Source organism: Copadichromis virginalis, linkage group LG16, assembly GCF_057382275.1.
Source record: "Copadichromis virginalis isolate Kocher_CV1m ecotype Utaka linkage group LG16, C_Virginalis_male_GT1.1, whole genome shotgun sequence".
Lineage (NCBI taxonomy): Eukaryota > Metazoa > Chordata > Actinopteri > Cichliformes > Cichlidae > Copadichromis > Copadichromis virginalis.
The window spans coordinates 11,181,745-11,405,511 of record NC_140633.1 but is presented as its reverse complement, the minus strand read 5'-3'; the positions used below and the strand labels follow the sequence as shown (position 1 = coordinate 11,405,511).

Sequence of the window (223,767 nt, the reverse complement as noted above, 5' to 3'; positions counted from 1 at the left end):
TGGAGATGCTCATAACCTCCCACAGCATCAAGTCACCTTAAATCCAGTGTTGTGACAGCAGCTGACATCCTTCTCTAAGAGACACTTTATCTGTGGGCTGCATGAGAGCAGCACTAGCTTCCATCATTGTCAGGACATGCACACACTCGTGCACACACTGTATACTGAAGGTCACCTGAAACAAAGTCTGGGGAGGACTTTTTTTTAAGAATACATCCTGTTGGAGGATCCTTGTGTGTCAAGATGTGAATAATAAATCTTGTTATGTTAAAGCGAGTGCGGTGTCAATAATGCAGTGGGGACACAGAATCTTATCTCCAGAGCAAGTTGCAACGGAAGAAAAGTCCTCCAGTCTGAACAACCTCAAAGCACAGATGTATTCCTTCTACATTTATTGAACCTGCAAGCTTCGGTTTTGCTCTCTTTTTAAATTTCAGAAAAATCCACACACTTCAGTTTGCATGTGTGTGTATGTTTGCAAGCACACCAGTATGTAATCCATTGAGACTCCAGGTCTTTCAAGTTGAACACTGTGTAACCTGATTATAGACAAGGAGGTTAGGCCACAGTCATGACAGTAATATACTTACAGGGTTCTAAATGGAGCCTAACCAGCTCCCAGTGAAAAGAAGTGGAGTTGGTAAAAGCCATTAAAGCCTGTTTTCTACTGAGCCACTGAAGTCTAAGTTCACAAACACACTGCTGATGGAGCAATATGAGAACCATATGGCTTTCAAATTGATAACAATTGCCATATAAAGAGGTTGCAGCAACATGAGATCAGTGACAAAGTGTTATGTGACCAGCAACAGGGACACTGTAAAAAGCCCGGCTTTTGTTACTCTGACATGTACTTGAATGCTGAGTGAGACAATATGTAAGAAACCACTGACCTAACCCAAGATAATTTTTAATAGTAGACTAAGATAACCTGAGTAGATATGAAATGATCATTGAATTTATTAAAGGGAAAAGTTATCCAATCCTATCTGGCCCTGTGTGAACAATTATATGCCCAACCCTAAACTTAATAACTTGTTGTGTAACCTTGGTAGCAAGAAGTGGAGTCAAGTTTTTGCAATAGCTGGGAAGGAGTCTTTCACATCACTGTGGAATGTGATGTGGGCCGACTCTTCTTTGCAGAATAATTTATTTCATACACACTGGAGGGTTTTTGAATGGCTTGATAATTAAGGTCATGTCAAATCATCTCAATCACATCTCTAAGTACTGACTTTGGCCAGGCCAGTCCAAAACCATGATTTTGTTTTTCAGAAGTGGACTTAAAGGTGTGATCATTGTCCTGCTGCATAACCCAAGTGGGTTTGAACTTCAGTGCACAAACTAGCTGGATATTTTCATTCAGGATTTTCTGGTAGAGAGCAGAATTCATGGTTCCTTATTTATGGCAAGTCATTCAGTTCCTGAAGCAGTAAAGCAGCGCCAGACCATTACACTACCACCACCATGTTTTACTGTTGGTATGCTGTTCATTATATGAAACGCTGTGTTAGTTTTATGTCAGATGTAGTTCAACTTAAACATTCCAAAAATAAAACTTTTCCCCAGTCCATAGAATATTTTCCCACAAGTCTTGGAGATCATCAGGGTGTGCTTCTGGTAAATGTGAGGGGAGCCTTTGTGTTCTTTTTGGTCAAAGGTGGGTTTTGCCTTGGAATAGTAGGTACTGGTTTGTGTGTGTGTGTGTGTGTGTGTGTGTGGGGGGGGGGGGGGGGGGGGGGGGGGGGGTGTCCAGTAAACTTCAGTGTTGAGGCTTTCATCCTCCTCAGTGAGCACAGCACAGTCCAGGAACTGTAGCCTGTTTTATTTGGAATCCTCCTTGAAGTTTACCAGAAACCCACACATACAGAGACCAGTACCTACTCCTTTACTCCCACCGCCCTCTGGAACACAAACTTGGGCTCATCAGGACTCTACAACACCAGACAGAAAATGTTCCCTTTAAGGAAAAATTGAAAAAATGAACACACAAGTAAAGAAAGCTCTTTAACATGTGCTTTTCCCAACTGGGCCTTCATCAAATCACTAAAGGTGCACTGGAAAGAAGGTCAGACACCACCCAGGGAGAAACAGAATGACAAAGGGAACAACATTCCCATCCCTTATGTAGCAGGTTTATCAAAGAAACTCAGGTGAATGATATCCCACTTCACTTCAGACTGAACCACACCCTTAAACAAAAACTAGTTCATCCCAGGAACAAAATTTCCAAACACAAGCTAAGCAGCATAGCGTATGCTACGCAGTGCAGTGAGGAGTGCTTATACCTTTACACTGGAGAAACCAAACTCCACTCCATAAACACTCTTTTCTGTTGTCTTCTATGGGACAACGTCAACTTCCAACTTCAACAAACAAGCTGTACATCTGCACCTAAAGGACACAGTTCATTGATTTAAGGATGCCAATATTCACATTTTGGACCAAAAACACAGATGGTTTAAAGAAAGGGAAGTCCACTGTCCACTGTGAAGGACCCTCAATGAACAGAGGTGGTGGCTTAACTATACAAACTATTAGCCACCAACAGTGCAGTCTCGAGGTCCCTTCCTGAGTGCTTCAACCTCCCCTCTCAAACCTTTCCCTTAGGTGAGCTCAACCACCACCAGCCACCTTGAATCCCTGGTGATGGTAATGACCAGTGCCTTTTATCACACCTTGTCCAAACCCCCGCTAGGGTTTAAATATCTGGGCCTCTCTACCATTTGTCTTTAGAACTGAACAAGCCTCTTGGGTGTACGCTGAAAATTCTTCGCAAACCTAAAGTAGTTTTTTTTTCCAAGCTCTAGAGACTACCACAACCTGGATGACTGAGAACCTACACAGTCACTCTGATACACTCATTTCTGATCCTGTTCATCCTGATCATTCCTACTGTTTACTGTCTGTAGTGAAGCAAGTCAATCCTAAATAAGAAAAATGATTCCTTGGTCATGGTTGTAAATTCTGATCAACTAGTTCATTTGACATTTGAATGCTGTAATACATGTATGAAGAAAATCTGTATGCTAAAAATTGATAACCAGTAAAAATCATTTTACATCTCTTTTGGACTTTGCGTCTTACAAACTCACTGATTGACTTAAACTGCAAAGGCAAAGTTTAAGAGCAAGTATCAAGGTGCTGTGCAAGGACACATGAAAATGCTGTATCATAAACTCCAGTAAAATGATCGTTCAGAAATGTCAAAAACTAGGAACCAAAATGAAAGAGTTGTAGAAAAAAAAAAAAAAGAGTAAACAGGTACTCCAGTAAGTATAGATAGGTTTTAAAAAGCTTTTTCCCACCTCTGTGGCACTGACCTAGTTTCAGCTGTTGAAAATCAAACAGTCACCATCCACCTTTCTCTTGAGCCTCGGCTGTGAAACTATTAACAGCGTTCGCTTGCCTGACCACAGCAGTCTTGGTGAAGAACATGAGGTGAAAAGATCAGAAATATAAATAGGAGATAAAACACGAAGGCTCTGAACAGTAACAAAAAGAATCCTCAGCACAACTATAAACTAAAGTGTCTCCAATGTTGAAAAGCAACAAAAGGCTACCACACACAAACCAATGCTACTGCAGCAGCGTGGATGGCTTTTAGCTTGGAGCTGCAAACCAGTGGCAGATCTAGAAAATTATACATGGGGGGCAAAAGAAGGGCAAGATGTCTAGGCAGGGTTGCACACACACCTCTTCAGGGAAGTATGTGTAAATAGAGTCAACAAAATATCCACAAAAACACAAAACTGGTTATTGTATCGCTGTCTCTTCTACAAAAACATGGGAATTTTTAGGTATAAATCAGACAAAAAAGTCCCCATAAATAAATACAGAAATAAATAAATACAGAACAAAAATACAGAAAAAGAGCTTAAAATACTGCACAGGACTGATTTCAGCCATCACGTTTAGGCCCATTGTTCCTTCACTGGGCTGGTTTCAGTCATTATGCAAATGTACTGTTTATAAGATTGGGGCAACCTACAGTCAGCTGAGACTGAAGAAGTCACTTGGATGAGTGATGAAACATTTCTCCCACAGAATGCTACATCCAGATGAACAGAATCAACTTTTGGAGGTTTAGGCTTAAGGTAACAGTTGATGTGCTGGGCAGCATAACGTCTCACAAAGACATCCAAATCTACTGCTTTGGTACGCTGCTTTTCTATGCTAAGGATAGTTGGATTGCTCAGACGATCATCTCGCCATGGTTAAGCGGAGGTGATTTATTACAAGCTTTAAAGTATAAAAACAGCAAGCAATTCGTTTTTACAAGTATTTTAACCCTTTAAGACCTACCATAGAACCAAGTCCGCCAGAGCTTATATTATATTTTTACATGCTCTAGTGCCATTTTTGGGAGCATTTCAAGTTGATATACATCAATACAACTGTTATAGCCCAGATTTTAATAATATGTCTGCATTAAGTGCATAGTAATTACATAAATTGCAAAAAAGTGCAATAGACTACAAAAAAATTTAAAATCGTTTTTTTTTTTTTTAACATATATTTCTAGTTAGAGAAATTTAAGAGGCTTATCCCTCAAAACTGTAAATACAAAAAAGTTGCACAAACTAGTTTCCCACCACAGGAAATTTATTTTGAGTGTCTTCATAGTTTTATTTTTGAAATACACCAATTTTTATATACTGCAGGAAAAACGAAAATGAATATTATACTGCAAATTTGCAAAAAAACAGCATATGCATCAAAATAAACTATTTCCAGCAGTGCAATATGAGTCCCCAGCATCCCAGAAACGACACAGAAAGTCATAAAGTCAAACATAACTTTTAAAAACACTAGTATAAGCTCATAAGGCCCTGAAAGTAAAAAACTACATTTCCGCAAAATGACGTCACTTCCGGTTTCGGGCAGGTCATGGGGACATGCGATAGTTCGCGCTGATGGACGTAGGAAGTGTTATGAACAGCTGATTGGATCGGCAAAGCGTGTTTCTGGAATATTATGTTTTTGTTGCTGCAAGTGCTTTTTATGCAGTTTTTGCAAAGCTATATGTGGAAGGAAACCGTGACCGAGGACAAGCTGATGGCATAAGATGTAAGTACAACTCCTCCGGTTTCATATGCAAAAAAATTATTGCGCTAGCTTACGTGGTTGCAGTGCTACCGGGATTTAAAAATAGTTACGCAAAACGGAGCGTGCCCGCTCAGACCGGCTGTTATGGCCCTGTCCATAATCTGTTTTGGTGGCTGTTGTTGTCTGTGCCTTTAAGTCTTTGCAGGTCCCGGAGTGGATGAGCTGACGGCTGCTGATTGGTCCCCTGGCCATGTGATCTTCATTCAAATCCCTCACCAGCAGTTGTCCCGGGGCAGCCACTGACAGCAGCAGCAGACCTGACCCTGGCCTCCAAAACCTGAGACTTTTGTGCCTGTGACTTTGTGCGACTTTTTTGGAGTTTTGTATATAGTGTGTACATTAGTTTTCATTGTAAATAGCCTTGTAAATAGCACTGCAACAGAAGGGGTGAGCTGCCTTATTGTTTTTCCTTGCACTGTTTTCTCCTGTTTATTTCAGTTAGGGAGTTAGGTGTAGCGCTTGTCTTTTGTTTGATATTTGATTTCACATAGGGTTGTAGATAACACCTCCTCCTGACTTAGCTTGTTTTGTTTGTTATTTTGGCCTTTGTTCACCCCGGAGCTTCATTTTTGCAGTGCAGAAAAATAAATCACGATTCACTAAGAAATTGGTTTCCCTTTGTGTATGGTTTTGGGGACCAGGGCGGGGCAATTCTTTCAAACTTGTGTTGCGTTCCTGTACCCCTAGACTGGGGCGTAACACCGGCTTTAAAGGGTTAAGGACATAAAAGATAGGGGGTAGCTAAGGGGGCAAGGCTTTACAGTAGGAGGGCAGTTGTCCACCTGCCCCTCTGTAGATACACCCCTGGTGCAAACTAGAAAACAGTGACATCTTCTTACAGGAAAAGAAGCTTTCCACTATACAGTTTTATGTAAATGAATTAGAATTTACAGCCAGCTAGAATATTGTAATCTTGTAGGGTTAATTGAACTGAATACAAGACAAACTTGCTGTCTTAAAAACTCCAGAAAGTGCAAGTAAACACAAAAGGCACTCAGTCTAATGAAATCAAATGTAATTTGTCATTCTAACTTTGCTGGCCTGTAAAGCCATATGTCACTGACAAGACAGCAACCTTATCTCAAATAAGGTCCCCTGTTTTAAAGATACTGAGAGGTGATATTATAGAAGAGGATGTGTGTCCAAATGGATACGTATTGTTTTCCAATAGAACTCCGGAGCAACAGAAATGATTGATCACGCCCATTCGGAATAGGAGAAAAGGATTTAGAATCAAAGATAAACAACAGATCGGGATTAGATTAATAGGACTGAAAATCGAAACCCATAGTGATGTGTTTTGGTGTGTTGAGGAGCAGATGTATATTAATTTGGATTTATCAATACACTGCAGATAAATAGAAAATAGGTTGGAAATAAACAGGAAAAAGAGGATATGGCATTGCTAAATCTAAGAAGTACATAGTTACCAGTATGGCAAAACAGTGTCATGGATTATTGTTTGCTTCTTCAGGATTAATTTAAAAAGAGATTGAGGGACAAAATACTTCAACGTGCAGCCTTAAAATCAAATGAACAACTTTTTGAAAATAGCCCTCGCTCAACTGGTGAGGTCATTCAGTCTGCTACTTAACATACAGTATGTGAACTCTGTTGTCAGCCAGACTGAAGCCTGTTTGGCAGCAGTGAATATGAGGATACAGTGCTGTCACTGTTTCTGAGCTCCCTGAATTCTGCCATTCTTGCTTTACACATACAAAATATATTGAATGTTTTCTACGCTGCATCTTCTAGTTTTCATTCTCAGCTCCACACTCACCTGAGTTTCTGTGTGAGTTCTATTGTAAAACATGGCTGCTATCAACAGCAAAATGAAAAACCTACTTCAAATATTCAAATAATAATGTCTGTTATGAAGTTTTGGTGAAGATTAAGTATTCTAGTACTGATTTTAAGCACGACACACTGGCGTGTTAAAGTGAGCGTAAAACTTCCTGCTAAATTGTTTTCCATCTTTATGCATCAATCTGCTGTGCTCTGAGGTTACAATTAAAAAGATTAACTACTTAAAGCAATCCACATGCTCTATCGGTTTTTAATTAGCCTACATCTTGCTAATTGTCTGATACGCATCACTGCATAGGTCCCTGATGAAACATGCTGTATTACGTGATACATATGGAATCAAGACAGAATGATTTACATTCATCAAAATAGCATTTACCATTAGAGTGCAAAAATGCATAACTAATTTAACATATTAGCATTCGCACGTGTTAATTATGAACAAACACTTGGTCATTTTCATGAATTACCATATATTTTATATGGATGAACTCAAATGATGGTCTGTGTAGCATCAGATGTCATCTGTGGGCCAGATCGGACTGAGCAATGCTAAACACTTATTGGCTAGTGACTCACATGAGTCACTCACATGAAAGGAATACCCTGCTTTATCTTCCTTCTCCACTCTAATCAGCCCTGTCACTGTTGGTTTAAACCGGTGCTTAAGAGTATGCTGGACTCGCTGCAGTCTTCTCCTGAATGATAGGTTTAGCCAGTCAGAAACAAACCCTCCATATTATTGTTGCTGGAGGAGTCAAAGAAGAAAGAGGAAGTAAGGAAATCACTGAGCTGTTTTATTTTCCACTTTTCTCCAACGTTTTCTCCCTAAAGTCTCACTTTTTCAATGTATTCCAATATCTCCTTCTTTTTACTCTGAGCTCATGTACGGATATGTGATAGAAATGGCCAGCATGACAGGTTATACAAATGAAAAGGTGCATGAAAAGCCAAGATGACGCCAAAGTGTGGCGTATCTGAGGATTTCTGTAACCGCAAACCTGTCTGAAACCCTACAACATGCTTCTCCCTGAAAATGTACACTGTCACAGATTCCCTGTGTGGCAGGCAGTGGTTGGAGCCAAACACAGGACTCTGAGGTAATGAATTAACTAAAGGAGGCATCTTTTATTCGCTGTAACAAAATACTCAAACACACAATAAAAAAATAAACCTAACACTGGAAAGTGGAAACTAGGAATTAGGAGCAGACAAGGAATTACAAGGGAAAACGAGGAGCACAGGGAAACGCATAGCAACGTGGATGACGTGACAACGAGCAGAGGGGGGACTGAGGACTTCAATACACAGAGGATAACAAGAGAATGGGAAACAGGAAAATACACAGCTGGAACTAATCAAACATAACATGATGGGAGGAAATGAACCTGGACCCAGGATGAGAGACTGTCAAAATAAAACAGGAAACACACTGAAACGCAGACACACGAGCTTGACACGGGAACTCAGTACACGAACACCGCAGATAAACGAACATGAAGACAAGGGTGAATAAAAGAGCAACATGGAACATGGGGGAGGCACAGTAACAGAAACCTAAAGACTAGAAATTGCAAATATAACACAAGCAGAAAACAACTCAACTTTAAATATTACTTAAACCAGAATTAAACTGTCCAAATGCAAAAACAATGGGCCACGGACCCAGGACCATGACAGACACAGCTCTGTTCAGTACCTCCTGTGCATTTCCAACTTTTTTTGTGAGGGAAGGCAAGGGCAAAGGCAAGCATAAACCAAGCTTTAGATTCATTACCAAAGTTCTACCTTTGATAGATTTTTAGGGGTTGTTTTGTAAAACTTTGAGAATTATCAGAGGCGGGATTGTATCTTATCCAGGTAACCTTCAAGGTTAACCCTGGTTTTCTTGTACCAGGGAAGATGGTTCAGTTCTTACCAGGGTACACTGCCATCGTAACCATTGTGAAATCATCAGTTATGAAATCACTGCTCAGTGACCAATCAGAGCTCCTGAAAATAGCATCGCCATCCCTGGACTGCTTGGAATGCATTTTGTTGATTCCACTACCACTTTAACCACTTGAATCTACTCTTCCCAACCATCAGTTCAATGTCGAGCTTGGTATCATATGCACATCGGTCACTACATTATGCCAGCTCTCAATATTCATCAAATGACTCCAACGGCAGACACCTTCGCCATCTCCACGCCATCTACCCTTTACTTCAGGATCTCCTGCTCTATTTTTACACTCCATTACAATGCTTTTGACAACCTGGCACACTCGAGGTCCAAGTCTATGTTTCTTCTTCGGATTCCTGCACTGCTCAGAGTTTAACTCTTCCACAATCACATTCAGAATAAATCTTCATCTCTGCAACAGGAACCTTCACTCAGTCTCCAAAGAATACCTTACCTTCTTTTTAAAATGAAGTAAAACCAACCAATCAGGCAGCCCCACTTTTGTTATTTTATTTAAAACTAACCTCATCCCTAAGCTCCTATGAATTATTAGCCCATTACCTCAAACTTAGAAAATCCCAGCACCCCTCATCTTCAGACCCTCTGCTTATCACAAAGTCCGGCTATGTTGCTACCTGGGGCCTGTTCTTCGTACCTCGCTAAGTAAGTTAGCTGGATTAGATTGTTGACGATTTCGCGTGATCCTGGATCGTTCGGTTCCCCGAAGCTCATCCGGGACTTGCTGTCATAGCAACAGAGCCGTAAGCGTAAACCTGCTCGGGAGCAGGTTTACTTTATGTAAACAGGATTAGATCGCGGCCACGCAGGTATGTCCGCTTCATTTATACGAAAGCAACAGCGATATTCCACCACTGTTTCACCATAAATAAATAACATCAATGTAACTAAAGATAATGCAGCACTTGATCCTTTTATTGATGTCACACAGATACATACAGGTCATTTCCTAAAAAAGGGAAATGTACTATTAACATTCTATTACATGTATGTGATTATTACAGATGTAATTCATATTTCAGAGTAGTAATTGTAAATTACTTCGTGTAATCAAGATGAGAGACCACGGCTATAAAAGCGAAGGTGGATTTGGGAAGCCTGTCGCAGCCATGTCCTGTCCGTTTACGCGACCAACCCATTGCGGAAGGTGCAAGATTGATAAGGAGAGTCCTCAGAATTCAGCGTATATTGCGGGATAGACAGGATCCTTTAGCTCAGCGCGACAGTGTGCTCATTGAGAGATATCGATATTCCCGTGAGGGTATTATTTACTTAACCAACTTGTTGACGAGGGGGTGCAGGACCACCACCTGTCTTTTTTTCCTCTGCCCTTTTCTTGGTTGCTGTTATGAACAAACTAACAGAGTATTACAGGCCAGTATTACCTTGCCAAGAGACGAAAAGCAATCTAAGAGATAAATATTACCATTCTGTAGAATACTCCTGTATTCCACTTTTACTTGTTCCCATGTTCTTGTGGGTCCTGTTGTGGCTCTAATGTGAAAGGGGATATAATATAACATATTATAATATAATATAATGCCATATGATATTGGACAATATAGTGTCATATGATAGATCTACCCTACCGCCTACTGGTGTTGGCCAGAGGGGCCGATGGCGCGATATGGCAGCCTGGCTACAACCGTAGCTGCCTCCACCAGTGTGTGAATGTGGGAGTGAATGAATAGTGGTATCGTACAGCGCTTTGGGTGCCTTGGAAAGCGCTATATAAACCCAATCCATTATTATCATTATTATTAAATTACCTACGAGTTTGATTTGTCAGCAACTTTCTGCCAGCCCCTCTCTCCTTGCTTTTGCAGCCTTTGCAGTGTTCTCTTGCGTTTTAATTAAACTCTGAAACTCCTGAAATCCCTCACTCAAGAGTTCTTGCTCTGCTGCCGGAAAATACCGTGCACGCCCCTTCGACATTTTCGCCGACCAATCAGCGGGTTGCCAATCAATGTTTCTACTATCGATGCGTAGCCCCTTTTACGACACCCAGTGATGTCACATTACTGCGTCCAGCTGTACTAATCGTCAACAGCAGGTGTGTTCGGGGAACCGGATTAGCGAGCTCACAGTTAGCGCGATGGTTTGGTCTTGGATGTGTCATTTGATCTTGGATGTAGTAAGCGACGTACGAAGAACAGGCCCCAGGTCCTCACACATACTTCATATTCGCTGATTCTCAAGGTCATGGGCCGCTGGTCATTGCAAGCCTACCAATTATATATAACAGTCTTCAAAAACCTTTATAACACTCACTCATTACTGCTTCTATAGGATGCCTTCCTTTGGGATCTCCATGGTCCAGCAGACAATGCCGGTTCCAGCTAAGGCTTTCCCTTAATCCACAACCTCAGTTCATGCTTTTTCCACCTGCCAATGTGGTCCCAGTGAGTGAAAATCTTTTAAAACTTGATTTTGGGGTAAAGTCAGCAAATTTTGAAAAATTTTTAAAGAAAGATTTTCATACAATTCTGAACATAAAAGCAATGACCACTACATACAGAGAAGTTGCTTTTAAAGAGAGTGTAACATTTTCGTTTGGAGAATTATCCCACTTTTATTTGGTAGATATTTAAGTATGCATACAGCACTACATAAAGAAGATGTGCTCTACAGAGTCATGTGAACAGAGCTCTGTCTATGACAAACTCCCTCCAGTGTCTCAGCATCACTTCTGTTAGCAGTGTAGGAAGGCACTGCGTCGCACCATTAACTGGAATGTCAAATATCATATGTGAAGTGGAGTCTCTTCTCAGCAATATATGCAGTTGTCGCCACCGGAGCATGGGATTAGCATTTCAGACACACAACTCCTCTACAGACATGCACGTGCATGCCAATGTCCACCAGAGTCAGTGGTTGCTGACCTTGCCTGAACACTGACAGGCAGGTTCTGTGGTGCGGCGCATTATTCACAGGGGTGAAACTGTCATAAGCGAGGAGCTGGAGGGCAGGAATCTTTGGTGCATATTTACAAGCTGGAATACAGCATCTCGTGCTTTGCCAAGACCTCCTGTAAACATTTGTGTCCCCTTTGTGTTGTTTTGCTACTTATTCCGCCTCCTTTACACAAAGGGGATAGAATGAGCAGCATTTGCCTTTGCAGCTTTGTTCTTTGTGGGTGTGAAATGTGTGATAAATCCTCCCCAGTCCAGCAATCCATCCCCATGACAATGATAATCAAAGATGCACTGAAGCAAAGGACACCATACCTTCTCTACACACCCTCCATCTCTAGAACTTGGCTGTGATTTGGAAATTGTCGGCCTTTTTGTGTCTGCTCAGCTCTTTTTTTTTTTGTGAGCGTGTCTCCGTGCTCTCACACCAGCCCTGGCATCAAATTTAACCAGGAGAAAGGGTGACTCATAGGGATGCCTCTCTCCTACGGGAGGCCTTTGCAGCGATTACGCCACTGCACACCACACCATTGCCACTAATTTACTCACTGAGGGGTGTCCTGTAAATCACAGTGGCCCCGTTGTTGCTGCTGTGGGGAGTGAGGCCACTGGTGGCAGCTCAAGGACCAGCTGACGGACTCGGCTGCTTGCTGTCTCCACACTCAGCAAAACACTGCGACTGTCTTTATGGCTGGACTCTATACGTGGATAGATTGCCTGTCACAGACGATCTCACTTTGGCATATATGCTGGTGCTGCCAAAGCTCAGACTAACTGCCTGCTAAGCTCTAATGCAGCAGGGAGTGGCCTCAGGGTGACACATAAGAAATACAGTCCTTTTCAAACAAAGCCTTGGTGAAGACAATGGCTGTGGAGTATTTGAAGTGTGTGTCTACTGATGCGATCGATACTGTGTTATAAATCAGAAGTATTATTATATTATCTTAACACCTAAAAGTTCAATTTACTCAAGTTTAAAAGGACAAATTTTTCTGCCATCACAAGCAAATCTGAGGAAATTAGATCCGTCTGTACCTGGATTCAAGGTATCATCTTTCTGCTAATCAATATACTGTGTTTACATATAATAAGACACCTGAGCATGGACACCTACATAAAAAAAAAAGCCATGGCAAGCCATACTAGGGTTAGTAATTCCATTTCAAAACAAAATTCAGTCAGGACCAAATATTGATCAAAAGATCAATACTTCCATCTGCGGACATTCACTGGCATGGCTCTGTTCTGGCACATCTCTATCCTTTCACAACAATGTGTGGAATCATATGGAGGAGAGACCAGAGCTCCACGTCCTTTGTGTGCTTACATGGACAGCTACGAAAGATGGGAAGATCAGCAGCAAGACCTGAGCAAGAAAAGAAAGAAACTGATAAAGTCCGAAAAGGCACAGGAAGGAGATACTGGGGTGGATGTGGGTTACAAAGATGTCTGTGAAGGTTCTCAGTCATCCAGGTCATCGTAGTCAAAGGAGCTTGCAAAGAAAAGCGTCTGGACTTCTTTTTTTCTTTTTTTTTTTTCTTTTTTTTTGGCCTGTCCCGTTTGGCTCTTTTGCCATCAGAATTGTTGTCTAAAGGCAAAGAAAGATGCCCAACGGATTTACTTTACCAAACTGACCATCCCAGCCTTGCCGTAATGGTCCATTTGATTCACCTTTTATTGTTTATTTTATTTTCACTTACTGAATACGGGACAGACTTGACTGGGGGAAAGAAGGGGAGAAAGAAAGAGGGGAAGAGAAACAGCTGAGAAGAGGGACGGGGGAGAAGGGCAAAAGACAAAAACCAACAGAACGGGCAGAGGAAAAAAAATGCATATATCAATCACCTGGATCACCTGCTGAGAAAGAAAAAAGAAAGCAAGCAGAAGAGAACAAGAGTAATAGAATAAACAACATCACAATGATATATGGGAATATGACAGTAAATACTAAATGTTAAACATTATTGTGCAGCACATAAGATCAACAGAACACAGTGTGCTTTGAGGTAGGAGCCAAAAAGGGTGTAGTTTGTGGGTGTGATCACCCGTGTGTACACCTGTGAGCATGGACGCGCTTGTTTTTTGTTTTTTTAAAAGGTTCCTTCATGTAATAATCTGCTAGAGGGTGTGGGGGGGCCACAGCCCCGTCCTCCAGGGCGTGAAGCAGGTGTGGAGGAGATCAAAACTCCAGACATCCAGAGGCCCCCAGAACACAAGAGACCAAGGAAGACCAACAGAGGGGCAGCCGCGCCACTGTCCCAGAAAGAGCTGAGGAGAGTCCCAGATGAGGGCTCACTCAGCAGCCGCGGAGCAGAAGCCAGGGGGAGTTGCAGTGATGCGCCCGTGAGCTCCGCCGGCAGCCAGCTGCGCCTGAGTGACCGAGCCCCAGGCCGAGAGGCCGGGGGCACCCCACCTCCGAAGTGGCCCGAGCGAGCCCCAGGCTCCAGGCCCCGATAAGCTGCCACCAAGGAGTGAGCCGGTGTGTACCTGGACGCCCATCCCCGGACACAAAGAACCACCAACGCACCGATGTCTGAGGGGGTCCGCCACTGGCAGCGTCTGGACTTCTTTAAGTTGCTTGAAGACGTTTCACCTCTCATCCAAGAAGCTTCTTCAGTTCTAAGGTCAAATGGTGGAGAGTCCCAGATATAAACCTAGTGGGAGTTTCCCCCCACAGAGGGACAAAAGGACCCCCTGATGATCCTCTAATCCACTGAGCCAAGGTGTGAAACTGGGTGTGGGTCCCAATCAGCCAGAGTTTCGGGTGTGTTCATTGTGAAACCTGGCCCCACCTTATCATGCGAATTCCTGAGATCAGATGGCCCAGGATGTGAGTGGGCGTTAAGGCGTCTGGGAAGAGATCTCAAAACTGGATTATAGATGGCAGAGAGTTGGTGTCGTAAACCCCCGCCTCTGTTCAAAGATGGTCGCTCACAGTGGACATAGATGGCTTCTTTCACTCCTCTTTCAAACCATCTGTCCTCTCTGTCCAAAATGTGAACATTGGCATCCTCGAAAGAGTGTCCTTTATCCTTAAGATGCAGATGGACTGCTGAGTCTTGTCCTGTGGACAAGACCCATCACCCTTTGGAACACAAACTTGGAGTAATTAGGACCCTACACCACCGGGCAGAACATGTTCCCTCTAAGCCTGAAGGGAAAAAGAAGGAACACACACATGTAAAGGAAGCACTCAAAACGTGCGGCTATCCTAAATGGGTGTTCTTAAAGTCAGCAAAGAGGCACAGAAAAGAAGATCAGACACCAGCGAGGGAGGACAGACGCAACAACATTGTCATCCCCTATGTAGCCGGCGTATCAGAGAAACTCAGGAGAGTTTTCTCCAAGCATGACATCCCAGTGTATTTCAGACCCAGCAACACGCTCAGACAGAAACTGGTTCACCCGAAAGACAAAACGCCAAAACACAGACTTAACAATGTGGTGTATGCTGTACAGTGCAGCGAGGAATGCTCAGACCTCTACATTGGAGAGACCAAACAGCCACTTCACAAGCGCATGGCACAACACAGAAGAGCCACCTCCACAGGACAAGACTCAGCAGTCCATCTGCATCTTAAGGATAAAGGACACTCTTTCGAGGATGCCAATGTTCACATTTTGGACAGAGAGGACAGATGGTTTGAAAGAGGAGTGAAAGAAGCCATCTATGTCCACTGTGAGCGACCATCTTTGAACAGAGGCGGGGGTTTACGACACCAACTCTCTGCCATCTATAATCCAGTTTTGAGATCCCAGACGCCTTAACGCCCACTCACATCCTGGGCCATCTGATCTCAGGAATTCGCATGATAAGGTGGGGCCAGGTTTCACAATGAACACACCCGAAACTCTGGCTGATTGGGACCCACGCCCAGTTTCACACCTTGGCTCAGGCGATTAAAGGATCATCAGGGGTCCTTTTGTCCCTCTGTGGGGGGAAACTCCCACTAGGTTTATATCTGGGACTCTCCACCATTTGACCTTAGAACTGAAGAAGCTTCTCGGATGAGAGGTGAAACGTCTTCAAGCAACTTAAAGAAGTCCAGACGCTTTTCTTTGCAAGCTCCTTTGGTTACAAAGATGCTTGCAGATGCACAACAATTGTTTTTAGGCCCAAGCAACCTAAAGAGCATGCCCGATATGAGATAGCGAGCTAGTTGTATAATATTGCCACAAGTATTTGTTCATCTGCCTTTACACACATATGAACTTGAGTGATATATACAGCAATATCACCTTCAACTCTTCTGGTCAGGTCACAAAGTTTAGGAGTGTGTTTACAGGAATTTTGGGACCATTCTTCTAGCATATTTGTGAGGACAGACACTGTTGTTGGACGTGAAGGCCTGGTTCGCAATGTTTGCTCTAATTCATCCCAAAGGTGTTCTGTCGGGTTGAGGTCAGGACTCTGTACATGCCAAGATGTCAAGTTCTTCAGCACCAAACTCACTCATCCAAGTCTTTATGGACCTTGCTTTGGTGGTCCACAGTCATGTTGCAACACCAAAGAACTATTCCCAAACTGTGCAAATCAAATTTGGAGCATGAAATTGTCCAATATGTCTTGTCTCCAAAATTGTATGCTGAAGCATTAAGAGTTCATTTCACTGGAACTAAGGGATCAGGCCCAACTCCTAAAAAAACAACCCCACACCATAATCCTCCTTTCAACAAACTTGGCACTTGGCACACTGGAGTCAGACAAGTACCGTTCTCCTGGAAACCATCATCATCATCATCAACTTTATTTATAAAGCACTTAAAAACAACCACAGCTGACACAAAGTGCTGTATATTGGAACTGTAAAATAAAATTACATGAGATATAAGTAAAAACCAAATAAAAGAAGAGTGAAATCATTAATTAAATAACTGCTTCAATTAAAAGAGAAACTAAGTCTCACTGAGGTTAAAAGCCAAGGAATAAAAGTGGGTTTTAAGACGTGATTTAAAAGTGGATAGTGAAGGGGCCTCTCTAACGTGCATGGGCAATTTATTCCATAATTTTGGAGCCACAATAGAGAAGGCCCTGTCCCCTCTGAGCTTCCTCCTGGATCTCGGTACCTCCAGGAGCAGCTGGTCAGCTGACCTGAGTAGGGATGGGTATCGAAAACCGGTTCTTGTTGAGAACCGGTTCCCACTGTTTCAATTCCTTGGAATTGTTTGCCATTTTTGCAAACGATTTCCTTATCGATTCCAGTCGCCCCGAATGACGTCACCACGTTGCGGAGCGTCATTTACCTGGCAGGAAACACGGCGCCTAAGCAGCTCAAACGCTAAAAAGTTTGGTTATACTTTACGAGAACGGATGACAACACGGCAACTTGCAATACTTGCAAAGTAGATATTTCATTTAAGGGAGGAAACACTACGAATATGCAAAAGCATTTGCTCACAAAACAACGCGATTACCTTAAATGAATGTCGTGTTTTTAATTCCGCTCCGGACTCGTGAATCTCAACCCAGCAGCAGCGGTAACGTTTGCACGTCCTCTCCCGTTAATGCAGCAGGTAAATAATCAACAACAGTGCATATTATGTTAGCGTGATCTGCCTTATTACAAAACCTGCCATCACTGTGCATTTAGGTGACCATGATGAGAGAGACAGAGTCTGGCTGGCTCAGATGCTGGCAGTTCTCGCTGCAGTCTATCGGTAGCGTCTCCTTTCAGGCCAGGATAGACGAATGTCAGCGAGCAGTGACTAAGTTTGTGGTCAAAGCCTTGCACCCATTTGCCACAGCAGATGATTTTCAGTAAGTGAATGTGTTTAATTGTAGGCAGGGACATTACTGGATATTCTTGTGTAATTGCTACAGAATAATTTATGCTATACTTTGTTATTGCTACAGAAGAATATTTATTTTATTATTTTACATTTACAATTTTTTTCCCCGGGGACCCTGTGACACCCCATTGAAGAGCCGTAAGCTGGAACTCTTAAGATCTCACTGCTGGGTTTGTAAGGCCATGTTACTCCTAAATTTCTATCTTGTTCAAAGAGAAGATAAAACAAAGTTCTAAGCTAATCGACCTTAGTGTTCTCCTTTTTTAAAAAGAATCGATAAGAGAATCGATAAAGAATCGAATCGTTAAACAGAATCGAAAATGGAATCGGAATCGTGAAAATCTTATCAATACCCATCCCTAGACCTGAGAGACCGACAGGGTATGTGGGGATGAAGAAGCTCAGAGAGGTAAGGCGGGGCAAGACTGTGAAGGCATTTAAAAACAAACATAAGAATTTTAAAATTAACTCTAAAAGACACAGGCAGCCAGTGCAGAGAGGCTAGTACGGGGGTTATATGCTCTCTTTTTCGAGTTCCTGTTAGGAGTTGTGCAGCCGCATTTTGAACCAGCTGCAGACGTGAGAGCAATGACTGACTGACCCCCACATAAAGTGAGTTACAGTAGTCCAGGAAAGAAAGAGTTCTTTCCTGGCCGAGTTCTTCTCGGTTCACCGCATGGACAGGACACGGGACTCGGGGAAGTCAAGGGGAGGCGGCGTGTGTTTAATGGTGAACAACAACTGGTGCAACAGTGCGAACGTTGTTCCTCTCACACGCTCCTGCACACCAAATCTGGAACTACTGTCCATCATGTGTCGTCCTTTTTATCTACCTCGGGAATTTACATCGGTCATTGTAAGTGCCGTTTATATTCCACCACAAGCGGACACGGTCACCGCCTTATGCGAGCTGCATGAGGCACTCACACAGCACCAGACACAACACCGGGACGCTGCGCTTATTGTGACGGGGGACTTTAATAGCGCCAACCTCAAACGCGCAGCGCTGAACTTTTATCAACACATCACCTGCCCCACCAGGGGTGAAAGGACACTGGACCACTGCTACACTACGGTCAAGGACGGCTACAAGGCACAATCCCGCCCCCCGTTTGGCAAATCTGATCACGCCGCCATCTTCCTCATGCCAAAATACAAACAAAGGCTGAAACAGGAAGTTCCGGTTCAGAGGAAGGTCGCGCGCTGGACGGATCAATCGGTGGCCGCGTTACAGGACGCACTCGATGACGCAGACTGGGGCATGTTCAGAAACAGCTCCGACGATGACGTCAACGTGTTTACGGAAGCGGTTGTGGGATTCATCGGGAAACTAGCGGATGATACCGTGGAGACAAAGACTATCACAACGTTTCCCAACCAGAAGCCGTGGGTGGATAAAACCATCCGCAACGCTCTGAGATCCCGCACCACTGCCTACAACACGGGACTCATGACGGGGGACATGGACCCGTACAAAGCCGCGTCATATAACGTGCGGAGGGCGGTGAAAGAGGCGAAGCAGCGCTACGGGAGGAAACTAGAGTCACAACTCCAACAGAGTGACTCTATGAGCCTGTGGCGGGGACTAAGGACAATAACGGACTATAAAGCACCAACAACCGGTATGACGAACGCGGCCGTGACTCTGGCAGACGAGCTGAACACTTTCTATGCTCGCTTCGAGGCTGCAGCCAAGGACTCCAACGATGCTAGTGCTAGCGGCGCTAACGGCTGCAGACAGGAAGATACTGCCAGCACCGGAAACGTGCTCGTCATCTCCGAGCATGAAGTAAGGAGAGCCTTCAAGAGAGTGAACACCAGGAAAGCAGCAGGACCAGACGGCATCCCAGGTCGTATCCTAAGAGACTGCGCATACCAGCTAGCTCCTGTGTTCACTGAGATATTCAACATCTCTTTATCTCAGTCGGTGATCCCCACATGCTTCAAAGAGTCCATCATTGTTCCTGTCCCGAAGAAACCCCACCCTGCTTCTCTCAATGACTATCGCCCTGTAGCCCTCACCTCAGTAGTGATGAAGTGCTTTGAACGCCTGGTCAGAGACTTCATCATTTCTTCACTACCAGACACACTGGACCCACTACAGTTCGCTTACCGTCCAAATCGTTCCACAGACGATGCCATCTCTCATCTCCTCCACACATCACTCACTCACTTGGACACTAGAAGGGGGAATTATGTTAAAATGCTCTTCATAGACTACAGCTCTGCATTTAATACCATAATTCCCTCCACACTCACCACCAAGCTGGAGCATCTGGGACTCAGCTCATCTATGTGTCAGTGGATCTCCAACTTCCTAACTGGCAGACCACAGGCAGTAAGGATGGGCGGACATGTCTCAGCCTCCACCACTCTCAGCACTGGAGCCCCCCAGGGGTGTGTTCTGAGCCCCCTGCTGTACTCTTTGTACACATATGACTGTGTGGCCACTACCAGCTCCACCACCATCATCAAGTTTGCTGATGACACCGTCGTGGTGGGCCTGATCTCTGATAACAACGAGACGGCCTACCTGAAGGAGATTAGGAATCTGGAGAACTGGTGCCAGAGGAACAACCTCCTTCTAAACGTCAGTAAGACAAAGGAGCTGATAGTGGACTTCAGCACTAAGCAGGAGAGGAACTACCAGACCCCCGTCATCAACGAGTGCCCAGTGGAGAGAGTGGACAGCTTCAAATACCTCGGAGTTCACATCACGCAGGACCTGTCATGGTCCTGTCACATCAACACCGTGGTGAAAAAGGCCCGACAGCGTCTCTACCACCTCAGACGCTTGAGAGACTTCCAACTGCCCTCCAAGGTGCTCAGGAACTTTTACTCGTGCACCATAGAGAGCATCCTGACGGGTAACATCTTAACCTGGTTCGGGAACAGCACCATGCAGGACAGACGAGCTCTACAGAGGGTTGTGCGGTCAGCTGAGCGCACCATCCGCTCCGAGCTCCCTGACCTGCACTCAATCTACAGCAGGCGGTGCCGGACCAAGGCCAGGAAGATCGTGAAGGACCTCAGCCATCCCAACAACAGACTGTTCTCTCTGTTGAGGTCAGGAAAGCGATTCCGCTCCCTGAAGACCAACACAGAGAGACTGAGGAGGAGCTTCTTCCCGCAGGCGATACGGTCTCTCAATCACACCCCCACACAGTACTGACCCACACATATGGTTCTTACACACACACTGGACATTCTGGACTTTGGTTTTGCACAACACTGGTCACTATATTCTTCATTTCCGTTAATACTTGTACAGCTGCTGTTATTGTGTATATATTTATTTATATTTAGATTTCTTCATACATTCTTATATAGTTCTATATTGTGTATTGTGTATTTTGTTGTACAGTTATTTTATTTTCAACTTTAATTTATATATTTTATCTTATTCTTCCCAGTTAAATTTACCCTTCATTCTAATTTGTGTTGTACAGTTATTTCATTTTTAACCTTAATTTATATTTTATTCCTTCCTAGTTAAATTTACCCTTTTTAATTTTTCATATTTATTTCCTATCTTATTCATAGCCTTTCCTTTTCTGTTTTCTTTAGGTCACGAGCAGTTGTCCAAGCATTTCACTACATATCGTACTGTGTATGACTGTGTACGTGACAAATAAAATTTGAATTTGAATTTGAATTTGAATTTGAAAGAAATGCATGGATCACTGTTTCAAGGTGCTGCCTTGAAAGAAAAGATTTTAGTCTTGCCAGTCGCCTTAAATGATAAAAACTGAACTTCACCATTGCTCTGATTTGGTTGTCCAATTTAAAATCACTGTCCAACTTAAAACCAAGGTCAGTAACAACAGGTTTAAAATAGACTTCCAGGGATCCTAAATCAACACAGGAGGACTCACAGGGACCACTGGGTCCAAACACCAACACTTCTGTTTTCTTTTCATTAAAATGTAAAAAGTTTAGAGCCAACCAAGCTTTAATGTCATCTAGACATGTCAAAAGAGGTTTTATGGAGATGCCATCCTTGTGCTTTAGTGGCAAATAAATTTGGCAGTCATCGGCATAACAATGAAATGAGATCCCATGCCTTCTAAGGATAGAACCCAGAGGCAATAGATACAGTAAAAAGAGCAGTGACCCTAAAATTGAGCCCTGTGGGACGTCGCATGACAGAGGAGCAGAAGACGATTCGTAACCGAGAAGGCTGACAGAGAAAGTTCTATCTGACAAATAAGACCTAAACCAATTAAGTGCAGTGCCACCAATACCCGCTACATCATGTAATCGAGAAATTAGAATATTGTGGTTTACGGTGTCAAAGGCAGCAGTTAGGTCAAGCAAGATAAGAACAACATGGTTACCAGAATCACATGCCAGAAAGATGTCATTAAAAACCCTTAGTAATGCAGATTCTGTGCTGTGAAGGGTTTTAAAACCTGATTGAAAAACCTCAAAGATGCCATTTTCATCTAGAAAATCTTTCAATTGACTAAAAACAATTTTCTCTAAAACCTTGGAGACTAAAGGCAGCTTGGAAATAGGCCTATAGTTCGCTAAAACTGTGTGATCAAGGCCAGGTTTCTTAAGCAGTGGCTGTACTACTTCATGTTTGCAGGAACCACACCAGAAGACAGACTGCTGTTAATAATGTCAAGGAGATACTGTCCTATACTAGGAGAAATGTCTTTAAAGGATTGTGGAGGGACAGGATCCCGTGGGAAACCTGTGGGCTTAATATGGCGAACCACATCCTCTAAAGTGGAGAGCGTCACAAGCTCAAACTGAGTGAAAACAGCAGCGCAAGGGACAGAGACAGAGGGGTCAGAGTCAGGAGCTGTGATAAGAGCCCTGGTGGTGACAACCTTTTCAATAAAAAATTTCAGAAAATCATTGCAAATCTCAAATTTCATACATCGGATTGTCAGACAGAAAACTGTGATTCGAGCACGTCTCAACTGCTCTAGAGTCCAGTGGCAGCATGTTTTACACCACTACATCCAACACCTTGCATTGTGCTTGGTGTTGTAAGGCTTGGATGCAGCTGCTTAGCCGCGGAAACCCATTCCATGAAGCTCTCTGTGCACTGCTCTTGAGCTAATCTGAAGGCCACATAAAGTTTGGAGGTCTGTTGCAATTGACTCTGTTCAATATGCATCTCAGAATCCACCCTGCTCTGTGATTTTTTGTGGTCTACCACTTCTGAGTCACTTCCACTTTGTTATAAAAGCACTAACAGTTGACTGTGGAATATTTAGTTGTGAGGAAATTTCATAACTGGACTTGTTGTACAGCTTGCATCCTGTCACGGTACCACCCTGGAATTCACTGATCTCCTGAGAGCGACTCATTCTTTCACAAACGTTTGTAGAAGCAGCCTGCATGCAACATCAGAATTCAAAGATTTAGACAGGTGAGTAAATGCTTTTGGCAATATTGTGTATAAAAAGGATATGAGCTGATGTGGGTTGGATTTCATTTGCTCATTTGCAGCTGAGCTGACTCTGAGGCCTGGTTGAACTAATGCCACGCTCAGTTTCTGTCAAGTTCACAGGGAAGCAAAAGGATAAGTAAGGGGATTTTTATCCGTGAGTGTGTGCACAAGATTAATGCCTTATTTGAGATATTTTGGTCTAAATGAAGCGGTAGTCTTACAGAAACACAAAAATCTCTTTCTAGAAACAATACCTCAGGCACTGTAGATAGTCCACAGACCTCACTCTGAACTGTTTTCACTCTAGACGTAGTTGTACAAAAGAAACAGTCCCCCTGAAATCTTTACAGAGATGATCACACTCGTGCTACAGTATTGCACAGCCACTGTTCAAGCTCAGCAGACCTACTTATTGCTTTCCATCATCCAATTCTGGGTAATGTGCACTTATGTTGAAATGGTGTGTTGTATATTTATGTGGTCACCTTGCACTTTACTCTTGTTCCACCAGAGCGAGAGACCAGAGTTTGGTGACCCAATGCATGCCACACTAGAACAAATCATGGTCACCTTTAGCCGGTGGCTCGTCTTGTGAGAGTTTGCGGCTCAGCCAGGTTTATGGCCCTCGCCCAAGTCACACCACAGGAAATCCAGCTATTGAGCAGCAGGAGAAGTGTCATCGCTGAGGTTCCCTAACAAATTACACCCTTCACTTGTGGAGAAAGCTCAGCGAGCTCTTGGCGGGGAGCATGCTGTTGGCTGGGGTGAGGGGAAAACTGCTCTGAGAGTGCAAGAAACGCTCCTGAAAGCAAAGTGACACCTGTCTCATATTCAGTGGTGTCCCTCCTTTGAAAAAGAAGACAGATCACTCATTGTTGGTGGCCAAAATAGGAAAGACGTTCCGAACACACCGGAGGGACTAATATGGATAAACTGTGTCGTTCTGGGCAACACAGACAATGCTGCATTTTTATTCAGGTTGTTCAGTTTTGTGCACTGGCCATATGTAAATATACAGTTTCAGGAAGGGCAGTGAATAGAGCTGCTGCTGCATCTTTCTTTTTCTTTTGCATATTTATGCCAAGAAACTGTATGGTTCAAATTTCTGTCACCACTGATGTTGGATACACTTTATGCATGTGTTCCCCTAAATGTAATTTCTTTAATCACTGTCTTCAAAGGAAAAGGGCGTAAAGCGTGATTGAAACATGTTTAGATGAAGTAAATTGAGCTCTTGGAATATTTTAATCCTTCACAATTTTCTCACTTTATTCCAACACTATTCAATAACTTTTACCACAATACTACTTGGTCACTTAAATACTTCATGTTGTCTTCATATTACATAATGTTCAACAAAATCTACAGTCTGGTTAACATAAAAACTTAGTGGATTTACAACAACTTCCACGCCATCCATCATCTTATCTTTATCGGGATTGCAAGGGCCAATCCCAGATGTGATAGGGTAAGAGAGTACACCATGGACAGGTCACCAGTCTATCACAGGGCTATGCACTCACATGTATGGGCAATTTAGAATCACCAGTTAATCTAGCCTTAATAACTGCAAGACGTTTAACTGTGGGAAGAAACCAGAGTACCCAGAGAGGTTAAACCACAATAAATAGCAATAGCATCCTGTGGTTTGGAACAGGGGCGGATCAAGAAGGGTGCCATGGGGTGGCATGGATTAACATTAACATTTTGAGCCTAATTACAGTTAACAGTGAATATAAATTCTTAAACTGAATATATTGCATAGTGTTACCCCCCTCCACCATTAAGAAATGGTTCAGCCCATACCACAAAACGGCTTTATTTTTTGTTTTCAGTAGCAACCAATAGCTGATTGTGCCAGAGCACATTTTGAACAATACCGTGGAAATTTCAGATTTCACACAGGTGGTTGGTTGTTACACTCTGGAAATGGAATGAAGGTGAGTGTTAACCCTCCAGGACACGCTGCACCTCCAAACCACATGACTGATTTAAACTGACATAGCAACAAGGATCAGCCACGCTGAGTCTTTCAGCCCATGTTGAAAATTCGGACTTCAAAGTATACACCAGTTCTTAAATCCAGAGTTATGGTAATATATATATCTATTTCTATATATATATATAGAGAGAGAGATATTCTAAATACTATTGTCATGGTTTTTTGTTTTGTTTTAAAAAAAAAAGCATTTTCAAAGGACAGCGTGAAAACAGTAAAGAAAAAAAATCCAGCTCTTTCCTATTGGTTGAGAAATGTACCATGTGACCACGTGTTGACTGTGACCAAGTCAACACGTGGGATTTGGTTGTTTAGGAAGAGGGGAAAGTTTGGGAGTGATGGTACCGAGACAGAGCGAGCGAGTGAGAGAGAGAGTTTTGAGATGTGGGAGATTTGTGACGTTTAGCGTGGAGTGTGTAGTTAGTGTGATGTGTAGTTAGTGTGTAGTTAGTCTGTTGTGTAGTCATTCTTTTGCGTGTCAGTGAGGGCACTAATGAATGTCACAAAGGCAAACATGTAAACACTGTCTCTAGGTGGAAAAGCGGAGTGATACACCTCCTGTTATCAGGCCTGCAGGGTTTATCGCTGCGGTGGTGTTCTCTGTCTTGTAGCAGACAAACAATTATTTTTTTATACTGGCACAAATAATTTGTGGGGCATCTTATTGCGACACCTGATTGTTCTCTCATTTTAGTCATAGGAATATTTGTAAATGGTTGTACAAAGTTTAAAAAACGGCAGGTGTATTAGCTGCATTTTTTAGATAAATAGTTGTATATGTTTACAAAATGTGTGCATAAGTTTTCAAAATGTACAATTTATATTTGCATTTCAAGTTATAAAAATAATTTACTCAACATGTCTGTGATTTTTATAGTAAAAAATACTAGGATTTTATGTTTTTTTGTGTGATTTCAGATCAGTAATATTAATACAGTATGTCAATGAAAAAACATCTAAATTCAGACACATGAGGTTGAGCTGAAAAGAATGAAAACAAGCAAGGCAGGAAAAAATATAAAATAAAACAATTTGAAGGTATGTAACTAACGTGTTTAATTATGTGGGCTACAGAAAATAATTAAGTTATAGATATGAAAAACGTGTATACTTACTGTATTTGAATCATTTTAACTGTTGGTAACCACCTGCATATGTGTTTGGAAGGAAAAAGGGCTTTGATTTTGCGACTCCATTTGATTTCAACTAAGAAAGTTTCTCTAGATCCGCCCCTGGTTTGGAATCATGTGAGCTTGTGAATTTTGTGAGTCCAGGTAACTAACCACTCTTACTAGATTGTATCATGTCATCTCAATAAGAACAAATTAAGTTGTTGAATTTCATACAGATCCTACATGATTTAATTATGTCCACCATAGAAACACAAAATTATTTTGTCCAAATTACAAGTTAGACTTTTGTAAATGCAACAACCATCCAATTTCCTTTTTGAGTGCAGATGACACCACAATAGTGTGATCCTTCACAGCAACAGAAGACAAAAGAAGATGAAACTGACCTCCACATGTAAACACTTTTAGCAGTGATGATGATCAGAGCCTGATATTGCCCAGTCACCAGGATCACCAGAATCACAGCCAGCAGACCCCAATCCAGCCCACTGGAAGGCTTGAAAATGTGAAGGGAGCGATGAATTTTGAACTTTTAATTGCACTTTCACATGTTATATATTTTTTCCTATTGATAAAGACCTCCCCCATACTACACTAAAGTAATAGATAAACAATTAAATGACAAAATGTTCCTGTTTTCCACTATCTTGTTTTATAAATACAGGATAGTCTGGGCAATGAGCTACCAAACCTTTTCTGTAATTGTATGCCTTTGTAATATATAAAAACTGAGATGTTGAGTGTTGGAATTTCCCTTCTTTTTCTTATATTAAGACAGAGATTAAATGTGTAGTTAAACATCTTTAAACTGACAGAAAAGGAGAGTTTCACTGGTCTGGCCCGGGTAAGATCAAAGCAGGCTGTATGTAGCCCATGATGTAAAATGAGTTTGACATCCCTGTCCTCTTTGCACTGATATGATATTTTTAAAGGATATATTGCAGCAAAAAAAAACAAACTGTGAGTGTTTTTAATGTTGGGTCTTTCTTTCTCAGCCTCTTTTTTTCCGCTATGTAAATTTCTGTTGAGAAACAATGGTCTCAGATAATGTTTCTCCCTTGCTGAAGCAAACATTGGCTATACATTCCCTTGCTTAACTGCTTTACAAATATAGTCTGTGCTTGGAAAGAGACCTTAAATGTTCATATTAACGTCTCTTTCCATTATGTTCTGCATAATGAAGTTGTTCGTCTTTGGAGCTCTGGGGATTAAGGATGGCACCGGAGGACATCCTGCGTCCTGTTGTTTCATAAAAATCTCTTTAAGAGGCCAGCACTGAGAAATGCTTATTAGTCTAATGAGAGTTAGAAATACCTCTCTATTTTATTCTGTCCCATTTCACTCAAGCGGTCTGCAGTTCACAGAATAACCATAGAGATAAAATGTTGCAGTATTTTCATGGTTGTTCCTAAATGTGAGCCTTATTTGTAAGATATGACACAGCCACCCTGCCTTCATCTGTCTAGTGGCCTTCCAGAATAAATGGTTAAGACTATGAATTCTTTGTCTCTCTGTATTTGCTCAACTGTGTGTCCCATACAATATTTAAAGCATAATAAGATTTCCTAAGTAGGGGTCTACATTAGGACTCAGGATGAATGATCGTGCCTTTCTTTTGGAAACTCTCTGAACAAGACATGCTCTTCTCATGAAACAGGACATTCCCATTTTTTAATTTAATTTCCAGTTGATTAACATCAGCAACATGACTTGTTGTGCACAGCGTAATTGTGAAGTAATCCGGGCAGGCTTTCTGTTGTGAATAACATGTTTTAATATTGAGATAGCTTAAGAAAACTAAACTATGTGTCAGCATGGTGCTGTGCTAGTTCATCATCTAACCATTGTTTTTAAATATGACGTGCTTAAACAATCTATTGTTGCTAAATACTTTATAGTGATACAGAATTTTCACAGCCACTTTAAATTAGTGTAGAGTAACTAAGTGTACATTATACTCTAGGCTTAAGTGCTGAGGTTTTACTTGCTACCTTACTTGATTTCTTCCACCTTGACCAACTTTATTATAAAATACTTGAGCCATAATTCTCCAGGGTTTCTGAATGTCTTTCAAAGTTTTTCTTTGGACATTGGCTGCTTTTGAACTAACTCCAGTCCCTGTACCTGTATCTGTATCATTTTCAGAGGTCTTTTTTTGTTGTTTTGTTTTGGGGGGTTTTTTTTAAACCAGAGATGGGCAGTAACGCGTTACTGTAATCCGATTACTTTTTTCAAGTAACGAGTAAAGTAAGGGATTACTATTGCAAAAACGGTAATTAGATTACCGTTACTTTCCCGTAGGAACGCTGCGTTACTGCGTTACTAAAACCGTGATTTTTTGCGAGAATGTCTCATGACAGTGACGTAAGCAAGTGCGTCGTTCATGACAACAGCTGTGTGCAGATCAACAATGGATAATATATCGAATGCGGGAGAGAGCATGAGCATGCAAGCATGGAAGTACTGACCTTACTTTAAGTTTGATTCCATAAAAAGTGACAAAAACATTAGTGTCCGTTGTGCGTGGGAAGAAAACTTCTTTTTACATCGAAAAAAACTCCTAAACTTCCAAGCAAGCACCGAGTACGCTCCGATGTAATGACGTAACGTAAAACTCACAGAGAAACTCGCGGATTCTTCAACTGACCGCTGCGGCACACCTGCACCAGAGCAAACCTCCGCCTACCCTACTCCTGCTTTACAGGTGAAAATAGAGCAACAGGACCGCTAGTCTTTGATGTTATTTATTTTCTGCTGTGTTTTACTTGCATCTATTTGAAAGAGTGAGTGTAAACACACAAAAAAATATTTTATTTTATATGCTGGAATGTGCAGAAAATAGGTTTAAATGTTAAACAAATTTCTTCCAGTCAGAGAATGTTGCATATAATTAAATTTTTTAAAAGGTTCAAACTAATAAAACAAGTTTTAAAAAGAGACTTTTCCATTTGATTACATTTTGTATGATGGATTATGCAGAAAAAGTAGAATTGGGCTAAAAAATCGATCGCTTTATCACCTATTCAGGTTGTAAATCGTGTTTTTAAAGAGTAACTAAGTAATTAATTACTTTTGAAAATAAGTAATCAGTAAAGTAACTGGATTACTTTTTTAGGGAAGTAATCAGTAATTAGTTACTGATTACTTTTTTCAAGTAACTCGACCAACACTGGTTAAAACACTCAACAACAACAGTGACCTATGAATTATTCAAACATAAAAAGATACCTAACACAAGACATAAACCAACGTGTCTACACATAGCAGACAACTTAGCAGAAAACATTATTCTAATTTTATGTTTACACCCTCTGCTGTCACAAAATATAGAATTTGTTCCCATTTCTGTAGTTAAATCTACAAATTATGCCAAAGACGACAGTTTTACAGGCATAAAGTAGCATTTTTGTGTTTTTGCACCAACAAGGTGATTCCCAAAGAGCTATTAGCTAAAAATTTGGCATATCTTGATATGGTGTGTAGTTTGACTTTTAAAAAATTTGAGGAAACCAGACAAGTTGTGGACAAAGGAAATGTCAGGCCTAGCACTCTATATACAAATTGAATATACTTGTATATAGGTGAACTATAGTTCACTAATAAAGTGAACTTGGATGGTGGTGGTGGTGGTGTTGCAGATCCTGCCTGTAAACGGTCTCAAATAAAAACAAAAAGATAAAGGACGACTGATGGCAGGGTAATTGTGGAGGATGAACTACTTAATTTCCTTGTGATAAAAATTAAAACTTCAAGTCAGGAAGAAATTGTGTTGTTGGCTATGAACACATTTGACTCTGAGGGGACTGAAGCCACCAAAAACGTTTTGTTTGGGCTCTGTCCTGCCTCACAGTGGAGCGTTGGATATAAAGACTCCAAAAAGCTGTCAACAATATTAAACCCTGCCTTAAGGTGCTGAATGAATGTGGGGATAATATCCCTAGATTTGTCTCTTATCACCTGGATGATCTGCCGCCTGTTACCTACTCCGGTTTGGATGTTGTTTACTATGGTGAATGGACCAGCTGTGTACCGAGGTGGGTGCATTGAAACATGTAGTCACGGTGGATGTTTGAGAGCAAGTTGAGGCTGGTGCTGTGGAAGTCAACCCAAGTGTGACTGCTCTTAAGTGTTGATCTGACTTCCTCTTCACGTGTTCCCCACAATGGATCAAAACTGTGAAGAAGGGCAGGCCTCACCTGAAGCTGGAGAAGGTTGTTTCAAGTTTATGTTGCGAACACTGGATGCAACAAGAGGCCTGGAATTGTATCTATCATTGGCACTGGAGCTATGAGTACCATAAAAAGCTGTAAAAACTAAACTAGTAAGTGTGTTCCCAACTAAATTTGCCCAAATTTGTAGATGCAGAAACACTTTATCATCTGTATCTTAAAGAGAAACTTAACAGAGATGCCACCTGTCAGAAAATTGAGCTCTTTCAAGGTTACTGCTGAATCTAATGAATCAAAAATTAATGCTATGATAAAGCCAGTTAGACTGGTTGTAGACCGGTGTATTGGTATACAATATACACAGAATAAAAATAGATTTCTTATCCTTAAATGATTTATACTCCCTATTGAACTCCTGAAAATTAGGAATATCTTAGTAGGATGGCTCATATAAATGCCTTTATTTAAGATAAAAGTACTTATAATATATATGTTGTGGGTGGTTTTAATGCTCATCTTTCGCACAGCAATTCTCGGTCTGCTATCCACTTAATCTGGTTTGGGGAAGATAATGATCTTATTCTGTCAAGCGAAGAGTTACCACTCCAAGACAGCTACACATATGTAAGTGAAGCTTGGCATGCTACATTATGGCTAAATCACTGCATATGTACAGATGTTGGGCAGCATTAGGAAACATGACTATGAAGTATGGGCAGTGTTGGGAAGGTTACTTTTAAAATGTATTCCACTACAGATTACAGAATGCATGCCCTAAAATATATTCTGTAACGTATTCCGTTACGTTACTCAATGAGAGTAACGTATTCTGATTACTTAACATATTATCATGCATTTTACAACTACGTGAATGTACTATTGCTGTGTGATTTATTACTATTACTGAAGGTCCGCGGCTCCGAACCGTAGTAAAGGGACCTCTGACTAATACGGTTCCGTGTTGGGCTCGTAGCCGAAAAATAGCTTTACTTTGTTGTGAGGGTCAACTCTGCTTGCGAGAGACAGAGTTGCTCCAACGGAACTTATTGTTTCGGAGGAAAACACGAACACAGCGTACAGTCGAGTCTTAATAGCTTACTTACAACTGGGCTCGTCAGGCACTCTTCTTGGCTGCAGTGGTTATTATTATATTTACATGCTCCCAGCTCCCGTTTCTGCTCGATGACAACTCATACTTTTCCACTCTCATTTTTCTCCCTCCTCGCGCTCATTCTCCCTACAGCACGGACTACACTGCCCATGATGCTACATTCTGAATTCTGCCTATTAGCTTAGCACAACAACAACAACAAAAAGGCGCTCTCTCACCCAGGAAACGCAGAGCGAGAGTGTCACCCTGTAACCATGGCAACTGCAACGCTGCCGCCTGGAACTACAGAACGTAGCTGTCAAACAAAACCCAAACAGTCCTGACCCGCCACAATATGAAACAGGAAAGTACCGCCGTGTAATCCACAAAGTAACTGTATTCCAAATACCACCTTTTTAAATGGTACCTGTAACGGAATACAGTTACTCATATTTTGTATTTTAAATACATAACAGTGGTACATGTATTCCGTTACTCCCCATGAGTATGGGGTAGCTGTGTCAGACAATATACCTTTTACTTTTACTGTAAATGTGTAACAATTGCCAGCAACAATTGGAAATAATCATGTAACTAATAATGCTACCAGTGTAAAATGGTCAGAATTTAGTGAAGATGGCGTATTGGCCTATTATAATAATACAGATAAATATTTAAACAACATTTATTTGCCTAAAGAAGCTATTTTGTGCAAAGGTGTCAAATGTAAGAATCTTGAGCATAAACATAAACTTTGTTCCATGTATGATGATATTGTGACTGCTTTGTATGAAAGTGGTAAACCATTTGATGTACAATGCAAGGATAATATGAAACCTAATATCAGGCCTGGTTGGGAAGAACACGTAGCCATGTATCAGGATGAAGCGCATGTAGCTTAAAAACTTTTGGGCTGGAAGACCTAAGAAAGGCCCAGAGTTTGAACAGAAAAGGCTTGCAAATGCCAGATATAAGTATACTGTTTTTACATCTAAAGGTGAGCAGGTTGTGAAAGCAGATTTGAAAATGGAGAACAATAATGTCACAGATTTTTGGAAAGTGGTAAAAATTCTTAATAATTGTTAAATAACTCTCCCGTGCACAGTTGAAGGTTTTTCTTGGACAGATAATATAGCAGCATTATGGAGACAGCATTGCAGTACATTGTTCACTTGTATAAAAAGTGAACCATATGTGGATGATTCTGACATTGCTGATAAACCTATAAGGATACACATACACATGAGGTATATGAAACCATTCATAAATGATTTAATAATAAAGGCTGCAGTTTGGGTCACATTACTGCAGAACATCTAAAAAATGCTAGTTTAAGGCTAGCTCCTCTTTTAGTGCTCTGTTTCACTGGTTTTATCATCCATGTAATATTACCAGACTCGATGTTGTGTATTTTGCTTGTCCCAGTTATTAAGGACAAAGCTGGAAAAGTAAGCTGTTTGGATAATTATAAGCCAGTATTTCATCTAAGGTTCTAGAAAGAATCCTATTGGATAGAGTCAGTGTGTATATCTCTTCCCTGGGTAATCAGTTTGGCTTCAAGCGAAACATGGTATATACACACTTGAGGAAATGGTGAACTTGTATGGGGCAAAAATTCATCAGTCTTCATGTGTTTTATTGATGCTTCTGATCCAGTAAACCACAGGAAACTTTTTGTTAAATTAAAACGACAGTGACTTCCTGGGTACATTACTGGAATGCTCATCAGAAGATGCAGGTTAGATGGGAATGCAGTATTCCTGCCCCATTGGTGTTAGCAATGGTGTCAGACAGGGTGGGATTTTGTCTCCAGATTTATTTAATTTATATGTTGCAGATGACCTGGTGGTCTTCAGTCCAAGTAGTGCTGGTTTACAGCAGCTCCTTAATATATGCACTGAATAAGGTGTGCAATGTGGTATAAAGTACAATGCAGGTGAAAGTGCTATTTTGCTATGTAGAGCCAAGCAGGATTAAAAAAGATACATTTTCCAGTGTTTAAACTGTCAAACAATGTTTTTGAAGTTTATAAAAAGGTGAAATACCCTGGTCGTTTTATTACTGATCAAATGAATGATAATGATGATGATGATGATATATACAGACAATGCTGTAAGCTCTATGCTCAGGCAAACACAACTGCACTGTTTCTGAACCAGTAAAAGTGGCATGTTTAAAGCATATTGCACACCGCTCTATGCTGCCCCCTGTGGTCATCTTAAAGAGGGGGAGTGCCAGTCAGATGTGTGTAACTGCAGGTATTTGTACTTTTAAAGCACTTTTAAGGAAGTTAATGTTCACTTTTTTCCTTTATATGCTGTGCTTTTTCTGTGCAATCGTGGAATTATGTGTGTTAATAAAGCTTGATTTCGATACAGCAGATGAACAGTATCTTAAAGTCATGTCCTTAAGAAATGAGAAGAAAGTCCCAGTCAGACCTGACACAGGACCTGAGAGTCAACTGCTCCTTCAGTTCATTCAGTGTTCATCACAAATATATTGAGCTATGACAAATGACATAAGAACTGGACTGAAAATCAGTGACAATGATGAATCCATATTTTACTTTTTTTTTTTTTTACACAACAATGGATTTATGAATATAGAAGAGTACTATCAGTTTTTTTTTTTTATCTGAAAAACATCTGATTGGCAAGATAATCATTTTTCAGTATGATAATGACCCCAAACAGACTGCAATGCAGTAAAATTATTCATTTTTGAACTGTTAGCTTTTTACTCACAACTTAAGGGTGCATTGATCTGTTATTTGGATCTGATATCGACCCAGCACTGACCCAAAATCGGATACATTTCTTTAAAAAAACAAACAAAAAAAACCTACCCCTTAATATCTAATCTCTAAAAAAGGTCCATCTTTATTTTAGTTATTTTTTTTACTTCATGATCCACCAGCCTAAGAACTAACAAAGCACAGAGAAAGCTTTGCAAGAATTTCAAGCTTTCTACTCCATCAGCTTTTCCAGGTATACTTGGGGTAGTTTTTTAATATATATTAGTATTCAGAAAAGACTCTCACACAGCTGAAATGAAACTAAAGTAAAGAAGGTGAATAAGTGTGAATACCTTCTTTCTCTCATTTTGATTTCATTTATGTTGGTCCTGTTGTCAGGTGTTATTTTACTATGACATACCAGTTCAGTACATTTATATCCTTGCACTGGGAGAAACACCCCTCAACCATGCTACAAGTGTTGACATTGCATAGTTTGTCCATCAGGGGGCACATCCATCCATCCATCCATCCATCTTCATCCGCTTTGTCCAGGGCCGGGTCGCGGGGGCAGCAGCCTAAGCAAAGAGGCCCAGACCTCCCTCTCCCCAGCCACCTCCTCCAGCTTATCCGGGGGAATACCAAGGCGTTCCCAGGCCAGCCGAGAGATATAATCTCTCCAGCGTGTCCTGGGTCTGCCCCGGGGCCTCCTCCCGGTGGGACATGCCTGGAACACCTCACCCAGGAGGCGCCCAGGGGGCATCCTTGTCAGATGCCCGAACCACCTCAGCTGGCTCCTTTCGATGTGGAGCAGCAGCTGCTCTACTCTGAGCCCCTCCCGGATGGCCGAACTTCTCACCCTATCTCTAAGGGAGAGGCCAGCCACCCTTCGGAGGAAGCTCATTTCTGCCGCTTGTATCCGCGATCTCGTTCTTTCGGTCACTACCCACAGCTCGTGGCCATAGGTGAGGGTAGGGACTTAGATCGACCGGTAAATTGAGAGCTTCGCTTTTACACTCAGCTCCCTCTTCACCACGACGGACCGGTGCAGCGTCCGCATTACTGCAGTTGCAGCCCCAATCCGTCTGTCGATCTCCGGCTCCCTTCTCCCATCACTCGCGAACAAGACCCCGAGATACTTGAACTCCTCCACTTGGGGCAGGAACTCATCCCCGACCCGGAGTGGGCACTCCACCCTTTTCCGGCTGAGAACCATGGCCTCAGATTTGGAGGTGCTGATCCTCATTCCCGCTGCTTCACACTCGGCTGCGAACCGTTCCAGTGCGAGCTGGAGGCCCTCACCCGATGAAGCCAACAGAACCACATCATCTGCAAAGATCAGAGATGAGATTCTGAGGCCACCAAAGCGAAAGCCCTCCGCCACTTGGCTGCGCCTAGAAATCCTGTCCATAAAAATTATGAACAGAACCGATCAGGGGGCACATACTCCACAAATACAACAACCAGACCATTAATGACTAATTGATGTTGCAATGATACAAAAAAATAAGTTTGTCCTAGTAAGGACTCATAAATAACTACATATAATGAATGCTATGGAAATCTATTTGTTTTGTGTGCCTAAAGAAAAAATATAGATTGATTTATCACCAAATATTGGCACCTATATAAGCTGGGCTATAATATTTTATTAAATACACTTATTTGTTATACTGTATTTGTTTAACTCAAGAAAACAGTGTTTAAATCAACCTTTGATTTTTCCTTAATACATAAATAGATGATTCTCCGTCTCTTGCCAAGAGTGACGAATACAGCATATTAATCTAATCAAAGGAGCTTGCAAAGAAAAGCGTCTGGACTTCTTTAAGTTACTTGAAGACGTTTCACCTCTCATCCGAGAAGCTTCTTCAGTTCTAAGGTCAAATGGTGGAGAGTCCCAGATATAAACCTAGTGGGAGTTTCCCCCCACAGAGGGACAAAAGGACCCCCTGATGATCCTCTAATCCACTGAGCCAAGGTGTGAAACTGGGTGTGGGTCCCAATCAGCCAGAGTTTCGGGTGTGTTCATTGTGAAACCTGGCCCCACCTTATCATGCGAATTCCTGAGATCAGATGGCCCAGGATGTGAGTGGGCGTTAAGGCGTCTGGGAAGGGATCTCAAAACTGGATTATAGATGGCAGAGAGTTGGTGTCGTAAACCCCCGCCTCTGTTCAAAGATGGTCGCTCACAGTGGACATAGATGGCTTCTTTCACTCCTCTTTCAAACCATCTGTCCTCTCTGTCCAAAATGTGAACATTGGCATCCTCGAAAGAGTGTCCTTTATCCTTAAGATGCAGATGGACTGCTGAGTCTTGTCCTGTGGAGGTGGCTCTTCTGTGTTGTGCCATGCGCTTGTGAAGTGGCTGTTTGGTCTCTCCAATGTAGAGGTCTGGGCATTCCTCGCTGCACTGTACAGCATACACCACATTGTTAAGTCTGTGTTTTGGCGTTTTGTCTTTCGGGTGAACCAGTTTCTGTCTGAGCGTGTTGCTGGGTCTGAAAAGCACCGGGATGTCATGCTTGGAGAAAACTCTCCTGAGTTTTTCTGATACACCGGCTACATAGGGGATGACAATGTTGTTGTAACAATGTGGTGTATGCTGTACAGTGCAGCGAGGAATGCCCAGACCTCTACATTGGAGAGACCAAACAGCCATTTCACAAGCGCATGGCACAACACAGAAGAGCCACCTCCACAGGACAAGACTCAGCTGTCCATCTGCATCTTAAGGATAAAGGACACTCTTTCGAGGATGCCAATGTTCACATTTTGGACAGAGAGGACAGATGGTTTGAAAGAGGAGTGAAAGAAGCCATCTATGTCCACTGTGAGCGACCATCTTTGAACAGAGGCGGGGGTTTACGACACCAACTCTCTGCCATCTATAATCCAGTTTTGAGATCTCTTCCCAGACGCCTTAACGCCCACTCACATCCTGGGCCATCTGATCTCAGGAATTCGCATGATAAGGTGGGGCCAGGTTTCACAATGAACACACCCGAAACTCTGGCTGATTGGGACCCACACCCAGTTTCACACCTTGGCTCAGTGGAATTAGAGGATCATCAGGGGGTCCTTTTGTCCCTCTGTGGGGGGAAACTCCCACTAGGTTTATATCTGGGACTCTCCACCATTTGACCTTAGAACTGAAGAAGCTTCTCGGATGAGAGGTGAAACGTCTTCAAGTAACTTAAAGAAGTCCAGACGCTTTTCTTTGCAAGCTCCTTTGACTACGATGACCTGGATGACTGAGAACCTTCACAGACATATTAATCTAACACTACAATAGAATCATCACATCTGTGCTGGAAAAGGGTGCATCTCTAATTTAAGTATATCAAACAAATGCTAAAAAAAAATAATTGAGGTGAAGGATTGGACCATAATTTGCACAAATGTAGTATCATGCACGCTGCAGCTGTTTTTCAGTTTTACAGAGGTGAATCATAGGGACGAAGAATCTAGCCCTCTAGCAGGCTGGGGTGTGTGCCATTGTTGGTGTGCCTTTTTTTTACATACAGAACAGTAATTCTGCCCAGCGAAATTGTCAGACGGTCCCTAACTCGGGTAGGCAGAGTAGTTGATGCTGAATCGCCGAGCAGCAGCAGCTCGCACTCAGTCCGTCGCTGCAGTCCAACAGAGCGACCGGTTATCAACATCCTCTCCGCGGAGCTGTAACGCTATGTGGGTCTGAGCTGATGGTCAGCGGTTCAGCCACGGCACGACAGCACGGTGTTTCATTTGTGGACATGAGGACACCTGCTACAGCGACTCCTTTCAAAACGTGGACCGGGAATCCCGACAGGCATCGATTTTCGACGAGCATATGAGAAAGGTGGTGATGCAGCAGAGTGGCTTCCACACAAGAGACCGCCTCTGTCAATTCGCAGCCAGCCAGCTAGCTAGTGCTAGCCTTGTAGCCAAATAGCTAGCACCTGGGCAGGCTGAGGGTTTTAAAGCTCTGTCTTTACAACCTCCGGGGTAGCTCAAATGTCAACGGACCGAAACGCGTATGTCGGGCTATTTGTATTTATTGTGTGGGTTTCCCCCTGAGCGTTGACAGGAACTTTATTTTCCTTTTTTCTTTCCATTGCTAGCCAGTATTAGCCGGGTAAGTTAGCGCATTTGCTTGTTAGCTAGCGTTTTGTATTGGCTAATCACCTCACACAGGCTGGCACTGTCACAGAATGAACTTGGTATTCTGCGTGGAGACGCAGCTCCATACCAACATGATGGAAAAGTACAGGAAAAACAGGGCTCTGTTAACACTGTCTAGCGCCAACCCCGCAGGCTTTAGTACGAATAGGAATGTTTGTCTTTAAAGGGGTACTTGCTTCATTTCCATCCATCCTTTACATTCGCACTTGGAGCAGCTGCTGAGCCGAATGAGACATTTGCCCCACGTCTTCTTTCCACATCTGCCGGCACGAGGGAATAAAACCCTTATCTTTTCCAGTATAGCCCACGGGTGTTTAATAGGTGGGTTGATATTCAGATGTAGTACAGCACAGAAAGGCATGCAATGTACTTAGAAAGCGCGGCTTACTCCCTTTTTTTGGCTAGAGTTTGGAACACAACTGTGCATTGTGTGTTACTTTTGTGCTTTTTATCATGATACATGTGTGGTAGCAAGAAATACACCACTGCAATAAGATGAAACTGTAGAAAGAAAGCTGTGCTCACTCTGCGGTGGCACTAAAGCCAGTATGCGTAAAGGACACTTGATCGAACAGATACTACACAAACTCTTGATACCTTAAGCCTCTTGGAAAATCTATCATTTTTCTCATGGCCAAAGGATTAAGTCTTTTGTGTGTGTTTGTGGAAAGAGAAAGAGAGTGAGAGACTATTTTCCAGATGACATGTTGTTAAAATCACCATAGCAAGCCAAAAGGATTGTTTATTACTCTAATATATCAGCTCTTGCTTGATATAAGACATGCCATTTACTTGAGCTGTCACTTTGCTTTTGATTGTAATTCAGAGCTGTTTGGCTCAGTAGAAGCCTGTCAGGGAGAGTGCATGGTGAGAGGATACTAGTGGTTACAAAAGACATGCTGCCAAGGTGGAGAAATGACAACTGAAGGAAAGACTATAAAGGACATCAACTCGTCTATCCTGCCAGTGCATAGAGAGCATTGACTATCTAAAAAAAATGGTAAAAAATGAAGGAAGGAAAAGGCAAGGTTTTTCTACAATGGTGTTTAGTCTGTTAAATATGCTCTCATTTGATTTTTTTTGTCTCCTAACTGAATGCCTCTGTGTACTTTTTTTCAGAACTATCATGGCCATGTTCCTGCTGACAAGTCACCCTGTTACTGAGGGATCTCTGCCTCTTTTGGTTTCTGGACCTACCAAAGCAGGGATGAGATAATAAAGTTAACCAGTCGGTGCATGCCGCTACAGCAACCCGTGGCACCTGTGAAACCCACCTTACCCCATCCCTAGTAAAGTCAATTTCAAACGGTCAAAAGATGACAACGCCGGCTCTACTACCGCTGTCGGGCCGCAGGATACCCACTCTGTCGCCGGGTGCCTCCTCCTTCCCGCACCATAGGGCCACGTTGAGGCTCTCTGAGAAGTTCATCCTCCTCCTCATCCTCAGTGCCTTCATCACCTTATGCTTTGGGGCCTTCTTTTTCCTCCCAGATAATTCCAAGCACAAGCGCTTTGACCTGGGCTTGGAGGATGTGCTTATCCCTCATATTGACACACCCAAGGAGGGCAAGCACGCCTCAGGACAGGTGATCATACATGGACAGGGAGGACACGATGAGCACAGACACAGGTAAGGGCCCACAGATGTATTGTTAAGTGTAGAAAAGAAAGAGCTAGCGTGTCTTCATTTAAATAAGTATATGTATATATATATATATATATTCTGTGTGTATTTGACAGTGAATAAGGAGATCAGAAACAACTGGTTTTCTTACATATTAGTAAGTACTTAGTTTATCTTTGGTTCTTTACATAGCTTATGTCATTCAAACAGGTGTCTTGACACGTTTTTTCAAACAATCTGACGCCTCTGGATGTGTGTTACTGTTTGCCAAGTGATACACGTCAGCACAAATGCTCCTTTCATTTTGTTCCGTATTCCTTTGCACAGCTGAGTGTGCTCTGTGCTCTCTCGCCCTTTGTTTCTCCACTAGGTCTAATGGTTTTAGTTCTTTAACAGCAGGCATTTTATCACCTTGGCCTGAGTTTTGCTGTTTTGTTCCGCAGGCAGACATTGTTGAACTTGATGATCTAGAACACACAGGCTGTTTGAAAAGCCTTAGTGACTGCTTAAACAGGCTTGGAAATTAGTGTCAGCAGTGAGCTACATACTGGTCACTTTGGGCTTCAGTGTTGACATTTATCATTTGTTCTGTCCAGCTATCGCTCTGAGGCGCTTTCTCCCTCCTAAATCAGGGTCAGTGTTTGGTATCTCTAATAGTGTTGTGCCTTTTGGAATGCAGTGCTCTGCACAAGGTTCATGTGCATCTATCAAATGATATCTCAACTGACTCTGGAACACTGACAGAAACATTTACTTTTTTTAAAATCAGTATTTAAATGATAGAAAAGAAACTAAACCTTGTATTTACCTAATTTGTACTGCTGTGTTCATTTCAGAGCAGTGTGAGTGCCTCTGCTGCATTCATTTCTAGTCACGCCAGGTTCTCTCATAATTTCTCTCTGTTACCAGGCTGCAATCTGTGGGTTTCACTGTGTACGTGTACATATGAGGTGGGAAGGGTGGAGTAGAACACGTAGTGCAACACCAGAAGTGAAGATGGAGTTAGTCAGGTTAATGACAAGTGGTTTTCCAAGTGTTTCCCAACAAGTGTTCATCCAACTAACATGGAAAAACACCATAGAACACTAAATGTATGTAGATCTCATGGCAGGCTTGATCTCATGAGAGTACTAGCATTTCTTCTGCTGAGTTCCAGCTAAATTACCCAACAAGCACAGCTGTGATCCTCCTTTACTGAATAACATGCTAAAATGGACAGAAAACACAAGCTAGTGAAAATGCACAGATTCATTTTTAACATGCTGTTTCAAAATTACACTACACCGAACAACTGTCTAACAGTTGTAGGCAGTTTCCACTGCACATGCTGCAACGGTGCATTTTCACTGTTTCAATCAAAGTGGCTACACCGTGCGTAAGATTAGTGTGTAAGAAGTGGGAATATGCTGCGGAGATCTATTTAGCAATCACAAAATCAGACCGGTCTGAGGAATTGACACCAAAATCCAGTTAACAGCCAGTAGATAGTGACAGTTCCACAGTGCTGTGCTGTTTTCAAAAGCTAAAAACACAACAGAACCCATGAAATAAATCCTCAAGTCTTGTTTTCCTGTTAACTAACATAATCTTAAGTAGAACGTGCTCTTCAGGTGTATCTACTAACAAGCTCTGCTACACACATGTTCCACAAACATTACTGTGCTTTCAGTGTAGCCAAAGAACTAACAGTAGTTATTGTCCTTCTATTGGAGTGGTCTTTCGCTGGCATAACTCATTCACGTATGAATCATTCAAGCACATGCATATTATTTTGCAGCCACAAAATATTTATGACATGCATGAGTGCCAAAGGGCAGGTGAGAAGAACAATTTCATAGAAAAGGTCATCTGCAAGCTAGTAACGGACGTAATTAGTTTATCTGAAATCTTGGCAGGGTATTACCAAGCAGTTTCTCCCACAGTTTCAACGTTGCATTTTGCCTCCTTATTCCCTGTGATGCCCGTTCATATTTTCATTCTGAAAGCCTTTCTTTCAATGCTGCCTGCTTGAAATAACGTAATTGCTGTTGTCCAACGACTCAGACAAACAGAACAGGCAGTGCTGGGCTCAAATGGTGCTGCGTATTATCAAGTTTTTTTTGTTTTTTTTAAATGTCGAGGTGGGAAACTTGGAGTTATTCTTGCTTCACCATAAGTGGCAGTCATGTTTTGCTTCAAATACTTCTACTCTACTCGTCACTGAGGTCTTCTCGACTCTACTCCTATATTTCATTTCTGGGCACGTCCAAAACAAAATGGTCCCCAGGATGTTCCTGGGGACTAATTTACAAGTCATTTGAACGAGACAGGAAAAAAAATCAGACTAGTTAACTAGTGTAAAAGGCAGAAGACGCTGGGCGCAATCTAACAGACAAGGATAAACACTGACCTTAGAATAGCTGTGTATGAATTTAGGAGTCATTTGAGACCATTAACGGATTCCTCAACATTCAAATCTTGTTATGAATGTTGGTGAAATGTGCAGCACTTTGTGCCGTGTATACCGCTGGGGCCACACAGTGTCAGATTAGTTTGATAAATGTTTGCTAGCAGCAGTAGCCCCTTTCATGGCAGGCTAGCATCCACGTCTGTGCATAATGTGGTTACAAATTACTTGGACCACTTCAGTGTGGTTATATGCCAGTTTTCTCTCACACAGCCAACATACAAAAGTTCATTTTCTTCATCAATGTACTGCAGAGCTGTGGTGTTTCACGCAGCTGTCATCTTCTTACTTTCAATCTGTTTCATTTCAAGTTCCCTCACAGAGAGCGAGGGGGTCTCAGGCATTTGTCAGGGCTGCAGCACTAGTTGGTCTCAGGTGGCGTTGTAACATCTTTGAACCAACAGGTAACTTAGTAAAACAACAATAATAGATTTAACCGACTAGTATTTCTGGTGCCTACTAGCAAGAGTAGCAGTGTATAAATGTCTTGTTGACCGTGCACATGCCTAGTGTGAACGCAGTTAGTCTTGTGAACTGTGTCACTATAAAGCTGGAACATGGGAGTTTTACATATAATTAAACGTGCGTTACATTTAGGCCTTTCCTAATTTGAACTAGTAGATGGATAGTTCAAATTTCATCACCTTGGAGTATGTTATACATATCAGTATGTTTTAGTAAATCAGAATTTGAAATCTGATGTCTGCTTAAACACTTCCTCACTGGTGTGTCGAACTGGATGAATTTTAAATCAGCTGCGAGCGATTGGTTTTCCAGAGCTACAGAGGAACGTGACGTAGCATCAGACACACACAGCAGTATACTAACTGAGGTTATCGTCATGGGGGATAAACTTAGCTTCTGAGAAAGTCAGATAGAAAAAGAAACTTGACATTCGCAGGAAGAATTATAGCCTTCAAAAAATGGATTGATATGCATTACAAGGGCTTGGCAACATTGCTTTAAACTTCCATGCTGCAGGCTTGAAATAAATCCCATTCAACGTACTCTTCATGTTTTGGGTAAGCTGTTTAAATGAGATTCCAGTAGGTTCAGTGTGCAGTCACAGATGGCAGAAGGCATTTCTTCTTCTTCTTAATGAACTGAATACTTTTTTTTATATTTCTTTATTTTTTTATAGCCTTTTTCAGCTTTGTATTCAGATTCATGGATTTTTAATTGCTTAGTGAGCAACTCCTTGGAATTAATAACATGGCTGTGAGCGGGGGGGAAAAAAGCTACACAGTTATGAGCATCTTCACTGCCGTCCATTTTCAAGGATATACCAAGGACAGAAAAAATATAAATACGTTGCTTCACATTTGACGGAAATTAAGAGGAGTATATGAAATGTGATTAAAATACAGCCACTGAGATGTCACTGTGTTTTACAGAGGAAGAGTAATCGTAACCTTCCTGTCTGGAAATTAGTTTTATGCAAATTCAAAGTCAGGAATATGTGCTCCGTGTATTTTAACCTTACACAAGCATTCATGTGAGGTGTTTTTATCCTCTCCACCCCTTCTTATAACAGCTTATTGAAATCTGTTCAGTTTGCTTGTTGGTATAGCTGCCTCAGCTGTTCTTAAAGTGGTTATTGTGTGCTCCAGAGGACTCTGGGTTCAAACAGCCTCAGGAAAATGAGGTGTGCTAGCATTTAAAGAGACCCGCAGGAACCCAAACACGCTCATAATAATTTCACCTTTGCTTTATTCGGCCGCAGAAACCCCCACAGAACCAGTTCTTTGTTCACGAGCTCAACCTGTTAATAGTCCTGTAAAGCTTATGAGGGAGAAAAGGTTATTAATCTATGCTGGTATCCAGCCATTGAATTTTTGGAGAAACGAAATGTAACGGGGAAGAGGTATGTGTAGCCTTGCTCACATGGTGCCGGACTGAACATTGAGTGTTGGTTTTTGTAAACACCCAGGAGGAGTTGCGCTGCTTCCAGGGTTTCCCTTGGTTTCTGTGGGCTTATTCAAAAACAAGTTAACTTTTAGTTTACTTGATGTTTTTCGCTTTGGTAGTTACATAGCATGACCAGTAGGTGGGTTTGCAGGTTAAATTGGTTTAACTGGACCCTTATGTGACTGATGAGCAATGACATGCCTGAGTTTATTGTAGAGACATAAGAAGAACTTGTTAAGCTTCTAACATTTTGAAAATAAAAACAGCCCATAATAAAATAACCCACTTAAGAGTTGAAAGTTGCCCTGTTGCTGTAAATACGTGTCACTGAATATAATGCAAGGCATCGTAACCTTCCTGTCTGCAAGGCATTATTTTCTGGTCAAGCGTCTGTATTTTGGCTAGTATGATGCTTCGGTGATTATTTAGCATCTTTCAGCATAATTTTGAGTTTTCTACCTGAACAGTAGAGGGTGTTTCTCTGCTGAGGTTTTCAGATCAGCACTGAAATAGTTGGCTTTTAAAACTGAAGATATTTTAGATCTTCCACCCGTTATCTTATTAAAACTATGCTGAAGACAAGTAACAAGATGCTTAACAGACATTAAAGAATGGAGTTGTTAGATTGGTGGAACATTCAAGGAAGTTCTTTGCATTTCTGTTCTGACTTATACCATGGCTGCTTATTATATTGGCTTATTATATTGATGCCATAATACCTGAGAATTAAATCTTTCGCCTTATGTAAAGATCCTTTTGGTAAATAGACATTTAAAATCAGAATGGATGTTTACAAGTTTAAGTCTTAGGCTTTGCTGTTTGAATGCTCGGCTATAAAGCCCAGTTGAGCTCAACATACTGTGAGGCCAGTAATGATCCTGCCTTGGGTTTGTTCTGTTCTGGCTCAAACAACATAGGACTAGCCAGGTGCAGCACTGTAATCTGTAAAAGGGGCAAGAGGGCATGTTGGCAGAAGCAGTGACATTTTATCAGCTACAGTAGAAATGTAGAAGTCAGAGAAAAATGATCCTTATTCTAACCCTTTATGATCACATATACAGACATCCTGGTTGGTATTTAGTGTTGACTGGATGGATAGTGGTTTTAGGTATTACAAGACAAATTTAAAATGTGTTTGGACTTTAAAGAGGTGGTTGAATAACAAAGCAGACTGAAAATATTGCAGAAGGGATCAAGAAACTGTGATGACATTTTAGATGAAACCATTTATAATGAAAAATAATGAATTGTCATTTTGTGCCTTATTGTTTTGTTGTTGTTGTTGTTGTTTAGTTATTATTATTATTATTATTATTATTATTATTATTATTATTATTATTACATATGATCAGTTTAAACCTTATTGGCCATCCCAATCCAACAAATCTATTCATTTATTCTTGGTGTGAGTAATAATATAATTGTGTTGTCCTGGTTTGGACATGAACATTCATACTGGATACTTGCCAGGGTGTCCAGTGGGGTTTGACAGAAATGCCATCTGCCACCAATTTTAACCTCTATTTGGCTGTGGTCTTCTCCTTTTTAGTGAATCTACAGTAAACATTTATGAGGAAAAATGTTTATAATGTGTATCTATATTTTCTTAGAGCAACACATTTTCTTTCAACTGGACAAAAAGGCATCTTTTTATATTATAATGAAGATTTGAATTCTGCCTGGTCCATCCAGGCCTCCTGTAGTTTGGGAATTACCGAAGTCAATACTGCAATAACCTGTCCTCTGAATGATTATTTGCCTTTATTGTCCGGTAAATATCAGATCATCTATCAGTAGCTCCTTCTGTGGTTCAGTGAACCTGCCTCGGCATCCACATGCATTTTGGCACCTTCCTGTCTTTTTCCATAAAGTGTTATATAAAAACTAATAAAAAGGGCTTGTGTCTGGAGGTATTAGGTGCACCATCTGTGTAGACTATTTCAATCTCCCTCTCCCGCAGTGGAAGATGTCATTTCTTTACTAATCTCACATCATGAGTGTCATATCCCCATGTCACCAAACACGGTTGCAAGAAAAAGTTTCTGTACACTTTGGAATTATTGGGTTTTAAGATTTAATTTCTCTTAAATTGTGATGTAATCTTCACCTTCAAGTCTCAAATATAGACGGATGCAGTCAGACTGAATTCATAACACACTAATAGGGCACACTTCAAAACACTGATAAAATTATGCGACCTTGTTATGTGAATTTAGTAACTCACAGAACCTTCTGCAACACTTCTGGACCACTCCTTACAAAACTTACAAAACTTTATTATTAATATTACCGATTGAACAGCATTTTCAAACAATCGAAAAGCATCTCAGTTGGGTTAAATGGTATATCCAAAACATGAACTTTAATTTTTGTCCAATCATACCATTATTGTTGATGTCATTTTGTGCTTTGGATCATTGTACATTGCACCAAAGCTTTCCAGTTTATTAAATTTTGGACTGCTGCTTTGACATTCTGCTTTAAAATGTCTTCATACAGCTATGACCTGTTCATTTCTTTTTCTCAATGATTTTAAAATGTACTGGTCATGACATAACAAATCACCCACAAACCATGATGCTCCCTTCACCATGCTTTAGAGTTGGGTAACTGGGTGGGCTGAGGCCATTTGATCAAATTCGGTCCAGAAAAGGCTGTAGCTTGTTTAATTTAGTTTCTGAAAAGATAGGTTAAATAAAATTTTTTACCTCAAAATCTGTAAATAATAAGGCTAAATGATGCTAAGAGGTTGGATACCCATATTAACAAAAGGTATTGAGATTACATTTTTTGCTATAATCGGCAGGCCTATTGGCAAGGATATTAAAAAACAAACAAAACAAAAATTATTTACAAAATGCAGAAGAGTCTTTGTACATTTCAGATGTATTGCCTTAAATCTTTAATATAAAGTATTTTTTTTCCATAGAGGACAGAAAACCAGTGGTTACAACGGCTGTAGAAGTTCCTGCAGGTGTTTGGCTCTTCTTCACCTCATTTAAGAGGTCAAATTGTTCTCTTCCTGTGATCTTTGCAGGACTCCGACCCCTGAGGAGAGCAGTGTGCCTGCTGATTTTCCTTTGTTTCCACAGTTTGTCTTATTGTGGCTTTATAAACACCTCATTGGTCAACTGTCATTCATTCCCTGTCAGCTTCATCCTCTTTGTTTTGTTTTATTTTTATGTTTTGGACTACAATTTACAATGTTCCTTTTTCAGTGAATAATCCCTTAAGGACATCAGGAAAGAGTTTATTAAAGTCACAGAGCAAAGGGAGCTGATGGTCATTTTCCCATAAACTTCTATACTGGAAGTCTCTTTTGCAGCCAGCAGAAGTAAAATGTAAGGTATTTTCTTATTAGATTCTGGAACTGGAAGCATTGTCTGTTCTTGTGCACTGTCTGAAATGATCAGGCTTTGTGAATAACCAAACTTTGTAGAAACAGGAGTGCGTGCCTTCAACCTCAGAATCCCCACTTGTATCACTGAAGCTAACTTTCAGTGGAATTGTACTTTCTGGAGTCAGGATTGTTTATTGATTAGAGTAAATACTTTTATTATACAACTACAATTATTAGTATATTATAGGTACATAAACCTTTTCATGCAACTGAAGCTAAAAGCAAAGTTCAGAATGATTTGTATTAGATCAGCGGTCTCCAACCCCCGGGCCTCGGACCGGTACCGGTCCGTGAGTCGTTTGGTACCAGGCCGCGAGAGTTGAGGTTTAGGTGTGAAATGTATAGTTTTCAGGGTTTTTATCGGTTTTCAGCGTTATTTTGTTATCGTTTACTCGGTTTTCCTGGGTCTTTTCACGTGTGTTATGAATAAATCTTCTTTTTTTCGGTACCGGTACTAGTAGGGATGGGTACTGGTTCTGACATAAACGGTAGTAACCAGATCGAAAAGCAGCGCACATTTTGGTGCTTTATTTCGGTGCTTTTTTTTCCTGAGCTGTGATACACTTCTAGCCAATCATTTTACGTTTCCGAGGATAGTAGGCGGGGCCAGGTACGTACGTTCTTTTAGAGCAGAGCTACAGATTAAAAATGCCCAAGGCGAAGCGGTCAAAAGTCTGGCTGTACTTCACAGCAAAAGATGCAAACTCAGCAGCCTGCAACAAGTGCTTTAAGCTGATACTGTGATACTGTCAAAGGAGGTAGCACCTCGAATCCGATGAAACACCTGGCGACGCATAGCGTTTTTTTTTTTTTAAAAGCCGAGAAATGCACCGTATTTGATAGCTTGCTGCGAGACCTCACACCGAGCACATCTACTGCGGGTGTGGTGTCTGTTATCGGACCCAGAGTTAGCAACATCCCCAAAAACACGAAGAGGAGAGTCCTGGCCCCTAGCCCTGCCAGTGTAGCAGAAATGATGAGGATGATGATGCAGCAGCAGCCGTTCTTCTCTGCGTGAGTAGCTTAATGTTGTTCGTGTGTAATTTACGTTGAGTAGGCTAACCACGTTATTACATTAATGCATGTAAGGTGAACTAGCAAACATCATCATAGGTACATGCGGCTGTCTTCTTGTTTGATGGCAGATACTCCCTTCACCCTGGCCAAAAAGGCTAAAATGACCAAAGAAAAAGAGGGAAACGGCTAAACATGAGAGGTATCGGATAAAACCTAAACGATACCCATCCCTAGGTACTAGTTTTATTTTGTTGTATTTATCCGCGACACCTTAAAGGCCGGTCCATGAAAATATTGTCGGGCATAAACCGGTCCGTGGCGCAAAAAAGGTTGGGGACCGCTGCTCTTAATTGTTGTGACACTTGTTCGAAATGCAGAGAGGTGCGCTGGATTTGCCACACAGAGCAGCGCGAGAGTAAAGCACGAGGGAGAGGCTAATAATCGGCTCAGTCATTTTAAATGATCGTTGAAAGCCCAGATCGTAATCGTGATTAAAATTCGATTAATTGAGCAGCCCTAGTGTTATGCATCAGTTTCTGTTTCAATTCTTCAAATGAAATAGTACAACAATACAAGTACAACACAAGTAGTTTAATTGTGAACAGTGTTATGAGACAAGTGAGTTTATGATTCAGACACACCTGTAAGTAGCAGAAAATCTACAGGTACAACCTTTTTGTACTGCATCCCTCCAATGGATTTTAGTCATGTGACCACTAGTACCTTGGTTTTGCTACTTATTACATTGCCAGTTATTGTTAGTGTTGCAGGGCCGTAACTTTGCTTTTGCACTATGATAGGGCCATAAATCAACATAGCAGCGCAGCAGATCATATTTAAGGTCCAAGCCAACATAGGAGCACCTTTTATTTATCACATTTAGTGTGATATCATTCCTGTGTCTTCATGCTTAATTTCCCTGTCAGCTGCAAAGTAAATCTCTGTAGTTTTATTTATTAATTTTTCTTGTGTTTGTGTGTATGTGTGCGTGTGTTTATGCCTGGTGATAATCAAGGCGTGCTTGTTTGTATTTGCAGGCCCACCTATCACAGAAGCTCGTGAAACCATCCGTACTGTTTAGTGGATTTAACAGGGGTGAAGCTATTTAATAGTGGCTTCTGTTGTTCAGAGCTAAAAGGAAAGCAAAGTACCTTGCCAAGACAAAATGGGTTTTTTACACGTCAGCAAACAATGTAGAACAGTTATAAAAGTTAGATCTAAAGCAAGTCGATGGGGCTTCAAGTTTTGAAGCTAAAAATTGACCTATAATGGCCTTAAGCCTTTGACAACAGTGTAATTTTCCAATATTTTGATTGCTTTAAGAAGTCTAACAACCGTAGCTGAATGATGGTCAGAAATTCAGCTGCAAACGGCCCTGCTTGTTTTGCAAATAGATGAAAGAATTGATTTTGTTTTGGCCTATCAGTTATGTTAGAAGCTGTTATATATGGTTAGAGCAGCTGCTAATTCTGCCTTTCTGTCTAAAATTATAGTTGTCAAAAAAATGTCTCTCAGATACTATGTAAGCTGATGATAGCCACTTAAACATTAGAAATTACGTGATAGTCACAACCCCAGCCTTAAGGGGTCACAGGCTAGTGTACTCCTAGTGCTATCTCAAGTCCAGATAATTGGAAGGTTTCTGTCAGGAAGTACATCTTTCTAATCTTTATTTTTTATTTTTTTAAAAGTCATTTGTTGGCCTCATTGTGGTCCCCCCCCAGGTGTTGGTATTAAGCTTTAACTCTAGTATTATTTAGTATACTGTAAACCAGTATATTAGGGCGTGAGTACCCTCTTGACTGTTTTCTCAGTCTAAGTGTGGTTGTGGTGTGTACTGCCTTTTTTAAAAGTAATGATCACTGCGGTAGCAGCTGCCTTGCAGCCAGTATATTTGATTTCCAGTAACTCCAACATGCTCTCAAATTCCAGCTTGCTAGATTCAACATTTTCGAATACATTGACAATGTTTAATTTCCCTTATATAAAAAAACTGTTGGTGCATATAAGATGAAATTAAAAATTAAAGTTACAATTAAATAACTGAATGTCTGAATTGTTTTACAGTATCAAATGCGCCTTCAAGAAAGTCAAGAAAATACTTTAAACCCATACACCCGTCTGCTTACAGGTTCTTGTTACTATTCCCCTTTAATGTTTTCACCCTGTTGCTTTCAGAATAGATTTCAAAACATGCAGAATACTTTATCAAATGTAAGTCCATCCTTGAGATCCATGTTGACGAATGCTGATGCCAAATGATTTGTCTGTTGTCCATAGATTTCATCTGCTAGTTGTATTAAGAAGTGACTAGACTGCAGAAATACAATGGACTTCCATCAAACATGACACTGTTGCTTTGGAAAAGGAAAACAGTCAGACTTGCTTAGTGTAAATTACATTTTCTGTCTTTGTTTCTTTTTTTAATTTTCCATTTTTCATATCATCGTAATGGTATTTTGTTTGTAGACGACAGCTGCAGCCCTTCAGATTGACTGAAGTGTAAAGTCTGGGTGTGTGAAACAGAGATTTCAGGCCTTGTTTCTGTATTGTTTGTTAAACCAGTTTTTCCATATAACTTTTTAGCAATACGTGCCAAAAACACAGCGTGTGGTTTCTTTGTGTAGTATCCCTTAAGTTAACAGGAGGAGCAAGTCGGTGAATACATGCATTTACTCACCGGCATAGGTTGAGTATTAAGAAATATGAAATAAATGGTTAGTCATATTAAAATGATTCCATCACGTATCACTCAATTGCAGTAACAAATGAGATGATTTTGCACTGTATTATTTATTTTATCTGGTGTTCAAAATGTCTGAATCCATAAACTTTGAACCTTTTATGTATTTTGTAATATTTAATAGTAATTTCTGAATGGAAAAAACAAGGCGTTTTTCTTGCTAAATTGAGCTTTTGATTTAAGCCTCATATTGGCAAGAGTAAGTCATACAAGGTGCATTTAAAAAAATGCACCTTTTAATAAATCAAAACAGAGGAATTCAGGAGAAGTAAGAAGTGTGTTTTAAGTTGGGGCTGAATGTCTCTTAGCTAACGGTAGACTGTTATACACCCCACATGGATGTTTATATGATTATTCTGTAATAACAGCATGGCATTAGCCTTTACGTGTGTGTGTGTCTCTGAATCACACACCAGGTAAAATTGATTTATAGTCTGACTGATACAGTCTAGTTGACTCACAATTGACAATTCTCTCTTCACCACCTCTGTTAGTGGCATTTTCAATGGATTGCATTTATATAGCGCTTTTCGAGAACCTCAAAGCGCTTTACAATACCACTATTCATTCACTCTCACAATCATGCACTGGTGGAGGCAGCTACAGTTGTAGCCACAGCTGCCCTGGGGCAGACTGACAGAAGCGAGGCTGCCATATCGCGGCATCGGCCCCTCTGGCCATCACCAGTAGGCGGTAGGTGAAGTGTCTTGCCCAAGGACACAACGACCAAGACTGTCCGAGTCGGGGCTCGAACCAGCAACCTTCCGGTTACAAGACGAACTGCCAACTCTTTGAGCCACGATCGTCCCATTTTCAACATTTCTTTAAGTGATACAGATAGTGTATGGGCTAGATTTTTTTTTTTTTCTTCTGTTTTTTTTTTTCTCGACCAGTTTCTACATTTCTTGGTGGCTCTCATGTAGCCGATGCTGCACAAAGTCAACATGATAACAACGACATTTAATCACTAACAGGCAGTTCAACTGTTGATGGCTCTGTTCTAGATTTTTCCTGGAATAACTCCCAGACTGAATCTGGGAAATCACTGGAAATTAGCAGCAAGCCATCATCTTTGATAAGTGTGTGCATCCAGTGTAACTGCATGGCTCCCCACGTTAAGAAACGGGCTGCTTTACAAAGGGTGGATTAGGTGTCCTCTTAGAAAATCTCCGTATGGCAAGTACAGATCTGTGTGTGAGTGTACTTCTGGAGCTGGTTAGGTAAAAATGATAAATTTAATTATAAGCTTTTGGTTTTGAGTTTTGAATGTGTTTTTAAAAAAATGGAGAAAATGGGGGGGGTTGATGCCTAAAGACAGACTGGCGATTATTGCTGTTATTAATTGCAGCTCAGCATCACAGTGGGGCAGTGATTACTAGGGGTGGGAATTGATAAGAATCTATTTGGATTAAATTATCAATATCACTTATCAGTTCGATTTGGTATCGATTCTCACTGGCTCCGCTTTGAGAGTCATCGCTGAGTGAGGGAATCAAAGACATTACTTACTGCTAATTGATTGCATGATGTGTGGTCAAATGTTTGTGCATGTTGGAGGTCTTTCCAGATATTTCTTTGATGTGATCAGTGTTAATTGCTCAAAATAATTCAAGAGCTGCATTTCTTCTTGGTAGGGGTGGGGGAAAAATCGATACTGTGTAGTATCGTGATATTTTGTTTGCTAATAATGTATCGATACAGGGACAGCAGAAATCGATATTTTGTTACAAAAAAGTTTTTGTGGGCTCTGACTTCAGAGCATGTTGATCAGCTCCTTTTTCTGAGCAAGAACCCTGACATTCCTTCACTGTCAAAATGTGTTTAACTTTTTTTTGGGCAGCAATAAACATGACAGTTAACTTATTTTAATTTAAGACATGTTTTATTTTAATTAAGTTTAAAACTTTTTTTTATTTAATGTAAAATTATATTTTGTTTTCATTTACTTTCAAATTCTTCAGTTGCTGAAGGGGCTGCATAGTTTTCATAAATTGCATAGTTCAGAATAGCTATAATTGTACCAGATGGTTGCATTCAGTTAAGTTGGACTAGACTGTAATACAAACCGTTCAGTTTGTCAACAATAAAACTGACTGAAACGAGAGAAAGACTGAGTGCGAGACTTTGACATTAGATAAAATGAATATTGATAAAGTTTACCTTTATGTACAGAATCTGAATATCGCAAAATATTTTAAAAAATTGCAATAATATCGTATCATGCATTAAGTATTGTGATAATATCGTATTGTGGGATATATGGTGATTCCCACCTCTACTTCTTGGGTCAGTTCCCCATCAATGGATATCAATTCAAGTTTGTTCTTAAATTACATTATTCGTGTGTCTTTTAATGATGTATTATAATGATTTACAAGTCTTCTCACCCCCGCCCCCTTAAAAAAACAAAACAAAACAACATCAATAAAAAGTTTTATATTTATATATATATATATATATATATATATATATATATATATATATATATATATATATATATATATATATATGTATATGTGTATATATATATATATGTATATGTATATGTATATATATATATATATATATATATATATATATATATATATATATATATATATATATATATATACATATATGTATATGTATATATATATATATAGTGGCAGTCAGACGTTGTGTTATTTTCCAGTGCTTGAAAGCCATCCCAAAGGTACAGCTTCTATTAAAAACATGTCTTTGACTTTGATCAGCAAGATCTTTAATGCAGTATTTATCACTGGTTCCAATAGCATCTTAATAATGCAGACACACTTTTCGTTCCCCAACTTCTTAGCTGCGCTGATATGTTTGTGGCCAGTGGACCTACATTTATGTCCTAACAGGGGAACTCTGCTACAGGTGCCGTCTTTCTTTTTGAATTAAAGGAGAGTTTGCAGTGACGAGTCAGATAGCTTCTAGGTTATCTGTTGCTGTGACATGAAAAGTTCTGCCTTCCTCCAGTAAACGTGGTACAAAAGCCTAAAATTTCCAGGCATCTGGGCTAAAGCTGGAGTGGCCATTTTAATGTTGTGGACATTATGTTGTAGTGATATAACTTAAACCTGTGCAGATAAGTTGTAATCTGACATATAGACGTCACATGGTTGGGCCTCATGAGTACAAGAATGGCCCATCAAGTACATTTGTGGACTTATTTTAGCCTTTAAAAAAAGAGAGAGAAGGAGAAGAGCGGTGTCTGTTAATTTGATTGTGAATGTTTCTTGTCACCTTTATTATAAAAGTTCAATCAGTGCTAATAACTAGCCCTGCCCATCTCATGTTAATTTTCCTGCCAGTTAATTTTCCTTTTGGCCAAGTTGCTGTTGTAGCTGTCCATTCAGCCGCTTTCTCAGTGTCTCTTCACACTCTCACATAGTCCCCCATTTTGGACTTAAACTGCTGACGGTAGTCCTCATTCCTCTCTGGAGAACTGTTGGGAGGAGCAGGATAGCCAGTCTTAAGGAGCACCCACATAGGAAGAGAGTAGCAGCAGTGTAACGATACGATACCACAGAGTGCCAGTGAAATTTTATACCTGTAGTGATGACGCAAGCGATAATGGGGTGGGTGGGTGCTGACGTAACTTTGAGGCTTTTTAATAATTCATTAAAGAAATCCTCCTGTTGTGAACACACACTAGTATACTTCCTTTTCCCAAACACAGATAGAATCCAAGTCGTTGGGAAAGCTATAGTTAGTAGCTGTTTGAGGTTGGTGTTTGTTTCTGGTTGTCAGTCTGTTGTGAATCCCCCCCCAAAATAATATTGTGTACCCACAAGATAAAGTCTTGATTGCTTACTGTATATTATGAGTCTAGACAGACCATAATATAAGCTACAACTTGACTAATGGGCAGGAGTATGCAACTGCAGCAAACTGTAATGTGAACTCCTGACTTATAATTTCACCGTGTGTGTGTGAAAGAGATGTAGAAATGTCTTCTTGCAGTATCATTTACTCTTTGAAGCCACTCTGTGATCGCTCGGAGGCAATGCAACCGAGGGAGACCTTTTCAGATTTCTGAAAGTTATTGCGGATGTTGAAAGGCGTAACGGGAGAAAGCAAGCTGTTATGAATCACTACTCTGGGTAAAATTACTTTTCAGGATGAGGTACCTCTACTATAAATACCAATCTGCATGGATAGCAGCTTGGTATTTGTCTAAAGTGATGACTTTTACACATTGTTATTGATGTGTAGCATGAATAATATAATTTAAGAACAAACTTGAATTGATATCCACTGATGGGGAACAGACCCAAGAAGTAATACAGCTGTTGAGATGCATTGGTGTGCTGGTTGCTGTAGTTGCATGGTAACTTGTAAGTGAATGGAGGAAGTACTTTGGAATGAAAGGGGGACAAAATGTTAAAGTAGTGCTGAAAATAGGTAATTAAAATAAGAAAAAGTTAGATGAAGTGTTGTCTTTGTTGCCAAGGAATGCCAGTGGAGTGTGCCTAACTCTGTCTCACATTTATTGTCACTTTGGAGTGTGGCAGTGGTGACAAGCCCTCTTGAAAGACAAAAGAAAGACACTTGTTTGAATTGTTTTTCATGAGTGCAGCACAGCAGGTTAGTAAAGAGAGAGGAGGGGGAAAAAAACCCAAAATACAAAAGTACGTAAAGAGGGAGAATGAGGCCTTGTAGTCCTTGTAGTTGTGGCCATGTTTACTACAAAGCTTCACACCAAGTCCAATTCTTGCCAAACACTGGAGTGGCAGCCCTGTTCCACAATCCTTGTCAGTTTCAGCAATGCGATCAAAGTGGGATCACTTTATGCCAAATTAAGATTTGGCACTCAGGTTTCCAAAGGCTTGAATTTCAAAAAGACCGTTCTGAATTAAAATGTGATTTTAGCCCCCCCCCCCCCCCCCCCCCCCCCCAAAAAAAAAAAAAAAAAACCCCTGCAAAACTCAGCTTGCTGTATCAAAGCCGTACCAGCTTGATAATAATGTGCTGTGCCCTGTAACAGAGCTCCCGGATTTATGATCTGCCTCGGGATGGGGAATGTAATCTCTGCTCTAAAGGTGATTTCTGAGTCAGTGCAGATTTGCTGGAAAACCTTGATATTGTCCTAAATTTGGACAGAACCAGGAGCAATAAGGGAGCTTAGACCCCTCCTTTTTTATTTTTAACTTCTATTTTTTTTTTAAACTAGCACAGAGTCTTATAAGGGTTTGAAGTTGCATGGAAATTAGAAACATCTTTTTGTTTGTGCAGCGTGTATTTTTACAGCACGAAGAAGACCAAGGGAAAAATGGAGGCTGTAGCTGTTCCATAGCAGACCAATAATAAAATTAATTTGGCTCCCATTTTCTCTTACTGTAATGCTACTTTCAGATTGTCCTGATTTCATTTTATTATCATCTCTACCTTTTAGTGCACTGTAAACAGAATGACAGTAATGCAACACCATTTATCTGTTATTGTTGACAAAATTGCTGTTGTGCATTCGTTTTTACAGGAAAAATAAGAGTCCATGTTTTCAAAGGCTTGGTGATTGAACTTTGCATCACTTGCATCATCACACTTTTTCACACCAAAGAAGTCCGTGTCTCACAGGGCTCATGCAACCATTTGTAGTGTTTGCTTCCTGTGCAGCTGAGGTGGAGACGGGGACCTGTGTTTCATATAGCGATATGAGTCAGACAGACACGATGCAGGTCATCAAAGGTAGAGCTAGAGCGCCCAGGTGTTCACCTGATGCAGTTACTATCAAGAATACATCATAACTGCGCAGACATTTATGGGAGGGAGGGAGTTATGCAGAAATAAGACGACGAGAGAAAGGAGAATAAGAACATGCATTCAGGCAGATAAATGCCATAGCACGAACGTAACTGAACACTAATTGATACAACACTTGACACGGGGGAGGAAAATGAGGAGGATGGAAAAAAGGCTAGGATAGTCAAAGATGGCTGATATGAGCAAGAGCAGCAGAAAGAGAATATGAATATATTTAAGGAAATAAAGGCTGTGTGCGTGTGTGTGTGCTCACATGTTTGCAGCTGAGAGATTGTAGCTATTGTGATATGGTTGTTAGGGCAGAGAGAGAATTTGAAGAGTAAGAGAGGGAGAGGATGCTATTACAAACCCACAGTTAAGCTTAGGATAGCAGTTACATATACAGCCTCCATTTGAGCCAAGTGGGTCATGGGAAAAACCAGGACAAGTAAAGTGTGTATGTATGTTTATGTTGAAGGAAATCTGGGGAGAAACAAAAATTCAGCTGCCGTACCACAAGCTCCCAACAGCTGTCTCTCAGGTAGAAGTGTCATTTGAAGCTCACAGGCACTGTTCCCATGAGGACTCTGGTGTAGTAATACTTGAAAAGAAGTGTGTTCTCTATACTCTTGCGTCCAAGATGGACAAATGCTTTACTGGAGAAATGAAGAGATTCTTGACTTGAATTGCCCACACAAAGTGTTAACTTTGATCTAAGCCCACTGTTACTGTTTGTCCCGTGTAGGATGTGTTCAGTGGCAGGGATTCAGTCAAGCCTTTCCCTTGGATGGAGTAAAGCTTGGAAAACTACTTGCAGAGTTATAAAAATGCAGGGTTAAGGAAGCTGAAGTAACTATTTGAAATTCCTTCGGTCCGGACTTGTCTTAGTGCTGCTAATTGGATGCACTTTTCTATTCAGGGTGCATATCATGTGAAATGACTGCATATTATAAGATATGTGTTCTGAGTCGGTGTATCGCTTTAAGACTTTTTCTGCTTTTAAGTGAGCTCCTTGGTGAATGGCAAAAAAGGATTTAGGTCTACTCCTATACACCCAGAGCAGATATTTGTTGGGTTAATACAAAAGGGAAACTAGAGGTTATTTGTTTGACTTACCTGGAAGTTGGTTGAAGTGAAATATCATATAATTTCTTCTTTTGAAACTTTCTGTCTGTAGATATGTGTGCACCTCTAGCTACCAGGGCATCTCAACATTTTTAAAAACATCCCTCCCCAAAACTGCTTCCTATTCATCTTCTCTCCTTTGATGAATAGATATGACTCTTAATATGTGCAGATGGCACTGACACCATTCTCTGTGCACACAGGAGACTGATGCAGATGAGTGACTAGCTTAGCTACTATTGTGGAATCTCTGATCTCTAGCAGCCAGCAGTTGATTTAGATTTTCCTTGGGTTGTCAGGTAGCTAACACCTATGTGAACAGAAGGGGGGCTTGTTAGATTGAATTATTCATCAGAGGCCTCGGCTCTGGTGTCTTTGTGATCCTCTGGGAGCACATTAGTGCATGTATCTTAGTAAGGCCAACATTTTGACAGGACTGTATTAACTGTAGATGCATGAAAATACTTTTGGTAAACTAGGTTAACTTTTTTGCAAAAAGGCCAGGAGGAATGGTCACTTATTGACTTTATAAAGACTATTTCAGAAGTATTTCTTTTATGCTTATAGTGATGGGTGACAATTAAAAGGAAAAAACAGAACCATTGGTTTGGCTCAGCGTGACCCTTTAGAGGCATGGGTCCCTACAAATCAAAATAAAGTTGTTCTGAGTGATTACTTTTTATGATTTGAAATATTTCTATCCTGATGGGTGTGGTCTATTCCAGAACGACAGTATACCCTATCTGTAGAAAATGTCACTTCCCTGCTTTCATTGTAACAGACTGGCGACCTGTCCAGGATGTACTCCACCTCTCACCCTATGGCAGCTGAAATAGGCTCCAGCCCCTCTGCTATCCTGAATTTGATAAGTGGAAGAGGAGCGATGGATGGATAGATGGCACGTCATATTCTCTTCTTTTCATGCTGTCTTATTTACAAGGGACTATGAAAACATGATTAGCTCTGTTTGGTCTGGCAAAATGTGAGTGAGAACTCATTACTCATTGTCAGGTGACCTCTATAAGTCACATGATACGGAGACAAGGTCTCACACTGGTTTCACCCTAAACCTGTGTTGGTAATGACACATACCGCTTTTCCTTACTATGGCTTATATGATGTGGCACATGGTTAATAGTGGGTCAACGCTCACTTGGGTTTAAATTAGTGCTGTCAGCGTTAATCTTGTTAAAGTGACATTAACGCCATAACCGCATTAACGCGGCAAATCTCCATTAGCAAGGTAGTGCGGATCGCCCCGTGCGTGGGGCTGCACGGCGCTAACGCGTTAACAAGCTACCCGCTCTAATGAGTTAACTCGCTAACGGAGATTTGCTGTGTTAATGCGGTTATGGCGTTAATGTCACTTTAACGAGATTAACGTAATTTTAACGAGATTAACGCTGACAGCACTAGTTTAAATAGCTTAAACTCTCCACCATTTGGTTTCAGAACTTAACAATTAGAGACTAAGGATGAGAGGTGAAACATCTTTAAAAAAAAATAAAGATGTTCTGTGGCCTCCTTTCCCAAGCTCCTTAGTCTACCATGACCTGGATGACTGAGAACCTACACAAAGACCTTGTCTAAAATAAATCAGGCAAGGTTTCACAACAAGGAATAAAGGTGATCGTACCAAATGTTGAATTTCAAGAATGTTAAAATTCTAAAAACTCACAATACTTTGCACATTACTGTACAGTCTCATTTAACTTTTTTATTGTAATAAAAAAGACTCATTTGATTCTCTGATTAACACAGGGCTCCCTGACTTTACTATATGGTCTATGGAAATCTGACATAGTTTACCTAAGTGGAATCATGTATTGTTAGTGGAGTTGTGTGATAGTGCAGTTGTGCACACTCAGTGCTTTCTTTAGTTGTTTTTTCTCTAGCAATACAGAACTAGGCTTTCCAGGCAGTTGAACTTCCTGTGTGCTTTATTTGATATCTAATGCAGTGCAATATTTTTTATCAGTGATGTGTGTGGCACTAAAGGTGGAGCCTTCAGTTTCTGCACAGTGATTACTGAAGAGTTATCTGTGCTGCAGTCTCATATGAAAGGGATGAACTGTAGGATGAACACGAGCTGACATAGAGCAGGTCACGCTCGGTGAAAGAGGTCAAACTGTCTTCTCATAGACAGTTTGACCTCCTTCACAATGTCACTCTCTGGCTCCAGTGACAGAGATTCATTCAACACCATTAAATTAATCTCTGTCACTGTAGCCAGCTAAGAGGATTTCAGTTTTGCTTGTAGCGTTCTTGTTTTTCAGCAAGTGGCACACATACTGTTTGCATATTTTGCAGTTGCTGCTTTTCTGGGGGGGGAATTACTTGAATACATGTGATTTAACTAATTCACATTATCAATATACACGGCTAGGTGTGAGAGGGAAAAGTATCTGGGACTGTAAAGTCTAGTGTTGTGTGTGTGCTTTGCATTTTACAAAGGTGGCATAACTTCAGATGATAAAAAGTATTGTTTTTTGGTTTTCCTAATCAGGAAAAGAGATTTCATTATAATTATTTTTATTGTTTTATTGCCCAGACGTATCAATACATAATCTATTGCTCTGATAAGGTAAAATCTGACTTGATTATAAACAGTGTTGGGACTAACGCGTTATTAAGTAACGCGTTACGGTAACTACATTATTATTGTGGTAACGAGCACGGTAACTAGTTATTATGCCAAAATCAGGAACGCGTTACTCGTTACTGGGATTTAGATAGGGTCGTTACTCGTTACTTCGTGTGGTGGCATCGCGGAGTTTCCACAGATTCAGTAACCTTAGCAAGTGGGGGAGGCAGCAGGTGGATGAAGGAAAAGGGACGCAGAAGGAAAAGAGACCCGAGGCGGCCGCCGGTCCAAGTGTGAACTGAACTTCAGGTAAGAAGTTATGACCTGCAGTCTCTCTGGGTCAGATATAAACCAAGCTTAGGTGGAGTTTATTTTCGTTATTCTGACTTTTTCCGTACTGCGTGCTAGCTAGCATGATGGAGTTTCTATACAGCTGGGTGGTTGCTATGAAGTTAATGATGTTGAACCTTATTTTGTTCATAAGTTATTAGAGTTGCCAACCGTCCCGTCTGGTATTCAGAGAAAATATTACGCGTTTCTTATTGAGGTGAAAAGGAACAGTTTGTCCCGTAATTCAGCTACAATGAAAAAGGCACAAAGCTGGAGTTATTCTGTGTTTACGCTGCACAGCTGCCTCTTCTTCTCTCATTCTCCCCCCTCCCTCTCCCGTTTCTACTTCAATCATGAAACTGATCAATGATCAGCTGATCGGCTCTCTTGTTTGTTTATCGCCCACTTTGCGCCGAAAGAGGAAACCAGCGGATGTCGCGCTAAACAACAGCAGCACGTTTAAGCTTGATCAGCTGTTGTTAGAATTTATTTAATATTAATTTCTAGTATCAGCTGATGTTTGCTGGAGCCACAGCTGTAAAAAAAAGCTGCTGGTCATGATATGGTTTGGTTATCTGGTGAGAGGGAAACATGAAGATGAAACCAGGAGATGTCCTTACTGGATCATCAGAGCTGAACAGGTGATGGAGAAACAGGTTTACCTTTTAGGTGACATGAATGAGTTGAAGGGAAGTTATGAACTGTTTCTGAGAGACAAATAACCCCAGGATCCTTTTTTAGGTAGCTGACAGCTGGTAACTGTGCAGGGGCGGGTCTAGCAAAGTGTGGCCAAGGGGGCATGTAGGGCATTAACAGGGAGAGGGGGGCACAAAGAAATACTTTTCTTTCTTATTCTCATTTAAAATGTCTAGCTTTTAAAAAATAATTATCTGAATCTTACAACAAACGATTGATAGATTGATGCATATATATGATCAAAACAGTGTTCATCACTGTCACAACAGTGTTTGTTTTCATTCAAAGGCTTTATGATTTTTCCTATAATGGTGGGCCAGTTTCTAGTCAAAATGCCCGGGCCAATTTTCTGTCCCAGTCCAGCCCTGTATGCAGCTCATCTGCAGTCTGGTGTTGCCTACATCTTCCTATTCAGAAGGCAGAATTTCTGAGTTCTGAGTACAATCGAAAGCACCACGACTGCAGTTTTTGTGTTGGATGTAAAAGGCGCACATGACGCTGTGACGTAGGCTAGAATCATGGCAGCAGTCAATGACGGTCCAGGCGTGGGATTTCTCTCGTGGAAATATGCACGTTATCATATCCTTTCTATTGGTAGGTGGCACAGTGCACTTGTGGCAAGTAAGCAAGCTAGAAGACTGGCAAAGTTATGGAAGAAACACATTAACAAGAGAATTCTGAGTAAAACCAAAGTTACTTTCCCTAGTAACTAGTTACTTTGAAAGTAACGAGTAACTTGAAGTAACTGAGTTACTTTTGAGAGAAGTAACTAGTAATGTAACTAAGTTACTATTTTAAAGTAACTTACCCAACACTGATTATAAACCCCTGCAACTCTTAATTGTCCTTTTAAAAGCAGTCTTCATATTTATTTCTCCCCCTGCAGCTGCACAGACACTGTGCAGTCACTAATAGCCCAGCAGTCTTAGTCCCATGAATAAATGAGTCAATTAAGTAATTAAGTGTTGACTTGCTGTCTGTGGTGTGTGTGTGTGTTACTATGGAAACATGGCTTGTAGCCTGTACTGCTTTCCCCAGAACCTTGTCTTTCCTCAGTTTAAAAAGAAAATAAATAAAAAAACTTGTCCTAGATACCCCACCAGGCAGTTGGACAACTGCTGCTTCTCTTCAGTTGCCATGGAAAAGGATGCTGAGCAGCAGATTTCATGAAGCCACTGAAGATTAACTTTCAGTGACAGCAAGGAAGGTTGATGATATATGGAAGTGATTAGGCTGACATGAGCGCAACAGCTGATCAGGGAGGTGGGGCCTGCCTTCATTCATTCATATTTTAAGGCGTTGGGGTGAGAAACATGAGCAGATGAGTAAAACTATAGGCGAGGCACAGCACAGTCACTTGGGTACACAGTATCTTCAGTCCGTGCTTGTCTTTCTCAAGGTAATTGAGGTTATTGAGTCAGGCAGTTGTTGATTTGATCTTAATTGCATGTTTGACATTATATGAGACTCAAAGGGATTCACTCAGAACAAGTGAGTCTTGATAATGGCTCAGGAAGAGGAAAGAGTGGCGTGAGAGGAAATTTGGAGGAGAAGGAGGGGTATGCACAGGGAAGGAAAAGAGTTTGCAGGAGGCTTATGTCTGTGTTGGAGGAATTCAGCAGAAGTGGTGGTGTGCACTGGTCTGTAATTTTTGGTGTTTGTGCCTCAGGGGACAGCATTCTGACTTTCTGTGTTTGCAAACGCATGGAGCAGAATCTTACTCCAACAGATGTGGTGCCAGTTTAAACAGAGACTTATAGGAGGGAGATGTCTCATCAAAGAATGCTAAATAGAAACTGTATGGGTAATGGCAAAGATGATGGTTGTCCTGCCCCAGGTTCACACTGAGCCCTCGGCCTCTGATCCATGTGTACATCTGAAGTTCACAACAGATTCTTCTGTGAGGTAATTTCTTACCTACTAGTTATAGTAAAGAAGTAGGTATGTGTAGGTATTTTTTCTGGGCTAACTATGTCGATAACATGAGTTAGCATGTAGTGCTGTGGTTGGAGTAGTCAGAGACTGATCATGCTGCACTGAAATCGTAATGCTATGCAATTTTACATATGCGTGGTCGTAGAACATGCTAATGAACACATTTATTTTTGTCTTTTGTCTTATAGTCTTATTTTTGTCTTATTGGACAAATACATCTCAACAGTCTTACGTACAAGATTTTCCTCCCTCAAATTGCGTGCAGTTGGTACGTTTGAGAAGTCCCAAAATGATTCTTTACCGTAAAAACTTTTCTTTGACTTTGATGGAAAACATCATGAGATCAAGGAAAAGGAAAAATTATGAGGACTTAGGAAATGACAAATCTGATTCACAGAGAATCCAACTGTACTTGGAGAAAACTCCTTAACGCCACGCTTAAGCTTGTTGAAACTACAATGTCTAGAAGACGGAGTACAAAATGTGAAACTTACTTCACCTTAGCTTTATTTGACCTTGTTTTATGCAGAACAGAACAACTCGTTTAAAAAAAAACATCTCATTGCAAAAGTTGGAATTTTAAAGGAGGAACATATTAGGTCTGTTCTCATTTTGAGTGTTTAGAGCTGAGATCTACATAATTCTGCTCCTCGATGATACTGGTGATGAAACAGGGCTGAACTGAACTCTTTTCTCAGCAATATGTATGGACTGAATAAGTTTTCACCTGTTTCTGGTATCAGATCTGTTATAAACCAAATTGAAATGCCTCTCAAACCTCAGTGAGGACCACACAGTCTGCGGCAATTTCCTTATTAGCATGATTTTCATAGTTATCCTGTGTGTTTAATGGGTTTACAGTAGTAGTAGATGTGTAATATATTGCATGAAGTGGAAAATGCAAGTAGCATTTGCATGTCCTCGACTACTTTGTCAGTTATGTTGATGGTTTTCATGAATGTTCGGATAGTGCTTTGCTGTGAATTGAGGAATGGCATTATCCTGACTCTTTTCATAACGGATGGCACACTGTATCTTCAGCTAAAGAAGGCAATAAAGGAGCCACCGAAGCACTTTTCCTTATTATTTGGAGATTTTCTGGCCATTTGATACAAAAACTTGAAAAAACCCATATAAAAAATGCTACCACAATCCTGAGAGACAGGCAAACTTTTCTTTGTGTGCAGGAAAACCTTGTACTATTGACTATACTGTCATCCATTTGGCTGTACGTGCACTCAAAATCCAAATCCAAGAGTGCAGGCTCTGTAACACTGAGACCTAATCAAAGAGCCCAAAATAGAGGAAGCAGATGTGCACGCATACACCCACACAAATCACAGATAATATAGTGACACACAGGCAGGATTATAGTCTGTACAAGAACAATACATACATGAAATCCCTACAAAGCAAAAGCAGCACATTTGAAGCATCCCTAACGATGTGAACATTCACCTGCATTCACAGTAAATGCCATGTTGTTTCGAAATGTGTTTTCTATCAATTAAAGTCAAGACATGCTGAGTTGCAATAATGAATATTTATGAGTTGTTTCCAGGGCGATGTTGCATAACTTGGAGCTGTTTATTTTGGTCTCTGCTGGCCGCACATCCAGCATCATGACAGACTTAGAAAATGGATGCACACTGTGCCGTTTGAAGGATAATTAGTATAAAACATATTCTTTTCTGTCACACACTCTTATGCTTTCCTTCACACTTTGTTTGCTTGTTATTGTTCTACATATCTTTTGCACCTTTTCCCCCTCCTACCCACACAGTGGGATATACTGAACTGGCCAGGGTTTAACCAGTCTGTTGTGCAGCTTCGGAAAGGTTGCACTTCCAGTCAAACATAAACAGGTTAAGTAGTGTAACGGGAAAAATGGGCGGTGATCAAACACAGCCCCTATCCAGCCTTGTCTTATAGCCCTGTTCTTTTTCCTATGTAATTTTTCACCTGCCTATTTTCTTAACTGTTTGTCCAATTAAGACTCCCTGGACAGGTCAGCAGTCCATGACAGGGTTAATACATTTGTTCTGTTTTTTGGCAGCTTTTTACTGCCTTTATTCCATGTCCATCTGATCTTTCAGCTTTGGCTCAATTTTGTTTTGTGTCCATAGATGTAGGCAGTCTATTCTCTTGCGTGCAGTGAGGCATGCAACTCGTATGTGCACATCCATATTTGACACTCAGTCTTTGAAGCAGCAGTTTATTTGCAGCGGGTAGCAGAGTCAAAAATTTGTTTAACATCTAGTTTAACAACCTGTGTATGCGCTGCTCTTGTTCATGTTTGTGCTGTTTTGGTCCTTTAGCTTAGCCCCAGAAACGGGGACGACGGGGATCCCTTTGTAGTGGAGTGAAACCTAACGCTGAAAACAGTTAAAACGGTCAGCCACTGTCTGCACTTCTCATTAGGCATTGCATTCTGCACAGGTGGAGGAAAAAAGGCTGCTGGTGCTAGCACTGCTGACATTTGCCTCCTTAGCAGACTAATGTGACATTTGTGTGTCTGTGTGAGATTAATGCTTAGAAATAACCTAAGCTCATCCATGAAGCAACCCTACCACTTGTCAGTAGTTTTTTTCTTTTCTTTTTTTCTGTTCTTTTAAAATCTTTGGTATGGATGCAAAACAAGGAGCAGAAGTCTGGCTTCATGCAGTATGGCGGCTCTCATACAGGAGCAAAACCTAAACATTATTCTCTTTCCTTATATTGCTCTTGTGGGTCTGGACAGGCTTCCTCTCTTTGTGAAGTTAGCTCGCGTTATATCATCACCTTTTATCAACCAGGTGTACATAAAGACATCTGCTCTAATGCAGGCTGTCTCACACCTCACTCTGCTAACCATTTCTTTCTTTTCCTGATTAGCAGTAATTTTAGTCTCAGGCTGAGAATGGATGTACACGCCAGCATGTAAACGTGCATGAAAAACACCTGAACAGAGGGAAAAATACCCAAGTCATGACCGGATATTGATAACGAATAAGAAACCACACAGGCTAAGAACTGGACGCTGAAACATTACAAGTTAATAAATAAGTAAATTAAAGAGCACACGCAGGTCTACAAGAACAAAACCGCATATAGAACATTTAGGTTTTTATTTTTCTCTTGTTCGTGACCTATTTGTATTCATGGCCTAACTGCTGATATAGAAAACACTAAAAATCATTCTACAAACACTTAAGAAAATTCTTTGGCATCCTCTGTGCTAAACGCTGTTCACCAGGCTTTTAAGTAAAGTAACGTTGTCATTGTAGAATAGCTGCAGCACTTTACAGGATTATTGATTTTATTTGAAATTAAACTAATACATAGTGTAGTGTTGAAGGCTCGAGGTTTATTTTTTTTAATATGCATGTTTCAATGATAGGGAAACACACACATGGGCACGCACACACACACACACACCCAGTGAGTTGTTTTTCTCATCTTCTTAGAGATGTTGAACTGTAACTCCGGGGAGACTTGCAGCTGAGTCCACATGGAGCTCAGCAGGTTATCAGTTCCTCCCACATTTCCTGTGTTTGTTACACTGTATGTAGTGTTCTGTTGCAGAGTGTAGCAACTCCGATCAAACACCAAGCTAAACCTCTGTCAATGAATACACGAGTACAAGTAGAGTTGACTTTTTACTCAGAATCTTCATTTGACAAGTGGTGAAAACTGTAGTTGAAAAGAAATACAGAATAGAAAAAATGATCGTTTACATAAATATTGCATCACGAAATAACTCAAAATGTGACCTTACACCTTCGTGTTAGCTTTAGCAACAGTAATGATCATCAAAACTGCCTTTTTTAACATGTACAAATCAACCTCCATGAATCACAAATAAAATATAATTTTTCACAAATACCACTATTTATGCCTTTTTAACACCTTTGTGAAATATATACACTTACGGCGTTGCCTGAACAATGTTCCCAAGTGGATGGCTGTGGATAAGCCTCAGAGCAAGACCACATGTCACTCTCCCTCTTAGAGAACCAGGAAGAGCAATTAAACAGGAAATGAAGCAATACAGGTAACCCACCAGGAAGTGAGGTTATTAGCAAGTTCACCTTCAAAATTAAAGCTTCTTAACATTTTTAACTCTTTTTACTGTTCTTTCTAACTTAAATGCATACAAAAGAATTACTTTAAGCAAACATTAAAGATAAATGAAATAAATGCCTTTGAGGCATCACACTGTAGGTCATTAATAAACAGTCGCATGTGTTTGCAGTCAGATGAAGTGCAAGCTTGAAGATTCCTCATTTATTGTGTTTTTTTTTTTGTTTGTTTTTTTTTAAAAAAGCATTTAGGACACTGACAACTAAAGCAGTGCATCAAGGAGTAATGAAAATATTAGAGACAAGTGTCAAGGCAGTGAGTCTGTAGTGTGTGTCCTATGTGCAGATATATATTTTTTTTAGTTTTGATTTAAAGATGGGTCAGATCTCTTTCATATTTGATAAGTAGCATGTAATTTGGTAAAATAAAAATCAAATAATGTAGCATATAAAGGGAAAAAGCTGTTTTTAAGCTAGAATTTACTGTAATGAAATTTGTTATTTCAAATGTAAGAAATATACTTTTGTATTCATAAATGTAATGGTGGTTAGTTATTTCCAGCTGAACTGGTCATTCATTTTGTCTTCATTTGTCAGCAGCTGAAAGAGCTAACCTCTGCTGCGTATCAGCTGACATGTGGCTGAAATTATATTTGTGCAAACCCGGATGAGGGCAGGGAGAGATTCAAAGAGATTCTTTCAGTTTCTCCTTACTTCAGTGACCACAGAAGAGCAGCAAAGTGTCGTCGGCCTCCTGTCACCTTTGCTTCAGCTCCCCACTATGTTTGTTTTTCATTACTGAAGCACATCCTTGCGGGGTAGAGCCTTGTCAACACCCCTAGGGTTTGTACCGTCATGTGGAACCACAGATGATGTTTGTCATTCTGCCATCGCTGGTCTCCTCATTGTGTTCCTCCACACCTGTCCCATTTCCTGGAGCTGATGTAACTGCAGATTAATGGGGTTGGGGTTAGGTTTCTCCTGAGAAAATGTTTTTTTTTGTGTTTTCATTATCATCTGAGTAAAATGGTTTCCTGCAGATGTTTGTTGCAGTGATCCTCAACCTGCTGACCTAAAGAAATTCAATAGTTTATTAAATATCAATGTAAAAAAGGTAAACAGTAAATATTTTAGTTTTATTTTCCAAAAATAATGAAATATCAACTTCCTAGTGGGTCAGAGTTTGTTTGTAATGCCCATCTTTAATTAATTTCAAGCACAAGTCTCTCTGTACACCTTTCTTCACCAAATGTTTTTTGTGTGCGTGTTAGCTATGGTTACAGTAACCCTTCTAATTTCACTGTGGGGATGAGCAACCGACTTGTGAGGTCTAATGGAAATCAAAGCAGAGCATAAAGAAGTAAAGCTTATCTTATTCCTTCCTCCTGTAGGGAAGAGGAGGAGAGCCTGCGGGATAAGATCCGTGCAGACCACGAGCGAGCACTGCAGGAGGCAAAGGAGAAGCTGCGAAAGTCACGTGAGGAGCTCAAGGCCGAGATTCAGACGGAGAAGAACAAAGTGATGGAGGACCTGAAAAAGAAGGACGTAGGGCCCAAACCGTTGCCGCCGGTACCCATGCCTAAGGTGGTGGGCGTGAGCGACGGCGAGCCCCCAGAACCCGACGTCAAAGAGAAACGAGACAAGATAAGAGAGGTAACGTGATCAGTCTCTTCTTGCTTTTCTTGATTTGATTCATTTTAAATAAGAAGTCAATCTCTGTTTGTCAACCCCCCAGTGAGGGCAAAAACAAAAATGGCCCTCCCACGCAGGAAAGGTGAAAAAAAATTAAAGTGCACATCAGTGATCTAGAAATTCAGATGAAAACAATTTCAAGCCCTTTTGCTTTGATATGGTTATGTTAATGCAGCAAGAAGAAAGAGCTCGTTTTCATATTCATAGCTTATTAGACTCAGCTGTTACATACAGTTAGTGCTTGTTTTCAGTTCTTTGACAGCAGCGCTGCAAAACATTTGCACTTTTAATCACATATTACCATTTTAAGCAAATACATCTTATCTTAGTTTTTGCTAAAGATTTTATTTGCAGGAAATGGAGATTTGTTGGTGTGTTGAGAAACGCAGGTGCCATTGTATGCGTTTGCCAGCATGGGACCAACAGTATAATACCACTTATGATATTATATCCTTTCACTGTGGCAGCTTTGGTTAACATAGTTAAATCAGTGCCATTAAATCCCATGAAGCCCAGTCTTGCAGTAAAGTGCAGGATTGGTGTGTGGTGTATGTGCGGCCCAGTGAGTCCTCCTCTGTACTGTATATTTGAATACTTTTTCTGTTGCCTGTCTGCATGAGCTCCAGCTTTTATTGAAAGCAACAGCGAGCCAGACGGGCAGTGCACGTGCAGAATGCAGATGGTGCTATCTGGTCCCGCTCTCTATGCCAGGCCCAGCGTATCTCCCTCTCCGTGCTCCTCTTCCTTTCTCACCCCCTGCAAGTTCTCCTGCATAATTGCCTTGTATCGTCTCCCATGAAACAGCACTTGGAGTCAAAACACTCATGGCGTATGGGAGCAGGGCCCATTCACTCCAAACCCGCCTTTGTCCGTAAAGGCCCCTTTTTGTTCCTTTCATAATTACCATTCAGAGAGAATGCCGAACACTCCCAAATGAGCAAGAAAGTAGCAGCTGTATGGGCTACGGCACAGTACACTACCCTTTTCCTGATTGCCTTGTGATTCCAAGGAGAAAGTCTAATCACACTCTGCAAAACAATTGCGGCTGCGAAGCTGGAGCTTTTTCTTTTTTCCTCTTTTAAATCCCAGCTAGAGGCAGCCATTTGGCCTGCATTTTGCTGCCATGAATTCAAGTCCAAAGGGATGTTTCAGCATCCATCTTCTTGTCATTGTTCATTTTGTATGTAGACAGTCAGCAGCCTGTTACCACCCAGATTACATGGCGTTATTTCAACCGCCTGACTTTTTTTCTGACAGTGTTTCTCCTGCATCAGTTTTGAAGTTATTTTGATTTGCTTCAAATTGACATCTGCGCTCAGTCCGTGGCTGCGAAGGATCACTGATTGCAAATGATTGTTTCCGGTTGTATAATCAGTTTGGATTGTTTGCTGGGTAAGAAGTTTTCTGGTGGTCTCAAAACTCAAGCAACCACTTGTAAGAAAATAAAAGTTTCTTATTTTGTAGTTTAAATATATATTTGTTGAAAATGTTACGTAAAGCAGTTTCACCCCGGTGTGTGACTTCTTGTCGGTCATAAAAGTCCATCTCCCCTCACCCAAGCTACACCAAATTCCTCTGCAAAACATAGAAAACATATTACAAGCACTGAGACCCCCACTCTGCATCCACTGGGCCATTGGCCTCTTGTCATCTTACTTTTACAGCTGAGCTTGTGGAGAGTCTCCTGCAAACCTACTTCTAAGTTATGACAGATATTAGAGCAGGGCGATATGGCCAAAAATATTTATCACGATATATATTTGAAAATTTGCGATAACAATATAATTTCTGCGAGACAAAATACAACTCCACAACTTTACTAGCGCAAAAAAAACCCATTCATTTATTTTCACTTAAAACAAGCAGCTGTTTATTTTTTTTATGTGCATTAAAGCTATATAAACATTTAACAGTGCAAATGCAAATTCCTTGCTGAAAGTTTAACCAAAGGGCATCTCTAGTAGAAATGGGCTGACATATCCTGAGCATAACCATGTATAATATCCACTGAAGTTAAAAAGAGGTGCTTTGCTACATTAAACTGCAGTGTGCCAAATAAAAAAGTCAAATATGTATTTTTTGGACCATAAGGTGCACGGGATTATAAGGCAACAAAACACTCAGATAAATCAAACTTCATTCAACTCATTCTTCTTGCTTCCTCCACTTCTGTACCATTGATTCATTAATGTTGAATTCTCTGGCAGCTGCTCTATTCCCATGTTGTTGCAGTATATTAATGACTAACCTCGTATTGTGGATGGATTATCTCAGTTGTTCTCCTGACTGAAGTTTGGTCCGTTTACAGCATCCTGCAATGCGATTGCATTTGTCACTAACCATCAGGAACCCTCACGTTAACTTTTATCGAGGGGGAAAGTGTTACCGTTCATCCTCCAGCTTCACAGTTTATGTTATGCTAACATAGCTGTGTCGCTAGCGATCATGTAGCACATCATTATATACCAGCTAGCCCAACTTCAGTAACCCTACAAACGTCACTGCTGTTTAGCTTCCTGTCTTCATTTATGTTAGAAGTGATAGCAGAGCTGTACGTTTGATTTTTGAAAAAAAAATATTGTAACTGAATTTCAGTTACAAAATATTGTAACTGAATTTCAGTTACAATATTTTGTAACTGAATTTCAGTTACAAAATATTGTAACTGAATTTCAGTTACAATATTTTGTAACTGAATTTCAGTTACAAAATATTGTAACTGAATTTCAGTTACAAAATATTGTAACTGAATTTCAGTTACAATATTTTTTTTCGGTTTCAATATTTTTTTCGGTTTCGTTTCAAGGTGGCATCGTTCTGATTCCATATTTAACTCTCAGTGATGCTGCAGTGTTGTTTGACCTGAAGCATAGAGAGTTTAGGACCCAGATTACGCCCAGATTTACGAGCACCTTAGTCCGACAAATACGACAATAATGACGGCCGCTTGCATATTCTACAAAAAAATGTGCTTTGTTGTGTATCTGACGGACAAACACCAAACCAGTTAAGTTGCACCATTTTTTACCTATTCACCGGTTATCTGTCCACTTATAAAAGTAAACTAAATCATTTGCTGTATTTAAATGTACTTATAGGTTTCAGTGCTCTCCCTCTGCTCTATATTGACAGGCGACAGCTTTCCTAGATGGAACGTGCTCATTTTCAGTTTTTTGTTGTTTTTGGCTCTCCATAGCTGTTGCCACACTTATAATTCATCAGCAGGCGCTGTATTATGGATTTGTGTTTTGTTAATTGCTGGTCTTGACAAAAATGTTTAAGATTTAAGACAGACTAAAGCTGAAGGTTAATATTATTTGGTGCTTCATTGCACAGGAATACCTGATTATCAAAACCAAATCTAATAGACGAGAAAGGGTACTTTTTAAAAATGCAAATAAAGGATCTTTATAATTTCCATGAGCACTGCAATTTGGAAACGACATGGTGTTTACTGGGACCTTACTGCTAAAGACTACAATTTTGAGCTTTTGCAGTCCAGCTCAGGGTTTGGCAGTCAGAGAAATCGGTCAGATCCAACGTCGTAATCTTTCTGCTTTTTTTGACCGGTCATGCTGCTCAGGCTCTTTGTTGCCGCAGAAATAGAAAAGAACTTGCTTTTATGACTTCCAAATGCATATTTCATTGACACCCCCGTCTCCCCACCCCAACATCCAGTAGCTCAGAGCTCTGTGCTCTTTAGCTATTCAGCTAATTATGTGACCCAGACATCAGCGGCCATTAAACCTGTGTCTGGAGATGGAAAGAAAAAGAAGTGAATGAATTTGACTGTTGCCGTCTATTCCTGTCACATCATGAGGTATTGTTGGCCCAGAGCTGTTGAAATAAGGTGGCTGGAGTTAATAGACTGACGCTCAAAGGCACTATTCACTTAAAGGAGCACTAAAATTTGTACATTAATAATATTAAAAAACACTAGTGCCTGTAGACAGGTTATAGAATAGGATGTCATGAACACTTTAAAGCAAAAGGGTGAAAAACATGATTAGCTTCTTAATCTATAGTACTGTAGATGAGAGATGGGCACAGATGTGAGTTCCAGTTGTTAAGTGATGTTAACATGTTGTCACAGTGTCTATGTGCTGAGATGTTACTGTTAAAGAGTTGCTAACACATTGCTCAACATACAAAGGCTTTACAGTATCTTACATTTAGGCCTGTAAGTATTTGGACAATGGATTTGATATCAAAAAATTAAAATGTGATTGAAGCGCAGACATCCAGGCTTGAAGTCCAGTGCAAAGCGTTTAGGAATTCTGCCCATTTTAATACAGGTTCTATATTCAGAAGCTCTAATTTAAGTGGACAATAGATTAAACATGAAAACGTTCAGTCAATAATGCAGTATTTTTGGATCATCAGCATACACTGTACTGTCTGAGGGGCACAGAAGCGATTGGCGACTTGGCTTAGCAGTCGCTCAAATGTGACTGCAGAGCAAAAGCAAACGATTACAGATTTGTGGCTGATATTGGAGGTAGCACCTGTGTGTGTTTCCCTACAGAGCTATGGACTGCGGCTGTAAAGCCCAGATAAATCAATGACCAAAGCAGCCCTCTTTAAGTGCTGTCTAAAAGGTGCCGCTATCCAGGTGCATCGGCCCATAAAGACACAGAAAAGGTTTCCGATGGAGATGTGAAAAATCTGCAATTGAACCCATGAGTGTCCTCTCCTCCATCTCTTGTGTCAAATCTTTCTTTCTCACAGGTGTCCTCCCCCAGTCGTGTTTTCGAAGGCCTAATAGTGTTTGGCAGATGGCCTCATATGTTGTCTGCACACCGGGTCGATACTGCAAGTGTGTGTGTGTTTGTAGCACAGTTGCCTCCGGGGTAGGGCACAGCTTAGCTTTCATCATTCTGTTTCACACTCTCTCTGGCTCTCCAAGTCTTCCCCTCCTCTTGCTCTTAGCCCTCATTCTCTCTTTCTATTTTGATCTTATCATTCTTTTCAATTATTTTTGTTTCCACCTCAGTCTCTTTCTTACTATTAAATCCTTCCCCTCAACTCTCAGCTCCTTTATTCAGCATTATTTAAAAGTCGCCTCGAAGGATTCTCCCTCATTGGTAGCTACAAGTCTTAATAAAATCATAAGGATTTCCATATTGATTTGCTGAACAACGGGCACTTCTCATCTTCAGACAACACTGTGTATTATTTGTATCTAACACAACAAGTAGGCTACAGGGAAAGAGAATCTACACAATATAAACAGGCTTTGTGTTATCTGAGTTTTACTTCCTTTAGAGCATGTATTGTGTATTGGGGCTGAGCTACAAGCGTTGTTTTTTTGTTTGTTTGTTTGTTTTCTTTGAGGCAATCATGTTTGGTTGTGTAAGGCTTAATGCTTTCTTGTAACCAGCCTTTTGCAGCACGAGGTTAAGTGGTGACATTTGACAATCCATCCCTTCAGGAGAAGGCAACAATATCCACACGATATGTGCGAGCAAATAATAAGGGCAGAAGAAAGGTTCTGAAAAACAGAACACTAATCCAGAGGGGAGAGTGTTGATCATTAAAGCCATTTGTCTTCTATAAATGAAACATAGTAAAACATAAAATCTAAATTCCCCAGTCGCAGAATCATCTCCTGTCAGGACAATGGAAGCAAGCGTCTGGAAAGCAGAGCTCATTAGCAAGAAACATTTATATTATAAGTCACAGCATAGATTATTTCAACAGCACAATGTTAGCACTGGAGGTAACCATCTTGGAATATAGACGAATGCTCCCAGGCTGGAATAATTAGAGCTTTTTCCCTGCTTCGTTATCTGGATGTTACTGCGATGAACCTTATTAGCAGTAAGTGTTGGAGGTCATAGCTGAAGGCAACTCTAAACACGCAGGTGGACATGCCTTTGAGAAATAGAAATGGAGGAAAGGTTCTGCCTATTTTTATTTTTTTTATTTTTTTATTTAAGGCCAAAGATTCTGTCAAACTGTTTCAGGGACAGGGGAGTGTGCATGTCTCAGCATTCTGACTTTTGTCTCAGCATTCTGGAAAAGAAGAAAAAAAGACATGCCCACTTTTTTCTTCAGTGGCTCTAATCCTGTTGGGGGAAAACTCTGTTAAAGACCCAGGAGAAATAAAGACACAATGAGACAAAGTTACTTTCTTTATCAAACGTGTACACGGGTGAGCTGCTAAGAACAACTCACACGTGTACAGAGGCTGGGCACTTTTTATAGGAAAGACAGTGAGAACAGGATAAGAAAATACAAAACAGATAAAATAAACAACTCCATATGTGGCGCTAGTCTCGTCAGCAGAGAGCTGGGAGAAAGCTGTGAGAGATAAAACAATCTAAAACAATATGTCCCAAAACAGTATGTCTTTGCTGAGAAAGTCTAAAAAGATAATTCTAAACTAATCTAACCATAGACAAAAGGGCATGCTTGCACATTTAAAAGAAGGTAAAGAAACATAGAATCATTTTTCCTGTAACAAATCCTCTTCCATATATTTCTGATGTTTTATCCTGGAAAAAAGTCCTCCTTCCTATCTCATGTCTTCATAGTATTTGCTTACATAAAGTTCCTCAATCACATGAGAAGTTCAAGTTCTCAAACTTTGTCTGTTGTGCTTCATTTTGAAGCACGCTAAAAGGTAATACCCTCAACACAATTTGTTTTAGTCTATTATTAAAAATAAAAAAGGCTCTGAAATGTATGTCTGCACAATAGTGTCCTTCAGTTTAGTTTCACTCCATGTTTTCTGTTGGTAGTCCATGCTCCACCATGGGGCTCTATTCTCCACCAACGGGACCCTCTCCTAGTTTGAGGAACAGAGATCTGATGAGACAGCAGTATTTTATCACAGCTTGTGTCAAATGTGTTGAGGTCCAGTCACTGATATCACAGTGCAACAATGCAAGTAAAGGTTTAGTCTTAAATATTAATACTGGTTGAATTGCTTTTCCGCCCCATTAGTAGAGAAAATGCTTTGTTTGCTCGCAGTATGCCGTAATGTTTTTACATATTAATAAATACTAACCATGATAGGAGAGCTGTAATGGCGTATCAGTGTTAGATTACTCAAAGCATTTGAATATCATTACAAGTCACCATTGAAGTTTGGAAAAAGACAACTTTCTTTATTAGAGGTAGAAATCAGAGTAACTCGATGATGATAACTACACAGTGATTTTGTCGTACATTGCAGAACAGTCATCTATCATACATTAGAGTGTCTGTAAATTGGAATTGATTGTCTGTTACATTTAAAGCCCTTCATGACTTGGCTCCAGGTTGCCTATAGGAATTGCTATGTTGTCACACCTAGATCATCAAGTTACAAACCCCTGACCACAAACCTTTGTTGGGTACTAGCCAACGTTTGTTTTTCAAAGGCTTTTCTTTCTTCAGTAATTAAAAATATCATACAGGTATGTCTACATACTGTGCATGTACACAGAATAGTTTAGAGTACTGTACCTTACTGAAAAAATGAAGAGTAACCATGACGATCCCTGACGATGTCCTTGTTTTCTTCCTTCCAGCTCCACTTGTCAGTATTGCTTTGCTCTAACTTGTACGTGTTCACTGTCCTGCTACCAGATGAGTGTGAAAAGAATAATTTAAAGTAGTAAGATAAAGCTCAGAGAGTTTTTGTCAAGAAAGTGTACTTTTGAGATTTGTTCACATATAGAAAAGGAAAAAAAATCTACCGGTACTGCTGCACCACATCTATGTTGCTACTTCATAACTAAAGTTTCCACTCACCAGTAATAGTCTTTTATCGCAAAGCAGTTGTAGCCTTAACCTACAGAGTGAACATTCAGAACATTCAGATGTTGTCTCAACAGCTTTAAAGTTATTGGCCATGTTGTCATGTGCCCTGTCATCCTAAACTGGTTGAATAAAAATTAAGTGTGTGTGTTTGTGTTTTCCTCTGTCATTTGTTAATCTCACTTGTACTTGTTTTTTGGTAAGTTCTGGTAAATTGTTTGTTCCCTCCTCTACCCTCCATTCCCTCTCCATCCTATTGGATGGAGACCCAACAGTGCGTCCCAGTGCATTGCCTGAGCTCCTCGGACAGGAACCTGATAACTTACACTTAAAATCTAAACACAACCAGGCTTTTGCAGTTTGGGCTCCTCGGTTTTGGTCTGTTATTTACCTTACACGGAGTTTTTCGTTCTTTCTTTTGGGTTGCTGAAGAAGGTTAAATGGAAGTGTAGGAGTAGCCAATGCTGGTAGTGTATGTTCCGCGTTGCTGATTCATTAGCTGATACCTCTGGAAATATCTGATGGTAGAGCATGTCTGTCAGCCAAAACTAAGAGCTTAACTGCACTTTGCTGGAGAGCTGGTGTCGAATACCTTTATCGGGTGAAAGGCAGAGAGCGTCCTGATTGTTTTAAGTACAGGACAGGCATAATGAGCCTCAATTACACCTCAGGTGATGGAGAGAGAGAGACATTGAAAGTGGCAGAGGACAGGCTCGACTTACAATGGTCATCTATCCCTTTGGGCTGCTGCCACAGTACAACAGCTCTATCTCTAATCTTTTTTTTCCTGTCATTTAAACAATAGAAAAGTCTAAATGACAGCAGTTTAATCTTTTCATCTCTTCCCTTCCAGTAAAATCACAGGGCTGACAGTGAAATCTGTTTTTCACTGTCAGTCATGTGATTTTCCCCCCTCCTTATCTTGTCTGTTTACAAAATATCTGCCTGCCTTGTGTATGTGTGTAACTCGGTTTGATCACTTGTCTTTGTGTGGATATCTTGTGCTTTTACGGATGAGCGTCATACATCAAACTGTATTTCCCTCCCTAAGAGTGAGCAAGAATGGCAAAAAACTTTTTTTTTGTACTTTCAGGAAACTGTCTGACATTTCAGAGCTGGCTCAATTGACGAAAGAGAGAAAGCTGCAATTGGACTGCAGTTTCTGTCTCAAAGTGCTTTCTCATGGGGGAATTATGTGGTTCTCCTCTATGTAAAAGATTGAATTCGGTTGTGCTTCTTCAGTCCTTCTCCAAGCTTAGCAATCAGAGAAACATGAATGGAAAAATCAGACTGTTTTCCTTCAAGCTCCGGTGTCAGCTGTAATCAAGTGTGCACCTGAATCCAGGGCAAACTACCACATCTATGTTGCTACTTCATAATTAAAGTTTCCACTCACCAGTAAATTGTCTTTTATCGCAAAGCAATTGTAGTCTTATATTGGCTTTGTTCACAATAATATTGACTTCATACTCTCTTGGGGATAGAAATAGCACTACAAGGTTGCTAGTACACATCAAACCTATAACATAAATTTACAGCAAGTGGCATTTTATGGATTTTTTTCCCCAAGAAATATTAGATCTTTCTTACTGCTCAAGCGAAGGAAAGTATGTTTTTTCCCAAAACAACCTTTCTGCAGTGGATGCTTTATTTGATGAATATTTTATATAAACTTTGCACAAAAAGTAAGAAAATTTGTGTTTGGATAACTTCTGTGTTACTTCTGTAACAATGCCTCTTCTCCTTAATTGGTGCCACATTTGTAAGAAAAATGCATTTGTGGGGTAGTTAACAGATTATTCTGTCATTGACTCTTGTTTTGATTTTCTATATCCCAGGTGCTGACTATTAGGTGCCTGATTAGCGCCTGATTAGCAGCACCTGTGAGCATGAACCCTGCCACGTTTGACTGATCTTAATATGGCCCATAGGGCAACTTCAGCCCGGAGTTTTGCAAAACCAAGACACGCAGCATTATTTGGAGTGAGAGCTAGTATCATCTACAAATTGAAAGCCAAGTTCCATATAATGGAGGATCTACAATAAGTTGACAACATAAGAAAACAGTTTCCTCATTCTGTCTGCACTTAAGAAGTGTAGGTAGTCGTCTACAGATCTACTATCAAGGTTTGCAGGATGATATGGCTCTCTACCCAGAGAATCCAGAACAGACTGCACACAGCCAGGGCTACCAGGAGGCCTGGCATGACTTCCTGTTCACCGTCAGACCCAATTGCGCTTGTTTCAGCAACATGTGCACTGGAATCTGAACATGTGGAGGAACATTATGTTCAGTGATTTGTCCAAATTCTGCCTACAGCTTGTAAGAGTGGCTTAAACACAAGTATGGAGACAGCACAGAGAACGCCATGCTGTTTGCTGCACCATTAGGGTAACGGCTTGGTGGAGGCAGCATGATGGTGTGGAGCAGCATCTCAGTCATGGGAAAAACGAGGCCTGTCATCATTGGAGACAATCTCAATGCTGAGAGAGATCAGAATGAGATTCCACAAAGAGTGGCAGTCCCATATCTCCACAGTCTGGGGCCAAACTCTGTCCTTCAAGATGAAAACGTTTGCTTACACACAACAGGGTTTATCGGAGACTACCTCCAGAATTTGGGAGTGGAAAGGATGGAACGGCCTGCCTGCAGTCCTGACCTCAGCCCCATTGAACTCTTGTGGGATCAGCCGGATTGTTCTGTTCGTGCCAGCGTGACCAGAACAATCACATTGGCATACTTGTGACAAATGCCAGGCTGTTGTGGCTGTGGATGATTCTGGTTATCAAATAAATAAACTGTTAAATTGCCAATTGTTTTTTTTTTTTCCAATCTTTAATCATTCAGTCCAGTAAATGGCACCAAACAAGAGCCAATAGCAGAATAAGCTGTTTGGCATCGAAAGAGAAGATTTGGCAAGTTTTTCTTGGGCACAACTTGCATACTCAACTCTGTTGCTCAACCCACAAATGCAAATGTGACACCATTTAAGGGGAGATGACAGGCTTTCCAGCGCTACAACATTTATTGCCAAGGATTGTTACAGCAAAGAAATAGTCAATAAAACACAAATTTCCTTACTTTTTGTGCTAAGTTTAGTAGTTGTGCTTATCACAGCAGCTACAAATCACTCAGTAGACAGATGAAATACAGATTGAAAGCCATTATCCAAGTCATTGTTACAATACACTATGCAGATCATTATACATTCAAGGGCCTCGCTGCATTGGGTGTGCAGACATCTGCTTACATGGACAAAGCTCCAGAGTGCAAGTGATTACCTGAACTTTCATATTTATTCAGCAGTTCTGCTCTTTAAGAACACTTTGTAAGCACTGCATTTAAATGTGAACAGGATGATGATTCAACATTTCCAGTGCAAAGTGCATTCTTGCCCATAACACTAAACCAAAACAGAGCCCACTTTAAAAGACTTTCAGCCACCTGCTCCCAAAACCATGATGAGTAATGAATCACCAGGTTTCGAGTCGCAAGGAAATGAAATTCTAAGTCAATACAAAAACACAAAGCAGAGATATTAAAATGCTGTGAACTGGTATTGAATCATGAGCAACAAGTCCATGACTGACCTTCTGTGTGATGTACATTCAAGTTGATTAGTCTGAATCAAATCAAATCACTTTTATTGTCACATCACATGTGCAGGTACATTGGTACAGCACATGTGAGTGAAATTCTTGTGTGCGAGCTTCACAAGCAACAGATTCTGAGATACTGATTGCAGGCTTTTTATTCTTGCTAAAGACACTCTTAAATAAAGAGTGTTTTTTCACTGTATTTTCATACATTTATTCAGAGACTGAAGGCTACAGCTCGATTTCATGTATCCACCTGGAAAACACTTTATGTCAGCAGCAATGTTCCCTCTAATTTTTCATGTGTCTGAGCGAACGCACAAACTCCCTGAGCGATCCCTCGGACCACTGTGAGCAGCAGCAGACGTGTGCACTGTGGTCACGCTGGCCAGCATCAAGTCCATCCAAGTTACATGGTTTATTAAAATAATCAAATTACAGCATTTACATTTATGTTAGATGACTTTTAATTAACTGCTTTAGCCCACTTACAATGAAAATTTAAAAAAAATTGTTCATGACCTGTGTAGTATGTTCACACTATTGGAAGTAAAAATAACATGAAGTCCAATTTTGAAAACACAACTTTCTTTCTTTTTTTAAAATAAAGCTCTGACTTGTCTTATGAGTCTGTGGTCTGGGAGTCCTGTAACTCTGTCTGAATAAAATGCAGTATATAAAGACCAATGTTGGGCAAAGAATTATATAGTTAGTTCTTCAAAAAAGTAACTGAGTTTTGCAAAGAACAGGTTTTTGTTTTTTTCAACATTTCAAACTATTTACAGAACAATCAGCTGTTCTGCATCAAATTTGATGCCACACAAATTATTTGTGCCACTCCAAAAAATAATTTGTCCACTAAGAGATAAAGGAGAACAACAGCCTGATACCTGCAGGCCTGACAACATGAGATGTATCACTCCTGTAACACCTGTAACATTCAGCAGTCGCCTCATTGTTCTGACACACACAACAAAACTATTGACTACACTACACACTAACTACACAAGATTTGCGCTAAACGTCGCAAATCTCTCACATCTCGGAGATGTGTCACTCCCAAAACTTCCCCCTTGATTGGTTGACATGGTACATTTTTCCACCAATAGGAAAGGCTGGGTTTTTTGGTGTTGTTTTTGCTTGTGTTGAGTGCTTTCAAGCGTTTTCCTTATAAAATGCAGTTTTTACCGTTTCTTCCTGCAGTAAATATAAACAACGACAGTATTCAGGAAGAAAACCAAAGATTGCAGATATTTTTATCATAACTGTGGTTTTACGTGGCCTATCAGCACAATTTAAAAACTGGTGTAAAGTCCACACTTTTTCAATTGTTCCGTCTGTCCTGCTCACATCTCCAATGATTCTACACGTTGTCATTAACGTGGCTTCACTCCACATCAGCCACGCCGCTTTGCTAGCTAAAACAACGGTGTCGGCACATAAGGACGCTGTCATAGTCTGTCAACGACGTGGATTAGCTGCGTATATGTGAATCGCATCATTGGCTGGACTATGAGATAAGGTGGTATCGTTCTAATCCCATACGGGAGCAGCCAGTCACTCACTGACTAACACTGCAAAACAGAATTGTTAAAGTTTTAATTTTAATTTCAATTCAGGTTAGACTTTTTTGGGGGCACAATGCATATTTTCTGTGCGCAGAGACAGTGCCAGCAGTGTGCAATCGCAAACGTGCGCAGCTTAGAGGGAACATTGGTCAGCAGTATGTAGTAAATATTTTGGATGTGAAAACAAGCTGCATGTTCAAATAGTGAAAAATGTTTACCTACAAGTTTATTATAAATGGTCACAGTGTCAAGTTCACTTACAGTTCTTTTCCAAGTTTGATGCGGTAAAGCTTAGGCTTGTTTAGCTTGTGTACTTAGTTGATTAAAAAAAAAAAATGCAAAAATGGTTAGATAATGTAAAAAGTCCTGATTTATTTGTCTAATATTTACTCTATTCTGCACTTATGGGTGAGTCCTCTCCCCTTTAAAACATCTCACTGGAAAATATAGTCTTCTTGGTTCTCACTTCTAATCTTAGTCATTTTCTTCTAGTTCAGCTTTGATAAAAATTATCAGTATAAAATCCATAAGCATTGCAGCTTCTTTATGACTTGAAAATGTCAATATGATGCATTACCTTTGAAACTGTGAGTTCTTTCATATGTTTAGTTATTTATAGGCCATTACTCATTGGTAGTTTCATATCAGAATCAGAATCAGAATACTTTATTGATCCCTGGGGGAAATTATTTTTTGTTACAGTGCTCCATTTTAAACCAACATTAAGACAAGACAGACAATACGCTAACTAAGAATAGTACAATATATACATACATACATACATAAGTCACTTATAAATAAATATTTGGAAAAGAAACATGTGTAGCTGTAGCAGCAAACAGTGTGTTAAGTGGATGCGTTGTACAGGGAGATGGCCACAGGCAGGAATGATTTCCTGTGTCGTTCAGTGGTGCTTTTCGGTAATCTCAGTCTCTCACTGAACGAGCTCCTGTGACTGACCAACATGTCATGGAGTGGGTGGGAGATGTTATCCAACATTGTCTTTATCTTGGACAGCATCCGCCTCTCCGACACCACCTTGAGGGAGTCCAGCTCCATCCCCACAACATTGCTGGCCTTACGGATCAGTTTATTAAGTCTGTTGGCATCTGCGACCCTCAGCCTGCTCCCCCAGCATGCAACAGCATAGAGGATCGCACTGGCCACCACAGACTCATAGAAAATCCTCAGCATTTTCTGGCAGATGTTGAAGGACCTCAGTCGCCTCAAAAAATAGAGACGACTCTGGCCCTTCCTGTAAAGTGCTGTGGTGTTTTTAGCCCAGTCCAGTTTATTGTCAATGTGTACTCCAAGGTATTTATAGTCCTCCACAATGTCAACACTGACCCCCTGGATTGAAACAGGGGTCAAGTGTTTCCTGGTCTTCCTGAAGTCCACGATCAGTTCCTTGGTCTTTGCCACGTTGAGCTGCAGATGATTCTGTTCACACCACGTGACAAAGGAGTCGACCACAGCCCGGTACTCTGTCTCATCATCCCTGCTGATGCATCCAACCACCGCAGAGTCATCAGAAAACTTCTGAAGATGGCATGTCTCTGTGCAGTGGCTGAAGTCTGTGGTGTAGAGGGTGAAGAGGAAGGGGGAGAGGACAGTCCCCTGTGGTGCCCCTGTGTTGCTGATCACCTTGTCAGACACACACTGTGGGAGACGTACATATTGTGGTCTTCCTGTCAGGTAATCAACAATCCAGGACACCAGAGAAGCATCCACCTGCATCGCTGCTAACTTATCACCCAGGAGGGTCGGCCTGATGGTGTTGAAAGCACTGGAAAAGTCAAAAAACATGACCCTCACAGTGCTCGCTGGCTGGTCCAGATGGGTGTAGACACGATTGAGCAGGTAGATGATGGCGTCCTCTGTTCCGAGACGAGGCTGATAAGCGAACTGAAGGGGATCCAGATGTGGTCTTACTATGGGTCGCAGCTGGTCCAGGATGAGCCTTTCCAGGGTCTTCATGATGTGGGAGGTCAGTGCCACGGGCCTGTAATCCTGGGGGCCACTGGGACGAGGCGTCTTTGGTACAGGGACGAGGCATGATGTCTTCCACATCACCGGGACCCTCTGCAGACTCAGACTCAGCATAAACAGTTTATGAAAGACTCCACACAGCTGGGGGGCACAGGTCTTGAGGACAAGGGGACTCACTCCGTCTGGTCCAGCAGACTTGCCTGAGTGAAGTCTCCTCATTTGCATCTCAACCTGGTATTGAGTGAAGGTGATGGGTGGGGGAGGGGTGTCAGGAATCTCACAGGAGGCAACATGTGAAGAGAGAGGCTGGCACAGTGGTGTGGCTCTGGATTCCAGGCTGACTACAGGTGAGGTTGTGGGGGTGGGAGCAGACACTGTGGTGTCGAATCTATTGAAAAACAGATTCAACTCGTCGGCTCTATTCTCACCTCCCTCAGCTCCCCTGCTGTTGGTTGGCCTGAATCCAGTGATGGTCTTCATGCCCCTCCACACCTCTCTCATGCTGTTCTGCTGGAGTTTCCACTCCAGCTTCCTCCTGTAATTGTCCTTAGCCTCTCTGATCTTGTCCTTTAGTAACACCTGGATCTTCCTCACCTCCTCTTTGTTGCCCCCTCTGAAAGCCCTCTTCTTGTTGTTGAGGAGGGCTTTGATGTCCTTAGTCACCCACGGCTTGTTATTTGGGTAACAATGAACAGTCTGAGCTGGAACAATGGAGTCGGTGCAGAAAGTTATGTAGTCTGTGATACACTCAGTAAGCCCATTGATGTCCTCGGCGTGAGGCTCACAGAGTGTTTCCCAGTCGGTCACCTCGAAACAGCCCTGTAGTTCCGCTATTGCCTCCTCTGACCACCTCCTAACAGTCCTGGTGGTCACAGGTTCCCTCCTCACAATTGGCACATAGCGGGGGGGTGAGGTGAATCAGGTTATGATCTGACCTACCAAGTGGGGGGAGGGAGGAGGAGCTGTATGCATCCTTGACGTTAGCATACAGTAAGTCTAAAGTTTTCTCTCCCCTGGTGGGACAGTCCACATATTGTTTGAATGTTGGTAGTGTATTGTCCAGTGATACATGGTTGAAGTCACCCGAGATCACAATAAAGGCACTCGGGTGCTGAGTCTGTAGCCGAGCTATGGCAGAGTGGATAGTGTCACATGCAGCTGTGGGGTTAGCAGAGGGGGGAACATAGACAGCCACCAAGATGACGTGAGAGAATTCCCTGGGTAAATAATACGGCCTGAGTCCAACAGCACACAGTTCAGTGTCCGGGCAACAAATCCTTTCTTTGATTGTTATGTTGGCAGGGTTACACCACCGGTTGTTAACTAAAACAGCAAGCCCACCTCCTTTACGCTTACCGCTAGCGATGCTGTCCCTGTCCGCCCGAACAGTGTGGAAGCCTTCCACGGAAGCATTCTCATCGGGAATGACCTGGTGCAGCCATGATTCGGTGAAACACATCAGGCTACACTCTCGGTATTCCCTCTGACTCCGTACCAGTGCTGAGAGCTCGTCGATTTTAATTGCCAACGATCGCACATTTCCCATCACGATAGACGGCAGACACGATAGACGGCAGACGGCAGACACGGTTTAAACCTCCTCGCTTCGAGCCTCCGCTGTCTCACCGTCACCTTTTTTCTTCTCTTCTGTCCTTGACCTCTGCATCCCCGATGTGTTTTCCTCCAAATTTCAGCTGGTACTTCTGCGGGCCTGGCCAGCGAGCCGGCCGGCATCAGGGCGATCAGCTGATCTCTGGAGTAAACAGTATACAATATGCAATTGTTAGTCACAACATTAAAACTAGCTGCCTAATAATTTGTACTTTGCTATTATGTCTTGAAACTACAACTCGTGGACAAAGAACCTTTGTGGTTAACCTGGGGTGCTGAGCCTCTGTGATTTGGACTTTTCTAGTGTATTTTTTGGATGTTTGCTTAGATCCAGATGTTTGGAGTTTGGCAAGATCAGCACCTTAATCTGTTCAGGAAAAGCTTTTGGATTGTCGCTTGTTGGCCTGTTGAGGGAGGCTGCTGCTGTGAGAGTGTGCCATTGTCTTCCCGGTGGACCTGGAAGCCTTACTCTCGCTGATAGTCATTTAATTCACTATAATAAGAGTTTAGTAATCTCTACTTGTTGATAAATGCCTTTAATAACTTGCAATCACCATTTGGATTAAAATCTGGCTTCTGAGACATGCTCATTGTCTCCTGGAAACATGGCGCCCGTTGATTTTTGTCCAGAGATTGATAGGATTGTCGTCATGATGGGGGGAATTGTTTGATTTGGATGGAGGTTCCATACATAACACAGAGGTAACCATATTATGAGCCACCATCTCTTGAACTCTTGGCTTCAGAGCTGCTTGAAAACAGCCTATCTTGACTTTTTTACTGCCTCAATTTCATGGGGAATTTATTGCCACCCTCTGCTTAAGTGCCATGAATGTATTTACTGCAAGAGGCAATTCAGATGTCACACTCTTACCACCCTAATGCGTCTTCTGAAAGGACTTCCGTTAAGCCAGATACGAGGCCTCCATGGGGTGAGTTGGAAGGAGATGAGAAAGATGAGGGCAGGCAGACGGGTGCTTTAAATCAGTCAGACTGACTCTGGAGGTCACTCTAAGCAGCACATAACTCTCCAGCTCCCCAAACCTCCAAAAGCTTGTCATTGTGTCCCACTTCTGTGTGAGCTGAGCTGATTTTTTTTTTAAAATAATTTATTTTGTATTATTTTTTTAATATACATTATTTTTTTCTCGAGTAATGGCCTTGGTTGCAGCCGCTGGCTAGAGAGAGATTTACGAATATTTCATTGCCCTGTGGTTGTCCATGACAACCACAGGGCAAACACAAATACATTGTAATTGTGTTTGTGTGTATGAGACTGCGGCACATGAGCCATAAAGGGTGTCTGAATGATGGCTGCTGGTACTTTGGGTAAGAAATGGCCACGGGCACATTGTGCTTCTTGTGTAGGGCAGGCACAAACAGCCTACCAGGTTGCCATTGTGAAGGTCATAGCTTTTAACACATTGTGTAGACCCATGAAGATGGAGCCAAACCTGCCTTTTTGACTAAGACAGCTAATTGTCTTGATTTAGGGAGTTGGATTCTGTGAATAAAGAACATTTAAGAAGACATCGTGTCTTTGGGATAAATTTACAATTTTATGTCTATGTAAGAATACAGATTGGTTGCCGACTGTTTTCACACATTTCAGTCTTAATAATGCCCATTTACCATGAGATCAGGGTTTTATTTTGCATTCTTTTTTTTTTTTTGAAAATATTTTTATTGAAAAAAGAAAACAGTACTTGCAGTTACCGAAATACAATCAACCTTTCTTAATTTTCCTAAGTAAATTAACATATATATATATATGAAAAAAACAAAAAAACAAAACACAACGCCCCCCCCCCAGTCCCACACAGATCAACACAACCATCAAACATATTAGAGGAATATAACAGTAACAAAAGTAGATTTAAACAGGCAATACCTCTAGACTAGCAAAATAAGAGATAAAGGGTTGCCACTTGTGAAAAAATTTGGCTGTGCAACCTCTCAACGTATATTTAATTTTTTCAAGTTTTAAAAAAAACATGACATCTTTAAGCCACCGGGAAATAGTAGGATACTTAGCAGACTTCCAATGCAACAATATTAGACGTCTCGCTAATAGGGATGTGAAGGCTATAATATCCCTTTGTGTGGAATCAAGTGTAAGTGAGCGAGCAGGAATCCCAAACACAGCAATCAGAGGACAAGGATGAAGAGTTACCCCAAGAACAGTTGACATAATAGCAAAATACCTTGTCCAGAAACCTTGTAGCTCAGGGCACAGAAAAAACATGTGGCTAAGGTGACAAGGAGAACCATGGCATTTATCACATTTATTTTCCACGTCTGGATACAATTCAGAAAGTCTAGACTTAGAGAAATGCACCCTGTGTATGACCTTAAATTGAATAAGTCCAAGACGAGCACAGGAGGTGGAAGATCGTATCCTCGTTATAGCCCGTTCCCAAGACTCCTCATGTATTCGAAATCCCAGTTCTTCTTCCCATGTACGCTTAAGCTTAACATTAGAGTGGTTACTAAAAGACAGAATAGCATCATAGAGTTTCGAAATGGTTCCTCTGTGATGAGGAACAAATGATAACGTAGTTTCCCACTGCTGTTCTGGAGGTAAAGAGGGGAAATTTGGGAAACACTTAGCAACAAAATTTCGAATTTGAAAATAGCGAAACAAATGGGTAACAGGGAGATTGTAACGAGAAGACAAGTTGGGAAAACTATCGAAAACACCATCCACATATAAATGTTTGAACTGTTTTATACCCTTGTCACACCACACTGAAAATGTCGAGTCCAAAAGTGAAGGGGGAAACAAATGGTTTTCACTTAGAGGACCCGAGGAAGACGGCATTACAAAATTAAAGTGACGTCTAAACTGAAACCAGATTTTGAGTGTGTTAAGAACCACCTGATTATCAGTGTACAGAGAGGGTCTCACGGGTAAAGAGGAATAGAGCAAAGCCGGTAAAGAAGAGCCCTTACATGATGATAGCTCCAATTTACACCACGAGGAACCAGAAGATTTTAGCCAGTAGCAAAGTTTATGGATGTGAGCGGCCCAGTAATAGACTAAAAAATTAGGTAATGCAAGTCCTCCACTAAATCTGCATCGCTGCAGCAAAGTTTTAGAGACCCTAGGTGGCTTCCCTCCCCAAATGAAAGAACCAATAATCTTGTCCAGTGAAACAAAAAAATGTTTCGGCAAAAATAAGGGAATTGACTGAAATAAAAATAAAAATTTTGGTAAGATGTTCATTTTAACAACGTTAATCTTACCGATTAAAGAAAGGGGGAGATTACCCATCTTTGAATATCAGATGTGACCCTAGATATAAGAGGAGACAAATTTGCTGATTTAAGGCCAGCTAGAGAGCGAGTCACGTTAATCCCTAAGTACTTAAACCCAGACGGACTGAGACGAAAGGGTAGATCGGACTGTTGAAGTTGACGTGCTGCCGTATTAACAGGAAAACACTCACTTTTCCCCAAATTCAATTTATAACCTGAAAACGAACTGAAGTTCTCCAGAATACTTAAAACAGCAGGGATGGAGCATGCGGGGTCAGTCATATATAATAACAAGTCATCCGCATACAATGATACTTTATGTGTAATTCCATTACGGATGATTCCCCTGAATACAGAAGAAGATCGCAATGTAATAGACAGAGGCTCGATGGCAATGGCAAAGAGTAAGGGAGACAAAGGGCAACCTTGACGACAACCACGACCCAGCGCAAAATAATCAGAGTAAACATCATTAGTATGAACACTGGCTTTAGGGGACGAATAAAGAAGCCGAATCCAGGAAATAAATTTATCACCAAAACCAAATTTCTCTAAAACTGCAAACAAGTACTCCCACTCCACCCTATCGAAAGCCTTTTCAGCATCTAAAGAAATCACAAGTTCAGGAAGTTCAGATAGACGCTTTGAGTAAATAACATTAAAGAGTGTACGGGTATTAAAAAACAATTGCCATCCCTTTATAAAGCCATTCTGCTCTTCAGATATAATTCGAGGAAGCACATCCTCAAGGCGAGATGAAATTACTTTAGCCAATACCTTTGCATCGGCATTAAGCAGAGATAATGGCCTGTAGGAACCACAGGAGGTTGGGTCCTTGTCATTTTTGAGAAGGAGCGCTATGGTTGCTTGTGTGAAAGTAGGTGGTAATGAACCGGTTTCCAAGGATTCGTTAAACACAGACAAAAGCAATGGTGCCAATTTACCAATAAATGTTTTATAGAATTCAATTGGAAACCCATCCGGGCCCGGGGCTTTATTAGACTGCATAGCTGTAATAGCTTTTAATACTTCTTCAACAGATAATGGGGAGTCCAATTGCCCCGCATCATTAGCACCAATAACAGGGTTTGAAAGATTATGAAGAAATGCATTCATTTTAGCTTTATCCGTGGGAAATTCGGACCTGTACAACAAAGAGTAAAATGTTTTAAAGGTAGAATAAATTTCCAAGGGATCTGTAGTAATATTGTCATCAGAGTGTTTAATAATGGGGATCACACGCGAGGAGGCCTGACGTCGTAACTGATGTGCCAACAAGCGACTAGCCTTGTCACCATATTCGTAATATGAGCCACGACTGTGTAGTAATAAGTGCTCAGCCTCTTTGGTTGACATAAGATCAAATTCTGCTTGCAAATCAAGGCGCTGCTTCAGTAATTCTGGAGAAGGGTTCAGTGTATAACTTTGATCAAGGTTACTAATTGCAGCTATAAGTTCTTTAAGCCTGGCATTAATCTTTTTATTAGCACGGACAGAGTAAGAAATAACTTGACCTCTCAGGTAGCATTTAAGAGTCTCCCATAGCAGAGAATATGAGACAGAATCATCCTGATTGAAGGACAAGAACTCTTCAATAGAGCCTGAAATAAATTCACAAAATTCTTTATCCGCCAGAAGGAGAGAGTTAAATCTCCAAAGTGGAGGGCTACGTTTATGGGTAGAAAGATGAACATCCAATAGCAGAGGAGAATGATCAGATATTACAATACCAGAATAGTCGGAAGAATTAACACATGAATTAAGAGTTCTGTCGATGAAAAAATAATCAATCCTGGAATAAGACTGGTGGACCTGAGAGAAGAATGAAAATTTTTTGATTGAAGGGTTGCGAAATCTCCATGGATCAACAAGATCATTCTGTTTCATAAAATCTGAGAATGTTTTAGACATAGATGATTGAGTCAAATTACGAGGACTAGATCGATCCAAAATTGGATCAAAAACACAATTCAGATCACCACCAAGGATAAGCAAATGTGTATTCAGAAAGGGGATGTTACTCAGCAATCTATTAGCGAATTCAGCATCATCAAAATTCGGGGCATATACATTTACCAACAAAACCTTTTTCTGCATTAGGGTACCAGCAACAATGATGTATCTACCGTTCCTATCAGCGACAACATTGGTCAAAGTGAATTGAACTTTCTTATTAATGAGAATGGCCACTCCTCTAGCCTTCGAATTAAAATTTGAGTGAAAGACCTGACCTACCCAAGGGCAATATAACCTATAATGATCCTTAATGCGAAGATGAGTCTCCTGTAAAAATGCTATGTCAGAATTTAGACGTTTCAAGTGAGTAAAAACCTTAGATCTCTTAACAGGGTTACCCATACCTCTGATATTCCAACTAATGAATCTAAGAGGCATACCTGACCCAGCAATGCTGGGGTCTATATTTCCATTAACCATTTACAAAAAGGAAGAGGAAAAAGACCAAACCAAAATGCCAGTGGCCATGAAGAGCCGAAATGGGACAGCCCCCCCCCCCAACCCAACCCAACCCTGAACACAAATACACCCCCAAGTCTCCACAGAACAGAACAAAGGAGACAGCAGTGTACCCCCAAAGTAGCAAAAATGATTCACCGAAGTGACTGGACTAATTGTTGTCTAAATAAAAATAAAAGCGAGAGAGGGAAAAATAACCTCTCACCAACTTCTCTACAGCATAACAGTGTGCGCGTAACAGTAAACATTGTTTTTTTTTTTAAAAAGGGAAAAAATAAAAAGGAAACCAACCAACCAAAAAAAGATCTCACAGTACAAAATATGACTTCCTCAGAAGGAGAACTTTCCAACAAATCACCGAAAGTGCATAAAATTAAAAAAAACAAAAAACAAAAACAACATACATAAATAGATAAACAATTAAAACAAAAACAACCAAACAAAAAAAAAATAAAATAAAAATTTAACAGAAACGAAAAACAACTCAGTCCTATGCAAATCAATGCAGCAAGCTTGGAGAAGATTGTGCCGGACTGGTCCGAAGTTCAAGAGTATATTATATGATCCAGTTTCAATAAATAACAATGAAAATAAAAGGAACCAGCACACCAACAGTACAATAACCAGCACAATGGCCTAAGAAAACAATGCACGGGTGGCGTTAAACCTAAGGAGACCGTGAACCCTTAGCAGCATTACAGTATCAAACTGAGGAGTTAACGAGGCTCACCCAGAAATCAAAGTTTTGACATAATCACTGGCCTCCTCTGCCGAAACAAAGTCCTTCTCGACACCCTTATATGTGATGCGGAGTCGCGCTGGATGAAGCAGGCCATACCGAACACCGTCAATGCCACGGAGTTGCTGCCTGACCGTGTTGAATGCAGCACGAGCCCGTGCCACCCTGGCGGTGTAGTCGGGGAAGACTGAGATGGTCCGATCTCCAACTTTAATCTGTCGGCGTTCTCTAGCACGTCGTAAAATGTCGACACAGTCAGTGTGGTAATGAAACCTGCATACAATGGCTCGTGGACGGTCGCCAGGCTTAGGTGCGGGTTGGAGGGTCCTGTGCGAACGATCCAAAAGCGGCTCCTTCCCCAGGTCAAATGCTTCTTTTAGCAAGGAAGCTACGGCGGCAGTGGTGCACGTGTCAGGGCCCTCCGGTACTCCCACTATCCTAACATTGTTGCGCCGCGATCTGGACTCCAAATCTTCACACTTACTTTCCAGCTTGGCTACATGAGCTGTGAGACCCTTGATAGTGTTTTTCATCTCAGCTATATCATCAGAGCAGACAGTAAGTGCGTGCTCCATCTCCTTCACCGTACCTTTTAGCTCAGACATGGTAGCGTCATTTGCAGCTTTATCGATCGCCAGCTGCGTCTTCACCGCCTGCAGGTCGAACTTAATGGTAGACAAAGCATCACCCAGAGTATCCTGAAGTTCCTTTTTAAAGATGTCGGCGATATCTTTCCTCAGCGAAGCCAGCAACTCGACCTTGAGAGCCTCAATATCAGGATTAGCTTGACATGTGGGGGGCTTTGCAGGAGACGACGGCTCACTCGAGGGTGTGGTCGCGGTTTGCAAACTAGGCCTCAGTTGTGTCTGAATAGTACTGCGGGTTTTAACATTTTTTGCTGCCATTTTACGCCGGCCCGAGTAAAACTTCTCAACAAGACAATCCACAAACCAAAACAGGACTGAAAATACGGCCAAAACGCGCGAATAAATAACAATTTTATCGAAATCGGCGGGAGCTCCCAGACTCGCGTCCTACTCCATCAAAGCTCAACCGGAAGTCCTTATTTTGCATTCTTGACTCTGGAGCAGCATTAAATGCATTACATATTGAGAGATTCATACAAAGCTGCAGTAATTTATTACATACACTACCAGTCAAATGTTTGGACAGACTTTCTCATTTAATGGTTTCCCTTTATTTTTATGACTATTTACATTGTAGATTCTCACTGAAGGCATCAAAACTATGAATGAATACATACAGAATTATGTAGTGAAAAAAGTGGGACATTTCTCCAAACATGTTTTATATTTTAGATTCTTCAAAATAGCCACCCTTTGCTTTGTTTACTGCTTTGCACACTCTTGGCATTCTCTTGATGACCTTCATGAGGTCGTCGCCTGAAATAGTTTTCAACAGTCTTGAAGGAGTTCGCAGGGATGCTGAGCACTTGTCGGCCCTTTTGCCTTCACTCTGTGGTCAATCTCATCCCAAACCATCTTGTTTAGGTCAGGTGACTGTGGAGGCCACTCTCCTTCTTGGTCAAATAGCCCTTACACAGTCTGGAGGTGTGTTTGGGGTTATTGTCGTATTGAAAATAAATGTTGGTCCAACTAAACGCAAACCGGATGGGATGGCATGTCGCTGCAGGATGCTGTTGTAGCCATGCTGTATAAATCCCCAACAGTGTCACTAGCAAAGCACCCCCACACCATCACACGTCCTCATCCATTCTTCACGGTGGGAACCATGCGTGTAGAGAGTATCCGTTCACCTTTTCTGCGTCCCACAAAGGCAGCTGGAACCAAAGATCTCAAATTTGGACTCATCAGACCAAAGCACAGGTCTTCCATCAGGTTTTCATCACATGTCCATTCCTCATGTTTCTTGGTCCAAACAAACTCTTCTGCTTGTTGCTTTTCCTTAGTCGTGGTTTATTAGCAGCTGTTTGAACATAAAGGCCTGATTTGCACCAGTCTCCTCATTCAAAGTTTTAGCAATTTTCCAGACTGACTGACCTTCATTTCCTAAAGTAATGATGGACTGTTGTTTCTCTTTACTTAGCTGATTGGTTTTTGCCATAATATGAAATCTAACATTCGTCAAAAGGGGCTGTTAGCTGTGCACCAACCTGACTTCTGCACAACACAACTGATGCTCCCAACCCCATTAAGAAGGCAAGAAATAAGCTCTGACAAGGCACACCTGTGAAGTGAAACCATTTCAGGTGACTACATCATGAAGCTTACTGACAGAAGGCCAAGGGTTTGCAGCGCTGTCAACAAAGCAAAGGGTGGCTACTTTCAGGAATCTAAGACATAGGACATATTGAGAGTTATTTAGCATTTTTTTTCTTTGCATATATCTTTCTTCTTATACTTGATGTCTTCAGTATGTATCTACAATGTAGAAAGTAGTAAAAATAAAGAAAAACCATTAAATTAGAAGGTTTTGACTGGTAGTGTATCTCACAGTGGAACATTTTCTCACTATTTGCTTTAACCTTTTAAATACTTTTACACTTCGGACTGCTTTTTACATTTTTTTTCCCCTCAACCAAAATGGAAAGACAAATCTTTTTTGTGGGCTGGCCAAATAAATTCCTCAAATGAGAAATACCACTGCCTTTTCCATTGGACCCTGCACCGTGTGTGAGACTTCACTTTTTACTTTCAAGCTCATCAGTTGATAAGGTGTGGGAGGGAAAGAGAGGTTTTTAATCTCTCTCTGGCTCTGACCTTAATAACACAGGGCCACTCTTGGGCTGCCAGTTCATTCCAGAGTGAGCTGGAGTGTATAATGTTGCATGATTAATACTTTTGCAGTTGCAGTATAGAAACTGGGAAGCATGAAAATAAGCAAAACACTGTAGAGGGCGATAATAAAAACCTTCAGTCACAGGTTTCCCGATCCTTAGGCACAGAACACAACAAGACACGATTTTATTAAGTTGGTCTTCAGACACTGAAACCATGTGTGAATGTGTTTCATTATGCAGTTGAAATGGGGACAGGCTGCCTTACTGAGACGAGTGTGCTGATTGATGATGATCCAGTTTATGACTAATGACTTTTTAATTTTTAAAAAATGGCCTGGATTTGGAAAAATAAGGAGAAATTCCCAGGAGATTGTTTCTAAAAATTCTCTATACTACAAGTGAGCGCTTCGATCACTGGCTAATGTAGCCATTCAGAAATAATGGTTACAAAACAAAAGATGCCTATGAACATACAGACATATTCATATTTCTTGACAGTGCTACTGTCTCCCTTTATTGGTGTTCTGGATTGACGTGCCATATCTTGATACATGTCAAGGGATGCTGATACACCAAATATCAGTATTTCAAAAAATACATTTAAATAGTTGAATGAATACTATGAACAAGAGGGCTCATCCCATGCACAGTCATCCTGAGATGACGTTAGTTGAACAGACTTGCATGAAACCGGCTCGACTCAAAGAGCATCCAACACTGGGCACACTTAGCTTCAACGAGTTATCAGTTAATTGCTGCATTATCAGAAACAGATTGCACATAATTCCCAACTTGACCTCATTAGTTGCAGACTGTGACAAACATTTATGGCAGGTTTATGTTGTTGCAATACTCAGCATTTCGCCAAAATCGCAATAATAATTCATCGTGAGTGAAGACATTTTCTGATGAGCTGTTTCCAAACGCGAAACATTTTCCTCCTCGTCTCTAAACTCTCTTAGAAAAAGAGATTTTTAATCTGTGAGATGTATACTTGGACAGATAACGGATATAAATAAATAAATAAAACGCTTATGTACTACCTCTTGCATCATATTGCAGCTTTCAGTTTTCGGTCTTCAGCAGAAAAAAGAAAAAACAATGCAACAACAAACACATCAGGCTGTTATACCTGGATAAATGCTATATTTTTCTGCATTTTCTGAAGTAGTTTGTTCTTCAGACCTGGCAGAACAAAAAAGCAGTAGGATGTTTACCAAGTCATGACAAGTACTAATGAGGCAGGATCTGGTAGACTTGCAGATAGTAAGATTCAGCCTAGACTCCAAATGAGAAAGCTACAAATTTATACTTTTTTTTAGGGGGAAAAATCCTCTTATCTTGTAAGTAATGGTTTAAACAAATTGCCATTGTCCAATAAAAAAAACTTAGGAAAACATTAGCTTGTCCATTCGTTGCAGTTCAAATCGAAGGGTTGGAGGGGGGGAAAATGCAAAATAGCATAGAAGTGGGATTTTAAAACTAAAAGTATATGCAAGATAATAGTATAAGTATAAGCAGCTGCCACAGAAAAGATGAATCATGTGAAACGACAGCGTTGTGTTTCTACTGGTGCTTCTCTGAAGAGTTGAACAGGCTCCCCTTATCCTACACCACAAGCTGTTGGATGTCTCCACACTCCGAGATGTAGTAATTCACAGTGGGTACTAACTGAAAAGAGAAGTAATCACCAGCAGCACTGACTAGAGGTAAAGGCGTGTGTCACGGCACGTTTTGTGGAGGAATCTTTGGTGCAGTGTGGGTGGGAACACGGTTTATTAACTTAAACATACCCTTTGTTGCACAGTTTATCACGGTGTTAGATGCTTTGTGTTCAGTTTGGCTTAAACACAAAACGTTTTCATTTTTTCCGTTATGAAATTGGTATTTCAAGTTCTTATGAAGGTGTCCATGAACAGATTAATTCCAGCAACACTTGAAGTGTGGAACAAGAACATGGATAATTTAACAGAATTTCCTGCTCCCTACTCTGAACTACATAGTACAACATAAAGCCAAATAATAATAATAATAATATCTTTGGTGCTAATAGCCACCTTCTAGCATCCTGCAGTGCCCTTTCATAGGGATATTGATGAATACAGGTCACAGGAGTGTTCATTTTGGCTGCTATTTCCTCTCTGCAGCAAATTACTGAGGAGCTTTACTTCTGATTGTAGAGTGCATCAGCCACTGGGTCAGTGCAAGCCCATCCACCCCCTTCCCCCCAATCCTTTGCATGTATCTCCCAAGATACTGCAAGCGGTAGCTGTCAGAATCAATCACTGAATTTTGTAGCCTAATGTCCAATTAGTATTCCAAGGTCCTTTAAATAAGCAGTTTGTCAACATTGTCAAGCTCCCCGCACTGCAGCGCTTGTCCTTGGCATATGAGCCAATCAGAATTTGATGAAGCGTCCAATCAACACATATCAGAGGGAGTCAGCCAACGTTTAAGTGTCCATGTCCCGGTGCGTATTAATTTGATTTATAATCCTCGGTGTGTGAACGGAGTGCGTCATGGAAAGCCACGAAGCCAAGAACACAATGAAACTTCTGGCCCTTGTCTTTATTAGCTTGGCTGCATGCCTGCTCCAAGGAGAGAGAAAGTTGGAAGAGGATTTGGATGCTCATGGTGGCATAAAGAGGCAGGCTGTTGGACAGAGAGGGAAACTGGTGTAGCTTGGTGGCCGTAAAATGACAGGTCTATATTTTATGGGCCAGAGATGCACTTTGTCATTTTTGTAAATTTTGTAGCTTGTAGTTGGGGAAACCCCAACTTTCAATTGGTATTGGGAAGAGCTCTACATCTTAGTCACTTTGTCAAAACCGAGATCATCATTAACCAGAAATGATGATGAGGTAACAGTCATGTAGACAGACTGCAACAGAGGGCAAGAAATCAGCAGATATCCATATAAATGAGACTGTGATATACAATACACGGCCACATGAACAGGAAATGTGCCTTCTTCTTTTTTCTGTTGTCGATGCCACATGTGTAAGAGTTGCAAAGGGGAGGAGGTGTTTTGAAATGGATAGAGAGCAGCACTGATTCAGTAAAAGCTGGCACTCTTTCCTCCCTTGGCTGTGTCATCTTCTCTGTTTGCCCTGGAGCGCCTCTTCACAGCATCAGCCTCCATGTCAGGGCTCATCTCCCAATCTCTTGCTCTTTTTATCCTCCTTCCCTCCCCGAGTCTCCTCTTTTCCAGCCTCTTTTCAAAGCTCATATGAAAAGTAGAGTCTTATTCTTCTCTGTTCAGTGGACCGATGTCTGTATGATTGGTTGAAAGGAAGTAATGCAATATAATGATATATATAGAGAGAAGACGAGGCTTTGCCATTGGGCCTGTGTGTAGAAAAACACTATTGTTTTGCATTGAATTGATTGGTGGATTTCACGTTCCTATGACAACTAACCCAGGCTACAACAGCTGCTGTAAATAAACCAATGTAATGCTCAAATGAAAATTATATCAGTGCAACTTGAAATCATACCACCATGATGACTGTATGATTGTGTCCCTTTTGTTTTTTGTGACAGTGATGTCACACGTGTCAAAGGACTTTGCTTCTTCTAACATACTGTTTTTTTTGTTTGTTTTTTTTAGATGATGAAACATGCCTGGGACAGCTACAGACAGTACGGCTGGGGTCACAACGAGCTAAAGCCCATCGCCAAGAAAGGACATTCCACAAATATCTTTGGTAAGCCAGATACTGCCGCCTTTACCCATCGGCAGTTTGCTCACACAGTCATAAGTCGCACTTGGATGCATGCGTGATGTGCACACACACACACCATCTTCCTAACACTCAGACAAACACACACGGCTCCTTCTCTTGTGGACAAGGTCATGCGATAGTGCCTCCAGCAGGATGCATATCACATTAGGGGAAAAAAATGTTTGCAAACACGAGCATAGGATCGCTGAGGCTGCAACAAGAGGATGCACGTGACGAACAGGAGAAATCTAAATGTATTTGAGATACTGCAGATATTTAACAAGTCTTTATTTAGTGCATAGATCTGCACTTTGTTAGTGAGCAATAAACACTCAAATAATCTCACTGTTGGGCTAACACTCCAATGTGTCAGCCTTATCACAGTAAAGTTGTAGTGTTAGGTTTAAAATTAGACAGTGTAGCTGATAATGCTTGGTGAGAAATTCTTTTTTGTACAAGGAGAGACAATCGGGATTTGTTTATTGGTATGCACCTCTTTATCTGCCATCTATGATGATCACAATGATCCAGCCACTACACTCGTTGTAGTTGAACATTTTGTACATTTTCAAAACATTAACAACATTACCTGCTGTTCAAATTAAATATGTTTTACAGAAACGATTCATATAAAATGTTAAAATGACTGAATTATAGCTTAAACTATCTATCTCTATCTATATATCTATATGTTTGGAAGTCTGTGAAGTCTTTCTTTTTTGGTCTCTGCCAGCACTTGTACAAAACGATCTGGCTCTTCAGCAGCTGATGCTCCACTCTGCCTGTCTGCTGCTTGCTGTGTAGTCTGAAGTGTACAGAGGCTTTTTAGAACTTATTGACTGAGAAGGACCGCCCACTAAGAACTGCGCCAATTAACCAAAACACTAAAGTTGCAGGCTAGACAGGCTATGCAGGGGGCTAAAACTCACTGCAAAGCTCCTTTGGGCAAATGGGAGCTGATAAATTTTGGCTGTCAATAGTCTGCAAGTTCATAACTATGCAAACTTTAAGTGCTCGTATTATGCTCAGTTGCAGATTTATCATTTTATTTTGGGATATGTTTGGATGCTTGTTCAGAATTTTTTTTTTTTTTTTTTTTTACTTCTGTTATCTGTTGCAATAGCTCTTCATATCCTGTACCAGAAATGCTCAGTTTTAGCTTCTGTCTCTTAAAAACCTCCTCCCTAAAAGCACAGATTGCTTTGATTGGCCGGGTTGCCTGGCTAATTTGACCTGTTGGTTATACACTGTAAATCTATTAGTACGAGTGCAGCCCAGCTAACTGAGTCCTCAGTTCCCCGAGAGCTCAGAGAGCACAAAGGTTCTTGAGTTCATTCTTGTAACAAATACAATATTTATACCTGGCTTAGCTCGTGCCTGAGGCATTTTAAAAAACAGAAGCTGCTGAAGTGAAGAAATAATAGTAGTTTTAAATAACCAGTGCCCAGTTAAGACGGAATTTTTGTCAGCAAGGTTGTCCAAATTTCTGATATAGAAAATGTTACTGGTATCTTTATGAACCAAAAGTTCTGAAAATAGTTCTCTTAATTGATAAATGGGCAAAATGATTGCGCTAGCAAAGCTGTTTTTCATACGTGCTCATGTTTGATGTTGCTGTAAGGCATTTGTACATTTGTGAATCCTTTGGAGCTATGAAGATCTCTCATTTTATTACGTATAAAAATGGTCAGATCTTCATGTGAGTCAGATCATGGTGGATCCCGGAAAAGTAGTTTGTGTACTATGGGTGCCCCTGAGCTTTTTTGATGCAGTGTGTAATTCAGTGTTCTCTTCAGTGCTGAAAGCCAACCAAGCTCAGAGTCAGCAAATCAAACCCAAGCCTCTGCCATGCTTTAGAAATGAAATATGCTTCTGTTGCAGCCAGAATGTTAGAAATATACGTGTAGCATTTTCAGGCTTCTTGCATCTCTACAGTTTTGCTTTGGCCACTTCAAACTGCCTGTGTGCTATTAGTTCAGATGGTGCATATCCACAGTTGTCTTAGGTGGTCACATTCTGTCAGTAATCAATAGAGAAATCCAGGTTATTTCAAAGCGTTCCCAAGCTTTTTCTTGTACCTCCTTGTGTTATTAGTCAATTGCATGTCTTCATCTGTGGTCTATGGCTTTCAGAGTTGATGAAGTAGGCACACAGCTATCCAGAGCTATCCAGCCCTCTGTCACAGCTTTGTAAAGAAGACGCAATTAGCACATAACCTGCTAAACAATAGCTGGATGGAATGACTGTGTAGGCTGCAGCCTTTGCCTTTGTGTCGTGTTTGATTCATTTGAATTACGAAAGTAAATGGTGAAAAGATGAGGAGAGCTATGGTTAATATCGATAGATGTGTTAGTAATAATCACTGCCAATAATGATTTAACTCATTGGATACTGTGAGCTTATACCTGTGAAAATGTGGCTTTGTGCTTGTTTATCTGTTTGAGTTGCCAGCTTGACTTGTGTGTTTATGCTAATGTTGCTGGATGTGTGCGTTTATGTGCGTGTGTGTGTGGTGTGAGGGTGCATGCTTATGAGGCGTTTGTGTCAAATTGGAACGTTCCGTCTGGCAAATTGGCCGGAGGCGCCTCTGTTATTTTATGAGCTGCTGCTAAATGGTAGATAGATGCTGCTTGTGTGTGTGTGCGCACTTCCATTTGTTAGTATTCATGTGTGTCTGACTGTTCATCTGCAGCATGTCCTTTTGTGTTTTATCATTGTGTCTGTCTGGGTGGTTTTCCCCTGCCGCCTTGTAATAGCTGACTCTGGATAGATGCTGTTATTATTCACTGGGTGGCCAATAAAATACAAGCAAGACACAAGGCAAAATCAAGCATTGCGCTCCTCACAAAACACACTTCCATTATTGATGAGGCGTATCCTGTCTTCTTACAGGCGGTATTGATTGTGTTTTGGTGTGATTTGGAGAGAGTGCAGAATGCAGAAAGAAAAAGCAGTATTTGAGAGATGCAGTGGACCTCCTGCTGTGTTAGCTATTACTGACATTGACTGCTTTTAACACGGGGGACTCAGACATCCAAAAGTCTGGCTGACTGGATGAAAATAGTGCGAGTTATGGATTTAAACCACGTTCATATTTTGCTAGACCCTGATGCACTGCACGTTGGGATAAAAAGTATCCCTTTGCATTTCTTTAAACTTGAATTCTGAACCTGACTTCTTGACTGGAGGGCAATGTGGAAAGATTTCTCATCTCCGACCAAGCGAGCGCGGCATCGTCCCGTTTCAGGCTAGAACTGAGAAGCGTTCTGTTCCCGACAAAAGCATTACATACATAACAGTTTGTATACAGCTAGCTTCTATTTAACATGCCCTCCATGCAGCTGTTAAAAAAGAAAATGCGTAAAGCTCTTTGTGCTCACTGCATGCCTTCCAGCTCAGCCTTAATCTGTCCTGAGAGAAGAGGGCTGGCCAGAATGGTAACAAGTGGACCAGGGCTCCCATTGTGCCTCAGATAACCTTGTCTCCTCTGCCTCGCGCTGATGCCGATGCATTTATTTTTCCACCCTATTCTGTTGAGATGAGCTGAGTTGATTTTTGACTTCAGATCCAAACACATCCTTTGTCTACACAGTTCAAGCCACTATAACTCATGACCTTTCTGTAAGACAAAAGTAGCAAATACACTGGATTTTTTTAAAACTAGTATATGCCTGTGCCTAATACTACTAAAACAGAACAAAACAGAATTAGAAATGATGATGCGGTAACAGTCATGTAGACAATTAATTTTTTTTCCGTCCTCGTGCTTTGCGTTTGCAGTGCGATCTTTTTCATTCGTTTTGACTCCAGTCTTGGCAGACGATGGAGGCGATACTGCCCCCATAGCTTCCTGTAGTGTATTGCAGTTACAAACATGCATTTACGTGGTATTAGTATACGACACATTGACAATGTAAATGTCGACTATTTGTTGTAGTCGACGTCATCGATGACGCCAGCGAATCGTTGTAGCCCTACTTGCAGTAGAAATTGAGGAGTGTTGTTTCTTAGGGTTGCTACTTTCTATAGATTTAATTTGTGGCTTTTTGAAGTAATTTCAGCGGCTTTAGTCTCGTTTCGTGACACGCGAGGGAGTTCAGTGGTGAGTCTGAGGCCTGCCATCCATACTCTGTCTAGTGGCTGTTATTGCTTTATTGGTTTTGCAGTCCAGCGATTTTCATCTAAACCTGCAAGTGGAGATTTGCTCATATCTCATCCCCATGGCTTTTCCCCAGTGGCAGTTTGACACGCTCACAGTAAATGATATTACAGACAGCCTCAGGCATGTTGTTGCTAGAGGCCTGTTAGGTTGGAGGCGATGGGGATGATGCAAAGCGGGGATGAGGCTTGGACACCTGGATCCACTGTCAGCTCAGTACTGGAGAGAGCTGCCGCATTATTCATAGCATGCTTTTTCCATTACAAGATTACTTTGGTTGTTTGCCCACAGAGATGATCTGTCACTTTAAACTCAGTTTTCAACAACACATTCTCGGTTGTAATCTCAAAAGCATTTGATGCTGTTTCTTTGTTTTGCTGCTTTTCTTAATGGCATTAAAGCTCATAAATTACTGCATTCAAGTAAAGCAAAAAGAATTATTACAGGATTTTCAGTATACGAGTCATTTGGGGGTGGGGGGTTTAGAAGACTATCTACAGGCCCTCTGTGTACCAGTAGGTTCTCTTTGGCTTCAGTCACTTTCAGAGTCCTGTAAAAATACCAGATCAAACCCTACTTTGATTTCAAGCTTTGCTAATCAGTAGACTCAGCCATGTAATCTTCTGTAGAGCTACTGGATTTTCATTCCTTCTCACATTATCTCTGCTGGGTTTGTGTGGATGATGTAATGACCACTTTCACTCAGTGTCATGTAACTTTACTTGACCCTGTTGCTTACATGCCTTTATGTGATGGCTTCATGATCAGTAAGCAAAATAACATGTTTATGTGCAGATATTAAATAAGTAATATCTAGTGCCATAAACTGAGTTCTTGTACCAAAGTGTGCCTTGACTGTTTGGCTATGAGGTCAGTTCCTTGATCATTAATATGGAAATTGTCATGACCATTGATCAACCACCAATCAAAGTGCGTTGATCATTAATCAAAGATCATTGATCAGCGGCCATGAGTACTGTTTATAAGGTTGGGGAAGCCTGCAGTCAGCTGAACGTTTCTCCCACTATAAACACTACGTCCAAATGAACTGAATACACCTTTTGGGGTATTCATGATATGTTAGAGTATTTGTGCATGTCTATAAAGTCTCTGTATACAAACAAAAGCAATGCGATGCATCTTGTGCTGCTCTGGGTGTATTGTCAGCATTGATCGCAAGATATTGAATAACCCACAGAGCCTACTTCTAGTACTTCCTTAGTTATCTTTTTATGGATGCAGCATGCTGTCAGCTGTAAGCTATTATCCAAAACTCCTCACTGTTGTTGCCTTTTTCATGAGGGTTGATTCCAGAAATCTTATGGCACTATTACCATGGTCTTAGTTTGGTGCTCGTAAGTGTAAAACGGTGTCAGCCAAACCCTTACTGTTCATAGGCGAGTCGCCGAACTTAGATCTGTTTTGCATACATAAATACCTTCCTAACATTTCACCTGACAGGGTGTCATTATCACTCACCTTCTACATTTTATTTGCAGACACATCTCTCGTGTACAGGTAAAACTGATGAGACACTATCAGTTTTACCTCCAAACAACCACAGTTTAGCTAGGTTACTTTGTTCACGGTCATGTGTGCTTCAAGTAGGAAAATTTACTTGACAGTGCCGAGAGTTTATAACACAAGCTTTTTAAAAAAAAAATTATTCTGTTTGTTTGTAAAAGGAAACTCTTACTCATCTCATATTTTGGAAATAATGGGAAACTAATATTCTGTTGGTTAATACTTAGTAACAGAAGTGATTTTCCATGTTGGATGAGAAGCCATGCATGTTTAACTGAAGGCATTTCACTCCCAAAGCTTGCACGTTGTATGCTTGGATGTGTTGATGACTGAGACAGTAAGAAAGAGTGGAGTGGGGTGAAAGGTTTGCCTGATGATTGCTTCCTAATGATGGCCCAAAGACTCGAGACTGCTTTCTGCAGCAGAATAGGAAGCAGAGGAAGAGCGTGAAGCAGAGATCAGGGATTGTGGAGGGGAAGACAGAGAGAAATCCAGCTGATGCTTCACTAAGCTCCATGCCTCTTAGTTACTGTTGCCATGCTTGTCTGCACATTTCAGGTTCACAGTGGTAACGGTGGCAAATTTGCTCACTGAAATTCTTAGTGTTTCTGGAATCACAGGTTCATGATGTCAGGCTGTAGTTAGAGCAGTAACCATCACTATATTCCACAGAGTCACCTGCCAAATGGACTTGATTTGCCGAGTTGGAAGTAAGTTATTAGTAAGTTATTGGATATATTGTAATCTGATAGCAGTGAAACATAACCATGAAAACAAATGGAAATTCTTACATTAGTGGTTAAGGTTAAATGCATTTTTTATGGCTTCTAAAAATGTATTATTAGTAATTGTAACCTCTTGACACCACTTCAGATCTGATCTGTACCTGCTAGAATTAATTGGTACTTCTATTTATGACTGAGCTTGTTACATAATTCCTACCCTGACAGGCTTTGGAACAGTTACAATGTGAAAAGAGAGTGAAGAGTAAGACCTGAATTCTGCTCCCAAACAAGGCATCAAAACTTCTTCAGAACATTAATGTGAGCCTCCCTTTCAGATTAAACTTTCAGCAGGGCTGCCAGTGCCGAGTTGGACAGCAGGAAACAGAAGGATTTGCCTGCTGCTGAGTCCAGCAGGAATGTGCATAAGCCTCTCAAACAGAGAAGAAAAAGGGGAAGGTTCTTAAACAAAACATCACCTTGTAGGTTTGTACCCACAGGCTTTGGCATTTTTATTGTCTGCCATCAATGTGAGCAGATGATGATCAAGGTTGTATAACTGCTGCTGAATAATTGGTTTGGGCTCATTGGAACCAGTCGGGTTGTTACTTTTTGTTAAAGGGATCTGATTCAGTACAGTGCAGGGAGGTTTGGTGGCAGTGCAAAGCTGTGAAAAAGTTGTACTCGGCGGCCCAGTTGTTTTGATGTGAATTTGTTTCAGATAAATTGGTTGTATAGTTCTGTCTCCCAGAAAATTTCATGTGCATACCATTTAGATTTTGTAGGAGTTGCTGACCTTTTATTTAACTAAAATACTTCAGGAAAGGTCACACTCCTCTTTCCTCCCCATTGCCCACACTTACACATCTTGGCCAACGTTCTCTTTTCATACAGATGACTTTCCTCAGCTTTGTTGGGTTTTTTTTGTTTTTTTTTGTCTGTCAGTGACAAAGACCCACATTTGACATTATGCTTTGTGTTTTAAACAAAGGAGACTTTGACTCACGAAACATAAATTGAGCTTTTGAAAGGCTAGATTGCAGTAACTTTGTACAAGAAAGGCTGCGATAATTGCCCTAGTAACCCGCTTAACGCCCATATATTCTCTTTTTACAGTTGAGCAGATGGATCATTTAGATGACCTTTTTAGTCATTAAGATTTAATAAAATGGAGTGATGAAAAATACGCTTTGCAGATGTTTTTCTGGTTCCATTGTCCTTGTGGGCGATTATTACCTCTTGACAAGAAGACTTTTTTTTTTAACTTGATTGCAGTGCTAAGGAACATTGTTCACATCTCACATCTCTTATTTTATTACCTTTTTAAATTATATCTAATTCGATTGTGTCATCATTAACTGAGCTGAAATCCTTTGACCATTCAACTCTTCATTTGCAAACACAAGCGACACTGTTGTCAAAGCTATTTGTTTAATTTTCTTTGCACATGGGGCAAGGGGATGCCAGCAAATACTTTTACACTCAGACCAGTGCCGACTGAGGCTCTTTGGCACCGAGCCTGGAAACGGGCATCCGGGCTGAGGTTTAGCCAGGGAGCTCATGTAGAGCTGAAAAGCCCAGACTGACCAGTAACACTCTGAGGCAGAAAACAGAACACAGCAGATGTTTAATTCTGCTGCCAAATAAGTTGGTAACCAGTTACTCATCGCCAGCCAGGCTAGTCTGAATTGTCTTGGGGAGTTTGATTTGGCTTCATTAATTGCCACTGGGTATATTACAGGACAGGCTGCAGGGCCACACAGGACCTGGGTCCATAGAAGAGGACAAACGGTCCAGAACTGTGCAGGACGCTTTAACTGTGCTTGCTAAATTTGTTGGAACAAAGGTTCACTTTAAAGCAAAAGGCATCATGGTAATCATGACTTTGGTGACTCCAGCTCATTTTATTTCACGTCTCCCAAAATTGCACCACATATATGTTAGGAATTATTTTTTCTGCTGGTAACAGCTGCAGCATTTGTGAAGAAACGATGCCATTTATGATCGAGTTAGATAGTAGATTAAATCCCTGTGACACTAACTGAACTCTGCTACTTTGTTAAAGTCGAACTGGAGTATTTCCAGGTATCCTGAACACTCCAGAGAAAATACTGTTTCTTTAAATGGAGCAGGGTTGTCATGATACTTTCAAATTCAATACTGATACCCAGGAAAATGCTTGATTTTCAATATCATTTTTTAAACCACTGGAAAGATTTTGGCCCCATCCTGCAACAACAGACGTAGTGGCAACAAAAGGCATTTCCTGTAAATGTAAAATTGTTCATTTTACATAACTTTTTACAATAATTTCCAAATTATAAGTTAGATTTAAAACACTGGTATTTAAGATTAAGTTTAGAGGATTTATTCATTTTACAAATCAGAAAAGTTAAAGTTTCTGATTTTGTCTACGTCTGCCTGCAACCTCTCACTGTTCACACTGATCCACCTCATTCTGCAGCTCTTCACATCTTCATCTCTGCTCTTCAGTCCTGAAACCGGCATAATCCTGCTTCTCTGCTCTTAATTTTACTCTTTATTTGCTCGGATTAGTTCTCCACACTCTAGACTCTCTATTCAGTTCACCCATAGTTCCCCCAGTGCTCTGTTTGCACAGCCTGCCTCGTTCTACATGTGGCTGCATTCGGCACTTCCACGGCTTAATATTTCATGACCTGCACTTCTCTAGCTGCAATGTTAATTAAAATAGATGGCTGATGTGTCCATCTATCTTAATGAGTTCCTGGAATAACAAGCACCTATAACACGTGTTATTTAGATTCAGCAGTGTGGAACACTAGACACATTTCCTGTTTGTTGTAGTAGTAGGAGTAGCTCTTCCTCAGAGTTTGCATTTAGAATTTTAAAAACTTTTTCCGACATTTAAATGTACCAGGCTTCGAGCAGCATGGTACGTTGTCAGCTTGTTCTGTTTGGATCAGCTCTTTTCTACTGAAGGGAGGAAGGGTCTCATAATTTGGCAAGAACCAGACCCTTATTTACTTTCTTGTAGGTCAGTAAACGCAGCATCATACAGAGATTTGTTAAAGGGAACGGCTCTTCTGGTAACACTTAAACCTCAGATTTCAGCTTCATCACACGTCCTCAAACACACTGCAACTTAAATGTGGGATCTCTGACTTCAGCTTTCGGAGGGCAGCCCTGGATGTTAGGGAGAAATAGTCTGTACAGGAGTAAGAAGAGTAGACTTGCAACTAGACCTGCATGTCCACAGAGTTGTGTAGAGGTCATGATAAGAAACACAAGGCACGACACGGACGCTTGAAACACAAATGCTTTGTATGTATCTCCACACATCACCTCTACACTTTCTTCCATTTTCATTCGATTCAGAGCCAAACCAAGCGAATTTATGCATGACACGCACAAACACACACACCTGAGCTCTCAATCATCTCCCACTCTCCCTGAGCCGACAGTTTACAAGACAGGGAGAATGGAGACTGAATAATGGCATCACGTTTTCGTGCCTCGTGAGAATTCATGCCTCTGAAACCTGTCGTCTAATGAAACCGGCACGGAGCCTGGGACTGAGAGTGTGAGTGTTCGAGAGAGGAAGAGAGAGATAATGGAGGGGGAGAGGGAGAGAGAGGTGTGTGAAATTGTGATAGATGGAGAGAGCATGTTGAAGAGTGGGGGGTGGAGTTCAGTTGAAGTAGTGAGAAGCTGTGTGGTGTATCAAAGGGAAGGGAGAGTACATGAATCTATGTTAAAAGAGCAGGAGACCTGATGAGAGTGTGTGTTGGTTTGCAGCTGGCGAGGTCTGTGTGCACGAGGCAGTGGCAATAATTCCCTGAATAAATAAACGTCATCCCGGCCAATTTGTCTCTGATAAGCAGCGCCTGGCAACCCTAAAATCAACTCCTGGAAGCACCAATTCAACTTCATGTGATGCCTTTGGTGTTGTTTATATCAAGGCTGCAGAGCAGTCAGGTCGTGAAAACCCATGGCAACAGGACATGACAGAGATGATACAGGAAGATGCATGGTGACCGTTCGTAGGGAAAGATGTTGAGTCAAATTAACAAAAAATAAATTTTTTAATGAGATGTATATGTAAAAAAGCGTGAATGGATTGTTCGCGAATCTGGGTTCTGAATGGAGCGATCAAGGAAAGATTAGGGAGAACGCAGCAAGACAGTGATGAATGAGCACAAGCAGATGGTTCGGTATACGAGGGAGGGGCAGACGAAAAGATGGAGGCTGAGCTGGAGAGAGAAACTTTCCAGGTGTGATAACAAGGTTATTTCCAAAGATGAGAGCGAGCAGAATTTCTCAAGGTTAGAGAAACGCACCCAGAAGAGTCCGGCGGATACGCATAAGTAATCTGCACATTTAAATTTTCTTTTGCTTTGAATTTGGAGTTGGGATTAGAAGATGGAGGGTGATTCATTTGATGAGCTTGTTGCTAGATTGGATTGGCCAAAGAAATGCTCCGCTGTCATTGGTTTTCATGTTGGCGGACGAGGTGAAAAACCCAGAGAACACCTTCACTACGTGAGAAGTTGGAGTTTTTAAAAATGAACAAAGAAAAAAGCCTTTCGCTAAGATCTTCTGCTCTACATACAGAAGGGCAATTTGTCCCCAATCAGTTAATCCAGTCCAATCCTTTTTGTTTATATGTTACCAATTCACAGCAACAGTCACCTCAAGGTGCTTTATATTGTAAGGTAAAGACTCTACAGTATTTCCAGTTCTTTGAAGTATCACTTGCAGGTTTTGTCATGAACATAAGGATTGAATAATCACTTACAGAGGATTTTAAGGGCTATTTTATTTCTATTTGGATCAATACCCAAATTGTTATCTTCAAATCCAAGACATTTTAACACAACATACGTTGTCTGGGATGTCTTCTGTTCAAGATGTTTGATAAACACCAAAACTCCTTTTGGTATTAAAATCCTCTTTTCTGGACCATAGACAAGAGGTTTGATACCCTTTTGTTGTTTTAGAAGAAAACAGGTCCGTATATAAAATGTTAGTGTCACATTTCATTTGCTTCACAACACAACAGTGTTAATGATTGACAGAGCAGAGGTGTCATTGTTGTGAACACATAGGAAGCACTGCATTTAGGAGCTATTGCACAAAACCTTTAGAGGAGTATTCTGAGACGGTATCTTTGACAGGCCTCTGTCTTTGCGTCAGCAGTGTCACATTGCTATGGGAGCCTCAAGCGTACCTGTAGGTGATGGAAGTGACAGAAGGGAGGGAGATGGGGGTTGTGTGGTGCAGCAGAGGGGCTCTGTTCTACCAACGGTCGCGCCAATCTGTCAAGATCCGGCAGGCAGCCAGGGCATCTTGCTATCAGCTCCGCCCGCCTGACTGCAGTGTATTTTTAGAGTGATTTAGAGGTTCCTGTCTATGATGATAATAACACTGCAGCTCCTGCATGAAGCCAGACACTCTCCTTTTGAATGGATTCATAGATAAGAAGGGATGGCGAGCAGACTCAGGAATTCTAGCTGTTCACGCAGCTTCTGATATGAAATGGGGACGGCTTTAAAGGGCAGTGCCACTGACTTTTACCTCTGAAATATGGTGGTAATGTATGCAAACCGAACTAAAGCAAACTGGAAGGCAATAATAGAAAGGGTGTAGATGATCTGATGAAATAGTCATTTTGATGATATTTCCTATAATATCCTATAACTCCTTTTTTCACTTTAATTTCTAAGGAGGGTTTTGATTTACATAAAGTTGAACCTTATAGGCACAAAGTCAGTTTTAATAACTTATAATAAGCAGTTCCCTGTTCCTGTAATGTCTTATGATTACTAGTCTCCTCCTCAGAATGGAAAAGGCAATGAAATGTGGCAATGTGTTTGAATTAGTCCTACTGTGACATGCTTTATATGAACACACATTAGCAAAGGAAAAACATTTTAAAATGTCACTGAATAACAGACAAACACACAGAGCTGCTCCTGTGGCTGCAAACTGATCATTTTTTATGGTTGCTACCATTCGCCTTGGCTGAATGCTTTTGCCCATTGGTTGGCCACTCCATATCTTTCTGAAAATATTAATTCAACAGTTTTAAGTTCTGTTTTTTTTATTTTCCTTCTTTCTTTTCTTTTTTTTTATTAGAAATGCACTGATTGCAGCTTCCTTGGCTTCTTGGTATTTTTTTTTTTTTAACTGTCTACTTTTTGCTGATTTCAATGATCTGAGTTCTGATTAGCTTTAAAAGATCCATCTTGAACTGCGTGAGAGGGATTTTTTTTTTATTGGTTTGTTGTTCAGAATGTTTATGTGGTGGTGTGTCAATGTCACAAGCTATTGTCATGTTAGCTTGTGGCTGTGAATGCGCATCCGACTATTTATTTGAAGTATTATAAACATTTTAAATGTAACTGCTGTCTGGGTTGATGTAATTATGTCCAATGATTTGATTTAAAGCTGTACATTTACAGCAGCAGCAAGCCTGTTCTGTATTCACAGTAAATTGAGCAAAAATGTAAGCATACTTTAAGTAATAAATTAATTATATTAAAGTTAAACACACTAATTTACAGTATAAGTAACGTAAGCGAGAGTAGAGTGTGTAATTGTAGCTATATTTGACAAATTTCAGTTAACGCCACACACACAGTTTTTCTAAAAGCCACCAGACACACAAATTGTTAGTACTTTGGAAAAAGGAAAGCTACAGGGTTTGATGCTAATAAAGACAAACCCATTGAGCGAGCCTGAAGAACAATGCTAATGCCAAATGAGACGGTGGCTAATCAGAGAGAAAATTATCTTGACCATGTGATCAGTGAATGTCCTGTCAAAGACGTACACAGGCTTACACTCCAAAAACACAAAATAATCAGTAAAGCAAGTTTAAAGTGGACTGGATGAACTGTTGTCAACAGAGGCAAAGAACAGCAACACACATGCAGGCCTCTTGGACTGAGTAGTGCGATATGTGACGTGCTTATCCTCAGGTTAGGGGTAAATCATCGTTGTTGGAGCGATAACGCTGCACAGACTAAATCTTTGTAGAAAATAGATCCAACTGTTATCTGCACTGACTTTTCACTTTCTCTTAATAAGTTCAGTGCATCTCTTGCACTGTGTACAGTTTGCAGCTTTTTCCATGCATGCGTCTTTGGGAGAGCCTCTGATGGATGTAAAACCAATGTCACTGTTAATTGCATAAATAAATATTCATATGAGCAATAACTGATGGAAGAATTTCAATTGTTTGATCTTGTGTGTTGTACAGGTAGTTCTCAACTGGGGGCAACCATCGTGGATGCAGTAGATACTCTGTACATCATGGGTCTGCACGAGGAGTTCAAGGATGGCCAGGAGTGGATTGAACAGAATCTGGACTTCAGTGTGGTGTGTACCCACCTTCCCTCTCTACACATAAAATACCCAAGAACACTTGGGTATAATTAAGCCTTCCATTAATATCTTAATGATGGTCTCCAGCTTGTCCACATAATGCTCTTAATGTGCTGCTGTCATAAGAGATGACTTGCACTTAAATAAATATCACCGGAGTGCTCATTGATCTGATGCATGCTTTCTTGACATGATTTTTCATCAGCCCATCAGCACTATTAGACCATAAATAATATGCAAACATTACTCAAAATCCCTGTGAATGTTGGCACTGAATTGTCACCAATTAATTCATCTAGATTGTATCGCTCCAGTGTTGCTGTTGGAAACTATTAGACTAGAGAATATTTTCAGTATTTATCCTCATATCGAGCATTATAGTAATAATGATTTCAAACATTGCTTCATTCAGGCTGTGTTTTGCAGTCACAATCGTGACTTTGTCCTCTCTATCCATTTTCTTCTCCCTTCCTGTCCTCACAGCCTTTTCTGTTGAGTGTTTCTCATTTCCATGTCTTGTCCATCAGTTCAGCAGCTCCCCTCATTTATTTCCTCTGCTTCAGTCTCCCATCACCAGCTTTTCGTTCCTTCCTTTCAGATGTCAATCACCTCTTTTTTTTTTTTTAATAATAATAATAATAATAATAATAATGGGTTGCATTTATATAGCACTTTTCGGGGCCCTCAAAGCGCTTTACAATTCCATTATTCATTCACTCTCACATTCACACACTCTTGGAGGCAGCTACAGTTGTAGCCACAGCTGCCCTGGGCCAGACTGACAGAAGCGAGGCTGCCATATCGCACCATCGCCCCCTCTGGCCATCACCAGTAGGCGGTAGGTGAAGTGTCTTGCCCAAGGACACAACGACCGAGACTGTGCTGCTTGCTAGGGCCGCAGCTGTTGATTATTTTAGTAATTAAGTAATGTATCGATAATTCCATCGATTAACCGAGTAATCGGATAAGAAATGCTGTTCTCTTATTAATGAACACACAGGTTTTTCAAAATGAACTACTCGTTGGTTTCCATTTTTAGAAATTGCAGTTTTTTAGAGCAAACAGCTGTCGAAAACAAAAAGAAAACAACTTAACCCTTTAAAATGGCACGTAAATACAATCAAATTACATTTTTTAAAGAAAATATTTTCTTAAATGCAAAAATATATAAATAATCTCAAATAGAGCCAAAGTCAAAATAAAATAAGATATACATGGAATCTAACCTAAGGCATATCAATTGACCTTCAGTGGTGATCACAGGAACAGTGCTGCTGTTTAGGACGCTAGAACCATGTTTTCTTTCACTCAGTCTTGGTGATGGCGCCGCCGCCGCCGCTTTGCTCTTCACGGTGTGTAAACAGACTCTGGCTCCACGTTAAACTTTGACACCATCATCATCATCATCTCTGCTGTTGTGTTATCAGTGTGTTTGCCCTTAATGTCAAAGTTTTATTGTCACGCTGCTCCTAAATGCGTTTATATTGCAGGGGTGTTTTAGCTGCAAACGTGTCTCCATGGTGACGCTACGGAGCCATGTGTTAAAGGAAGCATCGAAGCAGAGAATTTGTGTTGAGAATTATTTTGCAATTGAAGTATTCAAATTATGCAATGAATTGTTGCAGCCCTTCTCCTCCTATATACTCCATTATTAGCATTTTCTGCTCTTAAGCGTGCTTCATACAACTCGCCTCATTCACCCATTTACACACATTGACATAAACACTTTTTTTCTATGCTTTCCTACCTAAGTGTTTACTATCTAACATTCGTACATAACCCCCGAAGTTGGAAAACAACTTGGGAGTTAGTATCTTGCTGAAGATATTTGGCATGCAGCCTGAAGCAGGAATTGACCAACCTTCCGATTAGTAGATGAGCTGCTCTACCTCCTGAGCCAAAGCAGCTCACTCATTCCCCATCTTTCACTACTCACTCGCTCCTCAGTGCATTCTCAGCCTTTAAAAGTGCCTCTGTATTTCTAAATAATGTGGCTTTACATGTAGTCTTGTTTATTCTAATCAGTTTTCCCTAAATTCAATTCAGTTCTTCTGTCCACATTCTGGCAATCCTCTTCTCTTTTTATTCCTGTCTTTATACCGGCACCAAACTCTGGTGCCCAAGCTTCTTACTACACCTACTGAGCCAATCACAGGACACCAAGCAGGGGATCTAACAGCCTGACACTTGGAGGGCTAATTAACCTCGGGATCACTGGGGTTCTGCAGAGAAGAGGAATGGAGAGAGTGAGAGGAGAAAGGCTTAGATTGCATGGAGGACATGGGTGAAATTGGGTTAGGAGAAATGCAACTGGGAGAGAAACTGAAACTGGTCAAGATCAGTCACAGTTTAGTTGAATGGAAGGAGGAAGATTAGGGGGGAGGGCAAAATGGCCGCAATATGGGTAAAATAGATGGGCAAGGGAAAGAGGAAAAATAAAGGTTAAGAAAAGAAAAGATGGGGAGAAAAGACAATTATACATACAGTGGGGCAAAAAAGTATTTAGTCAGCCACCGATTGTGCAAGTTCCCCCACCTAAAATGATGACAGAGGTCAGTAATTTGCACCAGAGGTACACTTCAACTGTGAGAGACAGAATGTGGAAAAAAAAATCCATGAATCCACATGGTAGGATTTGTAAAGAATTTATTCGTAAATCAGGGTGGAAAATAAGTATTTGGTCAATAACAAAAATACAACTCAATACTTTGTAACATAACCTTTGTTGGCAATAACAGAGGTCAAACGTTTACTATAGGTCTTTACCAGGTTTGCACACACAGTAGCTGGTATTTTGGCCCATTCCTCCATGCAGATCTTCTCGAGAGCAGTGATGTTTTGGGGCTGTCGCCGAGCAACACGGACTTTCAACTCCCGCCACAGATTTTCTATGGGGTTGAGGTCTGGAGACTGGCTAGGCCACTCCAGGACTTTCAAATGCTTCTTACGGAGCCACTCCTTTGTTGCCCGGGCGGTGTGTTTTGGATCATTGTCATGTTGGAAGACCCAGCCTCGTTTCATCTTCAAAGTTCTCACTGATGGAAGGAGGTTTTGGCTCAAAATCTCACGATACATGGCCCCATTCATTCAGTCCTTAACACGGATCAGTCGTCCTGTCCCCTTGGCAGAAAAACAGCCCCATAGCATGATGTTTCCACCCCCATGCTTCACAGTAGGTATGGTGTTCTTGGGATGCAACTCAGTATTCTTCTTCCTCCAAACACGACGAGTTGAGTTTATACCAAAAAGTTCTACTTTGGTTTCATCTGACCACATGACATTCTCCCAATCCTCTGCTGTATCATCCATGTGCTCTCTGGCAAACTTCAGACGGGCCTGGACATGCACTGGCTTCAGCAGCGGGACACGTCTGGCACTGCGGGATTTGATTCCCTGCCGTTGTAGTGTGTTACTGATGGTGACCTTTGTTACTTTGGTCCCAGCTCTCTGCAGGTCATTCACCAGGTCCCCCCGTGTGGTTCTGGGATCTTTGCTCACCGTTCTCATGATCATTTTGACCCCACGGGATGAGATCTTGCGTGGAGCCCCAGATCGAGGGAGATTATCAGTGGTCTTGTATGTCTTCCATTTTCTGATGATTGCTCCCACAGTTGATTTTTTTTCACACCAAGCTGCTTGCCTATTGTAGATTCACTCTTCCCAGTCTGGTGCAGGTCTACAATACTTTTCCTGGTGTCCTTCGAAAGCTCTTTGGTCTTGGCCATGGCGGAGTTTGGAGTCTGACTGTTTGAGGCTGTGGACAGGTGTCTTTTATACAGATGATGAGTTCAAACAGGTGCCATTCATACAGGTAACGAGTGGGGGACAGAAAAGCTTCTTACAGAAGACGTTACAGGTCTGTGAGAGCCAGAGATTTTCCTTGTTTGAGGTGACCAAATACTTATTTTCCACCCTGATTTACGAATAAATTCTTTACAAATCCTACCATGTGAATTCATGGATTTTTTTTTCACATTCTGTCTCTCACAGTTGAAGTGTACCTCTGGTGCAAATTACTGACCTCTGTCATCATTTTAGGTGGGGGAACTTGCACAATCGGTGGCTGACTAAATACTTTTTTGCCCCACTGTAAAGATATAGTAGTGACTCTGTACAAGTAAATACAAATCAGACCCGTATAAAACAAACTATTTCAAGCTCTATGGATAGGCGTTGGGTTGAGAGTCACTTGGCCTCACCTCTGCTAAATTAAATGACTGAACTGGGCCTGTTCACTGTGCTGTTGCCTTTTGGACCATATTTAATGGAACTACATAGTACAATTTATTTACAGTCCATGAGGGCAACTCGTTTATATAAAGCATTTTTAAGAGAATTTAGAGACATTCATCAGCAGTTGACATGGCAGGTACGTGATAGAAGTATGAATGATTAAATATAGGCATCATATACAGGAATAAGAAGGGTGGATATTTGTGAGGTGAAAAGGACAGAGGAAAAGAGAGAGAGATACACCGGAAGATTTTATAGTTTTTAACCCTGAGAAAACAGTAAAAGGATACAGAAAGAGATGAAAATTGGCACAGTCATCTTACAATTGTCCCATTTGGATTCATTAAATAAAAGTAGCAGTGTCTTCTCCAGCACAGTGATATCCAAAATACCCACTGGAGCAGCTAATGTAATAAAAGTTCCCTTAGCAGCATGAGTATGAGATTTGTGCCTTACGAAAAAGATGGAGAATTATTAAATGTAAAACAAATGCAATGACAGTGACATGGAGATAAGAGCGTGAGGAAACAAAATTGCGAATATGCTCGTGTGAAGTAATAAAAATCAGGCAGGAGAGGAGAGCCCTCTGGTTACTTAGGAGGGAGAGGAGAGTGGAGATTAGAGGGAGGAGAAGAAGAGAGAGGATGAGATTTGAAGCTGCTGTTAACAAGTGAGAGGAGGAGGGAGGCGTGTCGCTGTGTTTTCATTAATAGCCTGGTTTGATGCTCTTATACCTGTGTGCATTAGGCAGGGGATTCAGGCATAAGCTTCCAGCTATACTATAACATTCAGGAAAGGTTTAGCTAGCTTAGGCTAAACCTTAGAAATATGGTCATGGCATTACTCTGGCTTTTGCATGGGCCTTTTACAAAACAGGTAATATCCCAGCTTGGAGTGAGCCATATTTTTCTTCCTGGCAGTGTAATTGGCAGCAAAAGTGTTATTAAACTTGGCCCTTGTGAATATCAAAGATTTGTTCAACCTAAAGAGAGCAGCTGTACCCAGCTTCCCCAGTCAGAGCACTGAGGCTGGAACCAGGCCATAGTCTGCATTTCCATTTGGGAGATTAAATACATCACTCTTAGTCGAGTTTAATCACTTTCCGGTGCATATAGGAGTGCAAGTTGCCCAATATTACATTGAGGTTAGCTGCTTCTGTGTGTGCACCATCATTGTACTATAGTACTACAAGTACTATAAGCTACTTGTAGACGTGTGCACATCCTTAAACCAGTAATCTCGGCATTCAGTCTTCTTGGATAGGTGTGTGTGTGTGTGTGTGTGTGTGTGTGTGTGTACACACACAGTATTTATTGGCTTGGCAATATTTGGCCACTCTTCCTCGCAGAAGCACTCCAAATCTGTCAGCTAGAGAGGGCATCTTCTGTGCACAGTCCTGTGCAGGTCAGTCCACAGATTGTTCTGTTGGATTTAGGTCTGATCCAAATGACTGATTTGGATGTGTACTCTGTGTCATTGTCCTGTTGGATGCTATAAGTCCTCTTCATCTGCAGCATTCTGGCACTTTTGCTGTTTGATTGGTATTTGACTGGTATAATTTCATCCACTTAAGGAGGGGATTATATGGGACTAAAGCCCCAGTTCCAGCTGAAGAAGAGCATCCTGAAAGTGTAAGAACAAAAAGTGTTGTTTTTGGACAAAAGTACCTTTTGGAATTGTGGCCAAAAAATTCAGTCTCACACATTTTCCTTCATGCTTTTGGGAGAATTTATGCTTACGTTTGTTTGTTTTGGGGGTTTGGGTTTTTTTGTTTTGTTTTTTTGCAAATTGTACTTGGGTTTGGATTAGAGCTGGGCAGTAGAACGATAGCGATATGTATTGTGAAATAACTTTTTCTCGATAGAAAAATTAAACTATTGTGATAGGCCTCATCGCTCTTGTCCTCTTAAAAAAAAAACAACAGCCAATCCAAATTAAGTAGTGCAGAGCCGAACCAATCACAGCCGCAGCGTCGCGTCACGTGACTTGTTACGTACAGCACAAGTGCCAAGCCGCACATGTGTATTTGTTTTGGGAAGCAGCCAGCCGCCGTGCCGCCCGGTAATGGAGGAAATGAGTGTGCCGACTAGAGAAAAATCGACCGAGAGCGTGACCGAAGGTTACCGAAGAGAAAACAGATGATGGTTCCAATGCCGGAGAGATTGTTGAGCGGAAGAGCCATAGAAGTTCTGTAGTGTGACGGTATTTCAGCTATTTCAAGTCTGACAAAAAACAGAGTAGCGTGCCGAAAGCAAGTCTGGAAATACAATAAAGCGGTGCAGCTCAATCTCTGACTGGAAGCGCTAATTCGTCATTCGGCTTTTGTCAGACTAAAGTAACTGTTAAAACCGTTTGAAAAGCTCAGCTATACAACAAGGAGAGATTGAGAATTTCCTTTTAGTTCTCAGTTTATTTGATATTGACAAAAGTTAGTCAGTTTTGTCTGTTCTTCTGTAAAACAAACTAAGATTTATTTTTAGAATTAATATTTTGTTTCTAAGTGGAATTGACAATTTAGTCTGTTTCGTTTGTTCTGTTTTGAAACTTAAACGCTTTAGCGGCTGCCTTTTGTGTAGTTTGCAATATTTGCCTTTATTTATCTGAAAAAGTCTCATGTTCCTTAAGTACATCTACCCTGTTGAACTTATTATGGGAAATAAATATTTAAATAAAAACAAGCTGCTGATTATTTCACATTTTACTTGTGAGCAACGGCACATTTAAATCTTACAAATATAGTTATTTGGCTTATATCGTGATAGATATCGTTATCGCCTGAAATGAAAAAAACATATCGTGATATGAAAAAATCTTATATCGCCCAGCTCTAGTTTGGATGCTTTTCTTTGCCAGAAAGGCTTCCGTCTTGCAATCCTGCCCCATAGTCCAGACAAATGGAAAATACATATTGAGATTGTTGTTACATAGTACACAACTGGTGCTTTCCAGAAATTCCTGCAGCTCCTTTAGTGTTACTCTAGATCCTCTGATAGGCTCCCGAGCTAGTTTTCACCTTGTCTTTTCATCAGTTTTTGGGGGACATCCAGTTCTTTGCGGTGTCAGTTTTTGATGACTGTCTTCACTGTGTTCCTGGTATATTCAGTGCAGTGGAAACTTTGGTACCTTTCTTCTGACTGATACCTTTCAACAGTGAAATCTCTTTGATGCTTTGTAAGCGGTCTGTGAACCAAAGCTTTTGATGCAGCAGGCAACTAAGTAAATGTCAGGAAGGTCCTGCTAGGACCGCTGAACTGTATTTGGGGTTAATCAGTCTCTTTAATTGATAGCAGGTGTGTACACAAGAAGACAGAACGCTGTCTGCTGCTTCAACAGCGTATTCCTTTAAAGGTGTGCCGACTAACAGATTTGTTTGTTGAAATAATTGAATTGCTTTGAAATCATTGTCAGTGAGTTATTGTGGTCTCATTTTTTTTTTTTTAACCTCACTAAAACCTGGTATTTAAAGAGGTATGTGTACACCCTTTATAGCCACTGTACTAAGAATAGTTGCTATTCATCATTCCATAGCATTCATTAAAGTAGTTCCTGCAACTCCAAATTCATCCGAATATGTTGTCTTCCATTTTTTCTTAGTTTAGTTTGATATGCGGGGGAGAAGAATTCAGTGCATCATGCAACAATACACAGGAACATGTGCTTGTGGCATCAAAGCTAGTGGATGGTTCAGTTCTAACTGTAATCTTTAGTCTTTTAGAAATATGTAGAGTGTAATTTACCATTTTGTTTCTTGTTGAATGACCTGACATCTTTGTAGCATGTTGCCCCGTTCCTAGAACCCAGTTAGTTGAGTGAGCAATAAAGTCATTAGCCTAAACAATGAAAATAAGATCCAAGTTATCAAAAACTCCAGCTGAATTGTGCTGTAAGCTGTTTTGAAGTGGACTGCGAACCATACATGAGAAAATAACAAGTATTTTTGAAATATGTGATTGCAGAGTCGTGACATTATTTCCCTCGTCTTCATCTTGCATAAACATAGTAAATTGGTCTCTCTCTCTGTGTGTACACACAGTATTTATTGCTTAAAAGTAACTGTGCGGTTCTTGTGTGCTTTTAGCAAATTTATGCACATTTTTATTGCATATGTTACACCTGCGTTCGTCTACCTCTCAATTCAGCCACCCACTTGCCACCAACACATCCTCCAGCTCCAGCTTTACCACTAATGAATGATTAAATAGCTGCCATGTCAGTTTGAGCCAAGCAGTGAGTCATTGTTGGACTCTCTAGTGTCCTGGTTAGACCCCCGCATTGCAGCTTGCCCTCAGATGATGGATGTGTCGGCATGCGAACTGCATCTATGCTAGGCCCAAACATCCAGCAAACTAATAGACTTTGTTAACTAATGCATTAATGACCCCAATCAAAATGAGGATTTGATCTGATCCCATGCAGCAAGGAGATTGAAATACTGATTAATTCTAGCTGTTGTTTGAGCCCAGTCTGATTTCCTGGATTCATTTGAGTTCTTTATTCAGATTTCTTTCCTAGCATATGATGTTTCTGGCAATAAGAAATGCAGACACATGATTCACAGTCTTTGACAAGGTAGAAAAGGCCATTCTGCTGTTAAAATTTTTATACCATTGCTGAGCTTTTGTGGTCCTGCTCACTTTAAGCTGTCATGTTTGGCATGATTAGACACATCTTCTCCCATCAGTTTCCTTCTTCTAGAAGCCTTTTTACTGAAGGTGAAAGCAGTGACTTACTGTGTTGGCTCCTCTCGTGTCATTTCCAATGACAGACGTTAATATTTTAACTGAATCGTCTGGATGACATGTTTTATCAAATTTGAAGGTCTGTCATCAGATTTGTTGGGATACTTCAGTGAAATCACACACTGAACCAAACAAACAAAAAGATGCATTCTCACCAGCTGTTGAGATCCCAGGTTTTAATATGAATATTCTTTTGTAAATTTATTTTTTATTTAAATTACATTGTAAAATGTTATTGTTGAGCTTTTAAAACATAATGTTTTCAAATATGTTGTTTCATGCAAGTATCTTACACCAGGGATGTTTTAACATCATATAAAGCTCTGGGAATAAACAGCAATTAGGGTTGGGAGAGATGTTAAAATCGACAGTCTACAAATATACATTCAAGGAGGTGTGAAACATTAACCTCTTACCTTTTATTGTTAACATAATGATTAAAATCCAGCTAACACAGAACCTTTCAGAATCAGCTTTATTGACAAGTATGTGTGAACTGGGCTCCGGCTATTTCTTTGCTTTCAGTGTACAGAACAGAGTAGACGGCAGACAATACTGAGAACATGACACCAACACGTGTAGCATGTTCATGTTGCGTTTACAGAGTTGATGGCACTGTTGATTATAAAGGGTTTAATAATTCCCATATTGACACATGTGGGCACACATGCCTATTCGCTTTAATGTACAGTTAGGTCAGTAAATATTTGGACACAGACAATATTTTTTCTAATTTTGATTCCATACATTACCACAATGAATTTTAAAGGAAATAACTTCAATGCGGTTGAAGTGCAGGCTTTGAGTAGGTTGAAAAAGATTGCATAAAAATGTGATGAACTAAAGCATTTTTACCACAATACCTTTAATTCAGGGGCTCAAATGTCATTGGAAAAATTCAGTAGCTAAAAATAAAATCTTCATTTCTAATATTTGGTTGAAACCTTTTGCTGGCAATGGGTCTAGTCTTCAACAAGCGAAATGCATGCTATATTATGTATCTGTATTATGAAACACTGCCCAATAAATTTGACTGCATTTAGCTGGATTTGAGCTGACAGTACGTCTCTGACCACCTCAGATTTCATTCGACTCCTTCTGTCCTGTGTCACATCATCAAGTACTAGCGTCCCAGTGCCACTGGCAGCCATGCACGCCCAAGCCATCACACGGCTTCCACTGTGTTTTATAGTTGATTTGGTACGCTTTGGATCAGGAGCTGTTCTGCGCCTTTTCCATAGGTTGATCTTGGTTTTATCTTTCCAAAGAATGTTTTCTCCAGAGCTGTGCTGGCTTTTTGATTTTCTTTTCTTTTTTTCTTTGTTTTTTCTTTTTTTTGAATAGAAAGTCCAATCTAACCTTTCTATTCTTGAGGCTTATCAGTGGCTTGCACTCATTTAAAACAAACCTTCATTATCAATAACAGAAAATGGCACAAAAAATAAATGCTGACAGAGAGCTGACAGATCTGTTTGTACTGATACATGTTGGATATAAATAGAGGGGGGAGTGAGTGTTGTTAAGAGTGTTAAAATAGAAGATCATATAATGAAGTGACCCTGATGTTCTGTTTAGTAGCTCCATGACAAAATACATGATTTCAGTCCAACCGTATATTCCTGTGCTGCTCTCAAGCCTCACTGCACAACCTGTGTAACTCCGGCTACGTCCACACGTACACGGGTATTTTTTGAAAGCGGAGATTTTCTGTTTTCGTTTGTAAAAAAAAATCCCGTCCACACGTAAAAGCCAAAAACGAAGGAAAACGCTGCCGGGAACATGCCAAAGCAGCAGGTAGCGATATATTCCTGACCGTGTAGAAATGTTGGCCAATCAGAAGTCTAGAAGCCTGGGTGGGAAAGAGTAAACAAAGATGGCGCATAGAAGCAGCACTGAGTCCTATGTGTGGAGGACTCAGTGCTGTGTGTGTATATGTAAGCATTTAAACACTGCAGAGAGGAAAAATGAACAGTAACGTTATTTTGTCTAAGTCCGCCATGGTAGAAATTCATTTCACCGAAACAATAACCTAGCGCACAGTGTGACGTCAAACTGTAGAAACAGTCATTGGTCCACACGTAAACGCAAAAACTGAGTTTTCGAAAATATCCACCCTGGCAGGAGTTTTTAAAAAATCTCCATTTTCAGTGACCGAAAACGCCGTTTACATGTGGACAAAAGGTGCAAACGCATAGAAAAATCTGCGTTTTCAAAAATACCCGGGTACGTGCGGACGTAGCCTCCCACTTCCCCCTCTGTGCTCACCTCAGGCTTTTTTGTTTTTGTTTTGTTTTTGTTTGTTTTTTTTTAAATCAGGGTTGTTTTGTCCCTGCTTTTCATTGGGCTTAGTGCTTCTAAACTGCAGCTGTAAATGGCTAACAAGTAAAGGCTGACTCATGCTGTAGACCATAGGTGTCAAACTCTGGCCCCCGGGCCAAATTTGGCCCGCAGCCTAATTACATGTGGCCCGCGAAGCCATACCAAATTATTATTAGAGCTGGCCTACTGGTATTATACAGCTAATATATATATTGCTTAGTATTAAGCTTTGCTTGTTCCATATTCAGTTTTTTAGCAAAACTTGTTTGAGTCCATAAGAAAAGATTCATTCTTATATCTGGAGGAAGATTTTTTTTCCAATAAATATTAATGTTAGCCCAGTTTTGAATTTTGGCCCACTGTGTATTTGAGTTTTACACAATCCTGCTTTAGACGGATGCCAGCCTTCGGCTGGATGAGAGCTTCCCAGTCGCCACCTTTCATCAGGTTTAACACAAACCTGTAGCTCGTCTTGCCTTTCAGTGGGTTTTGTTGAAGTGCTGATTGTGTGCCGGTAAAAATGAAAACCTTTTTAGTTGGGCTTAGTCTGAAAACTTTGGGTGCAGAGAGAAAATATGTGCAAGTTGAAAATAGGTTTATGCAGGCAGTATTCAACACTTTCCCCTTCCAGCACTAATCCACACATGGGATCTGAGGCAGGAAGCAACTCTGGTACTTTAAGACACATTCAAACAGCTTGCAAAATAAAAATTAACTCAACATCGAGTGTACGGCTGCTACATTCTCTCGCTCTCTCTCCTTTTTTTTTTGCTTATACTCAAGTGAAAGCCTCAACAATGATAGGGCTTCACTATTTCAGGAGCAAATCAGACCTGTTATATCTGAGAGGTCAAAATCCACCCTGCTGCGAACAGCCCATAGATCAAGAGATACTATAGAGATTGTGGGGTTTACCTTCAAAAGATGCTCAGATTTTCAGACATGAACCACAGTATTGTACAGCTAGATGTAACACTGTATGCCTCTGTAGATAAGAAAAGCATTCTTTAGGGAAATGTGCCTGTGGGGGAAGGCATGCCAAGAAGGCTCACTGTTCCCTGTATAGCTCTATTGAAAAGACTTCCCAGCAGAAGCATTATCTGACAGGTTATGGCAGCTCTTTGCACTGAAGGAAATGCAAGAAGCCAAGAGAGGCTCTTGAATGAATTAAGTGGATTAGATGAAGCTAGACTGACATCAGGGCCAGGTTTGCGCTAATGTGAGTACCGGTGCTGACCAGTGTTCAGGCCTGAGCATCACAACCAGTCTTTGAATGTTCTTGTTCACATGTGCTCCTGACTCCAGGTTAGAGTTACCTCATCAGGTTACAGAAGAGAGTGCTGTAAACTGTGAGTACTGTAATCAGTAAGGCTCAATCATAAATATTTGATGTATTTATTTGAACCATGCTGTGGCTGATCTTAACATGTTATAGCCACACAATGTTCCTGCACTCCTCCGCTTCTTTCTCCTATTCATTTACTGTAAACAGAGGTCATTCAGCCTGCACTTTAAAAAATGTGTAGGCAGAGTTCTCTCATCTTTGGTACGTTTTCATTTCTAATGTGAAAATATCAGCGCAAGGTCATGTTGTAAATTGCAAGAAGCTCTCAGCATTTGAATGTACGGGACCAAAAAGGCGTTCCAGGTGAATAACATTTCTGCATCACAGTCGCTGTGTCATCAACCATGTTGTCAGTCACAGTCTTCCAATTTCCCAAACACGAGGAATGCTGTGGTTTGAAGGAAGCTGCAAGGCCAGCAGTACAAGCATTGCACAGAGTGAAATCAGTCAAGTGTGTACATGAAAGTCTTAATTAGGTTCTCCTTTGGAGGCACATTAATTGGGATGAGCAGCCAACTAATTCGAATTGGCAAACAATAACCATGGTAACAACTTTAGACCCAAATAATGTGCGAAATCACCTTAACCACTTCGTGTACTCGTGGTGGCTTTAGTTCAGTGTTTAATCCTCAAGACGTCTTTTCTCTCCTGTCGCTCTCACACGTTCCACTTCATATCTGCTGGCAGGTTACTGCCTTGTTGCTCAGCGCTAATGATTCAAAGATTTTTGTTTCACTTGGACAGCTTTTACTGTCTGATCTGTCTGAAAGTACCTTTCCACTTTGCATCTTTTCCTGCGTGACATGCAAATCAGCAATAACATTAAGAAGCCATTGATCTTAGTGTTTTGTTATACAGCACCACTGGGCTTCACCAAAGCCAGAAATTAATACTGCTCACAGTTATGTATCCAGTGTCACCAGAGAATAGAGCCAATAGGGGAGTGCTGTTTTGCCTGTTCTGTTTAGATATTGGGTATTAGTGATTACTTTGTGCCATTTCCTGTAGCAAGCTGCTTTATTTAATGATTTTTGTGCTGTCTTAATTTTCCAGAATGCTGAGGTGTCAGTGTTTGAGGTCAACATTCGGTTCATAGGAGGATTGCTGGCTGCCTACTACCTCTCTGGACAGGAAGTAAGTACTTATTTGCTTGTGTGTGTTGTATATGAGAGTGTAAGAATTTTTTAGTGTTATTTTTTTCTACATTGGACAGAAAATTGATGAAAAATAGATGTTAGTTCAAATCACCTGGGCTATAATCCTCAAAAATGATCTTCATGTCTCCTTGTTTCATCTCTCCTCTCCTCTCCTATTAAATCCAACAGGCAAATTTTGCTTCTTGGTTTAAGGAGCTGGTGAACATTAAATCCAACCATCCATATTTCTTTTTCTGTTCTTTCCCACCTCTTCTCTGTCCATCCAATCCGCTCCAACTTTCATGCCCAGCCGAGCAGTGCTCCCTCTATAATAGGAGCAAATACATCAAACTCGCCCAGCACAACCTCCACGACTACTGTGCTCCCAAGAATTTATATGGGGGGGTTACTGCCCGCCAACAGATCTCGAAAGAAATCAGTGCTTTTCTTAGCCTTTTCACTTCACCACAAATACAGCTCTGACACAGTTGCTAACTTTCAATATTGTCTCCTGTAAATCCTGATTTCCCTTCCTTTAGTCTTTGTTTCTCAAACCACAGCTGTCAGAAATGCCTACAAGTACACCCTGAAGATACAGAAATCAAGCGGTGTTTTTTGCGAGTAGACAGCCAGTGAAGTTCTCAAAATAAACCACGATGGGCTGAGTAGGCATTTTGCTTTGATTATAGGGCCACACCTTTAGATGAAGGCTGCTGTGGTTCATCTAAAGGTGAAGGTTGTTTTTGTAAAGACAAATCTATTGTCTTGTCCGTCACTAATATTGTTCTCTTCATACCTTTCATGTACATCAAGAAGTAGTCTGAAAAAAAAAATTTCCGGTCTTTTAAGTGACATTTGTGAAAAATATGATCAGTTTAGTAGCAGACACCCCATTCACATTAACTTGATGCTAGTGGTCAAGACTTTTGTGGCATTTTCTTGCCCTTTATGCTTTGCTCATTCTGGGAAACCATCAGCTTATTCTGCTGTCCTAATGTCTAAAGAGCACATTTTTGCAGTGAAGCCATCTGGTCAGAGAATGTGTGTGGGGTGAGCCAGTCATTTAACTGCTAAGACGAAAGCTCAATCGGATGATAGCCAGTGGTTTTAAAATGCATTTAAATAACCGCAGTTATTCATTTGCTCTTGATAAAGGCTTTGTACCTGCTATAGATTGCATATAAATGATAGATCAGAGGCAGGGTTGCTAATTTGTCAGCTAGTTAAATGTGTTTTTAAACTGTATGGCTCTAATAAACATAATCATTAACTGTACCATGTAGCAGAGACATCAGAACTATTGTTTGTACCAGGCTGTTAGTGGACTTTTTAATGCTGCAAGGTTGGGCTTTTGTATTATGGGAGGCTGTGCACATGGACTCACTTTTAGAGCTGGACTCAAGTAGCGATTTAAAAAGTGATGGCAGTTCCACATTGGCCTCATTTCAGACATGGAGTCTTTGACTTGGTTGCTTGCATGTCGCCAAGCGTCCTTACATAAGTTCAATAGATGAAGATAATATCACAGAGGTAAGGCAGCAGGCCCACTTAAGTTTAAAGTGGGCTGTATGTCACATCCCTGCTATAAGGGGAAGCTGTGGCTGAATTAAAAAGAGGGTAAATATAGACGTGAGTGTCTCAAAGTTCAAGTTTTGTATTTCTTTTTTAGTGGAGAGAGTAGAAAGCATAAGCATAAACTAACCATTTATTTACAATTAGATTTTGGTTAACAGCTGAGGAGAAATCCAAAAAACTTATTTGAAAATTGGAATGAAAGACCGTTAAACACCCTAAAAGTAACACGTTTGTTTTGTTTGGTAATTAAAGCCATGAAGAGAACAGATTAGTCATTTGCAATGTTTCAGAAGCAGATTTAAAAAAAACCCAAAAAAAACCAAAAAACAATCTTGTTCTGCCCACTCACTGAAAAATGCTCAACAAACTTTACTCAGTCACACTGAGTGTCCAGAGGTTGTGGGTTGGATTTATGGAACCGATAAACATTGTGATAATTTACTGCGAATAACAACAGAAGCCCAAGTGGCTCACAAGCAAAACTTAATGCCACTCTTGTTCCCCACACTGCACTTCACCTCCTATTCCCTTGCTCAATTTCACTTCCCCCACCCAAATCAAACTCAGTCATTCATCAGAGCCCACTGGAGTGATAATAGAAGCAGTGGGAGGTGGAAAAAGAGGGAGATCGAGCATGGGAGGGCTTAGAGGAGAGACAGTGATGGAGGGAACAGAGGAGAGGGTGGAGAAACCTGTGCGATGGGACAGTGAAGATGAGTGGAGGGTGTTTGGAGGTGATTGTTACAGATAAAGAGATGTGAGTGGGGAGTGAGGATGATGAATGACTCTGGAGGGGAAAAAGCAAGTCAGATTCATTCTTCACTCTCACTGAACATGTCCTTGAGCAAGGCATTTAACCCTCCTACTGTTCAGGCAGCAGTAGAATAAATACAGATTGTTATAAAAAAAAAAAAAAAGTGGTAACAGATGATTGAAAAAAACAACAGCTTAGGATTGGTGATGAACTGGGCGTTAAAGGTCTGTCCCATGTTGGATGTTAGTGAATCCTTGTAGCTGTATGTGTGTGGGACAGTCACAGATAGTGATGGATTGATTTAGAGTTAACGCAAGAAAACACATGGCCCCAAACAAATGCACAGAAACACTAATGCTCTGGTTTTGTATACATTTTGCTCGTGTTCTAATCTGAGCCCACATGTATAGATAAATAAGCATTAATTAAAGCCCAGAAGTACTCATCTTCTAGAGGTGGGAATCACCATACATCCCACGATACGATATTATCACAATACTTAACGCATGATACGATATTATTGCAATTTTTAAAAATATTTTGCGATATTCAGATTCTGTACATAAAGGTAAACTTTATCAATATTCATTTTATCTAATATCAAAGTCTCACACTCAGTCTTTCTCTCGTTTCAGTCAGTTTTATTGTTGACAAACTGAACGGTTTGTATTACAGTCTAGTCCAACTTAACTGAATGCAACCATCTGGTACGATTATAGCTATTCTGAACTATGCAATTTATGAAAACTATGCAGCCCCTTCAGCAACTGAAGAATTTGAAAGTAAATGAAAACAAAATATAATTTTACATTAAATAAAAAAGTTTTAAACTTAACTAAAATAAAACGTGTCTTAAATTAAAACAGGTAAACTGTCATGTTTATTGCTGCCCAAAAAAAAGTTAAACACATTTGGACAGTGAAGGAATGTCAGGATTCTTGCTCAGAAAAAGGATCAACAGGCTCTGAAGTCAGAGCATGTTCCATTCCACGAAAAATTGTTTGTAACAAAATATCGATTTCTGCTGTCCCTGTATCGATACATTATTAGCAAACCAAATACCACGATACTACATAGTATCGATTTTTTCCCCCACCCCTATCATCTTCCAAATCAGCGTTTACAGAGCTCACTGCCTCTATAATGGCTCTTTAACTATACAAAACTGAGCTATTTTCACTTGAAATTAAAACAAAAAAGTTTTTATTTAAACTTCCGTGAATACGCAAACATGGACACTAGTACCTCAGTTATTATTTTTCCCCTTTTTGATTATATTAAGAATTTTTTTCACATACTGTATATTCCTGCACAGAATACAGCTTCACAACATATATATATTTACTGTTATAGAGAGTTAATTCTATTTTTTTTTATCTGTCTGTACACACTTTCATCTCGCTCTTTGCAAATTTCAGACTTTAATATTACCACAGCTTCTAACGCAGAATTTGAATACTCAAACTCTGTTTTCATATACGATACAATTCTTACTGGACGTTAAACCAGTGCTTGTTGTTCAGTTCCTCATACTGTTTATAAATGATGGCTATAGCCACTGGGACATCATCTGGTTTGCGTCTTGTTTTTGAAGCTTTGAGCGTCTGCTGTTGCCATCTTAGCTTTTTGGAAACCTTGGTTTGGGGTGGCAGTGAGGATTATTATCACTTTGGACACCAGTGGGGACTGTAATTTACAAAAAAAACCATTGAGTATGGCTGTAATAGCGATTAAGATCATGAGCGCTTTGGCTTTTTTCAGGACATAGATCAGGGCATCTAAGGAGTCATTTTTTCCTGTTGACTTCTATACATTCAGACATTTGAAACCACAGCAGTCCCCCCGGCCATTAAAAAACAGATTTAAAGCATGCTCACTTTGGCTTTATTTTCAGACCAGTAAGTTATGAAGACTCGCAGCTTCAGGTTGAGTCTGCCTTGCATCACAGAACGGCAAGACTGGGCCATACAGGAAATGAGAGGGTAATGATATTAGAAACGCATGCTGCTGCTTGGGACAGCTGGCAAGAATGTAAGACATTGCTGAGCTGAATTTGGCTTTGTCGCGTTGCAGAAGCTTCCTGTCACGTTGAGAGCTTTGAAGTTTCCTCAGAAGCCACCATGCTTGCTCTTTTTTCTTTGGGTAACCTCAATGTGCAAATTTCTGATCTCTAAATTTCCAAGAAGCTCAAGTAGGGAAAGCCAAAACAATACAAGCAATTTACAAAACAAACCCACCGATGTAATCTGTGTGGAAGAGGACCAAGGGCAGCCTCGTCAGATAAGGCTTCCTAGTTATTATTGGTTGTATTTGTCAGTCTCCAACAGTGCAGTCCCAAAAGATATAAACACAGACAAGGTAACGAGAAAGACAAAACGAGAATCTGAGAAAACACTCAGGAAGATTGAATAAAGGACAGAAAGCAAAACCAAAGTGATAAAAGCCAGCCAGGGAGAAACAGATAAAGACAGAAATGAAGGTGCAGCAGACAAATGTAGAAGAACAAAGAGCAGGAGGGTTGGAGATCAACATTCAGAAGGTGTTTGCCTGAGAGAGTGGAAACAGTGCAGCAGTGATGGATTGTGTTTACTCCTCGTCTGTCCCCAGCTTTATTCTTTTAGACTCTCCTTTCTACTCCTTTTCTCTTATGTCCTCCAAACTTCTCCTCTCCTGTCTTTAGTCACTCTTTTTGTCCTACTCTACTCAACGCCTGTCTGCACTAGTCTCCACAATCTTTCGCTTCTCTCTTGTTTGTCTGTTCTTCTAAAGGAATTTGATATAAATTATATTTTGTGTACACTTTCATTTAGAATTGGCTGCAATTAGAGCCATTTTCCATTAGTACCTGCTCAGGTTGGCTCGGTGCGGCCCGACACTCATTTTAGAGTTTTCTATTAGGTCATAGTACCTGGCACAAGGTACTTTTTTTTTTTAGTGCCTACTCAACAGGATTTCCAAGCAATCCAAATGTCCCCGAGTCTGACTAAAAGCCACAAACCAAGCAGCAGGTATAAAATGGCCTCAACTGCCACTGTAGCTGCCGTCATAGGCAACTCTCGCATTTAAGTTCATTTTATTAGATATGTAAGGTTGAAACAATTAGTAGTTGAAATATTGAGAAATAAATCAATAGTAATTCATGTTTTGTTCATTGGATTTATATGTTTAAATGTGTTATTTTTGCTAATTGTGCAATTAGATAGGAACCTTTTCTATAGTTCAGTCTGTTGTTGCTAAGAGGGTATTTTTTGGCTGGCACACTCAGCAAGCTAATTGAGAGACGAGCCACGAGGTTTGCAGGTCCACAGTAAGATAAATAAAAGAGTGCCTTTTTTGGACCTCCCCACGATGTAAGGATTAAAGTTTTATTCCCTTGGAGTGAGGCCAATGAGGTAAATGTTTTCTTTTGTTTATTTTCGTTGTATGTAAATACGCTAGTGTTGCGTGATATTCTCGTGCAATTACCGCAGTGTGAGGTGTAATGTGTATTTTATTGATTGTTTTGTTGGAATGTTTCGCCATATATAATGCTTAAGGGCTTTATTAAGAATATTCATTTAAGTTTGTATTTCTTTTTAGTTCTGACAGCATTGTATCGGCTGTGGTTGGACATCATTACATGTTAAGGCATGTCGAAGAATCCTCCTGTCTGAAATAAATGTCAGTTAAAACATAAAGAACAAGTTGAGCTTTATTACGACTCGAGGGGAGTAACAGCCACCTTTGTTTTAGTGTTCATGTCGCGTACAAATGATGTCAGTTTGGCTACATTGATATAGTGAGTTAAACACATTCATCGGTACTCAATTGTAATGGAAAACGAGCCGTACTGCCTCACGTTGTGTCGAGCAGGTCCGAGTAGGTACTAATAGAAAAAGGGCTTTAGTGAGGCAACCAAGCATCCCTTGGTGACCATGGTATCTAAGGATGTTGCTGAGACTGGACACTGCCCCATCCTTATGTATCCAGCAATACCCCAGCCCAGTGTAAAAACAATTGAATCAGCGGTTTTCACATAGACTCCTTTTATAATTGGATATAAATTTGAAACATTTTCAGCTCAAGAAAGAGGAGAAAAATAAATTTTAGTATTTATGGTGGTTTTTACCCTTCAGCTATAAAAGGCTCGTGGCTATAGTCATCACCCCACCAGGCAGGCAGTTTGGACACCCAAGTTTGTGAATGCAATAACTCGAGAAAGTAGGATTAAAATTGCTACCATAGGTGTTACCACTAAGATAACTTGGACAAATTTGAATCACAGTGAACTTTAAGTCGACCTCAAGGTCAAGGTGTCTCTACTAAGAGGCTGAAGGGCGGCACTGGCGGCCGCCAGTATTTTTCAATACTAAGGTTGAAGGAATTGTTTGGGGGGAATAGATCAATTACTAAAATAATCTATGGCTGCAGCCCTGCTGACAGTTGGAGGACGGCTTCTTCCTCTGCTGTGTGAAGTTGCTAATAAATCTGCAAAGTCATCAGTTACTTTCACTGGCAAGTAGTATGAAAATAAAATGCTCCAACACAAGAACAAAGATATGGCTGTATGGCTGAGTTATTTTTATGTATGATATATTTATTTTTTTAGGTTTTTCTCAAACTTGCCTATTGCACTGGCAGTTTTACTGTACAGAAGAAAACAAACCACTGAAACATAGTATCTATACTCACACTAAAATGACAATTGCCTGGTATTATACCTGCCAAAAAACACCGTGTCTGGTTGTTACAGTGGATATGTAAGGCTTTAGAGACCGTGTATGGCGTAACAGAGTGCTGGCCTCTGCTGTCAGTTAATTAAACTGTGTAGTGTATGTGTTATAGTGGTGTTGAAGCAGGTCAGTGGTTTTCTCTGCATTTATGCAAAGTTGTTTCCCATTGCTCCTGTAGTGAGTGTTGCAACAATTTTTTGCACCTGATTTAGCGAGGGGAACTTAACAGGCCAGTTCACCTTAAAATCAAATGTTTGTTTTCCCCTTTGGCCTGTAATGATGTTTATTCCACTGGATTTTCTTTGTGAGGGTGTAAATATACAGCCTGCAGGCCCAGTCCAACAAACAGTCCAGTGTGACCCACTGGATGGTGAAGTCATTCATAGTTTAGTAACATGCACTCCTCGTCCTGTCTCTAAGTGTAGTTCAGGGAAGGTTAAAATTATTAAATATGATCATCTGATCATTTTTACAAACACCCAAAGTAAAGATAAAAATCGTTATTAAAACGGAGTATTCCCTGACTATAGTTGCAAGTTGCTCGTGGTTGCTAACAGACGCTAGGTGAAATTGATCGCTAAGCCCCAGTCATGTAGGTCTAGAGACCAGTCAGTGACCTCACTGGTCAGGCATTGTTAGGGAGTAAGTGGTTGCTGGGTGAAATGGGTCACAAAGATGTATCCAGTGGTGCACTGAGAGAAATCCTTGCAATTACATGCTCTCAAGTAGATTTCTGTGGTTGCCAGTCATTGTTTGAAAACACTTGCAGAGTACTCGCTAAGTGGTGGATGATATAGCCTCAAAACTACATTACGCTGTTTCAAGTGAGTAATTTCTGCTGACTTAGAAAAACTGTTGCCCAGTGCATTCACATGTTTATTTTCTGGGGTTGCACATCACCAGCTGCTAGCATCTCCTTCATAGGCTGGTGTGTTTTGTTTTTTGCTTAAATGGTGAAACAAGTTTGTCGTTTCCACTTTATGCAGGAAGCGTTTTCCTGCATCAAAAACCTTTAAAAGTAGAAGTAGTCTGCAGAGTAGTAGCAGCAGTAGTAGTAGTCTGTCTGTAGACTGTAGTCTGCAGTAACGCACAATTTTCCCTTTGAAGGTGACCATTGTCTATTTCCTGTCGTAACCGGTTGCCAACTGTTCTCTATGCGATTGAGGCCTTGTAACTTAAGTGTGGTAGTAGAAAAAATAGATTTTAGAAAACTATTCATTTATGTGACTAAATCGCTCATGATGTCTGAAGACAGATATTTTTAGCTAAATGCCAAGCGTCTTTCAATTCTGTTATAGTTAAGAGAAGGCAGACATTTTTACAGCTGGTATCTCCTAGACGGGGCAATTTTTCCCAACTGCTCCCTTATTCGTCAGGGTTTGCCACAGTGTGTAGCTTCATATATATTTGATTTGGCAGATTTTTAGGTTGGATGCCCAAAGGGATTTATGCCTCCTCCCGGGATCGAACCAGAGATCCTTTGCTTGTTAGGCAAGATTAGATCAAAGATTTTATCGATGAAAGTGATATCTGCCATGGAGACTCCAATGCTCTTTACAACTGTACAAGTTCTGTCATGTCTTTGAGTTTCTTTAGAACTTTGAGAATATAGCCCTCATGAAATAGTGGAGTTGTAGTTCTAGATTGCTTCTTTATGTTGCTAATCATTTAACAGGTTGAAGCACCAAAGCAGGGAAAGGACTTAGAAGTTAACTGCCTTTACCTGTGCCTTCAATAGGATATATCTTTGTTGTTGTAAAACAAAATTAAATGCAGTACTTTACTGTGTTTAAAAGGATGCAAATAATTTGCCCATGTGTGCTTCTTTATAAACCCATTAAGCTTTCTAAATCTGTCCTCTTAAAGAAAACTATTTCCCTCTTACTTACTCTCTCTTGTCCCTTTGAAGCTAGGTAGCAAGAGTTTCAGTTAATAATAATAATAATAATAATAATGGATACTTTATTGATCCCCATGGGGAAATTACTTGTTTTTCTCTGCATTTGACCCATTCACTCTGTGAAGCAGTGGGCAGCCCACTAAGCAGGCGCCCGGGGAGCAGTGTGTAGGGACGGTACCTTGCTCAGGGGTACCTCAGGGTAGCCGTTAAGTGGATTCGAACCGCCGACCTTCCGATCATGGGGCGACCACTTTACCTACTGAGCTATCCCTGCCCCGTTACGTTACAAAAACCAACATGAAGTCATATGGAAGAAAAATGGGAATTAACAGGAAAGAGGTAAAGATTAGATGTTATTGAAAAGTGGAGGCGATATAGGTATAAAGGAATGTAGTGGGAGAGGGTGGAGGGAAAAGTCCAATGACGGGAATGATTTGAGCAAGGAACACTAGATTGCACAGAGAAGGGAGAAGGTCAGGGGGAGCAAGCAAAACACTGTAATGTAGGATAATGAGATGAGAGCATCCAAAAGAAAAGTTGAAGTCTCTGCAGGCATAAACGGCCATAGCCACCCTGTGGACAAGCGAATGGGTGGAGGGAGGGGAAAGAGAACATGAAATGAAGCTGAGGGTGGTGGAGACAGAAGAGGGGCTGAGATAATGATGGTAAGGGCAGAAAAAGCAGGGAAGAGAAGAAGAAAATTGAAGAAGGGAAGAAGCTTAGGAAAGGAGAAATGGTTGGTTTTTGGGCAAATGATAAATCTAACACACAAGCAAAAAAGAAGGAAGAAGGCAGATGAGATCGAATGGAGAGAGATCACAAATGAAGAAGAAATGCTAGAATGGAGGCAGAAAGAAGATGGCAAGAAAAAAACAGGCAAAAGAAGTGTGGAGGGGACAGAAACTTAAATATGGATGGGAGACAAGTAAATGTGCCTACATACATGCTGTTTATTTTGTATCTGCAACCAAGACACATTAGTTTAAACCTAATAAGACGTCATCCCTGAAAGATTCCTCCTTCATCCAGTTTTTTCACATTTCTCCATCATTGCCCCAGTCTTCACCTCTTTCCTGCTCACTCTCTGTTTGCACACTGATGTAGAGCTAAGCTGCTTCTTGTCCAGGCTCTGCAGACTCCAGTATTCATAGGCTGCCTATTTGACCTCATTTAACCCATCAAACAAATTGGGGGCATCTCTCTCTCCGTGAATGGCTGCTGTTGCTGTGCTGCCCAGCAGGAGGGGGGTTGGTTACACAGGGGGTCAACTGGAGAGGGAGGTTTTGTTTGACTGTAGGAACGAGCTGCCCTGATCTTAGTACTTGGCACTAAGATGCACAAATGGAGCAAACTTGAAATCAGGTGAGTCTAAGATTAAAAAAAAAAAACCACTCATTAACAACAACCTCCTTTCATTAATGTTGAATATTAGGCGTTGCAGATGATGTGGTAAAAATAGAAAAAGAGCTTATTAGGACAGCCACATTTAATATAATGAGGTTGTTGTGGTTTTGTCAATAACACATTAGTTTTGCTTGGCGTTAAGAGACAAGGTATGGTACAACACCATGCTAACCTTGTACAACACAGTAGGTCAATCAAAATCTAAATTTCAGATTTAGTTAAAAACAACTACACAATTACAAGTTCAGTGTGTTTTTGCACTTGCTGTTAGGAGGAGTCACTTTTGCATCTGGTTGCTGGTTTTTAAATTGAGAGGAACATTGCTTTTAAATGTGATTTGAGTGCACTGTTCAAACGGTGACATACGGAAGGAACAGTTTTGAGACTAATGGAGACGCACAGACTTACACAGAAGAATTGACCAGTACGTGTATGTATGTGTGCTGTAACCGTGAGATTTGGAAGTTTCATCTCCGTGTCAAACTGGGATAAATATGTTTACCAAACTAACTTGTACACTTATAACATGGTTTTAGCCTCGATGAGGTCACTCAGTCCCATTAGGTGTCAGGCAGGCAGGCCCAGAGCCTGGTTAGCGACCATTTGGATGGAAATGCATAGTCACAGTCAATGTTGTGAAATTGATCACAAATAGGTGTACAGCGCTGCACTGAAAACTTGCTTGTGGTTACTTTAGGTTGGTAGGTTGCCGTGCTTGGCCGTAGTTTTATAGAAGACACCAACTTGACTGCAAACTGCTCATCAAGTGGTCATGAGACTGTGAAGTGCAATGCAAATCAGAAACAGAGAATTTTCACCTGAACGTAAAAGCTTCCCTTTTGAAATGTGTTGGTTGCAGCTGCAAGGACATGTTCCACTTGACCAAATTTCATTACAGCTCAGAGAGTACAGTAGTGAGTGTTTGCAAACAAATCACCATTTTACATGCAAACCACTGCAATTTGTTTGTGTCCAAAGCAATTACAATCAGTTTTTTAGTGCAGCACACTCTTTACAGGTGATTTCACCCAGCGTCAGCATCTTTTTACAACCTGAAGAGTCGCCCTCTGCTGGTCATTACAAGCAAAGCCAACTTTCAGGCACTTCTCACCAGCTTTATTTTTCAAACCAAGTAGCTGTAGCCATCTTTCATTTACAGACTTTGATCTATGACTATGTCATAATGCCATACAGTTTTCATTATTATTGGACAGCACATGTATGGACATTATTGGGGCTCATAATGCACTCTGCACAAAATCACATGGAATACACATTTATATGATAAGAAATAGTAAAACACTGAAAAAAGGTTGATTTAAAAAATGATTACAATATATATATTTTGCAGATATACTGGATTCAAGTTAAGTAGCATCAATATTGACGTTCGGTACCATAAGATAGCAGTGCATATCGAGGCCACCCCAGCTGTTTCTAGCAGCAGTTGTCTAGCTTCCCCCAAGAATCCTTTTCTCCGTTGCAGATATTGCTGTGATGACATGCTCAGTAACTGGCTGCTGTTGTGCCAGCAGGCACGCACACTTTCAGGGGAGGGGAAGGGAAACCAAGATGGTGTAACAAACAGGAGAGAAATTTAAATTTGAATACAGCTTCACGCATTTCTCTCTGCAAACAAAACTTGCAAATCAGTGAGGGGGAAAAGCGCAACCTCAAACAGAGGAGGGAGCTAGAAGGAGAACAAGGTTGGCCCAAATGAGATTAAACCAGAGAGCTGTGGAGACATGAGAGAAATGGGTGCAAAGAGGGGTGGAGGACAGAAAAAGAGTGAGAGATTTTGGTAGCAGAGATGACAAGCAGAAAGATGTGGGGAAATGGACCATGCTGTGAAGACAGGAAAAGAAAGAGGATAGAGGCTAAAAGAATTAAGTTAATGAGGGAAAGAAGAGAAGGATGTAGAATGGGGAAATGGGGGGGAAAGATATGTCTGTATGAATTAATAGTGAAGACTTGCAGGTGTACAGTTCATATGAAAGTTGTGCTTCAGTTTCACGAGAAGCTTATCTGAAATTTTGCTTTATTTAAACATCACATAACCATAACATCCAGTTACAGCTATTTGTGGCTGTCTGACATTTTGATTTTCATTCAGTCGTTTCCTGTATAGGAAAAACAAGTCAGCTTTGTTCTATTTTTAGCTGTCCTCCAGGAAAATATGGCAACATTTGACAAAGAATTGCCTTTTGAGCTAAATACTAAATACAGTGGAGACTATTTAAATGCGTCAGGTGGGACGACACACCAGAACAAGACCCGATGAAGGCAGAGTAACTCATCAGTTATAGCTTCTTTTTAAAGGCATTAGTGCAGCATTTCAGTTAATGCTCAATGGATAATGTGTCACATTTGACGGCAGTCTGTTTGATTCACTCCGATGGCAACAAATGAAGTTGTCACGGAGCCAGTTTGATGATGGCCTTTGAGTTTTTCTCTGCAGCAGCTCATCTTTGTGCCTTCTGCCTTTGATCCTGGCCCATTGGGTGCAAAACAATATAAGCAAATGGATCAAGTGATGGCAAAGTGGCAAGACAAAGTATGGAAATGACACTGTAACCATTCACACACACACACACGGGGGGTGGGGGTGACTTAATCCTGTCTCTCCTGCTGGCCCCCAGGGCCCTTCTTACCAAGCAGGCACATTCAGCACATTTCACAGTCTACCCCTTAATCCCTTTAGGAGGCTCCATTACATGTCAACTGTGGCCCACTGCTTACACCAGAGACTGTGTGCATCTTCTTGCATAAAGCGAGTGTGTGTCTATATGTATCGCAGTATGAGAAATGTTGATCTTATTAAGTCATTTAGGCAAGCGCTTAATTGTACAGCAGCTCTTTTCAGAGAGTGACCTCTGGGGAATGAGTTGGTGCTTAATATAATTAATCATACCTGTACCTGCTGAATGATACAAATTAGAGTTTTATTTTACTTTGTTATAATAGCATTAGTATTGTAAGTGATGCGTAGTTATTCTTTTACCGAAGGACCTAAATGAAGAGTTAATCTTCACAGGGCAGTTTGATCATTTATTTTTTGCAGTGGAATTTCCCATATATCACATTTAAGTGGGCAAGTATCACTGGTTCATATTTATGGGGAACATATAGGAAAGAGGAATGCAGAGAGACCCTGCTGTGATGTAGGGCAGTTACTTCAGAGGCAATGCTCATGTACCAGCTGCTACAACATTGCATGGAGTGGAACATTTAGCTTTTTTCACTTAGCCTTATTGATATCGCCAGGAGGAGGACTGGGTCAAAGCCTGTCCTCCTGTGCTTTTCAGGCAGTGCAGGGGTGATTTTCATCAGCAGGAGAATTGTTTGTGTAAGACTAGCTTCCCTGCCATCAGGAGCTTTCATTGCACTCATAGTAATGTGACAGATTGTCTCCTTCAAAATGCTTGGACACAAAGTGAAGGTCCTTTTTCATCAGATTAAAGACTTTTATGTTGAGAGCAAAGATTGTTCCACCAGCACAGATGTCTAACTTAGCGTTTTCCTTTGCAGTGGATAGAAAGTTTAGCAGGAATACTGCACAAATATTAGCATCGTTTTATTATTCTCAATGGATGGGCTACTGTCATCAATCTGAACTGCTTAACCACTTTATGGTCTGTGAATATAGCCTATGCCAGTGGTTATAGGGCGAGGGGCAGGGTTAGAGGTGGAGAGGTCGCCACATCCAATCCCACATCCACACTTATGGCCAGCTCAGCGTCACCAATTAACCTAACAAGCATGTCTCCAGGCTGTGTGGGGTAACCAGCTCCTATGGGGGAGTACATGTAAATTCTGCACAGAAAGGCCTCGGCCAAGTGGGAGGTTCCAGTTTTTTCTAATGGCTTAACTGTTGGTTCTAGATGTTATTCTGCCACCTGTTGGTGACAGCTGCATTTTTTAAATTGCAAATATAAAAGTTAAAGCTATACGTTGTGTATTTGTTCATGGTTTTTGTGTATATGTTTTATATTTTTTCCTTTTTGTACTTGTGCACACTGTGCTTCTGTATCATACTCTGACATCTCCTATCAGAGTGCTTTGCAGTGATGCTAGTCTCTTCCAGCTGCCTGCAGCTTACAACTGATATCCCCATGTGCAATAACTGGATCACTGACCGAGTTCAAGACGTGTTTGAGTGGTGGAAGCAGCTTTCCAAGTCCCTAGGATGTAACATAGATGCCCCATTTGGCAGGTAGTTTCATTCAAATGGGCATACAGGACCATTGTACACATGCTTAGCACAGCTGGTCCCAGTAAGAATGAAACCTCTCGTACCAGCAGCATTAATGTCTATCACGAGGACCACAAAACCAGCTGGTGTCCCCCTATAAACCTCCAGCCTTTCCTGCCATACCGTGAACCTGCTCTCTGTGAATTTGACCCACTGAAACAAACATGCGCACATCCTCAGGGCACTACTAACCCAGCAAGTATTTTTAAGGATCCCCAGGATTTATTACCTAACTATGTAATGGCATCACTGTCTCCACATTGTCCCATATCTTTGCTGTACAACAATGCCTTGTTACTTGGCAACTAACATACAGCAAAGGCTCATAGTGATATATCAGTGATAAGTTCAAATTAGCATAGTGCCATTCCAGCTTTTTATTCAGGTACAAAATATATGTGCCAGACCTAAATTCACTGCCTGACCTTGGCGCTTTTTTCCCCTATAGATTGTGTGTTTCACATCTGCGTGTGTGCGTGTGTGTTCATTGGGTGAGTACATCCTTCAGTGGTCGATTTTCGAGGCGTTCTGTAATGCATTTTAAAAGGCCGGACCCTAAAGCTGTCAGCCCTGGAGGGAGAATGACAGAAACAAGTTGGGAAACACCAGAGAACACACTGTCTGGGTTCATCCTCCCCAAGGATTTTACCTCACAGCTCTCAATATCCTAATCTTGTCTCCTTGCTACAGTAAATATGATGTCAACAGAATAGATACTGTACAGTAATGCCACTGTTTTGCACATGTCTCAACGCTGTATATTTTTATATATTTTATTTATTGTTTACTCTATTTAATTTGTAAAATATTTGTACACACACACACACACACACACACACACACACGTAGAAAAATATTTAGTATACACATCCAGAAATGCATATACTATTATATATTGTACATATATTTATTAGTTTCAGATGTAGCCATTCTTGTATTTTGCTTGTTTACATTATTGTATTTTGCACAACTCTGTTGCTTGTGAAGCTCGCACACAAGAATTTCACTCACATGTGCTGTACCAATGTACCTGCACATGTGATGTGACAATAAAAGTGATTTGATTTGATTTGATTAGATACACATAGGCCTTCTGGGTACTCCGCTGCAGTGAGGACGCAGGGTTCTCTTTTTGGTTTGTTGATGATGTAACAGTGGTACATTTCACAATTAAGTAATCATTTGGAGAATAGGACAGAATGTCAAAGTTGAGGTTGAATAACTTTCAGTAGACATGAAGAATACGAAATGAGGACGCGCTCTTGGAGCTACTTAATGCCAAATCTCTCAGCAACCTGTTCGAGGGCAGTTAAATGTTGAGGCTTTTTGTTCTGTTGCTCTGTTGAAGAGGACCTGTTATTATGCTCTCTATTTTCTGTACTGCGCAAAGGTCTTGAGTCACATCTCATTGTTTTGTTTTGTTTTGTTTTGTATTTTGCTAGGAAAATGGCAACTATGTGTGAATAAATGAGACATGCAAGCAAAACTGGAAATGCAGTATATAAGGCAGAAGCAAGCAAGCATTCTGTTCATCTGGACGTAGCATTTTGTGGGAGAAACGTTTCACGGATCACATTAACTCAGTGGACTGACACATCAAATTCACCAGGGAGGATACGAAAAGTCTCAGGTTAGCCTTCTTAGACTGTGAGATTTCCATAAGTAATGGGGGACATCTAAAAGCTGACATGTACCGTAAACCTACACATATCTAAGGTTTGACTCTCATCATCCACTGGAGCACAAACTGGGTGTCATCAGGACGCTACAACACAGAGCAAACACCATCCCCACAGACACAGCAGCCAGGGAAGCAGAAGAACAGCACATCAAGAGGGCCCTGAGTAAATGTGGTTATCCCAGCTGGACTTTTGTCAAAGCTGGAAAGGCACCTAGAAAAAGCTCCAGCCGATCCAGGAGAGAAGGACAACCGCTGCCCAAGCGAAAGCCTGTAGTGATCCCATATGTGTCAGGAGTATCGGAGCAGTTGAGATACATTTTTTGTAAACACCAGGTCTCTGTGGCTTTCAAACCCCAAAACACGCTGCACCAAAAATTGGTCCACCCCAAGGATTGAGTCCCCCGACACAAACAAAGTAACATAGTGTACGTTGTTAAGTGCCAGGAGGATTGCCAGGATTTATACATCGGGGAAACCAAACAACCTCTGGCGAAGCGGATGGCACAACACAGAAGAGCTCGTCAGGCCAGGACGCCGCAGTCTATTTACACCTACAGGCCAGTGGACACTCTTTCAAGGATGAGGACACAGTGACAGGGAGGAACGCTGGTTTGAGCGTGGAGTCAAGGAGGCAATATACGTGAAAAGGGAAAGACCATCTCTGAATCGAGGAGGGGGCCTAAGGGTACATCTGTGACCATCTTACAATGCTGTGATTGTAGCCATTCCCCAACTCTCTGTGAATGGTACTCATGGCCATTGATCAGTGGGTTTTGGTCAGTGGGCTTTGATCAGTGGTTGTTGATCAATGGTCATGAGAAGTTGCATAATTAAGATTAAGGAACTGACCTCCCAGCTAGGGCTGGGCCATATTATACCGTTCACGGTAATACCGGTATAATGTTAGGCAACGATAGGAAAATGAAATATCGCGATAGAATGGGAGTAAAACGCGCATGCGCAGTGCCTTTGTTTTCATATGCACATGGCCGATTGTTGAGTGAAACAGATGAACCAGAATTGGTTTGTAAAAATGGTGCAACTTCAGTGATGTGGAACTGGTTTGGTGTTTGTCCGTCAGATACACGACAAAGCACATTTTTTTGCAGAACATGCAAGCGGCCGTTGTTATTGTCATATTTGTCGGACTAAGATGCTCTTAAATCTGGGAGTAATCTGGGTCCTAAACTCCGTATACTTCAGGTCAAACAACACTGCAGCATCACTTAGAGTTAAAAACTGTCTAAATTCTTTCATCTTTAATAAAACGATCAGCATTGCTGCTTTACCAGGTGTAACTATAAAGTTTAACTTCCAGGCATCCATGAAAACAAAAGTTATTACATTTAACGGAGTTAGAAGTTAGCAGGAAGCTAGCGGAAGTTAGCTCGCTAGTTTCGCTAGTTACCTAAGCATGATATAGCATGTTCTGACGGAGAGATTTCTGAAAAAAATCAAACGTACAGCTCTGCTATCACTTCCAACATAAATGAAGACAGGAAACTAAACAGCAGTGACGTTTGTAGGGTTACTGAAGTTGGGCTAGCTGGTATATAATGATGTGCTACGTGATCGCTAGCGACACAGCTATGTTAGCATAACATAAACAGTGAAGCTGGAGGACCAACACTAACACTTTTCCACTTATAAAAGTTAACGTGAAGGTTCTTCATGGTTAGAGACAAATGCAATCGCATGGCAGGATGCTGTAAACGGACCAAACTTCAGTCAGGAGAACAACTGAGATAATCCATCCACAATACGAGGTTAGTCATTAATATACTGCAACAACATGGGAATAGAGCAGCTGCCAGAGAATTCAACATTAATGAATCAATGGTACAGAAGTGGAGGAAGCAAGAAGAATGAGTTTAATAAAGTTTGATTTATCTGACTGCTTTGTTTCGCTTAATGTGCCTTATAATCCTGTGCACCTTATGGTCCGAAAAATACGTACTGCACACTGCAGTTTAATGTTGCAAAGCACCTCTTTTTAACTTCAGTGGATATTATACATGGTTATGCTCAGGATATGTCAGCCCATTTCTACTGGAAATGCCTTTTGGTTAAACTTTCAGCAAGGAATTTGCATTTGCACTGTTACATTTTTATAAAGCTTTAATGTACATAAAAACCAGCTTCTTGTTTAAGTGAAAATAAATGGAAGGTTTTCTTTTTGCGCTAGTAATGTTGTGGAGTTGTATTTTGTCTCGCATCAATTATATCGTCAGTTATATCGTTATCGCAAATTTTCAAATATATATCGTGATAAATATTTTTGGCCATATCACCCTGCTCTACTCCCAGCCCATTGTCCCTTCAGTGGGCTGGTTTCAGTCATTATGCAAATGTACTGTTTATAAGATTGGGGAAACCTGCAGTCAGCTGAGACTGAAGAAGTCACCTGGATGAGTGACGAAACGTTTCTCCCACAAAACGCTGCATCCAGATGAACAGAATCAACTTTTGGAGATTTACTTACCTAGATGATTGAGCATACATCAAGAAGTTTGGAAGTCATGCAGTATTTAGTATGATAATTTTTACTAACTCTGGGAGAACCTTAGGTTAAAAATATGAAGCTGGGAAAGAGCAAAACAGGCCCCATTTATGTAATCTGATGGTACAACAACAACCTTTCATATACTGTAAGTGATAAATGGATAATCAAGCTACACTTGTCATACTTTTCTACAAATTTAGTACCAAAAATGTCCACATGACTTTCACTAAATAATGCAGTCATTGACAAAGTTTGATTCAAATCAGGCTTAATTGCCTCAAAACAAGTAAAATGGCTCAAACATTACATGTATTAAGTGTAGCAATGCATCAGTCAGGCAAATGTACGGATAGTTATTAAGCAGAAACACTACATCTGTCTCTGATTCTCTTTGGTGCTGTCTGTTAGAAAAGTAAACCTATCTGGTTTCTGGCTGCTTTTCCTTAACATTTTTTTTCCTTGTAGCTCTGCATGTAAATGGAGGCAGTGGAGGGAAATGATTATCATAAAGAGTCCAATATTATCTGTGAACGCGGCTGACTGTTTCCCCGGTGGGTCGTTTGGCTCCTGTTCCTGCTTGATGGCATCAGCAGCAAGATTGCCAATAAAAGTTTGTCAAGGGCCTCGGTGCACCCAGCCAACAGGCCACGGATAGATGGAAAGGTTTATGACGGTTTATGACAGTGCAACTTTCACAACCTGACACAAAAAAAAGTCAGTCGGGTGCAGAAGGTAAAGGCAAATCTCTCCATAGGAATTGCTAATATAGGCGTGCCATTATCACTGCGTGAAGAAACAGCTTTTCAGCTCCACATACGCCCACAGTTCTGTAAGTGATCCCCAGCAGTTAACCGGCTGTTTACACACCGTGCACGGTGAAACAACACTGCCATCATTTTCTGCTAGTGTCATAGGTTTCCTAAAGCGTACAGTGTACCTGCTTGAAATTATAGTTTTATTTGGTGTTTTAAAAATAAACCAGTATGACTATAAAATATTAATGTGTGTAGAAGAGGCATAGAATAGCAAAGTTGCCCTTAATAGTCTTTATTGTTGTGGAAGGTAAAAGTCACATTTACAGTGTGCAACGTCTCTGAAGAAAGCTTTCAAACACACAGAACAAACATGGTTCAGTTGTACAGTTTCTCACTCCCCTCTAAGTACTTAAGTTGCTACTTGTACTGTGAGACAATCTTAAATCTGCACACATTTATAAGTGTTGCTCAGCTGGGTCTCAGTTTATTTTGTCAGCCATCCTCCTTTACTTTGTAGTGTGTGTGTTTGGTTTGAGATAATTCAGCCTGTTTGATAAAAATCCCACCAGTACTGGTTGGACAGCATCTGCCCTCAGATGAGATGTGATAGTCTTGTCCTGGGTGTGGTCCCGTCTATACCAGCCTACTTTTTCATCATTCTTTTCCTCTCTGCCTCTTTCATCCCTTCTCAGCCTTCTGAGTAAATTTTCTTCATTTCCTTTCATGCAATTCATATCTTGTTCATATGCAGGCCTATTTTGCATCGGCTTGACGGCGTCATTCCCACTCTCCCTCCCCTTGTCTCTATTTGTTTCATGTTTAACTCCACAGTTTGACCTCCAAGTCTTCTGTACAGTGTCCCCCTGGCTGCTTAAGTATTCTGCAAACACCAGCATGTGTTATTGCTCCCTCTTACTTTGTGAGACAGCAGGAATTTTCCATAGATCTGGTCTCTCTATAAAACTGTTCAGCCCTGACAGATTGTGTTGATGAATCAGCCTCCGTCTGCCCTGTGCTGAACCACTTCTCTCAGTGGCACTGCTGTCTACTAGTTATATAAAGGCCTCTTTGGGCATTTGTCCCACAACTGTCCTCCATGAGTGAAATACACATTGCAAAACTGGAAATTGAAATTTTTTACAGGCCTGGCATTCTTGAACCATTTTCTTTTTACTGGCAACATGTTTGCCATTCACACTTCACTAAAGTGCTGCAGTGAGATCAGATTTGAGTCGGTCCATATCAGCTCACCCAGACCTCCCAGTTTCTGTTGATTATTGTGGAAACTTCTGTTAAGTTCATAGGATTTCTTTGGTGCAAATACTCCATGAACTTCATTGATTTATTAATTAATTTATTGACTCTGTGATGATATTTTTTCCACCTCCTATAAGCACACATGTTCAATAATCATGTTTTTTTGATTAACTGTTTTAACTTTGCACGATTTTATATTCTGAATGTTGTATAATTGGCTTACTGTGCTCAGATCAGCCAATAAATACGTAGCAGTTCAATTTGAATGGACCAGTAGGTGGAAGCTCTACACCTGGAAGACAAGAGAAAAAGAACAGCAGCAGTGCCACTTATCATGGCATGTAACAGTGAATGATAGTTTTCGTATAAGACTGTAACCATGCAGATGCTATTAACAATTAACAATATGAGGTTAAAAAAAAAAAAGAAGAACAAAGCACAACAGTTCATTTTTGTTATACAGCATTTTTAATGTAGCTTACCATAAGTAGTGGGCATATCAACTGAAAATATAATATTGTATTAAGTCCTTACATTTACTGTATCTTTTCAACTCAGACCATAAGCTCTACAATATTGTCCACTTTGTTTGTTTTCTTCTATATTAATTTAACCTGTGTCTCCTGACTCTTCTAACGTGTCTTCCTTACACGCAGCCAAGATTTCGGCCATAGACTCTATAAGACATGGATGTAGGTAGCATGATCACTCACTGGTTTCTCAAGGCTCCGTTTGAAGCCTGGAGATGAGCGTTTCCACAGTCGCCATCTTGGTTGCAAAAAGCAGACATGATCAGTGTCGCCTCAAGAATTATTTCTTTTCTTTTTTTTCCTCTTTATTTATAAAGTTTTGCACATGTAATTTGACATATCAGGCCCAATGCAGAAAGTACCAACGGATATAAAGACGTATATCAAAACAAATTATGCCTTTAAAATTCGGATGATAACAAGAAAAAAGAAAAAAGGAAGAAAAAAACAACAACCCACGCACAGAAAACAACAAAAAACAAAAAATTATTTAAAAAATCAACTCCCTCCCAAAACCATAACAAAAGGGAACCCTGTGGTACAAAAGTTCAGTCTGTTGTAAGTGTTTTCAACGAATTAAAGTAAATGATAAAAGGCTGCCACATCTGTGAGAACTTATTAACATTTCCTCTGAGTCTAAATTTTATTTTCTCCATTTTTAAAAAGAACATAACATCTTCCAGCCAAAGTGATCGGGCTGGAGGGTGAGAAGCTTTCCAAGACAGCAAAATGCGACGCCGTGCCAGCAGTGAAGTGAAAGCGATAATATCCAGTTGCTTACGACTAAGGTTCAGGGTGGCGTCCTCAGAAACACCAAAAATGGCAACTAGTGGACATGGTTTGAGAGTAACGCTCAAAACATGAGAGAGCACTTCAGAGTAAAAAGTCCAGTATAATTGAAGTGACGGGCAGGCAAAAAACATATGAGTTAAATCACAGGGGGAGGTGTTGCATCTGTTGCACAGGTCAGGAATGCTGGGGTATATTTTAGATCAGGGCTGCCCAATCCCAGTCCTCGAGAGCTACTATCCTGCAGCTTTTAGATGCATCCCTACTCCAACACAGCTGAATCAAATGAATGGCTTGTTATCAGGCCTTTGCCAAACATGATGGCATGCTGAAGAGGTAACCAAACCATTTGATTCAGCTGTGTTGGAGTAGGGATGCATCTAAAAGCTGCAGGACGGTAGCTCTCGAGGACCGGGATTGGGCACCCCTGTTTTAGATAATCTAGATGTTGAGAAGTGTAATCTGTATACCGTCTTAAACTGAATAAGGGAGAGTCTTGCACATGAGGCTGAAGAATGAATTCTGTCAATTACTTTGTCCCAGTAACCTTCAACAAACTGAAGACCCAGTTCCTGTTCCCAACTCGAGGCAATTTTCTTGGTTGAGTAATTGCCCGATGCCGTAATTAAAGTATATATTTGTGATATTAGAGCCTTACTGTGAGGCTTCAACTGGAATAAGTCTTCCCACCAAGGCTTGAGAGGCTGATTTGGAAACTCTGGCAAGATAGAAGATGCACAGTGTCTTATTTGAAAGTAGCGGAACAAATGATACGAGGGCAAATCATACAAAGAACAAAGGTCACTAAAGCTGAGAAAAATGTTATCTTTGAAGAAGTCATAAAAACATTTGATACCTTTTCTTGCCCATATACGGAAGGAGGAGTCCACCAGGGACGGGGGGAAGAGGTGGTTTTTGCAGATTGGGGTCAGAGCAGAAGCAGAGACAGAATTGACGTGACGCCGGAATTGATACCATATTTTTAGAGAGCCAATTAGAACAGGGGTTGTCTGTGAATCGTAACAGGGAAACGGGAAGGGATGAAAATAATAGTGCTGGGAGTGAGGAAGAGAAACATGATTGAGCCTCAAGGCAACACCAAGACGCCTGAGGATCAGGCAGCCAATAGGTATACTTCTGAATGTTGGCTGCCCAATAATAAAACATCAAGTTGGGCAGAGCAAGACCCCCACTGAGCTTACCCTGTTGTAGTGAGGACATACTAATCCTGGGGGTCTTATTTGCCCATATAAATGATGAAATCATTTGATTCACAGATTTGAAAAAGGACTTAGGTAGAAACAATGGGATACACTGAAAAAGATAGAGGAATTTAGGTAGGATATTCATTTTTATAATATTAATCCTGCCAAGAAGTGATACAGGAAGATTTGCCCACCTTTGAAAAGCCAACCTTACATAGGTCAGCAAAGGGTTAAGATTTGCTGTTCGCAAAGCTTTAAATGAACTGGTAATATGCACTCCTAGATATCTAAAACCTGAAGAAGCTAAATGGAAATTAAAATCTGTCTGTCTAAGCTCTTTTACAACTGGGTTTATAGGAAAACATTCACTTTTTTGTATATTAATCTTATACCCAGAGAAAGAGCCAAAACTCAGAAGCTCAGATGCTTTTTCAGCATCCAGTGAGATCACCACCTCAGGGACAGTGCTATGATTTTTGGAGTATATTATATTAAGAAGGGACCGTATATTAAATAAGGAATGTCTTCCTTTAATAAAGCCTGTCTGTTCGTCTGATATAATAGAAGGGAGAACTCTTTCCAAACGGGTTGCTAGCAGTTTGGATAAGATTTTAAAGTCTACATTAAGAAGGCTTATTGGTCGATAGGAGCCACAACAGGTAGGATCCTTTCCTTCTTTATGCAGTAATGAGACCGAAGCCTGTCTTAGTGTCTGAGGGAGAGAATTATTTAAGAATGATTTCTTAGGGGTTCCCATATGGGGGGGCACTAAAATATTGGGGTGGCACGCCAAAAACAGAATTTTGCGTTTTATTATGCAGTTGTCAGATATAGGTTTCTTAAAAAATATGGAAAAGAGAGAGACAAAGGAATTATAAGCCTAGTTAATTTCCTGCTATTAAAGTAGATATCACTGAAAATGGGTAGATATGAAAACCAAATAAGATTTTGAAGCAGTAATAAGTAACAAGTTCATGTTTTAACTCATTGTAGGGTGTCTTCTTCTCTTGTGTTAATGTTTATTAGAGTTATTACCAACCACTGGGGGTTGGTAATAACTGTTATTGACATGTGGTGGTTTTCAGATAGAATGCAGGTTTTTAGGCACTTATGCATTGGCTTAATTTTTTCAACCCAGAAGCTACATCCATGTTTAATGTTGCCTTACAAAAATGGCTGTTGGAAAAATTTTTTAAAAGTAGCTTAAAAATCAGGCAGGACACGAGATTGAACTTGTGTGCATAAAGCCGTGCACACCAAAACATGTCTGTCTTCCTAGTGTCAGTTATATGTGGACATACAACATGATGTAAAACTATTGCAAGGCAGATTAAATTTATTATGACTCTTATAATAAAATATATAAAGAGGCTACATTTGGCTCCTCCCTGCCACAGGAGGTCACCTCAGTGGGTTGCATGTTTGATTTAGCAGAGTTTTACACTGAATACCCTTACTGACGCAACCCCCAAAGAGGATTTGTAATTGTACTATTTTAATTGCATAAAAGAGAAAATTAGAGTAAAAAATAAATCGCTTTCACTCTTTACTTTGACTATTGAAAGGCCATAACATCGGCATTCACTGGCATTCCTGCAACACTACACCACTTTCCCCCCCACACTCCCACCACAACCACCCACCCGTTCTGCAGGTGTGCTTCTGTTCTCACAGCTGGATCTGTGTCCTTTAGATGACCATATTAAGAATATCCCATCTCACTGACATCAAACAGAAACAAAAGCAAAATAAAGGTCCTGTGCAATTTAGAATGGAAACAAAAGCCATCTTCTTTCTGTTCTATTCAAATATGATGTAAAATGTGTAAGATAGTTTATTAGAATGTCAACTGACCGCAGATGAAAGTAAACGCCTGCTGCTGGAAAAAGGTCTTTTCAGTAGATGTTGTCGTCTCAGTCGCTGCTTAGCTGACTCACAACATCCACAGTGGCATTTTCAGCTTTCAGCATTTACTGGTATTCAGTTAGTTCAGCAGTAGAATAACCTTAGTTTCCTTTTATCTCTTTGATTGGCAAGCTGAGAAAAGAACAAGCGCTGCAGCAAGGGCTTCTGAGCCTTCATCTGTCAAACTAGCAGCAGAACTTGTGTAATCTCCAAACGAACACATGTCCATTTCTCTGCATCAGTCTGTAGAAATTAAACGCCAGTCATGATAATAGAAATCTAGACTGTGTCCTATGCCCTGCAAGGTTTTCTCCCTAGAGATATCGGTATTTCTCTCAAACTGCAGCACAGTTTGAAGGGAGGTTTTGCATATATTAAGATTTCTGTATTCTCCAAAAATCTGCTCAGCTCTGTGGCCGTCATTTAGCACTCATGTCTCTCCCAGTATCCAACATTCTGCATTTGTTTGGTCGTTGGCAGTTGTTTTATGCTTGTGTTTGTCAGGTTTTTGAGTCGAACATTTAGCCGGGCAAATGAATGAAGTGTATATGTTTAACGTGAACCCTTTCTCTCACACTCTCTAGGTTTTCAAACTGAAGGCAGTCCAGCTAGCTGAGAAGCTGCTTCCTGCCTTCAACACCCCCACTGGTATCCCCTGGGCCATGGTCAACCTTAAGAGGTTAGTGACACTACCACTAAAAACCATCCCATCATCTGTTAGGTTCTCTTAAATGCTGAAATGAGTATGAAATAAATTCCACACGGTCAGAAATGCCAGTTTTCTTTTGAGACTACACAAGATTTAACAGATTTCACCAGAATACTAATGAAGAGTTTACAGATATAAGTTTGCTTTACTTAACTACAGTTGTGGTTGGAAGTTTACATCCACTCATCACGAGCACGAATGTCATGGTCACGTGTTTTATTGATTACTTTGAAGTGTTCTTTTTCTAGGGCAGCATACATCTCTAATGAATTTAAAAAACAAGAATAAAGCACATACATTTGAGTTCGTTTTGGATTATCTCTAATTGATACATGTAACCTCACTAATATCTGGTTAAAAACCACTCTGGAAGTTGAATCTTGACCAGATAGCCATCAACAAGTTTGTGGCATAATTCTGTCTGGATATTTGACACTCTTCTTGGCAGAATGGGTGGAGTTCAATGGTTGGTGTCTTGGCACTGACCCGTCATTTAAGCGTAGTCCAAACATTTTCAATATGGTTGAGTTTGGGGCTTTAGAAACACCACTCCAGAAGCTTGATGGAGTAATTTGTAAACAACTACAGACACTGAGCATCAGTTCAAACAACTAAGTACGTGTTACTTAGATGTGTCACCACTTTGTCTGAAAGAAGAGCCAGACTTTCACCCTCAGATCAGAGGAAATTAGTTAAGATGTTCAAGGAACAACCTAGAAGCTATGAAGACTCAAGCCTGTCATGACCTTGAACACCAACGTCAAAGTTCAGAGGGAAGCCAGTTTGTCACCTTCAGCTGAGAGGGTGTTCTGATAGGACAATAATCCCAAACAAGCATTAGCACGCACTGGTTCTGGAATGGATAAAGCAGGCTAATAATAAACTTCTCGCCTTCCCTATTGAGCACCCGATTGAACACTTAAAATCCAGGGAAACCATTTAATTTAATCTTATGTTTTATTGATATATTTTTCTCTTTGTAAGGTGACCTTGGGTTTTAGAAAGGTGCCCTCAAATAAAATGTATTATTATAATTATTATTATTATTAATTTAAACCTTGATAAATTGATAAATAACTCTCAATTACATTACATTTTTGATTCCTGAAAGTAGCCACCCTTTGCTTTGACAGCGCTGCAAACCCTTGGCCTTCTCTCAGTGAGCTTCATGATGTAGCCACCTGAAATGGTTTATACATAATGGTTATACACTAGACTTTTTAGTCTCCCTGTCTCTCGGTTTAGGTCAGCTTTGCTGTGATTTACAGTTCCTTGCAGACAGAAGGTTTGACCAGCAGGTAGACAGTGCACACAGCCAGAGCTGTGTGTCTATGTTAACTGTATTAGCAATATCCCCTGTGAGCGATATCATACAGATGTAAGAGTAGAAAAAATACCATCTGACACTGAGTATTTAGTGCAGTGTTTTATCAGAATCAGAATCAGAAAGGGTTTTATTGCCAAATGTTGAGCAGGTTTACAACATTAGGAAATTGCTACGGTCCTTCAGTGCAAACATACTGTCATAAATTACGCTAAAATAGACATGAAAATAAAAATAAGAATAAGAATTAAAAGTGCTAAGTAGATAGATATATACATGAGTGCAGGTGGTGATCAGTGCCGAACATGGAATGCTGCAGTGAACACAGCGTAGGGTCATGTGTTAGTGGTGGGAACAGTCATACGGTTATTGTTCATGTGTCCAACAGCAGAGGGGAAGGAACCGTTCTTATGGCAAGAGGTTCTGGTGCGAATGGACCGGAGCCTCCTGCCTGAGGGGAGCAGGTCAAACAGACTGTGTCCAGGGTGAGAAGGGTCAGCTGAGATCCGAGCTGCACGCCCCAGTGTCCTGGAGGTGTCCTGGAGGTGTCCTGGAGGTGTCCTGGAGGTGTACAGGTCCTGCAGAGATGGGAGTCTGCAGCCAATCACCTTCTCAGCAGAGCGCACAACACGCTGCAGTCTCTGTGTGTCCCTGATAGTGGCTCCAGCGTACCACACGGTGATGGAGGAGGTGAGGATGGACTCGATGATTGCAGTGTAGAACTGCATCATCATCCGTGTTGGCAGGTTGAATTTCTTCAGCTGCCTCAGGAAGTACATCCTCTGCTGGGCTTTCTTAATGACGGAGGTGATGGTGGGCTCCCACTTCAGGTCCTGGGTGATGGTGGTACCCAGGAAGCGGAATGAGTTCACAGAGGTGATGGGGGTGTCAGTCAGGATGATGGGGGGAGTGGGGCTGTGTGCTTCCTGAAGTCCACAATAATCTCCACTGTCTTCTGGGCATTCAGCACCAGGTTGTTGTGGCTGCACCAGGACACCAGACGTTCAAGGCAGAGCTGAAGTCCACAAACAGGATCCTGGCGTAGGTTCCTGGGGAGTCCAGATGCTGCAGGATGAAGTGTAGAGCCATGTTGATGGCGTCATCTACAGACCTGTTGGTTCTGTATGCAAACTGCAGGGGGTCCAGGAGGGGGGCCGTGAGGGTCTTGAGATAGGAGAGAACCAGGCGCTCAAATGACTTCATGACCACAGATGTCAGAGCCACGGGTCTGTAGTCATTTAGTCCAGTGATCCTAGGTTTCTTGGGGACAGGGATTATGGCATTGCTGCATTTGGGAAGTGTCGATGTTCTTGTGAGCTTGAAATGATCATGGAATCAGGAGAGCAATGAAGAGAATGAGAACAGATTATCACTAAGTGAAGAAAAGATGAAAAGCATAATGGATCTTGTTTAATGAGAACAAATTGAATGGAGTAGAAGAAAATGGAATAAAGGGAATGAAGCAGGCAGCTTCATGAATATGAAGAGTTGTGGTGGGAGGAGGTGGTGTGAAATCCTCCTTTGTGTGGGGTGAGGAGGGGGGTGTTGTAGGTGAAGTGTTTGAAGGTGGTGATGGCTCTATGGAGGGGGGAGAGGTGGGGGAAGGAGTGTCCAAAGTGTCTCTATTGTTGGGGCCGTTGGAGGTGTGAAGGCTGCCTGATGGCTCGTCAAAACGGCAGTAAAAGTCGTTGAGGGTGTTGGCCAAGAGCAAGTCATCAGTGGAGTGGGGGGTTTTAGGCTTGTAGTTTGTAATATTCCTAAAACCTTTCCACACAGAGGCCGAGTCATTCTCTGAGATCTGCTGCTGCATCTTCTCAGAGTGCTGATGTTTAGCAACGTCCACTTCTTTAGTGAACCTGTACTTGGCCTCTCTGTAGCAGTCCCTGTCTCCGCTTCTGAATGCCTTTCTCTTTTCCAGCCACAGCTTTTTGAGTTTAGGAGTAAACCAGGGTTTGTCATTGTTATAACTCACCCTGGTGCGTGATGGCACAATGCTGTCCTCACAGAAGTGGATATAGGAGGTGACAGTGTCCGTAAACTCGTCCAAGCTGTTAGAAGCAGCCTTCATTGTGTCCCAGTCTGTGGTCTCCAAACACGTGCGAAGCTCCTCCACAGCCTCGTTGCTCCACAGTTTTTTAGTCCTCACGACAGGTTTGGAGAGCTTCAGCCTCTGTCTGTACGCGGGGATCAGGTGGATCATGACGTGGTCAGAAAGTCCGAGTGAAGCGCGGGGCACCGCGCGATAGGCCCCGCTGATCGTGCTGTAACAGTGGTCTAATGTCCTCTCCTCTCTGGTCGGGCATTTAATATACTGCTTGTATTTGGGAAGCTCATGGCTCAGATTGGCTTTGTTAAAGTCCCCAAGAGCAATGATGAGAGAGTCCGGGAATGTCCGCTCCATGTGCAGTATCTGCTCCGCGAGTGCGCACTGAGCTGCCTTGCACATCCGGATCTGGCGGGATGTAAACAGCGGCCAGGATGAATGAAGCAAACTCCCGCGGAGAATAAAACGGTTTGCAGTGAATGAAAAGGTATTCCAGAGAGGAAGAGCAGTGCTGAGCAATCACTGTTACATCTGTGCACCAGCCACTATTAATGTAGAAGCAGACACCTCCACCTTTGGTCTTACCACAGAGAGAGCGGCCTGCCGGTCCGCGCGCAGCAGATGAAAGCCCTCCAGCTTGAGCGCGCAGTCCGGGATGTCCTCACTGAGCCACGACTCCGTAAAACATAAGACACAGGAGGAGGCAAAGTCTCTGTTCATGCTTCTCATCAGGGCCAGCTCGTCTATCTTATTCCTGAGTGAGCGTACGTTGGAAAGGAAGATCCCAGGAAGAGCAGTTCGCAGTCCGCGTCTCCTCAGACGCACGAGTGCGCCGGCTCGCTTACCTCTCTTTCGGCGTCTCACTTTCCTGATCACAGTCTGCAGTAAATCTGCCGCAGATGCGACAAATATTGGAAGTAAATCCACAGGTGTTGTAGTCCTGTAGTTAAGAAGCTCTTCTCTGGTGTAAGAATATCCAGAGGAGTGCCCAGACACAGAAGTTATGCACAAAAACAAAACAGAAGTAACGCACTGAAGCACCAGGGCATCCATACGCGGCGCCATCTTGCTTACCAACATACACATTTTTAAGGTGCTGTTGAATCCACTGAAAGAGTTAATAAAAGGTAGAAACACATTCACAGTTTTGCTGCTTGGACCTCACAAGTAAAATCATTGCTTTTAATGTATTTAAAAGTTGGCTTTGACTTTTCTTTTTAGGTCTTCCAAACTCAGAAAGGGTGTGTGTGTGTGTGTGTGTGTGTGTGTGTGTGTGTGTGTGTGTGTGTGTGTGTGTGTGCGCATCTCAATAAAGCCAAGCCCAAGTGTTGAGGGAATTTTTTGGAAGTTGTGCAAATTAGTTTTATAAAAATCCAGAACCAGTGTTAAATTCAACTTTTAGAAACATGTAGCCATCCTGTTTGTAATGCAGGTTCTAACAGTGCTCTGCTTGCCTGATGTATAATCTTACTCTAACATTCATCTCTTTCTGTTCTTGTTAGTGTTTTCTATTCTCGTTTTCTTTCCTCCTCCCTTTCATTTCACCCATGCACAGAATGAGAAACTTTGTGCAGTTTTATGCCTCATGTGTACGCTCTCTCCTGTCCTAGCCTGCCCTCTCTATTATTAGTTTACATTTTCTTATTCAGCATGAAACAATGAAATCAAATTACATCATTGCTGGTCGCTACATATTCAGTTATTATGTGTGTGTGTATGTGTACGTGTACACAGATCACCATCCATAGCTACACAGTCACACGCACCACAAATACCCTTGGGAACAACTGTACACAGAGGAATTTAAACCAGAAAAAACAATAAGTGACAAACCTGTTTATATAAGGTGCTTTACACACAAACACACAAGTCACAGCCTATTAATGTTGCATCCTGTCATGTAAAGCTGAAGATGATGTTTTACTGGCTGCAACTCTTACTTCAGAGCATATGAACAGCCTGAAGCTCTGCTGTGTTTCTCTAGACCAAAAGATATTTAAATTGATTATATACCATATTAGCACATTTATATGGTTGTTATGAAGATGAAAAATTTAAAACATGCCATTAAAAAAGTTTATTTCTTTTGCATTCCTGTTAAATTTTTATTAGGTTCCTATTAAACTTGACACAGGTCCTTAAAAAAGTCTGAAATACACCTGCATTTAAAAGACTTAAAATAGTATCAAACTTTCTTAAAGTTAGTTTGCATGGTTTCTAATTTTAAGTAAAAGTGCAACATGACTGATTAACACTTTAGTTTAACAGTGACAAAAGTAATGTAACCTTGTAGCTTTTAAAAAGGTTGCAACATAATAAAATTGAAAATGAAAATGTTTTTTCTGGCATGTTGTATCTTTAAACCCTTCTTTACTTCAGTGTAACCGCATCAGTACCGGTAATTTCCATGAACCATGTGCTCTTCCTGTCTTATGGAGTGCAGCTAGCGAGAGCTCCAAGGATGAGCGGAGTCATTTGCTAACGTTTATTGCAGCTGCTGGTATTATGCATGCCTTCACAGTGTGGTTGTGCTTGACTGTGTTTTTGCCTCAAGTAGTAAAATAAGTTGTTTTCACCTTTAGAAGAAACTGTTTTCTTACGTATTATGTTGGAGATAGTTTAAGTAGCTTCCTTTTTAAATACTAAATCCTTAACAGAGGCTGAAATGTGGCTCTTGCTCTCACATGTTCCTGGGAGTTTCGTCTTGTGTGCACAGCGTGGAATTAAAATGTGTGGCATTTATCTGTGATATCACAACATGATACTTTTATATCATGTTTAATTTAATCTGGTGTTGCCATTGATGATATGATGTGGTGCAGTCCTGGTCATGACAAATGTGTTTGTCTTTTTTTCGCATTGTTAAAGGCAACAGTAGGGAAATGGTTAGCATATGTCTTGGTTATACAAATTCCTTGATAGATCCAAGATAAGAAACATTAGAGGAAACCATGATGATGATAAGAATGAAGGCCTGGCTAGCCTTGTTGGGCTCTGATAATGTGAATAAGGCAGGTATCTGAAAATCCTTGCCCTAAAAACTGACACGTAAATCCTTATTCAAACTGTCCATCCATCATTGGTTTAAGTTGAAACCTAACCCTTTGCCACCATGACCAAGTGTCATTTCTTTGTTCTTGTTTGTTCTTGTTTTCTTCAGTGGGGTCGGCCGTAACTGGGGTTGGGCGTCAGCAGGCAGTAGCATCCTGGCTGAGTTTGGGACCCTCCACATGGAGTTTGTTCACCTCACCTACCTGACAGGAAACCCAGCCTACTATCAGAAGGTAATAGTATGAATGTACACTATATGTCCTAATTTTCATGCTGGCGTGCTGATTTGTTATTTAACTGCGGATAACGGTCTAGAAAATGCCAACAGTTTTTTGAGAAAAAAAATATAGCCTTTTATCTTAAATAAGAGAAACCACATTCAAAATAGAAGTGCTGAAATATTTAGATTAAAAAGGAGAACATTTCCTGTTTGGATTAAAACCGATCCGACTGGTGTTCCTCTCAGGTGATGCACATCCGAAAGCTACTAGCCAAAATGGACCGACCCAACGGGCTCTACCCAAACTACCTGAACCCCCGGACGGGCCGCTGGGGCCAGCGTAAGTACATGTATTTGTGTTGACATTATCGCATAGCTCCAGGGCTCTCATTAAAGCATTGTAGTTGTTAGCATTAATTTATGACTTTTTTGATGTTTTACTTTTTCATGATTAGACATTAGCTTAAATCCTGCATTTGCTGAACTGTTCATACATTTCAGTGTTCCATTTGTTGGGGTGAAATGGCTTTTCCAGTGTTGTAATGAAGCATTTCTTTTAAGCATTAAATATGATTTAATGCTCGAGTTCCTGCATTGCTGCATTTGGGAAGTGTCGATGTTCTTGTGAGCTTGAAATGATCATGGAATCAGGAGAGCAATGCAGAGAATGAGAACAGATTATCACTAAGTGAAGAAAAGATGAAAAGCATAATGGATCTTGTTTAATGAGAACAAATTGAATGGAGTAGAAGAAAATGGAATAAGGGGAATGTAGTATTCCCAGTATATCGATTACACTCGGCAGTCAGCCAGCGGAAATGAAGAACTCTTGAAGTAAAGTTAGGCATGCAGTGGCAAACTATTCTTTCTCTGAAAGCAGTCATTTCTTTAATTATATCTCTGCTGAAAAAATGATCTGCAGAGACAGCAAGCATTAGTCAGGGGTACATCAAGTTTTGAATTATACATTGGAAAACACAAATAATAATAGAAAGAATGATTGCTGTTGTATTGAGGCAAGGTAAATGCTAACTCAAATGTGGGTTTGGACACAAAGTGCGTCACTGGACCGTTTTCTGTTGCTTTTTTCCTTTATATAAGCAAGCAGTAAGGAGAAGTGTTTTTTAGCTGGACAGAAGGCCAACAGAGTGTTGTAGTATATAATATATATAATCAGTAACTCTGCAGATTGTAAATGTAATGCTGGTTAAAACACACACACACACACACACACACACACACACACACACACACACACACACACACACACACACACTCCTTTTCATATCTTAGTGAGGACATCTCATTGACATAACGCTTTCCCTAGCCGCTTACCCTAGCCATCAAAAATGAATGCCTAATCCTAATCCTCAGCCTAAACCCAACTTTAACCCTGACACTAAAACAACATTTGGTCCCCACAAGTATAGTAGTGTGCAAATTTTCTGCCCTCACAAAGATGTCTAAACATATACACACCCACACACACACAGAGCCCTGAATGTATGCTCGTTGACCCCTAACAGTACTTAAGAGTATTTCAGTTTATTGTCCAATCTTTCATAGGGGCTACTAAATATTTCTCTTTGTTTATTTATCTGTTCATTCATTTTTTAAGCATGTCTTTCACATCAGAGACTTAGATGCTAGTTGACTGATATGTGGTTATATATGGGTCTGGTGTTTGTTATCTAGGAATTCCAACAGAATATTAAAGCATTGTGGTTTTTAAAATATACCCTTTCAGTGTGCACACTTTTTTTATGGAGCACCATAGTTTTTGCCTGAAGATCAGATATGACAATCTGCTTGGGGTTTGCTCTTTAGTTCAGTGAGAGGAAATGAAAAGATGAAATCTGTTTCAAATTGAATATATAGTGTTTGAGGTTTTTTTGTCCTAGGTATAGTTGCCATGGTAAGAGAGTGCCATATTCAGCCTGTTCAGTTTTACAGCACCCAAAGTAAGATGGAGAAACTGGGGAAAAAAGAGAAACAGATGAGGTGATGGTGCCACTCTTAAGTCTCCATTTTATTAGTTTTACTTGACAAAACAAATGAAGAGCACTCAGGGACAGATAGATAAATGGAGAGGCTCATTAATGGATGGATAGGTGGCTTGGCAGTCAGACTGATGCACTTGTAAGTGCACAGACTATGAGCCAAAAGCAGGGAGAAATAAATGGTTTGAAGATGGAGGGTGGGCAGATTGATTGATGGATGAATGAATGCATTAACAGATGGATAGTCAACTGGCAAGCTGGAGGACTAGGCAGGTGATGATGGATGTTTTATGTTTGCTTATGTGCATGCATGAGTCAGGAAATTAGCCTTTCTTTACCTTCCTGCGAAATAAAATGTTTAAAATAACAATTTTTTCTGCGCATGTGTATTTCTGTGCCTTCAGTGTAGATCAGTCTGCATATATGAGCAGAGTTTGTTTCCTGCTCACACTTGCATGCTGCTCCTTGAGTGTCTGCATCGTGATTTTTATGGCCAGGCCACATTAATTTGCTGCTATTTGACCTTGTTGCCTTAGCAGTGTTATTGATTATAGGGAGTTATGTGAGAGCAGTGTAATTAATATGAAACTTCAGGTAGATCAAAGTAGTTTTGAGCAGCAACATCCTTAAATGGTGATTTTTTTTTTTTGTTGCAAAGTAATAATAATAATAATAATAATAATAATAATAATAATAGTAATAATGATGATGATGAAACATTTTGTTTATAGACACTTTTAAGACCGTCAAGGTCACCTTACAGTAGTACAAACAGCAGCAACAATACAATATAATAGAATATAGGAAAATAAAATTTAAAAAGAAGTGAGTGATTTCACTGTATTTTCACTTCAGTCATCATTTTCCATGAAGCTATAAAATGTTGCTGTCCAGTCATCTATAGCAGGAATTTGAAACCTTTTGGGACTGAGGAGCACTTGCAGGAAAGAAAACTTTCCAATGACCTCCTCATAATCCTAACAGGGATTTAGCTGGCTGCGGCTTAGTGTCACTTCACAATGTAACTGAAATATTTTCATGTCTCACCTGATATCTAGCTGGCTAATAAGCCACGCTATGTAACAGCAGGCTCAGCGAACCGTGAGGGGAAGTGAGCAAAGTTGTTATAACATGATATAATGTGTTACTGTCATACCAGGGTTTCTATTGGCCCAGACAATGTGTAGGAGGGACTGATAGACAAACTAAGCATATTTTATTGGTCTTAGCATTTTTCTAATTGTATCAATGCTAATCCAATTTCCCCTCATGGGACAATTAAGTATTGAATTAATTAAATGCACTTTAAAATGCACAGTTCAGTTTTATGATTTATAGCATATTATTGGCGAGGCTTAGCTATGGCTCAGAGATTGATAAACACTAACTGTAGATAAATAAGTGGTTATCAACAGTGGAATATTTGTGGGTACCTGTAAGGAAATGTAGAGCCACCAGTCTCAGCTCAATCATCCAATAAAAGCCTCTCTCACACACAAACTCTTAAACATGATCGATCTTTAATGATCACTGTTACAATAAAATTACTGTCACTTTCAAACTTTGGAAGCAAACACTTATTGTTTATTAAATGTGTATTTATTGATAGATACAACAAAGGCAAAATTTGCCTCTAGTTAAGTTAAACTGATTATTAAACAACTCCTTGGTGGCAGAGCCCCTGGTGTTGATGAGGTCCGCCCCGAGTTCCTGAAGGCTCTGGACGTTGTAGGGCTGTCCTGGTTGACACGCCTCTGCATTGTTGCGTGGAGATCAGGGGCAGTACCTGTGGACTGGCAGACCGGGGTAATAGTCCCCATCTTTAAGAAGGGGGATCGGAGGGTGTGTTCCAACTACAGGGGGATCACACTCCTCAGCCTCCCTGGGAAAGTCTATGCCAGGGTGCTGGAAAGGAGAGTTCGTCCGCTAGTCGAACCTCGGATACAGGAGGAACAATGCGGTTTTCGTCCTGGTCGCGGAACACTGGACCAGCTCTTTATCCTCTCGAGGATACTTGAGGGTGCATGGGAGTTTGCCCAACCAGTCTACATGTGTTTTGTGGACTTGGAGAAGGCATTCGACCGTGTCCCTCGGGGTGTCCTGTGGGAGGTGTTGCGGGAGTATGGGGTGTCTGGCCCATTGCTACGGGCCATTCGATCCCTATACAACCGTTGCAGGAGCTTGGTTAAAAGTAGATGCAGGTTCGCATTGCCGGCAATAAGTCGGACTCGTTCCCGGTGGGTGATGGGCTCCGCCAGGGCTGCCCTTTGTCTCCGGTTCTGTTCATAATTTTTATGGACAGGATTTCTAGGCACAGCCAAGTGGCGGAGGGCTTTCGCTTTGGTGGCCTCAGAATCTCATCTCTGATTTTTGCGGATGATGTGGTTCTGTTGGCTTCATCGGGTGAGGGCCTCCAGCTCGCACTGGAACGGTTCGCAGCAGAGTGTGAAGCAGCGGGAATGAGGATCAGCACCTCCAAATCTGAGGCCATGGTTCTCAGCCGGAAAAGGGTGGAGTGCCCACTCCGGGTCGGGGATGAGTTCCTGCCCCAAGTGGAGGAGTTCAAGTATCTCGGGGTCTTGTTCTCGAGTGATGGGAGAAGGGAGCCGGAGATCGACAGACGGATTGGGGCTGCAGCTGCAGTAATGCGGACGCTGCACCGGTCCGTCGTGGTGAAGAGGGAGCTGAGTGTAAAAGCGAAGCTCTCAATTTACCGGTCGATCTACGTCCCTACCCTCACCTATGGCCACGAGCTGTGGGTAGTGACCGAAAGAACGAGATCGCGGATACAAGCGGCAGAAATGAGCTTCCTCCGAAGGGTGGCTGGCCTCTCCCTTAGAGATAGGGTGAGAAGTTCGGCCATCCGGGAGGGGCTCAGAGTAGAGCAGCTGCTGCTCCACATCGAAAGGAGCCAGCTGAGGTGGTTCGGGCATCTGACAAGGATGCCCCCTGGGCGCCTCCTGGGTGAGGTGTTCCAGGCATGTCCCACCGGGAGGAGGCCCCGGGGCAGACCCAGGACACGCTGGAGAGATTATATCTCTCGGCTTGCCTGGGAACGCCTTGGTATTCCCCCGGATAAGCTGGAGGAGGTGGCTGGGGAGAGGGAGGTCTGGGCCTCTTTGCTTAGGCTGCTGCCCCCGCGACCCGGCCTCGGATAAAGCGGATGAGGATGGATGGATGGATGGATGATTATTATCCAGTCTTCTGTTTTGGAGTGAGTGTGTAACTCTTTTCTTTACAGCAGTGGGTTTTTTTTTTAAACCTATTGAATTATGTTTAAGGTTAAATTAAAGTAAATTGCCATAAAGTTAAATATGGTTGTTCTTTGTGTAATTTAGAAGACCTGTAAGATAAACAGAACACGGTGACAGAAAATGTCAAATCGAGACGAGATACATTTGTTTAAATTCATTACGAGGATGAGCTTTTCAGAACAGAGAGGCAGTGAGGCTGTCTCTCTCTCTCTTTAGTACCGTATCAGCAAACAAACCTAACAGAGACCATGAGTTAAAATCTGTGCAGCTGCAGGGTTTTCTTACCGTATTATCTTCTGTGACAAGTAGACAACCACTATTTGGAGGCTCTGTTATCTTCCTAAAAAGCTTAATTGGTTTGTACTTATTTCAGGGTGAAACTAACTGTAACAGACAGGATGAAAAACACCTTTCTTTTCTGTGATGGGGGTTTATTTGCAATAACTCTGTGTTTGAATTATGAATACTGCCAGTGTTGGCATTGGATGAGACCGTTTGAAGATTGGAAGCGTGCGTTGACAGCGTGTGCAGCGTTGCCCCGTGTATGTTAATGTGTAGGTGTGTAGACAGTAGTTAAGCCAGACTAATGAGGAATGAGTCTGAGCTCCCCTTTCTTAATGAGATCCAGCTGTGACTGACAGTGTTATTACCACACACTGTTCTGTCTTAGCGTAACACAGTGCTACCTATCTACACACAGCACCCACTCCCTCTTTGGAACCTCGCAGTGACTCTTCTTTGCTCCTGTGTATACAGTCCTTGTCTTTCATCTCTAGATGTTCATGTATCAGAGTTAAATATAGCCCAGACAGAATAGTGTTTTACATAGGTTCAGTATCTACAGGCTGTACACACTGCTACAGGTAAAAGTTTATTATTCAGTCCTTACTCTTTTCTCCCAGAGGATGGAGTGTAGGCAAGAAACAACCTGAAGATTAAGAGAACTGCCTTTACACCTATAAAGATTTTTTTTTACCAACAGTATCGGTGTCTTTCTGCAGCTTGATAAAAGTTTTAAAACTCTTTTATTACTTATTTTGGCTGGCATTTTGCCAGACTACTCTTTATTTGGAGCTCTTTATAAATTGTTTTTTAAAAAGTTATTATTTATGCAGTGTACAGCAGCTTGGATAAAGCAGCTATGTTGACTGCTTCTGCACTTGTTGCCAGTTTTTTTGCAACTTTTCTGGCTCGTGTACAAGACAATAACGTTCCCGTTCTCATTGATGTCATCTTGAATTGACATAGTCACTGAAAGAAGCCCAATTATGTTTTGTAATTTTTTTTCCTTTCTCCTCCTTTCAATAGGACTAAATGTTGAGTGAAAACATTTTATTCTTTGCCCAAATGGTTATTCATTGAATTTTTTAGAAAAATCGCCACCTCGATTTTGACTAATATATTCTTTATTTGATCGAAATAGTCTAGTCTATGAACAGGTTACCTCTTGTAAGAGTAGTTATATTGTATCAGCTTAATGTCTCTGTTACGTGAAAATGTTTACACACAATATAATGCTGGAAAACCTGTTTGGGATCATCCAGTTGTGTGGCTCCAGCTCCATTGTTTCTGATGCTGTCACTACTGCTTAAAGAACTTGGAGCTGAGTGTATATCATGTAAACTGTGGTGCCGAGCCCAACAGTGTTCTAATGGAACTTTGCCGACTAGTTTGTGAACTGCATTTCTTTGAAGTCCATAACGTGGCCACAATTTATCCATTATTTTCAGTATAACTCGACCATATTTTATATACAGTTTATGTACAATTACAAAGAATTCCAGGGTGTACTGTGGTGTAATTTAAATCTGGCTCACAATTATAGACACAACCTGACATAACAAATCGATATACTTTATTTCACCTTCTTAAAAATACAGAGGAGTCTCTCACGATGCTGAATGGGGGGGTGTACCTCTGTGCTGCTTTGCAGGAGTAGCACGTGGAGTGGGTCAAAAACTCGCTCCGGTGGGTAGTTTGTGGTAAATCTGTAACACAGGTGTCCTAAGGTGAGCTAAGGAGGACAGAACCCTCTGGGGAGGAGAAGGGTAAACACTTGCTTGGTCTTGATTTTCAGACTGTGAGAGGTTTCTTCCTGTTAAAAGGGAGTTTTTCCTTCCCACTCTCGCCAAGTGCTTGCTCAAAGAGGGGGCTATTTGATTGTTGGGGTTTTCTGTATTATTGTAGGGTCTGCCTGACAATATAAACCACCTTGAGGGGACTGTTATGATTTGGCGCTCCATAATTTAAAAAAAATTAATTGAATTAAATTGAAATGGTAAAGAAGACATTAAAGGATGCTAAATTAAAGAGTGCACTAACAGCCTGCACGATAAGTGAGCACTCTGTGTTCAATAAAGTCATGAAAAGTACAACAGTTTCCAGACAACAGTGTGTAATTGTGAAATAAATAATGATCAGTCACTCTGTATGAAAAATTAGTACAGAAATCCTGGTGATCCTAAAGAGTTCCCACTTTTCATTTTGCTGTATATGCAAAGACAGTTGTTCGTTTTTAAAAACTGCAATAACAATATGTCAATCTCTGCTGGTTCGGGTCCTTCACATAAAATCATTATACTGTCTCTTTTGATAAGATGCAAAGATGTTGTGTTTTCCAGGCAGCCTGTGTCCTTGACCTCTGCTTTGAAACAGAACGTGTGTGAAGCTTTGTGAAGGCGTCTTTTTACACATGCGTCTTTGTCTGTGTGTTTGAAGCTGCCACCTCAGCAGACCCTGCCTTTGATTGGCAGGTGCTCTCTGCATGACCCAGATGCTTTGATTGACAGAAAATAATGGAGACAGGAGCTTAGGGAGTATATGTGGGTGGATGCTAAGTTAAAACTGTGAGAGGTGACAGTAAAACAGAGTATGAGTAAAGAGTTGTAATAAAACTACCAAAACAGAAAAAGACTGTTAGAGCTTGGCATGTTTTCATTTGTACATGGCTTTTCCAAGAAAATTAATTTCATAATAAATGTTATTTTTGTTTTTTTTCCCTTGAAAGTAGATAAGTAGATGGTAATTTATTTGATACCATACCTCAGGGTCAAGGTCAAGTTTTCTGAAAATATAAAGTTATGGATTAACTTGCTTAATCTCTCCCCAGAGCTGCTTGATTCAGCTGATTGTTGTGTTTGTAGCATGTCAAATATGTGTTACCAACAAGGAAATGGAAATGCATCTGGTGAAGAAACTATGCAACATCACCAAAACCTGCAATCTGCAAATATTTAATAACGAATGATATATCAGTCGGGTTCTAATTACAGCAGATGAAAAGGTTTGGCTCATCATTCACCAAACTTCCGAACAGCTCAGCTCTTTATTTAGAGTCTTAAAAACAAAAAAAGTGTAAGAAAAACAATAGTTGCTCCTAGGACAGTGAGACCGATGTTTTCATGAAGATATCACATGTCAGTTATCTCAAACGCACACACAGTGAGTTAAATGGATTGACCTTGGCACACACTGTATGTTTCTGGGTGGTAGTGCCCAGTTTTGTTTGGGTTTTTTTTTTTCCAGACAGCCTAACCCTCCAAATATCAAAGTAATTCAAATAGTCACAAAATTAAAAAAGTGGAAAACGTGATAATTAGACAATAATTATTTAGTGATTAATAATTAACAGTGAAATAGCAGTTAATTGAGAAGTCCTATATTTGCAGAATCTGGCAATTTCCATCATTTGTCCACATAGTTTGTTAAAGCTATCAGTAGTTTAGGATTAATCAATAACCACATTTTTTAAAAATGGGGTCTTTGCATTAAAAAAGAAAAGAGAGGACTTGTTTCAACCATCTCAAATGCCTCTTTTCTAAGCAAAATACCACAAATACATCGATCGTTTACTTTATCTGAGGTTCATTTTCCTAAAGGTCAGACATGCTGTTTGTTATGCCCCCAAACAAGAACGCTAGAACATAAAGTGGACTTGCTTGTAATGTGAGTCCACTTTGTTTCCCCTGGCTCCAGTCTCCATTTTGCACCCTGTCATGTACGTTAGAGTGCCCAGACTCTTTGGGGGATCAGAGTAGTTGTCATCTAACCCTCCAAATGATCCTCCACGCTCTGACTACCTCACTGTGCTCATTTTTAAGTAGTTTCATAGACACAGGCTCTCAGCTGTTTGCTGTCATTTTTGTGTAAATACTGACTCAAGCACACACGTGTGAAATCCAGACAAAAACTCATGCGTCAGCCCACACTGGCCTCGGCAATGTCTTCAAGGTTGTTTGTGAGATTTGCGCACTCTTTGGGACTAAAGATGAATAATTCATTGCTTAGATTGCTTTTTCATCTTCCTTGTTCCCCGTCTTTTGTGCATCCCTCCATTTACCTGCGGGCATGTTAATCACATAAAGAAAAGAATCTCCTTGATGATGAGACAAAAAGCATCTGCTCAAATATCAGCTATGATTACACAGAGCTGAAGGATGAAGAATATTCTAGTTTTTCCCCGAGTGAAGGCAGAGCTGAATAAACATTTCATCTGTGCAAAAGTGGTTGAGGCACCAATTCATTTGCAGTATTATCACTCACAAAACCAAATGTAAAAAAGGTCAGTATATATGGGATCATTTACAGTCATTCAAGCCCTGTGGGGTTTTTTTAAGTAATATTTTGTGGGTCAGTAAAATTGCCTTTGAAACTGACCAAAGTGCCATCAGAGTGGGCCCTGAGTGCTCTCAGGGGTTTATTTTCTTATTGCGATCCCAGACTGCCAGATTCTGGCATCCTATTTTCATTTTGTGGTGTCCTGCAAATTAGGGCAGACATGAAAGCTGTGTAAACTTTGACAAGGACGATTGGGGACACTGAAATGTGAGCGCACACATCAGGGAGAGGGTAAACAAAATGGGACGAGAGAGGATGCACACTGCTGATATATTGTGGATGTAGAGAAGAAAAATGCCCAAGGTTTTGATTAAAAAAAATGCTTTTGATGCCATATGCTACACTCTGCCAAGGACTTTGAGGCAAAGTCAAAAAATAAATAATTCACTTTGGCTTTCTCATTTGTTTGGCTCTTGCTGCTTTTCCTCTTTCGCTCACGCGGTGACACTTGGAGCTTTCTTTGTGTCTCTCTCTCTGCAGATCACACGTCTGTTGGAGGACTCGGGGACAGTTTTTATGAGTACCTGCTGAAGGCTTGGCTCATGTCAGACAAGACTGACACAGAGGCTCGCAAGACCTACGATGACGCCATCGAGGTACAGCGTAGTGACTTATGCTGCAAAGTTAAAATACAGATTGTTTTCTTTTATGAAGAATCGTATACTGCATGCAGATGAGTCAGAGCTGTAACTGGAAATGTCAGCAGTTATTCTTTTTTAATAACCACAGAGTCCCCGCTGACCAGCTTCAGTATCCACCTTTGCAAAGGGAAGACATTGCTTTGTTTTCAAGTAAACTAGGAGTGGATTTAGTAGAAAGCAGATGTTAATGAAGCTGTCTACTCATCATTAAGAGTGTCAGAGACTGAGCAGAGCAGATGCTGCGGCACAAAGGGTGAAGGATGTGGCTGGATTTCAAATGTGACCGTCACTGCTGCTTTAGTTTTCTTCTGTTTGACCCTCCACACCCTCAAGCAGTTGCCCTCAGTGTCAATGCCCCATTCAAACGGTGTAACCTTTTTCTGTCCACATACCAGTATTAATATTGTAATTCCTGTTTCCCACCTTATCTTGTTAAACACACTCATACACAGGCATGTTGTTACTGAAAACAAGCTGCTATATTCTACTTTTCTGGGTCTTCATCTTCTCTGAAATGTTGACACTTCCCATTAGAGCCTTTGCTGTTTCCACAATTGCACGCTCTCTCTTCCTGTAGGCCATCGAGCGCCACCTCGTACGCAAATCCAACGGTGGCCTAACATTCATTGGCGAGTGGAAGAATGGCCACTTGGAGAGGAAGATGGGCCACCTGGCCTGCTTCGCCGGAGGCATGTTTGCACTGGGCGCCGATGGCTCACCTGACGACAAGGCCGGACACTATTTGCAGCTAGGAGCTGAGATCGCGCACACCTGCCACGAATCCTATGACAGGACAGGTGAGGAAGCAGTGTGCTGCATACACAAACACAATATACACAAGCATACATGCTAGAGAAAAGTGATCACTGTCACTGTCTTTTTTTTTTAATGACTTTCTAATATCCTAAACATTTAATGTTGGTGTGGATCAGATGCTGACAGGTAGTGTTAAATAGTCTTAACTATATACGTTAGGAAAATGTTGAATGGGTGTCGTTATCCTCTACAGTAGATGTCAGAGGACACAGTCAGTTTCCCTCTTAGCACAGCCTGGTAGTGCTAGCATCACTGTCACTTGTCTCAAAGCTCCAGTTCTCCTGTAAACTCAGGCTAGCAGCATTAGCATTCAGGTCACCCACTGGAGGCAGGACTATAGCTCGGAAAATCACCCACTCCTGCTAGCAGATTGACAATTTCCATTTGACTTGATCCAATCGTTATTTATGGTTTAAGCAACTAATTTACAAATTGTTTAAAATATTTTACATACGTTCTGTATTTTAAGATCCAGTTACTCAAATGTTTTATATACACTGATACATTTTACACATAAAAAAAAAATCTTATCACCAGGCCCTGAGATTGCCCATGCAGTAAATCCATCTATAAAATCCTCCCAGTGACTCAATCAACAATTAATTCTGCTTGTCCTAATTGGAAACTATGCAGTTAGTAAAGTACCTGTTTTTCAGCTCTTTTTTTTATTATTAATGCTTTATTTATTGCCATTTCCTGCGAGCATAATAAATATACTATTTACTTGACAGAGAGGAGAGGAGGGATTACCATGGCAACAAATGAAGATGGAGAAAGAGACAAATAAAGAATAGAAAGGGAGAGAGTCAGAATTTGATAGCTGTGGTCAGGCTGTCTAAAGTTGGCCTGTTTCTTAATAAGCAGCCATTAAATGTGTGTGTCAACACATACGTATGCATGTCAGTGTGTTTAATCCGTTCAGGGACAGTCCTGTCACTATTTTGTCAGCCTCTGTAATTTTCCACTCAGGCTGTTAATGCCTATCACACTTCATTGGCAGAAAGCAGTGGTTGTAAAAAGAAGAAAAGCCTGTAAAATCAGTGGGTTGGGATGCTTTTTATTGCTTACACACAGGCACTATTTCATATTAAGACAAGCACGGAGCAAAAGATAATCTTTATCTCCTCTCTGTTTTTTTCATCCATTAATTATTTGATCACTCTTTTCCTTCCTCTCTCTGTTCTATCACATCCTTGATTCATTCCACTATTTTCTGGCTTTTTCTTCTTGTCCCTTTTGCCTCTTTTTCTTCTTCCAATGTTACCTTTACTCCCTTCTCTTCTACCTCCTGGCCTTTCCTTTACATTTCACCTTTCTTTCTCTGTCTTAAGTGCTGAAGCTCGGCCCAGAGGCCTTCAAGTTCGACAGCGGCCTGGAGGCGGTGGCTGTTCGGCAGAATGAGAAGTACTACATCCTGCGGCCGGAGGTCATCGAGACCTACTGGTACATGTGGAGGTTCACCCATGACCCCAAGTACCGACAGTGGGGCTGGGAAGCAGTACAGGTAAAGAGATTAGACTTTGTATAAATCTTAGTCTTGATTATCATTTTGATTAGATTTTAATACCTGCGGGCAGTTTTTAAAGACTTACTGGAGAGGATGTGGAACAAAATGTTTTTGCATTTTTAAATTGAGGCTTATCCTTGAAACAGGAATACAGTGAAAACGTGGAGTCCACATAGACACACAAACGTGCAAACAATTAGAAACGCTGTCCCTCAGGATTCATGCACGTGTTATTAATTTGAGAAGAGTCCTTTGTAGTGCATAGCGTGGTTCCTAATAAAAGACAACGGAAGACAAAATGAAACTCTTTTTTTCTGTATCTGTTTGACTATACCAAAGATTTATGCAGCTTTCTCTTCCCGTTCTCATCTCAGGGGGACTAAATATTTTTGTTTTGTCAGCGTTTATTTTGCTCATGTCTCTGATAAGCACAAGGTGTCCTTTGGCACTGGTGCCTCGCAGCACTGTTCACAGCTCTGTTGGATGCAGACAATTAACAGCCAACTTTTGAAAATTGCTTTCAAAGTTGGACAAGTGGTTGAGTAACAGGTTTCCCAGCCAGAGGACAGCTTGTCTCGTTAACTGTCTTATTTGGAGCTGGAGCTGCTTTTCTTTTTCTTCTTTCTTCTTGTTTTTCATTTGCTCATTCATTACTGTCACCTTGTTTTTCTAGTTTAGTTCTCACTAATTTGGTGTCCTGGTCAGTAAGATTAGACTCTATTCTAGGCTTACTGATGACTCAAGCACTTTATCTGTCTCACATCTCTGGCCAATTTAGAATCACCACTTAACTGATCATGGACTGTGGAAAGTTAAGCGGTGCTAACGACTGCACCACTGTGCCGTTTATCTTTACAGGAGCATTTTGGGTCATTTATATAACATCAGTCTAATCAAAACGTATTTCCATGTCACTTTATTGACCTGCCATTGTCAGCCCTGTTTGTTGTGGAGACGGTGGTTACTGAACAGGCCAATCACAATAGTTGCTGCGTCTGCGCAATATGTAGTTACAGTTCAAGGGAGGTGACGTTGTAGGGCATGCCTATTCAACTACGAAGTTAGTTGGGCCAGATTTTCAAACCGAGGAATTTATCTGGGCCAGATATTTTTTTTTGAAGCCAGTAAGCAGCAGATCATGATCAATTTCAAACCCACACAACCGTACTGAAAAACAAGTATTTTTTTTATTCCTTTTCCCCTATAGATCTGGTGGTGACCTCTCACAAATGCACACCAAAAGGTCCATTTAAAAAAAAGGGAGCTATAACTAAACTATTTTTTGCACATTTGAAATAATAATAACAAAAAACATTTTGATAATTCCCTTTCAAATTAAAATAAATATTTCGCTGACCACTCACTTTTCCTGCCATGGATGGAGCCCCATCGGTCACAAGTATACAGACACGCTTCATATCCAGACCATTTTCCTCAAAAAGAGCTGAAATCTTCTCAAACATTATTTCGCCAGCTGTGTGTCCCTCTAACGGTAGTAAACCGAGCAATTTCCCATCCAAAAAAATGGACATATACGCACAACTGTGCATTATCAGTTCTGTCTGTGATCTCCTGCTATAGACATTACATCAGTTTTCTTCAGGTCATCTAACAGCATTTCAAACTCGTCTGACGCCAGAACTTCAATTCTACGAATATTTGAACTGTCCTACAGGAGTACGTTTTTAATAGCAGATGTCACACTCACTTTTCACCGCATCCACCACGGCCAGCATGCATTATTTCACCGTTTCAGAATCTGTGAAAGGCCTTTTCTTCTTCGCCAAGAAGCAAACACGAAGGGAAGATGCTGCAGCTCTCTCTTGGGCTGTACAGGACCCTCACCATGGTAGTACAACTCCGGTTGTAAGATTATTAAACTCGGTAAAATGAACAAGTATTTGTCAGTCCTGGCAGGGTTAAACCGACAGTTTTCATTGTCAATTTTGCGCTTTTGGACTGAGAAAGACATGCTGTTGTTGCATCATATATTACGATGATTGTTTAATATGTTTACATCACGGTGCATTGTGGGTTAAATATTGCTAGGCTACTAGGAGTGTTGCATTCACAGTCTACACTACGCTGTAGGAATTTTTAATTTTTTAAAAATTAATTAATGAATTCATTTTTTGGGTTTTCTGTGTTTCTGCCAGGACCACAGGCAGGGCCACTCGCAGGTTGCTTCTGGGCCGCATTTGGCCCGCGGGCCGCCATTTGAATAGGCTTGTTGTAGGGTCTCAGATGGCTTGTGGTTGTGACATAGTTATGGTGTAGATTTCCCACTGAAGCAAAAATCCCCAGTCAGGATGAGTGTTGTTACACACAGTGCCATACTTAATGCTTTGCTAGCAACCGTAAATTCTGGTGAAACAAACTTGGTAAAAATTACTGGAAGTTACCAGAGAAGAGTCTTGTTTCTCCTTTTACTGGTGGGCTCGCCAATAATGATGTCATGTGAAAGCTAATTGATGAAAATGAAAATGGACAAGAAAAGGAGTTGGTGGGAAGATGCAAGTTTACCAGCAACCGGTGTGAGAAGAACCGTGAGTGTCAGTGGTTGAGGCAGGTGACTGCAAATACTCATGAAGCAAACGGTACTGATTATCAAAGATGTTTCAAAGTTAGTTTTTAGTTAGGTTTGTTGAATTATTTTACGTTATTACGTTATTAACCAGATCTTTAATCTCAACTAAATGCTCCATTTTTCTCCAACTGTCTAGCTGTTCATTATGAACTAACAGTGCTCCCATTGCAGGGTTTTTTTTCTCCAGTTTTCTTTCTTTACTTAAATATTCTTTGCTTTGCGTCCATTAGAAAGTAAATAGCACACTGAAACAGTAAACAGAGCTTGTTTTTTGCAGTAGAAACCATATTTAACATCGACTTTTGAGTCAGAAGGTCAGACTGTGCTTTAGTATTAGTAGTAATTTGCCTCTCATCTAAAAGCAGGTAACCGACAGAATAAATGCGTCTTTTCAAACCATTTTCACCATGCCTGTGCTTTTAACAGAGCATCATCAGCAACCTATGGTAGACTGTTCTTTTAAGCTTTAAATATGTGAAATGAAAGCAGTGCGGGTCTCACCAAACTTCAAAGAGCACAATGAAGGGATTTAAATTGACATCTTGCAATTTTTGTACTGGTGGGATGTTTTGATATGTTATTAGATCTTCTTCCTTTGGTGCTTCAATATGGAAATGTGAGAGAAATGAAAGTGTCTCTATACATTTCACCCCTCTGTTCCACTTCTTCTGACAGAGGATTAAAGAGTTCACCCGCTATACGGGACTCGGTGCGTCTTCTATGTATAAATCTCTATTGGCCTGCTTGTCATCTTCAGCTACTGCTTTTTTCCCTCTTTACTTTTCTCTTTTGTCCTGCCAATCTTCTTGTCACCTTTTCTTTGTTTTTCTGACTGGGAGGAATTGTGTTCGAGCTCATGTTTCAGACAAATCTATTAGCAGGTGTGTTTATGAAGTGTGATTGTATTCAGTGTGTCTGACACTAAAGAGCTGGTGCTGAAAGGCTCATCTTTGCCTCTCTTTGAATAATGCATATACACCCTGCAATGCTAATAAATATGACAGCTTATTTACGTCGTACTGCCCTTGATCAAGAAGTTTTATTGATTCAAATATCCTGAAGTTTCAGTTAAGTTTTTGGTAACAGGTAAATAAACAGTTTAAACAGTGTTTTTGGTTAATTAGATTGTTTTGATTCGGTCTTGTGGTTGTGTCATATTTTAGATGAAAGGGGGGAAACTACAAACAAGCATGTAACAGCTTTCAGATATTGTGTAGCTTAAACCGAATTTCCCAGAGGAACCCACCCGAGGGATTAATAAAGTTTTATCTTATCTTAAAAAGTAGTTGAGCTGAAGTGTTCCTTGCCAATGGCAGGCTGGCGAACAGTTGGGGTTAGATCTGGAAATTGTGAATGCCAAAACATCATCATCCTCATCAAACCGCGACCCCCTCAAACTCTCTGGAGAAGACCATTGTTGTCCTGGAAGAGACCACTCCCACAAGATGGAAATGTGTCATCTTAAGATAAAAGTGATCACTCTGAACAAACTTGTGTTGATTTGCTGTGACCCTTCCCACTAATGGGTTAAGTGAGTGTCAGACATTAAGTGGGGAGAAACAGAACAACTGGGGGAACAACATTATTGCTCCTAATATGGTTTGTCTGAGAAGTGCACAGACCTGACAAAAACCAGTTATTTCCAAGGACAAACTATCCTAACTCAAGATGAGCTGTGCAAAATGTGCAGTGCAGTGGAGCCTTTATGTAAGAAAGGCCACACAGCCACTCCAAAAACACGTGGCCCAGTGTAGTAAAGCCAGGAAAGACTCAGCTGCACATCTACACTTAAAAGAGAAAGGACATGAAAACCGATGACAGAGGGGTAAAGGAGACATCTTTGTCCAGTGTAAACAACCATCAGTGAACAGTGTTGTGGTACCTATGACACCAGTTAGCAGCCACTATTGCCCAGTCTTGTGACTCCTTCCAAAGCAATTGAACCTCCCTTTACACTTTGACCCATGTGACCTTACTGACTGACACGATGACAGCATATGTCACTGACTCTCAGCACTACCCTCCAAGGTGACAACCCCACTTGGGATTAAAGACCTGGGATTGCCCATCAGCTGCCAGAACAGAAGAAGAGGTAAAACATCTTTTTGAATCTGAAAAAGAAGAAGAATCAAGTACTTAAGATCACCGTGACCTGGATGATTGAGAACCTGCACGGATAAGTGGACATGCAGCAAAAGAGAGCTGCCATCCCCTTTCTTTGTGTAGTGGTCAAGGATTTTCTCTGTATGTGGAACAAAATACTTTTACTTTGACAGATTTAAGCCTAATCATGAATGGTGATGTTTAGCAAGTGTTTTTAAACTATGTGTTGACTTTCTGCATGAAGTTTTTATGCTCTAAATTGCTCATTTTTATACGGTGTTGTGTTTTATACGTTGTTTTGGTTGTCATATCTTTTGCCCTTAGAGGCATCAGAAGTGTAATGAACTCTAAATATTATACACAGGCATTAACTTAGGCAACCAGCGCACATAGTGAGAGAGTCCTCAGTTTCTTTTCTGTTTGCATACTGAAACTCTTCCACTCTGTGTCAGCCCCATTCACTCAACCATACTTATCTGTTATTTCATGCTGCATGTTAATTGAGTATGTTAAATATGCACCTTCATAATAAACCTGAATCAATGCTTGTTAACAAAATACTGGAGTTTTCAGAACTACTTTCCACTCTCACTTTTCCTGTGTAAAAGCACCGCATGCTTAACACCTGTCTGGATTTTTTATGTAGGGTGGTTTAAGAGCCATCTTTTATATCTAGTTTCTTTTTCATTTCGTGCTGACTTTTTGAGTTTCCGTTTCTTAGGCTACGTCCACACTAGCCCGGTCTGAAAACGCTCCGCGTCCACATTATCGTTTCAGTCGTTTTCACAGAGTTGTGCGTCCACATTGAAACGGCCGAAAACGCTTACATTCCAGTACTGCGCATGCGTGAAACGCAAGCAGATTGGGCCTGCCTCATTCCTGTCTGCCCTTTATTTACTTTCCGGCCCTTTGAAACGTTGCGGCAAAATGTGGAGGAAAAGCAGTTTTTTAAATGGACTAACAATGAGGTGGAGTTGTTGCTGCGAGTAACACAAAAGTACAAAGTTGCAAAAGCGAGTGAGAGTTAAAGAATTTGAAGAAAAGCTACCTGGAGCATGTACAGACTGATATTAATCTTTAATAGGGCTGTCAAAATTGAAAGCAAACAAAACAACTGCTGTATAACGCCCTCCGCTATCTTAGTTTAATTGGTCACTTGACTGCATCACATGACTAAATTGTGTCATCGTTTTCAAAAAGTCTCCGTTTTCGCTGTCCACACTGCGACGCGAAAGCACCGTTTTCAAATGTATGCGCTTTCGAGAGCCTTTTCAAAATGCTGCGTTCTCCTTGAGTGTCTCAGTGTGGACGGGAGGCCAAAACGGAGAAAGAACGATGCGTTTTCAAACGAAAACACACTAGTGTGGACGTAGCCTTAATATTTACACGTTGCCTGTATTTAACCATGTGTGTATCTTATTGCTTTTCTCACCTGTTTCTTTCTGACGTAACACCCCAGGCTTTCTCCTTCCTCACTCACCTTACTCTGTTCTTGTATTGCTCTCTTAATCCCAGCAACCACTCTTCACAAACACCTTTTCTGCTTGTTGCCTTAAAGTTCAGCTCCTCCTTTCCTCTTGCTCTGTCTCTCGCTCACATGCACACACACAGACACACACCCGTACCCCAGCTGCATCCATCTGGTACACCAAACCTGCCTCTGTTTGTCACGCTTCCTCTATTCACAGCAGCTATTAACATTGGCTGGCTTTTACATGTGTATGCGTGTGTGTGTTTGTGCATGCGTGTGCATGCAGAGGTGAAGCCCAGCTGCTGTTATGTGCAGTGTGTCCTCACTTGGCTGTGGCAGGAACACTGCTCCGCCTTGCACTCCATTCCCTACAGGTAGACTTTTTATCGGATAATTTATATAGCACAGATGGTGCTGAGGTACGTGGGTGGGTGTGTGTGTGTGTGTGTGTGTGTGTGTGTGTGTGTGTGTGTGTGTGTGTGTGTGTGCGCGCGCATGTGTCTTTTATGTTTGTGGGTGCAGATACCCCTACCATTGTGTAAAATATGAAAGAAAATTTCCAGACTGTTGAGTTTTAGCTCAAGTGTTTATGTGACTTGTGTTAAAATGTCTCTTTTAAGTGCCTGGACCTAATCTATGATACACTCTGGTTGTTATTATTGTGTTCGTGTGCCACACTGGCTGTTGCAGGGCACTGCAGTGCAGATCAGGAAGGGCAAAGTTTGCCGGACGCAGCAGCCCGTGAAAATCTGGAATTATGGTCCAAACTGACAGTGAAACGGTCACTCGAGGACAGGATAGAGAAACGTGTGTGTGTAGGTGAGAGTGAGAGAGGGGGGCAAACTGAAAGACAAGGACAGATATCACACTTTGAATTCCATGCACTGTCTGTGTCAATAAGACATGAGCAGAAGCACCAATTTTCAGTGTCACAAATCAGTAGAGCGCGCAGGTAAGAATGGACTGTGTGTCGCCAGCTGGGTGATTGCTGCATTTCTAATGAGCTATTTCTGGTTTGTGTGTGCAGGCAGGGAAAGCACCTGCTCGCAAATGAGCCAAAACTGTTTGTAGTAGGGAATCATCCAGTTAAGCTGCCTGGAAAAGCATTGTGATACGTGGAATATGTGTTAGCCGCTGTTGTTTCGCGTCAATAGATGTGAATATTGAGAAGCAGGATTACAAAAGTGTGCTCTGTTTTCTAATCTGGATCGCTTTGTTCGATAGAAGGAATGAAAAGGAATTGACTTGCTGAGCGTGCTTGCTGAATCCACAAAAACAGGACTCATTAATAGCCCTGCGCTCAAGAGATTGATTTATAAATGCATAACTTGTGTAAGTTGAGCGTGATTAGAATGGAAATCAGAATCTGGCGACAGTTTAAACTCAAAGCGTTGACTGACTCAGCTGTCTGTGTGAGTCGCAGTGCACAATGCTCAGCTGTCAGATCATTTAATAGACCCGGTTCTCCTGCTGCTGTCGGCCCGGCTGCTCTCCGTGTTTGTTGTTTTGCGCTTGTTGAAACACTGACACATCACATCGTTCACAGTTGAAGAATCAGCGATAAACCCTCGAAAGTGAGCAAACGGGGGATTTACATCCCAACCACCTACGATTGTGCTGTCATTTTGTCCTGAAAGAACCGTGTGTCTCGAAAGGAATCGTGCACAAGCAAAAAAGAGAACAAAGACGTTTTTACCCCCCAAAAAAGAAAAAATATCTCCAGTTGAAACAGTAAATCTGCCTTCAGTAGAAATGTGCAGATGAAGGTGAAAAGAGCCTGATTAGAAGATTGTAAATACCCCTGTGGGATGGCCACGGGCTTTACTTCACCTTAAGAAAGCGTTTACTTTGTCATTGCACTCCAGCTCCCCACGGGTGAAGGATAACAGGAGCCAAATGAGTGTGTACCTTCATTATGAAACTGCTTTGTAAAAACAAAACACAAAAGTTGAATGAAGTATAAAGAACAGAAAGGCAGCAGTGTGGTAATCTGTTTTTTCCTCACATTTTGTGCAGCCGCTGCTTTCTGTATGTCACCGCAGGACACTCTCTAATCTGTCACACGCAAAGAAATTAATTACACCATGCTTTTTATAAGCATATTAAAATTGTACTCCCCTCCCCCCACCTTTCCTCCACTCTAATGCTTTCTCCTCATTTTGCTTTTCTGTCATGTAAACCTTCCCTCTACCATTTTCTCATTTCTGTCCACTTTTTTTCCCCTTTGTTCTGCCTTCATTTGTTTTCTGTCTCCTAAACTTCCTTGTTTCTGCTCTACACTTCATCCTACAACTTGCCTTCCATCTCTTTCTCATTCCTCTTCTGTTCCCCCTTCTACCTCTCATCCTCCCCCTGTCTCCCCGTCTTCTCCAGGCCATTGATAAGTACTGCAGGGTGAGTGGAGGTTTCTCGGGGGTGAAGGACGTCTACTCATCCAATCCAACCTATGACGACGTGCAGCAGAGCTTCTTCCTGGCTGAGACACTCAAGTAAGTTTGTCTTAATGGATCGATCAATTGGCAGAAGCTGTGAATAGTCAATATGCTTTTTAATTAATGATTCTTATGATTAATTCAGTGTGGGTGTGTGGGTGCTGACTGAGGGGGTTTACCAGAGAAAAGCGTTTGCAGTTATTTCAAACTATCTGTTAAACAGAAGTGGAAGAAGACAAAAGCAGTCAGTTTCTAACCCGATGTTTGTTTATTTATTTATTAAAGTTTGCCCTAACAGAGCACTCATACATATTTGTAGATTAAGTATGTGGTCATTGTAGAAACATGTGGTGAGTGTTCATTCTCAGTTGCATCAACAGTCGCAATCACATTGAGTGAAGCTGCTGCAAAGTTTGCAGCATTTGTACAAACTCTTGTATTTGTGTTGCCTCAGAAATAGTTTGGTGCAGTGACTTGTCAATAACAATTTGCTGGCCAATGAGCATACCGTTAATAATGCTTCTTACTGATACGTTTAGTGCATCTGAAAAGTATTTGCATCACTTGTTCCACATTTGTCATGTAACGTCCTTATTCCAAAATGGATTCAATTCATTTTTCACCTCAAACTTCTACACAATATCCCATAATGACAGTGAAAAAGTTTGCTTGAAATTCTTGCAAACCTTTGCCCAATGTTTTATTGAACCACCTTTGGCACCAATTACAGCCTGAAGTCTTTTTGAGTATGATACACAAAGACATGCTGTAATAAGCTTAACATACCTATTTTTTGGCCAGTTTGGGGTTTTTTTTGGTTTTTTTGGCCCATTTTTTTGGGGGGGGGGGCTATTTTCTCCCAGTCTTCTTTGCAGAACCGGTCAAGCTCCATCAGATTGGATGGGGAGCATCAATGCACAGCCATTTTTAGTTCCCCAAGAAGTTCAAGTCTGGGTTCTGGCTGGGCCACTCTGGGATATTCACAGAGTGCTCCTGATGCCACTCCTTTGTTATCTTGTCTGTGGGCTTAGGTCATTGTCCTGTTGGAAGGTGAACCAGAGCGCTCTAGAGCAGGTTATCATCAAGGATTTGTTTGCACTCATCTTTCCCTCGACTTCAACTAATCTCTCAGTTCCTGCTGCTGAAAAACATCCCAGCATGATGCTGTCACCACCATGCGTCACTGTAGGGATGGTATTGGCCAGGTGATGGGCAGTTATGAGCGTTTGATCTTTGTTTCCTCAGACCAGACGATTTTGTTTCTCGTGGTCTGAATCTTTCAGGTGACTTTTGGCAAACTCCAGGGGGGCTGTCATGTGGCTTTTACTGAGGAGTGGCTTCTGTCTGGCCACTCTACCATGCAGCACTGATTGGTGTAGTCCTCAGAAATGACTGTCCTTCTGGAAGGTTCTCCTCGCTTCACAGAAAAATGCTGGAGCTTTGTTAGAGAAACCATCAGGTTATTGGTCAGCTCCCTGACTAAGGCCCATCTACCCTGGTGGCTCAGATTAGTCAGGCGGCCAATTATTTAATTGTTTTTTATTTTAAATACATTTAAAAGATATTCAAGCAAACTTTTTTTCATCTTCTCAATAATGGGGATTTGTGTAGAATTTTGAGGTGAAAAATGAATTTTGGCGTGAGGCTGTAACATGAGAAAATGTGCAACAAGTGAGGCGCTGTGAATGCTTTCCAAATGCACTGCAGAGTGACCACTGAGGGCATGAACTCAACAGCAAAGTGTTTACAGAGGTCCAGGCAAACGGACACGTTCCCATAGACAGACGTCTTTTTGCAGCTACAGGTATTTATGCAGGTTAAAGGCACTAATTAGCTGGCTTCACTTTTCAGACTCAGAGGCTTCATCCAACGTTTGTTTACTGTCTATAGTGTGGACAAGAGAGACTCGCTGTTTTTGTTTGTTTGTTTTGCTCGTACACAAAGAACCAGTCATTTCACCAGGTTATTGTTGTGATTTCTTTTCTCTGGGGACAGTGAACAGGTGTCAGGATATTTTTACAGCCATACAAATAAATAAAGTCAGCTAACGTGAAGGGAAGCTGCCATGGCTCTGTGGCACATCATGGTCACTGATGGATGAAGGGAGAAGAGGCTCTCACTGAAGGCTCGTACGCAGTGGGAGAACTGAATACTGATGTAGCTCTCTGGTTCCCTCTGCTGGCTGCTCTTTGAATGCCATCTCCTCCTGACAATGTTCAGTATTTATAACCTGATGTAATTCAGTTGTGACTGTCACTCAGACAGCCTGACAGGCCAAAGAAAATCATAAAACAAAGCAAGCTCAGTTTTACTGCCGGTCCTGTCAGCTCTCGTGTTTACACGAAGCTATTTATCAGCTCTTCATTTGCAAGTATAACGGGTTTAAAATTAACACCCACAAAGCATCAGATGCCAATAAAATCCGTCTTTGGTATTGAAGTCGTTAAAGGTCGCACGCCACACTGTCTGCTAACTCTCTGAGAGGATGACATTTGAATGGCTCAGTGTTATGCAGACTTTGGTGTCTGTCTCTTCTCAATCTTTGTCTCTGCTGGCTTCAAGCCAGTCGCGTCAAAGCAATACAGCAGCTAAGTGTCAGCTAAGGCTGCTGATTGGCTGCCAGTCACGCTGATCGTCACACATATCCAGCGTCTGAGTTTATGTCAAGAATTTAGGAGCTAAGAAGTGAACAAGCAAGTTGAAATCTTTAAAAAAAATTAGATGAGAATTTAATTAATCTTAGATGTTAATGAAATTGAGAGCTTCTCAGTCACGGTGTAAACTGTGTTTAGGACGAGTTCCCGGCCTCCTGCAGTAAACTCTCATACTGCATATAGAGTTGTTCTGTGTATTTATTCAGGTTTCTCTCGCAACATGTGGAGCAGTTTGTGCTGTTCGGGTGTGATAATCATAATAATTGTTTTGGTTTTGTGGCTGTTTTTTGTCATGACAACAGATGTGAATCAACAGCTGTAAAAACACTAAATTAAACAGAGGTTTAGGATTTAAATTGTTGGTTTAAGCTGACACTTCCCACTTTGATATGACGAAGCTGTTGACATTATATTCACCTAACTCATGCAATTCTTTCTTCTTCCTCACCCCATTACCCACCACCCCTCACACGTCCTTCCCCTTACCCGCATCCTCTCTCTCAGGTATCTGTACCTGCTGTTCTCCAGCGATGACCTGTTGCCCTTGGAGAACTGGGTTTTCAACACGGAGGCTCACCCACTGCCAGTCCTCCACCTGGGAAACATCACCCTGCCCGGCAGCGAGCCCGCTCAGCGGTAAACGGGCTGGCACTTTTTTTGTGCACCACGGCACCAGGGGCCTGTTTGCCTGCCTACCCAGAAAAACCCACCCACGAACACCAGACAAACTTACAATTCAGACTCTCAACTGATTTCTAACTGAGACCATCAACCCGGGGGGTGGGGAGAGACCACTACAGAGCGAGAGGACCTGTTACTTTACTCGCTCTACTTCTATGTTTTACTCTTTGACTCTGTCGATCTGTCTTCTCTGCTCGAATCTTAAGGATGGTGGGTGTGCTGCTCAGCCTCGTGTTTGGCTTGAATCGACTCTTTTTACTGAAGGACAGAGCTCCAAACCAGAGGCGTGATTAGCTTTTTTTTGTTATCACTTTTAGTCTTTATTTGAAGAAACTCCAATGCAGACTCAAGCTGACACGCTGACAGCTGACTATGAAGGATTACAAAAACACTTTGACACTTAAACTGATGAAAGTGTCATGTTTTGTTTTGTTTTGTTTTGTTTTGTTTCCAAGCAGACAGACTTCAGGACTTTACAGGGTCTGTTAACACAACCGTTTTTTTCTTTCTTTTCCTTTTGGACAAATCAATATTGGGGACACAGGGTTGAATCACAGCCCTCAGCTTCTCCCACCCAAATCCACTTCCTGTTTAACCTCCATCGGATGAACTTCAACCTGGAACTGCTAGCAGATGGACACATCATCAAAGCGAGGGCAGTTTGTGGCAGTGGTCACCGCCTCCTCTGATCCTCGGTTTTCAGAAAAACTGGCCATCATAAGTGGAAGAGTAATTAGACGGGGACTACAGGAGGCCTCCCCTTTTCTCACCACTCCACATGAGTCCTGATCCTCTTCCATGTAGAGACACAGCCGCAGCTTTCCCCTCCTTAAAAAAACGTTCTGCTGCTATAGGATTCAATGCTGCTTTTTCTTCTTTTTAAATCTCTGTCCTTCACATTTTCCCCCATCATCTCACAGCTTCTGTAAACCTTTGTCTCATCTTATTTTCCAGCTTTTCATCAATCAGGCACATTATGTTCAGGCCCTTACGTTTTGTGATGGGGTAACCATGCTTTATGTATAGGAATGTTTGTTTTGTGGTTAATATGAAACCTGGTGAAAATCATTTATTTGCATTTTTAATGGGAAGACTATGAAGAAGAGGTTGGTAGAGGAGTGGCACTGAGAAGGGTGAATAAATTTAGAATACCTTATGGTCTCCTGCTGGCATCCTATATCTACACCCACCCCACCTCATAAGTCGGATGCATCATTTGCCACCTAAATCTTTGCTTCAGTTTCATACTTAAAGCACATGTTTTGGTCGGACTCTTAAAAACATAAATTTTTAAGGAATCAAACATGTTCCACTTGAGTTATTACACTACATGCACAATAAGCTATTCAGTTAATATTAGATCATAATACTTTCTGTATGCAGCTGCAGTTGTGTTACTTTATCAGAGTCAAACTTGTAAGTGCTGCCTGAGGTCAGGGACAAGCCTGAAGTTCCAGTATAGGGATGCGTTTGATTCCAGATGCACATCTTTTGCCCAGATTTTCGAGCCATTTTTCTCTGAGGTTTGAAAGTCACAGCAGGGCTCGTTCCGTACTCTGACTCGCGTCAAGATCTTGACCTTGTTTATGGAAGTTTGTGCAGCTCCGTTAGCAGCACAGCAGTGCCTCCAGTTATCACTCTTAACACAGCTCCTCGTGGTACATCTAATGCAGCGTGATGGATTTACTGCTCGGGTTGCTCAGATAATGTAATGCAGTCTGCAAAATAAAAAGTAAATAAATAAAATGATATGTTGGGGGGAAAAAAGAATGATACAGTTCTCCCATGTGAATCTGACTAAAGGCTTTAAACGTTTGATGTGATCTGCTACTTTTAAGGGCCGTTCTCTGACTCATTAAAAAGTCCCAAAGGGCAGCAGACATGTGAGTAAGCTTGTCTCATATCATAGCAATGTTAGTGCAAGCGATTATCCGACACACAAGAACCAGATACCGCTCCTGCTTTGGTTCATATGCGGAGCGTCTTAAAGACAACAGCAGTATTAAACATCACAGATTTGTTTAGATGCTTTAAAGAAAACTCATTTTACATGGTGGGCCACATGCAGCCCACTGTGATCTTAAGTGGGCTGGACTCAGTCAGTGTAAAGACGTTTACCTGCACATTTAATCCCAGAGATATCTTAATATAAGAAAGGAAGTTCACTCACGAAAGTTTGTCATTGATCTACATGGTAAAAAGTGCAGCTGTAGTAAATGAAGGAAACCTAAGAAATGAATGACACAAAATTCTTTTACTGTAGACTCAAGTGAAAGAAAACATTCTGTCATTTCATTGTTTATCTATTACTTAATTACTTTGGTGTTGTATGAATGGCCATGAAGGAATGTCAGCAGGAAAAGGTGTGAAACTTGTGAAAATATAGTTAAAAGTCCAAAATGTGTGTCTGCCATTTTCCAAAGCAGTCCAGCAGGCCAGATTGGAGTCTTTGTTGGTGTGATTCTGGTCCCTGGGCCTTATGTCTGACTCCCCTGCTCTAAGTCTTTACATAAACATCAGACATAACATACCAGCAAGACAAGCCAAGCACCATACAGAAACAGGAAACACTGGCTAACACGTCATTTTGTGTTAGCCAGGAGCTCTTCATGTTTTGCATTTATGCTTTCGTCTTGTGTTTTGTAGTAGGTCAGTAGGTTTTGTAATTGCACACACATTATGGAGACTTAGAGAAATCACCCTGAACTGCTGGGACACAAAGATAACAGCACAAAAAGAGCCACATTTATTAAATGCTGTGACAGCTTTGCGTATTCCTTCCTGTCCTCTCGCCAAAATGTAAGAAACAAACATTTCCTTTTATGAAAGTAGGATTTGCAGACTAGATCTGCTGGTCGTCTGTCAGTAAAGCCATACTGTGTGATGCGGGGCTGCTAACCAACAGCTCCTGCTGCTTTTACAGCACAAACACAGACAGATGTCGGCTGAAGGAGTCGATTAGCATCACTAACTCCAACACTGGGAGTGGAAGCAGACAACGGGGGTTACATTAATGTGATGTCAGACAGTCATAGCCGATCTTCTTCGTAACGCTGCTCATGTTTGATCGATCTAGAAAATTGTATTTGTTTGTTTGTTTTTGGACAAAATGTAACGCAGAAGTAGAAATGTTGGTAACTTTTATTCTGGTTTATTTTATTTATGCAGCAAAATTTCAGCTGTGGTGTTTTTTTTTTCCCCCTTTAAAATTTCAGAGAGGCTCTCAGAGCATTCCTGTGTTGATCAGGTCGTAGGACTGTTTCATTCCTCCTGCGTTTTATTTCCTCCGTGTTATTTTCCTTCATTCAACAATCGTGTCCATTAAGAGTCCGTAGTTACAGCGCAGTCGCTGACATCACACTGACATCATCACCGCCTACATGTCACGAGGAGGAAGCCCGAGTTGAAACCTGCACGGCCATCGAGTCGCTGGGAGCGGCGCTGATTTTGAAAACTGAGTGTTCTGTATTTGTATTTTTACTGAACTAAAAAACGAAAAAACGAAATGAAATGAAACTATCTGTAAATATGTTTAAAACTGAGACACAGATTCAATAAAGATGTTATGAAAAGTGATCAGAAACCAGGAGCACATTTATTCTTTTGCTTTAACTCGATCATGTTGTCATGATGCTTTAAGCACCAGTTGCTTTTAGAAAGTAAAATACCACAGCCGTGTATTTTTCACTTTGGTTAAACATACAGGATATTTCATTAATGACTGTCTCTTTGTTGACCTCAGAAATGTAGCTGCTGGGGTGGAAGTTTAAAGGCCAGTTCAGTTTCTCCTGACAGTCACTTTGATCTTCTGAGTTTTCCAAAAAGTTGAATTTGATCATTGTTTAAGAATAAATACCTACAAAGACAACACCATTGTCAGTGGTTGGAGCTGTGCTTGATTATAGATGCACAGATGAGTGTGTAATTCTGCCATGTAGGTGGAAACATTAAATATTTTCTTCAAAGTTTAGTGTCTATAACCAAGAACCCGTCACTGGGGGCCAGCTGCTCGACTCCAACTATGGCTCTTATAAAGCTAATAAGATGCTGAAGCATCAGTGTCATTAACATGAACTAATCTACAGTAAATGTGTGAGTGAAGAGTGAAGAGTTGGCTTCCTTCACATGGTTCACTGTGGCAGCGTCCAAGCTGTCCCCTCATACACAGTGAGGGAAATAATTTTTTGATCCTCTGCTGAATTTGTAGGTTTGCTCACTGTTTAATGGAGACAGAACATCAGCCAGAAGTAATGCAGAAAAAAATTAGATGAACATGTGAAATGACCATCGGTTGTCCTCAGCCTGGAGCTCACGCCTCATGGTAAGGGATTGATAGATGGTACTCTGTGGGAGCCAGAATCCTGCCTGGGTTGGGATCAAATACTTATTTCACTCTGTGACATGCAAATCAAATTATATGTGATGTGTTCTTTCTAGATTTTTGTCTAACATTCACGTTCAGAGAAACTTGGGGATATTTGGAAGCTGACTGGAGCATCCACCGATCGAACCACCAACCTTCTGATTAGCAGATGATTTGCTTTACCCCCTGAACAGCAGCCACCTGTGGCAGAGGTCAATGTTTTTAACCTGTTTTCAAGTAATACATTTCACTTTGAATATAGAGATATAGAAGTGTTTACATCATAGTCATTGGTTTGAGAGAAAGATGTTGCAAAAGCACGCAGGTTACATTGTTCACTTATTGTTCACTAAGTAATAATGAGCCTTCATCATCCCCATATATCACAGCCATGTGTTCTCTGACTTTTCTTCTAGTGACGATGTGAAGCTCATATTTCTGGTTTGACTGAAATATCTCAACAACTTCTGCACTGATGCTTTAAAACTACACTTAAAATTATTATTATTTTTTTTTTATACACATGTAGTGCTTAGCACATTTATTAGATCTCCCCTAACCCTCAACTCGTCACAGGCCAAGGGTGTCCAACTCCAGGCCTCGAGAGCCGGTGTCCTGCAGGTCTTAGATGTGTCCTTGATCCAACACAGCTGTTCTAAATGGCAAACTGACCTCCTCAACATGTCTTGACGTTCTCCAGAGGCCTGGTAATGAACTAATCATCTGATTCAGGTGTGTTGACCCAGGGTGAGATCTAAAACCTGCAGGACACCGGCCCTTGAGGCCTGGAGTTGGACACTCCTGAGGTTAATGAGCTCAGTCACTGGTTTCAGTTCATATTAAATACAAAACTGTATGGTGAATGATGAAGAGTCAGCGAGGATTATCCAGGATATGCTTACTAAGGACTTGTCACTCGTCAGTAGTAGGCGGTGTGTTTGGGTTAACACTCATATCTGGCCTTTTCTCTTCCAATCCAGAACAAAAACGCTCAGCTCAGGACTTTAAAACCTTTGATTTTATTAACCAAACATCACAGTCACTGTCTCCATCTTTTATACTGTCTATATTTCAGACGTAGTATTAACTAATGGGACACATCAAGGCCCAGTATAAAGCTTTGGAAGGGTCATTTCTGTTCCTCTCACGTTGGTGATCCCTGAACTATTCCTTTGGCACCATCATCAGATCAAAATGTGAATGTAATCAATAGAAAGTCACCAGAAACCTGCAGACCGATGAGACTGTAGTCTCAGCTGCACTTGTTTAGCACGACCTCACGGTGACAAGTAGAAACCTGTCCTGTCAGCATAGTGGTATCAACTTTTAGCTCAGATCACCACCTTGCCAATACGGCAACTGAAAGCACGCTCATCTTCTTTTTTTTTTTTATAATAAGCTCACAATAAAAAATGTTCAAAAACTGAAAATCAAATCAGTTGTGAAATGAGAAAATGAAATGGTTCACATGAAAAGTCAGATTCAATCATCTCAAGAAGAAAAGCAGAAAGTGAAAGCTTTAACTGGAAGTGGAGAGCAACGCTGTGTTATTTTTCCAATTAGCTTTTAGGAATCATATGAAGCAGGTGGTAGTAGTGCATGGCTGACTGGTTGCTATCTGAGTCTGAGCACAAAGAGAAATCAGACCTTTGTAACAGGGAAGTCGGGGCTAATGTTGTATTTCTAAATGACCAGCGACAATAGCAACAACACTCACTTCATCTTGCAAAACTGTGAATCTGCTTTTGTAAGTCAAAAAAGGAAGTTGGTTCATACAGCACACAGTTCTTATGAACAGAGGATTACAATAAAAGCCCGTACCACAATGCTGAGACAGAAGATCCCTGCACTGCAGAACAAACATCAAAGTGGACTTCTTAGCTTTCAACATCCCAGAGCTTGTGTGCATGCTGAACGTGCACAGCAACTCAGACGTGCTTTTGTTTTTGGTTACTGTGGCCAGCGTCGAGTATGTGTCATCACAGATAAACCACTCCGTGTTGATTGACTGCTACTCTGAATTTCCTTGGTACATTGATTCTGTTGCATATTGGCACAAGCCTGCATTCATCCACATGTTTGTCCTGGAAAGTCAAATTGATTTCATATTCACAAGAAACCAGCGGTTGGGAGTCTAAATGGCTGAATGGGAATTTCTTCCCTTGTTAAAACAAAGCAAATACCATAGAGAAGTCAAGTGTAATTTCTTTATTCCAACGTGTATAGCTTGGAGAAGAGTTTTGTTTGGGTTTTGAAACACTCTCTGTTTTGCATGTGCAGAAAACAAAATCTTTCTATTGAGTTACTGATGGCGTGACACAACCAGCTGGCAAAAGTTGAAACTGTTTGGCGCTTTTGACAGAAAATTGAACACATCCAATTAGACATAAATGAACGTTCAAAGCAAAAGAGGGTGAGTGGACAATATTACAGGTTGTGCTTTCCTTAACACTGAATCTGCAGAATTGATCCAGATCTTATGGCTGCCACTCAGATTCCCCGGTTGGGAGCCTTCCCGAGGAGGTAAAACTGACTATTTGACTGCAACCTTGGGTGGAAATAATACTTTGTGAGTGTTTCTGAGGTCAAGATAACACGGAGTACAATGCTTCACATTACTTTTGGCTGTTGTTACATGTGGAACAATGACAGCACATACAAACTGTGCAGTCAGATGTGAAAGAGGAGCTCAAACGGTGCACAGGGAAGAAATATTTTTTAGAAGTTAGTGGTTTTTGTCATATTTCAGGCCGCCTTATAGAACAAAATAACTGGGCGTCCATCATCAATTGAGGGAGGCCTCTTCTTGTGCAGCTTCCTGGGCCTAAAACACAGAACCCATTCTAATGTTTGTCAACCGGCATCTTTATTGATACATATCAGATGTCAGAGATACAGAGGACGCCATCAAATGTCACCTTAGATATGTCTGTGGATATACATTAGCAGATAGTTTCTGACCAGACAAAATATTCTTACTGTGCCAAGAAATTGCACAACTAAGTGTCTTTTCTGCCATTAAATCTTGCAACACTTCAGATTGTTCCTTCTGTTAGGCAAAAATCTAAGTCATATCCAAAACCTTGTTATGACACATTTTTTATTGATCTTAAGTTAAGTTAATACTTAACTGCCTGAGCTGGTTACTAGCTTGAGCTTGACAGCTGACAGGATCATTACTGAGATCTGAACTTGTCAAAACTTGACTCAACAACATTTCCAAACATCTGTTGAATATATGTGGGTGTTTGGAAACAGTACGATCATCCCCGTTTGTTTGTTTTTCATTAAAATGTATTTTATGGTTGACTTGTTCGACACTCGACGTGTGGGTGTTCAGTGATTCCTAGGTAAGGATCAATGGGACGGTCAGATATCTGAGTTGGGGAAGAAGACAGGTCTTCTCTGTTGTGTTTTGTTGGTTGTAAGCATAAACATGAAATGGGGTAGTGGGGGTTCATACAGTAAGTCATGTATATTTGTCAGCTGTGTGTCCTGTGGCCTGCATTCACAGACAAACCAATTAAATTAGTTTTGATTAAAGGAAAGTCAGTAAATTCAGGGGGTAGACTGAGGCTATGTCCAAACTAGCCGGATAAATTTGAAAGCGGCATTTTTGTCTGAAAACGCTCCGCGTCCACGCTATCATTTTCAGTCGTTCACATCGAACAACCTGCCTCATTTCTGTCTGCCGTTTATTTACTTTCCGACTCTTTGAAACGTCGCGACAAAATGTCGAGGAAAAGCCATTTTTTTAAATGGACTAATGAGCTGCTGTATAATGCCCTCCGCTATCTTAGTTTAATTGGACACATGACTGCATCACATGACTAAAATGTGTCATCATTTTCAAAAAGGCTGTCCACACTGTGACGTGAAAACGGTGTTTTCAAATGTATCCGCTTTGGAGAGTGTTTTCAAAACGCTGCATTTTCCTCTCAGTGTGGTAAGAAGGCCAGAACGAAGAGAAAAAGATGCGTTTTCAAATGAAAATGTCTCAGTGTGGCAACTTCCATGCAAACCACTAGCAACCAAAGCATTAACGTGTAGGTTTTTAGAGAAGCACCCTCTTTGTGACTGACAGTGACTGCTAGCAGCTTCTAACAACCACTTGGGGAATACAGATTTTTCCCTAACGACTGTTAGCAGTGTGTCACCAACCAGTCTGCACTCCTGTGGGACTGAAGCATGATGAGATGAAGGAGAGTTCATAAAGACTCAGGGAAAGAGCACTCCTGTCCTCACATAATTGCTACAATTTCCTCATTGGACTACAAAAAAGTGCATCTTAAATTCTTTACCCAATGAGTTCTTGCCATGCTGTTTCATATAACTTGTATAAGTTTTAACCATCAAGGAGAAAAATGACTTTAGTGCCATCTTGATGCATTCTCGATCATCCAGGAAAGTAAATCTCCAAAAGTTGATTCTGTTCATCTGGACGTAGCGTTTTGTGGGAGATCACTTGGACGAGTGATGAAACGTTTCTCCCACAAAACGCTACGTCCAGATGAACAGAATCAACTTTTGGAGACTTTAGCACCAGTGTTGCATTTTATTAAAGCAAAGGGCTCACAGTCTCAACAATGAAATGAATCCTTAACAAATGTTGCTCATCCTGCTGTCCACTCCTGTTTTTTCCCACTGAAGACATAATCCACTTTCAGCATCTCTGACATCTAAGAATTAAAGATTATCCTAAAAGCTGGAACACCCAAAATGAGGAAATAACCAAGCTAACCAAGTTACACACCCTTCACTTAACTTTGATCATTGATGAATCATATAGAGCTCAACCCACATTTCCAAATGTACTGCATTTCATGGCAGAATAGTTTAAAACATGTAAATGACCTGGTTCTTGTGTTGCACTTTTTTAGTCTATCCAAGTGCTTTATACAACATGCCTCATGCACCAGTTTCTATTTAACATCCACAGTCCAATAGCATGCAGACTGAAGCAGCCAGGCATCAAAACATCAATGTTCCAGTTAACCTGAGCTACAGTCACCTCAAGTTTACAGCCTCTGATATTCACAGGCTGTCTCCGAGCCAACTGCTAACCAGGCCTGACCCTGCTTAGCTTCTGAAAGCACACAAAATTGGATCTACCAACTTACAATGTAGAATTTAACCACATTTAAATAGTTCTTTGTATGCCCTGGTATGGCTGTATACTCTGTAGACATATAAGCATGTTTAGATGTTATCAAGTTATGGCATAAGATACAGCAGAAGCAATGACTCACATTAGAGCTGTTGATTGTTTTCGTAAGCAATCAGATTATAGGTGACTTCAAGTTTTTTTGAAGCACCTTTCTGTAGCAGAGAATCCACTGAGCTCTTATCAGGGCTGCAACTCAAAAACCTCAGTTAGGAGCCTCCCTGAGGAGGTAAAACTGACTATTTGACTGCAACCTTGGGTGGAAATGATGCATTGTGGGTGTTTTCAGAGCTCAAGGATACACAGAGAGCACAATGCATCACATTACTCATGCCTGTTGTTACACTTGCAACAGCACATGTAAACCATGGAGTCAGATGTGAAAGAGGAGCGCAAACTGCAATATTTTCACCTGTTGCATGTCTGCAGGTGTGTGGTAACAACCGGATGATCCACGCTTCGTTGTTCTTCGACTGTAAGGCTGTATGTGTGGGTGTTCAGTGATTAACAGATAACGATTGATGGGACTGACAGCTTCTTTTTAAGTGACGTTCAGATATTTTTAACTTAGAAAATCCCAAAGGTTGTCCACAAGCTGTGTGGATGGAAATCAGTAATCTCAGCACATTTACACATCTTTGATGAAGAATCCTTAAACATCGTTTTGATCATTAATTAGGCTATTTTACCTCAGGTTTCTGAATAAAAAAATGTAAAAAGACTTTGAATCTCTCATCTGCACAGCATATAATATCAAAGGATTCTGAAACTGGAGAAATCTCTGCACAAAAGGACACGCTGAAAATCATTTGGACTGTGGGTGTGGGGAACTCCAGTTCTCAAGGGCCGGTGTCCTGCAGGTGTCCTTGATCCAACACATCTGATCTAAATGGCTAAATTACCTCCTCTACATGTCTTGAAGTTCTCCAGAGGCCTAGTAATGAACCAGTTTTGATTCAGGTGTGCTGACCCAGGGTGAGATCTAAAACCTGTTCCCCCGTGTTAGACCCTGAAATCAGGCATGATTTTGTTGTGGAAAATGGTGCATGGGCACTTCCAGAAACCACAGTTTGCAGTGCCATCCAAAAATGCAGGTCTATCATAGAAAGAGGTCTTATGTGACTTCATCTTAAGGGACCACAGCTCATTTAAAATGGACTGAAGAACAGTGGAAAACTGTTCTGTGGTCAGATAAATCAAAATGTAAAAAGTATTTTTTTTTAAAACATGGACGCCACATCCTCTGAACTAAAGAAGAGAGGAAGCACTCAGTTCAAAAGCCTCCAACTCTGATGATATGGGGGTTCATCAGTATTGGCAGTATGTCTGGAAAGGAGCATCAGTGCTGTCAGATACATAGAGCTTTCAGACATGCTCCCATCCAGATTTTTTGCATATTTCAACAAGGACGTGCATAACTGCATCTATAACAGTAGCATGACTTTGTAGTAGAAAAGTCTGGGTGCTGAACTCACCTGCAGTCCACAGTTTTCACCCAATAAAATCATGTATTTGGCACGTCATGAAATGAGGACTATGACAAGGAGACACAGGACTGTTGAGCAGTTCTTGGAACAGTGCTCTTCTCCCTGAGGTCCAGCAGCGGGTCTCCTCAGATCCCAGACTTTTATGGCCTGAGTGAAGCTGATGCTGCATAGTAGCAAACATGGCCCTGATCTGTTGCTGCCATTAAAATCTTTCTTAAAATAGTAATTTTTAATGCTGTAGTTCACAAAACTCCATTTTTTCATATAAATTTAAGATAAGAATCAGATCACTGTAGCAGCACATTTAATTAAATTCACCAGCAGGAAACAGGCACTGTACGTATGACAAACAATGCAAACAGAGTGCAGGGAGTACTGTGTTAACTGGATGTGACACATGCAATAAAACAACACGGGCAAGTCAAGATAGTGATGTAAACAAGCATGTAGTTAAGTGTTGCTGGTGGCATTTTGCTGTAATGGAAAATGAACAAACATGACTCACCGCTGCTATTTGCACAGTTTAACTTTCCCGTAGCTCCTCAGCTGGCAGCGCCACAACATTCAATGCTTTGCAAAAGAATTGTTTTGCTTTCTCACATTTATCTTTACGATACAGCTGTAAATTGTCCGAGCAATAACAGAAGAAAGGTTTTTTTAAACATTGTTTATGTGGACTGACTTGCTTTTGGAATCAGCACTCTTGAGAAACAACAGTTGTCAGTTCCCTTTTAGCCTTGAGCTCGATGCCTAATTCAATTATGATTCTAATGCTCATCTTTACTGACGTGTGCGAAAGTGTCAGAACCTGTCATCAGGGGTACAGAGGAGGCCATCTAATGTCTTTGTGGAGGAAGAAGTTGATGCTTAAATGTAAAAAAGCTTTCTTTAGCCCTTTTATCGTCTAGCTAGCATTTACTACTTTTTGTGTAGCTAGCTCATGTTGGATTTTGACTTTGCTTTGGATGATAGTTCTGTTGTGGCTCTTCTTCAGTGTGCCTCTCTTGACTGACAGTCTGTTGTAGATTTTTGGTGTTCAGTATCAGTGGCTGCCTCCCTTAAAGGTGAGCTGTTGTTTGTGTTAACGCTTTTTGTTTTTCCAGAAATGGCTCTAGCTTCTTGTTTCGCTTTATGAAAACATTGCAGTCTTAGATTTCACTCTGAAGTCTCTTCCTTGTAGACGTTGTTTGTGCAGGAACTACACCGGAGCACGCCACCATGTCAGCGCAGCGCTCGTTTGCTTTTCTGTCCGTGTGAGCATGAATCAACTTGGAAAAAAAAAACAACCCAAAAAGACTTTAAACTGGCAGCAAGTGAGACAATGTGTCATTCATATGTGGGAGGAGTGGTTGGTGAAAATGGGCCTCTGCCACTTTCATCCCATTAAAAACCAATAATCCATCAGTCTTTGTCATTTACAGCACTGATGATCCAAACAAATATGCTTTTTCTTTTTTTAGACTCCTTGATGAAAACAATGATGAGTGTAAAAAGTGCTAAAACAAAGATATGATTTATATCTGTCAGTGCGCCCCAGGGCAGCTGTGGCTACAACTGTAGCTGCCTCCACCAGTGTGTGAAGGTGTGTGTGAATGGGTGGATGACTGGGTGTGTAAAGCGCCCTAGAAGGGACTAGCAAAAGCACTATACAAATACAGGCCATTTACCATTTATACAAACATGCACGAGAACAGTTATCAGAGCATCTTTATTTTTTTATGTCACATGTTCAGACTGTTTTCTACTGAATGAGATGAGTAAAGTATAAAAGTCCTTTTGTGATTTTGTGGTGCCTCACAACGTGACCCATTCTAATTAGGATTATTTTAAATAATTTATAACAATTTCAAGGTGGAAACCAGTTGATGAAGTGATTAGGGTGTTGATTTTATGGGGTTATTGCAGTGTGGCAGATTTCAGTTCTGCCCTACCTCATTCACTGTAGCATTGAAGCAGTGAAACACACCCAGATACTAATAATACCTACGCCCTGCTCCAGACAGGGCAGGCTGGAGTTCATTCAGTCAACTGTGAGCGAGCTGACGCCGAGTGTGTGCATGAGCAATGAAAGACACCATCAGTGGAGCTCTGACACAAGTATTAACCACAGAAATGAGTAAACAGAGAGCAGATCCTCTGTTTGAATCCACACATGAATGAGGATTAAAATGTGGACAGTGACGTTTATCTTGAAAAACAGGAGGGGAAGAAAAGAGTCACGTAAATTAGTGACATGGTCACTCCTTAAAAGAAAAAACTGGATTTTTATCTTTAAGGACAAAAATATGAATCAGAATCAGGCATGTTTTACTCAGTGAGAGCCAGGAAGACTGATTTACAGGCTTGGGTCCAAACTTTAAATGCTTAGACGTCCGTCACACCGTTCTCAACAATGTTGCTCAACAGCCTTCAATATGTCAACACAATGCCACCAGAATGCAATCAACCTGCAGCCTGATTTCAGAAACACTCTGCAACTCACATTTAGTCCATTTAAATTGCCAGCGATTAGTTTTAGTGCGTCTAAAGCTACATACAGATTAGTACAACCATAAAAAGGGATGTAATAAATGTTTTAGTGCAGGTGAGGGGACGATCACTACAGACTGAACTTACATTATCCAGGGATCATTGTCTCTGTCAAAAGTTAAACGTGGCTTCAGTGTTAGTAAAAACATGAGCTTACACAGCAACTGCATGAATAAGGAAGTAAAACAGAGTTTTAGCTTCAGGTGCAGCAGGAGATGAGGCGTCACAGAGAAACTCATCCGGTAGAAGGAAATCTGCCACTGAGATTGTTGGCTTCACAGAAGTAATCAGTTACATTTCTGGAACAGAAAACCGAAAGTTTCCCTCATCAGTGTGTCAGTGATCTCAGGTATTACTAAACCAGGCCCGGGTTCCCCAGGCTTCAGTCTCCCTTGGCATTAAATCAGACAAGATAAAGTTCAGGTATAACTCGAACAGTCTTAAAAATGAGGAAATTATCAAACTATAACACAAATTGTCATCAGTGTGTTAAGTGGCAAAGAAGAAGCTGTGCAGCCTGGGCATGAAGTGATAAATAGTGATCAAATTCTCTAAAAATAACCAACAATATCATTTGTTTTGGAAAGATTCAAAAGTGTGAGCAGTGTCATCAGCCAGCAAAGCATAACAGTGTTGTTGACCAGCTCAGACATCATGCAGTTTCTAAATGCCTCTGCTCGTTCTGGCAGTACGTCATCACAGAGACGTCTTCATGTCGCCAATTATCCCCACAGCCATCATCACACCACACAGTTCTACAGACACTACATAATACTTACTTGTCCAACTGTCCTTTACTTGTGCAAAAAAGAAAATAAAACAAAATCAAATATAGTAGTTTTTCTCGTTTACAAATTAGAGGAGCAAAAATGCTGAAACCTATACAGACATCCTTTCACATCACTTTAAATGAAGATTTTCCTTCAGCTGTGTCTTCTTAGTAACACTTACTCTTCAAGCCTTTGCAAATCTTTGGATTCTTTTTTTATTTACATTTCATACATCTTATTGTTGAAACTGGGATCATGATTCATAAATTATGCCTTTATTTGGTGTCATGGAACGTGCAAAATGTTGTGTTCTTCTTATAAAACAGTCAGATTTATTGTGGTTAAATGACTTGTTTGGAATCGTAAGACAGGTCAAGGATTGTTTTCAGTAATTTCCTGCTGATGATGATTCTCTGGCCCTTCGGCCGTTAAGGAAACACTCAGCAACCACATGTTCCTCTGATCAACTGCCTGATGTCTACTAAGCAGGAGGAGGCTATAAAAAGATTTCAGAGTGCAGCAATCGCAGCTTGCAGTTTCTACTGACTGAGATGTCATTAAGGAATGGCAGCTAAAGGGAGAAGGCCAAGAAACTGCAGGTCTGCAAGGCAGGGAAGCAAAGCAAACACCCTTTATGACTGCACTGGAGCTACTTCAAGAGCATGGAGGGGTTTCACTGAACTAATATGGTCTATGTGAAAAAGTAATAACGAGTAAAATCGTTCATCACACAGAGAGTGGTGTCCAAGCTGCAGTCATTTTGAGAACAAAGGCAAAGAAAAGAAGCCAGAAAACATTAAATATAATAAAAAATATATTAGTAAAATCCAGGAACAAACTTTAGTGTACTGTCAGTCAAGAGAGGAGAACTGAAAAGAGTCAAAACAAAGATATAAATAAAACCCTCGAAATCAATACAATGACTTAATTTAGTTTCTAACGAAAACAAGACAATAACGAAATAGAAGTTCATGGATGACGAAAACAATGATAAAAAGTGACTGAGACTTTCATCGAGGATAAAAAAGAGATGAAAATGTTCTAGAAGACGAGATCCAATCAGAGTGAATGACGTGCCCAGTTTTGCTGTCAAATGTCTTCAAGTAAAGACTAAAATAAGCAATACCCTGTTGTTGTAGGGTCTACCTTACAATATAAAGTGATTTGAGGCGGCTGATGTTGTGATTTGGTGCTAGATAAATAAAATCGAATTGAACTTAAAAATTTAAATAAATAAATAAATAAAATATTAATAATTAAAAAAAAATGCTAAATGCTAGCTTCACAAACAATGCTTGTCCATCTATTCCTTCTTTTATATATAGACTTTGTGTAGTAATACTTTAGGTTGTGTGTGTGTGTGTGTGTGTGTGTGTGTGTGTGTGTGTGTGTGTGTGTGTGTGTGTGTTCAGAGTGTAGTTTCTTGTTATGTTGAGGGAAAGCTATCTGCAGCACTCTGACATGAAGCTTATGTTATATTAGTACAACACGTACTGTAGTGTCACAATGTGACATTTCACACTTACAGCATCGGCCACAGACATCCATGTAGTCATGCCTTCATAGGAAATTCACTGCCATGAGTTATATTTCCTGTAAATTTTTCTTTTCTTTTCTTTTCTTTTCTTTTCTTTTCTTTTCTTTTCTTTTCTTTTCTTTTCTTTTCTTTTCACATAAACAAGACTAATTTGGGTCAATACTTTTCTAATCTGCGGGTTTATGTACAGACATATCTGCAATTTATGTTGGACCTGCAGCAGCTTACAGTGAATGTCTTTAGTATGCTCCGGCAGTGAGATAATGCGGATGACAGAAGGGGAGACGTTGATCATAATCCTGGATGAACTGAATGTAAGAAGAAAACAGAAAAGGAAGTCAGTGTCTGTGTGATGCTGAGTCAGGAGCACCTGTAAGAAGTCTGAATCAAATTGGCAACAAAAATAGGTCATGATCTCATTACTGGCAGGAAGATATTCTTCCAAAACAAGGACCTTTTGTTTTTTCATTCATTAAAAATGTCATATGTTATTCATATGATGGAGTTCAGTGTTTGGCTTCGTTTGGTTTGAAGTTTTTTGTTGCCTCTTATTACCTATTACCTTACCTTGGACTGTAATCCTCTTTTGTCTTTTTGTATTTTAAGCAGAATTCTGTCCACTGATGTAATAATTTGGGTCTTGTACTACAGCCATGTAAAAAATAAAGTTTTCCAAGGATTCAGTCCTGAGATCTGGACTTTGACTGGGACATCGCTGCACTTGGATTCTTTTCTGTTTGAGTCATTCAGTTGTAGATTTACTGTTGTGCTTGGAATCATTGTTCTGTTGCATGAACCGATTTCAGTCAAGTTTGAGCTATCAGACAGGTGGCCTCACATTGGAATATTTTGGTATACAAATGAGTTAATGGTAAACTCAGTGACTTTAAGGTGATCAGATCCTATGTCCTCAGTCCTCCACCACCTTATGGCTCTGTGGGATGACGTTTTTGGATGTTTTTCTAGGCTGTATTGCCACATTCTTCTAGAGAGAGCAGACTTCCTCCTGGTAACCCTTCCAAATAAGCCATTTTAGTTCAGTCTTATTCTGTTTGCACCGTCATGAGCTTTTAACATGCTAACTGAGGCTAATCAGACCTGAAGGCTGGAAGATTCTGGGAAGATAGCGGCATTGTGTTAACACACTCCTGAATGCTGCACACCAGCCAACAGCCCAAACTTCTGCTTTTACAGATTTGCTCACACTGCTCGCAATTAATTCATTAAGTGCAGTTAATTAGCAACACCTAGCTGCTACTTACCCTATTCCTGTAGATGAGTAATGGTGCTCTTAGTTTACTTAGTTCTCTGTTTGGTTACTTAGTTTACTTAGTCATGTGAAAACTTTCTGTTTATGTAGTTTGACGATACTCAGCTGTCCATTTAGTGTATTTGCTTTAGCACTTGGTTATTTTTAGTCTCATATTTTCCAGGTACACGGTGAATAAACCTGCTTTTTCCCGTAAAGAGTGTTGGACAGCCTCCATAAATTTTAAACGGCATATAACAGATGGACACAGCCACTGTGATATCACCCACTGCTTTTGGGCTCTGCGTTTTGCACTCATCACATCTAAAGTAGAAACTTCTTGGATGGTCACTACACAAAGAGTCATATTAATGCCATAAAATGCTCAAAAAGGACTAAACAACAGAAGCATCGCTGAGATCTACCAGACAGCTAGCGGCTGATGCTGCCTGTATCAATAAAAAAAACCCCAATTCAATGTGATGAATTCATGAAATATTTACAAAGTCCAATACTGTTTTTTAAGTTGTTAAGGGAAGCACTTTAACAACCCATCTTTGGAGACAGCCTCAAGTGGCCACTGGAGGGACTGCATTCTTTGGCGTGGAGAGATTGAGCATCTATTCTGGGAACAGATCTCTGCCTCTGTCATCCAGACAGACTATTGTTCTAAGTGCTGCTAACACTGCATTGAGACCATTAAAAGTTCTCCTGCCTTTCTTTTTGTCATGTGTCCTCTTTGCCAATTTCATCCTGAGCCAGTCTCTCTGCTCTGCTGTTGTTTCAATATACAAATGTTCTCTTACACAGATGGGCTTTGGCCTCAGGAAAGTGATGTTACAACTCTGAAGAGATTTCTTTGTCCTATAAAATGGACAAAAACAACTGAACTGCCCAAGATGTTTCTTAGCTGGCTCTAACATATTCCATTTAACAGTCAATTTCTTTTGTGCTCAGACGCCAAGGATCATTCAGATGTCTTTCCACAGTTGTATCACTCTTAAAATATGTTTTATTATTCTCTCTTGCATGCAATAAATATCTGGAAGCGACTTTTTGGGGTAAAATAAATCAATTTCATGGCGATTAGGAAGAAAGGGACACTGTTTCTTTTCATCTGCGGAAAGATATCTGAGTGCAGCAGACATTCATGGAGAACATGTTGGCTTTAAGATGAACACTGATCCTGTAATAATGGGCACATAGGGGGGGCAGAGGAAGCCCAGTGCGTTTATGGCCAGACTGAGTCATTCAGAAAAGGTTAGCGCATGTTTACGTCAGCGGACATCGTGGAACCTTTAATGGCACTCTCGTGTGACAGCTTGTTTGCTTGCACGGGTGCGCACAAAGGTACATGCAAATGAACTGTGTTGTGCCTTTGTGTGTTTAATGTGTTAATGGCCAATGCTGCTTAACCACCCATGGACTGGACACACTGAGTCACCTCTCAGATGGCACAGCACCTAACACTCGTGGGTAGGAGGATGCACATATAAGTGACTTAGGTAGTCTAGTCAGAGAAAGTGCAGACCTCTGTCCCTTCAGAGATGTTCTATTCAAGTTGCCTATGTATGCAGCTCCATTCATGCTGCATATTTTCATATTTAGGAGGCAGATGGCTTGGCATAAACAGCTGAAATAACAGGAGTGATGCTCAGATGTTTTGTTCTGTCAGCACAGGCCTTTGCATTTACAACAGAAACACACCAGCAAACACAAACTGCTTGGTGAGGAACGTCCAGAGGAGGGCTGTTTTTACAGTGCTCGAGTTATTTAGAAAAGCAAGCGAGATCTGAGAATCCAGAAATAATCACAAATAAATACCAAATGACTTTGACATTGGTTGAAATCCTGTTGTTTAAATTATTTAAACTGCAGCTCGAACTCTGTAATCATATATTATGAACCTTGGCTGCTCTGTAATAATACAGTGGAGGAAATCATTATTTGATCCTAAGCTCATGTTTTGTGGCAGTTTTGTTTTAATTGGGAGTTTTGATGTAAAGAGACAGAATATCAACCAAATATCCCCCCAAAAAAACACATTGCACAAAAGTGAGGAATTGACTTGTATTTCATGGAGTGAAGTACGTGTTTGATTCCCAAGCCAAACATGGCTTAGTACTTGGTGGGAAAATCCTTGTTGGCAATCACAGCAGAAGGATATTTTTTGTAATTGGTCACCAGCCTTGCGGACATTTTAATCCACTCCTCTTTACAGAGGCTGAAGCTTGGCAGCTTGAAGCTTCGGCTCCCTCCACAGATTTTCTGTAGGACTGAAGTCTGGAGACTGACTAAACCACTCCATGACCTTCTCCATGTGCTTCTTCTTTAGGCACTCCTTTGTTGCCTTGATGATATGTTTTGGGTCATTGTCATACTGGAAGACCCATCTATGACCTTGTCCAAGGTGTTATTGTATGACTTAAGACTCTGTCCATAGGCCACTCAAACAATCCAAAGCATAATGTTTCCACCTCCGTGCTTGACAGGCGTAGTGTCCTTTGGGTCATGTTAAGCATTTCATTTTTTTTGGAAAGGTCAAGTTGGCAGATGCAAGAGAGCTGTTGATGCAAGTTGATGCAAAAGACCTCGACTGTGGTTGCATCTGACCGCAGCACTTTCTCTCAAAGCTTCTCTGAGTCATTTAGATTTTGGCAAACAGGCCTGTACATGTGCCTTCTTGAGCAGGGGGACCTTGTGGGCACTCCAAGATTTCAGTCAGTTACAGTGTAATGTAATACCAATGGTGTTCTTGGTGACTGTGCTCCCAGTTGTGGCCTGATCCACCAAATACCTCATGATCATCCTCACCCGGCGAGGCAAGATCTTGCATGGAGCTCCATTTAGTTGATATTTTGTCTCTACTATTCCCACCTGTTTTATACTGGGTGAAGCTCAGGATTCAACCACAAGGAACTGGGAGCTAACAAAACAAAGTCTGCTATTAAGTTCTAGAAGTAAAGAACCATATCTTAGTTCCCCCTTACCAGGTAAAGGAGTTAGAAATGTATTACTTTACATTCATTATTCGAGTACATGTTATTAAATTAACTCACAATATATAGTTATTTTTACAGTACTCCTCTGAGAAGGACAACTGTAATTAATCGCTGTTGATCTGGTTGAGAAATTACCTGGGTCCCAAACACACAGCTCATTCGGCCCTCTTAAGACCACTGAATGTGCCATGTGGCCCATTTGTAGCTTAGAGATTAAAGTAACTCAATCTTCTAGATCTTACCTCGCACAATAATAGCAGTACTACCTGTGCCTTCCTAAAACAAATGTAAACGATATGTTGGTGGACGTGTAAACCGGAGGTGCAGAGAACATGAAACACGATGTACTCGGAACATTAACGCGTTTGTTTAATTTAAGCAGATGTTTCTGCCTGGTCTTTAAAACCCTAGTGTGTTAAATTTCAGCTGCACTAATCAATATTGTACATTAACAATGGATCAAGTGACTGTTTGTCATGAAAGCTCTTTAAATGTCCCTTTTTTCAGCATCGTTGGACAATAACATTCAACATTTTACAAAACCTGTTACGAAACAACTTATTGCTTTCATGTTTGTTTTTCTAAGTCCATAGAGTCTCACTTGTATGTTTATAGCCTGTCGAATTGCTTAAATCCTTTATAGAAGCATAAAGTTTATCACTGCAGTGAAACCAGTTTGTGTGCACTTTGAATCTTCAAGCTGTTAAAGCGAACAACACTGATCAGATCACATGACCACTGGATTCTAGGCAAGGTGAGAGATGACGCGTAGGAGTTCTTACAGGAAATCCAGCCTTGTTGATGTCTTTCACTGCGACCTGGTAATAACACAGAGCGTGGTCTATTTCCTGCATAGCTGTGTCTTTGTGTTACAGAGTATTGGAGGAGTGTTTCTTCAGAGACAGATAATGAGTAGCTCAACACGCTGTCATTTCTGCGTTGGTACTTTCCTGTCAGCAGCGGCTAACCACCTAGCTCATCTTCAGTCTTAGTGCCTAGTTATCTTTGTGTCGTCTGTATCCAGACTCCCACTGTCTGTCATTATAGATCCTCAAATTAAACAAAAACATTTCTGTAAACCTCCGGGTGGTTTTCATCTTCAAGTAGGTTGCCTGATGAGGATTTGTGTTGTCTGCTTCCACCCTAGTACGGCTAAGGTTAATGGACTTTTAAAGGACTCGGCAACATCTCTTCTAGGTCAGGATAATAACGAGCCTCATCGTGAACTACTTTGTTGTAAGAAATAGCCTCAGTGAAACCTGTCGGCACCATCTTCTGTAGACTATAATTGTGATTTTTATCTTTTGAATGAAAGGACTCTCTGCTCTTAAGATGTTCATTTCCACGCTTTAAGCATTATTGTTTTGTGGAAGAGCAGTGTGTTTCAGATTCAGGCATTTTTAAACCCCAGTCTACCTGCCTGACCCCATACAACCACCCTGGTTAAAGCCTGCCAGTCAGCCCTATACTGTGTAGTATAGTTGGCTGCTGAAAGTTTGCACAAGCCTTCAATAAAAACCAATTTTTGTATTAAATAAAAAGTAATTTTGTAGATGACAGTGACTGTGACTTTCCATTTACCAGATTCTTGTGCATCCTTCAAATCTAACCGGAGACCGTTCATTTACAGTATATGTAAATGTATATGTGGCAGTTTAATCCTGTCCAATTTCTCTGAAAGTGAGTGTGTTGATGTGACCTTTACCTTATCTTGTGACAGAACTGGAAAAAATTCCTACAGCCAGCTCATGCAGGCTTGAAGAAAGCTGAGACCAGTCAGGTTCAAGCTTTCATAGCAATATTTTAATCATCACAATTCTGGAGGTGTATTTCTTCAGGTGTGACACCAGCAGAGGCTACTTTTTATTTCGGTAAACTTTTCTGTGCTCTCCAGAATATAAATCATTATTTATAAAAATGCTTATCTATAAAAGCAAGTTTCTACAATCTAAGAAGCACAGACTGTACACAAAAGATGGGCATAACAAGTATGGGGCAGTAAGGACTCTTCACACTTGTGTGAATGTAAGAGAAAATCAATCACTGGTAACATCAGCTAAGCACTGTGCTAGTAATTGCTATATACATACCATCTATTTATAGTTATAAGAAACTGCAGTTTAAATTAAGATTACCTGATGTTCAGAGTCTTCAGTTCTTGAGCTTAAGGAAGAGTATGGTTGGTTGCACCCAGTGACACAACATTTGGTTTTCTTTCCTCATTGCTGAGAAAGCACATTAAGTAGCTGCAAGACAGGTATTATATTAGTGTACTGACCAGACAAGTAGGCAAACAGGTATACAAAGACATGCAAATAGTGCATTACAGACATTCTAGCAGCGGTCGTTTGTGTGCGAAAGAACAACTCTGTCAGGTGCGTTTCTGTCCCTTTTGTAACTCTGTAGACCCTTCACATGGATAAACAACTTGTATAATAGACCAAAGGATAGGAAAAATAATAGGGGCCCTTTATAGTCACATGGTGTGTGTTTTCTTTTTAGTACAGTCCTCTGAGAGAGCGCCAGAAAGTCCGTTTTTAATGAAGTGCACAAGTTCACTTACATCCATTAACATTCTTCCCTCAATAGATGAACAAACGTTTTGTTACAATACCACGAGGGATCACCTGAAAAAAACACTGGCAGTAGCTGGGCGATGAGCATCTGTGTATGCATCCAAGCTATCGGCTCACTCATGTCAGCTAAGCTTTAAAGGTCAAAGTTCTGAACACACCCAGACTACTCACCAGCCGCCTGAGGCCTTGTGGTGTCATCTGCCATCAGGCTTAGACAATTCTGCATGAAGTCAGGACCAAAACCACAGGCAGACACACTGTAGCAGATCTTTGACTGACACATAGATAACTGACATATACTATATATGCAAATCATTTGATAAGGAGTCCATTATTGTTGTATTTGTTTTTACTATTTTCAAAGATGAGAAAGAAACTGAAAACATAGCCTTATAACTATTTCTAAAGTATCCCAAATCAGTGTAAAGGTGCTTCAGTTACCAATAAGGCATATGATAAAATGTTATCTTACTGATTAACTGAAAAATTTCCGGGATCAGATTAATTTGAGTCTAAAACCCACAAATGGTAGCATTTTATAAGTGACTTCCCCTGGTGTACTTCCCCCTGAAATTAAATGGAATTTCAGTGAATTTTATTTGAAATTATAACTTAATTATATTTATTTAAACATCCTTCGAGGTAGGTACACTAGAGTAAGGGTAATACATCAGGTTTTACAGGAAAAAAGAAATAGTTATACTGGAAGTAAGTTTAAATGCTTAGTAATAAATCGTGATTTGTTAGGCAAGAAAATAATCCACTCCAAAATTGGACCTGTGCCCCAAAAAGTACAAGGTATGGAAATATTGTTTGTTTTTCTGGAAAATTATCAGGAAATTAGCCATTAATTAAAATTACCTATGTAGTATTTAACATTGCATAGAGTCTAATTTTTGTCTCCTTTCCAGCACTATACACAGAAATCAGGCACTATTTGCGATTACTTTTCCACTACTACTTACAATCTAATTATTTCTTCTTTCCTGTGACATACAACTTCTTGTGACCTACTTAATATGACTTTTACAGTACTTGAAATTGCTTATGTAATAAATTGTATCTTCCAGTTAAATACCCAAAGTTGTTAAATATTTAGAATTACTCACTTTCACACACAGGTTTTTTTTTCATGTAAAAACCCAAATTGTTACCTCCCTATTCTACTACAACTACCTGTAAGTATGTGTAGGTAAATACATTGTAACTTTAAATAAAATAGAGAGAAATTCCATTTAATTACAGAGAAATACATCCTTAGTTGCAAGTGGTATTATAAAGTGTTACCAACAAAATATTTAGTTATTTATTCTTTCATTTATTATTGTATTGAACATATTCTTATTACACTTTTATTCAAGTAGTGTGACTGTTTGTTTGTCTCTATACACCAGGTTCAGCAGTGCTTCCAATTTTTTTGTATGCTTGTGCTTACATAACAATAAGGGTTGTCTTATCTTATCCTATCTTATCTTATATAGTTAAATTCAAAGCCAAGTGATTCTGAGACATCATCTTGTGTTCTGGAAAATTCATAGGGTTGTTTTTCAAACATTTTCATTTTTACAAACGCTGATAACCAACATTATAGCTGCAGCCTGTCAGTTTTACTGCCCAATTGCCCCAAAACAAGTTCCTCTTTCATCTGATCTTTGTGATTACTTCATCACATAAAAGGGGAAAGTAAACCTCCTCATCCTTATCAGCTTACAATCTTCCCTTTGTTCGCTTAAATGAAATATCATTTAAAACTGTATTAAAGTGAAATCTGAAAATGACATCAAAGTTTCTGTCATCACAAGTTAGAATTTTTTAAAAAAAATCTTAAATGAGAAGCTAAGGCAGACAGGAGGAGGGAATCCCCCTGCTGATCGGCTAGTTTCCTATCAGTGTTCCTGATGCTGACTCACTGACGCTGGTGTGCAGCCTGGCTCCCTTAGGGGCTCCACGCTACCCACAATCCACAACCACGCAGCTGACACAGCTTAAACGTCACACTGCTGATCGGTGGTTTCATCTCACCTCCCGGTCTTATCGTCGTGGACAACACAGAGGAAAGGAAATGGTTCTTACTCGTGAAACCGAATCTTAAGTCACCTATTCCCTGACTCATTCACTGATGTGTTTATGTGTAAGGGTGAGCAATGTGGAAGGGGATTCGTTTTTGACACGAGGAAAATAAATCTCACATCAGTTTTTTATATATAATGATGTTGAATGGGGATGTAATTAGTTTTGTATACTGTACTTTTCACTTTGTTCAGTTTGCAATTTTCTCCCTTTTTTGTTATGGATTTTGCTGCAATTCCTTAATAAATTGCTTTATTTTTTGTCTTTAAGTCTGTTCATTTTTATATGTTCTCATTCAGTCCTCTCACAGTGTCAGGGGATTCTGCAGTTTATTTCTAAAGAATCATTAACAATAATTCATGTTTGAGAGTGAGCGAAAAGCTTTCTTGTGGATACTTAGCATGAAATTCTTGTGAGGATTCTTCCACAGAAATCCATGAGGTAGGTTCAGCAGCTGGGGAAAATATCTACCAGACACTACATAGTCTGAGGAAATGTGTCGTGCCACGGCGGTGTATGTGTTTGGATAGTACTTTGTCTATATAAAACAGGCTTGTCTTAAGGGGGATTAGTGGTTCGAATGCTGTCTTTTAAATGGTGGCTGTGTGTGTCTCCCAAGCAGTGGGTTATGTGGAGGCGTGTGCGTGACAGCCAACTTCATATCTCATATTTTGGACTTTGAATGCTTACAGAACAGCTCTTTGGAAGTGTGTGTAACTGTGTGGGAGGGTATTCATTTTTGAAATCCCACATCAGTTTAGAACAGTTTTATGATGTTGAATGGGGATGTCTGTACTGTACTTTTGTATACTGTACTTTTCACTTTGTTCGGTTTGCAATAATTTCACTTTTTTTTGTTATTGATTTTGCTGCAAATCCTTAATAAATTCAGACTCAATCAAAATCAGAGTACTTTAATAGTCCCTAAGGAAATTATGTAATTGTTTCATTTTGTTCTTTAAGTCTGTTCATTTTTATGTGTTCTCATTCAGGATACAGTTGTCTTTTCAGTCCTCTCACAGTGTCAGGGGATTCTGCAGTTTATTTCTAAAGAATCATTAACAATAATTCATTGTTAAGGGAAAACCTTTCTTGGGGATACTTAGCATGCAGATGTGGTGATTATCAATGTGGGTGTGATCTAAAGAGGATTTTTAAGTTTGTGTTCTAGTGAAATTCTAGTGAGGTTTCTTACATTGAAATCTATGAGGTAGGTTCAGCAGCTGGGGAAAGTATCGGCCATCATTGCTTCCTGTATAACTTCCTGTATTGCTGTTAACAGTTAGTAGAAGGCCAAGTATTTTGCCCACTTATCTATTAAACAACACACTTTTCTTCAAGACATACAGAAGATTAACTGTACTCACTGCAAATGACCACTGGTTACTGTTTGACAGATTTAGACAGACATTTGTCCTGGTGTAAGATGATCACACTAAGCCCATGGAATTTGTGAATTGATTGGTCACTAGTAATTGCAAAAAAATAAAAAAAGAAGAAAAAAATCAAATACTCTCTAATTCAGAACAAGATTAAGAGTTTTCATTTAAGCATTTTTAAAGAGATTTAAGAGACTGCTTTTGTTTGACCTCTGATTTGCATTCTATTACTCAGATACAGGGGTATTTCCAGGATTATTAATTTATGAATTTATTGATTTAAGTGCAGAAGAAGAATAAGGCCGTGGGGTGTCCACAGGAACTCGGAATATCTAATGAGGAATAAATGGATTGTGAAAAACACAGGGCACAATTTTCTGGTTTCAGTGGAGCCCTATGTCATCATAGAGGTGGTGTTACATGACTGTTTAGTGAAATTGATGAAATGAGTATTTAGGTCTTTTATTTAAGTAATAGAACAAGTGTTTTAAGCTCAAACAATACTTACAGCTGAAGGACATTTTAATTAGTTACACACTGATAGGTAGTTTTATAATATTAACAATAAAAAAAATAATAAGTCACTGGAGGCTTAAAGAGTATTGACTACAAAGTGCAATGATTGCACATAAAATACAGTGGAGTGGAAGTAGAAAGTTGTAAAAGTAAAGTATAAGTACATTTACTCTGTACTTCAGCGACTACTTATCCATATTCTAGCTCATTCAATGGCTTTGAGAATAGCTGCATTCTTAGTACTTTAATCAAATGTCAGTGGTAATAATTACTATTTTTTTAAACAAACAGTTACGTACTAGCAATGCAATATTATGCACAGGATAAATATTTTGGGTCAGAAATACTGTGAACACACACACAAACACATAAATGCTAATAATTAACAGTAGCTATCGCTGAAACATAGATGGTACTTTTAGCTTCCCTGTTTTAAATAAATATGTATCCGGAGTATATATGAATCTTTTTTGTTTTGAAGTAACACGAATTAGTAGATTTTATTATAACAGTCAAAATATCAGCAAATATCAGCAAAGTTAAATTAAATTATGAAATCTTTGCTTACCAACAGTTAAATTCTACTCTTAAACTAGACGCTCCTGGTTACTTGGCAACGCATAAACCTCATTGGCCAATCAGATACTTAGCAAAGGGCATTGATACAGTCTGACGCGACCATTATTATGTGATCTGCAGATGATGAAAACTGAGGTTTGGAGTTAATATTTAAAGTTAGCATTTTATTTTAACTATCCTCGCTGTATTTCTCACATTGTACTTTCTAAGTGTAAACGGCACATTACATAGTCCGAGGAACTGTGTCGTGCCACGGCGGTGCATGTGTTTCGGAAAGGTCGTACTTCGGCTATATAAAACAGGCGTGTCTTCAGTGGGTTTGTGGTTCTAACGCTGTCTTTTAAACGGTGGCTGTGTCTCTCTGTCGGGCAGTGGATTATGTGGAGGCGTGTGCGTGACAGCAAACTTCACATCTCACGTTTCGGGCTTTGAATGCTTACAGAACAGCCTTTTGGAAATGTATGTATCTTTTAAAACCCTCCTCAGTTTCTTACGCAAATCTGTGTTTTATTTTCGTAGTTGGGGAAAGTGGTGCGTTCGCTAAGTTTGAATTGCTAAATTTAAAGTTTGCCGTGCTGTAGCCACGATTCAAAAACGTGTCGCCGGTTGCGCTATTTTAACGTGAGACGTAGATACCTAAAGTGTGTTGCTTGAGGATATTCTAACTTTGCATAACCGCTGAATTCACAAAGGGTTTTATGGCCATATGGCTAAGCTAACCATAATACTATCTTGCTAGTGTAGTGATAAAGCATTCTTATCGTCAGTTTCAGAGCAGAGTTTGGTACGCGTTTTAAATGCTGTTAGCACTGAGCCTTATTTGCTGTACATAGAGTAAAACTTGATTTTGACCTCCGCACGGCTAAATTGACAAGTCAGCTGGAACAAATAACTGCTGTTTAAAATTTTGCCCAACGTGTGTCGCGGCGACTTTTGTCGCTCCATGTAGTGGGGAATAACTATTAGTAGTACCGGTTGTTTATTCGGGAGACCCCCGGCTTTACTGGACTTGAAGCTAGCTCGGTGTTTGTCTCTCAGCGGTTCTGGAATAAAAGGCAGGCTTGCGCAGTGAGCTGTTCTAGAAACCTCACGGGCTCTGTCCTTTTACTGTGTGTAGCGTGCAGGTTGTCTCGTGCTCGCGTTCTCCTGTGCTCGTGCTGAACGCTCCTGTTGCTGCTCCTGTTTCACGGCAAGAAAATGGTTCTTGATTACATTTAACTGCGCCCCCCACCTCCTTTAGACACTCATTACTACAGCTAGACCAAATTTGGTAAAATTAAGAGAAAATGATTTTGTTTCCTTTAAAGAATATTGGCTAATATTTTCACATGGTAGACTTTATTTGGTATGTGTCACACTTGAGGGCTGTCACTAACATTTTGTTTTTTCTGTCCTGCCTCCTTAGTCAATCTAAACTTTTTGAGAAGATGGATAACAAGGAGGAATCAAACAGTTGTCCCTTCAGCGTCTTGACTTGGGAGCAGGTGAGCCGGCTCAATGAAGTTCTGACTGAGGTCGTGCCCGTTCATGGACGGGGGAACTTTCCTACTTTGGAGGTGCAGCTGAATGATATTGTGGCTCGGGTGCGCTCCCGCCTTGAGCTCAGCGGCATTAAGGTGAAGGACGTACGGCTTAATGGCTCCACAGCCAGCCACGTGCTGGTGCAAGATATTGGCTGGAGCTACAAGGACCTGGACGTCATCTTCAGGGTGGACTTGCCACGCGAGGCTGAGTTCAAGCTCATCAAGGATGTTGTGCTCAGTACCCTGCTGGACTTTCTGCCTGAGGGTGTGAACAAAGAGAAAATTACACCGATGACCCTCAAAGAGGCCTACGTGCAGAAGCTAGTCAAAGTGAACACAGAGCAGGACCGCTGGAGCCTCATCTCCCTCTCCAACAATAATGGCCGTAACGTGGAGCTGAAGTTTGTGGACTCAATACGTCGGCAGTTTGAGTTCAGTGTGGACTCTTTTCAGATTGTGCTGGACTCCATGCTCTCCTTCTATGAGGTGGAGCAGGCACCCATGTCAGAGGCCTTTCACCCCACTGTTGGCGGGGAAAGCATGTATGGAGACTTCAACACTGCGCTGAGCCACCTGCGAAACAAGCTCATTGCCACCAAGCGGCCTGAGGAGATCCGAGGCGGTGGCCTGCTGAAGTACTGCAACCTGCTGGTGAGGGACTTCCAGCCTGCCAGCGAGGAGGAATTCAAGGGCCTGGAGCGATATATGTGCTCACGCTTCTTCATTGACTTTCCTGACATAGGAGAGCAGCAGCGTAAGGTGGAATCCTACCTCCAGAGCCACTTTGTTGGCGAGGAGAAGAGCAAATACGACTACCTCATGATTCTCCGGCGAGTGGTTAACGAGAGCACGGTGTGCCTCATGGGTCACGAGCGGCGGCAGACCCTTCACCTCATCTCGCTGATGGCCTTCCGAGTCCTGGCGGAGCAGAACGCGATCCCCGACGCGTCCTGCGTCACCTGCTATTACCAGCCAGCGCCTTATGTCCGGGACCACAACTTCAGCAACTACTATGTGGCCAACCAGAACATTCCAACATGGCTGCCGTGTAACTGACGAGACAAACGACTTGGGATGAGCAAGATGGCGTCGCTGCTGCTTTTGAGAAGAGAAGGAATGAAATTAAGAAAAAAAAAAAAAACATAAAAAAATGTTTGGCAATAAATAATTTGTTCCTCTCAAGGCACAATTATATTTAATTGGACGAGCGTTTTGCTTTTGTTTTCTCATTCCTTTACCGACAGAAGTGTCTAGGTCATTGAATAGAAAGTGATATTTTTAAGTGTTTTGATTTTGTTTTCTTTTTCTCTCATGTTTGGTTGTTTCACTGTTTATCAATCCCATTCTTAATGGAGTTGCATTTTGTGCCTTAACCTCCAGGTTTACCCCATCAGTAATTTAAGTATGGGCTGTGATTTGGAGAAAGGAAAGAGGAGCTAATGCCGTAGCCTTACATTTGGTTTTCATCTTGATTTAAAAAGAAAAAGGTTGGAAAAAAAGTTGATAAAAAATGCATAAAATATTGAAAAATAGTATTATTGTATTATTGGGGAAAAAGTAACAATGGGTGACTGCCAAAAAAAAAGGGGGGGGGGAGAGAAAGCTCATCACCGGTGTTAAAGTTTACTGTGGAGGGAGAAAAGGTGGTACACTAATATCCTGTCAGAAATCAGCGGGAAGCGAGGAGTCGATTTGTTTTAATTCATTTTGACATGTAAATATTTCTGAGACATCTGTGCCAGCGGTGCCTGTGATTTGTAAATGATGCAAAAGAGAAAAAAAAAATAGAAGTATTTTTTTATTTTTCCACTGTGAATTTCAACATAAGATTGGCTCCCCTCCCTCCCCCTTGTTTCCTCAGCCTTGTACCTTTCAGTCGAGACTGGCTTCGAGTGGAACTCTCAGACAGCGTAGGCCTCAAATACATGACCTCACTACTTTCCCTGTCTTTTAAGTCCGAAAGCCTTGCCATTGACCTCAGCATGCCACGACCCCTGGGTTATTGTGGGAGGCAAATGGACAGGACTGAGCCTGGTGGGGGGGGGTTTAGAGAATGTGCTTGGCTGGGAGTCCCGGATTGACAGGCTAGTTGTCTCTTCCCTTAAAAGGAGCAGCACATGGAGGGGCCCGAAGGGTTGTCCCTCACAGCTACTGCATGCTCGACAGCAGCCCTGAAATGGGAGCCACCTCTGACGCAGCTCGGTGCCTCTCCAATTACTCTTAGTCTATAATTATCATCCTTCTCTTTTTTTGTCCTGGGGTTAGCTACCTTTGAAGCAGGGAGCTGGAGCCTGGTTGTGTGATCTGCAGCAGCCCTACCACCTTACATATGTGGCAGCTGAATCACTTCCTGTCCTCATCTGTTGCCTGATGGGACACGGAGCGTTTTGAACCCCTTTTGTGGTCATGGGGAGGGCAGACAACATGCCTGCTAGTGGGATACCATTCCCCCTCTCAGACCTGGAATTTCATCAGTGTGGAAGCTACGACCAAAACGGCAGCAGAGATGAAGTCGCCGCTCCAAACCTATGAATTTCTATTTGTAGCCAAGCCTAATATTAGCTGTTAATTTCTGAACACCTGAACACACTGATGACCTAAGCTGGAAGTATTTCTGGCCACCACTGCTCCTGTTGGTTTTCCTGACATCACAGCAGCCAAGTTTGAGAGGATTTCCTCATGAATTTGTTCCCCCAAATGCACTGAGTTTCTCAGAAGTTCGGCTCCCTGTATTGCTGCTGCTGATCTCACTGTGGCTTGTGTTGGTACGAGATAACCACAGACTTATCTGGTTGGCTCATAATGTCGGGGTTGATAGAACAATTGAGGGAGATCAGTTTGGTCTGGCTGCAGGTCACATTTGAGGGGCAGGTTGTGCCGTGTCAGCTTAGCTGCAGCGTGTTTTTGTTTTTTGTTTTTTTAAACTTCTTTTAAGAACATGCTCTTGGACCAAAAGTCTGCTTTACAACCAGCAACTGAAGCACTCAAGTGCCTGTCACTTTGTGGAGAGTTGATCTTTTTAAAAGGTTTTTTAATGGTGGTCATAAAGGGGGAAAGGTTAGCAAAAGTTTTCTTTCAGCCTGTGAAGCTTTGATATAAAACTGTCTGTATTAGATAAAAGTTTATAAGGTGAATGCGCATATTTTTGGTTGAGGAGCAAAGTAATTTTGTTTTGACTTTAAAATTTGAGGGATTTTTTTTTTTCCTATTAAGATTATTTTTCTTTAACATTAGTTTGTCCCAAACCTTATTTTGTCTTTAAAATCTGCAGTCATTCCCATGACAGCCATCTGAGCCTCTTGATCTTAGTTTGTTTTTTTTTTTTGTTTTTTTTTGTTATAAGTTTGGGCCGTCATGTCGCTGTAGTCATGTTGACCTCTGTCTTGCCCAAATGCATTCTGTAATCTGACATTTTGAGATTTTTTTTTTTTTTTTTTTTTTTTCCTAACAGGTGCTGTATATTTACACCTTTCAACTGAATAATCTTTCCAGCATTTGCCTAGGACTGTATTCTCTAAAACAGCTGGGCTAATTCAGTTTGTCTGACTGTTCTGTTCCCCATTCGAAGCACGAAATACTTAAAGTGCACTGACGAGCTGTACGGTGGCACAGTAGCTGGAGGTCACAGAGTAAAGACCCCCTCCCACACTGGTGGAACACTTTAAAGAGGCCTTGGTCAGTTGCTGTGTGAGCCGTGCTGGTCCTCAGGGACTGCATGTTTTTGAAGACAGTTTTGTCCCCTTCATATTTTGTTTTTCTTTTAAATTTATGAGAGCAAATTGGTTTAATCTGCCCTTGATCCTGAGATGCCCCCTCCCACCTCTCTTCATTTTTCGTCTTTCCTTTGTTGTAATCCTGACTCTCCCTCTGCTCACCCTTACTACAGGCTCTTCCTAGATAAGGTGGAGGTAGGCTGCAGACTTCAGCTCGTTACACCCCGACAGCAGCCCTGCTTTTTATCTTTACACCCATTCGCTCCAAAATGTTATCGTTACTCAGAGGCTCTCCTAGGTTTGTGCCAAAAGCTGTATTTTTAGTGGTGTTCTCCTAACCCTGAGACGTCGTCTCTGAAAGCTCGGGGACAGAACATTGACTCTCAGGCTAAAATCCTTTTTTTCCTAGTGGATTATGGTCTTTGAAGTAATGATGAGGCTTGGAGCAACATGCAGAGCCAGCTGCTGCTCACAGTTGGAGTTTGAAGCCTGCTGTGGTGAAAACCAGCCTCTTCTTAGGCTTTTTGTTGATGTCGCTCACCAACAGCTGTTAAGAGCGAGGTCAAAGAGACTGCGAGCAAATTTGCATTTTCCTAGAAAGTTGATAGCAGTCTGGAATACTAGTCCAGTGCCTTTTTTTTTTTTTTTTTTTTTTTTCCCCCCCCCCCCAATCCTCCTTTGCCCCACCCTGCTTTCACATGTTTACGGTTATTGTGGCTTTCTCTGATGACTATGCCCGAGCTTTTGCGGGGCTTGTGTCTAACCCTTTCCTTTACTGGGCTGACGTATGTCTGAACTCTGTGAATGGAAAGGGAATATTGTAGTTTGCATTTATTTTCTGGCCACTTTTTTCTGCTGTAAACTTGCCAGTGTTTCTTTCACACCACCTTGAGTTGGCTCACATGTTTGGGCTGCTGTTAATTGGTACAGCGTTTTTCTTTCCCCCCCCCCCCCCCCCCCCCCCCCCCCTTATGACACCTGTAGCTGTATTCTTTGCTAGAGGGGAGATGCAGATGAGATATTTAGTGGTTATGCTTGTATAAAGTGCAAGTCTTATGCCATAGGAATGTGATAGAAGCTGTCCTACAGTTTCTGTATGACGATGATTTATTTTGTTTGCAGCAGAAACCGATGTGTTTACGTTAACATGTGGTGGAGCGTGTTTGTTTGCGCCTGTGTGAAGGGATGCCTGTGGTAACACAAGTTGAATGGGGGGGAAAAAAGTGGGGAAAATATGAACTTTGTCGCACTATATATATATTTTTGGAAATAGTTAATGCAGAAGAGCTTTTTTGTCAGCTTCGTGATTGTGACTTTGATGGTTACAACCATTAAACTATTTCATTTTTCAGCACTTTTACCTCACTAGAGTTTTTTTTTTCTCCTTTGAATGGAAATGTACATGTACATCAGGAAAATGTGTTTGAAGAAGAAATAATGAATAAAGAGTATTCAATGCAATATGTGCCTCATTTGTTTGTTGCTTGAAAGCTTGCATGTAAAACTGACAATGTTTTAGCATGACAGTCAAGTGATTTAGACTTAAGAAAATGGGAGTTTAGCAGAATTTTACTTAATGTGACTAAAAAATTTTGGAAGCAAGACTAGAAGTGTGGAGAAATACGAGCTTTGACTAAAGAACCGAGGCGGTCCTTTATTGTGAACCTGCTGTTGTGCTCTGTAAACTTTAAATTTCCTTTCTTTATACGATAGCAATAAAGCATCACATCATGGGAGGATTATGGTCGAGTAAAATGACTCGGCAATACACATTATAGCAGCTAGAACAAATGCAGGCGTGAAGCAAAGTTCATGATGTTACGTTAAGAGTTCACAGCAGGAATACACTAGAAAATATGACGGGGTTTCAAAAGTTGACCTGAAACTGACATTTAAACTGAAGTTTTAAGTACAAGCACAGTAAATGATCCTGAGTTTTTGTGTCATGTTACAGTAGAGATCATTACATAACCTAAATTAAAAAAAAAAAAAAATGCAGAAAGTTAAAAATTACAATTTCAAGCGACTCTGACATGGATAAAAGGATAAGCAGTACATAGGCTGTTCTCTTCAAATGACTTAAGCTCATGTATACCTGTGGTGTGTTGCCAGCTTGTTCTGGTTGATTTTGTTCCTCTTAAGCCACCTGCTTTGTGGAGCCATAACTTTATCCTTCTATCAATTATTTATTTTGATTAAATCAGAGATGGGTTATTTCAGTATTCCAGTGTTAGCAACTTGAAGCCTTTTTTCTCCTTACTCTTTTTTTTCCCCTTTTCACCACCATTTAGCAGAGACTGGTGGTGAAAGCACTTCTGATCATTTTGAGGCTCAACACCTGCTGCAGATCCACACTTTAGGTCTTCGTGATATTTGGGCCAGTTCTCCTCAGCAGATTATTAGATTAGACTTTGGGCTTGTGGTGACGGCAATGCCAGCTCAGTCCAGATTCTCTCAGAAGACGACATCCTGTAAAACAAGAAGGAACCATGTGCTGCGCAGTGGTGAACGGGCCACTGTCGAACATCTGATGACATTGTGTTTAACCAATCCTCTGGTAACATCCATCTTCTCTTAAAATTCCTAGAAGGTTCTTCCCTTGAACCTTTACCTGAACCGCTGCCATCAATAACTACCATCTAGTGAAATGATTGCTGCCAACTTTACTTCGCTTTGTCAGGTAATTACAGAGATTAGAACCAGGTGCTAGATTAGCACCATCAACTGTTAAAGTATCTAAAGTATTCTTAATTTGGATGAGTGTTTTTTTTATATATATATATATATATATATATATATATATATATATATATATAACATCAAGCTGTATGCCAAGAGTGAACGAGACATCGATTCACTGATCCACACTACCAGGCTATACAGCAATGACATTGGAATGTCGTTCGGACTGGAGAAGTGTAGTCGGATGGTAACAAAGAGAGGGAAGGTAGTCAGAACTGAGGGGATTGAACTACCAGAAGGCAACATTGCAGACATAGAGGACAGTTACAAGTACTTGGGGATCCCACAGGCGAATGGGAACCATGAACCATGAAGAGGCCGCTAGAAAAGCTGCAACCACCAAGTACCTGCAGAGGGTCAGCTGAATGGTAAGAACAAGATCCGGGCCATCAACACGTACGCCCTGCCCGTGATCAGGTACCCTGCTGGGGTAATAGGCTGGCCAAAGGAGGAGATAGAAGCCACTGACATAAAGACAAGAAAGCTCCTTACCATGCATGGAGGGTTTCACCCCAAATCCAGCACCCTGAGGCTGTACGCTAAGCGGAAGGAAGGGGGCCGGGGACTGGTGAGTGTCAGCACCACAGTCCAGGATGAGACAACGAACATCCAAGAATACATTAGGAAGATGGCCCCAACTGACCGAGTGCTCAGTGAATACCTCAGGCAGCAGAAACCCAAGAAAGAGGAGGGAGACGAGGAACCATCATGGAAGGACAGGCCCCTGCACGGTATGTACCACCGGCAGATAGAGGAGGTGGCTGATATCCAGAAATCCTACCAGTGGCTGGACAAAGCTGGACTGAAAGACAGCACAGAGGCACTAATCATGGCAGCACAAGAACAAGCTCTGAGTACAAGATCCATAGAGGCTGGGGTCTATCACACCAGGCAAGACCCCAGGTGCAGGCTGTGTAAAGATGCCCCAGAGACAATCCAGCACATAACAGCAGGGTGCAAGATGCTAGCATGGAACATGGAACATACATGGAACGCCATAACCAAGTGGCCGGCATAGTGTACAGGAACATCTGTGCCGAGTATAACCTGGAAGTCCCGAGGTCAAAATGGGACATGCCCCCAAGGGTGGTGGAGAATGACCGAGCTAAGATCCTGTGGGACTTCCAGATACAGACGGACAAAATGGTGGTGGCTAACCAACCGGACATAGTGGTGGTAGACAAACAGAAGAAGATGGCCGTAGTGATCGATGTAGCGGTTCCGAATGACAGCAATATCAGGAAGAAGGAACACGAGAAGCTGGAGAAATACCAAGGGCTCAGAGAAGAGCTCGAGAGGATGTGGAGGGTGAAGGTAACGGTGGTCCCCGTGGTAATCGGAGCACTAGGTGCGGTGACTCCCAAGCTAGGCGAGTGGCTCCAGCAGATCCCGGGAACAAGATCGGAGATCTCTGTCCAGAAGAGCGCAGTCCTGGGAACAGCTAAGATACTGCGCAGGACCCTCAAGCTCCCAGGCCTCTGGTAGAGGACCCGAGCTTGAAGGATAAACCGCACGCAGGGGCGTGCTGGGTGTTTTTTTTTTTTTATAAATATATATATATAAATATATATATATATATATATATAAATATAAATATAAATATATATATATATATATTTATATTTATATATATATATATATATATATATAAATAAATAAATGTGTTTTTTTTTAAATAAAAGTATGTCCTCACATGGGGACGTTGGATTTATTTTACAGGATGACACAAAGTTACAATTGTTTAACAAAGTTTAAAACGTTATTGAGCAGAATGAAGCATAATCAGCAGAAATGTCTTAGTGTAGTGTCCCACCGTGAGGACGCAGGGTCTCAGGAGGATGTAAAGGAGATTTAGGAAAACATAAGGTAGAGCCTTTGTGAGTATTTGTTTGGGCACGGCAGTCCAACGTGCATTTGCAAAGTGGGATCTGCTGTACTTTCAAACAGCGAGTGCTCGGGTCTGATTGCGTGCTGCTGGTAGGTGTTATTTATCATTAACTTTATTTAAAGTAAACATGAATCAGCATTTAACATATAATAATACTTGGTGTGGGGTTTTCTGATGTGTGCGTGGGGGGTACTTGGCAAACTGGTTATTCCAGTCAACTTTCCAGAGTTCCTCTGTGGGTTTAGGCTGTCTCAGCTGTTCTCTGATATTGAGATCAGGGCTCTGTGGGGACCGTGCCATCTGTCACAAGACTTTTTGTTCCCCTGCACAGTGAAGGTGCCTCTCTGACATTATGTTTAGTCATGCTGCACAGATAATTATGAGAGACATCTGACACCTCCTTGATGAAAAAAATAATTAAAAAACAAAATACTCAAGCAGCGAAACAGTGTCCTAATTGCTGCCTCTTACTTAAAAAGGGATGAATGCACTTAAAGAAAGTGGTACTGATGTATTTCTGATCTTGTACCATTTGGATTTTTATAGACTCCTTCATTTCAGCCCTGCGGGCGTCCTACTCACTTTAACCAGAGATGTTTTTCCGTCTCCATCACTGAGGGAAGCGGTTTAGTGGGAAGATCCGTCAGCTCAGCATTCAGACCTTTAAATCCCTCCGTCGCTGATCTGAGTGCAGTGGAAAGCACTCCTCCCCCTGCCAGGGGTTTTATTGGGTAATAACAGCCTGGACATTGCTTTTGTGACAGTGTGCTTTAGTGGAGGACTGAGCAGAATCGGTGCTTGAAGGGAACATGAAAAGGAAGCAGGTTTGCCATGTGTGTTTTGTCTGTTTCTCCTCTTTAGTCCTCTCCGCTATGCTCACACATCCTCTGGTGTAGCTTCACTATCTGCTGTTATTTTCCGCTCAGGCCAGACGCCCCCATCTGCCTGCCACCCCCAGCCCACACTCACCAACTGCCATTCATAAAAGCAGTGACTTATCTGCAGGCAGTGACTCACTGTGTGGACTTAGGTGACGCAGTTATCTGCCCTAACTAACCTCTTTTTCCATTCCCCCTCTGTCCTTTCGCTGATGCTGCTTTATAGGCCCTGTTAACCTTTAATTTTGATAATTCAGCTCGGACTTCTTTTCCTCCTCCACTGTGGTTTGTGGTTTCACGTGAATGAAGATCACGCTGGTAAACCCACACAGTCTTTCAGAGCGTCCTGTTGTAAAGTCCAGTGTACTCATTTGAATTTAATCCTAAAGTACAGTTCACTAAGCCTGCATCAAGGCCTTGTTAACAGCTTGCAGCTGTGGCAGACAGCTGAAATCACACTTTTTTTCCCCAACTACAAGTTATTAATATCGCTTTGCAAAGCAGCACCTGCCCTGCACTCTGGCATGGATGAGATTTTTTATGTGCCGCACAAACCAAAGTTTGTTTTTTATGAAACTGGTTTTCAGAGTCGGTGCGGCGATGTTTTCTCTTGTATGGTCAGACCCCTGACAGCAACAGTCCTTTTCCTGGCTGCTCTGGTGAACTCTGGCATGATCTATATGTTTGCTCCTGAAATGGAAAGCAGCTAATACTGAACTCATGCAAACTCATGCTGGTTCTGTTTGTTCTAGCCATGTCTTCACTTGACTTTTGCTCTGTTGCATGGATTTCCCCTCGCAGGAGCATCTCTCCATCAGATTCCATTCATTCGAGAGAGTTTGGTCTGTGTGAAGTTGCTGCCTCTGCCAAGGAAGTTATGCGTTTGGAAGGGTTTGCGTGCATGCGTGTCATTCTGTCTGTAAACACGACAGCACGAAAAGTTTCGAATGAATTCTGATAAAACTTTGTAGGGGTTTGTAGGTCAGGTTAACAATCCATTCAAATCTGGCTTATATCCACCAAGGTCTTCAAGATCAACTTAATTTGTTGATCAATAATTGGCAAAACACATTATAACTTAGACACTGTGACTCCTACAAGTGTGGTGTGCAATGTCAGCAACTAGAAAGTACCATATGAGTTTAAAAAACATGTCACATGTCACATTTGACCTCTGACCTCTTCTTTAAGGTCAGTAAATTAATCTAAAGGTCAAAGTCATGATAATGCCACATAGAGCTCTGTTTCTTACATTGTTTGTATTGACATCATATAGGTATATGAGGAATGATATATGGGGATTTTAAATATCTCATTACTTTGACCTCTTCTTCAAGGTCAGATGTGACTTTTTTCTTTAAAACTTTGATTAAAATTCTGCTGCTATTGTCTGTATTTCATTTAGGAAATGATTCTGGTATATGGGCATTTAAAATATCACATTATTGTCTGCATTCACTTTTACATTTCACATCTGCTTTTCTTTTAAGTTGACCCAATTATGTTTTATATCTGTAAAGTAAGAGAAAGAGAATTAGCTGCCAAGTTAGTTCAAATACATTCTGCAGTATAATATTATATAATCAAATAAAATTATTCATGTCCAGGTATTTACTGATCAGCATCTATTATCCATTACCTAGTCCTACATAACGTTTCTGTAATCAAAGCAGAACTGTATGCTGCCCTTATCTGATTTTTACTGCACTACAAACTTCTTAAAGTACCTTTAAAAAAGCAAAGAAGATGAATATTCAAAACACAGTACTGTTCCTTTAAAAGTAAATACTGCTCAGAGAGTGAGCTGCCTCTGTAGAGGTGTGTGCTCTCTGAGTGCTTCTTGTTTTTCAATGTAAAGGGTGCTGTTGAT

The 223,767-nt window shown here is 40.9% G+C and overlaps 2 protein-coding genes and 2 long non-coding RNA genes across 8 annotated transcripts; 2 read left to right on the top strand and 2 right to left on the bottom strand.

Annotated features, from left to right (window-relative positions):
* The first annotated feature begins 37,698 nt into the window (after positions 1-37,698).
* Positions 37,699-187,508, top strand: man1a2 (mannosidase, alpha, class 1A, member 2). Of its 3 annotated transcripts, none has more exons than XM_085435334.1 (14): positions 37,699-37,953; positions 39,396-39,906; positions 69,285-69,546; positions 98,940-99,036; positions 112,703-112,821; positions 126,517-126,597; positions 152,406-152,500; positions 159,059-159,182; positions 159,416-159,509; positions 169,521-169,636; positions 170,259-170,478; positions 171,829-172,001; positions 180,539-180,654; positions 183,756-187,508. In XM_085435334.1, exons 2-14 carry the CDS (start codon positions 39,593-39,595, stop codon positions 183,889-183,891), a joined length of 1,947 nt encoding a protein of 648 aa, XP_085291460.1. In that variant the 5' UTR covers positions 37,699-37,953; positions 39,396-39,592; the 3' UTR covers positions 183,892-187,508. The 3 variants fall into 3 exon arrangements, with proteins under 3 accessions (XP_085291460.1, XP_085291462.1, XP_085291461.1); XM_085435336.1 differs by lacking the exon at positions 37,699-37,953 and adding an exon at positions 37,977-38,229; XM_085435335.1 differs by lacking the exon at positions 37,699-37,953 and adding an exon at positions 38,240-38,597.
* Positions 66,923-67,823, bottom strand: LOC146690295 (uncharacterized). The gene is made up of 2 exons (XR_014915761.1): positions 67,744-67,823; positions 66,923-67,504 (listed from the first exon to the last, which is right to left on the bottom strand). It is a non-coding gene; the product is annotated as an uncharacterized LOC146690295 (long non-coding RNA).
* Positions 187,509-199,948: 12,440 nt separating the features above from the next.
* LOC146690293 (uncharacterized) lies at positions 199,949-211,183 on the bottom strand. Its single transcript, XR_014915762.1, has 3 exons — positions 211,143-211,183; positions 206,169-206,279; positions 199,949-200,090 (listed from the first exon to the last, which is right to left on the bottom strand). It is a non-coding gene; the product is annotated as an uncharacterized LOC146690293 (long non-coding RNA).
* Positions 211,184-211,199: 16 nt separating this feature from the next.
* On the top strand, positions 211,200-213,880 carry tent5c (terminal nucleotidyltransferase 5C). 3 transcript variants are annotated; one of them, XM_085435337.1, is made up of 2 exons: positions 211,200-211,288; positions 212,559-213,880. In XM_085435337.1, the coding sequence occupies exon 2, from the start codon at positions 212,581-212,583 to the stop codon at positions 213,730-213,732; it is 1,152 nt and encodes a 383-aa protein (XP_085291463.1). In that variant the 5' UTR covers positions 211,200-211,288; positions 212,559-212,580; the 3' UTR covers positions 213,733-213,880. The 3 variants fall into 3 exon arrangements, with proteins under 3 accessions (XP_085291463.1, XP_085291466.1, XP_085291465.1); XM_085435340.1 differs by having other exon boundaries at positions 211,200-211,308; XM_085435339.1 differs by lacking the exon at positions 211,200-211,288 and adding an exon at positions 211,345-211,612.
* The last annotated feature ends 9,887 nt before the right edge of the window (positions 213,881-223,767 follow it).

Coding starts and splice junctions, on each gene's coding strand:
- tent5c (XM_085435337.1), top strand. CDS start 212,581: ATGGATAACAAGGAGGAATCAAACAGTTGTCCCTTCAGCGTCTTGACT.
- man1a2 (XM_085435334.1), top strand. CDS start 39,593: ATGACAACGCCGGCTCTACTACCGCTGTCGGGCCGCAGGATACCCACT. Junction 126,598..152,405: donor ACTACCTCTCTGGACAGGAA/GTAAGTACTTAT, acceptor CACACTCTCTAG/GTTTTCAAACTGAAGGCAGT. Junction 159,183..159,415: donor ACCCAGCCTACTATCAGAAG/GTAATAGTATGA, acceptor TGTTCCTCTCAG/GTGATGCACATCCGAAAGCT.